The 288,358-nt window shown below is 44.3% G+C and overlaps 2 protein-coding genes across 3 annotated transcripts; one reads left to right on the plus strand and one right to left on the minus strand.

Annotated features, from left to right (window-relative positions):
• Positions 73,841 to 196,795, plus strand: EEPD1 (endonuclease/exonuclease/phosphatase family domain containing 1). 2 transcript variants are annotated; one of them, XM_018047149.1, is made up of 8 exons: positions 73,841 to 74,336; positions 74,768 to 75,812; positions 154,767 to 154,818; positions 181,578 to 181,688; positions 184,498 to 184,632; positions 186,815 to 186,953; positions 192,208 to 192,402; positions 196,088 to 196,795. In XM_018047149.1, exons 2-8 carry the CDS (start codon positions 74,929 to 74,931, stop codon positions 196,285 to 196,287), a joined length of 1,716 nt encoding a protein of 571 aa, XP_017902638.1. In that variant the 5' UTR covers positions 73,841 to 74,336; positions 74,768 to 74,928; the 3' UTR covers positions 196,288 to 196,795. The 2 variants fall into 2 exon arrangements, with proteins under 2 accessions (XP_017902638.1, XP_005679247.1); XM_005679190.3 differs by having other exon boundaries at positions 73,841 to 74,307.
• KIAA0895 (KIAA0895 ortholog) lies at positions 227,871 to 284,499 on the minus strand. Its single transcript, XM_005679189.3, has 7 exons — positions 283,955 to 284,499; positions 269,732 to 270,438; positions 248,078 to 248,221; positions 247,296 to 247,428; positions 246,419 to 246,724; positions 231,899 to 231,996; positions 227,871 to 229,917 (listed from the first exon to the last, which is right to left on the minus strand). Exons 1-7 carry the CDS (start codon positions 283,977 to 283,979, stop codon positions 229,756 to 229,758), a joined length of 1,575 nt encoding a protein of 524 aa, XP_005679246.2. The 5' UTR covers positions 283,980 to 284,499; the 3' UTR covers positions 227,871 to 229,755.

Here is a 288,358-nt window from a genome sequence, read left to right on the forward strand (position 1 = left end):
TTGAGGCTGTTTTCCAGAGCTTTCCACTTGGGCAAAATGAACCTCTTCTTTTCTGAACATCAGCAGCCCATCCTCCCACCCTCTCTGCTGCAGGGTTGGGGGAGGCGGGCTTTAGAAAACGGAAACTGAAGGCTCCACTTTGCAAATCCTCACAAACTCCAATTTCACATAAACATTACACCCCCAGGGAGACTGAACCAAGAGACTGACGTCGGACATTTGTTTGAAATCACCAAGCAAAATCTAACATAAAGAGGAGTGTGAGATGAACCTGTGCAGAACATCAAAGACCAAATGTTTATTCCTCAGGACGTCAGCAGCCTTGAGAGTGCCATGGATCTGTCGGTTGGGGAAGCCTACTACACGTTAGCTCCCCGAGTGATCCTCAGGGACGGGGGCTAACCTAACAGCTACTATTCCAGCTATTCCATGTCTTGTATGTTTGATGCTTGTGGCTTAGACTCATTTGTATGTGCGTGTTAAGCTGCTTCAGTTGTGTCTGACTTTCTGTGACACTATGGGCTGTAGCCCACCTGGCTTTTCTGTCCATGGAATTCTCCAGGCAAGAATATCACACCTTCCTCCAGGGGATCTTCTCCACCCAGGGATCAAACCCGCATCTCTTTTGTCTCCTGCACTGGCAGATGGGTTCTTTACCACTAGCACCACCTGGGAAGCCCTTAAACACATCTGAAGTGCCTAATTAATGCGAGAGAATCCGAAGTGTTGTCACCACAGACACCAGTGCACAGACCAGGCTATCCCAGTGTCGTCTTTCATGATCTCTGATGTTGGGCTGCTCTTGTGCCTGAAGCTCTGTAATTATAGACTCAACCTTTGTTTCCTGATAAAAAGCTGTCCTTAGTGAGAGAGAAAGTGCTATGTCGGATCCTTCCTATATTCCAGAGCTTCCCTGCTGAGCTGAGGCATTGTATTAATGATCTCAAATACCTCATTGTCTTGCTGTCTATCAGTCTGTCCTCAGACTATTTTATTTCCACATTTCCTGATTCTTTTGAGTAATTCTGGTCCCAAGATTTGGAAGACTGTTCAGCTAGGTGAAAAACTCCCAACCATAAAACAAATTTTTTAAAAAGGAAACCTTTAAAGCAATTAAAGCTTTAATTTTTTATGGCCCATATTTCTATAAATGTAAATGACTAATAAACATCATGAAATATTAACCATGTTGGTAATCCAGGGTTATGTACAATGTCAAGTCACTCCCCATTGTCAATGAAAAGCTCTCAGGCAGCAGTTTCTAAAAACAAACAGAAGCTTCCAGATGTCCCATCAGGGGAGTAAGAGCTCACTGGAGGCCACATTTTTCATAAGTGCCGGTCTTGAATGGAGGGAAAAACTTCACTGGACTCCAGGCAGGGCAGAAAAGAGAACTACATGGGAGGATGTGGGACAGACCTATAGGGAATCCACCAGGGGTTGTGACCTGATGCAGCAGGTGCTTTGGCGGAAGGGACACCTCCTACCATGATTGAATTCAGGGTTCATATGTCTTCATGTATAAGGAGGTTATATCAGAGAGGAGGCCCTGCTAGAGACTGAACTTGTTTTATTTCCTTTTCTTCAGCACAGTAGATATGGGCCGTGTCCTGGAGTGATGAATGCTGGCAATGGTCTTAGGGGCATAACAGTGTCCTCCAGAAAGGGCATTAGGGGGCCCCTAGAAGTCAGGGCCCATGGCCTGCTGTAGCAGGCAGGTTATCCAGGGAGAAAGGAAAGCTCACCTAGAGGAAGGGGACCAGTGGCTCTGGGTCCCAACCACTTGGAACCAGCTTGAGCCCTGGGAAGAGATGAAGCACTTTGAGAGACACTGTGGGAGCAGGAGTCAAGCATCCTTAGTTGGTTCAGTGCTTGGGGGTGGGCTTGTCTTCCCTAGAAGAAGCACTGCCCCCTGCTTGGTCTTCCCAGCCAGCAAAAGGTCTTCTCAGTAGCGGATGGGCAGCATTGTTGTCAGGGAAACCATCTTCTGCACAACGCCATGTGTCAGGAGAACCACCCAAACTGAACAGACTAGCTCTAGCTAGCTCTTCTGTGGGCGTGAGAAGCTGGACCGATCCACTCTGGTGGCATAAGGACAATTAGAGGTGCAGGGGGAAAGAGGCCTCAGTAGGGAGGGCCTTATTTTTTGATAATAGAGTATATGGGATGGACAAGTATTTTGTGGCAAATAACTGTTGTCTGCTAACGCAACAATCCTCTGGAAAAGCTTTTTGTGGAAGAACTCACCTCCCATGACAGAGACTTAAAATGCCAAGCACTCACTCTCTCAAACTTTCTTGGTATGTGGTCCGGTTTCTTTTATTTATTGTAGTTGAGTTACATTGTTGTGCTCACTGCTGCTGCTGCTGCTGCTGCTGCTGCTAAGTCGCTTCAGTCGTGTCCGACTCTGTGCGACCCCATAGACGGCAGCCCATCAGGCTCCCCTGTCCATGGGATTCTCCAGGCAAGAACGCTGGAGTGGGTTGCCATTACTGTACAGCAAAAAGACGCAGTTATAACTGCACATTTTTCATATGCTTTTCTGTTATGGTTTATCACTGGATATTGAATGAGGTTCCCTGTGCTATACAGTAGGACCTTATTGTTTATCCATTCTATACATGCCAATAATTATAGCATCTGCTAATCCAAAACTTCCAATCCAACCTTCTCCCATCCCCCTGCCCCTTGGCAATCACCAGCCTATTCTCTATGTCCCTGATTCTGTTTCATAGATATGTCTGCTTGTGTAATATTTTAGATTCCACATGTAAGTGATATATGGTATTTGTCTTTCTCCTTACGACTTACTTCACTTAGTATGAAGTCTCAAGTTCCATCCATGTTGCTGCAAATGGCATTATTTCATTTTTTTAACGATTGAACAATATTCCGTTGTATATACGTACTATGTCTTCTTTATCCATTCATCTGTCATGACTATTTAGATTGTTTCCATGGCTTGACTATTGTGAATAGTGCTTTTATGGGTATATGTATCTTCTTGAATTATTGTTTTGTCTGGATATATGCCCAAGACTGGGAATGCTGAATCATATGCTAATTCTAATTTTATGGTATGTGGTCCAATTTTGATCAATGAGATGATGGGATAGTTTCTTATGAGCTTGAGGGGAAATTATTTTTCTCCTGGTAAAAAGACAGGGATAGGCAAGAAAAGTTTGCCTCTTTCTTTCTTGTCTTAAACATAGCTTGAGTATGGGCATGACATTTGGAGCTGTGGCAGCAATACTGTGAACATGAGGAAAAGTCCAAGAGTATCATAAGTCAACTCAGAACTCTGATACTAAACAGCCACCACCAACCTTAGAATCACCCTCCCTTTATAAGTTTATTTTAGTTGGGTATTCCATTAGTTGCCACTGAAAACGTTTCCATAACTAGCAATGTAAATGACAGAAAACCCAACTAATCCTGGCTTAAATCGTAGGGACATATATTATTTACTTAACAGAAAGACTAAAAGTAGATGATCCTGAGATTGGTTCATTGGCTCAGCCACGTCATCAAAAATGCAGACTTTCATCATGAGTCAGCAATAGATTCTGACCTTTAGTTTTTGCCTCATGGTTGCAAAGTGGTTGCCAGCAGCTCCAAACATTCCATCCTGGCATAGGCTAGGGCAGGAAGAGGAGGGCAGAAAGGGAGCCTCCTCCCCAGCTGCCTCTCTGTTATCAGGGAAGAACATCTTTTTTGGCATAGTCCACTCACTGGCAAGAGGGAATGGGACAGCCATTGGTGACTTAAAGGAGGTTCTGCTTGGCATCTGCTCTTTTCTTCCTCATCTGCTCTTCTCCTTTCTCAGCATGTCCACTGCCCTTGCTAGCAACCCTCAAAGTCTGGTGATGCTACATTCTTGGGGTTTCTTTTAAACAAAGCATGAGAGTAAAGCATGTTTGAGCTTTGGTCTGTCACTGGGGCCCCAAAGAGACTGCATGTTCCCAACTGCTATTGTCTGCAGGCCTTGCTTCCACTGCTTCCCCTCATAGAGGCAGACCTCAGGGGAGTAGTTCTTAATGAGGCATGATTCTGAACACATACACACCCCTACTGTCAATGGACATTTGGTAATGACTGGAGACCTTTTCAGTCTCACAACTGGGGAGGCGGTGGTGCTACTGGCATCTAGTGGGTAAGGGCTAGGGAACTGGTACTAATCCTTCAATGCATGGAACAATCCCCCACGCAAAAATTAACCATACCCACATGTCAGCAGTGCCAGGGTTGACAAATTTGGCCCTAGAGGATGGAACCAGGGCAGAAAGCCACCTTTCCTCCTTTTCTTAATGCCTCCTTGCTTTTGTCCCAGGCCCTGATAAATATGGAGAATGTCCATATTCCATGTTCCCTTCCAAAGACATGAACGCGCCCCTGGACGGTAGCAACGACCAAGTAAACACGAAGGAGACACCAAGAACTAACTTATGTTGGTTCATTGATTAAATCAACTAATGTCTTGAGTCTATTGTCTTTGGAAAAATTGCAGCAATCACTGCATGACTTTTGTCTTCAATGGCAGTGTTGCAGCATTAGTAAGAGTGTCTCCAGCGGCCATTGCAAAAGAGACAGGCGCTATGGGAGGAATGTGGTCAATTCAATCCATTTCTGTTGATGAGCTTCGGAAGTGAGCAAAAGGTCAGCAGAGGAGCATTCTAAAATTAAGACTCATCAACAGTTTGGATCTGGGCCTTGTCTTCCTACTCACCCCTGTCTGCCTTCACATTATTTCCACCAGGCTCAAGTGATAGTACCTTCTTCTTAGACTTGTCATTTCTTGGTTTTCTTTTTTTTACAATATTCCTCCTTATTCTTACTCCATTTTCACACGCAAAGAGAGACAGGTCAACAAATGAGAGAAAGCAAAGAAATCCCCTACACACCTAAGCAGGATTCTCTTCTTGTCAGTGCTGGAGTTGGCTGTTTCCAAGGACATTCAGAGTTCTCTCCTAAAATAATCATGCCACGTGGAGACTGCAGAATTGAAGGTGCAGATATATCTACATTATAAAGAGATCCTCACCCCTATCCACTGTCTCACACAAGTTAGAAGTTTTTCACTTACATACCTTTGCTTTCTGAGTCACATCAGATCTGTTTGGGTGGTCTCAGGCCCACAGGGTGATTCAGCAGTGTCTGTGAAGAAAGCTCAGCGCCGAAGAATTGATGCTTTTGAACTGTGGTTTTGGAGAAGACTATTAAGAGTACCTTGGACTGCAAGGAGATCCAACCAGTCCATCCTAAAGGAGATCAGCCCTGGATGTTCATTGGAGGGACTGATGCTAAAGCTAAAACTCCAGTACTTTGGCCACCTCATGCGAAGAGTTGACTCATTGGAAAAGACTCTGATGCTGGGAGGGATTGGGGGCAGGAGGAGAAGGGAACGACAGAGGATGAGATGGCTGGATAGCATCACTGACTTGATGGACATGAGTTTGGGTGAACTCCGAGAGTTGGTGATGGACAGGGAGGCCTGGCGTGCTGTGATTCATGGAGTCGCAAAGAGTTGGACATGACTGAGTGACTGAACTGAACTGAACTGAGACCCCAGGCTACTTTGCTCCTCTAATCTCGGCATGCAGCTTCCACCTTGTGGTCAAGGTTGGCTGCACCATCTTCCATTATCACAGCCCACATTCCAGCCAGCAGGAGTGGAGCACTCCCCTTACTTTTAAGGGACATTGCAATCTGCCCTTATCCCTTCTGCTCAAATCCGTTGACCAGAATCTGGTCACACAGCCACATCAAGCTACAAGGGGTGCAAACTGGAAAACTGTGTTGGGAGGCCCAGTGTGCTAGCTACAGTGTGAGAATTCTGTCACTGAAGTGCTTGCTAAGTGCCAGGCTCTGTGTTGGGTTTTATTTGGATTACTTGGTCGAATCCTCACAACAAAAGCAGATACTCTTCTAGTGTTCGTGTTACAAATGAGGAAGCTGAGGCACAGAAAGCCCACCCACTCCCAAAGCAGACCCACATTTGTTAAGGAACTGCCGGTGGGTGGATGGTAAATGGGGAAGGAAGCCAACAAGGGCTCCGTTTCAGGCAAAATCCCCACTTCCATCCTATCTCACCCAACTCCACCCTGATCCTGCAGCATGTGCAATGCCATGAAAAGTACAACAGCAACAAAAAAAAGCCAGGTCTGTGGGCCTAGAAGGTGCTGAATGAATGAGGGAATGAGGAAATTAATGAATGTATGGGCTCAAAACTTGATTATTCTCAGGAGGACAGGAGATGAGCTGAAAATCATTTTGGGAAATAGATTTTCCTCCAAACTACTTAACCGTCTCCCTCTTATCCTCCTGACCCCTCAGGAGGTTCTAACCCACCCTTCTATGCAGCAGCCTTGACTGAGGGCACCTGTTACCCTCAGGTGTGAGGTAGAGAGTCAGCACAGCCGGATGTTCTTTTTCCATCCTTGTCTGGACCTGACCAACCTGTAACTTGGCTGCAGCGTTGCCTTGTGAAGTTGGGCAAGTTTCTGGAAACTTCACCGCTCTGATCTGAAATCAGGGAGATTAGAATAGTTTGTCCTTGTCTGAAAATCACTTTGAGACTTGCAGGCAGCAGATAGCCCTCCAAATAAAATATAATCTCCCCTCTGCCAGACCAAACATCCTCAAGGTCAGGTTCACAAATCCCACAAGAAGTATGAAGTTTATAAAGGGACTGGCATCAGGGGCTTGGACTGGGAGGAGGGGCTCCTATCCCCTGCACCTCCCATCATTCCCTGAACAATGAAAGAGCTCAAAGTCTTCTTATTGATTATGTAGATGAGGCCATCAGTTTAATGACAATAATATGACTTATGGAAAAGATCCTACATTCTCAAATAGAATAAAAGGAGACCAGATGAATAAGAGAAGATTGCTTTTTCTCCCTCCAGCATAATCTCCTAAGCCCCCTGTCTGAGTCAAGAGCATGTCTCCTATGAAATTTCACCCTGCAAATCCCCAGGGTCTTTAAATTTCACAGTTCCTGCCTAATGTCCTAGGGAAATGGCTTCATCCAGAGTCCCCTGGGGACTCACAGGGGGCAAAGGACACTTAAAAGAGGATCCCTCCTTTAACAGCTACTGGAAGTGGTCAGATGTAAGCCTTGGGCTGGCCTTTGCTGCCCTTGGTCTCTGTTCCCGTTTTTGTCCCCAGTTGTGCCGGGTGAGTTTGGCAGAGTCTTTAAAGTCCTGGCATGAATCACTGGGAGGCACTTGGCAGATGCCAAGCGTGATTGTGACACCATCAGAATAATCTCCATTCCAGGTACCAAATAGCTGTTGCTAAGAATTGGAAAAAATATTATTTTCTTTCTGAGAATTTGCAATTTGGCCGGCATTGGGGGAGGAATTTCATTAAGGACTGTGGGTGGGTGGTGGGGGGTTCTATTTTGGAGTTGCCGTGTTTCTCCTCACCAAGCCTCACTGAGCACTCACACCCACACAGTCCTGCACAGTAGCTGCGGCTGCTCCTGTCTTACAGATGTTTCTAAGATATTTATGGTTTAGGTGCAGCAGAGCCTTGAACCTCTGAGACTTGGATTCGCACCTGTCTCTCTAACTTGAAAAATACCATTTACCTACCTCCATGCTATCTTGGGGGCTTCCCTGATAGCTCAGCTGGTAAAGAATCGACCTGCAATGCAGGAAACCCTGGTTCGGTTCCTGGGTCGGGAAGATCCGCTGGAGAAGGGATAGGCTACCCACACCAGTATTCTTGGGCTTCCCTTGTGGCTCAGCTGGTAAAGAATCCACCTGCAATGCGGGATACCTGGGTGCAATCCCTGGGTTGGGAAGATTCCCTGGAGAAAGGAAAGGCTACCCAATCTAGTATTCTGGCCTGGAGAATTCCATGGACTCTATAGTCCACGGGGTCACAGAGAGTCAGACACGACTGAGCGACTTTCACATACATACACTGTCTTGAATTCAAATAGCAGTGTTGTGGGGTTTTTTTGAGAATTAAACATCTTCCCACACACCTGGAAGTGAGAGACTAGCTTGTTGCCTGTGGCCCACCTGTCTGTTCCTTCCCAGGTGGTCAGTCTTAGGAAAATTAGAAAAGGATCCCAATCTCTATCCCCAAATTCTTGGATCAGATGCACTTTAAAATCAGAAAAAAAATATACAAGATTTTTCAGATTTTATAAAGGAATTATTGTAATGTGTCTTGTCTTACATAAGACCCAGTAGGTCTGGGGCCACACTCTGAAATGAATCACATCAGTATTTCTGCAGTGGAATATTCACAACAGTGGGATAACAAAGATTATAAACAGCCACATGGGAATTTAGGTCAGGTTTCTACTACCAAATTAGATATGCCAAACATCAGGTTTTCAGAGTCTTAGGGATTTGGGAGTCACTGTAAGACATGGTGGATCTGCAGTTGGTGCTTAAGGGCCCTTCTTCTCCTCTAAATCCTCTTCAGAAGAGTCTGCTGGGGAAGAATATGGGCAGCAGACACACTCCACAGGGAAGTGGCTTGGTCTGGAATTTTTTCAGCTGTGCCTAAAGAGGAAACCCCAGTCCCTGGGCATTTCCAGGACACAAAGACCAGGGAGCCAGACTTACTGAATTCTTTGACTGCCATGGAGAGCTGTGTGTCCTTAGGGAAAGTGCTGAACCTCTCTGGTCTACTAAGTGAGGAGAGAACAGAGGGGAAGCTCTGCTCTGGATTCTCTCAGGGCAGTTGGCCCTGTGCAGCTCTGAGGCTGCAGTGAGGCTCTGCAGACCTCCAGACCAGGACTAAGTCTCTGCACCCATAGGGAAGGCATTCCTCCCACCAGAGGCATCACCTTCCAGGGCTGTGGATTTGGAGGTGTGAGGTTTAACTGCTTGGTAACAGAGTCTGCTCTACCAAACACCAGCTTAGCTTGGACCTGATGACTTCCCAGTTTGTTTACCTGGATAATGAGCATAGTAACAATGGATCCCACAGCATAGAATGAGCGAGAAACTCCGTGGAACTAGTTCATGTTCAGCTCAGTGCCTGGAACACACTTGACACTCTCTAAATAAGAAACAGCTTGTATTATTCTCACTAGGGAGATTGGACCTGTATCCATGACCATAACAAATGACCACAACCTAGTGGTTTAAAACAGCAGGATTGATTCTCTCACAGTTTTGGAGGCTCTAAGCCAGAAACCAAGGTGCAGGCAGGGTGGGTTCCCTCTGGAGATTCAGAGGGAGAATCTATTCCATGCCTTTCTTTACCTTCCAGTGGCTGCTGGCAATCCTCAGCATCCCTTGGCTTGTGGTCACATCATTCTGATCTGTCTCCATCTTCATGTGGCCTCTGTGTGTCAAACCTTCTTATCTTTTCTCTTATAAGGACACTTGTTACCAGATTTAGGGCCCACCCTTAATCCAGAACGATCTCATCTTGGGATCCTTCCTTTACTTGCATCCACAAAGATCCTATGTCCAAATAAGGTCACTTTCATAGATACTAGTGGTTAGGATTCGTGCGTTTCTTCTGGAGGTAATACAAATCAACCCACTACAGGGCTAGAGATTAAGTTCACAGGGTTGAAAGTGTAGTAAAGATAGCACCAGATGTGCTATCGGGTTGTTAGTGGACCCCTACAGGGGTCCCCTTTGGGGGCCATCATTACAGGAGCCGCTTGGACAGTATAAAGGGTGTGGGTTTCAGGGTCTGGCAGATCAAGCCCTGAGACACTGGGAAGTTTTGCTTCACCAAAGTGAGGCTCAGTTTCCTTATCTCTGAAATGGAAATGATAAGCCCTACCTCCAGGTGTTCTTGTGAGGAGTAAAGTCCATTAAATGCTCCATAACATGTCCTCTCCATAAAGTGATCCATAAACAGTTTCCCTCCTTGCCCCCACGTTCTTTTGTCTGGTAATACGAATGTGGTTGGGGCCCAGAATTCTCTCAGAAATCCAAACTGAAAGTCTGCAGTAAGGCCCCTGCGTCCCCATGGTTAGAGCACTGCAGTGTCAGCCATGGTGGAAGTTTCGTCAGTCAGAGGTCTTCTTTGATCAGCTAAGTGGTCTGCAGGGTCCAGGCCTACGTTTCCAGGGACAAGTGCCTGATCCCTGGGAGCCGATCCTGTGGAACCCACCCCAACCCACACCCCCAGCCTTCCCAAGGCTTGAGAGGATTTCAAACCCTGAAGAGCATTTCAAGGTTGTCATGCGTGCGTGCATGCTCAGTAGTGGCTGACTCTCTGTGGCCCCACGGGCTATCGCCCTCTAGTCTCCTCTGTCCATGGGATTTCCCAGGCAAGAAAGAATACTCGAATGGATTGCTATTTCCTCCTCTAGGAGATTTTCCTCACCCAGGGATTGAAACTGTCTCCTGCTCTGCACTGGCAGGCAGATTCTTTACCACTCCATCTCAAGGTTGTTGTTGTTGTTCAGTAGCCAAGTCATGCTCAGCTCTTTCCAACCCCATGGACTGCAGCACACCAGGCTTCCCTGTCCATCACCACCTCCCAGAGTTTGCCAAAGTTCATGTCCACTGAAGCAGTGATGCCATCCAACCATCTCACCCTCTGCTACCTCCTTCTCCTGTTGCCCTCAATCTTTCCCAGCATCAGGGTCTTTTCCAATGAGTCAGCTCTTTGCATACTTTTGCAGGTGGCCGAAGTATTGGAACTTCAGCTTTAGTATTAGTCCTTCCAGTAAACACTCAGGGTTGATTTCCTTTAGGGATTGACTGGTTTGATCTCCTTGCAGTCCAAGGGACTCTTAAGAGTCTTTTCCAGCATGACAGTTCAAAAGCATCAATTCTTCGGAACTCTGCCTTCTTTATGGTCCTGCTCTCACATCCATACATGACTACTGGAAAAACCATAGCCTCAACTATACAGACCTTTGTCAGCAAAGTAATGTCTGGTTTTCAATACACTGTCTAGGTTTGTCATAAGATTGCTATAAAACAAAACAGTGTCCAGGATGGGTTTCAAGGAACCAGCCTCAGTTCTTCTAACCCGTGTATGGGACCTAGACACGGCTCGCAGGAAAGCTGTGGCGTCCCTGCCTGGCTTCTCCTGCCGTTCGGAGGTGGGTTGAGAAGCTGCGCTCTGTCCCTGTGGGATGGTTCCGGTGGGTCACTGATGCTGCTCCCAGGGCCTGTTTGTTCTCTTGGAACACATGTGCCTTTTTCTGATCAAGTTTTATGTCACAGAGTAGGATTTCGATTTCCGTAGGAGGTGCTGGAGTAATCTAGTCTGTGCACCGGACAGGCCCAGCATTTTAATTCTTGAGCAAATAACTTAATTCTTCAGTAAAAATACTTCCAGCCATAAGTTTTTGGATGTCATAGTTTGTTTTAGCTTTTGTCACAGAAACTCAGAAAACCCAGAGGGGCATGAACTTTTGCCATCTGTGGTAGGACAGGAAGGGGCTGGCGGGCTGATTGCCTCCTCCAAACCTTGGGAATCCATTTCCACTCCTCCGTGGAAGGGAGTTTAGCCAGCAGGCTTTTGCTCCTGCGCACCTCCTCTGCCCAAACCCTACCCTGACTTTTGTTTCGGAGGCTGGTTTTTGGAGGATCCTCCCCAAACCAGTTGTTTCCAAAGGCAAAGGGCCTAACCCAGGAAGGTCCAAGGGCTGGTTCCCTCCACCCATCCTCCGGGCCACCCAGGCTGTGTTCCTGAACCAGGCTCTTCATAGCTCAGGAAGGTCCCACTGCCCTTCTTGTCCTTCCACACAGCTGTGCTGAGTGACTGGGGTGTGAATGATGGCAACAGGGTTGTTTGATGTCTGTGAGGTTCTAAGCAACATGTCTTCAAAGTATCACCCCTGGTAACACTTACCCCACTTTACAGATGAGGAAAATGAGCCCCAGAGAGGTCAAGAGTGGCTTCTCTGGGCTCCAAGGTGGTAGAATTACAATGGGGCCGATTAGAGGGAAACAGGCACTGGAGACCGAGGATCCATTTTGCTTGTGGACGTGGATAACTGAGCAGGGACTCAACAGGGGCACGGGAAAGGGAGGGACACAGAAGCACAGCCCTGAAGGGCCCACACATCCGTGGTGGGCAGAGGGCTGACGGGTAGCACTAGCAGATGAGGCTGGATGGAGGCTCAAGGGTTTGTCTGTCTGGCCCCAGCTGGTACATATCAATCAGGCCAGGGCATGGCTAGACATACTTGCACTGTCTGCTCTCCAAGCATGCACCCTTCTACCCTAGACTCATCAACTTCTCTCTTGTCCCAGCAACAAGGACCTAACCTAGGATGGCACTAGGAGAGTCTAGATGCCACCTTCAGTGGCCACCCAGCTTCCATAATCCTTCCATCCTCTGTCACCATAATGCCCCTTGACTCTCCTGATTGGCAGTGCTCATCTCTTTAGTGGTTTGGTGGGACTGGACCTTACCAGGAAGCCAAATCATCCATGATTACTGCATCTATCCATCAGCTCCCAGAGAGGTTTGTAACGTTTTCACTTTGACTATTTCCCTGCCTTCCACTGGCTCTGTATTCATATAATAACAGGAGTGTGTGGATGGACCTGAGCTTTCCACCGGCTCCACACTTTCAGCTTTCCTAGATGCAGGATTTCTGGGGTCAAAACTGGCCAGAATGTCCATTCATTGCTCTGACCTCCTCTGGTCTGTACTGGCCAAAGGGCTGAAAAACACGTTCTCTGTTCTCAGAGAGAGAGAAGACACTCAAAAGAGGGCTGAGGGAAAACATTCAGGTCTCTCCCTTTCCCCAGGGAATTCTGGAGCAACTTAATGGCAGTGGAAATTCTTAAGGAGAGAACATCACCACATATAAGTAATCATTATTGCTACTAATTATGAAAGAGTCATGGGAATATCAGAATGACTTGGGAACAGTTACCCCATGGCAATAGAAATGCCTTTAATGGAAACACATTTCTAGTTTGCCCTCAGAAAGAAATGTACCAGGCGCCCATGTGGGCAAGGGGAGGGCAAAACGCCAGCAGCACCATGACAAACAATGGAAGCCTAGGTCATTTGTGGACTGAGATTGAGTCCTTAACATGGGACTCTTGAGAGTTCCTTGGACTGCAAGGAGATCAAACCAGTGAATCCTAAAGGAAATCAACCCTGAGCACTCATTGGAAGGACTGATGCTGAAGCTCCAATACTTTGGCCACCTGATGTGAAAAGCTGACTCATTGAAAAAGACCCTGATGCTGGGAAAGATTGAGGGCAGGAGGAGAAGGGGATGACAGAGGATGAGATGGCTGGATGGTACCACTGACTCAGCGGACATGAGTTTGAGTAAACTCCAGGAGTTGGTGATGGACAGGGAAGCGCGCCATGCTACGGTCCCTACAGTTGCAGAGTTGGACACAACATAGTGACTGAACAGCAACAAATGAAAGTTAAGAGGAATTACACTTGTCACTTGACACAAAGTCATATTCTAGCCTTCTCATTTGGGCTAAACTCCCCAGGAGAGAAAAATCCCCAGTTCTGTTGTAGTTACTGCTACCTTGGGATACGTTAATTGCTGTTGTTCAAAATGAGAACAGCAACAGCGGCCATGGGGTTTTTTTTGTTCTGATGATGAGTGATGTTCCAGCCCTCAGCAGGGAATGGTGCTCTGGCCACTGAGTGGGTGTCTGCAGTTACCTCCCATCTGTCAGCCAACATCATCTTCTTGGCTCCCACCTGCCACTAGGGTGGCTGAGTCAGCAGGAAGAGTCTGGGCCCAGGCAGTAGCTGGACTGGCCTCAGGGAGGGATGAGATCCCTGAGGCTGTGAGATCCATGTTCAGATGAAGGCCAGTGGGATTGCTGGAGGCATGTGAGGCTGCGGGCAATCTCATGACTCCAGGTCTGGAGTTACAGATCTGTCCATGGGCTTGCAAAGATTTGGACACGACTGAGCAACTTCACTTTCACTTTTCACTTTCATGCATTGGAGAAGGAAATGGCAACCCACTCCAGTGTTCTTGCCTAGAGAATCTCAGGGACGGGGGAGTGTGGTGGGCTGCTGTCTATGGTGTTGCACAGAGTCGAACACGACCGAAGCAACTTAGCAGCAGCAGCCACAGAGCAGAATCAGCTCATACCTACTGACCCCTGATAGGTGAACACTGTAGCACCAGGTCTGCCGGGGCCCTCGGGGAGAGCACCGTGGAATGTTCCATGGAAGCTTACAGTCAAGGTGTAGAGAGAGAGCCCATTTGGGGTAGAAGACCACGTCAGCACAGCACCCTCCCTCATGAGACCAGCATTACGGCCCTCTACTTGGTCTGTTCGTGCCCCCTGTGGCCGACCCCTCAATCCTTCTTTCCTGCACCATCAGAGACCTGCCTGGACTGGCACTTGTCAAACTCCAAAGTGCCCTCCACAAGTCCTGGGGATCGAGTTATATTAATAAAATGCAGATCTCTCAGATCCTGTGTGTCTACTAAGCACAGAGAGGCCAAGGCTGCTGGGCAGCTGAAAGGCACCTAAAGGCCAGCAGAAGAGTTAAATGTGTGCTCTCAGGCAATGTGACCCTTGGAATGTCCCTCTGTCTGGCTCTGCTATCTCCTTTCTGTAGAATGTGGCTGCAATGAAGATCACAGGGCTCAGTGGATGAAACACGCTGAGGCCAGTGTCTGGTTTGCAGTGCAGGTGCAAGTGTGGCCCCTTATTGCTGCTTGTCCTTCCTCTGTTTTGTCCCTACAGTGCACCCTCCCCTGCAGATCAATCAGCCTCATGCCCCACTCTAATCCATACCTTTGCTTTCCCCTGTGTCTGGAATGGCCTTCTAAGGGATTCTTGCCCACAGTAGTAGATATAATGGAGTAGTAGATACAAAAGAGTCCAAAATTCAGTGCTTGGATGCAATCTCAAAAACAGCAGAATGATCTCTGTTCATTTCCAAGGCAAACCATTCAATATGACAGTAATCCAAGTCTACACCCCAACCAGTAATGCTGAAGAAACTACAGTTCAATGGTTCTATGAAGACCTATAAGACTTTCTAGAACTAACACCCAAAAAAGATGTCCTTTTCATTATAGGGGACTGGAATGCAAAGGTAGGAAGTCAAGAGACACTGGAGTAATAGGTCTCCAAGAATTTGGCCTTGGAGTACACAATGAAGCAGGGCAAAGGCTAATAGAGCTTTGCCAAGAGAACGCACTGGTCACAGCAAACACCCGCTTCCAACAACACAGGAGATTGATTATATTCTTTGCACACAAAGATGAGAAGCTCTATATAGTCTCAGCAAAAACAAGACCGGAAGCTGACTGTGGCTCAGATCATGAACTCCTTATTGCCAAATTCAGACTTAAACTGAAGAAAGCAGGGGAAACCACTAGACCATTCAGGTATGATCTAAATCAAATCCCTTACGATTATACACTGGAAGTGAAAAATAGATTCAAGGGATTAGCTCTGATAGAGTGCCTGAAGAACTATGGACAGAGATTCATGACATTGTACAGGAGACAGGGATCAAGATCATCCCCAAGAAAAAGAAATGCAAAAAAGCAAAATGGCTGTCTGAGGAGGCCTAACAAATATCTGTGAAAGAAGAGAAGCAAAAAGCAAAGGAGAATTGGAAGGATATACCCATTTGAATGCAGAGTTCCAAAGAATAGCAAGGAGAGACAAGAAAGCTTTCCTCAGTGATCAGTGCAAAGAAATAGAGAAAAACAATAGCATTGGAAAGACTAAAGATCCCTTCAAGAAAATTAAAGATACCAAGGGAACATTTCATGCAAAGATGGGCACAATAAAGGACAGAAATGGCATGGACCTAACAGAAGCAGAAGATATTAAGGTGAAGTGGCAAGAATACACAGAACTATACAAAAAAGATCTTCATGACCCAGATAATCAGGATGGTATGGTCACTCACCTAGAGCCAGACATCCTGGAATGCAAAATAAAGTGGGCCTTAGAAAGCATCACTATGAACAATGCTAGTGGAGGTGGTGGAATTCCAGTTGATCTATTTCAAATCCTAAAAGATGATGCTGTGAAAGTGCTGCACTCAATATGCCAGCAAATTTGGAAAACTCAACAGTGGCCACAGCACTGGAAAAGGTCAGTTTTCATTCCAGTACCAAAGAAGGGTAATGCCAAAGAATGCTCAAACTACCACACAATTGCACTCATCTTTCACACTAGTGAAGTAATCCTCAAAATTCTCCAATCCAGACTTCAACAATACGTGAAGCGTGAACTTCCAGATGTTCAAGTTGGATTTAGAAAAGACAGAGGAACCAGAGATCAAATTGCTGACATCCACTGGATCATCAAAAAAGCAAGAAAGTTCCAGGAAAACATCTACTTCTGCTTTATTGACTACACAAGAGCCTTTGACTATGTATCACAACAAACTGTGGGAAATTCTGAAAGAGATGAGAATACTAGATCACCTGACCTGCCTCTTGAGAAATCTGTATGCAGGTCAGAAAGCAACAGTTAGAACTGGACATGGAACAACAGACTGGTTCCAAATAGGAAAAGGAGTACATCAAGGCTGTATATTGTCACCCTGCTTATTTAACTTCTAGCTGGGCTAGATGAAGCACAGCTGGAATCAAGATTGCCGGGAGAAATATCAATAACCTCAGATATGCAGATGACACTACCCTTATGGCAGAAAGTGAAGAGGAACTAAAGAGCCTCTTGATGAAAGTGAAAGAGGAGAGTGAAAAAGTTGACTTAAAGCTCAACATTCAGAAAACTAACATCATGGCATCCGGTCCCATCACTTCATGGCAAATAGATGGGGAAACAGTGGCAGACTTTATTTTGGGGGGGGAGGCTCCAAAATCACAGCAAATGGTGATTGCAGCCATAAAACTAAAAGGCTCTTACTCCTTAGATGAAAAGTCATGACCAACCTAGATAGCATATTGAAAAGCAGAGACATTACTTTGTCAACAAAGGTCCGTCTAGTCAAAGCTATTGTTTCTCCAGTAGTCATGTATGGATGTGAGAGTTGGACTAAAAGAAAGCTGAGCGCTGAAGAACTGATGCTTGTGAAATGCGGTGTTGGAGAAAACTCTTGAGAGTCCCTTGAACTGCAAGGAGATTCTACCAGTCCATGCTAAAGGAAATCAGTCCTGAATATTCATTGGAAGGACTGGTGTTGAAGCTGAAACTCCAATACTTTGGCCACCTGATGCGAAGAGCTGACTCATTTGAAAATACCCTGATGCTGGGCAAGATTGAGGGCAGGAGGAGAAGGGGATGACAGAGGATGAGATAGATGGTTGGATGGCATCACTGACTCAATGGACATGAGTTGGTGATGGGAGGGAGAGCCTAGCGTGCTGCAGTCCATGGGGTCGCAAAGAGTTGGATGTGACTGAGTGACTGAACTGAACTGGAATGCCCTTTTCTCCCCAGTCCACTGGCAAAGTCCTCTTCATTCTTTCAGGCTCCCAGACCTGAGCCCACCCCCAAAGGAGACTGTTCTCAGGGCTGAGTAGCCCCTTGACCGTGAGCTCCAGGGGGACAGGAAGTGTTTCTACCCTCTTGTATCCCAGTCTGTACATCACCTGACACATAGTGGGTTTCAGTACATGATGGTGAGACAGCAAATGCTTCAGCTCTTTCTTCTATAACCTCCATGAGTCTGTGCTCTACTGAGAGAGGCTAAACCGGTATTTCTCAACCTTTACTGCACATCACCATTCCCTACAGTCTTTTTAAGAACAAGAAATTCCTGGGCACCACTCCAGACCTACTTGAGACAACATTTCAGAGAGAGAATAACATGAGCATTCATTTATTTACTTACTTGTCTAGTTCTATGAGTACCAACTAGTTATAGTTGAGTATTTTTTTATTCAATGTCTTATAGCCCGTTATTATTGCTCATTTTATGCCAGATTGTTTCAGGTTTAGCCTTCTGGCCCCATGTTCTCTTGACATGTCCTCATCACTCTTGGAGTAATTCCTTGCTTTCCTATGTACAAGATTTTCCAGATTCATTTTGTGGTGTATCTCTTACAAAGCACAACAGGTGATTCTGATGTGCATATGGGTTTTGGAAGCCAATCAAATCACCAACAGGGTTGGCTCTGATTGCCAGAACCCATAGCAACAGGCACAGGAATATTCTTGGGCAGAAGCTAGTGAAGGAAGCTCAGTGTTCCCTAAGACTCCCAGGCTGCATCCCTGAGGATGGCTGGCTCAGCACAGAAGACAGATGATTCAGGCAAGCTACCTGGCAGAGGTTCCCAGGTGCCCCATGCCCAGCCAGTTACCGATGGCAAATGCCTAGTGTGCCCAAGGCAACAACTGAGGGAAACAGGAAGGAAGCCGTACAGAGCAGGACTTTTTTATGCAAAGAGTCGGACACGACTGAGTGACTGAACTGAACTGAATGTGTTTCTCAACAGGTAGAAGTCATATTAACTTTAACTGTCTGCCTGGGGCAATAATTGTCATGAGGTCTGGATCCTGCCCTCTGAGGAATAAGCCCCAGGAATTTCCCAGGGTTGGAAAAGGCTGGCAGCTCCCATCAAGGAACCCTGTAGGGTATTCCTCTGGAGGAGGCCAGGTATCACAAATGCCTTGCACTAAACAGCACTTTTCTTCCCAAGAATGCAAAGCACTTTCACAGATGGCTCATTTGTTTTCAAATAATTTTTAATGTAAAATCATTTGTACAACCTGAACAGAGATTAAAAAAAAAAAGAGAGCCACAATTCTGTACTGCCTTGACAAGTTTTCTGTAGATCTAACATTATGCCAAAATGAGTTTTAAAAATAGACTCACAATTTACAACATCGTGGGAACCAGCATAATGCCCCTACCCACAAGATATTCACATCCTGAACCTGTGACTCTGTTACCTTCCATGACAGAAGGGAGTTCACAGATGCTTAGAGTAAGGTAAGCATCCTGAGGTGGAAGGTTTATCTAGAATCATCTGGGTGGGCCTGTTGTAATCACAAGAATCATTATAAGGGGCAGAGATATGATGATGGAAGCAGAGGTGAGAAGGACGGTGGGGGAGAGAGGGACTTACATGTGCTCTTCTGCTGGCTTTGAAGATGAAGAAAGAGTCCATAAGCTCATTTACAGAAACAAGAAAAGTAAGGAAGCAGATTCTATCTAGAGTTTCCAGAAACAGTGCGACCCTGCTGACACCTTGCTTTTAAGAACCGTTTCAGACTTTTGACTTACAAAATTGTAAAGGAGTAAGTTCGGTTGTTGGCTTAACACAAATCTATGTATACTTTATTATAGCAGCAATGGAAACTAATACAGACACTGATTTGAAATTTATTTTTAATGAATTAATTTTTATTGAAGTATAATTGATTTTCAATGTTGTTTTAGCTGTACAGCAAAGAGATTCAGTGATGCATATACCACATTGCTGTTACATCAGCCAGCCTGCTTTTTAGTCATAATCTCTTCACTTGGTCATATCACATTTTGTAAACTCTTCCCATGAACATACAGCTGTAATCAAAAATATTCTTTCCATTTCTTTCTCCACTATCTGAACCGCTACTACCCACCTTTCTGTGATTGCTAATGCTGCTGTTCTGCACCAAAAAGGCTTGTTTATGTGAAGTTTCCTATTCAACGTTAGCCTTATACTCTTTTAATACCTCTGGAGTTTAATTGAGCATCTATTACTATCCTTTCTTGAACGCATATGGAAATGGGAATTCAGGAGTGCAGGTGCCATAAACATTCCCATATGCAGACTGTCAGCGGTCCACAAGGTAATCCTCTATAAGTAGAGCGTGGATTCTCTCTCCCCTGCAGTAAGCCCTCTGCTGTGGGCAAAATTCCCTGAGATGAAGTTACTGGCACCCCAAAGTTAACCTGGAAAATGATTCATGGTTCAAAATCCACTTCTCCCTTTCACACATGGCTGCCTGGACACTGCAGTAATGACAGTGGTATGGCCAAAGCTCCTGGCAGGAATACCCAGCTAAAGCCAATATGTAGGCATTCAATGTCCTGCTTTTTCTGCATTCTCATGTCATCCACAAATGACCCAACTTCCCATCTACCATCACAGGCCCACAGACTTCCTGCCAATGAGAGGAATAGGCTTTAAAAGTAAGCAAATCTATATGCAGAATAGCCAGAGAGAGTCTGGGGGGAGACAAAGGTGTCCTGTTGCAACTGAGGGGACAGAGGCTCCATTGAGAACCACCCAGGCCAGGGCCCCTCCTCATGTAGTTCAGATCCCCCAGCCCCACCCTCCCCCAGTTCCCACGCTATGCTTCCTGTCCTGCTCCTTCATATTGGTGACCTGGCTAAAGTGTCTACTTGCTTGTTTCCTTCCCCTTCTGGTTTAAGATGTGACTTAGTACGTTTAAATACCTAGGCTCATGCCCAACCACCTCCCACCACAGCCCCCGGCCCAGCCCAGGCTCCCAGGCTCCTGCCCTGCTCTGGGCACCCACCTGCCCATCAGGAGACCCTGTGCAGCTTCCCTCAGAATCTCAAGGACATCTTGATGAACCTGCAAAGCCTAAAAGATAGGAGGAGATTTGCATTTCTCTAATAATGAGTGATGTTGAGCATCTTTTCATGTGTTTGTTAGCCATCTGTATGTCTTCTTTGGAGAAATGTCTGTTTAGTTCTTTGGCCCATTTTTTGATTGGGTCGTTTATTTTTCTGGAATTGAGCTGCATAAGTTGCTTGTGTATTTTTGAGATTAGTTGTTTGTCAGTTGCTTCATTTGCTATTATTTTCTCCCATTGAGAAGGCTGTCTTTTCACCTTGCTTATATTTTCCTTTGTTGTGCAGAAGCTTTTAATTTTAATTAGATCCCATTTGTTTATTTTTGCTTTTATTTCCAGAATTCTGGGAGGTGGATCATAGAGGATCCTGCTGTGATTTATGCCTGAGAGTGTTTTGCCTATATTCTCCTCTAGGAGTTTTATAGTTTCTGATCTTACATTTAGATCTTTAATCCATTTTGAGTTTATTTTTGTGTGCAGTGTTAGAAAGTGATCTAGTTTCATTCTTTTACAAGTGGTTGACCAGTTTTCCCAGCACCACTTGTTAAAGAGATTGTCTTTACTCCATTGTATATTCTTGCCTCCTTTGTCAAAGATAAGGTGTTCATATGTGTGTGGATTTATCTCTGGGCTTTCTATTTTGTTCCATTGATCTATATGTCTGTCTTTGTGCCAGTACCATACTGTCTTGATGACTGTGGCTTTGTAGTAGAGCCTGAAGTCAGGCAAGTTGATTCCTCCAGTTCCATTCTTCTTTCTCAAGATTGCTTTGGCTATTCGAGGTTTTTTGTATTTCCATACAGAGTGAAGTAAGCCAGAAAGAAAAACACCAATACAGTATACTAACACATATATATGGAATTTAGAAAGATGGCAATGACGACCCTGTATGGAAGACAGGAAAAAAGACACAGATGTGTATAACGGACTTTTGGACTCAGAGGGAGAGGGAGAGGGTGGGATGATTTGGGAGAATGGCATTCTAACATGTATACTATCATGTAAGAATTAAATCGCCAGTCTATGTCTGACGCAGGATACAGCATGCTTGGGGCTGGTGCATGGAGATGACCCACAGAGATGTTATGGGGAGGGAGGTGGGAGGGGGGTTCATGTTTGGGAACGCATGTAAGAATTAAAGATTTTAATATTAAAAAATAAATAAATAAATAAAATTTATTGACTTACCTTAAAAAAAAAAAGATAGAAGGAGAGCAAAGGAGGTCTGATGAATGAAAAAATGAATGTAAATTAAAAAGCCTCATTTAATTATTGGTTTTCTCTTGCTCTGTGGCCCCAAACTCTTTCCGAATGTGCAACTGAGTTGCTAAAATGATTGACTTGTTCTTCCCAGAGATATGTAGCCAAAAAGGAAAGAAGAAACGAAGCAGGAGCTAGCAGCACACAGCAGTGGGGGGCTAATTGGCTGAAACTTTTCTGGATTAGAAATCAAAAGTTTGAAAATATAGGTTAAGGAGGGACTGTGGCGTTTGCTGTAGGTTTCTGTCCTGGTCCTAGCTTTTGTTTTGAGTGATGGTTTTTCCAATCCTTATTACATTAAAGAATAAAACAAAAAGCCTAAGGAAGTAATGGGAGGCCAGGCATGGACCAATGACAGCAGAGTGGCATGAACGAAAGATGGTGATTAACCCCTAATCTAATTCTGTGTACCTGAGATCCAGGAAATAGAACACAGGAATAAATCACATCTCCAGGGGCCTCCGCAGGGCTTCTGTTGAGGGGAGGGGAGTCAGGCTGCAACACTTCCTCCTGGACTCCCCTGGCGTCCAGAGGGGGCCTGCCAGGAGGTCGAGCTGAGCAGAGCTGTGTCTAGAGAGAGGCTGCCACCTGCACCTGTGTGAGTCCACAGGTCCTGTTTTCAACACTCCCAGAAAATGGGGGATCAGCCTCTGCCTGTGAGAACATGGACAGAGAGGCCAACGTGACTGGCCCTTTGAAAATTAGCCCAGATTTGCAGGGCAAGGGAGTGGGGGAGGGGTGCCAGCAAAACGTGTTCAGACCTCCCGGCTGCCCGTTCCTCACAGGGATCCAGCCCTGCGGCACGCCAAGCCGCACAGCTGTGAGGCCTCATTATCTCCTCCCCACCAGGAGCCTCCTCCCCACCAGGTTTTTGGAGCCCGAAGGGTAAACAATTTGGGGAGCCTTTAAGGAAAATGAACATAAATTTACTCATGCAGAAAGCAGATACCGGAACAAAACCAGATATTTATCTAGAAGTGAGGGCTACCTAGCTATTTAGCTTTGTTCTCTGGGGATAGGGATCATCACTCCCATTTAAAGGTCATAAAAAAAAAGAGTGGGTATATGTATATGTACGGGGCTTCCCTGGTGGTTCAGCAGTAAAGACTCCGCCTGCCAATGCAGGAGGCCTGGGTTTGATGCCTGGGTCAGGAAGATCCCCTGGAGAAAGAAATGGCAACCCACTCCAGTATTCTTGCCTGGACAATCCCATGGACTGAGGAGCCTGGTAGGCTATGGAGTCACAAAGAGCCAGACAAGACTTAGTGACTAAAGCAACAACAAATATGTGTGTGTGTAGCTGATTCACTGTGCTGTACTGCAGAAACTAACACAACACTGTAAATGAACTATACTCCAATAAAATGGTTTTTTTAAAAAAAAGGCACAAGATTGAGGCCCAGATTGGTGAAGTGACTTGCCCGAGGTCAAACACCAGGCAATGAGTTAACTAGGATTATAACCCAAATCAGTTCCATGTGACCCAACTGGGTGGCTTCCAATAACCTCTGATGGTGGTGCTGATGAGGGGAGGGGGAGCTGCCCCTGTTCCAGAAAGACCGGTTATCTTATCTGCATCCTAAAATGATTCATGCCATCAGCCAATTCAGTCATGTTTATCCAGGGCATATTTTTTCTTGCTGGGGCAGTGCAGGGGCCTGGGAGTCAACAGGGAAGCAGTAATGGGGCCTCCTGCTCCCCAGGAGGCAAATAGAAAATGAATCCCACTACCACCAGCCTGTTGAGCACTGGTATGGGAAAGAAGGTCACCGAGGAAGACAGATATATTGTATTTCACTGGCTGTTCCTAAAGGCCTCAGGGAAGGAATCACGTGCGTTTAGAACAATAATTCAATAAGCCTTTGGAAGTAGAAGATGAGAGCCTGTGGGCTTGGGTTGGAAAAGAACTATGAAGAAGTGACTGCAGCACTTTAGGTTGGAACCAATATACTGTGGGGGCCAGGAAGGAGGAGGGAGAGCTAAGAGGAGGCAGAAAAGTCAGAAATTAAAAAAAAAACAACAACCAACAACAAAGTTATCTGTACTAGGTTCAGCACAACTGTGTTTTTACAATGTAAGTCTCCACATGCAAGGTTTCAGTAAAGCTGGACCACACACGTGAGCTTGAGAGGATGATGAGTGTGAGAATGAGAAAGTGTGTATGTATGAGTGTGTGTGTGTGCGTGCATGTGTGTGTCTGAAGCTGAGTTCCACATCTGGATTAGATTAAAACCTAATGGAGGAAAATATGATGGAGTAGGAACAAGAAATCTGATGCCTGGGGTTTACTGGAAATCCTACCTTGGCTCTGGGCAGTTGGGCAGATGAGATCGTCTCTGGGTCTGAAGGGCAGGCGGGTCCCATCTGGCACTGGTGTTGTGAAAGGGAAGCCACGCTGTTGGGTCCCCCTCTGCACCGAGTCCCATGGGCCTGCCGTGGACATTGCCTCACACAATCTTCCCTCAGTCAGTAAGTTTGTCCGTCCGTCCTTTGTAGATAAAGAACTCAAGGCTCAGACAGGTTAAACAACTTGCCAAGGGCAGTGACAACTATTAAGAACAGATTTATCTGATGTCACAGCCCTTCCTGATTCTGCGGCTCCCCTGGCCTGGCCGTGATATTCTTTTCACTTTGGTCCATTTCTATACTCATTGCTGCCAGGTTTCATCATAAGAACTAACAGAGCATTGGACACGGACAAGTCCACGGCAGTTGGCTGACAGTCACCAGGCCCCCACAAGGCAGGTGCCATGCTGTTTCCTCCCAGCTTCTCCTCTTCCTTCCCTTCCACCTCTCTCCCTGTTAGGTTTCTCATGGAAGCCAGTGGAGTATTACTGACCCACTCACCCACTCCCACCTTTTCTGTGGGGACATTAATCCCCCCTGCTGCCCAGGTTGTTCCTGAATGATCCACCAAGTGTGTGGAAGCAGTTGGTTTTGTTTTTTTTTTAATTTATTTTTGGCTGTGCTGGGTCTTCGTTACTGCACAGGCTCTTCTCTAGCTGCGGAGAGAAGGAGCTATTCTCTAGCTGCAGTGCATGAGGTTCTCATTCCCGCGGTTTCTCTTGTTATGGAACGTGGCTCAGTAGTTGTGGTGTAAGGGCTAAGTTGCTCCACAGCGTGTGGGATCTTCCCGGACCAGGGATGGAACCCGCATCTCCTGAATTGGCAGGCAGATTCTTTACCACTGAGATACGACGCCCTGGAAGTTGTTTTTAAGTGTGAATTCTCATTAAGTGAAAATGCTAACAGCAAATATGTATTATTTTGTGTGTTTGTATACATGCCTCTTCACAGAAATTGAGAGAAGAACATATTACTGGAGTTATTTAAATAGATGAGGTCTTTCAAAACTTGACTGTAGGTAAAATACTGAGTCATGCTAACTAATTTTAATGTGTTGACCATCTGACTGTCACCAGGACACAGCCATTTGGTTTTTTCTTGGTCAAGTGTTAAATAGCTGTCAAGTCAGCTATTGAGTGATAATAAGCATCCAATTATCACTGAAAATGGAGTCTGGTCCCAGTACCCTGCCTGTGCTTGGAGATTCAAGGAGAGCTCCATTGCTGGTAGAACTAGCCCCACACATCTAGGAGGGACAAATGAAATGGTTCTTTACTGAGTGCCTCTTATGTGCCAGTTACGAGGCAAAGCATGCTGCATCCATAATCTCGTCCCAGCTGCTTGGCAAAGTGGGCACCACTGTTATCCTCACATTAGAGAAGAGGAAACTAGTGCCTAGGGTTGCCAGCTTATCAGTGTTGGGGGTCGTGTTTAGGGCTCTCCACAAACAATCCCAATCCAGTTATTCAGTTCTTTTTCCCAAAATAAGGGTGTGTTGTACTTCCCTACCTCCTCAATGTTGGTAACACATATCCCTTCTGGGTAGAAGTGGTTTCCTCATCTGCCACTGAGCAGAAATAGTATCTATCCCATAACCTGCTGGGAGGATCAAATGTCATAATAAATGCAATAATGTATATAAAAATATATATCAATAGCATAGTGTATGGCACATTGTAAAGGTTTAAAGATGTTAGCTGTTACTATTTTCGTAATGATGATTACATGATGTTTGCTCCTTGAGAATCTTCAGCTTCTTCCTGTTATGTTATGTATTAGATCACAGCCAGCTGTCTCAGCCAGGCGTTCCAGGTGTCACTTCCTGATGTTTCTGCCATGGCTCAGGAAGCTCGGAGGCCACCTTGGCACCTAGACTGTGTGAGGGAAGTTAGAGAGGCAAAGACAGGACTGCTTTGAGTAGTCCAGCTCCATTAGCGTAGCCCCAGGTGGTGTCAGTAGTGAAGAACCCGCCTGCCAGTGCAGGAGACTTAAGAGACATGGGTTCAATTCCTGGGTCAGGAAGATCCTCTGGCGAAGGAAATGGCAACCCACTCCAGTATTCTTGCCTGGAGAATCCCATGGACGGGGTCACAAAGAGTCCGACACGACTGAGCATGTTTGTGTCCGACACGACTGAGCGTTTGTGTCCGACACGACTGAGCATGCACAGGCTAGCACAGTGGCTGCCTTAGCCAATCCCTGATATGGCTGGAAGGGCCAGTCTAAACAGGAAGAACACAGCTACTGGGGGCTAGGTGAAAACAATCTTGGGAGTTAGTGTTGGACATTGAACCTGCTGAGTTTTTTCAGTTCAATTCAGTTGCTCAGTCATGTCTGACTCCTTGCAACCCCATGAATCGCAGCACGCCAGGCCTCCCTGTCCATCACCAACTCCCGGAGTCCACCCAAACCCATGTCCATCGAGTTGGTGATGCCATCCAACCATCTCATCCACTGTTGTCCCCTTCTCCTCCTGCCCTCAATCTTTCCCAGCATTAGCGTCTTTTCCAAAGAGTTAGCTCTTTGCATCAGGTGGCCAAAGTATTGAAGTTTCAGCTTCAACATCAGTCCTTCCAAAGAATATTCAGGACTGATTTCCTTTAGGATGGACTGGTTGGATCTCCTTGCAGTCCAAGGGACTCCCAAGAGTCTTCTCCAAAACCACAGTTCAAAAGCATCAATTCTTCGGCGCTCAGCTTTCTTTATAGACCAATGCTGAGTTTTTTAACAATATTTTTTTGTTTGTGGCTGCAGTGGGTCTCCCTTGCAGCACACGGGCTTTTCTCTAGCTGGACTGCTGTCTCACTGCGATGTGCATGCTTATTGTGGGGGCTTCTCTTGTGGAGCACAGACTGTAGGACATGCAAGCTTCAGTAGTTGTGGCTCATGGGCTTAGTTGCCCTGAGGCACGTGGAATCTTAGTTCCTGGAACAAAGATTGAACCTGTGTCCCCTGCATTAGCAGAGAGATTCTTAACCACTGGGCCACCGCAGAAGTCCTGTGCCTGTTGTTGAAAGCAAGGTTTCCTTACTGTTTATAGCATTGGATACAAAATATATATTTGAGTTCTCATTTTAGGCAAGATGCAGTAAGCACAATTCAACATGCCTCTCCCGCTGAATGTGACAATAATTCTCAGAGAGAATTCATGGAGCAGCTACTGGAGGACAATGAAGAGGAAACAGGAGCTGGTGGGTTGGGGAAGGAGATCAGAATTTCAAATACCACCAATACCACTGTGAGTCCCTCTATTTCTCCCTTGGGCATCATCCGACCTCAACTCACATGCAGCCTGAAAACTGGTAGTAAGCACCAAATGCAAACAGAAAGGACTGCAAAAGGAACACTTGTTATCTGGCCTGAGGCGGGAAAAGAGGGGCTCCTAAGTGTCACAGAAAGTGAGGAGAGCCCCTGGTCGTTTTTCTCCAGTCTCCCACCTTGACCCTCAGCTGGTCCTGTGGTAGTAGCAGTGAACGCAGGACAAAATCCCACTGCTCTTTTTCCTGCCTATCCTTCCATTGCTTGGCCCACACTCAGACACACTCAGAGGAGGTGCACAGATGCTCAGAGAAACTAAACCCCCAGCTTTCAGACCAGGGGGCCACAAGGGAGCTAAACGTTTCAGATCTCAAAAGGTGAGAGCTTAAGAGAGAAGAGCTTCTGGGCTTCTTTCTAAGCCCTGTGAGATTTGAGGACTGGCCTGTGGATTACAGAATCCCCCGGCCTCCCAAGTGGCCACTGGGTAGTACACAGAGCAAATCCAAGCAGCACTTGCAAAGTCTTTGAAAACTGAACTGAAATTGAAACCACAGCCCATAGAGAAGGGTTAGGACTTGAGGCTGGAGCTTACCTGCTAGATGGATAACCTGCAAAAATAAAGCAAAACAGAATTTATCATTCTCTTTAGGATTTAAGTAGAGCATAGATTCTCAGAATGTAATATTCAAACATCTAGGATATAATTTGAAACTACTCAGCATATGCAGAGCCAGAAAAACATCAACCTATAAGGGAAAGGACAATCAAGAGATGACACAAACATTGAAATTACTGGATAAAGATGCTAAAGCAGCTGTTGTAATTATACTCCAAGTTAGAGTGAATTCTCTTCAAATGACTGGAAAGATAAAAAAAATTTAAGCAGAGAGTGAAGATATAATGAAGAACTAAATAGAAATTTGCAGGAAACTTAAAAATGCAATAACTGAAATAAAACATTCATGAAAGAATCAATAGCAAAATAGAGAGGAGTCACGTGACAATAGATCAATACGAATTATCCAATCTGAACAAAGAGAAAAAAATTAAAAGAAGAAAAACAATGAACAGAGCCCTAAGTACATGTGGAACAATACCAAAAAGTCTAACATTCTCATTATCAGATTTCAGAAGGAGAGAGAAAAGAGTATGGTGTAAAAATTTTATTGAAGAGGCAACATCCCTGGTGGTCCAATGGTTAAGACTCTGAGTAGAGGGCACATGTTTGATCCCTGGCCAGGGAACTAGGATATTGTGTGGTGCATCCAAAATAAATTTGTTTAAAATTTCATTTGAAGAAATAATGGGTAAATACTTCTCAGATTTGGTGAGAGACATAAACTTACTGATTCAAAAAGCTCAGTGAACTTTGAATAAGATAAACCCAAAGGAATCTATGCCCAGACACATCATAATCAAGCGACTAAAAACTAAGACAAAGAAAAACCTCTTAAAAGAAACTAGAGAAAAATAGTGCTTCATTTTGCACTATAGAGAAAGACTGGCTTGAGTCTTTGTGAATTTTTCATAGAAAACAGTGGAGGCCAGAGAAAATGGAGCAACATTTCTAAAATGCTGGCAGAAAAACTGTCAACCAAAATTCTTTGTCTGGTAGAAATATTTTTTTTTCCCAAATAGTCTCAGTGAAGGAAAACCGAGAGATGCTCTAAAATAAATACTAAGGGAATGATTTCCCCCTGAGACTGGGAACAGGACAAGGATGTTCTAGAAAAAAAAAATTATAGTGATGAGGAATAAACCATGGTTACCAGAGATTAGGGGTGGGGTATGTGGTTGCAAAGGAGAAACACAAGGAGTTTGAGGGATAACAGATTTTCTGTATCCTGTTGTGGTGATTGTACGAAACTATATATGGGAAAATTCAGAACTGTTACATCAAAAAGTGAAAAGAAAAGGAACCTGGAAAAAGAACTGGGGTGGGGCTAGGAGAGACAAAAGGAAAATGAACTGAAGCGTCCTCTCATCCCCATGAAACTTGTTCAAATCCATCCACCAAAGTTCTGAAGATACCTCAGCCTCCCATGAAAATCCTGCCCTTGGATTCCCATGAGTTAGGCTCTTCCTTGTCTTATTACAAGAGATGAGTCCAGATGCTAAGAGCAAGCAATGCGAGTCTTCTATTCATTTTTTCAAACATGAGTTCTGGAGCATCTACTGTGTACCCAGTAGACAGGGGTACAGATGTGAATAACAGAGGTTAGCTCCCAACGTTTATGAACTAATATCTAGGAGGATAGGCAGCAGAACATAGGAAATAAGCACATAGATCAGACACTGATGAAACTAAACAGAGACTAAAATGGAGCAATGCAATGGGATTCTGGAACACGTCCACTCTCTGCCTAGTAGGGGGCTGCTGTGGGCAAAGATCTAACCACACCATGCCTTGGTGACCTCATCTGTAAAGTCTGGGTAATGATGGTAGCTACACCTGAGGGTGTGAGAATTCTGCAAAGTAATGTCTATTCTATGGGGTCGGTATACTTTTTGAATATGGTATATGATCACTAAATGTTCAGTTCAGTTCAGTTCAGTTCAGTTACTCAGTCGAGTCCGACTCTTTGCAACCCCATGAATCACAGCATGCCAGGCCTCCCTGTCCATCACCAACTCCCAGAGTTCACCCAAACTCATGTCCATCGAGTCGGTGAAGCCATCCAGCCATCTCATCGTCTGTCGTCCCCTTCTCCTCCTGCCCCCAATCCCTCCCAGCATCAGAGTCTTTTCCAATGAGTCAACTCTTTGCATGAGGTGGCCAAAGTACTGGAGTTTCAGCTTCGGCATCAGTCCTTCTCATGAACACTCAGGACTGGTCTCCTTTAGGATGGACTGGTTGGATCTCCTTGCAGTCCAAGGGACTCTCAAGAGTCTTCTCCAACACCACAGTTCAAAAGCATCAACTCTTCGGCACTCAGCCTTCTTCACAGTCCAACCCTCACATCCATACATGACCACTGGAAAAACCATAGCCTTGACTAGATGGACCTTTGTTTGCAAAGCAATGTCTCTGCTTTTTAATATGCTATCTAGGTTGGTCATAACTTTCCTTCCAAGGAGTAAGCGTCTTTTAATTTCATGGCTGCAGTCACCATCTACAGTGATTTTGGAGCCCCCAAAAATGAAGTCTGACACTGTTTCCACTGTAAATGTTCAGTTCAGTCACTCAGTTGTGTCCGACTCTTTGCGACCCCATGAATTGCAGCATGCCAGGCCTCCCTGTCCATCACCAACTCCCGGAGTTCACTCAGACTCACATCCATCGAGTCAGTCATGCTGTCCAGCCATCTCATCCTCTGTCGTCCCCTTCTCCTCCTGCCCCCAATCCCTCCCAGCATCAGAGTCTTTTCCAATGAGTCAACTCTTCCCATGAGGTGGCCAAAGTACTGGAGTTTCAGCTTTAGCATCATTCCTTCCAAAGAAATCCCAGGGCTGATCTCCTTTAGAATGGACTGTTTGGATCTCCTTGCAGTCCAAGGGACTCTCAAGAGTCTTCTCCAACACCACAGTTCAAAAGCATCAACTCTTCGGCACTCAGCCTTCTTCACAGTCCAACCCTCACATCCATACATGACTACTGGAAAAACCATAGCCTTGACTAGATGGAGCTTAGTCGGCAAAGTAATGTCTCTGCTTTTGAGTATGCTGTCTAGGTTGGTCATAACTTTTCTTCCAAGGAGTAAGCATCTTTTAATTTCATGGCTGCAATCACCATCTGCAATGATTTTGGAGCCCCAAAAAATAAAGTCTGACACTGTTTCCACTGTTTCCCCATCTATTTCCCATGAAGTGATGGGACCGGATGCCATGATCTTCGTTTTCTGAATGTTGAGCTTTAAGTCAACTTTTTCTCTCTCCTCTTTCACTTTCATCAAGAGGCTTTTTAACTCCTCTTCCCTTTCTGCCTTAAGGGTGGTGTCATCTGCATATCTGAAGTTATTGATATTTCTCCCAGCAATCTTGATTCCAGCTTGTGCTTCTTCCAGCCCAGCATTTCTCATGATGTACTCTGCATAGAAGTTAAATAAGCAGGGTGACAATATACAGCCTTGACGTACTCCTCTTCCTATTTGGAACCAGTCTGTTGTTCCATGTCCAGTTCTAACTGTTGCTTCCTGACCTGCATACAGATTTCTCAAGAGGCAGGTCAGGTGGTCTGGTATTCCCATCTCTCTCAGAAGCCTTTGACTGTGTGGATCACAATAATCTGTAAATGTTAGGTAATTAGTAGTAGTTTCAGAACTGTATTTAGGGTTGCTTCAAGCTTCAGTGAACTCCCCTGAGCAGGGAGGAATACCTCCCCCACCACCCTACTGACTTTGTGTTCTTTTCCCATGTATCAAGGAACTGGAGATTGCCTGCTAAGGCAACTTCTCCATTAACTGAATATAACTCTTTAAAAGCATGCCCTGAGGAGTGTAGAAAGCTCCCAGGATCAGAAAAAGCTGGGTTGAAGGCTGCCTCTGCTCATATTTGCTGTGTGACCATGGGCAAGTGGCTTAAATTCTCTGAGCCTCATTTTTCCAAACCATAAAATGCTAATCCCACATGCTGTTCAGAGTTGAGATAAGGTCAGCCAAGAATGTTTCATTACAGTAGTTATTTTTGTTAGTATTAAGTCATGTAATTTGGAATCAAGGCAAAGGTTAATTCTGGGAATTGAATTAAGCAAGCCAATGGAGCAAGCAGGATGCACAGCCCTGGGGTGGAAGTAATTGATGGGAAGAAAACCCCACCCCTATCCTGTCATTGTGCAGGACAGTGGGGTCCTCCGCCATGGGATTACTGAGTGGTCAGAGCAGAAAGGATCCATAAATATCAGTGGTCTGACCACCTCACTTTCAGACAGGAAGGTGGGCACAGTGACTTGCCCAGGCCACAGGGTCCCTTGAAACCTCAGCTATGCCCCCTAAGATCAGGGATGTCACTGGACTTCTGTAAACATATGTGAATTCCCCACCAACAGTTACTGTGACTAAGGAAGGGGCAACAGCCACCCCAGTGATGAATAGACAGGGTGGGCACCAGTGAGCAGGGACGGCCTGGACATGCCTGAGAAAAATGTCAAAACAAACCACAAAGATGGTCCCTTCTAGCAATAAGTTCCTTTTGCTATTTGTCATTTTATCACCACTTTGTGGGAACTTGCTATTATTATGGACTGAGTTCTTTGGATATTGTGTTTTTTCACATCTATGTACATATGCATACACACATGTATCTGTATATCCATATATGCGTTCATGTATGCATGGGTTTCTCAGGTGGTGCAGTGGTAAAGAATCCACCTGCCAGTGAGAAGATGCAAGAGACACGGGTTTGATCCCTGGGTCGGAAGATCCCCTGAAGTAGGAAATAGCAACCCACTCCAGTATTCTTGCCTGGAAAATTCCATGGACAGAGGAGCCGGGTGGGCTACAGAGAGTCGGACAAGACTGAGCAACTGAGCATGCACAGCATACATGCGCGCGCACGCGTGTGTGTGTGTGTGTGTGTAAAAAGTATAAATATATTTTCTTCCTGTCTAAAGCTTGTTTTTATTTTCCAAAGCATACTTCTTGAAGTTTTTAATATTGATGGAATATAATTCACCGATTTTTTCTTTTATATTTAGTATTTCTTTGTTCTGCCTTAAACTCTGCCTCCCCCTAAGTAGAACATATTTTTCTGCTATGTTTTCTTCTAGAAAGCTTTCTAGTTTTAGTTTTTACATTAAGACCTATCGTGCATCTTTATTTCCTTGTACGTGTGTGGCATGAAGTGAAAGGTGGGATCAAGGTTCTTTTCTTTCACAAGATGTTCAGTTGCTCCTGCACTGTCGGTTGAAAAGATGCTCCCTTTCCTGAGCAAGTGCATTGACTGCACTGAGGCTCTGTTTCAGAACGCTCTCTATCCTTTCATTCTTGTGCTCAGCTGTGCTTACATCAATACCATACTGTTCTGGTCACTGTAACTTTACAGGAAACCTGGGAATCAGGGAGTGTTAAGGTCTGCAACTTTGACTTCTTTTCCTTTATTTATTGTGGTGATAAAAGTCTCATAATATAAAATACACCGTTTTACCATATTTTACTGTATAGTTCAGTGGCACTAAGTACATTCACAATGTTGTGCAACTCTCACCAACATTCATCTCCTGAATTTACTATACATGCTGCTGCTGCTCCTAAGTCGCTTCAGTCGTGTCCGACTCTGTGCGACCCCATAGACGGCAGCCCCACCAGGGCCCCCCATCCCTGGGACTCTCCAGGCAAGAACACTGGAGTGGGTTGCCCATTTCCTTCTCCAATGCATGAAAGTGAAAAGTCAAAGTGAAGTCGCTCAGTCATGTCCAACTTTCCAGACAAGAGTACTGGAATGGGGTGCCATTGACTTCTCCATTACTATACATGGTAGTGTATACATGTCAATTTTGATCTCCCAGCTTATCTCCCCATACCTTCCCCCCTTGGTGTGCATACGTTTGTTCTCTATGTCTGTGTCTGTATTTCTGCTTTGTAAATAGGTTTATCTGTACCATTTTTCTAGTTTTCTTATCAATGCCTTAACAAATTTAGGTTCTTTGTATTTCTGCATAAATTTTTGAAACTGCATGTCAATTTCTGCACAAAGTCTTCTGGAATTTTTCTTCAATACTAGACTTGCTTTTTTAAAACAATTTTAAAAACATAGGAACATAGAAAACTTCATAACATAGAAAATGAACAGAAAGTAGAGTCCCCATATGCCCTCCCTCATCTAGTCTCCCCTTTGAATAGGTCGCAGTAATGTGGTTCACCTGTTAAAGCTGACGACTCAATAATGGCTTCCCTGGTGGCTCAGACAGTAAAGAATCTGCCTGCAGTGCAGGAGACCTGGATTCAATTCCCGGGTCAGGAAGATCCCGCGGAGAAGGGAATGCCAGCCCACTCCCATATTCTTGTCCATGGACAGAGGAACCTGGCAGGCTACAGTCCGTGGGGTCACAGAGTATAGTCCATGGAGTCGCAAAGAGTTGGACATGACTGAGCAATAAAAACAATATTGATACACTGTAGTTAAAGTTGATAGTTTACATAGAGTTCACTTTTTGTATTCTGAAGTCCATGCATCTTGACAAAGGCCTAGTATCATGTAGCCACCATTATGAGAATCAGGCACAATAGTTTCATTACCCTAAAAATTCTGTGTACCCCTCTTATTCATCCCTCCCCATCCCCAACCACTGGCAATCACTGATCATTTTATGACCTCTATTGTTATGCCTTTTCTAGAGTGTCAGATAATTGGAATCATATACAACTTTTTCAGGTTGGTTTCTTTAACTTAGCATTGTGCGTTTGTTTTCCCCATGTTTTTTTTTTAATTGGAGTATAATTGCTTTACAATGTTATGTTAGTTTCTGCTGTATCCTCCATGATTTTTCAGTGGCTCAAAATCTCATTTTGTTTTATTGCTGAATAAAATCACAATAGAATGGAAAAGACTAGAGATCTCCTCAAAAAAATTGGACTTATCAAGGGAATACTTCATGCAAGGATGGGCATGATAAAGAACAGAAATGGTAAGGACCTAACAGAAGCAGAAGAGATTAAGAAGTGGCAAGAATACACAGAATAACTATACAAAAAAGGTCTTAATGACTTAGTGACCACAATTGTGTGGTCACTCATCTAGAGCCGACATTCTGCAGTGTGAAGTCAAGTGGGCCATAGGAAGCATTATTAAGAATAAAGCTAGTGGAGGTGATAGAATTCCAGCTGAGCTGTTTTAAATCCTAAAAGATGATGCTGTTTAAAGTGCTGAACTCAATATGTCAGAAAAGTTGGAAAACTCAGCAGTGACCATAGGACTGAAAAAAGGTCAGTTTTCATTCTAATCCCAAAGAAGAGCAATGCCAAAGAATGTTCAAACTACTGTACAACTGAGCTCATTTCACATGCTAGAAACATTATGCTCAAAATCTTTCAAGCTAGGCTTCAGTAGTACACGAACCAAGAACTTCCAGATATGCAAGTTGAATTTAGAAAAGGCAGAGGAGCTAGAAATCAAATTGCCAGTATTTGTTGGCTCACGGAGAAAGAAAGAGAGTTCCAGAAAAATGTCTACTTCTGCTTCATTGGCTATGTTAAAGCCTTTGTGTGGATCACAACAAAATGCGGAATATTCTCAAAGAGATGGGAGTACTAGACCACATTACCTGTATCCTGAGGAAGCTGTATGTAGGTCAAGAAGCAACTGGACATGAAACAACAGACTGGTTTCAAATTGGAAAAGGAATACGACAAAGCTGTATACTGTCACCCTGCTTATTTAACTTATATGCAGAGTACATCACATGAAATGCCAGGCTGGATGAATCACAAGCTGGAATCAAGATTGCCAGGAAAAATATAAACAATCTCAGATACACAAATGATACCACTCTAATGGCAGAAAGTAAAGAGGAACAAAAGTGGCTTGAAACTCAATATTCAAAAAACTAAGATTACAGCATCCGGTCACATCACTTCATGGCAAATAGATGGGGAAACAGTGGAAACAGTGACAGATTTTATTTTTCTGGTCTCCAAAATCACTGCAGACAGTGATTGCAGCCATGAAATTAAAAAACATTTACTCCTTGGAAGAAAGGCTATGATAAACCTAGACAGCATGTTAAAAAGAAGAGACATAATTTTGCCCACAAAGGTCTGTACAGTCAAAGCTATGGTTTTTCTAGTCTGACCAACCTAGATAGCATATTGAAAAGCAGAGACATTACTTTGCCAACAAAGGTCCGTTTAGTAAAGGCTATGGTTTTTCCAGTGGTCATGTATGGATGCGAGAGTTGGACTGTGAAGAAAGCTGAGTGCCGAAGAATTGATGCTTTTGAACTATGGTGTTAGAGAATACTCTTGAGAGTCCCTTGGACTGCAAGGAAATCCAACCAGTCCATTTTAAAGGAGATCAGCCCTGGGTGTTCTTTGGAAGGAATGACGCTGAAGCTGAAACTCCAGTACTTTGGCCACCTCATGCGAAAAGTTGACTCATTGGAAAAGACTCTGATGCTGGGAGGGATTGGGGGCAGGAGGAGAAAGGGACGACAGAGGATGAGATGGCTGGATGGCATCACTGACTCGATGGACGTGAGTTTGAGTGAACTCCGGGAGATGGTGATGGACAGGGAGGCCTGACATGCTGCGATTTGTAGGGTCGCAAAGAGTCGGACACGACTAAGCGACCGAAGTGAACTGAACTGAACAGATGTGAGGGTTAGACAGCAAAGAAAGCTGAGTGCTGAAGAACTGATGCTTTTGAACTAGAGAAGACTCTTGAGAGTCCCTTGGACTGCAAGGAGATCAAACCAATCAATCCTAAAGGAAGTCAACCCTGAATATTCATGGTTTTATGTCTGATGTCAAAACTGATAGAATTGTACTCTTTAAATATGTACACTTTGCTTCATAGAGACAGTAACGGCACGGCACTCCAGCACTCTTGCCTGGAAAGTCCCTTGGACGGAGGAACCTGGTGGGCTGTGGTCCACGGGGTTGCTAAGAGTTGGACACGACTGAGCGACTTCTCTTTCACTTTTCACTTTCACGCACTGGAGAAGGAAATGGCAACCCACTCCAGTGTTCTTGCCTGGAGAATCCCAGGGATGGGGGAGCCTGGTGGGCTGCCGTCTATGGGGTCGCACAGAGTCAGACACAACTGAAGTGACTTAGCAGCAGCAGTGTACTTCAATTATACCTCAATAAAGCTGGAAAACTTTCTAAAAATGAAAAGTAAAATAAAAACGAATGCTCTTAAAAAGCTTTAACAAATGATAGCTTGGAGGGGGGTGGTGTTTACATGAGAGGGCAGGTTATTGCAGTAGGTGAGCCAAGGTAGAGAATAAGATTAAGGGGGAGGACACGTGGTCAAGAAGTTGAATCTGGAGCTAACAGAAGAGAAAACCAGTGATCATTCCCCAGCTAGGGTGAGGGCCCCAAGAGAGGGAGTACCAAAAGACTTTAAGACCAATGATGTCTGACAGTCACTCTTATCTAATGTGCTATCCCCTGAATCTCTAACTAGAAATGTTATGGACTTGGAAAGGTGTTGCTTGGGGAAATAAAGAAACTGAGTCTCTCTGGTGGATTTAGGACAGTAAGAAGGGGAAAATTAACTCATGCAAGTTGGGAGAAAGATCTAGGATTCATTCAGTTCAGGTCAGTTCAGTCGCTCAGTCGTGTCTGACTCTTTGAGACCCCATGAATCACAGCATGCCAGGCCTCCCTGTCCATCACCAACTCCCAGAGTTCACCCAAACTCGTGTGCATCGAGTTGGTGATGCCATCCAACCATCTCATTCTCTGTCGTCCCCTTCTCCTCCTGCCCCCAATCCCTCCCAGCATCAGAGTCTTTTCCAATGTGTCAACTCTTCGCATGAGGTAGCCAAAGTATTGGAGTTTCAGCCTCAGCATCAGTTCTTCTGATGAACACCCAGGACTGGTCTCCTTTAGGATGGACTGGTTGGATCTCCTTGCAGTCCAAGGGACTCTCAAGAGTCTTCTCCAACACCACAGTTCAAAAGCATCAATTCTTCGGTGCTCAGCTTTCTTCACAGTCCAACTCTCACATCCATATATGACCACTGGAAAAACCATAGCCTTGACTAGACGGACCTTTGTTTGCAAAGCAATGTCTCTGCTTTTCAATATGCTATCTAGGTTGGTTATAACTTTCCTTCCAAGGAGTAAGCGTCTTTTAATTTCATGGCTGCAGTCACCATCTACAGTGATTTTGGAGCCCCAAAAAATTAAGTCTGACACTATTTCTACTGTTTCCCCATCTATTTGCCATGAAGTGATGGGGCCAGATGCCATGATCTTCATTTTCTGAATGTTGAGCTTTAAGTCAACGTTTTCTCTCTCCTCTTTCACTTTCATCAAGAGGCTTTTTAGTTCCTCTTCCCTTTCTTCCATAAGGGTGGTGTCATCTGCATATCTGAGGTTATTGAGATTTCTCCCAGCAATCTTGATTCCAGCTTGTGCTTCTTCCAGCCCAGCGTTTCTCATGATGTACTCTGCATAGAAGTTGAATAAGCAGGGTCACAATATACAGCCTTGACGTACTCCTTTTCCTGTTTGGAACCAGTCTGTTGTTCCATGTCCAGTTCTAACTGTTGCTTTCTGTCCTGCATGTAGGTTTCTCAAGAGGCAGGTCAGGTGGTCTGGTATTCCCATCTCTTTCAGAATTTTCCACAGTTTATTGTGATCCACACAGTCAAAGGCTTTGGCATAGTCAAGAAAGCAGAAATAGATGTTTTTCTGGAACTCTCTTGCTTTTTCCATGATCCAGCAGATGTTGGCAATTTGATCTCTGGTTTCTCTGCCTTTCCTAAAACGAGCTTGAACATCTGGAAGTTCATGCTTCACGTATTACTGAAGCCTGGTTTGGAGCATTTTGAGCATTACTTTACTAGCGTGTGAGATGAGTGCAATTGTGGGGTAGTTTGAGCATTCTTTGGCATTGCCTTTCTTTGGGATTGGAATGAAAACTGACCTTTACCAGTCCTGTGGCCACTGCTGAGTTTTCCAAATTTGCTGGCATATTGAGGGTAGCACTTTCACAGCATCATCTTCCAGGATTTGAAAGAGCTCCACTGGAATTCCATCACCTCCACTAGCTTTGTTCATAGTGATGCTTCCTAAGGCCCACTTGACTTCACATTCCAGGATGTCTGGCTCTAGATGAATGATCACACCATCGTGATTATCTGGGTCGTGAAGCTCTTTTTTGTACAGTTCTTCTGTGTATTCTTGCCACCTCTTCTTAATATCTTCTGCTTCTTTCAGGTCCATACCATTTCTGTCCTTTATCGAGCCCATCTTTGCATGAAATGTTCCCTTGGTATCTCTAATATTCTTGAAGAGATCTCTAGTCTTTCCCATTCCATTGTTGTCCTCTATTTCTTTGCACTGATTACTGAGGAAGCCTTTCTTATCTCTCCTTGCTATTCATTGCAAGCACAAAATCACAATCCAAAGTGACCTGGTGAAATATCTGACTTTCAAGAATCCCACTGAAATTTTGGAGCTTGGCTGGAAATTACACGGGCAATGAGCTCACAAGGGACAGGAAATTTTAAGGCCTGCTGACATCTGTGTTACACAAGTGTATCAAAGGGCAGGGGTCACATCATTCCAGCTGAATGCCGCATCCTGTAGCCACTGCTTATTACAGCAGAGTTCTCACCTGGGACCTCAGTCAGAGAGACAAAGGTCGCTGGCCTTCTGCTTCTCTGTCAGCAGCCAAAGGTAAATGGTAGTTCAGGCAAAGGGAGAGGTGGTGGAAGGTAAGAAGTGAAAGCGTGTTTCAGTTTTCAGTTTCAATATCCATGATGCTGGCAGTAGAGATACTTTGAGGGGTGTGACTGTACTTGCCAATGATCTGGAGGAATGTGTGTTTCCTTATACGGACCTCTTCTTCAGCAGAGGTGGCCAAGCAGCCCTGCAGTGTGTTGCACGTATTGCTAACAATACTAACTTACTAAATTAAACAAGAAATAAAGAAAAATGAGAAAAAAAGTAATGAAAAAATGAGAAAAAGCACAAGGTGACAAAAATAAAGTAAAAAAGAAAAATTAGGGAAAGATTAAAAGAACAAAGAAAGAAAATTAAAATGAAAAGAAAAAAGAAAAGAGAAGAAAAAATGAGAAAAGGGGGGAAAGTAGAGGAAGAGGAAAAAATAACAAGCAAAACAGACTGTGATGTGTGAAGATGTATATATATGGTCTTTATCCCCTGTTCTTGGCACAGAGTTTCTAATTTCTAAAATCTTAGTAGAATTCCTGAGTGATGGGGTGAAAGGAATATAATTTTTTGTTCATAATAAACCCTTTTCAAGCAGACCAAAATTTATGATAATTATGTGACTGGTAGCTAAGAGCCCCTAGGCAGCCCCTAGATAACATCCTAGGTAGCTGACATCCTAGGATGGGGAGGTTGTCACGGTAAGCAACCATGTGATGAGTGAGTTGGGACTTTCAGCCCCATCTCACCATCAACTTTCAGGGAGGGAAAAGGGGCTGAGGATAATCACCAGTGGTTAATGATCTAATCTATCTTGCTTGTAAAAAAACCTTCATAAAATTAAGATGCTAGATCTTCTGGGTTGGTGAATGAATCCAGTTGCCAGGAGGGTGATACACTCCCAAACTCCATGCGGGAAGAGGCTCCTGTGCTTGGGAACCTTCTCTTGCCACATGTAATTCTTCATTTGCCTGTCCTCTATAACATCCTCCACAGTAAATCAGTGATACTAAGTGTTTTCCTGAGTTCTGTGAGTCATTATAGAATATTGCTGGCCCTGAGAATATGGGAACCCCCAGTTTGTAGCTAAGTCAAACAGAGGTTGTGTAGTTGACATCTGAATGGAGGGCAGTCTTGTGGAACTGAGCCCTTAGCCTACGGGGTCAGCACTGATATGGGGCAGTTAGAATCAGAATTGAATAAAATCATAGAGGTGAGAGGGAGGTACCAGTGGTAGGGGATATGTGTACAACCATGGCTGATTCACCTTGTTTTACAGCAGAAACTAACACAATATTATAAAGCAGCTATACCCCAATTAAAAAAATATATATAGGGCACCCACTTGGTGAACTGCCTGATGTGGAAAACCTACACATTAAATGTCAGAAGTATTGGGACAGAAACAGTTTTCTTTCATAGACAAAAATTCAGGAAGAAAAAAAAGCTAAGTTTGGTGAAGCTCCCTCAGGTGACCAAAAGCCAGACTCCTGAGCTAGAAGTACCAAAACCCTAGGCCCAGCCAAAGACTTATTAGGTGCCTGGAACTCCGCAACAGTGGGTCCTTATAAAGTCAGAGTAAGAAATGGACCTGTCACTGCTATGGATAAGCCAAAGTTGCTTTCTTATTTTGGGACTCAAAATCCTTTTACTCTTACAACAAAGTGGGAGGAACCCCAAAGAGCTTCTCATTCTTCCGGATTGTAGTGACCTTGTTAGAAACTGCAACCTGTAGGATGCTTCAGTGACCTTTTTATTTCTAGTTCACAAGGCTACAATAATTTTTGACCTTAAAGAGCTCATAATGTTGACATCGCAACTATTAAATTTCCTTTTCTTTAAACTCTCAATGATTGGTCTCAAAATGATGCCACAACTTAATTGGCATTGTGGTACTATATGAAGATGCTCCATTGGATAAGATGTGATAAAATACATTATTAACACCTATAAAGTTGAGGGGGTGGCAGCTTTCACTGTAGTTCTTATTTGCAATGTGTTTTTGAGCAGATTCCTCCCTTATACAAGCCAGAGAACACCTTATGTCCATTAGGGCAGCTTTAGATGTAATGGATGCATCTGTAAGTCAAAAGAGCAAGAATTCTTTGTTTCTTAGAGTATTTAACAGACATTTAAAATTTTTTATTTGTTTATTAATTAAAGGATAATTGCTTTACATAATTTTGTTGTTTTCTGCCAAATATCAATATGAATCAGCCATAGATATACATGTATCCTTTCCCTCCAATTTCCCTCCCCACCCCACCCTTCTACGTTGTTACAGAGCCCCTGTTTGAGTTTCCCGAGCAAATTCCCACTGGCTATCTATTTTATATATGGTAACGTAAGTTTCCATGTTACTCTCTCCATACATCTACTCTCTCCTTCCTTCCCCCACCCCATGTCCATAAGTCTGTTCTGTATGTCTGTTTCTCCATTCAGTTCAGTTCAGTTGCTCAGTCATGTCCGACTCTTTGCCACCCCATGAGTCGCAGCACGCCAGGCCTCCCTGTCCATCACCAACTCCCAGAGTTCACTCAGACTCACGTCCATCGAGTCAGTCATGCCATCCAGCCATCTCATCCTCGGTCGTCCCCTTCTCCTCCTGCCCCCAATCCCTCCCAGCATCAGAGTCTTTTCCAATGAGTCAGCTCTTCCCATGAGGTGGCCAAAGTACTGGAGTTTCAGCTTTAGCATCATTCCTTCCAAAGAAATCCTAGGGCTGATCTCCTTCAGAATGGACTGGTTGGATCTCCTTGCAGTCCAAGGGACTTTCAAGAGTCTTCTCCAACACCACAGTTCAAAAGCATCAATTCTTCGGCGCTCAGCCTTCTTCACAGTCCAACTCTCACATCCATACATGACTACAGGAAAAACCATAGCCTTGACTAGTCTTGCAAATAAATTCTTCTGTACCATCTGTCTAGATTCCATATATATATACACTAATATACAATATTTATCTTTCTCTTTCTGACTTACTTCACTCTGTATAATAAGCTCTAGGTTCATCCACCTCATTAGAACTGACTCAAATAATAGGTATTTTAAAGAACAATTTAGGTCCATAGAAAAACAGGAGACGAAACAGAGATTTTCCATGTATCCCCTGCTCCCACACAGGCACAGCTTTCCCCACTGTCATCCCACCAGACTGGTACATTAGTTGCAAATGATGAACCTACATGACACATCATTATTACCCAAAGGCCATAGTTTATATTACAACCCTTCATTCTTGGTATTGTACCTTCTACAGGTTTGGATGAATGTGTAATGACACATACTCATCATTATAGTATCATACAGAGTAGTTTCACTGCCCTAAAAATCCCCTGTGCTCCAACTATTCATCCTTCTGTGCCCACAACCCCTGTCAACCACTGATCTTTTCACTGCCTGCACAGTTTTGCTTTTTCCAGAATGTCATATAGTTAGAATCACACAGTATGTCACCTTTTCAGAGTGGCCATCTTTCACTTAGTAACATGCATTTAAGGTTCCTCTCCGCCTTTTCATGACTTGATAGCTCATTTCTTTTTAACACTGAATTATATTCCTGGATGTACCAGAGTTTATTTATCTATTCATCTATTGAAGGACATCTTGGTTGCTTCCAAGTTTTGGCAATCAAAAATAAAGCTACAAAACATCTGTGTGTCGTTTTTGTGTGGATATATTTTCAGCTCCTTTGGAGAAATATCAAGGGGCATAATTACTTGATCATATGGTGAGTGTGTGTTAGTTTTGTAAGAAACTACCAAACTGTCTTCCAAAATGGCTGTGCCATGTTGCATTCCCAGCAGCATTTGGTGTTTCAGACTTTGGCCATTTAATAGATATTTAGTGTATCTGATGGTCTTTGTCATTTGTATATTATGTTTAACATCTTTTTGTATGCTTATTTGCCTTTGTATATCTTCTTTGGTGAGGTGTTTGTTCAGGCCTTTGGCACATTATTAAAATGGGCTGTTTGCTTTTCCATTGTTGAATTGTAAGTGTTCTTTGTATATTTTGGATAACAGCCTTCTATCAGATTCATCTTTGGCAAATAGTTTCTCCCAGTCTGTGGCTTGTCATTATGGTATCAGTGTCTGTCACAGAGCAGACGTTTTTAATTCTGCTGGGATTCTGATTGAGATTGCATTGAGCCCGTAGGTCAATTTGTGTTGACAATAGATTACTGAGGAGAAATTGCCAAGCATCAGGACAGCCCAGCATCAGCAGGGAGTGGTGAAGGCTGGCATCCTGCTAGCCCAGGAGGAAGGGCTGAGTTTTATATTAATAGGTGCCATCTCCTTTTCCGCCCACCCTCAGGCCTGAGTCATAGCGTCACAGTTGTACCTTTCCCAGTGTGCCCTCGGTACAGCTGTGAACACACCTCTGAATAGACACACTCACACACTGTGGCCCATAGCTGCAGACACCTGTGGAGGCTTCCCGGGACGCACCCTTTTATGGCCTAAAGAGGTGCCAGCCCAAGGAAAATGCAGGCAGTGTTCCTGCCCAGATCAAGTGGACTAATTAATCCTTTTGCTATGAAGGGAGAGACCTTGTTTTACGGCTATAAAGGCAGGCAGGACAAAAATAAGATAAACATTCCAGAGACTTGTGTCACCCTCTGCAGAGCTGGGTAAATACAGTATTTGGGTGGTGGCATGAAATGCTGTCACTCAGACACACAGCGGCCTTCTGTGGGTCTCACCCACGGGAAACCCTCCCCTGAATCTCTTCCTCCAGCCCATGTGCTCTCCAGGGGTCTGGAGCTCCTGTTTTCCGCCAGCCTCCTTCTCCCAAGCAAGGCTTCTGCACACGTCTTCTAAATCCAAATTTCTCAGGGATAAAATTAGATCAGAGATCTGGGGTTGCCAGGAAGCTGCCTGGGGAGTGGGTGACTGTAAGCCACTAACTGTAAGGATAAGTTAAAACAACACTAATAAAAACTATGTTTCTGCGGGAAGAAGAAGCCCTTGCGCCAATTATCTTGAGAATGGGTTATGTCCTTCTCTGACCCGGGCCAAATGTCTTTCTGTTTTCCTAGTGGATTCTGCCCTTAAAATCACATTTGCCTTTAAATCAGAGACTCGATTCCCCCCCACCTGGATGATCCCTGCCATTTCTGCTGCTGCTCCTGAAACGTGATCCCTTGTCCTTTCCTCCAATATGGCCTCCGAGGGGCCTTCCTTGATGCCCCCAAGCACAATTATCCCCACACCCTAGTGCTTTCTACTGCCCAGGGCAGGATGCTCAGCAGCCATTACATTGCACTTCGTCCCTGGATCTCCTGTGCACCATACAGCAATGCCCCCCTCAGCAGCCACCAGACACACTCGTCTCTACATTTCACGTAGTTGTACCCAATAAATATTGAGTCAGAGTTGGAACTTTAAATGAAATCTAAGGCTAACGCACACATGCCATCCTGCAGAAACCCTACTGCTGGCAGGGAAGCTCAGTGGACGTGCCCCTTGGGTATACTCAATACTGTATATGTATGTGTGCATGTGTGTTCATGGGGATCTGCGAGGCCTCCTGTGATGAGGCTGTAACTCACTAAGCAAGAGACAAGGTCCCCTCTGAGAATCAAGGTTTGAGGTAGCAGTTGGCCTAGGTAAGTTTTCACTGGGGTCACCAGCCTCATACCGTGGGATGTCAGATGGTTACCCACTTCCTGCCCCAGCTTTCTGGAAGATGTGACCTGAAGCCTAACTAATGCTCTGGCTTTGGGGCAGCGGCACCTTCCCTGTCATTTCTCTGGGTTTTCTCATTAGTCTCACACTCCCACACGACTCACTTCGGTTCCGTCCATCTTCCACCATTCTCTATTAAGAAATCTCCTCACACTCAAGCACTTTGTAAGCTGAAGAGATGTGTTGCGGTTTCTGGGATCTCAAGAGGGGTCACACTGAGGTCCACACGTGACTTTTTGTCAGCTCTCCGTTTCCACTCTTCTGTCCCTCAAATGACAAATTATTAGTCTCATCTCACACCAAATGGTTTACATCACATTCAGGCCCCCTTAAGATCCCATCTTCAAGCCCAAGATCCATTCCTTTCAATATGTGCTCTTACTAAGAGAAGTTCCAGAGGAAAAAGTTGTCTTTTGAATTAAAAGTAACATCAAAGGTGGGTAAAGCAAGATGTAATAAAGTTTTGCTTTCTCCTGCCGCCAAGAATAATTTGGTGAAGTTATTCTGAGCCTTGGTTTCCTCATCTGTAGAATGGGTGCAGTGATATCTATCAGTCTTCCCAGGTCACTCAGGATTCATGGCATATAATAGGTCCTCAGAAATGTTCATTTCTTTCCCTTCCCTGGTTAATACAAACCCCACGGTATTGACAGGGAAGCCTGGAATATAGTCCTAGCTCCGTCATGAACAGTTGTGTGAGCCTGTGGGACATTGCTCTGCCTGTCTCGATATAAGGTTTCTTCCTTGGAAATAAGAGGTGCAGAAAGGCTGGTTTCTAGATGGATTTTATTTTACTATTAAAATTTTGAAAAGTGTTTTCCATCTAGGAATTTTAGTTTTGTGTTGAAAGAGTCTCCAAAGAAGGGCATCAGGTTTTCAGGGATGAATTTGGGGATGGGGTGAGGTCAAAGCCCCTGTCATTGTCCTCCTGAGATTTGCCAGAAAGTCCCTTAGCATTTTAGGAGTAACCTCTCCAGTGGTGGAAGAGCAGGAAGGCAAGAGTTTTGTGAAGCAGTGGGGTCTTCTGATGCTGGATTCAAGGGAAAATGGGCCAAGGAGGAGAATGTTAAAAGAAAATTAGAAGAGAAAATTAGGCAGATATTCTCTCCTGCCAAGTTGCTTTTATAATCTCCAAATGGTGGAGCTAGAAGCAATCTTTCGAGAACTGCTGGTCAAATCTACCCCAGCCTAGATGAGTAAATGGTAACTCCAAGGGCCTGAGGAATTTGCTCAGGTCTCCCCACCCTGAACTTGGTAATTCCTGTCACACCACGTGCCTTCCATGGAAGCCACTTCTATTTCAGTTAGTCGTGACTCCAAGAAGGGAAACTTCAGTGTGTATTTTGGCCTGAAGAAATGGCAGGACCAGTGTTCTTTGAAAAGCACTCTTCAGGGACACTGTTAGTCTCATACAGTTCTAATAGAGGATGGTGTTTCTGTTTCCCAGCACCGTCAGTTGCCATGTGTGCAAACTTTCCTTTCTAATGTAGCATGATTCTCAGCCATGCTTGGGCTAAAAATAGAAGGACTTCTATTCTGGCAAGAATTATAAGACAAAAGTAAATGAGGGTAGGAAACAATCATTTCTAAAAAAATAAATAAAAATAAATATTGATTAGACTTTCATTTACTTAAAAGTGTAGCCTAGCAGACCAGTTGTTCCAATTATATTTCTCCACATTATTCTGATTTTTTTTAAAATATTCTGAATGTTTTAGATGCTTTCCCTCTTTCTGCCTTCTAAATAGCTGTGAGCACTTCCAAAGCTATGAGAAGAGAGGCCAAAAGACAGCTGTCAGTACAAGCCAGAGAATCCCTTTGGGAAGCATTTTGAGATAACAGACCTATTCCCTGCCCACCCTCCACCTCCCTGGCCCTTCCTTTGCCCTTCCCCATTCTTTCTCAGTTGATTCTTAGCTGGTTCACTCCTCAGGTGTGGGGGTCGCCCTCCCAGGGTATCTAGCACAGACACAAGCACCATGGGGACCATGGCTTTGGGCCAGGAAGGAGGCTGAGGGGAAGGGGCTCTCCAGGGACTCCCTAAGGACCACTGTGCAGACCTCTCGGTGCCCACTTGGAATTACTGTAAGACCTACATTTGCAGAGTGACAACTATGTAACAGGCATTATGATAAATATATAACTACCCCAAGAGGATGAGAGCATTGTTATTTTCCCCATTTAGCAGATGAGAAAGCTGAGAGAGAGAGAGTAGTTAGGGAAGTCCCCCAAAGTCACACAGCGAGTACAAGGGTGGAGTCGGGTTAAGAACCCAGGTTGTCTGATTCCAGAGTCCATACTTTTAATCACCACCCAGATTACCTTAAAGTGATACATCCAAAGTGCTTGGTGCAACCAGGACACCCATACATTGCAGGTAGGAGTGGAAATCAGTACATCCTGCTGGGGTCTTATAAAGTTAAATGGATAAAAGTCATATAATAGCAACTCCACTTCTAGTTATAAACCCAGGAGAAATGAGTACATATAGGTACCAAAAAACACATACAATAATGTCCACATGTTCACAGCACTATTCACCATAGCCAGACACTGGAAATCACCTAAATGTCCCCAACAATAAATCACGGTACATTCATCCAGCAGAGGACTTACTGTATAGCAACAAGAATAAACAAACTGCATACAACACTAAGGCTCAATCTCGCCACCAGTTCTGATGGAAAGAAGCCTGACCACAGAAAGTATTCTCTGTGTATGAGGTGAAGTGAAAGCGCTAGTCCATCAGTCGTGTCCTTGCCTCTTTGCAACCCCCTGGACTAGTGGCTCACCAGGATCCTTCATGCATGAAATTCTCCAGGCAATGACACTGGAGTGGGTTGCCATTCCTTTCTCTGGGGATCTTCCCACCCATGGACTGAACCCACATTGCAGGCAGATTCCTTACTGTTTGAGCCCCCAGGGAACTCTCGTGTTGTATGTCCATATTTTTAAATTTCAAAACACTCATAGCCGATGCATACTACTGAAGGTCAGAGTAGCAGTCACCTAGAAGAGGGACCAGGGAGACTTCTGGGGGTGCTGGCAAGATTCCACTTCTTGATCTCAGTGCTGGTTACATGGGTGTGTTGTCTTTATGAAAATTCGTCAAGCTATATACACTTACAATCTGTACAATTTTCATGTATGTTTTGCTTGAATCGAAAGTTTACCTTTAAAATAAACACCTAGGACAGTGTCTGCCAATACGGAGGACTCAGCAGTGAGAGTCCATTCCTTCCCTCTCTTCCCTTTGCAGCCTGCCAGTGTCTGGATGATCCTCACTGGTTTCACCTGTCCAGGCACTGGCCTTCCAATGATGTTACAGGGTCTGGGGTCAGGGATGGCTGGGTCATAATGGGATGTCCACAGTCTGAGACCTCAGCGGCAGCGGGGGTGGAAGGTGCATCTAGGAGATTTCTGTGGGCCAAGGCCAAGAGAACATCTGTTCCCTCAATGGGGCTACTCAGTGGGTTCACAGAGGGTTGCACCCTCTTTGCCCCTGTAGGGTCATTGTTGGCTGGTCTGTAGTGGACTGAATTCATAGCCAGAAGCACACGGTTTGAATTTAGCTTCTGCTGGAAACTCGCTCTGCCACTGGGCAAGTCACTTAGCACAATGGAGACTCCACTTGCCCATCACACAGCTCTTAGTGACCTAATGCAGGCAGTGTATGCTGCAAGAATGATGTAAACACAGGACCTCATGAATAATAATGAGGACTGAGAGCGCAGAGAAAGGACCCAGCACAGCAGGACCGGGGCACAGCCCTGCAAAGAATGTTCCATCATCTGCTTCCCTTATCTGAGAGTTTCGTGCTCCTTCCACTCACCTGGCTCTGCTTTAAAGAGGCTGGGGCTTAATTTCTTGTGGTTCGGGCCGTGGTATCCCTACACACAAGGCGGCCGCCTGCAGAAGCTTCATGATTTGGGCTTCCTGCAAGCCCTTTCGTGAATACTGCTTCCTAGGCTTCTCCAGGTCTAAAAGCAGTACCAGCTGGTTGGTTTCATCAACAGTGATGGTCCTCGGCGAGCAGTCAGTTTTCGTACGAGAGGGTTCCCAGAGGACAGGGATGTCTTTCTTGTTGCTGAATCCCCTCCACAACCACCACACACTCAATGAACTCTTGTCCTGCCTCTGACAATCTCCAGTGACAGTGAACTTGCTGATTTCCACATGCTGCCTTCCACAGAGAGACCTTGAAAAAGAGATTGTGGCCTCATCATTGGAGTAAAGCTCATAAATCTGAGGCTATGCCCTTGTGTTCAGAGGAACAGGCACTGGGAGGGAAGGGTTTTGTAAGAAAAGACCGTGCTGCCTATTGTTGAGCAGAGACGGGTCCCTCTCAGCGTGCTTGCCATGTGGAGCCAAGACGCTGCAGAAGGAACCTAGGATGGGGGCGAGACAAGGCTTGGCAGAGCACGGCACTTGTTTCAGCACATCCACGGCAGGAAGAAGGCTGGACTATGAGTGGGCACAGGACCGAGTCCCTCAGGCAGATGACCCTGCCTAGTGCAGCCAGTCTCAAATCTCCTGCTCCCGGGACTCTTTGATATCATTAAAAGGACTGAAGACCCTAAAGAGCTTTCCTGGGTTTTATCCATTAATATTAAAAGTCAAAACACAAAATGTTCTTAAATGTTCATTCAATAATTTGTTTAGAAGTGTCAAATTTCCTGGATTTGAATCCCATTTCTGCCACCTAGTAAGTGCTCAGTATGAGCTGTTGTTAGTATTAGCACAGCAGGTACTCAATACAGACTTGTTTGATTGTTACTTCTGAAGTGCAATATCTGGAATCTCCCACCATAGGATTCAAATCAGTGCCTCAATTTCAGCAAGGAGCTCTATATGTTACTATTGTTGCTGTGTAACTATATGCCATGTTGTTTCACTCTTGCAAACAGATTGGAATAGTACGAACCCTGGTAACAGAATGGACCCTTGCAATAGTCATAGCACCTTCTTGGCCAGAGGACAAATGTCCCCCCATGCTGAGAGACCTTGGCCAGCTTTTTAGCCTCTCTGAGCTTTATTTTGCCTGTTCTGTAAAACGAGATTAGTAACAGTGCCTGCCTCATAGGTTTGCTGTGAGAATTAACTAAAACATAAGGTTTCTGCCCTGCTCCACCCCCACCTGGCACATAGTTAGCACTCCCTAACTGTTACCTATTATTAATTTAAACCAAAGATTTTCAGTAACCAGTCTGTTACACCCCTCAGGTTCAACCTTCTAGAAATGCCACAAAAATGACACCCAAGGTGAGCAAGTTTGTGGGATTTTAGATCAGAAACTGTTGAATTATATTTCTAGAACTTTCTCTAGGTGCTGGGGTCATCAGAGACAAATCCCACAGCTGGTCAGTGTTTGGGGTGTGTCTGCTCCTTAGATACTGGTTGCACCAGCAGACACATCGGGGTCCCCACTGGCTGAGTCACATCTAGCATTTCCATCTCATCTGCCAACAGGAGCGCCATGATTGGCTCTGAAAGTGAAAGTCGCTCAGTCGTGTCCGACTCCTTGCGACCCCACAGACTATATAGTCCATGGAATTCTCCAGGCCAGAATCCTGGAGTGAGTAGCCTTTCCGTTCTCCAGGGGATCTTCCCAACCCAGGAATCGAACCAGGTTTTCCTGCATTGCAGGTGGATTCTTTACCAACTGAGCTGTCAGGGAAGCTCTGCTGCTGCTGCTGCTGCTAAGTCGCTTCAGTCGTGTCTGACTCTGCGCAACCCCAGGGACGGTAGCCCACCAGGCTTCCCTGTCCCTGGGATTCTCCAGGCAAGAACACTGGAGTGGGTTGCCATTTCCTTCTCCAATGCATGAAAGTGAAAAGTGAAAGTGAAGTCGCTCAGTCGTACCCAACCCTCAGCAACCCCATGGACTGCAGCCCACCAGGCTCCTCTGTCCATGGGATTTTCCAGACAAGAGTACTGGAGTGGGGTGCCATTGCCTTCTCCGAGGGAAGCTCTGGCTGTGCTCAAAAGTGTAGAAAGGTCCTAACCCTCACTGTGCCGAGTGCAGGGAGCCCTTCTAGCTGTGGCTGGTGATTCTTTCCAGAGCTGAGGCTGATGGAATTTGCAGCAAAGAAATAAAATTCCATTTCAGCAAAGTCCAAATCACTCCCACTTTCCCCCTTTGTGATTTTACAGTCTAAATCCTTCCTGATAGTTACTGCATGTGTTTCCCCCCTGCCCTGAGAATCACTTATAGATAATTCCCAGATTAAAAGACACGTTCCTTCTGGTTCTGGAAATTCATCTTTACATCGCAGCCCTGTGAACCTCTATCATATCTGCTTTGTAGACAAGTCGTTGTTATTCAGGGCTTCCCCAGTAGCTCAGTGGTAAGAATCTGCTTGCAATGCAGGAGCCACAGGAGACTCAGGTTCGATCCCTGGGTCAGGATCTCCTGGAGGGGCGTGGCAACCCACTCCAGTATCCTTGCCTGGAGAATTCCATGGACAGAGGAGCCTGGTGGACTATAGTCCATGGAGTCACAAAGAGTCGGACATGAATGAAGCAACTGAGCATATACACATTGTTATTCAACAATGCCACAGACATGTACTGACCTCCACCTGTTTGCCAAACATTGTGAATAGATACAAGGATAAAAAGGTGAACCACCTCTGAGCCAGCCCTGGCAGCTGTGTCTTGGGTGACATGGAGACAGCTGCACCAACCAAGGACTGCAGGGCAGAGGGAGGTGGGGGAGGGAAGGGCACCTGGCCAGGCTGCTGGAGGAAAAGGAGAGTGGCGATGGGACCTGCTTGCTCCAGGTTAGCAAGGACCATATCCCACCGTGTCCCCACTGTTTTGCTCTCTTGTGCTCCCCTCCGGTCCCTGCATGGCTGGCTCCTCAGGTTCCATTTGAAATGTTACCTCTGCAGAAAGATGCTCCTGTCCATCTGATTTGCAGTAGCCCCTCCTCCCAGCGCTCTTTCACACTGTCATGTTTTATTTTGCTCACAGCATCTATCATTAAACATTTCATTTACCTGTTCACTTGGACATCATATGTTTCCCTGACCTAGTAAATACCCAGTGAGCATTCATTTGCTGAATGACTGGCAGAGCCTCTAAATGAAGATGAATGAATGAACAACACAGTCGTAGATGCTAAATCACTAGTTGACATCCCATGAACAGTTTGGGAAAAGTTAAAAATAGTTAATGTAATAGCTGTAATTACTATCTTTAACATATTGGAATTTTTCATGAGAATATTAGACTGGGGGCTTCCATGATTACAGGATAAAATGGACCAAAATTAATATAAGAGAAATTTTGTAGTGAGGTCCTACCAACTAGAAACATACATCTGAGTAAAGACTTTAGTTCTAGAGACTTCAGGGGAAAATGACTGTTAGTTTTAACAGTTTATTCCATTACTGGCCTGAATACAAGAAGCTCAACCAGATGTGGGAGGCTAATACAGGGTAGCCAGCCAGCCAGCCATACCCCAGAGAATATTTCCAGGATCTTCCATTACACACTGATACATGCATATGTAACATTTTTATATGTAAATGCATATATTTTTTGTATGTTTATGTATATATACACAAGGGAATAATAAAATATGGGCAAACCGTTTAGCCAGTTGAGTTTGAGCTATACAGCTACCCCCAACAGGTCAGCTGTCCTATCTTTTAGGCACACTTGCAATGATGCTTTCTGGAACATTCTTGGTACTATTAAATAGTGAGTTCATTATCTGGCAAAAGTGCCATGGACATTTGAAACATTCTTACAGGTTTGGGCCATATTTTTGTATTTCTGGAGAGTTAATCAACTAGGAAAGATATAGTATGTATACCACTATTTAGGACTTCCCAGATGGTGCTAGTGGTGAAGAACGCACTTGCCAATGCAGGTTAGATGTAAAAGATGCAGGTTCGATCCCTGGCCTCAGAAGATCTGGAAGATCCCCTGGAGGAGGGCATGGCAACCCATTCCAGTATTCTTGCCTAGGAATACCATGGACAGAGGAACCTGGTGCGTTGCAGTCCATAGGATCACACAGAGTCAAACATGACTGAAGTGACTTAGTACACATGCATTCACATAGCACTGTTTAGTGACACTATTTAGTGCCAGACCCAGAGTAAGGAACCAAGCATGCAGAAAACCTGAATGGACTAATGATGGAAACAGACACACAACTAGCTGCTGTATGGAGCAGGGCTCCTGAAGTACACTCGGGAGTTAGGGGACCTGTTAAAGGGATTGTCATTGTGACCGGGGTTCCTAGAAGGCTTTCTAAAGGTGGTTTCAACAGCTAGAATATGATGGCCAAGTAGGGTCTTGCTGGATGTAGAATAGGAGGTGCTTGGGCTCAGGGAGCAAGGATGGCCTTACCAGACTAAAGGAACATATGTATGAAAGCAGGAGAATATAAATAGCCTGCAACATTGAAGATGCATAGATGTGGGCAAGAACAGATGAGGCTGCAGAAGCAAACAGGACCCTATCACCCTGGTTTGAAACCAGGGAATCTGAACCCTGTTCTGAAAGGTAAGGACTGTCGTGGAAGGATTGCCACAGACCTGCCTCTTAGAAAGAAGCCTTTGGCAGCTATGAAGATGCATCAGGGAATTCCTTGGAGGTCCAGTGGTTAGGACCACAGTGCTTTCACTGATGTGGCCCAGGTTCAGTCCCTGGTCAAGGAACTAGGATCGCACAGCCACATAGTGGGGTGGAAAAAAAAAAGTTACATCAGATGGGAGGAAGCCCCCAGTTCTTAGCAATAACTTCAGGGAGTAGAGGACCAAGGAGGGGAGATAGAGATGGAGAGAGTAGAAAGAGAGTGGCCTCAGGCTATGGGAAACAGAGGGGATGTGATGAAGAGAGGAGTGTGGAGGATGAGAACTGCTGTGCACCAGGCCTTGTTCTAGTGCCTGGGCTCCATAGTGGACAGAACAGAATGACAGCCCCACCTGATGGCTCTGGCAGCTCGTAGGAGGAGCCAAACAGAAATAAGCAAGTCTGTAGGTAATAAACCAGAGCTGGAGGACAATAAAGATAGCAAGGAATCCCCTGGTGGTCCAGCAGTTAGGAAGGACTCTGCACTTCTACTGCAGGGGGCATGCGTTCTGGCCCTGGTCGGGGATCTCGAAATATGGCTGAAAGAAAAAAAAGATAGCAGTCCTGATAAACAGAATGGGCTGCTTGAAATTTTAGACAAGTGGCTTGTGAAGGCCTGCAGGACCTGAGGAAACCAGCCCAGAGGCTCTTCGGGGAAAAGCATTCCAGGAGGAGTGAACAGCAATGCAAAGACCCTGGAGCGGAGTATGTCTGGCTTGTTCCAGGAACTTCAAAGTGCCTGTGTAGCTGGAAGGACCAGGAAGGAGAATAGCAGATGAGATAAGAGAGCTGCAGGGTGATGTGAGGGCAAGAAGGGTGTGAGGAAACTTACAGGCTGTTGCAAGAACTTTGCCTTTTACTCTGAGTGAGACGGGAACCAGTGAAGGGTTTTAAGCAGGCAGAGGGGGATGTGCTCAGACCTTGGTTGCTATAATCAGCTCTGGTTTAGGGTAGAGAACAGACAGGAAGGGGCAAGGGCAGAAGCAAGGAGACCTCCTTTAGCTGGGGCAGCAGAGGTGGTGAAAGTCATCAGATCCTGGCTTTATTTTAAAGGCCAAGCCACCAGGCATTGCTGATAGAGTAGATGTGTCTGAGGGAGAGAAGTCAAGGTGACTTTGAGAGTTTTGACCTGAGCAGCTGCAAGATTGGAATTGCCATCTTCCAAGGTCAGAAGATCAGAAGTGGAGCTGGTTTCCAAGTGGGGAGGAGGACAATCAGGGATTACTTAGGGTAGCGGGTTTGAGATGGCAAGAAATACTGTTCAGCTAGCAGGGAATTATAGAGGCCTGGGTCTCACCTGGCCTTCAGATGGAGCTTGGGACGGGGCAGCTAGGAAGGCCAGCTAGGCAGCACCCTGCACAGCGTTCTGATGGGACCATCCTCTCGTCTCTTAGGGTGTTTGGAATTCTGTCTTTAATGTCACGGTTCCTAATGGAGCTGTCTGTCATAATCACCAGGAAAGTGAAAGCAAAAGTTGCGCAGTCGTGTCCAACTCTTTGCAACCCCATGGACTATACAGTCCAAGAAATCCTTGGACTGGAGTGGGTAGCCTTTCCCTTCCCCACAGGATCTTCCCAACCACCAGGTGGGCTTTTTAAAGGTACAGATACCTGGGTCTCACTTCAAATCTATAGAACATGAATCTCAGAAGTGGGGACCAAAGCTAGGAAAATATTCAAAATCTGCATCAGGTGATTGTAATGAGCACCACTGCATAAGATTCCCCACATACAAGGGGCTTTCTGTTGGTTTTATTGCTGCTTTAAAACTAAGTGGGTCAAGACAATGAGAAGACAAGCTCCAATCTTAGCTTGGGAAAAACTGTTTGCAGAAGATATATTTGATAAAGGATTTTTTTCAGAATATATAAAGAATTCTTAAAACTCAACAATAAGAAGACAATCCAATTAAAAAATGAGCAAATACTTGAACAAGTACCTCACCAAAGAATATATGGCAAATGAACATACAGGAAACTGCAAGTTAAAGCAACAGTAAGCTACCATCACATACCTATTAGACAGGCCAAAATCCAAAACACTGGACAACACCAAATGCTGGTGAGGGTTTGGAGCACAAGGAACTCTCATTCATTGCTGGTGGGAATGCAAAACAGTACAGCCACTTGGGAAGAGTTAGGTAGTTTCTTGCAAAAGTAAACACATTTACCATACCATCCAACAGTCGCACTCCTTGGTATTTACTCAAAGGTGTTGAAAACTAATGTCCGTACAAATACCTGCATAAAAATGCTTATATTAGCTTTGTTCATAATTACAAAAAAATTGAAGAAACCAAGATGTTCTTCAGTAGGTGAATGGAATAAATCAATTGTGATATATCTAGACAATGGAATGTGATTCAGTACTAAAATGAGCTATCAAGCTATGAAAAAGCATGGAGGAATCTCAAATACATATTACATTGTTAAAGAAGTCAATCTGAAAAGGCAATGTACTGTATGATTCTAACCATATGACCTTCTGGGAAAGACAAGACTACAGTGAGAATAAAAAAGGTCAGTGGTTGCCAGGGGTTGAGGGGAGGGATAAATACTCGGAGAACAGGGGAAATCTATGGCAGCGAAACTACTCTGCATGATACTATAGTGGTGAATACGTGCCAGTGTACATTTGTCAAAACACATAGAATATACAATACCAAGAGTAAACCCTGATGTAAACTACTGACTCTGGTTGATAAAAAGCAAAACTAAGGGGGTGAAAATTTATGGAGAGGGCAGACAAAAGAACATAGGAGCCTGCCTTTTGTGCCAGGGACTCAGCAGGGGCTAGAAGTCGAGTAAGTGAATAGAGTGGGGCAATCACAGCGCTTGTGGAGCTTATATTCTGGAAAGCCTGTTTGAACAGCATAGAGACAGGAAGGGAAAGCAAGAGTGCCTGGAAATTGTGCCTCAGACTGATCTTCTGTCTCTGCCTAGAGAGAGGTTCCCTGTGGTGTAGGGCAGAAAGGTATCACACTCAAAGCTCTGTACCAGGATAAGACCCCAAAGAGACGCTCTGTCATCATCCCACCTCCTTGGACCTCAGTGGAGTGCTTACCACCTCAGCCCTAGGCAGCTCCTGTTTCTTCCTGCCCACCTCTCTCCCCTCAACAGATGTCTTGACAGTCAAAAGAATTGAAAATTGGATTGCAAAGGGATATTTGACACCTATGTTTACAGACGCATTATTCTAATAGCCAAAAATGAAAGCAGCCCAAGTGTCCACCAATGGATGGATGGATAAGCAAAATGTGATACGTCCATACAGTGGAATATTATTCAGCTTCAGGTGGGAAGTTCTGACACACAGTACAACATGATCAATCTTGAGGACATTATGCTAAATGAAATGTCAGTCATATTTTTAAAAAATTTTATTGAAGCATAGTTTATTTGTGATATTGTATTCATTTTTTCTGTACAACAAAGTGGCTCAGTTATACACATATGTATTCCTGAAAAGTCAGTCATAAAAGGACAATTATTCTCAACAAAATATTAGTTCAGTTCAGTTCAGTCGCTCAGTCGTGTCCGACTCTTTGCAACCCCATGAATCGCAGCACGCCAGGCCTCCCTGTCCCTCACCAACTCCCGGAGTTCACTCAGACTCATGTCCATCGAGTCCGTGATGCCATCCAGCCATCTCATCCTCTGTCGTCCCCTTCTCCTCCTGCCCCCAATCCCTCCCAGCATCAGAGTCTTTTCCAATGAGTCAACTCTTCACATGAGGTGGCCAAAGTACTGGAGTTTCATAAAATAACAATTCTCTTTCTTAATTAAAAAAGAACTTTTTAATTGAAGTATAGTTGATTTACAATGTTGTGCCAATCCCTGCTGTACAGCAAAGGGACTCAATATACACATGCATGCGTCCTCTTTTCTAATCTTTTCCATGATGGTTTATCACAGGATATCGAATATAGTTCCCTCTGCTATACAGTAGGATTTTGTTGTTTATCCATCCTATATGTAATAGCTTGCATCTGCTAATCTCAGACTCCCAATCCTTCCCTTCCCCACCCTTCTCCCTCTTGGCAAACTCAAATCTGGGATCCACGTCCGTGAGTCTGTTTCTGTTTCATAGATAAGCTCATTTGTGTCATATTTTAGATTCCACATATAAGTGATATCACATGGTATTTGCCTTTCTCTTTCTGGCTTAGTATGATAATCTCTAGTTGTACATGAAAGGCCAATTCTTGTATGAGGTACCTAGATGGAGAGTTAAATTCCTTGAAACAGAAGGTAGATTACCAGGAGTTAGAAGGAGGGGAGGGAATGAGGAGCTGTTGTTGAATGGGTACAGAGTTTCAGTTTGGGAAAATTTAAAAAAAAAAAAAAAGTTGCAGTGCTAAATAGTGGTGATGGTGGCATAACAGTGTGAATGTATTAACACTCAAATTCTGAACTGTACACTTGAAATGGAAAATTTTATGTTAGGTGCAATTTACCACAATTTTATAAAAGGGAGTGAGGCACTTTTTATAATTAATCAATTAGCTTTCGGCTGTGCTGGGTCTTCATCTAGGTTCGGGCTTTCTCTAGCTGTGTTGAGAGGGGCTACTCTCCAGCCGCAGCGCGTGGGGCTCTCATTGCCATGTTTCTCCTGTTGTGGAGCAAGCGCTTCAGGAGTTGCAGCGTGTGGGCTCAGTAGCTGTTTCTCCTTCTCTGCTGTGCTGTCCCCCGGCCTCAGAGATTCAGCTTCTGCTCTAGAAGCTGGCTAGCTTTCTCAATTCCCTGGCTTGCACATGAACTCACAGGGCACTGCCTACCTCACTCTCCAGAGAGATTCTTTCAGCTTCCCTACTCACTGCCTCTTCCCTGTAGCCCCCAGTTCACATTTTCGAGAAATCAGATTGGTCATCCCACCTGGGGGGCGCAGGCACATTATAAGTGTCTGGCAAGTTTATGGGCTTGTATCCCTGCCCCAGTCAGTTTTGCCAAGTTAGTAGACAGCCTCCTGGGCAGTCCAGTCAGCAGGCCTCTGGCCACCCTACCCTCAATGGGCAGCAGGGATGGGGAGTTATGGGATTCACTGGAATAGCTGTGACCTAATAGGAACCCTTCAGCCTGACTGGTTCTCTATCCATCCCAAAGTCAGCCGTCTCTCCCTCCCTTCACTGTCCCCAGAACTGCACACCATTATTTGTTATTCTGTTGCTCATACACTCTGGAAACAATAAGTTATACACAGGGCAAGGCCTGCCTTATTCACTTTTATACACCCAAATCACCATATGGTAGCAGTCAAATGTTTGCTAATTAATTAATGAGCAGATGAAAACGGAGAGTTATGGATTTTTCTTTTTTGATATTTATTTTGATTTGGCTGCACCAGGTCTTAGCTGCAGCACTTGGGATCTTTGATCTTCTTTGTGACTTGCAGGATTGCTAGCTGTGGCATGTGAACTCTTAGCTGTGGCATATGGAATCTAGTTCCCTGACCAGGGATCAAACCCAAGCCCCTGCATTGGGAGCATGAAGTATCAGCCACTGGACCACCAGGGAAGTCCCAGAACCATAGATTTGGAATCGGAAGACCCCAGTTGAGTCACCCAAGGTTAACCTCTGTGACCTTTGAAAAAGCATCTAATTTCTCTGGGCCTCAGCCTCAAATTCTGCAGCATAAATGGGCTAAAATCCACCAGTGGTCCAAAATGTGTTCCGCTCCATCTCCGCAGAGAGTTAAATGAGTGTCTTTCCAGCAGGATTGCTTAAAGTCTTTCACATGATAATAGACTTTACAGACCTTCCAGAGAGAGAACACTTCCCAAATGCATTTGTCCCTATAGTCCTTTAAGCTTGGACATCCTATGTGGCTTGGGCAGGGAAGATGAAACATCTGTTTGGGATGCACATAATTCTAAGGGCTGATTTAGCCTCCAAGAATTCTGACTACATATAAATCCATTTACCACCTCCTGTCTATTCACCCAGGAGAAATTGCTTTGGGTTTTAGATTGGCTACCTTTAGTTGTTTCCTGTATATATCTCTCACTCGAGGTTGTCTGAGGTTCATTTTCCTCTGTGTGTTTACCCATGAACTGAAGGTAACCAAGGCCACTGAGTCAGATTCTATGAAGTTGTTTCTCCTTATCTCGAGGTGACGTGGTACCTCCTATTTCCAAGAAAGATAAGCACTGACACACCAGGCTACTGCGGCAGAAAAACCACGCGAAGGCATCCGAGAGGGCAGCCATGACCTAGGAAGTCCCCTGAGTTGTCATGTCACTGCCAGATCAGTATCTCGGCCGTGTAATTAGTGGGAGGCATAATCGAACATGCGGCTTTATTGTAGGAAAGTTAAGTAGCTTTCGGGCTTTCCTTGTGGCTCAGCTGGTAAAGAATCTGCTTGCAATGCAGGAGACCTGGGTTTGATCCCTGGGTTGGGAAGATCCCCTGGAGAAGGGAAAGGCTACCCACACTATCATTCTGGCCTGGAGAATTCCATGGACAGTCCATGGGGTCGCAAAGAGGCAGACACAACTGAGCGACTTTTCACTTGCACTTACTTGCACTTAAGTACTTTCCATGACTTTGATTAATGGTCAGATAGTATAACTGACTGGGGAACAAGATGCACTGTGAAATCAAAATACAGGGTGCTGGGGCTGCCGGAGCTGGGAAGTGCTCTCCTGTAGTAGTTTCTGGGGCTGTTCTCAGAAAGGACCTGAAACCTGGGTACCTTAAAACAAGAGTTCTCTTCAGGCCAGAAGTCTGAAGTCAGCTTGTCAACAGTACCGTATTCCTACAAAGCTCCTTGGGAAGGATCCTTCCTTGGCTTTTCCAGCTTCTGATAGCCCTAGGTGTTTTCCAGCTCTTGCCAGCATAGCTCCAATCTCTGCCTCCATCTTCACATGGCCTTCTTCCTTCTAGATCTGTGTCCAAAGTTTCCTCTTCTTAAAAGGACACCAGTCATATTGGATTGGGGGCCACCCTCATGACTTCATCTTGAGTATATTAGCAATAACCCTTTCTCCAAACAAGGTCACAGTCATAGGAACCAGAGATTAAGACTCCAGCATATCTCTTGGGGAACATGATTCAAAACATAACACCCCTCATTTTAAGAAAATTTTGAAAGTTGTGTTGCCTTTTAAAAAGTATTTTAAGTTTTTATTTATTAGACTGTGTTGACACAGTCAACATGGGGACATGGGGAATCTACTTCCCTGACCAGGAATAGAATCTGGGCCCCCTGCATTGGGAGCATGGAGTCTTAGCCACTGGATCACCCGGGAAGTCCAAACAATAAGCATGTTCAGGGAATTCCCTGGTGGCCTAGTTGTTAGGATTCTAGGTTTTCACTGCAGTAGCCCGAGTTCAAACCCTGGTCAGGAAACTGAGATCCTGTAAGCTGTGTGGTGTAGCCAAAGGAAAAAAGCATGTTTGGGGGTCAGCTGCATATGGTATGTTGTACTTGTCCCTCTGAGCCCTACCTGTGAACAATGACTATCTTATCTCTTCTTTTAGGCCTTCTTTTGGTTTTGAGAGAGGCGAATCCAGAGTCTAGGCACCTTCAGTATGAAAGGTAGCATTTAGGGTCAAGTATGTCCAGAGTACTTAAGACCATTTTTGCAGATGAGGGTACATCTCAAGTTACTGTAATGCAGTGCTTAGGAGCCAGCTGGGCTCTGGTTCGAATCCTGTGTCCACCACTTGGTACCTGCATGGCTCTGAGCATAGCGCTCTACTACTGTGAGCTGTGGCTTCCTCATAGGGAGATGGGATTGTATCCCATCTCATGTGAGGAGGATTTTGCCCCTTGGGAGATATGTGGCAATATCTGCAGATGTTTTTGACTGTCACAATTGAGGAATGCTATTGGCATTTAGTGAGTAGAGAGAGGCCAGGGATGCTGCTAAACACCCTACAATGCACAGGACCGCCCCCACAACCCAGAATTATCTGGCTTCAAAGGTCAATAGTTAGAAGGTGGAGAAACCCTGTCCATCATATGGGGATGATAACAATCTTTGAAAATAAGGCAGGCAAGGTGCCCAGTACATGCCTGGCATAGTGTCAGTCCAATAAATGGTAAGTCTACATGTTGAACAGTAGAGAGTTTGTGACAATCTCATAAAAGTATGTGAACTCATTAGAATTATCAGAGTAGGAATAGGAAAAAGGCTCTCAAACTCAGTGTTGTCCCTGAATTATGAATTCCCAAGAAACATAAGGAATGGAAAAAATACAATTGGCTAATGCAGGTAACGAGTCATATAGAAAGGATGAAAATATTAGTGGCATGCTTGTTATGGCACATATGTTGGCCTCTTTTCCTGCATCACCTCATTTAATCCATTTAGCAACATTAGGAGGTAAGAATCTTTATTCCCAATTTATAGGTAAAGAAACTGAGGCTCATAAGAGTTAAGATCCTATCCCTGGGTTACGTATCTATAAGTGGTAAAGTTGGTATTTGAATCCAAGTTTGTTACCAAGCCATGACTCTCTGTTGCCCTGCCCTGACTCATATGTAATCATTGCAACTGACAAACTTATTAGTCATGAACCCAGCAATGTGGATGCTGAGGAATGCAGCCAGGGAGGTCCTCAGGAGAATAAGGAACCTGTTGAAGGTGCCTCAACGATTTTAAAAGGTTTCTACCACTCTAAGATCTCCTCTCTTCTTCCCTGCCTTTGAATCCAGGCCCTCTTGATGTTCTATCTGGTGAAGCTGACAGCTGGACCTGGCCTGCCCTTGGGGAAAGATAAAAATGCTAAAAAATGAACCCATTTGCTTCCCATTAGTTTCCCATGACAAATCCTATTCCCTCAGGGTCACAGAGCACCAGCATTCTACAAAGCAGAGAGCATCTATTCTAACCCGAGATGTACAACAACAGCGCAAAAGTTGGGGGTGAAAAAATGGAAGTGTACTTGTGTACAATTTTTGAATACATGTGACGTGGTAAGATATCACATGAAGGTAGACAGTGATAAATTAAAGATATACACTATAATATAAACCCTAAAACAACCACTAAAATAACGATACAAAGATTTACAGCTAATGAGTCACAAAGGAGATAAAGGGGAACAGTTCACCAAAGAAGATAAACAAATGGCCAGTAAGCACTTGAAAAGATGCTCATCACTAGTTGTCAGGGAAATGCAAATCAACACCATAGTGAAATACTGCTTTATACCAACTAGGATGGCTATAAATGTAAAGACAGATATGAACAAATTTTGGAGAGAATGTGGAGAATTTAGAAACCTCATATACTGCTAGTGGGAATGTAAAATGGGGCAGTCACTTTGTAACAGACTGGCAGCAATTCAAATACAGAGCTATCGTTTGTTGTTGTTGTTGTTTTTCATTCACTAAGTCATGTCCAACTCTTTGCAAATGCATGAACTGCAGCATTCCAGGCTTCCCTGTCCTTCACTATCTCCTGGAGTTTGCTCAAACTCACGTCTACCGTGTTGGTGATGCCATCCAACCATCTTATCCTCTGTCACCCCTTTCTCCTCCTGCCCTCAATCTTTCCCAGCATCAGGGTCTTTTCCAAAGAGTTGGCTCTTCGCTTTAGGTGGCCAAAGCATTGGAGCTTCAGGTTTAGCATCAGTCCTTTCAGTGAATATTCAGGGTTGATTTCTTTTAGGCCTGGGAATTTTCATATGACTGAGCAATTCTACTCCTAGGAATATACACAGGAGAAATGAAACATATGTCCCCACAAAACATGAATATTTGTGGTAGCATTATTCATGAAATGTCCATTAACAGATGAATGGATAAACAAATGTGGTATATCCATACAGTGAAATTCATTTATAAAAAGGAATGAAGTATGGATACGTACTGCAACATGGTTGAACCATGAAGACATTCTACTAAGTGAAAGAAACCAGTCACAATAGGCCCGTATTATATGATTCCATTTGTATAAAATGTCCAGATTAGGCAAATCTATAAAGGCAAAAAGTAGATTCGTATTTGCTTAGGGCTGGGGGAGGGGTAAGAATGGGAGGATTTGGGGGTGATAGCTAAAGGTATACGGTTTCTTTTTGGAGTGATGTTCTATAAATATGGTGATGGCTACACAATTCTGTGTATATACTAGAAATCACTGAATTACACATTTTTTAAATTGGTGAATTGTATCTCAAACTGTCACAAAAAAGTAATCAAAAGTGGACAGAAAAAGAGGGAAAAAAGATTAAGTGGAACAAAGAGGAAATAAACATCAAGATGGACAATTTAAACTTAATCATATCAATCATCACATTAAATTTAAACGGTCTCTATCTCATTTATACTCTAATCTAAGATCAGTTTAAAGCACTTGCTTTCAAGCTATGCATCAAAGTCATCTGGAGGTTTAACAAATACCCAGAGTTTCTAATGGAATTTGTCCAGGGGTGAGGAGTCTGGGTATTGAGATTTTCACAAGTGCCCCTGGCATTCCCATGTGGTGCCAAGGGAAGAACCACTGCCTGTAAAACATGGTGTTTATACTGCAGTCTTTCTTGAATACATTTAGGGTTTTTTGCCATATCTGAGCACCATCTGGACCTGGAGATATATGACTGTATATGGGACAGCTATATCAAATCCCCAAAGGAAAACAATATAATTAAAATTTGTCTTAATATTGTTGCCTGTCAAGATTCTGAACCTGAGATCACTGAGTCCCCTATGGAAAGAGATTACCAGGACTGAGAACATCATAGTCACAGCAGCCCTGACCTGAGACTTTCCCCTTAGTGATGGCCAGAAAAATGAAAAGGGAGAGATTCCCCACTGAGGGGTTCAATTGTATTTAGCTCTGTGTCTTCCCAACTGTCTCTTCCTCACCACCACTGGATCACACTTCGGGGGATGCTGTTTAAATCCTTCAAGGTTAATTTCTTAAGGAAGTCATTCCTGGAAGTAGGACTATGAGGTTAGGACTGTAACTACCAGATTATCTGGCCTTACTTTCCCAATATTTAGGAGAAATGTAGCTTAAAAAGAATGGCAATGGCAATGGTGAAAAGGGAGAGAAGGTGAGAACCAGAAAAGAGCGTCATAAGTTGAACTTGGCACGGTGTTGACATTGGGGCTGGTGTTGCCAAGTAAGCCTAAAATGGGAGGCAGAGCAGAGGAGGCCCGCCTGCTGCCTGTGCGTGTATGAGCTCTGTCTCCCCTGCCTCCAGCCAGAGGAACTTCCTCCTCCCGCCCATGGGCTGCTCAAAAGAGGCTCCTCACCCCACTCACAGAAGTGCGGGGCCCAAGGGCATTGCCTGATTCCCTCCTCTGCCTCTGGAGCATTCTGAGCTAAGCAAAGTCTCCTAATTAGGCACCCAGAAATCAAAGTGCTAAGCTTTACCAAGAAGTATGTTTCAGAAACCTTCCAATTTAATCAACAATAAAGAATCAGCTATACTGTGAGAAAGCAGAAGTCTGACACTAACTGCACATGTTGCTTTTAAGAGGAAATGAATAAAGCAAACGGGAGCTAGAGTTCCTAAGTGTGATGGTGATAATCACATCGCCTTTAAAAATTAATGAATATTATTTCCTATAATAATAATAACTCTGGGCACTACCACCAGAGGCAATGTAGAGCCTCTGATGGTAATGTTCTCCATTCTGGTACTGTAAATGAAGCCATCTTGTTCTGTTGGGACTTTGCTCTAATAATCTCCAGCCAAATGCACCATAAGAAATAAAATACCACTCAGAGAGGCATTTAAGATGTCAGGGGAAATGACAAAAGCCTTCAACTGTCAGACATGAAATGAAACTATTTATGAGTCAATAGAAGATGAATTTTGTAGGGAGGAATTTGATACAAAGAAACCCAAACTGGTACTGTCAAAATTTCTTTCCTGCCTTTCAATCCACTTTCCTGGAAGAAGGCCAAGTCCACTGAAGGAAAGAAAAATAACACTTCTGGGTTCCCAGGAAGTTGTAAATTGAGGTGCCTGTTTTTAACTGCTCTTGAGTTCAGTTGTGGGGGCTCAGGCTAAGCCATTTAGTAAAACCAAAACAGATGCAGCCTTGCTTACAAGAATGAGAGCTGTTTCTTCCATATATCTCAACAGAGAAATAGGTTCTTCTAACAGCAGTGACCCCTTGGCAGATAAACTGGCACATTTACAAACAGACAAAAGGATTGCCAATGGGAGATTTTTTTTTACAATCCTTTCTATTTACTTTATTGTCATAGAAATGTTTTGATTAATTTTCTTTAAAAAACAGGACTTTGAGGCGGGGGGAAGGCTTCCTCAATAGACAATCTGAATAGGTCTATATCTATTAAGGAAATTGAATCTATAACCTTCCAAAACAGAAAGCGCCAGGCTCAGGAGGGTTCACCAGTGAATTCTGTCAAATAAATGTGGAAGAAATGATACCAGTTCTCTATGATTCCTTCCCAAAGATAGAAGCAGAAGAAATACTTTCTTAAATTGTTCTATGAGACCAGCACTACCCTAATACCAAAGCCAGACAAAAACACTACATTATTTCATGCAAAGGAACATTTCTGTATAGTATCATGATGTTAGTGGAGTTGTGGCACCATTTTGAGACCAGTCATTCAGAGTTTAAAGAAAAAAAAGAATTAAATTTTTAAGTGTAGACATCATGAACTTTTTAAAAGCCAAAAATTATTATAGCTTTTCAAACTAGAAAGGAAAAGGGCACTGAATCACCCTACAGGTTTTAATTTCAAGGAAGGTAAATATCAATTGCTATAATCCACATAAACAAAAAGCACCTTAAAAAAAAAAACAGTAAATGATTCTTGAATCAGAAAAGAGAATATCACTCTGCTATCTCTAGCTGTGATGGGTCCATTTCTTGCTCTGACCTCATTGTTATAGAATTCCAGACACCTATGTAGGTCCCTGGCTAGGCCAAGGTTTTTGGTCAGTCTAGCCCTGGAAGCTTGGAGAAGGCAATGGCACCCCACTCCAATACTCTTGCCTGGAAAATCCCATGGATGGAGGAGCCTGGTAGGCTGCAGTCCATGGAGTCTCTAGGAGTCGGACCTGACTGAGCGACTTCACTTTCACTTTTCACTTCCATGCATTGGAGAAGGAAATGGCAACCCACTCCAGTGTTCTTGCCTGGAGAATCCCAGGGACGGGGGAGCCTGGTGGGCTGCCATCTCTGGGTTCGCATAGAGTCGGACACGACTGAAGCGACTTAGCAGCAGCAGCAGCAGTAGCCCTGGAAGCTAGCTTTTGGTCATCTGAGGGATTTTCAGCAAAGTTAAATTTTTTCTTCTTTAGCTTTTTGTCTATTTTGCTTACTATTCCCCTTACCCACTTCTTTTTCTCATTTTTCTCTAACCTTTTAATTTTTCTAATTTAAAAATTTTCATCCCACTTTTATTGTGTTTTAGTTTTTATTTTTCATTTTATTTTTCCTCACATTTTTCTTCTTTTCAATTTCCCTCATTTTTATTTTTTCTCACATTTTTCTTTATTATGGGGGTGGGCACTGAGCAGAATACATAATATTCCCTTCAACATGTCCATGGAGTATGAAAAACTGCTCAAGAAATCCATCATCCTCAATCTCATTAAAGGAGGCTCTTGAGAAGAAATCATAAAGGATTCATGGATCAACATGGGCCATGGGAGGGACTAATACCCTACATGGAGCCATTACCTGACCACAAGGATCCCAGGTAGACTGAGCTGATGGTGTCCATGGGCTACACATGGGGAGGGATCCATGACTTGTAGATGAGCCAGAAGTATGATGAACTGAAGTGATGGTCACCCATGTGCTCCTAGCCAACAAGGTATCTGAGCTGGAGGGCTGTATCATTACCCTGAAACTGGCTCCTTTGACTAATCTAACCAACAGCTTCCCTCATTATCTATCCTGCAAAGTATAGCTCACCCAAAGCAGCAGAGCTTCACTCCTACTCTGAGAACAGTCAGAGCAGCAGCACATGGACATCAGTGGCCTGACAGCAGGCATCAGCAGTTACGATGGAGAGCCAGCAGCAGCCAAAGTGCTGCCAAGCCCCCACCTGGCTGGAGAAAACCACCCCAGCACCGCCCTTGGTGTGGCCCTGTGGTCTCCCCCTGCACCCACACATCACCAGCAGCACTGGCGGAACCCCTAGATGGACCCAAACTCCCCAGAGGGTATCCTCCAAAGAGAACTCCGTCCACACCAGGCAGCTTAGACAGGGTCACCACCAGAATTTGCCTGACAATGCGGCCCCAGCCTCTCTCCCAGCAGCAGCCAGGGGCCAATAGGAAGGTAAAAGCCCTTTACCTTCACCTGCACCTGTGTTTCAGGTCAATCAGAAAGAACCAGCCTGAAGCTGAAAGCCGAGCAAAGATGAAACCTCAATTAGTCCAGGCAGTGATATAAACCAGAAAGCGCATCGGGAGGTCAAGTGGGCTCCCTGCTCTTTACACATGATGATCACAAGATCCATGGAGCTCAGAGAGGTGGTTCAGGAGATCAGATACTAGAAGAAAACATTTGCGGGTAGGAGCTGAGCTGCTGTGGGTACAGGGCCCCTCCTGGAGAGGACTTTGCGTGGTGGAGGACGCAGGTGTGCAATCTGTCTGGGCTTCACTCAGGAGTTCAGATAAGGAGATAGCCACCATCTCTATGACCTTCAAAAGCATAGTATCCAAGATAACTGGCAGTTCAAAGGACTGCCACGGGGCACGAAGGAGACAAGAGGAGAGGACCCTGGCTGGAGCCCCAGGCCAGCCCGTGCCCTGCACCTGAATGAACTTCTGAGGCTGGACTGTTAACCCTGGGCATTTCTCCTCTTCCCTGCTCTTCTCCATCCTGTCTTCTGTGTTTGTTGGGGAGGGGAAATGGCTCAGTAGAAATAAATGCAATAAAAAAACATATTTGGGGGGCTTCCCTGGGTAAACGCAGGAGACATGGGTTAGATCCCTGATCTAGGAAGATCCCACATGCCACAGAGCAACTAAGCCTGTGCGCCACAACTACTGAGCCTGTGCTCTTGAGCCTGGGAGCTGCAGCTACTGAAGTCCATGTACTCTAGAGCCCATGCTCCGCAAAAGAAGCCGCCACAATGAGAAGCCCGAGCACCACAACTAGAGAGCATCCCCTGCGGTCCACAGCTAGAGAAAATCCCATGCAGCAACCAAGACCCAGTACAGCCTATACAGATACATGAAACATTCTGTTTAAACATAATCAGTTTAAAAACTACCCTGCTTTACTGCTACAGCTGTCACAAGACACTCATCAACCACTGGGCAAGAAATAGGCCCTTGTCAAAATTTTCTCATGACCCAATTGAATAAAAACAAAAACCTCTTTTCTGGGGGGAAATCAAAGCCTGGTGAAACTTTCCTGAGAATGAGGCAAAGGTCAATGAGTTATAAAGGGGTCAACATGTGGAGCCGTGACACCGTCTTTTCTTGCTGGAGAAACAAGACCTGAGGATCACATCCGTATGATACACTTCACTGTGAGGCAACCACTTCAGTATTTATAAGCTTAAAACAATGCGTTTGTATTCTGTCTCATGACACCCGGCCTTCTGGGTCCCCAGTCCTAACTTGGGAATGTTCACGGGTCTCTTCGATTAGCTCCAGACTCACCTTCCTGGATCCTTGTTCCCCTTCAACTTCCTCCTCTCCACCCTGGGTCACATATCCCTCCTCCCTAAAATTATCCTGTCTTCTCTTTTTTCCCTTTGAGTTCAAAGAGCACTCCTTTTTATTTTTTAAAGATTTCCTCCCAGTCTTTGTTGAAGTCTGACTGAAGCACACTAAACTGCTTATATTTAAAGAGTACAATTCTATCAGTTTTGACATACTAACACATACAACCATGAAACCCCAAACATTTCTAGCATCCCCCAAAGTTTCCTTGCGTCCTTTTTTAACCCATTAATCCTATCCCAAGAAGCTGCTGATCTGCTTTCTCTGTATATAGATTAGTTTGTATTTTTCCATGGAATCATAAAATATTTAGTTTTTTGGGGGGTGGGGACGTGGCTTTCAGTTATGGTTTTGAGAGTCTTCCATATTGTGGGTTCAGTTCAGTTCAGTCGCTCAATCGTGTCCGACTCTTTGTGACCCCATGAACCACAGCACGCCAGGCCTCCCTGTCCATCACCAACTCCCGGAGTTCACCCAAACTCATGTCCATCGAATTGGTGATGCCATCTAACCATCTCATCCTCTGTCATCCCCTTCTCCTCCTGCCCCCAATCCCTCTCAGCATCAGAGTCTTTTCCAGTGAGTCAATTCTTCGCATGAGGTGGCCAAAGTATTGGAGTTTCACCTTTAGCATCAGTCCTTCCAAAGAACACCCAGGACTGGTCTCCTTTAGGATGGACTGGTTGGATCTCCTTGCAGTCCAAGGGACTCTCAAGAGTCTTTTCCAACACCACACTTCAAAAGCATCAATTCTTCAGCGCTCAGCTTTCTTCGCAGTCCAACTCTCACATCCATACATGACCACTGGAAAAACCATAGCCTTGACTAGATGGACTTTGGTGGCAAAGTAATGTCTCTGCTTTTGAATATGCTGTCTAGGTTGGTCATAACTTTCCTTCCAAGGAGTAAGCATCTTCTAATTTCATGGCTGCAGTCACCATCTGCAGTGATTTTGGAGCCCAAAAAAATAAAGTCTGACACTGTTTCTACTGTTTCCCCATCTATTTACCATGAAGTGATGGGACCAGACGCCATGATCTTAGTTTTCTGAATGTTGAGCTTTAAGCCAACCTTTTTACTCTCCTCTTTCACTTTCATCAAGATGCTTTTTAGTTCCTCTTCCCTTTCTGCCATAAGGGTGGTGTCATCTGCATATCTGAGGTTATTGATATTTCTCCCGGCAATCTTGATTCCAGCTTGTGCTTCTTCCAGCCCAGGGTTTCTCATGATGTACTCTGCATAGAAGTTGAATAAGCAGGGTCACAATATACAGCCTTGACATACTCCTTTTCCTATTCTGAACCAGTCTGTTGTTCCATGTCCAGTTCTAACTGTTGCTTCCTGATCTGCATATAGGTTTCTCAAGAGGCAGGTCAGGTGGTCTGGTATTCCCATCTCTTTCAGAATTTTCCAGAGCTTATTGTCATCCACACAGTCAAAGGCTTTGGCATAGTCAATAAAGCAGAAATAGATGTTTTTCTGAAACTCTTTTCCTTTTTCCACGATCCAGCAGATGTTGGCAATTTGATCTCTGGTTCCTCTCCCTTTCCTAAAACCAGCTTGAACATCTGGAAGCTCACGGTTCACTTATTGCTGAAGCCTGGCTTGGAGAATTTTGAGCATTACTTTACTAGTGTGTGAGATGAGTGCAATTGTGTGGTATTAACAGTTTTTTATTACTGAGTAGTATTCTACTATATGGATGATATACCACAATTTGTTTATCCATTCTCTACTGGTGGATTTAGGTTGTTTCTGGGTTTTTGCTTTATAGTAAAGTTCCTATTAAAATTCATGTAAAAGACTGGGTTTATGCTTTCATTTCTCCTTGGTAAATACTTAGGAATGGAATTGTTGGGGTTTTCCCTGGCGGCTCAGATGGTAAAGAATCTGCCTGCAATGCAGGAGACCTAGGCTTGATCCCTGGGTTGGGATGGTCCTCTGGAGAAGGAAATGGCTGTCCACTCTAGTATTCTTGCCTGTAGAATCCTATGGGCAGGGGAGCCCACCAGGCTATAGTCCATGGGGTCTCAAAGAGTCAGACATGAGCGACTGACATTTAACTTTTCATGCTAGATGTATGTTGAGCTTTTTAAGAAATTGCCAAACTGATTTCCAAAGTGGTTGTATCTTCTCACACTGCCACCAGAAATGTATGCGAGTGTCAATTGCTCCACATTCTCACCAACATTTGGTGTAGTCAATCATTTAAAATTTAGCCATCCTGTTGTGACTTTTGCTTGTTTCAGTGCACAGTAGTTTAGCTACATTTTGGCTTTATTTATTTTCATTCTTTCTTTTTTAGGACTTTTATTTATGTGGCTGTGTCAGGTCTTACTTGTGGCATGCAGAATCTTTAGTTGTGGCTTGCAAACTCTTAGCTGTGGCAAGTGAACTCTTAGTTTCAGCATGTGGGATCTAGTCCTGGGATCAAACCCAGGACCCCAGCATTGGGAGCATAGAGTCTTAGCTACTGGACCACCAGGAAAGTCCCTGGCTTCATTTCTAAAAGGTGGAACATACACTTCTGTTTATAGGAAACAAAACCAGATTATGTTTGCTGTGCCACTGAAGTTAATAGTTTCCCTCTTACCCTCCAAAGTGTTCTAGATTAAACAATAAAAATGTTCCAGCCCAACTAGCAATGCCCCTAGGCTGTCCATCCATAGCCACAAAAGCCCATTAAGGCATTCTGATCAACAAAGATTTCTCCCTCCTCTTAAGATATTTTCAGGTTAAATTTTTTTTTTTCTTTATCACAACAGAATTACAGGAGGAAAGGAGTAGAATAATGTAGCCTAGTGCTAGGGTGAGGAAGCAAGTAGAGGAGATAAAGAGGGTCAGACAAGATCCTGTTGGCTTTTGGGCTGCACACAGTCATGAGGAACATAAGTAAGATCTATCCCCTAACTTTCCCCCACAAATGCCCTTTTTTTGGTCTAGCTAGTTTGACTTGGATTTCTGTCATCTGCAATTAAGAGTCCCAACCAGTATACAAAGAAAGTCAACAGCGTTTTTTCAAGTCTTGGTTGGCTCACATTTCACCTCTGAAGTATCTCTGCCTTCCCTGAGAGTTGTTTTTTGCTGACCTAACCTGAGGAATTTAAAGCAGAAACATCGGTCACATTGATTGGGGATGAAACTTCAGGGGTCAATGAACACCCAGGATCAAAGTATTCAGTGGTACCACCTCATGGTTTGTTTAACTGAATCTCCATGGGGTGGCTAAGAGTCGGCACGACTGAGCGCCTACACTTTCACTTTTATGCATTGGAGAAGGAAATGGCAACCCACTCCAGTATTCTTGCCTGGAGAATCCCAGGGACAGAGGAGCCTGGTGGGCTGCCGTCTATGGGGTCGCACAGAGTCGGACACGACTGAAGCGACTTAGCAGCAGCAGCAGCTCCATGTATTCGCTGTAATACAGCCGACTCTTTAATTTTTAAACTGTCGTTTAGTGGCATGATGCAAAAACCCTTCTGAATTTTGAGAAGCCAGCTTCCATTTCCAACTAGCATGTTCTTCCTCCTTAATAACTAGATTTAATTCTTACAGAAAATATCCGTATTTACTCAGAGCGCTAAACGTGCAAACGAGCAACGCAGTAAGTGACCTACGCGAACACAACTAACCGGCGGTGTCCGCCCTCTCCTAGTAGCATAGAGTTGCTAGGGTTGTATGTAAGCAGGGTAAAGGTAATACACAAGAGGAAGAAAAGAGGAGGACGAAAGAGGGCGGCGGAAGATAAAAAGTTCCCATTCAGTCCTCGAATGTTCTCAGCACACAGGCTAGGCTCCGGACCCGTAGGTGTGCCTCCCACACAGGGAGTGTCTTCGCCCTGTCCCCACGCCCCAAAGACGGACTAAATTTGGGCTGATGGCCGGGTAGCGTTTGCCGCACCCCTAGCTGCAGCCCACCGAAAAGCTGTCGGGAGTCCCGCCTCGGGCGAGACTAAAAACCCTCTATGCAGTGCACCCAGCCTTTGGTCCCCGATAGCAACCTGAGCTCGGGGGCAGCGGACCGGAGAACAGCCTTCGGTTGACCAGCCGCTGCACGGGTGGCGTCGGCCCCACCTCTTCAGCCTCTAAGCCCCGCCTCCACGCTCCTGGGGCCCGCCCCCTTCCGCCCAGGCCCTGCTTCTGCTTTCGGGGTTCCATCACCACCTCTTCGCGCTGGGGCCAGCCCTCTCGCAGCATAGCCCCGGGTCTCACACTCTTGGGCCTTGCATTCCACCATCTCGCGTCCTGGCACCGCCCCCGCGCCCCGCGGCCCCGCCTCCTGAACATCAGGGCCCGCCCCACGCTCTCGGGTTTGACGCCCTGGTGTCCGGGGTAGAGCTCCGGCCCCGCCCCCACGTGCCCTCGGAGTCCGGGGGAGGGTTGGCGCTCACGAGGAGGCGTGGCCGTAGTGCGGGAGGAGGCGCGGGCCTGGCGGCCGGGACTTTGGCTTTGACACAGACGGCGATAGGCGGCTGTGGCTTTGGTGCTGGGCTCTGGACCCGATTCTTGCGATCCCGCGTCCAAGTCGGGGGAAGGACTTTTCGTTTGGATGAACGCAACTGCGGCAGCGCCGCCAGTCCTGGTGCAGCCGCAAGACCTGGTGCAGCCGCAGCGGCCGCATTTCACCGCCGCTGCCGCCTCCGCGAAGCCCTGCAGCTCCTGCCGGTTCTGGGAGAGCCACTCAAGAGTTTTCTCCAGCAGAAACAGCTGGGACGCGCGGCCCGGGGTGGCGTGGGAGGGATCCCGCGACCAGCCGCTGATCAGCACTTGCGCCGGCGCTGTCCCGGGCTGGGCTCAGGCTTCGGAGCCGCAGGTGGAAGGAGGACGCCCCGAAGGAGCAGCTGAGAGGTGGGGCGCTAGGAACGGCGCCGAATCTGGTAGAGGAAGATAAACCCTTTCTCCGTGCCCGCACTAGTGAGGATGGAATTCCAAAGTTGCTGGTGGTGCTGAGTGTCAGGAGCAGGGCCCGTGGGGATGCCCACTCCCTTTTGCCTGAGAGTTTAAATAGGAGCGACTGGAGGCGGGGAGATGGCCCCAGTGCTGTAAGAGTTGAGAGGCAAGGAGGAGAGGTGTAGGCTGGTGGGGATAGGTCTCTTTCCAGAAGAAGCTGCTTATAGCGTTTTTGACCCTAACGTGATAAAAATTGAGCTTCACTAGAGGAAAATCCTCATGGGACAGCCCCCTTATGTGTGTTTTCTGAGGTTCACAGACATCAGTCCTGGACTCCTGGCTAGGAATCCCAGCTGTAGGTAGGGAGTGCTAATGCAAACTGATTAACTGATTCAATCGATTTGTGTTTGTTTTCCAGGTGGCCAAGTGAAAGGTAGTTTTGGACACTCGGGCAGGGTTATTTAATGTTTGTCTAGGTAACCATTTCATGCCCTGAATCCTGCACCTTCCCTTCTGTGCCTGTGAGGTCTACTGGGCTTCCTGCCTAGCCAAAAGGCTTCCTGGACTCCTGATCCTGCCATGGGGAGCACGCTGGGCTGCCACCGCTCCATCCCCCGGGACCCCTCGGACCTGTCCCATAGTCGCAAGTTCAGCGCAGCCTGCAACTTCAGCAACATCCTGGTCAACCAGGAGAGACTTAACATCAACACCGCCACGGAGGAGGAGCTGATGACCCTGCCTGGGGTGACGCGCGCGGTGGCACGGAGCATTGTGGAGTACCGCGAGTACATCGGTGGCTTCAAGAAAGTGGAGGACCTGGCACTGGTCAGTGGCGTGGGCGCCACCAAGCTGGAGCAGGTCAAGTTTGAGATCTGCGTGAGCAGCAAGGGCAGCTCGGCGCAGCACTCCCCCAGCTCCCTGCGGAGGGACTTGATGGCCGAGCAGCAGCCTCACCACCTGGCCGCCGCCGCTGCCGTGCCCCTCACCCCGCGTGTCAACATCAACACAGCCACCCCGGCTCAGCTCATGAGCGTGCGGGGCCTCACGGAGAAGATGGCCGTCAGCATCGTGGACTACCGCCGTGAGCACGGGCCCTTCCGCAGCGTCGAGGACCTGGTGAGGATGGGTGGGATCAATGCCGCCTTCCTGGACAGGATACGGCACCAGGTGTTTGCTGAGAGGTCCAGGCCTCCGTCCACCCACACCAACGGCGGTCTGACCTTCACCGCCAAGCCTCACCCCAGCCCCACCTCGCTAAGCTTGCAGAGTGAAGACCTAGACCTGCCTCCTGGGGGGCCCACGCAGATCATCTCCACGAGGCCCTCGGTGGAGGCCTTTGGAGGCACGAGGGACGGGCGGCCTGTGCTGAGGCTGGCCACCTGGAACTTGCAGGGCTGTTCAGTGGAGAAGGCCAACAACCCCGGGGTGCGAGAGGTGGTGTGCATGACCCTCCTGGAAAACAGGTGAGGATAAGAACCAGCAAGGGCATTGGGTATGAAGGCAGCTCTTGCATGGCCTCATCTGTGCATGCAAATGAGTGGATTTGGGGGCGGGTATGGAGAGGGCAAGATTTTTTAAATCAGTGGGCTTGAGGCCATAGCCAATATGGTGCAGTATTCTGAGTGGCTGAACTCTCCTACTCCAGAATTTTCTAAATAGAGCCATCTGGACTTGAGGTCTGTATCTTGAAGATGGTATATCTGAGGTTAATTCCTAAATTTGGGGTCAGTGGAGACTGTATTAGTGTTACTGCTTTGGAAAATGTTTGACTCCCAAGACATCATGGGGTTTACACCAGATGAGGCACTCAGAGCCTGGGAACTCAGAGCCATGGGTGAAAGAGCTAGTCAGAGTTTTTTTTTTTTTTTTTTTCCTTAGGAGGCAAAGTCACATTTCTTCTACCAAATATGCTTATTTTGTGTCCAGAAAAAAATCTTTGCAAAGACCAGGTGTTTGCAAACATACACGCTATGTAAATATATTTACCAAAACGCTACAAATGAATCACCCTTCATTCTTTTTCCTTATTTAGCCTGAAGGTGGTTTTTAGGCCCACAGTTACAGCCCCAAATATATGTAAACCTCCCCTATCCGAGGGCCAGCAAAGGCCAAACACTATGCTAAACACTGCCCGGATTTCCACATTTGAACCATAGAAGAAGAGAGTTGTATGATGCCCTCTTATCACTGAGTGTTTACCTTATTCACAACGCTACTCTCTGTGGGAACTTCCGTTGACACTCCCTAAAAACAAAACAATATTATTGTAGCAGTAACTCCTGCTGTTAGTGAAATAGTGCATTATATAACACAATCAACTTTGGGAAGGAAAGAAATATTTCTAATAGTCCCTTCCAGGGCAAAACCCAAACTCATGTCCATACGGATCCTGCTCTGAAGGGAATTGGCCCTGCCACCATTCCACACCACCCCCCACTCCACGCCCACTTCTGCCTTGAGATGCAGTATGCTTGGGACCACGCGCTGTTTTTTTGCATTGGGTTGTTGGTGACATGAAGTGAGTTCTCAGCGGGAAATCACAGTGCATTGTAGCAGAACATCAGGAAAAATAAGTGAGGAGAAAACCGGGTCAAAGCATTTCCCTGGCACTGTCCCACTGGCGTGCTCCATCACTGAGTGTTAGGAACTTGCTCCACTCAGGGAACGGGACCTGGGGAACCTGAATGCACTTCCTGCAACTCCACATCCTCTATTTCGCATCACAACTCACTCCTTTCGCAAAATCATGTAGTACACAGGGGAGAACAGGAGTCAACCCAGGAGATGCCTGTGCGGAATGCCTGGACAATTGTTCCTTTCATCCATGGCCACATGGCTGTACGTCTGGGCAAACAGAAGGGAGGCAGAGGGCTGACTGTTTAATTCCTATTATGAGTTTTCTTAAGGCTTAGTTTGGGGATGGAGGAGGATGAATCAGGAGCTGAAGTTGCCCCCATGGGGATGACCGATTAGGTAGCCCTTGCCCACTTACCATGACAGATTCGAGTGTGGTCTCTGGAAACCAGCATCAGCCACTGCCACAGGAACCTTGGGTTTTCCGCAACCTCTGGGTGGTTCTGATACGCGATAAGGTTTGCACCCTGTTGTACTGTGTGTCGGCAGTCAGATGTCCTGTGGGCTGCTCTGTGAACATTTTCCCTGAAGTGTCTTTTCTGACAAGTCCGGTGAGTCCAGGCAGCGCTTTCTAGGTATATTTTCTTTGATGGTTCCAATCATCCTTGTAGTTATTCAACCATGTGATGGTCTTTTTGGACAGAGCTTGAAGGGCTCATTTAGGTTCTAGAACAGATGAATGTGAAGGGTGGAAAATGGGAGAGTGAGCAGGAAACAGCCGACTTCAGAGCGGGCTCCAGTCTGCGGTGCGGACTGGAGCAACCAGGAGCACCGAGAAAGAGCGGTAACTTGCCCGGTGAGGGATTTGTCCTGGTGTCTCTTCTTTAGATTTCCTAGGGGGTGATGCTTTGTTGAAGATAGTTGACTATTGTCCTCAAGTGAGAGTTTAGGAAGAGCTTACCCAGAAGAGTGAGCTTACCCAGAATGGTGTAGAAGGGAGCATCTGGCAGCCACTTTAAATGTGACCCGTGTCGCCATCATATTTCTCACTCTTGGCCACATCTGTTGTCCTGTGGGTTGGTGTTTCTTTTTGCCTGTTCATGATGTGTTCAGTGTTCTGGGCACTCTAAGCAACTTGTTAGTGTTTGGTAAACCTGAAGTAATTGGCTTAGGGCCTGACTCCCTGCAGAACTGGAATGGATCCATTGGTCTAGGGCACTGAAAGATGCCTGGTTGTGACAAGATCACATGTCCTCAAAACAGCAGTGTACATTCTCCAAGAGCTGTGTTCATCCTAATTCACAAAATTATCTCACATTCAAATTGATCCTTTTATTAGCAAGAGGAAAGAAATTTAATTTGAGCAAGAATGGATGTAGGTAATTTTGGGGGTGCTCTTTATATATATGTATATACACACACACGCACATATACATATATATAATATATATATTATAGTAGTTATGTGACTTTTGAATGTGCCTTTGTATTTTCACAGCTTTCTCAGTAACTCTGGGAAGTAGGTAATGCATGCTTTTATTATTGAGTCTCCATCTTTGAGTAAGGAAACTAAAACCAAAGAAGTTAAGTGACTTGCCTCTATCCCACAGCTCATTATTATGTCAGCTGGGACTAGGACCCAGAACCTTCTGACTTTAGACCTGTGCTCTTTGCAAGTGTGCTGTTTTATAAGCACCTCACTTTTATCCTGCCTCTTGTTCAGACATTCCGCACTCTGCCTAACCAGGGGCGTTTGCCAACTTGTGTACTAGTCCTATTTTCATACATTAAATTCATTGTAAAGAAAAAAAGAAAACCCCCAGCTCCACCTCTTTATGTGTTAAATTGGTGAAATTCCTTAACTTCTCGAAGTTCAGGTTTTCCATATGATAAATGTAGCTAATGTAAAACACACACATACACACAGAGGAACACAAACCCTTAGGCACTTTTTTTGCAAAGGGAATAGCTGGCCCTTGTTTTCCTCTCTGTGGGGTTGTGTGTATTTTCTTAGACTAAAGCATGCCTGGCTGAGACTCTTAACAGGATGGAGTCTTTTCTGGCCCTGGGATGCTGCTGCCTTAGTGGACAAGTTTGTATGAGCTACGAGAAATCATGTTTTGCACATGCAGCCTGAGATAGGGCAGAAAGCTCAATAATCACGATTACCAGGAACCTTCAAGGATGTCACGCTGTGGCACACAACTGACAGGTTTCATCAGATCCCTTTGTCGAGTGTCAATCTTAGGCAATGTTTTTCCTTGTTTTCAGGATTTATGGAGCAAGTCTAAAAGAGGATTGCTTCTGCTAAATACTCTTGCAAAATTTAATGGTAGCCCACATATGGAATGAAGATTGTTTATGTTTTTCTCTTCCAGTTTTATTGTGATATATTTGACATATAGCACTGTAGAAGTTTAAAGTATACAGCATAATGATTTGACTTACAGATGTTATGCAATGATGACCACAGTAAGTTAGTGAAAATCCATCATCTCGTATAGGTACAAAATCAAAGAAATAGAAAAAAAACCATTTTTTCCTTGTGATGAGAGCTCTTAGGATTTACTCTAACAACTTTCATGGATTACGTGCAGAAGTGCTAATTATGTTCATCATGTTATACATTGTCTCACTAGTACTTTTTCACCTTTTAACTGGAAATTTGTACTTTTTGACTACCTTCTTCCAACTCCCCCTCCCTCTATGCCTCACCTCTTATAACCACAGATCTGATCTCTTTTCCTAGGAGTTTGTTTTTTGAAGTGAGCTTGACCTATAGCACTAAGTTAGTTCCTGATGTACCACATAATGATTCAATATCTCTATATGTTTCAAAATGATCACCATGATAAGTCTAGTTATGAACTGTCACTGTACAAAGATACTATATAAAATCATTGATTGTATTCTCCACACTGAACACTGTACTTGTGACTCACTTCTTTTGTAATTTGAAGTTTCTACCTGTTAATCTCCCTCACTTGCTTCTCTTCTCCCCCGCTTCCCCTCTGGCAACTGTTGGTTCTCTGTATCTATGACTCTGTGTTTAGCTATGTTTGTTAATTTGCTCTGTTTTCTAAATTCCACGTATAGTAGTAATACTTTAGTCGCTAAGTCGAGTCCTACTCTTGCGACCCCGTGACGAGTAGCCTGCCAGGCTCCTCTGTCCTTGGGCTTCTCCAGGCAAGAATACTGGAGTGGATTGCCATCCCTTCTCCAGGGAAATTGCACATATGGTATTTGTCTTTTTCTGTCTGACTTATTTCACTTAGCATAATATCCTCCAAGTCCATCCATGTTGTTACAGATGGCAAAATTTCATTCTTTTCATGGTTGAGTAATGTTCCATTATGTGTGTGTGTGTCTATGTATATAGAACATCTTTATCCTTTCATTTATCAGTGGGAACTTAGGTTGCTTCCATATCTTGGTTATTGTAAACATTGCTTCAATGAACATACAGGTACATGTATCTCTTTCTTTGGATCTGGACCCTGCAGTGGAATTGCTGGATCACACAGTAGTTCTAGTTTTAGTTTTTTTGAGGAACTTCCATGCTGTTTTCCGTAGTGGCTATGCCAATTTACATTCCCACCAACAGTGCGCAAGTGTTCCTTTTTCTTCACGTCCTTGTCAACATTTGTTATTTGTAGTCTTTTTGATGATAGCCATTCTGACAGGTGTAAGGAAATATCTCGTTGTGATTTTAACTTGCATCTCCCGATAATTAGTGACTTTGAGAAGGTTGTTTGAATTTTACTTTTTGTTTTTTGCTGAGGAATTGTTCAATTTTGAACAGTCCATTTGGTTTCTGAAAGCATAAGCACTGTAGGAGCTGACAGATAATCTCCAGAAGAAATGAGAAGTTTAGCATCCCACTTGCACATTTTCCCATGGTCTCCATCAGAAGGGAATATGAGTGTCAAAGTCTTGAGCCTTTTAATGGTCTGAATCTGTTTTCTTGCCTCATACTTGTTTGTGGTATCAAAGCACAAGGTGACTTAGTGCATGAGAGCACACACTCCTCGTGAAAAAAGGGATTTTAGTTTGTCAGACTCAATAGGCTCAGTATAAACACTGCCCATCTTGTTGTTTGATTCATTCATGGAAAAACACATATTAAATGGCTGCTGTGTATATATATATATGCTAAATTTGGGAGTCAGACTGGCCCTGTTTTTAAACCAGGTTTAGCAAATGTGAACCAGCTTTTATGGCTCAGCCTCAAAACATTCGGAAAATCCACACATTTTATCAGAAGTCACTGAGTAGGACTGGTACTGGGTTGAATTTTTAATAAGAGTAATGGGCTCATCCTGAGGGACTGAAAGTTGGTGGATGCAGCCAGACATACCATCTGGGGGCAAAGTGCCCAGCAGTTGCCTTAAAGTAGGAATTGTGAAATCTATTTTGACAGCTGTGGAAATGGAGGCTCAGAGAGATTAAATAGCATCCATGTGGCCTTCAGAAACGAAGATGTTGGAATCAGGTTTTGAAGGCAGGCATGTTTGATTTCAGAGCAGGGAACGAAGGTATCTCTTCCCAAATTCCGTGGCCTTGACTGACCCTCACCCACCTGCTCTTTCCTCCCTCTCTTGGGCCTCAGGCTGGCCAGGCATCCGAGCTTTACCTAGACTCTCAGGCTGCTGGAGACTTCTGCTCCCTTCCTGTTTTTGTTCCTCTGAAGGACAGGGCTTTGGGCCAGAGGTAGAGCACTCCAGAGGGTGCCAGGTCCCCCCCGCCCCCCGCCCGGCCTTGCTCTGGGACCCTCAAATGTGAGTCTGTGACCTTGGCTCCACTCCAAGGCCGAGTTCCGGTTTTCTGAGCCAGGGAGCTCTGGGTTTCCAGAAAGAAAGGTGGTCAGTAGTAAGACTGCTGAGGATTAATGAGAGAAGAGGGTGTGAATGAAGGGAAGGCCTGGGGTGGGCAGACACAGGGCTTATTTCACCAAAGGGACAGCTCTTTCTTTTGTCATTCCAGAAAGCTGGGCCCATTGCGATCTGATTTGTAGTGGGGGAGGGGGTGTGTGTTGAAACTATTGATTCTTCTAGAAGATAATCATTCCTTTATTATTTATTCATTCAACAGAAATTTTTTGAGCTCTCACTAAGTACCAGGCTCTGGTAATAAAGTGTAGGATAAGACAAAGCCAGTGCTCTTATAGAGTTTCCATTTTAGGCAGGAAGACAGACAAGTCAGTACACAGATAAATGCCTACAGATAGTGGTGAAAGCTGAGGGTGATGGAGGCTTGCTGAGTAGATGGGGGTCAAGGAAGCCTCATCTGAGGAGCTAAGGAGCCAGGCATGGAAGAAGTTGGAGGAAAGAGTGCTTCACTAGAGGAACCAGCAGGTGCAAAGGCCCTGAGAGAGCTTGCTTCAGACAGAAAGCCGGAGTTCCGGGAGTGAGGGTAGCTATGGTTGCAGAGGGAGGCAGGGCCAGGTGGGTGGGGCCGCAGAGGATTAGAAGCAGAAGTTGATGAATTAGCTGTTATCAGATTGTTCTGTCTGCTGGGGGATCTCTTGGAGTGTGTCCTAGGAGCTGACTAAGTGAGGCTATTAGAATACAGGCTGAAAAGGATGGTGACAGGGGAGCAGAAGTGGGTGCCGATAAGATCTTTTAGAGACAAAAACTGAAAAGACTTGCCTATGTTTGGGATATCATGGAGATTAACTGGGTAGATTGCTAGAAGACAGGCTCAGAGGCATTTAAGAAATCTGGAGGCTGACTCACATGCCTCTGCGTTATGTTGGCATGATGCAGCTTGGTGACCTTACCCCTCCGTCTGCTGTTGCCTCAGTCTGGACAAGTGTGGGATCTTGGTCCACAATGGATGGAGAAAGAGGCCACGAGGTCCTCTGTGTAGACCAGGTGCTGGACTGCACCCCATGGGCTGAGAAAGAGCCTGGGGACAGTGACAGAGACATCAGTGAATTATTGGACAAGGATCTTACACAAAGGGTCCTGGAGCGACACCCCACCTTGTGTGGCAGACTGCAGGGCAAGCCATGAGCGCAGTCTTTGGTACTTAGGGGAGAAGCAGGCTACCATTATAGGGAAGAATTGAGGTCAGGTGGGCTCATCGGTTACCAGGGACTAGTTAAGTCCCATAATGAAGAGGATTGGGTAGACATGTGGGTGGAACAGATTGGTCGAGCTGGGATATACAGAGCAGGAGAACAGCTGTATTAAATGCTGCTGCTGCTGCTGCTGCCAAGTCGCTTCAGTCGTGTCCGACTCAGTGCGACCCCATAGACAGCAGCCCACCAGGCTCCCCCGTCCCTGGGATTCTCCAGGCAAGAACACTGAGTGGGTTGCCATTTCCTTCTCCAATGCATGAAAGTGAAAAGTGAAAGTAAAGTCGCTCAGTCGTGCCCAACTCTTAGCGCCATGGCCTAACCATATATTTGTGCTGTGCTGTGCTTAGTCATGTCCAACTCTTTGCAACTCCATGGACTATAGCCCACGAGGCTCCTCTGTTCATGGAATTTTCCAGGCAAGAATACTGGAGTGGGTTGCTATTTTCTTCTCCCAGAGGATCTTCTTGAACGAGGGATTGAACCCATATCTCTCATGTCTCCTGCATTGGCGGGCAGATTCTTTACCATTGTACAACCCGGGAAACCCCAAAAGACATTCACAGAAGTTAAATTCAACGTGGATTGAATTTAAGTGTATTTACCTAGTGAGGTCAGAGGCATAGGGTGACATCAGGGAGCTCACAGTCTCACAAGGAGACACATACCCAGGTGCTTACCGGGCCCATGTCTGTTTTGAAGAAAGAGGTCAAGCTTAAGCCCAGGGGTCTGGTACCTGTCTGCCTGGCTCTGGAGGTGGATGGAGAACTCAGCATAGGCAAAGGATGTGGGGGCAGGATCAAGGTGGCTGGAAAGGAATTAGTCTGGAGGGGAGGCCAGGGTCTGAGTAGCAGGAGTGGTGGCCATCAGGGTGAAGGTGAATATCAGCAGCTCCCCACGCAGCCATCAGGTGAGGAGTAGAAGTCGGTCAGTTCCCGACTTGCATGGGCTCAAGGTGTGAACCATTCAGACGAGGAGCTCCATGGTAGAGAATAGCATTGCGGTATGTGTTATTTTTATTTCAAAATTACCCAATCTTACAAAAGATTTTATCCCAGAGTTCGAAACAATCTCTGCCAGTAACAAAATCATGCATTTCACTGATATTTGGTGTGTTCCTCATGGACACCCTGGTCTTTGTGTTGTCATGTACTGCTGAGTGGAAATTCCACACCTGTGACTCTTTTCAAAACATCCAGGATATTATGCAGAAATGCCCTGCTCTGCTTGCAGGCTTATAGTTCTCAACAGAGATTTAGGAACCTAGATACTTGCCTATCCTATTCCTGATGACAGTACACAGGCCCCATCTGGACAGCAGTTCTTATTGTAATGTTTTGATTGACAACTGCCAAACAACTGGACTCCAGCGGATAGGAACCCTGGGGAGATGTGCTCAGAGTAAGCAGTTCTCTTTATCGAAAGTGCTGACTCCTTCTACTAAACTATTGGGGAAAGAAACCCTGAGTTTTCTTTACTGAGTACAGCTCTCTACCTCTGTTGCTTTGTTGTTTGTTTCCAACAAACCATTGTTTCTAGAGAGTTCTATTTTGATTCAGCCATTACCTGATTAAGCTGTTAAGCTGGGCCTTCAATTACTTTATCTTGAGGCTGCTGTAAACTCCTGAAATGCGATGCTGAAGCCATGAGAATGTTGTTACGTGGCCATGTTGAAGGTTGTGTGTGTTTGGGGTGTGGTTTTATTGTGTTGCAGGGATCTGAATCCTATTTGCTCACCTAAAAGCTGGAGAATGAAATCAGTACTTGGTCTTTCTCAACTAATGCTGAATTCGTGGTGTCTTTTAAAGTGGGAGATGTTAGATAAAATTGCTGTTTTAAAAAATACTGATCCAATTATCTATTACAAAAATTCTCTAGAATGTGTTTTTATTAAGCAAATTGAGTCTGACTTAAATATTTTTGCATTCTCTCTTTTCTTAAATGAGGAAAAAGTAAAAGTTTTAGTGGCCTCTCAATATCAGTGATTGGGCTTCCCAGGTGGCTCAGTGGTTAAAAAAAAAAAAAAAAAAAAAAAATTCACCTGCAGGAGATCTAGGAGAGTCAGGTTCAGTCCCTGAGCTGGGAGGATCCCCTGGAGGAGGAAATGGCAACCCGCTCCGGTACTCTCGCCTGGAAAAAGCCCACGGATGGAGGAGCTTGGTGGGCTGCAGTCCACAGGGTCGTGGAGAGTCAGACACGACCGCCAGTAGATGTGGGGCTTCGTCTCTCTATGTTTGGTGGGCGACCTCTGCAGCTGCAGTTCATTGTCTCATTTTACTGGTGAGTTCTTTGCAGAGTTGCAAAGTCATTTTTAACTTGACTCATTTTAAATGTCAAAATACTGCATGTCCCTCCCGCCTCATAATGGTACTTGTGTTCAGTGTCCACAGCTGTGGTAGCAGTAGTTGCACTAAGAACAGGAACAGTGATAGTTAACACTGGTAGTTGCTGTGGCTGATGTCCAGGGCTAAGTAGCTTTCCTTTGGGTATCATCATCAGTCCTCCTACACATGCAGAAGTGATGGCTCAGGGAGGTTGAGTACTTTTCCCCAGGGTCACACAACTTTTAGGTGATGGAGCTTGGATTATAACCTAAGCAATTAGATTCCAAGGTGTGATGATAAAGTACTTAGTTCACTAATGCTTTTCCACAACTTTGTGTTTTATTCATCACCCCAGCCTTTTTATTTGACTAAGTGCTCTCTCACCAACTTGATTCGAGTTTCATAGTCGTGATCTTTCATAAGTATGCTAACGACATTATCATCGTGTGTGTATATCTAGTATTTCTTTGTTCAAAGTGGAGCAAGGATATTTGCAAAGCAATCTGAGTGTGGAATACCAAATTTTTACTGCTTTTCAGTCTTTTACAATCATCTTGCCCACACCTGTTTTTACAGCAGTTTCTTCAGACAATTTGCCTTCATAGAAGCTTTCCAAACATTCATCTTCCTTTTCTTAGAAGCAACTTCTCTTTCTGCTCAGACTCCTGTTTCGACAGCCGATGTCACGGTTAGGAGACCACAGCAATATGCATAATGGGCATGAACAAGTCTGGGGACAGACCCAGCTGAACCTGGGTGAGCATGTGAGAAAGGGGAATTCATCAACTGGGAGAACTCAGTGTGGCATGAGTGCCCAGCTCTCAGTGTGTTTGATGAAGGGAATGAGGACAGTCTGCTGAGCGGGTCCCTTGGGTAGAGGCTGGTTAGGAGAATCTCTTTTGTGTTTTTAAGGACACAAGTACCTGGCCCAAGTTACATTACTTCTGTAGTCTAGAGACTGTATTTGCTGTGGATATATTGGCCAACCCAACATATTATAGACCCCTGGCAGTAACTGAGGGTTGTTACTGATAGACTATTATTTTTTCTAGATTGACTCAAAAATATAAGGCCAACAGTTCATTGGTCCAGTTTCTTTCCTCAAATCTTTTGCAACTTTCAGAAATATGAGGTGAAGGAGTAATTAGCTTAAAAATTTTTTTTTGCTTAAGACCTGGACTAGTCAGCATTTTCTTCAGTGTGGTGGAGAGCCTGCTTATGAAGCTCACTGATGTGAGCTGGGAGGGATTTAATAAGCAGGTAGACTGGAGTCAGTGGTATATATAAAACATCTTCCCGAGTTTGTAACTCTGCACCATCTTCTTAAACTATTCTAGATTTTATGTTCAAGTTTGGTTTTTAAATTCACGTTCATACATGTGAAACTGTGTCAGACACCATGGTGTCACAGTACTCACACGCTGGGCTCTGTTAAATGCCAGGCAGGGCTGTTTGGAGTGGATTTGTAATCTTAAATTGTGTTAGATTTGTTGCTTCCAATATTAACAGTAAAAGTGCACGTAATATTTGGATATTGTCAGTTTCAACTTAAATATTGTTGGAGTTTCACCTTGGAAATACAAGTTGCTTCTGTCTGTTCAACTTTTCAATAATTGAAGAGCATCTGAAACTCTTAAGACGGTTGTTCAAAATGTTACTATTTTACATATGTTAGTGTGTGTGCTTCCATTCTACTTTCCATTCCTCTCACCCTCTCTTTCTTGTCCCTTGCCCTTCTCCATAAGTCTGTTCTCTATGTCTGACTCTCCATTGCTGCCGTGAGAAGAGGTTCATCAGACCCTGGAGACTCAAACTGGGGTTCTCTAACAACCTAGAGGAGTGGGAAAAGGGTGGGAAGTGGGAGGGAGATTCAAGAGGGAGGAGACATATACACACCTCTGGCTAATTCATGTTGATGTATGACAGAAATCAAACCAATATTGTAAAGCAATCATCAATCAAAAAATATAATTAAAATGTTACTATTTGCAACCATTTATCTAATCTATGAAAATCAGGAATTTCTTGATCTACCAAAGCAAGATATAAAAATAAACCGGGTAATGAGTGAAAGATAAGAGTGTGTGATCACCGTAACCCCTGATTCCACATACAGTATCTGTGTATCAAAGCAACTGTGGCATTTTTCTTGACTGATGATATTGGTAAAGGCTATATACTTAAATGTACTCAGTTCTTCTGAATCACGAAAGTCCCTTCCAACCCTGAGGGTTTTTGTACAGAGAGGGAAAATGGTCACTATTTCTACCAAATGTCCTCCAATTCAGAGAAGGAAAGGCCGTTGTTTTTGTAGGTAAGATTGTATTAGTTTGCTAGGGCTGTCATATCAAAGGAGCACAGATTGGGCAGCTTAAACAAAAGAGATTTATTTTCTCACACTTCTGGAGCCTGGAAGTCCAAGATGCAGGTGTCAGTAGGGTCGGTTTCTCCTTGGCTGGTAGATAGCTGCCATCCCCCTGAGTCTTCGTGTGGTCTTCCCTGGGCACCTGCCTGTGCTCACATTTCCTCTTTTTTCCCCCTAATACTTATTTATTAGGCTGCATCAGGCCTTAGTTGTGGCACGCAGGATCTTTGATCCTCATTGTGGCATGCGGGGGCTTGAGTTGTGACATGTGGGATCTAGTTCCCTGACCAGGGATCGAACTCGGGGCCCCTGCATTAGGAGCACAGAGTCTTAGCCACTGGACCACCAAGTAAGTCCCCAAATTTCCTCTTCTTAAAAGGACATCAGTCTTACTGGATTGGGGCTACTCTAATGGCATCCAAATGCAGTCACATGCTAGAGAACTGGGGATTAGGACTCCAACTTATGACTTTTGGAGGACCTGATTCAGCCTGTAACAAGAGCAGGGTAAGAAAAATTGCTCAGGAACTTCCTCTTTGGCTACTTGTGAGGAACCTATTCCTCCTGGTTTTTCCTGGGGCAATGATGATTTCAAGTACTTGTTTAACAAAGAGTTTAAAGCTGGAGAAAGCTGCCTTGGAGTTACTGGAGTGACAGTCAACCGGACAAGAGAAATGGCTTTCTGGCTGGGCAATAGCAGGTATGCAGCAGCAGTTAGGGACTAGGATTTGTTTCCTTTGAACTTCTCTCCTTCCAACTTGCCAGTCCTCGGTTTTTTCCTGAAATGCAAGCAGTGACTGAACCTTCTACCTACCCCCACCAAGGCAGCAGCTCCAGTTTGCCAGATTCTCTGCTTGCTCTTGGCTACAAGTAATGGTGACACATGAGTTGGTCTGCCCTTCAGAATTTTAGTGCCCTTTAGCATTGCTGTGGAGAGGCGTGATTCAGAGGGACCTCTGAAGCCTACTCACCTTCGGCTGTCCCTGATTCACGGGCTCCCCTATTGGCCTGTGTTTCCCCTCCCGTTACAGTCATTCTGTTGCCATTGCCTGCATGATGCCTCTGCACTCCCAGACTGTGCGTACAGCCTAATTTCAGCACAATAACACTTGGGAATTTGTGGAAAGGAGAAATGACCCCTGGCATCTACTATTTACTTTACCCCGTGTGCTGTTGCTCAGCCTTTTATATTCATTAACTAATCTTTGCACCATCCCAATGAGGTTGGCAAAGTATTCCCACCTTACACGTTAAGAAACTCAAATAATTTAAGTAAACTTGCCTGAGCCACATAGTTGGTGGGTGTAGAGCAAAAGTTCAAAGCTGGGCAGAATTACTCAGAGCCCAAACTCATTTACATTCAGATGCAGAGAATACATAAACCTAGAGATGGCACCAGGGGGTTAAGGAAGGGGGCATTTCTTTCCTAAACATTTTATGTCTAGAAAGTGCAAGAGGCAAGTTTCAAAGGGGGTACTTTCTGGAATGGGGCCCAGCTGGCGCTTGAGGAAGTCATTCAATTCCATCATCCAGTGAGGTTAGGCTTTGGGGACACAAGATTTTTTTTTAATTGAGATATAATTTTCATACAATGCAATTCATCCTTTTAAAATGTACAGTTTGGTTTTTAGTATATTCACAAAGTTGTGTAGCCCTCAGCACTGTTTCTGAACATTTGTTTCACCCACAAGGAAACTCCGTACCAGTAGTCACACCCCTCCTCCCAGCCCGAGGCAACCACTGATCTACTTTCTGTCTTTGTGGATTTTCCTGTCCAGTTCATTTTATATAAATGGAATTATATAATATACGGTCTTCTGTATCTGGATTTTTTTTTAACTTAGATTCATACATGTTGTAGCATGTGTATTTCTTTTTTATGGCTGAATAATATTCCATTATAGGGATATAACTCATTTATGCCTGCAATGTAGGAAACCTGGGTTCAGTCCCTGGATTGGGAAGATCCCCTGGAGAAGGAATGGCAACCCACTCCAGTATTCTTGCCTGGAAAATTGCATGGACAGAGGAGCCTGGCAGGCTGCAGTCCATGGGGTCGAAAAGAGTCAGACATGACTGAGTGACTAATACTTTCGTTTTCTTTATTCAGTCATCAGCTGATGGACATTTAGATTGTTTCTACTTTTTAGCTATTATAAATAACGCTGCTTTGAATCCTTGTGGACAAGTTTATGTATGACATATGTTTTTATTTCTTTTCGGCATATACCTAAGAGTGGAGTTTCTGAGTCACATGGTAATTCAATGTTTAACACTTTGAAGAACTGCTGGACCATTTTCCAGAATGGCTGAACCATTTTACATTCCCACCAGCAATACCTGAGGGCTCCTCTTTTCTGCACATCCTCCCCAACACTTGTTATTCCTTCTGTTTTATTATAACCACATTAATTGACATGAAGTGGTATCTCATTAAGGGTTTTAGCTGCATTTCTCTAATGACTTGTGATTTTTGGCATCTTCTCATGTGTTCATCGGCCATTTATATATCTTCTTTGGAGAACTGTCTGTTTAGAGCTGGGTCACCTGTTCTCAACACCTGTTTCCAAGCTGATAAAATATAGACTACCTTGGTGCTGACTCCCTTTTCACTCCATTATTTCCCCTCTTCCTTGCTTCTGAGACACAGGATCATTATACCAGAGCCTAACCTGGCATAATTATTTTGTAACAGAAAACCTGCCTGTCGTCCTACAGAAACGATCCCCCTATTGAAGAAGGAACCTGGAGGATTCCATTCGGTGTGCTTCGTTACATATTCTACCTGGAGCAGTCTGGCTCCACTGCAGTTGTAACACTGTCCTTGAGAAGTACTTGGTGTCCTTTGATTTTCACATTCAAGTTATGTGTTTTGGATGGAACTTTAGTGCTTTTTTTACTTTTTCCCAAAGTCAAAAGTAATGTATGCCGAGAATTGCTGTGAAGGGTGATTTGGATATGCATGCGTGCGTACCTGAGTACTCAGCTGTGTCTGACTCTTTTCAGCCCCATAGGCTGTAGCCCGCCAGGCTCCTCTGTTGCTGGAATTTTCCAGACAAGAATACTGGAATGGGTTGTTTCCTACTCCAGGGGATCTTCCCAACCCAGGAATCAAACCTGCATCTCCTGCATCGGCAGGCAAATTCTTTACCACTGAGTCACCTGGGGAGCCAATTTGGAGATTGTTGCTGTTGTTCAGTCTGTCCAACTTTGTGCGACCCGTGGACTACAGCATGCCAGGCTTCCCCGTCCTTTACTATCTCCTGGAGTTTTCTTAGATTCATGTAAGTTTTTCTTCTAAGAAGCAAGTGTCTTTTAATTTCATGGCTGCAGTCACAATGTGCAGTGATTTTGGAGCCCAAGAAAATAAAATCTGTCTCTGTTCCCATTGTTTCCCCATCTGTTTGCCATGAGGGCTTCCCAGGTGGTGCTAGTGGTAAAGAATCCACCTGCCAAAACAGAAGACACGGGTTTGATCCTTGGGTTGGGAAGATCCCTGGAGAAGGAAAAGGCAACCCACCCGTTTTCTTGCCTGGAGAATCTCATGGACAGAGGTGCCTGGTGGGCACCAGGGGGTCACAAAGAGTCAGATACAACTGAAGCGACTTAGCACACACATTTGCCATGAAGTGATAGGAGCAGATGCCATGATCTTAGCTCTTTGAATGTTGAGTTTGAAGCCAGCTTTTCCACTCTTCTCTTTCACCTTCATCAAGAGGCTCTTTAGTTCCTCTTCACTTTCTGCCATAGGATGGTGTCATCTGCATATCTGAGGTTATTGATATTTCTCCCAGCAATCTTGATTCCAGCTTGAGCTTCATCCAGCCTGGCATTTTTCATGATGTACTCTGCATATAAGTTAGATAAGCAGAGTGACAGTATACAGTCTTGGCGTTCTCCTTTCCCAATTTGGAACCAGTCTGTTGTTCTGTCCGGTTCTGACTGTTGCTTCTTGACCTGCATACAGATTTCTCAAGATGCAGGTCAGGTGATCTGATATTCCCATCTCTTGAAGAATTTTCCACAGTGTGTTGTGATTTACACAGTCAAAGGCTTTAGCATAGTCAATGAAGCTGAAGTAGATGGTTTTCTGGAATTCCCTTGCTTTTTCTGCTATCCCACAGATGTTAGCAATTTGATCTCTGGTTCCTCTGCCTTTTCTAAGTCCACCTTGTTCATCTGGAAGTTCTTGGGTCGTATACTATTGAAGCCTAGTTCATGACAATATCTGCAAATTCCAGAATGCTGGGCCAGGAAAGAACCTTGGAGGAGCACCTCCCACAGGACTGAGTCCCCCCAGACAAATGAAATGATATGTATAATGTTTATTTCCTATTCTTTTGAACTAAGTTATATAGTGTTGAATCATTAGACTCTTCAGTTTATGGCACCCTATCCTCCATCCGCAGAGAAGGCAATGGCACCCCACTCCAGTACTCTTGCCTGGAAAATCCCATGGACGGAGGAGCCTGGTAGGCTACAGTCCATGGGTCACGAAGAGTCGGACGCGACTAAGCGTTCACTTTCACTTTTCACTTTCATGCATTGGAGAAGGAAATGGCAACCCACTCAATGTTCTTGCCTGGAGAATCCCAGGGACGAGGGAGCCTGGTGGGCTGCCGTCTATGGGGTCGCACATGACTGAAGCGACTTAGCAGCAGCAGCAGCATTCTCCATCTGTGCTAGGTTCCACTTCTATTTGGTTTTATTTAAAATTTGTCTTTCCTTCTTCATCTCTATCCTCATTCATTCTCCTTCCATAGATTCCCAGTGCAAAGTGTTAAATATATCTTTGAAAAAGGGAAGTTTCATCTACAAAAAAGCATGTGTTTTTATGGTTTCAAGCTAGTTCTTTGCTCCTGACTGCTGCTTAATCATTGGCCACATGGACGGGTAGGTGCTCCAGGTACCTATCATCAGTTGACGGAAACCAGGCTGCCTTGCACTTCCTGCTACCAGTGAGGCCACTATGGCCTTCACATACTTTTCCAGCCGTTTGGATTCTCTCTTTGGGGGACAACTTTTGCCCATATTATAAAATTTGAAGTTGCCTCCCCACCCCCAGTTGTTTTGAAATGTTCGTGCACTTTCTAGATGCCAGTCCCTGTTTTGGTCTCAGAGATTGCAAAGCTCTTCTCGCTCTTTATCACCTTCTGTTAACTTTGAGGTACCCTACAAACAACAGAAATTCTTAATTTTGCTGTAGTTAAATCTGTCAAGGGCTTCCCTGATAGCTCAGCTGGTTAAGAATCCCCCTGCAATGCAGGAGACCCAGTTTGATTCCTGGGTTGGGAAGATCTGCTGGAGAAACGTTAGGCTAGCCACTCCAGTATTCTTGGGATTCCCTGGTAGCTCACACAGTAAAGAATCTGCCTGCAACGCGGGAGGCCTGGGTCCAATCCCTGGGTTAGGAAGATGCCCTGAGGAGGAGGAGGGCATGGCAACCCACTCTAGTATTCTTGCCTGGAGAATCCCCAGGGACAGAGGAGTCTGGTGGGCTATAGTCCATGGAGTCCCAAAGAGTTGGACACTACTGAGCGACTAAGCACAGCACAAATCTATCAGTTCCCTTTTGGATGCTATTTAACAAATCCATCTTACCCCAAGTTCACTCTTACATTTTCCTCTTAGCTTCTCAGTTGTGTAGCTTTATCCTTCACATTTACATTTTCACTCTGTCTGGAGTCTATCTTTGAGCAAGGAGATCCAACCAGTCCATTCTGAAGAGATCAGCCCTGGGATTTCTTTGGAAGGAATGATGCTAAAGCTGAAACTCCAGTACTTTGGCCACCTCATGGGAAGAGTTGACTCATTGGAAAAGACTCTGATGCTGGGAGGGATTGGGGGCAGGAGGAGAAGGGGATGACAGAGGATGAGATGGCTGGATGGCGTCACTGACTCGATGGATGTGAATCTGAGTGAACTCCAGGAGTTGGTGATGGACAGGGAGGCCTGGTGTGCTGTGATTCATGGGGTCGCAAAGAGTCGGACACGACTGAGTGACTGAACTGAACTGAACTGAGGTACAGATACAGTTTTTTTTTTTTTTTCTCTAGTCCCAGCCACCAACAACTTGTTCTTTACCCACTGATTTGTCCGGGACCTTTATTATCCTTTGTCATACGTGCATATCACATTCGATGTGTGTCAACTCCTATGCTTGGGTGTTGTTGCCACATTGTTGTTAATAGTGTGGCATCTGGTCAGGTAACTCTCCTTCAGTGTTTTTTGGCTTAAAAAATTCCCTAACCTTAGAGAACAGGAGTGGCTGCCTCAGCTCTGGATTCCTGGGGCAGTGGGTGTCTGACCCCGACTGCAGGCGGCTGTGAGATGAGAGCCTGGCCACTGTGCCTGGCAGGGGATATGGGCTCCCAGGGTGGTGCCAGTAGGAAGCAGGCATGGGGCAGATGGGTGGGGCCATGGGGACCACGGTCTCACTGGGACCGCTTTCCCTGGGTCAGGCCCTGGCTCTGAGAAGCAGCCCGGGCTCCTTGGAAGGGGTTGTGCCGGGTGCCTGATTCCTGTTTGGGGGTGAGGTCGTATGGATATGGTGTGTGGATGGGTCCTGTGGGAGGGACGGGCACGTGCACAGGGCTACTCCCCATGTCAGGCTCTGATCAGAGGGGCAGTGGAGAGAGTCCACTTTTTGTGCGGGCCCCTGTCGGCTCCTCCACCAGCTGGAGGCTTCGACCCTCTTGCCGCACTGGACAGGCACGGAGCCAGGGTTGTGTCTATTGCTTCATCCTGCACACCTGCACGCAACAGGCTCTCACCAACAGTAAGAAGAAAGGGGGAAGCAGGCTGAGTTTGGAAAGGGCTTTGGAGCCAACTCTACCGGGACTTACGCCCATTATTAGCCTTGTGGCCTGGGGCAGGCTGCTTAAGCAACTGAACTTTGACCGCCTCATTTGATAGGGCCTGTAACACTGCAAACTGGCTGGTCAGTGAAGAGGGTAAGAGGTGTATATATAGCACCTGGGCTGCACAAGGTAGGTGCTCAGTAAGTGGGAGTTGTCATCTGGGGGTTATCTCACAGGAAAGCTCTCCAGTTCATTAAGCATGTCCTCTGCCAGGCTGTACCAGGCATGCAGACAGAGATGAATGACCTAGCCCCGCCCTTTGATGAGCTCACAGTTCAGCAGTGAGATAATTACAAGCAGACAATAGCTGACTGAGCTCAGGGTGTAAACTCCAGCTGTGGAGGATGCATCTTTTAGCCCAACTGGAGGTCCTCAGGGGGCTTTCTAGAGGAGAAGCTTGAACTGAGTCTTGAAGAGTGACTGAAGTTATTAATAGCTGAGGAAATAAAGGCAGAAGGGCATTCTACACAGAGGGACTGGGAGGAGCAAAGCCTAGAAACAGTACATGCTGGGAAAAGAAAACAAAACCCTAAACATTTAAGTTTTCCAATCAGTTTGAGTTTCCCAAATATCCTTTTGGAATTTTGACTGGAATTGCATTGGCTTTACAGATGAAATTTCAGAAAATCTGATATCGTTGCAATCATAAGTCAACCTTTCCTAGAACATCTATATTTTCTTCATTTAGTTACATTTTCTTTTGGAACTGTTAATAAAGCTTAACATTTCTCCATGAAGGTCCTGTGCATTCTTTGTGAGGTTAGCTCTTAGATACTTTGATTTCCTGTTTTTAAAATTTCCGGAGAATAAAATTCTAGAGTTTTCTTTGTTAGTCATTCCAGTTTTTAACTGTTCTTATGATCACAATACTCTTCCTTCACCTACATCCCTTATTTGTAATTTATGCCAATTTTTCTAAGTCTTTACTAGTAGAAGTTAAAAAACAGCCTGTCAGAACCTCTCTGAGGCTCTCTCTCTATGCTTGGAGACCTCAGTTCAGTCTCCTTCCACTTTATATTCTCACCCTGAATAATTTTAGTTCATTTTCTCCATGATTTATATTTTTCAAGCATAAATCAATTCTCTGGCTTTAAATCACAGGTTGTCCTTATATGAGTAGATATAAGTTGTCCTTATATGAGTAGATATACAAATATGAACATGCCTGGTGTAAGAACCAAAACACAGGTGCTGGTTTATACAAAAAAACAAATAAAAGTCCCCAAAAGTAGTGGCCATAAATTATAAAATGTTTAAGTTTAATTTTCCTTGTGCAGAGCAACCCTCACAGTGAGCCAGACTTTATGTCAAATTTGAGATCAAAGAACTCAGAATTATCTTTTATAGTTCAAATATCATTTATGGAGTCTCATTTTTGCAAATCTTTTTTGCTTCTCACGTGCCCATAGATTCCTGCTTGTCTGACCACAGACAAATGTCTGTACATGCCTCTACCCACAGTGTGTCTGGGTATGCAAGAGTTATAAATATACCCATCTTTTAAATAGATCTTTATCTTTAGTGTTAATTGTATCTTTGCTTCTTGCACTTTCTCACTGAGTAAGTATGGTTGGGAAGACCTGTATACAGTTGGCTACACACTGCCTTCTAATTATTTGCAAGCTCTCCTCTATGGTTAGTATCAGCCAAGCTGAGTGGTAGTGGCATCCTTATTTCACCTAAAAACAACCCAGGTAGAAATTAGAAATTTTCTTTTTTCCCAGGTTTCCAAATAGCCTGGTGGCTGCCCCATGACCTTGGTCTTTTGCATGTTCTAGGCCTAACTGTGAAGTTTCTTTTTTGATATCCAAGCAGGGACCTATAGTTTTGATATGAAACATACAAAAAATATAAATAATACTTGGGCCCTTTACCCCCTTTTGTCAATGCATTTTACTTTCTTGAGGACTCAGAGCGCTTATATCTTGCTGTCATTCTTTTAGATCCCTCCCACCTCACACCTTCTGTGCTTGGAAAATTTACTTCCTTACAGACTTGGTGGGCAGCAGAGTCCACCACCCATGGGGAAAGCTGGAAATACGAAGGCTTGCTTTCCCAGCCTGCTTTGCAGCTAGGGCCTGGACTCAGCAGGTCAGCGTGTCTAATCTCTGAGTTGGGAGCCAGTGGCACCAAGAGTTCAGGAACTATGAAGAGGTCACTCTGTAGTCTATAAAAATGTCGAGTCTCTATGTTGTATATCTGAAACGAATGTGATGTTGTAAATCAACTATGCTGTGCTGTGCTTAGTCGCTCAGTCGTGTCCGACTCTTTGAGAGAATCCCCATGGACTTGAGCCCTCCAGGCTCCTCTGTCTGTGGGGATTCTCCAGGCAAGAATACTGGAGTGGGTATTCATGCCCTTCTCCAGGGGATCTTCCCAACCCAGGGACTGAGCCCAGGTCTCCCGCATTGCAGGTGGATTCTTTACCATCTGAGCCACCAGGAAGTCCAAGAATACTGAAGTAGGTAGCCTATCCCTTCTCCAGGGAAACTTCCTGACCAGGAATTGAACCGGGGTTTCCTGCATTGCAGGCAGATTCTTTACCAGCTGAGCTGATTCTTTACCAATAGTCTCATATGGAAGTACAACCTATAAAGTCAGTTGAAAGGGGTCTGCTCACGGTTAGGGGCCCAGAAGGGGTTTCCACTACACAAAGTCCTGGACATGTTGTGATCCAGGATCAGTCACTGCCTCCCTGCCCATGTTACCCAGGCCCTCTTCTCTGCCAGGAGGCCCCTGGACAAACAGAGGATGGCATTTGCTCCTGGTTCCTCATGGTCTGTATTTTCAGGCTCTTTGTGTGCTGGGCTTCTCTGCCTTCTGGTTGTTCTCTGAATGGTGACACACTTGACCCATGCCTGGACCCAAACCTCGCACACGTGTGGACATCTGGATCAAAGGACATTTATTATATGTCCCTCTTGAGAGCGGTCTTCAAAACACAAATTCATTTATAAGATTTTTAAAAACTTAACAACTGACAAATCAGGAAGGGCTGAAATTCACCCTCACTTTTAGAGAAGGATGTGTTTTATAGGAGGGTCTCTCAACCTTGGAAGTTCTGAATTTATAATTTTTTTTCATTTTGAGGTTATCATAAATTCATGTTCTAATGACATTTTTGAGCCAGGTGATTCTTGGTTGTGAAGGCTGGCCTACAGGGTGTTTATTGACATCCCTGGCCTCTACTCACTAGATACCAGGAGCACCGCCAGCCCCACGTATGACAGCGAAAACTGTCTCCAGATGAATATCCCCTGGGAGACAAACTTGTCCCTGGTTAAGACTCATTGCTCTAGAGGCATCCATAAAGGAGACACCAACAGCAAATATGACCACTCTGGGGACTAGGGTCCAGCCTGGTGGCTTTTCCATGACTTCATAGAAATGCTGGACCCTGGGGCCCAGGCTAAACAGGAAAAAGGGGAAGTCAGAGGGGCTGGGAAGCAGACTATCCTGTCCCAGCAAGGTTGAAGAAGTGTGGCTGACTTCTTTTAGCTGTAGGGCTGGGGGGATGGAGGCTGGGGCATGTACAGTTTTAGCTGTAGGGCATGTAGAGTTTTAGCTGTGGAGCAGGTAGTGTGGATGAAGTTGAAACAGAAGAAGAAGATATAGACTGAGGAGTAGAAGGCAAAGCTGAGGAGGTGAGGCCCAGGGACTGCTCTGTATGCATGCCCCGTGTTGGGCTTCTGAGTAAAGGGGGAACTTAGGAACCACAAATGGACCCACCTCCCCGGTGATGAGGGTGAGCCCAGCACGGGGTGAGGTTGGGGCTGTGAGAAGGGCAGGGAAGCTGAGCAAAGACCCCACGGACGGAAGTTTCCCAAAGAGGATCAAGCCAAGCCTTCTCAGCGTAGGTCAGGGCACTTGCTTGATGGCAAATTATTTCGAGAATGGCCTGGAGAAGCCTCCCTCCCTCACACAGCCCAGAACAGAGCAGAAATTTGGAAGAAGGAGAGAAGAGGCAGGGCCCCTTATCCCCTGGGCCTTGTTTCACGTTCGAAAAATCGGGTCTCATGGGAGCCCAGTAAGTGCAGCAAGTTTTCTTATGCAGTAGCTATTTGAATAAAATTTATTCAAATTACAGAATAGAAAAAAAATATTAATATTTCCGTTCAGATGCTGGGAGGTACCGCTGTTACAGTTGTGAACATATAGGAAAAACATTAGCAGAGATTGAGATACTCAAGTATTAATATTTGTATTTCTGTGGGAGACATTATAATATTGCCTTAGTAATGGCTCCTCAAGTGGCTCAGTGGTAAAGAATCCACCTGCAGTACAGGAGATGTGGGTTCAGTCCCTGGGTTGGGAGAAGAAAATGGTAACCCACTCCAGTATCCTTGCCTGGGAAATCCTATGGACAGAGGAGCCTGGCAGTCTACAGTCCATGGGGTTGCAAAGAGTTGGACACAACTTGGTGACTAAACAACAACACCACCCTTAAAATAAAAATGAAAGCCTAGTTGAAATAAAACATTGTTTTTTGTGTGTGTAGAGAAACATCTCAAGTTAATAAATGGCTGTGTTTAACTCTAGATCATGCTAGCTTGATATGTGCTTGACTCTATTATAAATATAGTCCTAAATAAACTGCTAATGCCAGAAAGCAGAATAAATCATTTTCAGTGAGGAACAAAGAGGCGGGAGGGACATAGCATATGGTGTAAAATTGTACAGCCTAAAAATAAAGCTGCCTGATTCTCCTCAAGCAGCTCTTAGGAGCTTTGAATGTCTTTTGTGGAAGGAAAAATAATAAATCCCCAAATGATTCAATGTATTTTGACTTAAAAAGTCACTGCACACATTTTTAGAGACGGACAGTGGGTTGGTGGTCTGGGCTGGGGGTGGAACGGGGAGTGACTGCAAATGGGCTGAAGGAAACTTGGGGAGGATCGAAGTGTTCTAAATCTGTACTGTGGTGATGAGGGCACAGCTATAGATTTTCTGAAAATCATCCGATTGTACACTGAGTGGATCTTATGGTATATAAATTTCACCTCACTAAAGCCTTCAGAGAGTTTTTGCCCTAGGCTTTAGGATGACATCCGATTAGACTTCTCAACCGTTCCCGTGTCTCCTTGTTTCACTGGTCTTTTCAGGAAATGCCTGACTGAGAGTGTCACATGAGCTCCCCGTACCTCATTTTGTCCTGGAAAAGGAGGGTGATGGTGGCTCTTCCCAGAGATAGCTGGGACAAGTACTTGAGTGAATAAATGTAAAGCGCTGACAGCAGCTGCTGGTTCCTAGCATCCTCGTCTCCGTGACCGTCATCTGCATCGTCATTTGTGGCTGTGGTTGTTCTCTCTCTCTCTCTGGCCGAGGCCTTGCTCTGGTCCAGGCCTCCTGCAGGCCCTCCAGTCAGAGGATGACTTCTAAAAGAAAGATCTAACCTTTCTGAAATTGCTACCATGGTGGCTCCCCACGGGCTTTAGGTATATTCCACACCCTCCGTGCTATGGGGCCGCCACCATACGCACAGTCACCGCCTCTTTTGTCTGCTGTCTCATCTCAAGCTCTTTAGCCGTCTCTCGGTCCTTGAGACTCCTGCCAGTAAGGAATTCTTCCAATCCCCACCTGGGCTCTGCCTGGAATCATCTTTCCTCCCTTTCTCTTCCTGTCAGTGACAGGCCAGAGCCCCCGTGAGGCCCTCTTAATCTTGGGCCCCAACTTTTGGCTCATGGTGGATACATGAGTAATTATCAAAATTACAGTTCCGGAGGATTTGAAATTACTGTAATTAGTCGTGTATCCACCGTGAGCCCCAAGAAGTAGGGCGTGCCCTGCTCCTTGCTGGTCTCTCGGATTAATAGCTTCCTGCACAGTGCCTGGCACTTGGTCAGCAGCCCTTGAAAATCAACTGTCTCTCTGGAGTGCTGACTTGCCTTCCTGCTCAATCGCCCCAGGGAAGTAACGCGATCCCAGGTGTTCTGTTCCTCTCAGGAAGGCTTAGGTCTAGAACCCTTTCTCTCTTTGTGTCTTTGCTCAAGAGAAAACTCCTTTCTCCTGTCTTCCAGAGGTTTAACTTAAACTGGAAAAGAGATTATAGGCTTGGCATTTTGCCTGATGGTACTTTTCTAAGGGGAAGATCCTTTTTCCATCTGATCTCCTGGGATCTTAAAGCCCTAAATTAGAAATGCCTTCTTTGCATGAAATAAAAGAGCTTACCCATTAACCATCTGTTCACCTGCAAATCAACTTTTTCCTGTGGAGATCCTATTTATTTTTCCCACTCGTGTATCTTTAAAATATATCTAACTGAAGCAATGTTCCAGGGTTTTAATCTGAGAGAGTCCATGGTTTACCTCCCACCCTGGTAATCAGCTTTTCCTTCCCCCACCACTGCTGGGCCAGTAGGGGCTGGCTATTCCCTGAACTTCTATTATCTCATCTATTTAATATTTGCATTTTAGCTGTATTTTATGATGTACATACTGTTACATTAGTACTTCTATATGGTTTATAGATATAAAAGTAATATTTAAGTAATATATGAATAGGCCACATGCTCAAAATTATTCAGAGTGCTGCTAGGATGGTTGAGATAGTGATGCTTTATTTTAAAATTAAGAACAGAATTATGATTACATAGAAAATTATCTGTATGCCATATTTTGCAAGGTTTAAAAATCAGCAGAAGCTTTCCTCCAAGGAAATAGTGGGTAAACTCCGGAATCTAGCTGTAGACTCACAGAAATGCCGTAAGCTGGGACTGGGGGTGTCACCCACTTCACTTCCCCAGGCAGTGATGCTGAGCCCTCCACTTATTTCCCGTGCCTGCTGCCACCAAGATGCCCCCCTGCTGGCTTCCAGAGGCCAGGCATATCTGTGCTCCTCAGAGCTCCCTGCAGATTCTGAGCACAGGGGGTCTCCCCAGTGTGGGGAGCACAAGAAGCTTCTCCCCAGCCTGGCGAGCAGTGGCTCCTCTTGAGACTCTAGGCCCAGCCACCTGAATACTAGCACTATAGTGCCACGGGGGGACTCCACGGAGACTCTTTCCCACCAAAAAATACATTTATAGATGCAGGAAGCAGGTAGTTGACAGGGCACAGGAGGCTTAGGACAATTCTGCAACGCTTGGAGGAAGTGATTCTGGGTTGTGCGCCAGCTGTGCCTAGATGTTCCCCCTTTGTTTGGTCACCACCAGGTGTCACATTTCATTGTACCTTTTTCTGTTTGGGGCTGACAAGAGAGGTTATAGGGCAGCAGCTCTTCTCTTCCTTTTCTCCTTCCTGTCCCAGCCACTTGCTCACTCCCTTTTCTGAAAATGTGCGAGGTTGGGGGAAAAGTGTCCAGAAAGGTTGCAGGGTCTCCCCTTCTATTCCATTCCAAAAATGAGGGCTGTAGTGCCCTTCTCTGGCACAGCTGTTGGGATATTAGGGGTTCTCTGTCTGTATCCATAGCTGTAGCTTTTCCCAGACCAGGGCAGTAGGCAGGAGAAAGTTTAATAGATATGCTCGGGGCGCACACAGTGTGGCTTTGTGGCAGCCCCAGGAAGTTTGGGCATATAGCTGTAGAACACTGGCTCGGAATTTCAGGAGCCTGCATGCATCTGCCTGGGTATCTCACTAATGCCAGCTCAACCTCAGATCCCAACTTAAAATCCCTTCCTCTGGGAAGCTGGCCCCACCCAGATCAGGCTCCTTCCCAGCTCTGCACCTGTTGGGACAGTGGGCATCAGTCATAAGTCAGTTCTCCTCTGACTGTCTTTTGCTCTATAAGTCCCATATGCTCAGCCCCGTTACTGTGTACTGGCCTCATAGAGCACCATCCCCCTTACTGGTCTCCCTGCCTTCCATCTCCTCATAACTTTCCAGCTCCAGAGTGACCTGGATCGTTAAGGCCTGCCTGTTATTCCTGTCATTGCACACCTCCATTGCCTTCAGCAATGGAGTTTCCTAAAGTCAGGTTGGATAATCTTCAGAATTTACTCAGAGCAATTTTTTGGTGTGGATTCCAGAGCCCACTTAATACCTGTGAGATCTGACCTCCTTGGGTGGTTCCCCGGGAAATGGGGATTTGACAAGCTCTCCGGTGATGCTGGTGCAGGCAGCTGAGGACCACTGAGTAGGATCCACCAGGTGGTCAGCAGTTACCTGTCCACATGCCTTTTTCGTTTTGTGACCCTGCTTCACCCCCTACATTCCACAGCCACATTCTACTGTCCCAATTTCCTTCCTCACCTGGAAACTCTTCAGTCAGTGCCACACAAGTAGGTCAGGTAGCCTCTCCTCACTGAAGCTCTCTACTTGTGTGAAATTGAACTGCCCATCCTAGGGTTAACTTTTTGTATGTTTCTCAAGATAAGCGATCATGGAGCTTCCCTGGCAGTCCAGTGGTTAAGATGCTGCACTTCCACTGCAGAAACCATGGGTTCGATCCCTCGTTGGGGAGCTAAGATCCCACATGCCACATGGCACAGCCAAAAAAAAGGAAAAAAGATGAGCGATCATATCTTTGCCCTTCTAACATCTCACAGAACCTGACATGGAAGGAATAAAAGAAGTTTTGAGTCGAATTTGCTATTTGAGGGTAGCCAGGATAAGAAGTACTTTGAGTCTGGCTTGAAGGACCTCGTGCATCCTTCATGCTCCTAGCCCACAGCCACCCTTCCTCATTTCAGAGGGAAATGTGGGTATATGTGGAAATACATTGGTGTAGGAGATAAATTAATGTGACAGCAGAGTTAGGAAACACCTGAAGTTTCTTTTGGTGCCCACCTGACCTCAGTATCACAGATCAGCAGGGCAGTGAGGGACAAAGCCTTCCCTTTGCATAGATTTGTTAGGAGTATTTATTGCTATATCCCCTATGATATGATCCCAGTTTTTTCTTTCTTCAGCTCCTCATTTGTCAGTGTTAATGAGGAGAGGGAGGAGAAGGCACAAGACAGTCTTGCCACACAGTATTATTTTTTCTCTATCATTGCCAGCAAAAAAAAAAAAAAAAAAAGGATTCCAAGACTTTTGCTACCCCAGTTTCCATCTCTTGTGCTTCTCATCATTGACTAAAGCCATTGTGAAAAGCAAAGGAGAAAAGGAAAGATATAAGCATCTGAATGCAGAGTTCCAAAGACTAGCAAGAAGAGATAAGAAAGCCTTCCTCACAATCAATGCAAAGAAATAGAGAAAAACAATAGAATGGGAAAGACTAGAGATCTCTTCAAGAAAATTAGAGATACCAAGGGAACATTTCATGCAAAGATGGGCTCAATGAAGGACAGAAATGGTATGGACCTAACAGAAGCAGAAGATATTAAGAAGAGGTGGCAAGAATACACAGAAGAACTGTACAAAAAAGATCTTCACGACCCAGATAATCATGATGGTGTGATCACTCACCTAGAGCCAGACATCCTAGAATGTGAAGTCAAATAGGCCTTAGGAAGCATCACTACAAACAAAGCTAGTGGAGGTGATAGAATTCCAGTTGAGCTATTTCAAATCCAGAAAGATGATGCTGTGAAAATGCTGCACTCAATTTGCCAGCAAATTTGGAAAACTCAGCAGTGGCCACAGGGCTGGTAAAGCTCAGTTTTCATTCCAATCCCAAAGAAAGGCAATGCCAAAGAATGCTCAAACTACCGCACAATTGCACTCATCTCACACACCAGTAAAGTAATGCTCAAAATTCTCCAAGCCAGGCTTCAGCAATACGTGAAACATGAACTTCCAGATGTTCAAGCTGGATTTAGAAAAGGCAGAGGAAGCAGAGATCAAATTGCCAACATCCACTGGATCATCAAAAAAGCAAGAGAGTTCCAGAAAGACATCTATTTCTGCTTTATTGACTATGCCAAAGCCTTTGACTGTGTGGATCACAATAAACTGTGGAAAACTCTGAAAGAGATGGGAATACCAGACCACCTGACCTGCCTCTTGAGAAACCTATATGCAGGTCAGGAAGCAACCGTTAGAACTGGACATGAAACAACAGTCTGGTTCCAAATAAGAAAAGGAGTACGTCAAGGCTGTATATTGTCACCCTGCTTATTTAACTTCTATGCAGAGTACATCATGAGAAACGCTGTGCTGGAAGAAACACAAGCTGGAATCAAGATTGCTGGGAGAAATATCAATAACCTCAGATATGCAGATGATACCACCCTTATGGCAGAAAGGGAAGAGGAACTAAAAAGCCTCTTGATGAAAGTGAAAGAGAGTGAAAAAGTTGGCTTAAAGCTCAACATTCAGAAAACTAAGATCATAGCATCTGGTCCCATCACTACATGGGAAATAGACGGGGAAACAGTAGAAACAGTGTCAGACTTTATTTTGGGGGGCTCCAATATCACTGCAGATGGTGACTGCAGCCATGAAATTAAAAGACGCTTACTCCTTGGAAGGAAAGTTATAACCAACCTAGACAACATATTAAAAAGCAGAGACATCACTTAGTCAACGAAGGTCCGTCTAGTCAAGTCTATGGTTTTTCCAGTAGTCATGTATGGATGTGAGAATTGGACTCTAAAGAAAGCTGAGCACTGAAGAATTGATGCTTTTGAACTGTGATGTTGGAGAAGACTCTTGAGAGTCCCTTGGACTGCAAGGAGATCCAACCAGTCCATCCTAAAGGAGGTCAGTCCTGGGTGTTTGTTGGAAGGACTGATGTTGAAGCTGAAACTCCACTACTTTGGCCACCTGATGTGAAGAGCTGACTCATTTAAAAAGACCCTGGTGCTGGGAAAGATTGAGGGCAGGAGGAGAAGGGAACAACAGAGAATGAGATGGTTGGATGGCATCACTGACTCAATGGACCTAAGTTTGGGTGAACTCCAGGAGTTGGTAATGGACAGGGAGGCCTGGCATGCTGTGGTTCATGGTTTCACAAAGAGTTGGACACGACTGAGCGACTGAACTGAACTGATTGACAAAAATAAACAAGAAACATAATCTGTAAAATAGTAGCCTGGAGGGAATGGAAATTAAAATCTCTGATATGCTTCTAGAATTTATCTTACAAACAAACCTGTGCCCAGAGAGTAAAGTCTGGATAAGGTTGTATGTTGTCTGTGGCAACAGGGCCTGGAAACAGCCTGTGTGTCTACTGCAGCACATGGGGGGCCAGCCACGTAAGGGGACACTCTGCAACTGTAACAGAGGAGAGAGAGGGCCCAGGTGGAAAGATCTCCCTTCAGGGGAAGGAGTAAGGTAGAGAATAGCATATATATTTGTGTGTAAGAAAGGGAGAAAAAAATAAGGCTGAGTATTCATATTTACTTGTAAATGCATTAAGAGAAGTTGAAAGTGAAAGTCTCTCAGTTATTTCCTATTCTTTGCGACCCCATGAAATTCTCTAGGCCAGAATACTGGAGTGGGTAGCCTTTCCCTTCTCCAGGGGATCTTTCCAACCCAGGGATCGAACCCAGGTCACCTGCGTTGCAGGCGGATTCTTTACCAGCTGAGCCGCAAGGGAAGCCTAAGAATACTGGTGTGGGTAGCCTATTCTTTCTCCAGTGGATCTTCCTGACCCAGGAATCGAATTGGGGTCTCCTGCATTGCAGGCGGATTCCTTACCAACTGAACTGTCAGGGAAGCCCCAAGAGAAGTTGGGTGAACACCAGAAATCCAATAAAATGTCATCTATGGTGGAGGGATACCTGGGGGACAGGGGGTGGGAGCCAGATTTCTCAGTGTGTCTCTCCATAGCATTTTGATTTTTTGAACTGTGTGCATCACCTTCCAAAATGATATAGAAATAAAATAGCTGTAATATCATTTAGAATATGTTATATAAAGGAACTGATAGGTCTTTTGTAATTACATTTGTCTCCTTGTATCCATGGGTTCCACATCCATGGATTGAACCAACTTTGGATCAAAAATCTTTGGGAGGAAAATTCCAAAAATATGAAATTTGAATATATTGTGTGCCAGCAGCTATTTACACAGCATTTGCATTCTATTAGGGGTTATAAATTATTATAATCTAGAGACGACTTTATAAAGGAAAATGTGCTTAGGTAATATGCACAGTATTCTATGCTAGTTTATATAAGGAACTTAAGCATCCTTGAATTTTGGTATCTAAGGGCGTCCTGGAACCAGTTGCCGGCCCCCACCTCTGCCCCCTCCATGGATATCTAAAGATGATTGTAAAACCAAACTGGTCTCAGCAGATTTTACCCCAAGTTCCCACCAAGTTTCAGGGCAGGATTAGAACTCTTGAACCCGCAGCCTGGGGCTCCCTCTGTGCCATTGTGCAACAGACACAAAGAGGCTCCTGTCCTTCTGCAGTTGGTTGCAGGACCAACACGCAGGGGCAGGCACTAAAACAGGCCCTTGAAGTTAAATCCAGCGTCTTGTACCTTCTTACCCTTTTAAAGGTTTGCTTCATGCCTCTAGGTGCTCTTTTGGGTGTCCACATCCAGTTACTCTCCAGTCTTTATATCATGTTGATCTCTCACCTCTTGCCTCTTCCTTCCTCAGTGGACAGTTTAGGTTACCATAGCAACCCTAAAGCTCCTGTGGGGGCGAGTCAGGGCTCCTAGGTGGATGGAGTCAGGCAGTCCTCAGAGACGAGGCCCAGAAGGGTAGTAGTCCCTGTTTCTAAGCCCCGCTCCAGAGCCAGCTCACATGCCAGCTGACCGTGGGCTGTTCTGAGTATCTTAGGATGTGCAGATGGTATGCACATTTTGTCTTGTTCTCCACAGGCGCCAAAACCTGGCTTGCTTGGCGCAAGTTTTGTACTTGGCAAACACACAGTCTAGCTGTGGTCCTGGGAGAGAAAGAAGGTAACAGACCCAGTAAGCCTGGTCTCTTTTTGATAAAATCCAGTCACATCTACTTAGCAGGCCCACCTGACCGAGCGCCACAGAATCGCCGCTTCCCTATCGCGCTGTCCAGTTGTACAGTTGGCTCAGGTCCCAGGAAGCTGTCGCTGTGGGGATGTTGGCGGGACATCACCAATCACTGCTATGACTTCAGCCTGATGAAAGAACAGCTTTGCTCAGAATAACTTATGTTTTTGTTTGTTTTCCTCAAACTATGTGACTTCTTCTGCAATGGCATACCTTTCCGCTTTGGCTTCTCTTAACACAGATGGATATTCCAGTGTTGATAGTTGTGTAGATCTCGTGTCCTGGATGGTCTTTCCCTCTGGGCTCCTGTCCCCATTCCAGCCAGATTTTTCCTTGTTTTTTAAATTTATGCTATAATTTCTTACATATTCTCATAAGCCACGATATATTCCATAAGAAATAAGGTCAGATATAAGCACAGAAGCAAATTTTGTGTCTTAGGTTGTGTACCTGACCTGATTTAGTCTTTAAATTTTTCTTTAGGACAAGGGTGGCAAGCTTTTTCTGCAAAGGGTCAGGTAGTAAATACTTGAGCCAGTCAGTCCCATTTTCTGCTGTAGCATGAGAGCAACCACAGGTAAATGAATGTGGTGATGGTCCAGTAAAGATTTAGGGAGAGTAACATTTGAATTCCGTTTAACTTTCTGATGTTATAAAGTATTACTCATTTTAATATTTTTTAACAATTAAAGTCAAAACTATTCTGAGTTTATTGGCAGTACAGAAATGTTTTTCAGGCTGGATATGGCACCTGGGTTTACAGTTTGCTGATGCTTGTCCCAAACCCCTGCTGTGTTTTGGTCACTTCTAAGAAAGGGGAGGGATTAAGTTCACTCAGCAGCCCCCAGACCATGTTTAACCCAGAATTCATCTTAGCTGAGTGACAGTGGCAGAGTCAAGAGTCAAGTCTACCCTGGAAATATCAAACCTGGGACTACGTGAGGACAGGAAAAAGCCCTGGAACCATAGCCCTTTGGTTCTTCCTTCCATTGAAAATTTTCAATCCCTTCGGTTTGAGGCATGAATGATTCTATATGAAGTTCTCTCTCATAATCAGGCAGCTTTTAAAAATAGTAGTTTTATAAAATGAGTTACTAAAAAACTTTCACAACATATGTATACGATATAGAGAATAAGTGATTCCAGGAAAACTCATATGCCTACCATTCAACTTAAGAAAGAGAACGCTGTTATTTTGAAGTTCCCTTTGTGCCCTACCCACACAGAAATCACACTACTTGCTAGAAATTTCATCATTGTTCATCATTTCTTGGATTTTCTGGAGAGTTTTAACACATATGTTTGTATCCCTAAACAGACACGTTGCTGAGCTCCATGTAAACGGAGTGACAGGCTGTGTATTTCTCTGCCCCTCTCTCTCTGTTTACTCAGTCTCGTGCCCCTATCGTCTGTGCAGAAATGCGTACCTGTGGTCTCTCCATTCCCCCACTGCGCACCCACTGTGTGGGAGGTGGGCACACCACAAATGACTTATCCGTTCTGCCACTGATGGACACTCGGGCTGTTTCCAGCTTGGGGTTATCGCAGCAGTACTGCCGCTCTGTCTCTTGGGGCAGGTGAGCGAGAATTTCTCTCAGGAATAGGCTAGAGGAAGAGTGGCCAGCTTTGGCTGTTTGACTGAAGAATTATTTCATTGATCACACCGTTACCAAGCAGCCCTGTGCCAGACATGATGTAACGACGGCAAGAGTGTGGATCCTCAGAGCCCTTGCCCTAACTCCCATGGGCTGTGGTCCATCACACTGCTGCCCTAGAGAGGTGCTGCTCTCTCCAGCTGATGAAGGTCACAGGTAGGATACCAGCATCACGAGTCGGGGATGGCTTCTGTCAGGGAAATAAAATCGTGCCTTTGTGACTGCTCATAGTTCATAAGCAGCCTTGATGGTTCACTTTGTGCCCTTTGTATTGATGGCAGTGTGTTTGTTTGGTGTGTCATTAAGCTTTGCAGGGATCATGTGTTCTATATCAAGTTTCTTTTAAGCTCCACAGACAACATTTACCTTGGCACAGACGTGTATAACATAAATTAGAATATTCCTTTACCAGCTGGAACAAGTATAACTGACTGTTATAGATACTTGAAGCACATTTAGCTTCACTTTTCCCTTTGAGGGATGTATTTATGTTGCTTGGTAGGTTGGTCCCTTCCTGGTGGATGTAGAAAACCAGCAGCATGGAATCCTAGCTCTGCATACCCCAGGGACCCAGAGGCCAAGTGGCTGAGACTTTTTAGCACCTGGACCTCACTCCAGCACTTCTCAGGGCCCTCCCCTTCTCCACCACTTCCCTTCTTTCTGTCTTTTGCCCTCCTCTTCCTCAAGTCTCGTCTCTTATTTCCTTTGGGTTCGCAGTGAAGGTTGATAACAGCCACTGGGGACAGCGCTCTGTGGCGTATTGGCTCTCTGACCCCCAGAAAGTGTATCCCAGGTGGGAGCAGTCTGAGATTCCAATTGTGATTCCTAGGAGGAGAAGCAGCGCCTTCTCGCCTCTGCCACTGACTCTAGACCTTCAACCGGAATCCGCTGGCTTCCAGAGAGGGTTCTATAGCCTTATTTAGAGGTAACTAGGACATCCCTGGTGGCCCAGAGGTTAAGACTCCATGCTTCCAACGCAGGGGATATGGATTTCATTCCTGGTCGGGAAAGTTCCACATAACCATGCTGAGGGGAAAAAAAGACAACAAGGATGCATTACCACATCCTCCTATTGAATTTTGAAATAGCAACAGCCTACTGGAAGGACTCAATAATTATCTGTTTTCCCCTTTATGACTAAATTAAGATGTCTGCATTGATCTGAGGGAAGTAAAATGATTCAAGGTGAGCAATTAAAAGTAACTAAAGATAAAATTATAAAGTAAAATTGAAGATGTTCAATTTAAAAAAATAACTCAAGATAAATGTACAGATAAGGATGAATGGGTACGTACTGGTGTGGGTGGAAGCATAAGCAAGGTCATTGTCGTGGCTGGAGTAAATGCCAAATTTGGACTGATCAAAATTTAGTACACTAACCATTCTTTCAGTAGTCTTAGGAACTATTATTGGCAGTGTTAAATACTGAACGTTTTAGCTGCAATGTGTATTTCTATAACAGTTAGCTCACATGCTATTGTGATTATAAATATGGGAATGATGTCAGTATAACGTGGAAGTCAGTTGTTCCCAGAGTATTAATATTTTGCAGCAGTGCACGAATCCAGAAGAGCTCGGCAAGGTGATGAAGAACACAGAACCCATTCCCCTTGTTCTTGGTTCCTTTTGGCTGCGTGTTCTGATTTTGCATGGCTCCATCTGAGCTGTCTGCATTTTGCCCTTGTCATTACAACTCAGCAGCCTCAGTTCCTCTGTGCCTCCTCTATAGTCAAGCCACCTCTACCTTTAAGAATTTTAAGTAGATTTTCCTTTTTAAAACATTTTTTTAAATTGTGGTAAAATATACATAACAAAATTTCCCGCTTTGATCATTTTTAAGTATATTGGCGTTAAGAACATTCACGTTGCTGTGCAGCTGTCCCCGCCGTGCCTCTCTAGAAGCTTTTTATCCGCCCAGATTGAAACTACAAGCTCGTCAAACACTAACTCCTCATTCCCTTTTCTCCCCACCTCCTGGCAACCATTGTGATCCTTTCTGTCTCTGTGAATCTGACTAGTCTTACATACCTCATACAAGTGGAATTATACAGTACCTGTCCTTTTGTGACTGGCTCGTTTGACTTAACATCATGTCCTTAAGGTTCGTTTGTATTGTAGCATCTGTCCAAATTTCGTTTCTTTTTATGACTGAGTAATATTCCTCTCTATGTATATACCACATTTTGTTTATCCATTAATCTGTCTGTAGACGCTTGGGTCATTTCCACCTTTTGGCTATTATATGAATAATGCCTCTAGGAACATGGATGTACAAATACCTATCTGCTGCTCCCAATTCTCTACTTATTCATAATTTTACTTGTTTCTAACTGTGCTGCTAATTTTTAGCTTGTTACTTGCTTTGTTAATTTTCTGGGTACAAATTTGCATCAGTCTTGAACGGTCTGTCTCTTTTTATTTTTGTCAGCCCTGTTATTTTTGCTGCAGGTTTTTTAGAACATGTATTTTTTTTGATAGTCAATATAGAAAAAAAAAAAAATTGGGCTTCCCAGGTGACTCTGGTAAAGAATCCGCCTGCCAGTGCAGGAGACACAGGAGACATGGGTTCAATCCTTGGGTCAGAAAGATCCCCTTGAGAAGGAAATTGCAACCCACTCCAGTATTCTTGCTTGGGAAATCCCTTGGACTGAGGAGTCTGGTAAGCTATAGTCCATGGGGTCACAAAAAGTCAGGCATGAGTTAGCAACTAAGTATACGCGCACATAGGGAAAATGATTGTATTTGAGAATGAGGCTAGAAATGAGTAAGAAGAGGCACTTCCTATTCTCCCCGCCATCTGTTAGTTATAATGATGTCATTTTATCAGTCTTCTCATGCCTCTGGCACCTGCCGGCACTGTGCTGGTGTCAGTCTGGACGGTGTGGTGATGGCTTTCGATTCCCACCACTCTGGGAGGTAGGATGCCACAACCAGCGGCTTTTTGACTGCAGCTGAGACAGACAGGCTGGGTGACTGTCATCCAGGTCGTGCGAGAATGGAGGGCCCTGAGATCCCATGGGCTGTGTATCCGTTTGTTGTTCGGTCACTCAGTTGTATCCAATTCTTTGAGACTGCATGACCTGCAGCATGCCAGGCTTCCCTATCCTTCACCATCTCCCAGAGCTTGTCAGATTCATGTCTATCCAGTCGGTGATGCCATCCAACCATCTCATCCTCTGTCATCCCCTTCTCCTCCTGCCTTCAATCTTTGCAGCATCAGGGTCTTTTCCAGTGAGTTGGCTCTTTGCATCAGGTAGCCAAAGTATTGAAGCTTCAACATCAGTCCTTCCTGTGAATATTAAGAATTGATTTCCTTTAGGATTTACTGGCTTGACCTCCTTGCAGATCAATAATCAGCTTCAATTTAAAAAAAATCAAAATTTCAGTCAGGACCTTGCTTTTGCTCAGATGAGTTCTCCAGTCAATAGTTGAAAGTTAATTCTGCATCCCTTTCTTCGTGTCCTGGTTCCTAGTCATCTGCTGAAATAAGTGGTTTGCATTTAAAAAACTGAGCTCTGAAATGTGTAGATGGATGACTATTTATAGACATTTATTTTTAAATGTGTTTGGAAAACGAGTAGATGAATGCTTATGAGGCCCATTAGTTACTTCTGATGTTTTACTATGAAAATGCCAAAGGTTATCAAGGATTTAAGTAATTTCATATTTAGAAATGCTTGACAGCAACTCATTATCCAGTATTGACTTCCACATTATAAAAGTGTCTGTTTAAAGCATGACAAATTGAGCATCATGTAGTGGGTTTGATTTGACAGATGTCGGGCATCTTGAATAGTCTGATGTAGTGACCAGTGCCGTTGAGACGTTCCTGCCCTCCACTGTGGCCTCTGCAGCAGGTAGTGGGTTTCTGTCCATTTCCCTCACCCTGCCCCAGCATGTGAGGTTTCAGTGAACAGCACACTGCAGGGTCGTGGGGGGGGACCTAGCCCAGTGCCTGGCACAGTGTGCTTCTCCAACCTATATCTGCCGATTCCTTAACCCAGTTTATAGATATTTCAAGATGAGTGGTAGTCTAAATTGTGAAGCCTGGAACGTTTATCTGGTTGAAAACTATGTTGTTGTTGTTTTAAATATTAAATCCTAGCAAAAATAAAATCCATGAATAGTTTTATTTAATCTTGAAATATTAAGACTGATGTTATTATTAAATGTGCAGATAAATTGAACTTCTTTATGTTATCAGCAGATGTTAATTTCCCTAAATCTATTTGGAGTTATTTGGTTGTATTAACTTTTGGAGGTTAATGTGAAAATGTGGGAATCTTGAATCTTGCAGTCCAGCCAGTCAGTCTTTACTGAGTACTTGCCCTGAGCTAAGAGCTCCAGTCAACATAGGTGCTTTAGGGATTAAAAAAAATGTGCGCTCCCCAAAATGACCGAGAAAGAAGGCTTCCACAAAATGACCTACCCACGTTTCCTTCCCGAGGTTATTTAACCCTGGAGAGGAGTAGAGGTCTGCGATTAGACTTGGTTCATGTCCTGTGCCCCAGGCTATCTGTGTCTGACAGTTTGGGGAAATTCTATAACCTTTCTGTGCCTCAGTTTCCCCATCCATAGAATGAAAGCAGCAGGCACCCCTTTGGTTTGGATGACATGTAGGTGAGAGGTGCACACAGGAACCCCGCAGTCCATGCTGACCACTATTTTTAGCTCGGGTGACTCTTGGTATAGCTTCGGTGTCCATCTTCCACTCTCCATGCCTGTGACATACTCAGACAAAAATCAATCAGTGAAGAAGAAATATTGCATGACATCCCTTATATGTGGAATCTAAGAAATGATACAAATGAACTTACAAAACAGGAAGAGACTCTCAGAGGATGAATTTATGGTTCCTGGGGAGAAGGATGGTGGGGGGATGGGATAGTTAGGGAGTTTGGAATAGACATGTACACACTGCTGTATTATTATTTTAAATGGACAAACAACGAGGACCTACTATATAGCACATGGAACTCTGCTCAACGTTGTGTGGCAGACTGGATAGAAGGGGAATTTAGGGGAGAATGGATATATGTGGCTGAGTCCCTTTGCTCTCTACCTGAAACTATCACAGCATTGTTAATCGGCTATACCCCAATATAAAATAAAAAGTTAAAAAAAAATATCAATCTGACCCTGACCAAGAAATGGTCCTTGCTTGGTGTTTCAAAGGCTGTACACGATTTCATCCTTAAGCCCAGGATTACTTTTGAAGGTGACATGATGGGAACAGCGACCAGCACACAGGGTGGCCTTCACAGTCTGGCAGGCGGGAAAGCACCTGGCCCCTTCCACCAGCCTCCTTTGTTCTTTGAGGTTTATTTTAGTCCTCTGAGTCTGATACCTAATGGAAGCCTGGCACGTAAAAATAACTCTCATCTGAGTAGAGTTGTAAAACAGCTAGCTCTTTGAAAGTGAGAGTCAGGGATGAAGCCTGTGGCTTGATCATCCCCATTATTTTTAGAGAGAAGCCCACCTTCAGGTGCCCACCCATCCTTCCTGGTCCCTGCCCCCTGGGGTTGATCAAGGCCAGCAGGAGCGTGGCCTGAACCCACCTCCCTGCCCCCCATCCCCCGCCAGTGCTCCAGCTTCCTCATTTTGGTCTTTTGCCAGCCGTCTTCCCTGAAGTCATTACTGGTCATTGCCCTCTTCCCCAGAAGAATGCTCAAGAGGTCTCTGAACTTGAAACAACTTCCACATTTGCTTTTACACAGGAGCCCGTTCCCTTGTTTGGGCTGGGTGGTCTAAAACCAGGCCACGCAGGGAAATAACCCTGTGCCTGTGGCTTGTCAAGGAAACAGTCTCCGAGAAGAGTTGGTGTGTGCCAGAGCTCATTACCTGGGGCAGCTGAGTTGTTGGTTCTCAAATTAAGTGCGTGGTTGGACCGACAAGAGTGAGTTAATAGGATAAGGAGTCGGGACCCCAAAATCAGCCAGGCTGAGATGGGTCTGATTAAGAACCTAAAACTCACTGTTTCAGCCTAGAGCTCCTGCTGTGGGTGGAACCTTCCTGGCACAGCTGTAGGTAAGCGTGGGCGAGGGTGTGTACTGCGCACTGGAGAGATGGGGGTGGAGGAGCCCTGAGGCAGCTGTCACCTGGCCTGCTGAGTCCCCCTCCTCTGTTATGCCGAGACAAAGGTGGCCCTAGCAGGAGCTGGCTGTCATTCACTTTCCACGTTGAGACTTGAGCCCACACTGAAGGAGAGCAACAAGCACTCAGACTGGGAATGACTAGTGACATGTTCAGCTGCCTGGTCTAGTGTGCACCATCCCAGGAGGTGTAGATCCGGGCACTTAAAACCATCCCAGATGCCAGTGCTGGGGCTCTAACCAGACGTGCTTCATTTTGTGACTCGAGGTTGCACTTTTTTGTTAGTCCGAGGGAGCTTATCCTAGGGACGGACTGTGGCCAGAGACCACAGCCTTTTCTGGCTTGGGAATCCAGGATCCTGAGGCTGTTTGTGACCCCTGCCCCGTGCCCTTGAGGATGCATGGGCGGGTTGGGGAGGTCAAGGTTCCGGGCACTGAGATTCTTCCAGGTTATCAGAAGCCTGCAGGTTAAAGTGCCTCATCTCCACCAGCTCTGCACAGGCACGTGGAGCTGAGTTGCATGGACAAGAAGGTGCTGGGCACCCAAGTCTCTCAGTTCAGTTCAATCACTCAGTTGTGTCTGACTCTTTGCGACCCCATGGACTGCAGCACGCCAGGTCTCCCTGTCCATCACCAACTCCCTGAGTTTACTCAGACTCATGTTCATTGAGTTGGTGATGCCATCCAAGCATCTCATCCTCTGTCATCCCCTTCTCCTCCTGCCTTCAATCTTCAACCCTTTTCTAAAAGCAGAGTGCGTGAGTTTTGCATTGCAGATGTGATACTTATTTTTAAACACTGTGTGCGAGCAGTGACGCATCCCCTGCCAGCTAATCTGTGTTGTGTAAAAGCACACAAACCGCAAATTATTGTTAAAAGGGAAGAAAGCCAAAGAACAGATGCAGTGAACCCCTCGTGTCATGTGACTCGAGGGAGAAACTCTGCAAGAGGCATTTCTGAGCAGCAGCAGAGGAAAGACCCATGTGACTGGAACGAACAGGCAGCAGATTCTGCCCACTTGTCCTGTCTGGGGTAGCTGATACCTTCCTTTGTCTCTGATTTTCAGGGTACTGATGATGCCCATTTCTGTGTGTGTGTGTGTGTGTGTGTATTCCTTATTGCTCTTTCATTAAAATGAAGCACAATAATTGGCTTGTACATGCTGAGAGAAAAAAGTCAGGAGTATAGAGCTTGCAGTATCATCACAAAGGGAACAAACATGGGACTTGAGCGGGAGAATCAAACCAGGCCTGCATCTCAGCACTAGGTGATACTAGGCAGGCCTGGTTTACTAAAGTCAGAGACTGTCGTATAACCCAACTCCCCTTATATTTAAAAAAAAATTGGTATTAAAATCTAAGAATAGAAATGATACTCCTTGGGCCAGTAGTAGGACTATGTTGTGTTTCCATGAATGAAATTTGAGACCTTCTGGATCAAGAAACAAAAAACGTGTTGGTCTGCACATTCTCCCTGAGGATGAGTGATGCCCTGATGCCCTGGGTGGGAACGGAAGGCTGTGGCCCAGGATCCCTTCTGTCCCTCAGTTTCCCTCATGGGGCTCAGGCTGCTGGAGGGAGGGCACCTGGGGAGGGACTGCGGGGCCCGGGCCCTTCGCTCTCCCTCTCCAGATAGTTGCAGCCTGGCTCTGCCCGGTCCTGACCCCATCCCTTCTCTGAAGAAACTCCTGGTCCAGTGCAGGAAGCAAGCAGAACACAGAGTTTGAAGTTAGCAGCAGGGATGCTAGTGAGTCTTGGGGTGAATTGGGTGTCAAGAAAGGGTCCCGGAAGAGCTGATGATAAACACCAAGATCCAAAGTGCCCACCAGGAGAAGTTAGACGAAGAGGAGGCCCAGAGCTCCCAAGAAGAGGAAAGTGCAGGGGTGTAGAGTAAGAAGGCAAAGTATGGTTGGAGCACAGAGAGAAAGGCTCAGGGGAAATAGGGAGCGATAAGGCTGGGCAGGAAGAAAGGGACCCCTTCAAGCAGGCCTTGAGAGGCCACCCAGAGGTGCGGAGTTACGCCAAGGGCAGGGGGACGAATGGAGGAAGGGTAAGAAGACCGAATGAAACTCTGGATTCTTCATGTGTTGATGGAGCCCTATCCTGAGGTGGCAGATTCCCTCTCCTAGTAGAGAGTGCCTGGAAAAGTTTCAGGGGCTGCAGCTGCTAGAAAGCCTTGCCTTTGGACATTGTGGGATATTGTTTCATGTTCCATAAGGAGCAGTCTTGTTAACGTGAGCCCAGGGCCGTGTTTTCTAAGAGGAACTTAGGAATCCAGGCCAACACTGAGTGGATGACCCAGCAGCAGAGCAGCTTCGCTCATCTTGGTACACTGTTCTTAAGGTTTTTCCCCAAATAATCGTCATCTTCCTCCAAGGTGCCCTTTAGGGCCATATCACAGCACTCGCGGAGCTGACAGCAAAATTAAGCCTTGGACACAGCATGAGCGGTGTGGAGAGTTTTGCCTAGAACCTCTGGCTCCACCTGAGTCCTTTGGGCCAAGCAGCCCCCACCAATCCTGAGACTCCCCGGTCCTGGATTTATTTTGGGTGGCCTTTGAACTTCATGTTTTGAGTCCTTTTCATTCCAGAAGAACTGCGGCTATTTCTGTTTTGAGGTCAAGAAACCATCTGAGTTCATATATGAGGGACCTTCAGGTTTCTGGTTCCATGTAGGAAGAAGAGGAGGTCTAGAGTGGACATCATTGATTGGGCATGATTTCCAGGCCCTGAGGTTCTCCTTGGCAACAACTTGGGTGTATGTGGAGCCAGATTCACTCTTTAGGATCCAATCCAGGTCCAGGCATGTTAACCACATGTTGGAGGAAGAAATCCTGGAATGATGAATGAAAGAGAGAATGCATCAGTGACTGAGTGCCCGTTCCAACCTGAGGTACAATTTTCAAGTTGACAGTTTTCACCCCAGTGGTTCTTTCGACCTGTCTCTCTGTCCATTCCTTGGGGCCCCCTCCAAGGTGAGTCTCCCCTGGGGCGGGGGCACCTGACAGGCCTTCTCCAGGCCTGGCCCCTCCTGCTGCCACCTTCTTTATGCAGCTTGTTACCTCTGCATTTCCCTTGCATCAAAACATAAGTCTGAATCACATCCCCCAGAGCTTGTGAAGACTCAGTTAAGATCTTATTCTCATGGGAAGAGCCCCTATGTGGCTTTCCAAGGATACTATCCTAGCCCAGGGGGAAATGGGACAGCCTCTAAGTGACTGTTAGTTCTTGCCAGAGCAGCCATCCTCAGCGACCCTCTGCTGAAGGGCCACCTGCGCATCTTTTTAGATGCGGATTCCCTAGCCCCAGTCTGAGTAAGTCTGACTGAGCATGGGATGCCAGCCAGTGGTCAGAATCCCTAACAGACTCCTAGGTGTTTCTGGGTAAGTGAACAGCAGGGTGGACAATGCACATAGCGCTGGGTGGTGGGGTCCCCGGCTCTGCAGGAATCTGACCAGTCCTGGTGATACAGTGAAGCTCAAGGGGCAGGGCCCCCTTCCCAAGTACTCTAAGCAGTCACCCTATTTGTGTACAGTGTGAGATGGGAGGGCTAACAGGGCTGGCCTGTTGGAGGGACACTGAGGGCGGACAGACTTTGAGGCAAGAGGAGGACGGGGGAAACATGTGATTTGCTCACGAGAGATAAGAGGTGACCCAGAGCTGCCCTGACCCATGGCACCCAGGTCAGAGCTAGGCCTGGTACCCAGCTTCCCTGATGGTATACTGTTACCTGCTCCTCACTGTGAGATTAGGGGTGGATCTGAAAAATGCTTCCCCTCTTAATGACTCACAAGAGAAGCTGAGAAAGCCAACCTCTAAGTCCTGATGCCTTTATGAACTGAGTTTGTGATGTCTTTTCCAATTTTAAAGACCTCTGACAAGATGTACAATGGTGAGCAGGAAACTCTCTGGGTCTGCCCGCAAAGTGTAGAGCACTTGAATGCTGAGATGTCAAGGACCTTCTTCCCTGAAGATAGAAAGGAGGCTTTACAAGATTAGACATCCTGCATTCCTTCTGTGTGGGAGCACGCTGGATGCTGTGTTTCATTAAGGCATGGCTATAAAATTGATGAGTGCTCTGGTCATGATGGTCTCTTTCCTGGAGGCCCCAGTCAGACACATTTTCTTAAGTGCATGCTCATGGTCACTTGGGTGGAGCCCACCACGCCCCTTCCACTGACTTCCTATTGCCTTGTGGTCTGAGAGGGAGGCTGGTAGAATGAGAGTGCCCTGCTGGCTGTGCTGGGAGCTCTCTCTATGGACCACTCGAAGGACCACAGGACTGGGGAGGAGGGGCGGCGGGCAGGCAGGGGGAGCCTCCTTGCTGTTGCTCCAAAGCAGAAGAGCACCTTGTACATCAATGAGAGTCTCAGGACACACAGCTTTGTATGGTATCTTTGACTGACATTCCTGCCCAGAAATGCAGGCTTGTTCTCGGAGGATGGGAGCTCTCTTTTCTCTGAGAAATCTTTAAGGAACTTCTCCAAAAGGTATAGTGTGTTGCCCACACACAACACATTCTGCCTCAGACCCATTTATCTACGTACTGTGCCTCACTCAGTCGTGTCCGACTCTTTGCGACCCATGGACTGTAGCTCATCAGGCTCCTCCATCCACGGGATTCTCCAGGCAAGAATACTGGAGTGGGTTGCCATTTTCTTCTCCAGGGGATCTTCCCAACCCAGGGATCGAACCTGGGTCTCCCACATTGTAGGCAGACGCTTTAACCTCTGAGCCACCAGGGAAGCCCAAGGTACTGTGCCTCACCAGCCGTTTTTCACTGGGTATCAGGAAACTGAGTTGCCTTGGCTTTCCAGTGCAAAGACTATCTGAATGATAAGGATTTTTTAGGAAGGAGGGTTATTATTATTATTATTGTTATTCAAAGCTCATCATCTCCTCCCTTTAGAACTTTGAAAGAAAGTGTTACTCAGTCTGACTCTTTGAGACCTCATGGACGGTAGCCCACCAGGCTCCTCTCTCCATGGGATTCTCCAGGCAAGAATACTGGAGTGGGTTGCCATGCCCTCCTCCAGGGGATCATCCCGATCCAGGGATAGAACCTGGGGCTCCTGCATTGCAGGCAGATTCTTTATCATCTGAGCTACGAGGGAAGCCCCTAAGCTTTTCTGATTACTGACATGGCCCTTGGAAGGAAGGAGGAGGACGGGGACTTGCTGAGAGATGGGGGGACATTTTGGTTATAGGAAGGGAGGCCTCATGGTTGGGATTAATAGTAAGCAATAATTAATAGTAATGTTTGGGGTTAATAACTCCATGACTTCCGAAACTTCCAGGACTCTGGACCAGTTTTACAGAGACTTTGGGGGAAAAAAAGAGGTAGAGAGACAGCCTGTCATTGGATAGGCCTGGTTCAGATCCCCATTTTCCCTCTCCTGGTTGGGTGATGGCATCCTCTCTGAGTCTCAGCTGCTGCTTCCCTAAACTGGGACTTATACCCTCTGTCTCGAAGCCATGGTGCCCCCAGAACCCAGAAAGGAGAAGGGAAGCTTCCCCTGGGGAAGGGAGCTATGCGCATCAGAAGGACCAGAGCCCAGGGGACTGTGATGAACTCCCCCTCACCTGTACAGGGCTGTCACAGGACCTGCCCCAACACAGGACATATGGAGCACCTGGCCCTTCGCAGGTGTTTATAAATGACAGCCATTATTTATCACCTTGTAAATATTGAGTTCTTAGTGCTGTTTTATAAGATTTGTGTTTTTTTTTGTTTTTTTTTTTTTTTCCAGCATCATATTTCTTTAAGCGAGCCCAGTTTTGCTCCAGAGTAAGAGCTCAGAGAAAGAAATGCTCAGTTTGGGGAAGCATTGCCTTCACATTGCCTTTTCTAGGTCAGATGCCATGAGTGTTGGATCTGCCGTTCAGAACAGTCCTGCTGGGAGGTTGACACTGAGGGTGTTTTTGGTTTCTGTCTTTGGACTGCTGTTTTGTTACTGAGATTACCAGGTTTCCCCAGCTGGATTCACGCCTGAGGCTGTTGCTGGAGGTTTGCTGGAGTCTCTGGTCGCTTGTCTGTCATGCCAGCTGGTGGTCAAACGTGTACTCAGGTTCTTGAGTTCTGTCTGGCTCTCCTCACGGCTCCTCCAGCCCTGCAGCCCTTGAACATGAGCCTGCCCCAGAATCACCTGTTCAGACATTTGGGCTGTCTCCAGGTAACTCTTCTTGAGGTGGTTATTTGTAGCAAAGAGGAAAGCGGTAACTTTGCAGTGGAAACACGTACAGACAGCACCATGAGGGACATAGCAGCTTCAAGTATCTTCTGATACGACATCCCCCTAGAAGGGTACAACCTCAGTTCTGTGGCATTTTTGCCAAAATGCATGATCCAAATTTAATCACAAGTAGACAATGAACAAACTCAAATTGAGAGGCTTTCTACAGATAACCGGCCATTACTCTTAAATTTGTCAGAGTCATGAAAGACAAAGTCCGTCTCGAGTTGGAGTGAACCCAAGGGGCATGATGCATTGTGGGCTCCTGAACTGGAGCGGGAAGGAACCTTAGTGGACACTTGGCAAAATGTGAATATGGTCTGTAAAGTACTATAGTTACAAGTTAATAGTATTGGGTCACTTAAGGCCCTGATTTAGATAATTACATGTGTTTCATAAGGTATTAACTTTGGGAGAAGTTGCATGAATGGTCCCAGCATCTTTTTCACAACAGGGTGTGGAGTAAAGTGCTTGCAGTTTGGAGCTGGAAAGGCCTGCTGCTGCTGCTGCTGCTAAGTCGCTTCAGTCGTGTCCGACTCAGTGTGACCCCATAGACGGCAGCCCACCAGGCTCCGCCGTCCCTGGGATTCTCCAGGCAAGAACATTGGAGTGGGTTGCCATTTCCTTCTCCAATGCATGAAACTGAAAAGTGAAAGTGAAGTCGCTCAGTTGTGTCCGACTCTTTGCGACCCCATGGACTGCAGCCCACCAGGCTCCTCCGTCCATGGGATTTTCCAGGCAAGAGTACTGGAGTGGGTTGCCATTGCCTGGTCTGGGTTCAGATCTTGCCTCTGATAACTATTAGCTGAGCAACACAAGGCAGGTTGCATTTCCTGTGTGAGCCTCTGTTTCCTCACCCCCACCACTGGAGTTTCTCTGAGGATAAATGCATGTGCAATCCACAGTGTGTAACATTCCCTTCCCCAGTGATAAAGAAGGGATTTGTCTTCTTTCCCGCCTTCCAGCCTTTCCCTGACCTGCCCTTTATCTCTTGTCAACCTCCACTGTGCACCTTCTCATGTGGTATTTTCAGAAACCTACACATGCATTTACACCCAGAGTCTAGAAAGCAGTTCCTTCTTGTTGTTGTTCAGTCGCTATGTTGTGCCCAACTCTTTTCGACCCCGTGGACTGCAGCATACCAGTCTCCAGGGTTTGCTCAAACTCATGTCCATTGAAGTCAATGCTACCATCCATCCATCTCATCCTCTTTACCTCCTTCTCCTCCTGCTTCAGTCTTTCCCAGCATCAGGGTCTTTTCCAACGAGTCGGCTCTTCGCATCAGGTGGCCAAAGTATTGGAGCTTCAGCATCAGTCCCTCCAATGAATATTCAGGGTTGATTTCCTTTAGGATTGACTAGTTTGATCTTCTTGCTGTCCAAGGGACTCTCAAGAGATTTCTCCAGCACCACAGCTCAAAAGCACCAATTTCCAGGTTGTAGAGATGAGAAACTCTCTGACTGGCTCTTGCTGTGTGAAGCCTGAGACAGGATTGAGTCCTGGTCCATCCTGCTTCAGTAGCCCTTTTGCCATCTCAGGCATCCCTTAGGATTCTCAGTCAAAGCCTTCTAGACCCTAGGCCAACAGCATTGGCATCACCTGAGAGTTTGTCATGAATGCAGAGTCTGAGGCCCCACCCCAGACCCCAGAGACTCAGAATCTGCATTTTACCAGGTGATTTGAGATTCAAAAAATCCTCTGCTCGAGGACTTGACTTGCAGAAGAGCAATGTCTCTTTGTCTGTATCTACAGAGGGGGCTAGATGAGAGTCGATGTGAGAGCTGAGAAATGTGAGCTCAGGATAGAAAAGTCTTCAGAATACATCATTCCAGGTCCATCCTTGTGTGGAATTCTCTCCCCTAAAGACTTTAGAGGCCTGAGGTCCTGCCAACAGCCTGGGATTCCAGCTGGGGCCTCTACATGGGATAGCCTGGCCAGGGTCTTGCCTGGAAGGGATTGTTTGTTTTCTGTGGGACTTGGGTTTCTTGTTCTGTTTACTCGCCTGTGCCAAGCATGCCTGGGGCCTCCACACAGAGGCTGGTGGCATCCAGCTGCAGAGGGTGCCCAGCAGCACAGGCTGCTTCTAAGCGACAGAGGCTTTGTGGCAGCTGGAGTCCTCTCAGCTGGACTCAGGTGCTGTGCAGGCTGTCTTTTAAATGAAGTTAGCCTTTGTTGGATGATGCAGCTTTGAGTGCCTTTAAGTTTAACCACCAGTAGGCTCTACGAGGTGAGACCACCACTAGCCCCATTTTGTAGCCTTGGACTCTGGGACTTAGAAAGGCTAGTAGGAGCCTAAGGTCATGTGGCTTGTAAGTGGAGCTGAGGTTTGAACCCAGAGCTTCCTTCAAGCCCAGGTCTTGAACCTTACGTTGTACTGGCCCAGGTTCCCTTCAGTGTCTAAAGCAGGACGGCCATCCCAGTGCCCTCTCATACACAGCGCGGCGGTGGTGATCCCGCGGTGTCCTTCCTGTCTTTTTGTGGTTGCCCTGGGTGGACCACTTGCCAGGCTCCCTGACTCCACTCTCCAGTGGGGCTGGAGATGCTGATGGTCACTCTTGGCACACAGGACAGATATTGGGTTTTGCAATTCCCAGAGAAGGAAGAGTGGCAGGCTGGGAGACCAGGCAGAATGTAGGCAGCCGACGCTCGGCATGGTGCAGCTCCTGGTGGCGGGGCTGGGCCAGCGTCCAGGCTCTGCACAGTGCCTTTGAAGTGTGGCCACTTCCACACGGCCTGGGGCAGTCAGAGGGTGGGCTGCACCTGGGCAGGAAGCCGCTCAGGGCGGCACCACAGGTGGAGGCTGTGCTGTGCAGTCGCTGTTACCGTTCTATAGCCGGTTTCCTTCCATGTCTTCCCCCTTTCTAACAGAAGAGCAGAGGAAAGCAGAAAACCACCAGAAATTCTAAATTAATACCCAGCCAATTTGGCTCATCCTTTCTCCAAGACTCCAGTGAGGGAGAGGCTGGTGTTTTTAAAAATCTCGTTCTCTATCAGATGCAACTGAAAGGCTCAGAGGTAATTAGCTGTTCTAGAAAGACTGTACCATCACCTTAAAAAGCTGCCTCGTGAGAGTAACCATTATCTGTAGTGGGATGGGAACATGGCAATAAAAATAGACTGTGGACCCTCCTCTGTGGGAGCTGAAGAAAACCAGCCTATTAGTTTAAGGAAAATTAGGCAGTGGGCCAAAAGTTACCACTCTCTCTTTTTAATTTGAAAAAAATCTCACAAAATGAGTACATTTTACTATGAAAATTTGGAGGAGTCAGAAAAGCACAAATAATAAAGAAAAATACCACCTTCATACCACCATTTAGATGAATTGTTCTGAGCATCTTGGCAAATACACCCCCGATCTCCATTTCTTTTGTTCATGAATGAATGTTTATTTGTATGAAATTGGGATCATGCTGATGTTCAGTATTATAAAGCACTTTTTTTCCCCTCAGCATTGTTTCAGTCTTTCCTTCATGTTATTAAATGCCCTTTTTAGTAGTGAAATGGCTGTATTAGGTAAAGGCGTCATAATTCATCTAAGGATGGCAGCAGCCAGGATAAGGATGACCATGAGTAGGATTTGTAGAGAACTTGCTTTGTGCTGGGCACTATTCTGAGCTCTGTTCTGTTAACTCAGTTTGTCATCACACAGTGCTGTGAGATAGGTACTCTTGTTATTCCCATTTAGCCTTTGTTTTTTGGCGTTTAAGCTTTTCCTTTTAAAATATAAATATTTTAGACAACTCAGTACTAAGCATACATATTTAAGCACACTCTTGGTTACCTGTAGGTTGCTGCTGGGTCAAAGAGTCTGCGTATTTTAAAGCTCTGATGCCTGTTGCCCATCATCCTAGAATGAGTCTCCACTCTCTGTCCCCTTACCTCTTCCCACTCGTTCGGTCTAGAGCCAGTGAGTTGGCTCTTCACATCAGGTGGCCAGAATAATGGAGCTGCAGCATCAGCAAATGTCTATTGATACCTTCCTGGGCACCAGAACCCGTGCTGGACACTGTAGGTGTACCGATGAATGAACCGTGGCTCTTTAATCTCAGGAACTGGTGGGAAGACCATCTTGGAATGGTTATTGACTGGGTGGAAGGTTCGCCGTACTTAAAGCCAGGAACAGTGGTTCAAGCTCATTTCTGTTCCCACCAGTGGCCTGTATACACAAGTTACCTCTCTGGCTCTCAACTATGCTGATTCTCAGCAGGGAAAGGGTTAGCTGTGCCTGGTGTCCTGGCCCTCAAGGCAGTGCAAGGTGGGTAGGGGAGAGGGATGGCAGCTGAACATGACACACAGACATCGTGTTTCATCAGGAACGAAAGCCGAGAACAGGGTGGTGGTGGTGTGAGCTCCTGTCGCTCACTCCTCTGCTCCTGGGAGATAAACAATTGGAAAAAAGTAACAGCCTTGGACTCCAAAGACTCCTCTCCTTTGAAAACTGTATCGTATGTAAGTCACTGCCCCATGATGATCTTGCAATGAGGAAGACATGTTCCATATTTCACATGGGAGGCGGGGAGTGGCCTGCAGAATATTTCTGGCCTCTCTTGAGCTTTGCAAGGGGGTTCGAGTTTCATGGGCAATGTGGCTTTTGGATTCTGGGTTCCAGCGCTGTGTGGGGAAGTGTGAAGGCGTGTGTCTCAAGTTTGATTTAGAAAACTGAGCTGCAGGTGGAAAGCATGTAACGTGACTCTTTTCCCCCAAATGATGTGGCTTTCTCATGTTTCACTTTTGAAAATGGTTAACAAGTTCCCGAAGTGAGCAGGCGATTTTATCAGGATGGCAGAGCATATAGCACTGGGAAACGAGTTTTCCAGCTATTTTTTATAGGTTTAACACCTGCAAAGTGGCATTTTCTGCAAAGAAGTGACAAGGATAGCAAAGAGTGTGAAAACAAAATTCCATAGAAACTCTTTCTCAGACTCTGGAGTAATGGGGCCACTGACCTAAATAAGAGCAGAAATCCTCCAGTACAATGAGCTCACACTGCCAAGATGGGCTGAATTGAGGCCGTGGCATCCTCCACTCACACGCTGGTCCCATGTGCATTCAAGCCCCAGACGACACGCAGGCTGCTGTCTAGAGACAGCCAGGCTGCCCCAGACCCTCCTAGAGAGGGTTTCTGGCTCCAGGACCCTGGCTGAAGCCTGGGTGATAACAAGGCTGTATCCCTGGATGGAGACACTAACTAAAGAATAGAATTTTAACGTAAGAATCCCAGGAACTGAGCAGACTTCGTCAGGCTCCAGGGCTGGGTCGGATAGAACTGTTCTTGGTGGACTATCCAAGAAACAGCGCAGACTCAAAATACAGTGCCATACGTGGGAGCGTGGCATTTAGTTTTCTGCGAGCACAGTTTTTAAAGTAAGAACAGGTGGCATTAATTTTAATTTAACCCAGTAGATCCAAAATAGTAACATTCAACATTTATGTACATAATTAGCATAAAAAATACCAATGAAATAGTTTTCCTTCTTTTCGTGTGCTCTTTGAAATCCAGTGTGTTTTACCCTTAGCGGCACATCTCGCTTCATAACCATCGCATTTCAAATGCCCAGGAGCAGTATGTGGCTCATGACTGCTGTCTTGGACAGTGCAGGTGTAGAAGCTGTATCACTCAGCATCTTATGAGTGAGGCCAAATGGCTGCTGGGCCTGTAATGATCACTGTAGCATTTGGTGTCGAGTCATAGCATTCTTCTGCCACTGGGGTGGGGGCGGGGGAAGCTTTCAACCTCAGTAGCTTAAACTGTAGACAGTAATACTTTCCATTTTCATAGGGCCTTTCCATTACAGGATACTTTAGTACGCTCTCCTAAAACTGTGAGAGAGGCCAGGCAGGAACCATTCCTTTGGCACATGTTTATTAAGGGTATGCTGGGTATTAGGTCCTGATTGGCAGACAACTTCTGCCTTCTTGGAGCTCAGATTCCAGCGGAGGGGAAAAACATCATGCATCACTGTAGTTAGAACTGTAGTGGGTATGAGCAGGGGCTATGGAAGCACAAGAGAAACACTCCTAATTCTGCCCAAGATGTCAGGGGAGCACTTGAGAGGCGAGAGGTTTGAGCATAAAGATGGAATGACATCTTTGCTAGGAAGATGAACTGGAGTGAAAGGTAGATGCATTCTGAATATCATCCATTTGGGTTAGAACTTCTATACCTGGAATGTCCATTTTACAGCCCAGACAGGTGGCAGGTTAGGTCACCTGCTTGAAATCCTACTAGATGTCCAGAGGCGATAGATTCTGGAAGGGTTCCGATTAGCTAGTTCGGGAGCAGCTTTGCATCTAAAATGTGTCCCTGGCTGTGGTCTTTAGGAAGGAAGTGGTGGGAAGAGCCCAGCCCTGAAACTTAATGATCGGCTGGCCTCCATTCCACTGTCCTTTTCTGCCTTCAGCTACCATTTTGTTTTGTTTTGTTTTGAGATCTGACACTAGAACATTTGTATACAATTCTGTAAGATCGCTCTGTTAAAAAGTGAAGTTGCTCGTGTCCAACTCTTTGCGACCCCCTGGACTGCAGCCTGTCAGGCTCCTCCCTCCATGGGATTTTCCAGGCAAGAGTGCTAGAGTGGGTTGCTGTTTCCTTCTCCAGGGGATCTTCCTGACCCAGGGGTGGAACCCCGGTGTCCCACGTTGCAGGAGCTCTTTACCATCTGAGCCACCAGGGAATCCCTTCCTTCTGTTAAAGTTCATGCTTTAAGTGCTGCTTGTAGTATTTCTGTTGTAGTTACTGGGGAGTCCTGGGGGAGACAGCACCATTTCTGGATGTTTCCATTCCCAAGCGAACCAACCACCCATCTGGAATTTCAGTGCAAGGATTTTAACCAACACAAGGAGCTGGGCTCTTGCCTTTTGTCCATACCAGGCCGTTGGCCACGACTCAAGACAGAGCACCCACACGCCTGCCTGGGGCCTGCTTCCCTCCAGGAATGGTGAGCCTCCTCTGCACTCAGCAGTTTTTATTTTTATCTCATCAGCGTGTTCCTCCTTTTAAAGTGTGAATCCTAGTGACCCGAATGAGCTGTCTGTCTGGGCCTGGGCCAGCAGGCCTAGGTTACTCCAGTTCAGAGGCGGCCCTGGTCTGGGGTGGCAGGGATGGGGGTTCCCAGTGTGACTGGATGGGGTGGGGCAGGGAGCCAAAGTGGCCTGCCAGACGGACAAGTTCTCAAACCAGGAGAAGGTTATTCTTGAAGTAAACCAGACCCTGTATTCCTCTCTCCCTCACCCCCTTCGTAACAGCCCTTTTAAAAGAACAAGCAAAGTTTGCAAAATTCCGATGTTAATATTTAGAAACACAAAATCAAGTGGGCATACCTCTTCCAGTTTGGTTGTGGGTGGAATTCAGGCCTGTTGGCTTTGGCATCCACACATGAGACTCTGCTGAGATTTCATCCATGCTGATGCATCAGAACAGCATGGTTTCATACTTAGAGGTTGGGCACAGAAGTTGAGGGGTTGCTCTTTCCCTGGAATTGAGTGACGGCTGCCCCAGGCTCACAAGGGAGGATGTGGTAGAGTTTTAGAAACAGGAAGACAGAAGGCCTGCCCCACCCACTGCTGGCTCATGGAGCTGGCATGAGTCAGAGGGAAGAACTGCAGGATTTGTGGGCCTCCTATGCTGGACCATGGAGAAGGAAATGGCAGCCAACTCAAGTATTCTTGCCTGGGAAATCCCATGGACAGAGGAGCCTGGCAGGTTACAGTTCATGAGGTCTCAAAGAGTCGGACGCAACTGAGCAACTAAACACACAGACACACACCCATACACCCCTACCTACCTACCTACCTGTGTTAAATGCTTTTCCTCTGGAGAGAGAGAGACACACACACACACCCCACACACCTGTGTTAAGTGCTTTTCCTCTGTAGGCTCATGAATCTCGCGCAGCTGTTCTGTGGGCTTATCGTTATAGAGGTAGTTTTGCTTCCATAGGGCAGTGGTTGTCCAAGTGTGGTTACTGGACCAGCAGCATCACCTGGGAACTTGTAAGAAACGCAGGTTCTCAGGCCCCACTCACGGTTTTCAGAATGAGGACTCTGGAGAGGGGCCAAGCTATCTGTGTTTTAACAAGCCCTCCAGGCAAGCCTGATGGACTCTAAAGCTTGGAAGCCTCTACCCCAGAGGTTAAAAACACAGGCCCAGAGCTAATCTGGGCTCAGACCTCAGGCATATGGCTTTCGGCAAGTCAGGCAACCACTCTGCTTTGGTGTACTCATCTGTAGATTGGAGGTGTGAATAGTACCCACTTCACAGGGCTGTGTGGATTACATTAAGGAGTATATGGTGAAACTGGGGCAGTGCTGGCACGTGGTGAGCACACCCTGAGTTATTTGGTCTCCTTCACTCGGAGTCTGCCGGCTTTGATCCCAGGTCTGCTGAACCTCAAAACCATCTACTCATTTTATTGGACCAGCCGTCCCTTAGAAATCAAATTCAATTAAGCATCACCATGTCTCATTCTGCAAACACTGGAGGCTGCTGTGTAGGCTTGCTGGCCAGGGGGGGTCTCCTCTCTCCCTGCCAGCTCTAGTTCCTTAATAGGAGCTGCTTGAACAGGGAGAGAAAGATTTTAAGACCAAGGCCAAGTTTACCATGTGGCTGCCTTTATTGATTAGTGTGTCTGTCTTGGATACACGAGGGGTTCTTTCCTCTTGCTGTTGCCAGATATCAGGCAACTTAGTGTGAATTTCTGAGCCATTCCTGCTACTGGGCTTTAATGGAAGGCTATTAAGAGTGACTGCTTAATGTGGCAAGCCGGAGGAGTTGTGTGGGCTGTACATGTTCAGGGTGGGGTCAGCAGGAGGCTGTGTGTGGTTTGTGGGCCTTGCCTGGCCTAGGAATTGGTCTGGTGCTGTTGATTTTGGGAAATGTGGGTGGCTGTAGCCGCAGGAAAGGGCTGGTTGAGAATCAGTATTTTCTGAATCCTGGGCACATATCTTTCCATTTTATCATGATTAATAGAAGCTTTCAGCCCCATTTTGCAGCTGTGGGAAGGACTGCCATAATGAAGTACCATAGAATGGGCTAATTGAACAAAAGAATTTGTTTCTTCCTGGTTCTGGAAAGTAAAAATCTGAGATCAAAGTGTCAGCAGAGTTGACTTCTGAGGCTTATGGATGACTATTGTGTCTTCACATGGTCTCTATACTCAGCTCTGTCTAATTTCCTCTTTTTTTTTTAAGGATGCCCGTCATATTTTATTAGGCTTCCCAAGTGGCACAGTGGTAAAGAATCCACCTGCTAATGCAGGAGATGTGAGAGATGCAGGCTCGTTTTCCTGGGTCAGGACGATCTCATGGAGAAGGAGATGACCACTCATTCCAGTATTCTTGCCTGGAAAATCCTGTGGACAGAGGAGCCTGGCAGGCTGCACTTGTGTTTTATTAGGGCCACTCGACTGGCTTCATTTTAACTTTACCTTTTTAAAGACCGTTCTTGATTACAGTCACATTCTGAGGTCCTAGGGATTAGGACTTCAGCATCTGGATTTGGGTGGGGTGGAGCACTATTCAACCCATGACACCTGGCCTCAGATGATCCATGTGGGTCTTTCAGAGTGTGGTGAGGTGACTGAGCTCACTGAGGACAAACAGGAGGGAGGAAGGGAGGGGCTGAGGCATTGTGTGGACAGAGCGCGTTCACCGAGCAGAGCGGAAGCTGTGGGGCAGGCCGGGCGGCGGGGGCATGGAGGGAAGCGAGGGTCCCAGTTTTAGGAGGTGATTGGTTGTAATAGTGCAGGCAAGTGACAGTGAGGGTTCAGAAACAGGTTGGATCTGCAGGAAAATTTCAACATTTTTACTGATAGATTTTTGAATGACTTGAATATGAGGAAAGATAAACGAGTTTCCTAGTTTCCTGAGAATATAGCATTTTGCAAAGATGGTATTTCTGCCAAAGTCAGTGCCTAGAGTGTTTAATGATTCCAATTAAATCTCAGTGGGCTTTGGGGAAGATGACAGAATGAGTCTAAGATTCTTTTGAAAGGATAAACAGCTGAGAATAGTCAAGACATTTTTTTCATGAAGGGGGGTAATGATATCCCTTCTAGTTTGTTGCCCACGCACTGTCCAGAGTGATCTTTTTAAAGCATGAGTCAGGTGCCATCTGATGGTGTCACGCTGTCACACAGAATGGAATCCCTCTCTGTGCCGGGACCTGCGGGCCCTTGGTGGCTGGCTTCCCGAACCTTGCCTCCCGCCCCGCTCTCGCTCACTAAGCTCCAGTCACACCGGCTTCCTCCTTGTCCTGGAGAACACCCACCTTCAGCTTCGCTGTTGCCTGCACACAGAAATGTTTCTTTCTGGACTGGACTGTCTCCTGCTTCACTCTATCTTTTGACTCAGGTTTATGCTGAAAAAGCACCTCCTCTTCAGGGGAGCCTTCCCTGATCACCCTGTCTGAAACACTCTCTGTCCTGTCATTCGCTCTCCTCCGCTTTTACCTGAATTGTGCACTTTATTTACAGGAGGTGGGCTCTAATCCACACTGCCTGCCTTATTGTCCAGCTTTGCCCCTTATTGCCGTGTAGCTCTCTGGGTGTCAGTTGTCCTCGTCTGTAAAATGGAAATGACACTGCCTATGTCAGGTACTGTTGGGAGGATTAGATCTGGCACATAAAGTGGCCAACAGCCAAGTACTCTTTGGCTGGCGCACAGAGTAAGTATTCATTAAATGCTGTTATTACTTGTTCAATGTAGATTCCCCCAGTAGAAAGGGAAAGCAGACAGATGAACGCTTTGCCTGGTTCACTGGTATGTATTCGGTGCCCAGAACTGTGCTTGGCACACAGTAGGGGCTTGATAAATGTTTGTTGAGTGAATACATGAAAGCATGATGGTAAAACTATTATAAATGCACAGTAATTAAAATAGTGTTTGTGTATGAGTAGAGACAAACATTAAAGGAATACAAAGATAAAAGAATACAATAATAGCTCAAAGCCAATCCTAGTGTTTATGAGAATTTAAAATGGGATGATGAAGCATCACAAATCAGAGGGGAGAAAGGATGGATTATTAGTAAGTGATTACTTACTAATGCAAATGATTACATCCTCTCCCACAGCGTACACCAAAATAAATTCCGATTTGATGTTTTGAGTTAAACCACAGAAAAATACGGTAATACATGAGATTATCTAATTTTCTAGGTAAGACTTGGTTTTCTAAGACAAAGCACTGGGGAAAATAGACAGGTGGCTTGGATTGTTTCTACAAGTCAATTTCTGTGTATCATAAGTATTACAAAAAAGTTTATAGTCAATGCAGAAAAATTGCCACATATAACAGATAACAGTCCTTTACTATATAAATTGTTGCTTATGTAAATCTGTAGCGGATAAACATTAACGTCTCAGTAGAAAAATTATCCAAAGGGAAAATACAGATCATGCACAGAAGAAATGCACGCAGGCAGGCATATGGGGTGGGGGTTGGGGTGGGGATATTTAACTTCAGTTCAGTTCAGTTCAGTCGCTCAGTCGTGTCCGACTCTTTGTGACCCCATGAATCGCAGCACACCAGGCCTCCCTGTCCATCACCAACTCCCGGAGTTTGCTCAAACTCTCGTCCATCAAGTCGGTGATGCCATCCAGCCATCTCATCCTCTGTTGTCCCCTTCTCCCCCTGCCCCCAATCCCTCCCAGCATCAGAGTCTTTTCCAATGAGTCAACTCTTCCCATGAGGTGGCCAAAGCACTGGAGTTTCAGCTTTAGCATCATTCCTTCCAAAGAAATCCCAGGGCTGATCTTTAGAATGGACTGGTTGGATCTCCTTGCAGTCCAAGGGACTCTCAAGAGTCTTCTCCAACACCACAGTTCAAAAGCATCAATTCTTCGGCACTCAGCCTTCTTCACAGTCCAACTCTCACATCTCTACATGACCCCTGGAAAAACCACAGCCTTGACTGGACAGACCTTTGTTGGCAAAGTAATGTCTCTGCTTTTGAATATGCTATCTAGGTTGGTCATAACTTTTTTTCCAAGGAGTAAGCGTCTTTTAATTTCATGGCTGCAGTCACCATCTGCAGTGATTTTGGAGCCCCCCAAAAAATAGTCTGCCACTGTTTCCCCATCTATTTCCCATGAAGTGATGGGACCAGTTGCCATGATCTTAGTTTTCTGAATGTTGAGCTTTAAGCCAACTTTTTCACTCTCCTCTTTCCCTTTTATCAAGAGGCTTTTTAGTTCCTCTTCCCTTTCTGCCATAAGGGTGGTGTCATCTGCATATCTGAGGTTATTGAGATTTCTCCCGGCAGTCTTGATTCCAGCTTGTGCTTCTTCCAGACCAGCATTTCTCATGATGTACTCTGCATATAAGTTAAATAAGCACGGTGACAATATATAGCTTTGACGTACTCCTTTTCCTATTTGGAACCAGTCTGTTGTTCCATGTCCAGTTCTAACAGTTGCTTCCTGACCTGCATATAGATTTCTCAAGGGGCAGGTCAGGTGGTCTGGTATTCCCATCTCTCAGAATTTTCCAGAGTTTATTGTGATCCACACAGTCAAAGGCTTTGGCATAGTCAATAAAGCAGAAATAGATGTTTTTCTGGAACTCTCTTGCATTTTTGATGATCCAGAGGATGTTGGCAATTTGATCTCTGCTTCCTCTGCCTTTTCTAAAACCGGCTGGAGTATTTAACTTATTGGTAATCAAAGAAATGGAAAGTAAAGTGAGATAGCATTTTTTTTCCACTCAGGTTACCCAGCAGGGGTTGTGTTGAGAAAGGTACTTTTCTAAATTGCTGGTAATGGTATACCTGGGTAAAACTTCTCTGGCACAAAGTTTGTAGAGGCTTAACTATATACACGGAGAAGGCAATGGCACCCTACTCCAGTACTCTTGCCTGGAAAATCCCATGGACAGAGGAGCCTGGTAGGCTGCAGTCCATGGGGTCGCTGAGGGTTAGACGCGACTGAGCGACTTCACTTTAACTTTTCACTTTCATGCATTGGAGAAGGAAATGGCAACCCACTCCAGTGTTCTTGCCTGCAGAATCCCAGGGACAGGGGAGCCTGGTGGGCTGCCGTCTGTGGGGTTGCACTGAGTCAGACACGACTGAAGCGACTTAGCAGCAGCAGCAGCAACTATATACATACTTTTTGACTTGGTAAAGTCAATTCTAGAAATCTAACCTAAGGAAATAAGTAGAAATTCATCCGATATATGTAATAATAAAGATAGTCATTATTCATAAATAATAAATATATGGAAAAGATCCACATATCCAACAATAGTGAGTTATGTACATATACACAGGAAATAGACTGAAATAGTCATCCAGACTTTAAAATATTTTTTCTGAGGTTATTTATATATCCATTCTTAACCAGGACCTTTTTTTCATTATGCTCACTAATGTCCCATTGGCCAAAGCAAGTCATATGACCAAGCCATTGACTCAGGGAGAGCAGACCACACGAGAGGTGACTACTGATAACTGCCTGTATAACCGTCTACCACACGTGTTCATAATATGATTGCAGTTCCTAAACATGAGACACGTAAAGACACGTGCACATGTGGAAACATGACAGAATGTCATCTGCGGTTATTCTCTAGTATCTTCTTCTGTACATTCTCAAAATTTCCTGTAGTGAGTATATATTTTATTGTCATTAAAAAAATGTGTTAATTTTAAAAGAATGGCTGTGGGTTTGGAGATCTTAATATATGATAAAGGGCAGATTCAGGAGAATTATTGGATGAATAGAATTAACTGGTGTTGGTGACTTTTTAGATGATGGATGAGGCTGAGAGTAGGTGGGTTCAAGAATAAAATAGCTCAGGCCTTATATTGGATGGTGTCCAAGTTGGAGGAAGGGATGTAGGATATCTTTGTGGCGGGAAATCTCCTCTAACAAGTTGAATTTGAAGTCCCTCTGTGGCATTGTAGTTAAGAGTCTGGCAGCTAATGGAAATATAGACTTGGAGTTCAGAAGAGAAGTGGGGGCTGGAGAAAGGAGTATCTTTTTGAATCACTGGTGGTCACTGTGAGAGAGAAAATATGATTGAATTCTTGAGCTCACTAATATTTAAGGCCTTGGCAAAAGCAGTGCCAGACCAGTTCCAACCTATGACACTTCTTCCTTATCCTTTCCTGCCCCAGGCTGAATAACCCCATCCCACCCCCATCGTCTGTGGTCTTGGCACTCTGTTCTTCTCTTTTGGAGCACTCGACTTGTTTGTAATTAAGTGACCACTTGTGCAACTAATTGATCAGTGGAGGTGCCCCCCACTGGATTGTCAGCTGCATGAGCGCAAGGCAGGGTCTGTTTTGTCCACTGTTGTTAATCAGGGTTGCCTGACATAGGTTTTCCAGGAGGATGAGTAAATGAAAACAGCAAGCAACCCAAAGAGGTAGTGGATAAGAAAGATTCAGAGAAGGTGCAGGGGGCCCAAGAGAGTTTCAGGAGAAAAGTTTCAAGGAGAAAGCAGGCACCAAGTGTCAGTGGCGGTAAGAGACGGAAAAAGAAATCAACAGAGAAAGCAGTGTTAGAGTGGGGCTGCAGTCAGGTCCTGGGGGAAAGGAGTGTGGTCAGTCATTCGAGCAAAGGTGAACTGTTTGGTCTTGGAGAAGAGGACTGGAAGATCTTCTGAGTGGAAGGATAGTAAGGAGGGAGGGACAAATACAGTTTGTCCCTTAGCATCCATGGGACATTGGTTCTAGGAACCCCCGTGGATTCCAAAATTCAAGGTTGCTCAAATCTCTTATATTAAATGGCCTAGCACAATGGCTACAGTTGGTCTTTGTATCCACAGATACTGGGATTTTCTCAGAGTGCTCCTCAAGTCTGGTCTGGAGATCTTAGATGTGTTAGATGTGAACCACATGAAATTGGCTGTGTTGAAATCTTCGTGAAATTGGCATTCTTTGCTATTATACGCTAACTCAGGAGTTCTCAAAGTATGGGTCCCAGTCTGGCAACTGCCTCTCCTGGGAACTTGTTAGAAATGCAAATTCATATTTAAATAGAAGACCCTGGGGTAGGGCTCAGCAATGCATTTTAATAGCCCTCCAGATGATGTTCACTAAAGCTCAAGAACCACTGCCCTAACCCCCAAACTACAAGCAAGTGGTTGTTGGAGGTTACCTTGCTCCCCTGACATTTATGCAGGAGCCAGCAACAAAACAACTCCAAGAGCAGGGATGTCTGTTTTCTTACTGCCTGCTTTCTGGGAGAATTTTTGAAGTTGTCAACTCAAAACCTGCTTTGGAATTCCCTGAGGTTGGAGAATTGGGCTGATAAGATTGAGGTCCCTGTCTTGCAGAGGCTTCTTCCCTGTTGTGTGGTCAGCAGTTTTTGCTGGGATTCCGGGCAGCTTTCCTGGCCTGACTCTGAGCACGAGTTTCTGAGCCAGCCAGTTAGGGGAGTGGGGGTGGGGAAGGGGAGCCTCCTGGGCCTCCCTGTATTCACTATTTTAAAATTGAAGACAGGAAGGACCCCAGGGATTACAGACTAGAGGATAAGGTTTCACATCAAGCAGCTGGAATTCATAGCCGCGATGTCCGGGACCTATAGCTTTGAATACTTGGTGAGATGCTGTTGCTTAACAAAACCCAGCCTCGGCCCACTGGCCTCCATCCTCGCCAAGACTTGGCACCATTCTGGGTCACCAAGCTCCTGCTGCACCTTGGGATTCCCCAGAGATAAAAGCTAGGCAGCCCTGATTACTGCTGTTACTTTCAAGAGGCTTGACTTAGCTGCAGCTTGCAGTATGGACACTCAGCAGCAAATGTTAATTGCTGGAGGCACAGAGTGGATTTTTCCCTCTTTGTAACTCAGAGGAACAGATATCCAGACACCAGGCAGATCCCCACACATTTGAAGGTGACCCCACAAACCAGGGGTTGAGATTTTCCAGATAACCGAGGCTCTCAGCAAAGAGTAAGTGCCCATTTGCCCCTGCAGTGGGGTGCCTACTGGCATTCTAAAAGCCTGTGCACATGATGCTTTGGAGGCTTTGCTGCCTGGGATTTGTGTTCCAGTCTGTTCTGTGTTGTTGAGCACAGTGTCATGGGTAGATTCTGAGGAGCTGGAACCTACCCTGTCCCGTGTTGGGAATATTCATGGGAGGTAGGCAAGAGCAGGTAAGTACCTCCACTGTCCCTGGGAGCTCCCTTTCCTCTCCTGGAAGAACTTTGGGCTTCCCTGCAGAGCACAGACTTGTGTCCAGTCTAAGTTCTTTCTTATTTTGCACACTTATAAAGGTAAATCTTCCTATGCTGCCAAAATCACAGGAAAGATAGGAGCACTTGGTTCTGGTTCTAGTTTATTCGTATAATTTTGAGAAAATGACTACATCCAAATACTTTTTTTTCTCTCCGTGAGTGGGCTTTAGTCATACTTTTTTCCCACTAGTGGGCCTCTGTGTAAAATATTGGGGGCAAAATATTGAAAATAATTATTTTTTATCAAGAGTATTTGGAAATCTAAAGTTCCTGTACCCACTGCTCTAGTGTCTCCAGAGAAAAATATCCAGTTAACAAAGGACAGGAAGGAGATAGTTCCAGAACTTCAGTTAAGTGACAGAGGTCTGAGTGTTCACTGCACAGGGCTGCTAAAGCTCTCGTGGGCCTTCCAGTGTCACTCATGGGTGCTGGAAGACATTTCCCAGGACTGACACCCCATCCCCCTGTCATTCACTAGTTCTGATGAAAGAAGAGTTGAAAATGGCCAGTGAAATGGTGGTCAAATAAATGTAAATTTGAGTAGCCTTATAGCACCTTTCCCACCTATTGGATTAGGGAGGATGTGCAGAAATTACCCAGGACGGGAGTGGGTTGTAGAACTACCGGTGGAAGTCTAAATCTGCCAAGCAATTTTGCAAAACTTATTTAAAATCTTAAAAATGCGCATAGCCCTTGACCTCCTGGAAAATTTCTGTTTGAAACAAAGTTATGCAGAAAGTAGTATGTTCCAAGTTTTTCACCAAAATGATAATTAAAACAGTAAAAAACTAGAAACAGCCTTGATGTCCAATAAGGATTATTAAATTATAGCATATATGTTTATTTATATCCGTAGCTATATGTATATCTTCATTACAGTTACATCAGACAGTACTTAATAATGTAATCATATCAGTTAATAAAAATGACAATAACTTATAATGTGTTTTAAAATAATAGAAACAACATTATGATTCCAATTTTATAAACTATATGTTTTCATATAGTTTTTGAGTCTAAAAGGATTCATATCAAAATGTTAATGGTAATTCCTAGGTTAGAGAATTACATTTCTTTTCTCTTTCTTTCCTTTTTATTTTCTAAATTTTCTGCAATAAATATGGGCTTAGTAAATTATTTCTTTTAAAAAATAAGGAAAAGATTCCTATGAAATATGCCCTAATAATTGCTGCTTTAAACAACTTCATGCCCAGAGCATCTAGCTGGCTGGTTTGCATTACAAGAAGGAATAAACGTTTGCTTTTTACTGATTAATGGGGAAGGAGGATGTTGTCTCTGACAAAACACAGAGGTGAATTTCATCTCGCCTAAAAGGAAGAGAAGCCTTTGGTAAGAGGTGAAATTTCAGCACTGAAAGCTAGATGAGGAATTTCGGCTGGAGCATTAAGCTGGAATCACAGACCCTATGTTGTGCTAGATAACTTTCTGATTTCCAGTGTGTTCTGAAGGTGGAAATTTTCTTCTCCTGCACGTTCAGTGAATGGCTCTTACCCTCTCCCAGAAAAATGAAACAAGAAACTAACCTCTTGAGACGGTGGCAGTGACAGTTGAAAGCAGCAGTAGTTAAGTCTCACTGGGCACAAGTGATGCTGCTTGTTCCTAAGGGTTGGATGATGGGCGGGAGGGGCCAAGAGCAGAGCCAGGCTCATTTCCTTGTGAAGAACAGCTGGGGGGATCATTTACACTGAGAATTGTGTGAAAATACCATTCTTCTTGGCTGAAAATATGTGATCAAATGTAAAGTTGGGCTTTAGCAATATTCATTTCATGGTAGCTTGACAGGCTTAGGATGGAAACATTAGATGGTTGAAGAGGAGAGGGTGAGGGTGAATGGTGATTTCATCCAGGTTAGAAAGGGCTAACAAAAGCGTCAGAGAAAGCCCCAGACAAAGGCCCTGAAGGAGAAGCATTAACCAGGTCTGCAGTGGAGTTGGAGGCTGGGGTTTCACACTGGCACCTGGGGTCTGCAGGGAGTGGGTCAGTTGAAAGTGAGAGGAAGAATTATTTTGAGGCCAGCCTTTGTGTGAAATATCAGAAATCAAATCGTTGGACTGCAGCATTACTTTGAAATGATTCAATAATATTGATATATATATGCATATATGAATTGGTAGATGGTTAGAAGGACAAATATGTGAGAAAAGAAATATGGCAAAATGCCAACAGTTGTGGACTGTGGATGGTAGGTGTGTGGGTCTTCACTGTACAGTTCTATAAACTTCACTGAAGGTTTTGGGGGAAAAATCATTAAAATATTGGGATCAAAAAGAGCAACTAGATGGCAAAACCTAAACTCATGACATTTACAGAAAAGATAGGTAACGTGGAATCCCACAGGAATCCCCAAATACAAAAACTTGGGATCTAAAAGAGCCCCAAACCCTTAGTTATTGGCCCAGGAGCTGGCCAGCACACATTTAAAATGTGTGTGTATATGTGTGTTACTTCCATATTCACAGGATTTGGCACACAGAGAGGTCCTACAGTGCGAAAGATGAAAATGTCAGAAGGAAGCCTAATGAATGGAAAGGGAAGATAGGAAAACATGACAAGATCGCCCCGGAGACCCCTCTCATGGTTCTGAACCAGTTGCTAAGAGAAGACCACAGGAAAGTGGAAGTGCAGAGGGAACAGGCTCAGCTACAGCCCACCTTTTGCCAGGTGAGGCCGTGCAGGATGGGGACACAGTCCCCACTGTAGATATTTGATCTGGTGCACTTGATCTGGTTGGTTCATATACCACACCCCCGAGCCCACTGCCACCATGAAAGCCAAGGAATAAACAAAAAGGGTTCGGGAAAAGCAGCTGGGGAAGGTGGTGAAAAGGGTTTCTCCATCCAGGAAAAACTCTCTTCAAATGATATTTGCAGCATTTTCTGATTGTATTAGCCAGATGTCTCCTTCTTGTGTAAACGTGTGTTGAAAAAAAATTGAAGGGGAAGCCTCAGGTTCCAAGAAGTCCTCAATTCACTTGGATCAGAGAGATGAATGGTAACAACTTGCAAGCCTCCTTGACTTAGGGATGTCTGGACCTGCGTTATCATAACCACTTGGATTAAGAATGATCAATAAGAACCTCATCCAAGGTCTAAGGCTTCATCTCTTAACAGTTAAATATGACACTGGGAGGAAGTTGGATGAAATCAGGAGGTACCAGTTAGGGCCCTGAGCTGAGTTTGAATGACCACTTTGCTTTTGAGTAGTGAGAGTAAAGATTTTGTTTTGTTCATTGCTCTGTCTCTGGTGCCCAGAGTCATGCCTGGCATGTAGTGAGTGCTCAGTAAATATCTGTCAAATGAATTAAAAAAAAAAAGTGAGTCCTTTTAAGTCATACAGACCTGGGCTCAATTCTCTGTTTCTAGCTCTTGTGTGGACCTTACACAAGCCAACTAATCACTCTGAAGCTGCAAAATAAGAGTAGAAATTCCTGCCTCTTCAGTTGAGAATAAAATATCCCAAAGCCAGGAGTAAGAAAAACTAATTTTGTAGTATCCAAATCAAAGAAATTTTGGGATCTGCAGTTTGTTCGGAGAAGGTGATGGCACCCTACTCCAGTACTCTTGCCTGGAAAATCCCATGGACAGAGGAGCCTGGAAGGCTGCAGTCCATGGGGTCGCGAAGAGTCGGACACAACTGAGCGACTTCCCTTTCACTTTTCACTATCATGCATTGGAGAAGGAAATGGCAACCCACTCCAGTGTTCTTGCCTGGAGAATCCCAGGGACGGGGGAGCCTGGTGGGCTGCCATCTATGGGGTCGCACAGAGTCGGACACGATTGAAGTGACTTAGCAGCAGTAGAAGCAGCAGCAGCAGTTTGTTACCACTGTGTCTCGTTGAGCAGAAATTTTGAGGTATGAGTGAAACAGAGGAATAAAGCCTTAGCAGAGAACCTGATATCTGGAAAACACTCAATTAAAAGCATCCTCTTTCTCGCCTTCATTGGTTCTGTCTGCATTTCAGTCTGTTCCTGTGTCTTGTCTTCCAAACTTCCCAGGGATAAAACCGCCCAGTCTACTGTAGTTTTCTCTCCTGCCGTTAAACCATGCCATTAACTTCTAATGGGCTTTCTTGTGGGGCCTCAGACCTTAGATTAGGCCAGATGTTTTAACCTTTTTAGAAAGTGGCATGAAGTAGGCAATTTGCTGCTGCAGAGGAGAAGTGTAGGTTGGAAAAGCCTTTCTCGGTCTCCACCAGGAGGCCCCCTCCCCTCCACTATCCACCGTTAGGCCTGCTCATCTTCAGCTATTTTCAGTTAAAGTCATTCGCCTTTGGCAATTCCTGTGGTTTGTGCTTGAGGTGATTTCCAGGGGGCACGGGCCTGATTCCACATAGAGGGGCTTCCTGAGAGCCAGGATCTGGGATGCCTGCCAAGTACTCAAAAGCCTGGAGGCCTGAAGCACCCGAAGCTTGACTGAACCTGCCTCAGGAAAACGGGTTCTCTTTGGGGAACTTCTCCACATGTGGAGGATCCAGAGCCCTGCAGTTTGAGGGGGAGCCTGTCTTCCCATCTGCTGGACAATCCAGTTGCCAAAAATAGGAGACCAGACATTGTCTTGCCCTTCAGAGATGCTATCTCTGGAAGCATTTGGCTGTTGCCGAAACCATCTTCCTGTTCATCAGAAAGACACAGGCTCCACTCTGGTTCCAGGTGCCCTGTGGCTTGCAGCTCCTCCTAATTTCTCCCTGAAATACCCATGATGACACAGAAAAATAACAAAACTCCCAAGTCAGCAAAAAACCAGGGACTGACAAATGCCAGGATCTTGAAAGCGTCAACTGATGATGTCGAGAAGACAGAGTGAGCCATGGGGCTCTGTCTAGGATGCAGTTGATGACATGAAGATTCGTGAAAAGGAACCCTCAACCCCTGTACCCTGAGAAAAGTCAGAAAGTACTTTATACCTTCTCTTTTGTTTAGTTCCCTACTCATGTACTTGAAGTAAATTCTAACTGGTTGCGCCCCACCCCTGACACACACACACACACTTAATTTTTCCTCCTCTCAGCTGCAGACCTCAGATGTGGTCTTCTGTAAATTCATCTCTCTTTATCTTTATTAACCCTGTATCCAAGTAGAGAAAGAAACCATGGGAAGAAAACCAGATGGGGAATAGGGGAAACTGGCAGAATTTCGGTGCATTCTAGTAAGTATGTTTCCCCAGAGCAAAGTGCTGTAAGGAGGGTGCCCCGGGAGCTGTGCATGCGGGAAAATAGAAAGCTTTCTGTCTTGAGTTAAGTCTCAGGGAAGGAAATGAACTTTGTTAGAGCAAGCGTTCTGAATCACTGGAAGCCATGTCTTTGCCCTGTCCTCTCCCACAGCAGGTACAGAAACACCCATTCTTTATGCAGGTGGCGAGAAAATGGAACCATTGCCAGTCTACTCATAACATCTGTTGAAATTTCATCACTGGTCTGGACAAACTTTTCCTTATTCAAGGATGAATGAAGACAAAAGGCTTCTCTGGTGGCTCAGGGCTGAAGAATCCACCTGCCAATGCAAGCAATGCAGGAGACACAGGTTCGATTTCTGGTTCAGAAATATCCCTCGGAGGAGGAAATGGCAACCTCCACTCTAGTATTCTTGCCTGGAAGGTCCCATGGACAGAGGAGCCTGGTGGCCTACAGTCCATGGGATCACAAAAAGTCAGACACAACTGAACAACTGAGCATGCACGCAAAGACAAAAAACACTGTGGGGAAGAGTCCACCAGGGTAAGGTAAAGGCAATTGCTTCTAAAGACCCAGAAGCAGGTCTGTTTTTGGAAAAATTACCTACAGCAGGCTCCAGAAGAGCATTTGGGAGAAATGTGTAGCATTCTCAGTATCTACAAAAAGACATGGCCTCCCTGCAGTAGGAGCCGAAAAATGTAAGGCAAAGATGGGTTGATATGAAAAGGCAACAAAAAGGGAAAAAAAGATATAGATTAAATGAAGAAAAGTTTTGAGGAAACAAAAATCCAGCTCCCGAACTAAGATCCAAATTTGCAGGAGTATTAATAGAAGAGTATTAATATGTGAGAGGCTGAATAATGGCCCCCCAAAGATGTCCATATCTTAATCTGGAAATCTGTGAACACTAAGTGCAAAAACTGACTTTGCCGATGTGTTGAAGGTGAGGATCTTGAGAGATGGAGAGGTTATTCCACATTATCCACATAGGTCCTAATTGCAGTCGTAAGTGTTCTTGTGAAAGATAGGCAGAGAGAAATTTGATGATAAAAGAGAAGGCACTGTGACCGTGGAGGCAGAGATTGGGACCATGTGACTGCAAGCCGAGGAATGTCAGCTGCCACCAGAAGCTGGAAGAGGCAGAGGACAAATTCTCCCCTGGAGCCTCCTGAGGAAGTACGGCTGTTCTGACAACTTCATTTGGCCTGGTGACACTGATCTTAGCCTTCAGGCCTCCAGAACTATAAGAAAATAAATGTCTGTGTGGCAAGTCACCGAGCTTGTGATAATTTGCTAGGGCAGTCAGGGAAAGCTAATACAAATGCTATGGAACATCAAATCAGTGATGTGGGTGAAGGAAAAAGAAACTTGAGAAACTATTCTGGAAAACAGAAGATAGAGAACAAGAGTCAAGGTTTAGATACAGGAGATGGAACTGATAGCCCACATTAGGCCTTTTGGTATTGGTGATTATTGAGGTTAGTTCCCTGGACAAACCTAGACAGCATATTAAAAAGACACATTACTTTGCCGTCAAAGGTCCATCTAGTCAAAGCTATGGTTTTTCCAGTAGTCATATATGGATGTGAGAGTTGGACCATAAAGAAAGCTGAGCACTGAAGAATCGATGCTTTTGAACTGTGGTGTTGGAGAAGACTCTTGAGAGTTCCTTGGACTACAAGAAGATCCAACCAGTCCATCTAAAGGAAATCAGTCCTTAATATTCATTGGAAAGCTGAAACTCCAGTACTTTGAGTACCTGATACAAAGAACTAACTCATTTGAAAAGACCCTAATGCAGGGAAAGATTGAAGTTGGGAGGAGAAGAGGAGGACAGTGGATAAGATGGTTGGATGGCATCACTGACTCAATGGACATGAGTCTGAGTAAGCTCCAGGAGTTGGTAATGGACAGGGAAGCCTGGTATGCTGCAGTCCATAGGGTCAGAAAGAGTCAGACGTGACTAAGCAACTGAACTGAACTGATCAGATACTTCCCTGAGCTAATGAGAGACTGTGTATAAATCTAAAGAGCTCACTAACCACATTCTAAAGAAACTCAGGTGAAAGAGGCCCATATCTGGGCATACCCTGGGGCACATACAGAATACAAGAATAAAGGGGAGGAAAAAACACATTTCATAAGTGCCCAAACAGAAGAATTATAAAAATCAAGATGACTTTAGGTCTGTTCTCTATATTGAACCTGTCAGATTAGAATACCAGGGAGTTGTTTTTTTTTGTTTTTGTTTTTTTTTTAAGTTTAGATATATTCACACCTATCTGGCTTGGGAATCTGAAACAGTAAAAGCTCTTCTGCTTATCAAGTAAGTTTGCGAACCATCTATAAAGGGGGAGGGGGGGTTATGTTGTAGCCCAGCTACTTTATACTTACTGAAGTGTCCTCTGTGTATGAAGCCCATCAGAAGGGCTTCTGAGAAGCCCATTCTCAGACATGCAAGGGCTTAGGAAAATAAACATGTTCCTTTCTTTTAAATTTTAAAGATACGTTGTAGAAACTGAAGTGGTAAGGAAGCATAGAGCTCAAGAATAGGTCGCATAGGCACTGTAATCAGTAAACCTACAGAGCAGTTTAAATTATTATTTTAAGTCTGGTTATCCAGCAGATACGAATGTCAGAAATTGTTCCTAAGATAAACTGTAGAATGGAAGGTCAACAGGACCTGTGTTCTGGGTCTAAACCCTAGAGTGCTGTTAACAGAGATAAATGAGGGAAGAGGAGGTAGTTTGTTGTGTGATTTATCTGAAATAGGTTGGTACCCAAAAAAGTTATTTCCTGTATTATTTTAATCTTTGGAGAATTGTTAATGGCTAAAGAAAGATTCTGAATAGTATTGGTACCAGTAATTGCCATTTACTCTGGTAAAAGGAGATTTTTACCCAGTTTTTACCTTTTACTAGTAAAAGGGTGTTTACTCTGAGGTACGCAGCATGCTAAAAGCTCTACCTTCATCATCTCTGCTCAAGACCACGCTGTGGTTGCCAGGTCCTTTCCCTCCCACCCACTGTTCTTAAGGTTCCTAAGATCCTGCACCAGTAGGTGGTGCTACTTGAACCCCAGGCTGGCTGCTCCCAGAGCTCTTCTCTGTCCCTGTGCTAATATGAAAAACTTACAGGTAAATCCTGGAAGATTCAAAAACAACTGGAACTTCTCAAACACTGGAAACAGGAAAACAAAACTCATCATAAAGCAGAGCAAGAAAAGCATCAATATATTTTTAAAAGCAGAAAAGGCACAGGGTACTTTCTTTAACCACAGTGTACTAGAATTATAGAAGACACAACATTATAAAATTTAAAACCCAAATACTTAGAGATTTAAAAACGAGCATAATCCAAACACTATGGAGTCTGTAAGAGACCAGAGCAGACTAGACATAAAGAAACAAGAAGGCTCCATCACTGGATTTGAAACAAGGACACATATTTCCCTGTAGAAAAATTCATGGCTTTATATATACAAGAAATCATCTAGATCACTGAATATTTAACCAAGAAGGCAAATAGAGAAACTAAGGAAAACGGTGGAAGTCGGAGAAAGAAATCAAAAAAGATAAATGTTGACCTTAATTAATTAGAAAAAGATGTTAAGCTTGATAAATCCTGTTGCTGATTTTCTCAGAAGACCAACAATATAGACTGATTTCTCAGAAATCTAATTTTTTAATTGAGAAGAAATATCTGTACACATTAAGGAGGAAGGGGGCCTGACCGCAGAATCAGAAGTTGTTTTTAAGTTAAAAATGATTACTAGTGCAATTCCGGGCTCCAAATTTGAAAATCTGAATGGATTAGACAGTCTTCGAAGAAATGGAACTTACTGTAATTGATGCAAGCAGTTGAAAACCTGAATAGAAGAAAAACCACAGGAAGATCATCAGAGAAGTTTCCTGCCCACTGTTTTGCAGACTAGTTCTTGCAAACTTGCCAAGAAGTTACCCAAGCTAAATTCCACATAGACTCTTCTAGTCCTAATGTGCTGATTCAGCACTTGGCTTTGGCGGGAAAGAGTGGGATGCAAGCATGTTTGACTGTGATGGGGTTGAAAGGTCCCATGTGAGAAGAACCCCTCCTCCCCTGGGAGCTGGTCCTCTCTTCCCAAGTCTGTGCCCACTTGCATCCAGAGGCTGATGACCATTGTGTTCTTAACCCTCAGCCAGTGGTGGAACATAATAAAGCATTAGGGAAAATGAGTCTGAACCTAACACCCACGGCAACTTCTAAAATTTGGTGATCGAAAGAGGGAACTCTTCCTTACTTTGCTCAGGGGAAGATAACGGGGAGCTTTCCTCAAAAGGGAAGTGTTCAGACAGCTGGATTGATATGCTTTCTGAATTTGGCTTTTGTGAAGTTTCATAAGTGCCCCCACCCCATCCTACCTGGGACACATGAGTAGAGAGCAGCCAGTTCCTGGGACCAGTGGCCCTGCTTACAGTTCTGCCCTTCTCTCCATCCTCTCCTCCTGCCACTCCTGTTCCTTGCTGGAAGGCTGCCTGTCTCCACCCCACTAGTTTATTCCGCTGTGGCCAAGACTCTGGCTTCCTGCTGAAGGTGTGCGTGGAAACCCTGCTGTCCTCAGTGGCCTGGCTGCCAGGCCCGGGGACAGTTTGGGCTGCTGCACTGGCACAGAACTTGCATTCCCAGGAATTGCCCACGCCGTCCCTTTTTCCTGCAGAAGAGGTGGTGGAAATATTGTATTACCAGAAAGCAAAACAAAACCACCCTGGCATTGTTTAGGACTCTTTTGACATTTAGTGTGTTAGTCATTCAGTCGTGTCTGACTCTTTGCGAGCCCAGAAGTTTCCTCTATCCATGGAACTCTCCAGGCAAGAATACTGGAGTGGGTAGCCATTCTCTTCTCCAGGGGATCTCCTGACCCAGGGATCAAGACAGGGTCTCCGTATTGCAGGCAGATTCTTTACCATCTGAGCCACCAGGGAAGCCCCTTTCTGACCTTTACGATTCCCCCAAATTGTACAAATGGTGATTATGCTCTGAAAGAAAAGCTGAGCCCTGTAGATGATACCGTTGGTGGAGAGGGATGATGATACCGCAGGGGAGGGGTGGTGAAAGCAAGGAAGGAGGGAAAGAAAGGAAGAAGCCCTGAGAGGGGTCGTGTCTGCACTTCATTACATATTTATATATATTTAGATGGCTCAGATGGTAAAGAATCTGCCTGCAATGCAGGAGACCTGAGTTTGATTCCTGGGTCTGTAACATCCCCTGTAGAATGACATGGAAACCGAGTTCAGTATTCTTGCCTGGAGAATTCCATGGACAGAGGAGCCTAGTGGGCTACAGTCCATGGGTTGCAAAGAGTCGGACATAACAGAGCAACTATCAATTTTCCCCCATATTTATATCTGTATATAATTATAAAACTAAGATCATGGCATCGGGTCCCATCACTTTATGGCAAATAGATGGGGAAACAGTGGAAACAGTGACAGACTTTATTTTTTTGGGCTCCAAAATCACTGCAGATGGTGACTGCAGCCATGAAATTAAAAGATGCTTGCTCCTTGGAAGAAAAGTCATGACCAACCTAGACAGCATATTATAAAGCAGAGGCTTTACTTTGCCAACAAAGGTCTGTATAGTCAAAGCAATGGTTTTTCCAGTAGTCATGTATGGATGTGAGAGTTGGACTATAAAGAAAGCTGAGCACTGAAGAATTGATGCTTTTGAACTGTGGTGTTGGAGAAGACTCTCGAGAGTCCCTTGGACAGAAAGGAGATCCAACCAGTCCATCTAAAGGAAATCAGTCCTTAATATTCATTGGAAGGATTGATGCTGAAGCTGAAACTCCGATACTTTGAGCATCTGATGCGAAGAACTGACTCATTTGAAAAGACCCTGATGCAGGAAATTATTGAAGGTTGGAGAAGGGGATGACAGTGGATGAGATGGTTGGATGGCATCACTGACTCGATGGACATGAGTTTGAGTAAGCTCCAGGAGTTGGTGATGGACAGGGAGGCCTGGTGTGCTGCAGTCCATGGGGTCGCAAAGAGTTGGACACAACTGAGCAACTGAACTGATGTTTATTTATTATAATTATAATTATATGAACTTAATATGGTGATGAATTCTTGGCTTACCTTCTGCACCTGAGGCAAATTGTGCTGGGGACCTACCATCCTACCCCTTCTACCTGGAATTGAATCTCACTGTTTCCTCTTCTTTACCTCCCATCCATCCATTCCTCACCCTGTGAAACCTGGTGTCTCTACCACTTCCTGAAAGTTCTCTGTTCCAGGACACCAGCCCCAGCTTCCCTGGCTTCCTCAGAATCAGAGCCAGCACCACCACCCCCCCACACCCCACAACTTTGTGTGTCGCGCTCTCCCCTTGGCTCTTGGGCCTCGTGCTCTGGGTTTTCCTTCACCTTCCTGGAAGTTCCTTCTCTGTTCCCCCAACAGGCCCTGCTCCTCTGCCTGCCTATTATGTGGTGATGGTCCTCGGGCTCTGTCCCTCTGCACAGCCCCCTGGGTGACCTGCCTCTTCAGTCACCGTCCTCGTGTGCCTGGTGTCCACTGCAGAGCCCGGAACTTGCGGAGGGACAGTCAGCTGCTGTTCATATCCCACTGAGAGTTCCCACAGGCCCCAGCGTCAGTGTGTCCAGGACCTGACTCACTGTCTTCAGGCCACATAGCTGGTCCTTCCAGCCCCCACTTTCACAGGCTGGGAGCCGAGGGGATGTTTCTCTCCCACACCCCCGACAGCTGCTTCTTCATCAGGTCCTGCCAGCTGCTGATCAATTTGAAAATAGCCCAGTGCCTTTTCCCCACACCAGCCTCCGTCATCTCTTCCTAGGACCTATCTCAGGTCTCCCTGCCTCCAGTCTTGTCCTCCATCCCACTCCACCCCCATGGGTTCTCCACATCAGAGCCATTTTACACACTTATCGGGCATCTCCTGTGTCCTGGGTCCTCTGCCACACCACAGCTCTAAATCATCTGGCCGCTCCTTGCCCCCCAAGTACAGGCTTACAGGCCAAGCTCAGGCTTAACAAACCCTCTCGGAGGCCTGGCCCTGCCTATTTCTGCAGAAGACTCTTTCAGCACTTGTGCCACACCTCAGACACCCCATGTTCCCTGGTCATTCTGCAGTCCCTGTGGGGGCTGTGCCTGACCTCCCACCTTGTGCTGCTCCTGGCACCCCACCTCTGCCTTGCAAGCCCGCAAGTGTCAGCCTAGGAGTCACTTCCCAGGAAGCCTCCCAGCTGTGTGTTACCAAGTCCTTCAAAGAGCTTCACAGCAGCCGAGTTTGCCTCTAGAGAGCGCTCTTCACCTGGTTGATGCACTTACCTTGTTCCTCCCTTAAGCTTAGAAGTTTGAAGGCAAAGACTACGTTGTATCATTGTACATCATTGTTTCCTCCGCATACATCATTGTTTCCTCTGCATCCAGCAGTGCCTGGTGCATAATACTTAGCCCTTAAATACTTTATCTGGGTAGTGAATGCTGGCTCCATTGTATTACACCCTTTCTGCGTTTATTGAAACCTGCTATATCTCATGCACTAAGCTATGGCACTTAATAAATGCAATGGAAACTCAAAGTGTCAGAATCCTCAGAGAAAGCAGGCTAGAGTGAATTCTTGACTCTGGTGCCATGTGGGTCATAATCTGTTCTGGAAGCGAGAGTTTCTGTATAGTTGGGAGTTTATTCTTTTAAGTGCCTTTGTGCAACCACATAGTTACCTTTTATTTGCCTTTAAGGGGTCATTGAGGTTCGTTCAGCCTGCCACCCTAAGCAACAGGGTGCCCTCCATCTTCTCTTTAACTTTGCCTCCTCTTTTCCTTGCTGTCAGTGTCTACCTGACTCGTTCCCCTTCACCACTTCAAATTCCATTACAGACCTCACTGTGCCAGCCACTAATGAGCTCTATAAGATATCTGCCCTCAAGTGCTTCATTTCCTTGCCGCTTACTTAGCAAACATTAATTGCATGCATTCTAGGTCCTTCTAAGTGTTGCCCATCTTGACTTCAGAACTTGGCCTTAAAATGGCCATTTTTCAAATAAATTATGGCTGTCAGCTGCTTTTGTGTGACTTGCCTCTGTTCTCAAAGTCAAGTGTGGAAAAGAAATAGAAACTTCCATCTGATGGGAGCTCTGCTGTTTTCAGAGGATGCTGACCCAGCACCGGGTCACCCCACAGACATGCCCTGTTTAGTCTGGCTCTGCTGGTCCATGTTGGAACCTGGAGAGCCTCAGAGAGACATGCCTCCCATAGCTTATGCCCCAGCAGCATCCTAGCCCCTTTGAGGTCAGAAACAATAGTGCATTCATCTTTGTTTTCCTGGTGCCAGTGTATGTTTGTGGAATTAGCAAAAGAATGGAAAAAGGGAAGGAAAGAGTGAGACATGGTGAAAGGGAGGGAGAAAAGAGGGGCAAAACTGAAATTGAGAGATGAGATTCCTTCCAAGGTAAGGAGTTAGAGGTGTCAGATGGAGGATTTGGTAAACGAGTTCATTGCTTCTTCGTGTGTGTGAAATTTCCTCCCAGGGAGTATCTGATGTGCTGGAAGAATCTGATACCATAAACACTGAAACAAATACTCCGAACCTGGAGAGTTTCCAATAAGGTAAGAACTAACAGTAGGACAGTTATGTAATGGGAAAAATCTCGAAACTCCTGAAGATTACAACTCTAAGGAGGAAGAAACCCGAGCTTTCTGAAGAAATCCACTGTTATGAGGAGCTGGAGCAGTAACTTCTGATTAACATGTATTGTTTCCATTATGAACCTCAAACCATCTAGATTTGAGTGTCTTGTTATCTTTTCTCCATCTGCCCTTAAAGCAAGCTCATCTGTCTTGCTGGGTTTTAGTAGTGTGAAAAGGTCTTTATTTTTTTTCTGCTCCCATTCAATACACAAAACCTATTTGGTATTGATTTTAGAGCAGAAGTTAAATTGGTTTCATCTCACATGCCAACTTCACTGGATTGGCTGTGGCTTACTGGAGTGTTCAGAAGGATTCTGAAGCTGTATATAAGCTAATGGGGGGAAGTTCCATGCAAAGAGGTGAAGAGGGTTGGAGAGTGTGCATGCCAAGTATTTGCTATCCCTGTTCAAGAGAAAAGTAACCTGGTGAAAGCAGGGAATAGCATCCTTCAGATTTTGACTCTGAAAAGAGTCAACAGATATTGTTTTAATTTCATCTTCATTCAAAGCCTGAGACTGTTGGTTTTCAGATCATGTTCTACAGTGGTTTGAATATAGTATCTCTGTGAATAGAGAGAAAAAGAGAGTTGAGTTTATTAACAGTGTTTAAATCTCTTTCTCCAACCTGTTGATATCTGATCCTAAATCGGACTTCATGACTATAGAAAAGGGCAGGAACAAGAGACTGTTTTGGAAGTCCCTCCAATATAAGTATTTTCCAGTGGTTATTTCAGAAGCAGTTTAAGCTTCTGAAACTTGAGTTACAGCTGGACCCTCCTTAGCCTGTAACTTGCTGTCCATGTTGATAACCTGGAATCTAGAAGTGTGCATTGGGAATTAGAGTGTGCCGAGGAGTGGCTGGTAGCTTTGACCTACCACCAGACAGAGCAGGCATTTCTACAAATGTGTGTAGCACTGGCCACCCTGAGGAAGACATGAAACACACAGAGTCATCTCATTGGAGGGCTTCCTTTTCAGACAGAGAAACTGAAGCTTGACCAGGGATTTTAGCTATCCATACCAGTAGCAATTTGGTCTGCAAGACCCTGGGCCCTCATGGGTGGCCAGTAAATAAATATCCCTGGGTGTCCTTCATGTCAGTTATAGACACCACAGATGTAGTGAGAAGACCCCTGGGCCCCCGGCCTCAAAGAGGTTCCCTGCTAGTGAGAGGAAACAGACAAAAGCAACCTGACAAATAAATGCTTTAGGCTTCCCAGATGGCTCAGTGGTAAAAACCCGCCTGCCAATGCAGGAGACTCGGGTTGGATCGCTGAGTTGGGAAGATCCCCTTGAGGAGGAAGTGGCAACCTGCTCCAGTATTCTTGCCTGGGAAATCCCTTGTACAGAGGAACCTGGTGGCTACAACCCATGGGGTTGCAAAAGGGTCAGACATGACTTAGTGACTAAACAACAACAACCAGTGGAAAAAAAAAAAAAATCCAAGGTGACCAGGAATGCTGCTTGGAGAAGTTAACATTTGAACTTAGCCTAGGATGATGTAATTAGATGTAATTGGTGTTGTCAAGGTCTTGGGGAAGACTTTTTCATGCCAGAGAAACAGCAAAAGCAAACATGTCCAAGAGATGAAGGAAACTCAGTGACTGGAGCAGAGCGAATGCACAGGGTCTTGTCCATTAGCCCTGATGTCTGCTGAATTGGTGGTGGTGGTGGTTTCTTGTAGGCCTTTAACACTTTTATTGCATTTGCTGAATTTGCTTTTAAGTAAACCTTTGCATTTGGTTGGGCAGTGCCTGCCTGTCTGTATAGGGAGATTATTAAGAATTCTGTAGGTTGAGGTGAAACTTGTTACAGGCATAACTTCCTTTGAGGGAGGTGTGTGGTACAGATGGGGCCCATTTCTGCTCTGGAGAGCTGGTGCAGGTTGGTAGGGGTGCAATGCCCAGTGGCCACAAGCAGATTAGCTGGGTGGGGAGGGAGCAGAACGACACCATGGAGAGCTGACCTGCCCCCTAAACAATCTCACCAAGCTCTCACTTCCTCCTGTGTGCTGGGCAGTATTGCCCTGGCTGCCTGCTCATTGTGTCCCCAGACACTTCAAAAGCAACTTGTCACAGAAGGGACCTGCTCCCACACGTCTGAACTCCCTCCTCTCAGCTGCTGGCTGAAGTCTGGGCTCTGGCCCCTAACTTGGAAACTGGCGAGTTGTATACGCTCTAAGCCCTTTCTCTCCTCCACAGTGCCTCTGTCCCTGGTTGCCTTTCTCCCCAGTCCCCTCCCTTGGCAAGGCTAAGCTGGTCCCTCCTAGAGGAACCCGCCTCTGCCCTTGGCCAGGCTGGGCTCCTCTTGGCTCCCCAGCCAGTCCACTTGGCACCCTACTGGTCCTTTCCCTCAGCGTGGCCTCTGGGAGGCTGTGAACTCCTTGTGGGTAGGGAGCAGGTTAAAGTCATCAGGTGCTCTTAGCTTCCTGCACCCAGTAGGGCTCCATCCATATGCAGTAACAAATGAGAGGGTGAGCAGGCCGTCTTCATAAGGAGTGATTTTAGCTATTTGTTCTCACCAGAGGGACATCAAGGGAAGATTAGTGCTGAACATGGGTAACTGTTTTCTTCTTTATATTCCTCTGAATTTATTGAAGTTGCTCACATAAGCAACTATCGATTGCTTTTAGAAATTTTTGTGGGGAAATGTATGCAACATGAAATTTACTATTTCAGCCATTAATAAGTGTACATTTCACTGACATTAAGCACATTCATTTTGTGTGCAACCATCGCCTGCAACTGCAGAACATTTTCCCAAACAGAAGCTCCATACCCAATAAGTAAGAACTCCCCATTCCTCACCCCCCAGCCCCTGGCAACCAGCACTCTACTTCCAGTCTCTCTGGGTTTGACAAGTCTAGGGACTTCGTGTAAGAAGAATCATACAGTATTTGTCCTTTTGCGTCTGGCTTATTTCACTGAGCATGATGTCTTCACATTTCCTCTATGTTGTAGCAAGTGCCAGAATTTCCTTCTCTTAAGGCTGAATAATATTTTATCATATGTGTGTCCTGTATTTTGTTTATCCACTTATCCACTGAGGCACATTGAAGTTGTTCTCACCTTTTGGCTGCTGTGAATCATGCTACTGTGAACGTGGGTGTGCAAATATCTGTCCTTGTTTTCAACTCTTGTGGGTATATGCCAAGAAGTGGAATTGCTGGATTATATGGTAAAATCATTTTTACAATTCAGAAACATTTTAGATAGTTCTGAAATGGTCATTTCAGCTCAAACCAAAGGTCACCTTCAGACTGGGGCTGGTGTAGAAATGCAGGCTGAAATTTCAGACCTTTGTTTTCATGATTTGTCTCATGCTTGGCGACGTGAAATGTTTTGTTTTCAAGTGTGGTTTTAATTTTTTTCTTACAGCATCAAGCTGCTAGCTGTGCAAGAACTACTTGACAGAGAGGCCCTGGAAAAGGTAAATATTTTATTCTCCCTACCCCAGATTCATAAACTTAGAGAAGAGTGCCACACACAGGAAAAACTCCATTCTCTATTGCCAGAGAGAGCACTTGCAACAAAGTTGGTCTGTTATTTTGTATTCATAACAGTCAGTGAACCCTGCAGATTTTTAGTCAGAATGCCCCCATATTGCTCATAGGCCATTAACGCTTGCAAACTCTCCCTTGCTTGGCTTTTTCAGAGTTGAGTGAAAGCAGAGGCTCGTCTTGCTGTGGGCCAGGCTCTGGAGCAGGCTTTCTGTGCCCGGAAACACCACACACCCGATGCTGCCAGCGTGCCAGATTCTGTACCTCCCTCCATCTCTGCTTGTGTGTGTTCTTGTCCGAGCTTGTGGATGCTAAAGTTGAGGCAGCAAGGTTAGGGAACTTGCTCTAATTAGGAAAATTAGCCAAGTGGCAGAGTAAGGATTTGAGCCCCATGGTTTTATTTCTAAAACCAGTGTTTTTTCTGTTGAATAGTCAAGCTCATGAGTTTGAACTCCTTTGGGAGCTGCTTCTGTGGTTTGGGAAACTCTGTCCCACATGTGCCCTGGAAGGAGCTAGTCAGTGTGTCTTAGTTCTCCATGTTCAAGTCAAGCACTCAGCTGGGGACCTTTTGCTGGTTGTGGGTTCAGTCTGAGTGCTGGGTGGCCCAGGTGCCACCCCGTGGGCCTCCCAAGCAGTTCCCCTGGGTGGCTCAGGACTCTTGCCGAGTATGTGGCCATGGTTATTAATCAGACTCTCTAAGGGTAATGTAAAAGAAATTGGTTAGCGAGATAAGCACCCAAGTGATATTATTCATATAATTTAAAATATTTTGATTAGTAGTCAGTCTGCTGGTTGTCACTAAAGCAAATAAAGTCTTTAAGCACCAGGCAGTGATGTGTAGGGAGGGAGGTATCTATCTGAACTCTGGCTCCAAATTTCACGTCCCTCCAGCCTTATTTGTATCACAGTTGGAACAAGGGTGGTGCTGCCCGCCTGACCTCAGAGAGATGACATGAGAACCAAATGAGTTAGCGCGGCGGAAGGGCTTCCTAAGTGCCAAAGGTCTCGACTCATTAATTGTTAACTACTCCTATCAATTCTTAATCCAGCTATTAAAACACACTAGGTGTACATGAAGATTCTTTGTATGTTTTTGAAACTTTTAAAAAGTTACCCCTCCAGAAACAATTTTCTTCTCAGTATTCACTACAGGTATTTGTTTAGTCTTCACTTAAAAAAAAAATTAGACAAAACTGGTAAACATATGGCGACCATGTGCTAAGGTGCATCAGCACAATAGAAACACAGGCACCAAAAATATCTGTAGCTCTTTAGAGTTGTGTTAATACCCTTTGTGGAGAGGCCACACAGCCAAGCCAGTGTGGGATACTAACAGCTTGTGGAGTCCAACAGAAAGGGAGCTTATAGTGTGGGGTTTGCCCAGCTGGGCCCAGAGCCACCTCGTCCTTCTTAAGCGGGTTATCTTGAGTTATCAGCCTTCTCTGTGGTTTACTTTGCCAGTCTGTAAAGTGGGACTCTTTATAACCCAAAATTCACAGAAGATTTGAGAAGATCAAGTAGACAGCTTATGTGAAGGACTTAACTCCATACCTGGCGCTCAGTGCTCCCGCAGAGTCAGCTACAGCCCGTGTTGTTTCCCCTTCCTCTTCCTCCTCCCTCCCTCCCTCCCTCTTTCTCACCATGTTTGATGATGGTTTTGTACTGTTCCCCTATCTCCATAAATGACCAGTAGAAAGACCGATAAGATAGTTTAAATGTGCACAGGGGCCAGCTAGGAGCCAAGGTGACTCAGTTTCCTTCTTCCCTCTTTCATTCGTGTGTTCATTCATTCACTCACACTACAGGCTTTTGTTGAGCTTTCAATATGCAGGCAAGTAGCAAGCATTTCTAGAAAAGTCCAGAAGCGATCAGTAGACTTGAGCTTGGCAGCCAGTTGTATTTTGAGTGACACATGGCTTATACCTGTCTTAGTGCTATTTTTTGCAATAAGATTGGTTCAGTTCATGTTAGAATAAGATACATTCCCTAAAGAGCCTTATGAATTATAGCTTCTCACCTACCCAGACAAATTAAAGAATCACCAAGGAAAGTTCTCGGTAAGCTATAGCAATAGCTTTGCTACTCAGAGTGTGGTCTGCAGACCGACAGTATTATAAGCGTGTTAGAAATGCAGAATCTCAGACCCCATTGCCTGATTCAGTTTGCATTCTGACAAGACCCCAGGTGGTTCTTGTGTACCAAAGTCCAAGAAGTTCTCCTGAGGAGTATCAGTTACTATCACGATCACTGCTGTTGACTAGGCCAGTTTCATAGAGAACCTCTGAGGTGTCAGCTTTTTGCCTTAGTGGGCAATCAGGCTTGCTTTCTTGTGTCAAGAGAAGTAAAACACCAGAAGTCTATTTGTAAACAGTTTTTATCTGGTTTGCCTGCTTTTTGCTTTCATTGAGAAAATAGGCTTAGTTAATTTAATACGTGGAGCCAGCAAGAATGACCTCAGACACAGATCCTACAAACCTCGCACCTCTTTAACTGTCTTTACAGTTGGGCTTCATGTGGCAACCTGCTTTAGGGTTTTGCAATTACTGAACTCCTTAGATCCCACCACAATGGGGCTAGTCCCTTCCAGACAGTCCCAACAGTGGGGACTTACACATGCCTTTCACTTATAAGATGGAGGCTTTTCTGAAGGAGTCATTTCCCTCATAGGTATTTGTAGGTTAAATTTCACCAGCAAAATATTTAAATTATATAAAACATAAAAGGCAAAAAAAAAAAAAAAAACATAAAAGGCTACAAACCAGCAGCAGCAGTGTTTGGGAGTCTTCTCCAAAACAGAGTAAGACTTTTAGTGCTTTTTCTTGCTGATGTTAGACAGTGCTGTGATCTTAGCATTTTAGTTCAAAACTAGCAGCCATTTGTCTGACTTGTACTTTCTCTGGCTTTAGGTGGAGAGCTTGTTAATTTTAGGAAGTGCCAAGGCTTTGTGGGTTTCTACAGAGCACAGAGGAGCTGTGGGGAGACTGCTGTAGGAGAGCGGGGGTCCCCTCCCAGCCCTGGCTCGGTTTAGCCATTAGACCTGGCAGGCTGCCTTCCTCAGAGGCCCTGGCCTCTTTCCTTATCCACGTAACCGCTTTCTGTTCCTTTTGTGGATCTTTCCTCTAAAAGTCGTTAAAAGTCTTGGGTTTCACAGATGATCCTTGATCACATTGTGAAGAGAGGAAAATTCTCCTTTTCATGCTCTGTTAATTCTTTCTCTGCTCCTTGATCCAGTGATTCTTACTGGTTTTAGGGGCTTCCATGTTTCATCTGAATGGAGAGGAGGGTGGTGAACACCTGCCCAGTGACTGCCGTATGTAGATCAGCAGGTTCCCAGTTTTTAACCTCTTCAAACACTTTGTCTTAATTCAGGTGTCATCGTTTGGGATGGAGACTGGGAACAAAGGGGTCAAATCTCTGAATTTCTCTTCTCCATCAACATTACACAAAGGCATTTCCCAGACAAGTGACAGTTATTTGTCATTTTATTTAAAAAATAAGTTATAGACCATACAATTAATAATTGCTTCTTGTTCCAGAAATCTGTTAGAACTTTGGGAAGTGTTAGTTGCTCAGCTGTGTCTGACTCTTTGCAACCCCATGGACTGCAGCATGCCAAGCTCCTCTGTCTGTGGGACTTCCCAGGCAAGAATATTGGAGTGGGTTGCCATTTCTTTCTCCAGGGGATCTTTCTGACCCAGGGATCAAACTCGTGTCTCCTATGTTGGCAGGCAGATTCTTTATCATTTGAGCATAAGTGTCAGGATATGTGACCTTTCTTTGAAAAAGTGTTTTTTGTTTTTTTTTTTCCAAATATCCATTAGGTGCCAAGAGCAAGAACTTGCTCTGAGACAGATGTAGGTCTTCCCACCTTCTCTGTTTTCTGTGCTTTAAGAGCAGGATGCTTTTGTTTTTCTGAGTCACACAGACTTGTTTCCCAGGCTTTATAGACAGGCCCCATCTAACGCCTTTAAACGTGGCATTGCATGAAGGGAAACAAAAATATTGGTACAGCTTGATTTAGTAAGATCACTTTCCAATGACCCTTTCAAACAGTTTCCTGCAAAGCTGCAAACAATACTTTGGCCGTTCCCTCCAGCTGGAGGTCACCTTCTCCCTGGAGGGGCCAGAGGGCAGGGCACCAGCTGACCCTAACCGAGACCCAAGTCTGCCTGAAGAGCTGTCTGTGAGAGCCAGGTCTCCTGGGGGTTCAGGATGCCCAACTCATAGTCATCGGCTGTCCTACCCCACCTCGGCCCCCACCCTGTTTGCGAAATTGTCTAGGACAAAATGCCTGCCAGTCTCCATGCTGCTCCTGCGGCTAGACATCTTTCCTAGAATTTCCATTGTGAAGTCTCGCTCTTAGTCCAGTTTTCCTGCAGGTAGAGCAAGTGATCTCTGTGGCCTCTTGTGCTTTCCATGTGAGAGGAAGCACATGCATTTCACCAACAAGCCTCAGAACAGAAAAATTGAACTTGGTGTTTGCACACGGTGGCGAAGCAGGGACTTTTCCAACTGAACCCTAGCAGTCAGTAATGTTGGAATTAGAAGTTAGTAGCTTCCTGCATGGAATGCTGCTCAATGCTATGTGGCAGCCTGAATGGGAGGGGATTTGGGGGGAGAATGCATACATGTATATATATGGCTAAGTCCCCTTCACTGTTTACCTGAAACTATCACAACATTGTTAATTGGCTATACCCCAAATCAAAATTTAAAAAAAAATTTTTTTTAAGTAGTTAGTAGCTTCCTAGAGATTTTCAGAAGGAAATAAGAGGTAAATGATTATCACATAGATTTGTGTGAATAAACTAAGGATGCCAAGTGCTTCTATCTCTAATTGATGGTGGTATGTTATAAACATACACACATGCAAACGCGTGTGTGCTTAGTGGCTCAGTCATGTGCGACTCTTTGTGACTGCATGGACTATAGCTTGCCAGGCTCCTCTATCCATGGGGATTCTCCAGGCAAGAATACTGGAGTGTGTTTCCATGCCCTTCTCCAGGGGATCTTTCCAACCCAGGGATCAAACCCAGGTCTCCCACGTTGCAGGCACATGTATGAGCTCTAACTCTGTTATTATGCTCTTTTGGAGTGTTTTTCTCTGTGATTTAGAGTTCCTGTTAATTTAGTTTGTGCAGCAGTTGAGTGCTTATGCTGTGCCTAAATCGCACTACATGCCAAGGAAGATAAAATTATAAAAAGACACTTGAATGGCATACATGGAACCCCAGAATGTCAGAGCTGAGGGAGACTGTTTCATCCAGAGTCCAGCCCTGTCATCCGTCACTTTGCAGACAGGACACAGAGGTGCTGAAGTGTCCTTCTTGCCTGGGCCCATAGCAGTTGCGTTGGTAGAATCAGGACCTGCCCCAGCGGACTCAGTTCTCGTCCAGTGCTATCTTCAGTGTGAGCACCGCCTGGGCTCTCTGGTCTCATTTATCTTCGTCTTCAGCTTCAGTGGACTTTATGGGGGCTTCTGTCTCTGCGTATTCCAGGCCTGGGAGCAGATCCAGACAGTTGGTCCCTGGTCCAGGTGATGAAGAATTTAAACCGAGGTCTTCTCATCCTTGTAGCAAAACAGACATGGATTTGTGCTGTTTATCTCCATGCGTGCCCCTTGGTCCAACAGGAAAGACAGAGAACATGGGCTGGAAGTCGGAGGTTCAGGGTTCAGGGTGCAGACACTCTCGGGGGAGCATCTGAGAACAGGGGAACTCTCAGTGGTGTGAGGGCTGCAGAGAGTGGGGGCCACTGCAGAGGAAGGCCATGAGGAGCGTGGACGAGGACAGAGAACGTGCTGCAAACACACCCTCCGTAGGGTCAGCGTCACAATGAATTGCTTCAAGAATCTTAACATAAAATGTGCCGTTTACAAAATAGTACCCTGTGTGGATTTAAAAGTATCAGAGTAAGATTCTTCGGCAACCTGGACTTGTTTTTCTCCCATGCCTAGTCCTTCACATTGCTGTTGTTTAGTCACTAAGTCATCTCCAACTCTTTGGCCACCCCGTGGACTGTAGCCTGCCAGGATCCTCTGTCCATGTGATTTCCCAGACAAGAATACTGGAGTGGGTTGCCATTTCCTTCTCCAGGGGATCATCCCGACCAGGATCAAATCTCCTATACTGCAAGAGGATTCTTTATGGCTAAACCACCAAGGAAGCCCATGCATGCATGCATACTGGGTCGCTTCAGTTGTGTCCGACTCTTTGCAACCCCAGGGACTGTAGTTTACCAGGATACTTTGACCATGGGATTTTTCAGGCAAGAATACTGGTGGGTTACCATGCCTGCTAGTGGATCTTCCCAACCCAGGGACTGAACCTCTGTCTCTTGCATTGCAGGTGGATTCTTTATCACTGAGCCACCAGGGAAGCCTAGAGAAGCCCATAGTCAGAGCTTAGTTTGAATGCCATCTTGAATAATCAGTATTCATGTATTTGTTAGATTTTTTAAGTGAGTTGAGCCAATCAGTGCCTAATTATGGTTAAACTCTTTGTACTCATGTTCCTGGCTAAATCCCTTCCAGCAGACAGCTTGCTACTTCCTTGAAGGGCTAATGAGCAGAAACGAGGGCCCCTGTGGAGCTCAGCCTCCCCCTGTTCACTGCTTGGAGTTTAGCTCAGGCCCACAGGGGCCACCGCAACCAGCTGCTCACCAGCTCCACTTTGCAGACTGCACACTTGGGTCCTGACCCCATTCAGGAAAGGGCTCTTGGCTGGAATCCCCTGCAGGCCCCTCAGCTGCCAGAAAATGGAGCATCTTGGTGAATTACGGGCCAGGCTTCACAGTTCAATGAACTTATTTTCTTTATTCTTATTCTTTTAAATTTTCTCCTATTCTTTTAAAACCATCACAATATACCATGTATATTTAGGGGCTCCCACTACCTTTCTCTTATTATGAAAAGCATTTCTTTGAAATGAGCAAAAAGTAAAGTTCACAAATAGGACTTTTAAATTGCTTTTAGCTTTATTAGCTTTCAAAGATAATTAAAGTAAACAATGAGGGATCATTTTAACTGTACTATTACATTGGTAAAGGTTTTTAAACAATAATACGTAATACTGAAGTTGTGATAGCACCAGCCTCCCCATTCATTGAGGAGGGTGGTGATAAGGCATTGTCCTTTTGTAAGCTCTGGGGCAGTGTATTTCATTGCCTTTGAGATATCCCTACGCTATGACCAAGGTAGATTCCTAGGAGTGTATCTAGAGGAAATGATCTGTAAAAATGTGGAAAAGCATTTGACCGCATGCATTATAATTATGAATCATTGCAGGCAGCTCACTGCTCAGTGGGAAGGATGAGTTTAAACAGTCTATGGTAGGTCTGCCCATGGACTGGTGTGTGGTGGCTATTAAAACTGATAATCATTAAGCTTTGTATAAATTTGATATAATGTTTACAAAAAGGAGGATAAGCAGTTGTGCCTGCTCTAATTACAGCTATGTGAAAGTACATGTATGTGTTCTTTCCGCCAATTTTTATTAAGTACTTGTGTCAGGCTTTGTGCCGAGCTAGGCTAAGAGTCGGACAAGACTGAGTGACTTCACTTTCACTTTTCACTTTCATGCACTGGAGAAGGAAATGGCAACCCACTCCAGTGTTCTTGCCTGGAGAGTCCCAGGGACGGGGGAGCCTGGTGGGCTGCCATCTATGGGGTCGCATAGAGTCGGACACGACTGAAGTAACTTAGCAACAGCTGCAGGAGACCCATACAGCTGCTACCAAGACTATTATCTTTCCTGTCTACCTGTGACTCATGTCAGTGTTGAGGAAAACAGTAGCAGTTACACTCATTTCTCTACCTCAGAAATTCTGAAATATCTTGTCTCATTGTGAAATGGTAGCCTAGTGAGGAAATGTGTCTCGGAGTGGATGGCACACCCTGCCCAGGAAGGCATAGTGGTCAAGGTCTGCAGGGAGGGTCCTTCACGTGGTAAGAGGCCAGTCAGATGTTAGATGAGACTGCATCCCATTGGCACAGAAACAGCATCCCTTGGGTTATCTTTCTGTGATTTATGGCTTGATCCCATATTGGTTATTCTAAGGAGATTATCTGGTTCATGGAATACCCGTGACCCCATTCTTCACTCCTTTCTTTCTAGCATCTTTTTCTTCCCTGGTAATGCGAGACATCTTTAGGTCTCCTGAAATCTGAAATGTGTTGCTACTTGTCCTACTTTTCTCTTTGCTGCTGTTCTATTTCTCTTCTTTGATGTACTCATAGTCATCTGTGTGTGTGTATGTGCGCGTGCGTGTGTGTGTGCGCGCGCGCGCGTGTGTGTGTGTGTGTGTGTGTGTGTGTGTTGCACCCTGCAGAATGTGGGATCTTAATTCCATGACCGGGGATTGAACCTATGCTCCTTGCATTGGAAGTGCAGAGTCTTAACCACTGGGCCTCCAGGGAAGTTCTGTACTCATAGTTATCCTGAATGTAAATTCCCACCGTGCACAACCAGCCTCTGTCCGCTTTGAGCTGTCCTTAACCCTTAAGAGCCTAGCCCCTATCCCAGTTAATCTAATAAATCATGGTTTACTCTTACCAACTTCTAACCCAAAGTATTTTTACTAAAAATGTTTTTTGCTTTCTATTAAAAATTATTGTGAGATAATTTTATATTTACTTAAAAATTATATATGCAATTACCCATTTTTTGGCATATGTACCTATTTAGGTTTCTATCAGTTCAATTGCTCAGTTGTGTCCGACTCTTTGTGACCCCATGGATTGCAGCATGCCAGGCTTCCCTGTTCATCACCAACTCCCAGAGCTTGCTCGGACTCATGTCCATCGAGTCAGTGATGCCATCCAACCATCTTATCCTCTGTCGTCCCCTTCTCCTCCTGCCTTCAATCTTTCCCAGCATCAGGGTCTTTTCTAACGAGTCAGTTCTGTTTCTATAATGCATAAATAATGATTTTGTGTTAAAAATATTTTAAAAAGTTTTGCAGCCATTTCGATACAGTGCTGTGGATTTAGGAGTGGGTAAAGGAAGGAAATCATTCCTAGAGCTTGTCTTATCCAGGTGAGCTGCATGAACTGGGGAGCCTGAATCAACTGCTGTCTTTTACCTGCGATGGTTGTTCTTGGGGACACTCTCCTTGATGGTTCCATTTCTTTGTCTTCATACTAACATCTTCATTACTTCTTAGCCTCCTGATAGATTCTGGATTTACAGAGCAAAAGAAGAAAAATCATATAATAGCTATATGGAATGCAAACTTAGGCGAGGGCCAAAACAAGGCCTATAACAAGAGCAGAAGGATCATTTCATTCATGCTTGAAAGTCAAGGGGGCCTTGAAAAATCAACCCTCTCCATGCTTTGCTAAGGATCAGTTTATCATCAACTAAAGAGAATTTTGCTGGCCTCATCTGTGGTGTCACTTGCTTTCAGCCTGACAAAGTGTTTTTGGTATTTCTTCTCAGGAAGTTCTGCCAGGAACAAATTCTCATAGTTTTTTGGTTTGTTTTTAGTGTGGGAGTGTATTTCATCTTCATTTTGCAAAGTTTTTTTTCTTGATATAAGATTCTTCATTATCAGCACTTCGAATATGTCATTCTGCTGCCTTCTGACCTTCATTGTTTCTGATGAAAAATTAGCTGCTAATCTTGTTAGAAACAGGTAGATTTTGAAAGCTGGCTATATTCCTGAGCACCATGTTTTAATGAAGGGGCTTCCCAGGTGGCACAAGTGATAAAGAATCCACCTACCAATTCAGGAGAGATAGGAGTTGTGGGTTCAATCTCTGGTCAGAAAGATCCCCTAGAGAAGAAAATGGCAACCTTCTTATTCTTGCCTGGAAAATCCCATGGACAGAGGAGCCCGGCAGGTTACAGTACATGGGGTTGCAGAGAATCAGACACGACCGAGCCCATACGTGCCACATTTTATTTGGGATGGGGTTACAAGTGGCTCATACTTCCTCAGTGTTCCAAAGCTCGTTCAACTTTAGTGACACACTTTCATTTGTTTGAGGAGACTTCTAAGGCATTATCTACATAAAGTCCAGCAAAACTTTTCATTTGGTTTTGGCAAAGACAGAAATGAAAGTACAGTGCATTATGATATTCTAATAAGACCAGAGACTTCGTAGTAAGAAATATTTGAGCTTGATTCTCAAATTATAGGTTATGAAATCAATTGAGTAAGTTATAGCCATCATTTGTTTCACTATATGTATATGGATGGATGGATGGATGAGTGGGTAGATAGATGAATAAATAGATAGAAGGATGTATGGATAGGTAGATACAGGTATATACATACATAGTTGGCAGGAAGACAGATAGCATTATATTGGATTGCCATGTAAAATTTTATTTATTGCTATGAGTCATGGTCAGAAATACTTGAAAACTGCTGTTCTAAACCATTTTTTTGGCTTGAAAGAGGGGAAGATAGCCTGCTCTAGGATTTTTTTTCCAGCACTGGAAAGGCTCTGCTTACGCTCGGGTATATCCTATGCACTTTTCCCTCCTGCCTCATGAGTCTCTTAACTCTTTTTTGCTTTTCAACAGTAAGAAAATATGCCAACTCATTGCATCCCCCTCAAAATTGTTGCATGTAGCCATCATCTTATACAAACACTCACATAGCCATGATGACAGGATTTATATGCAATTTCCTATTTTATTTGGCCCACCCTCAAATGCTTCTGTTATCAGAAGCATGCTGAGAAATGCTAACAATGAGTTGGTACTGAGAGAACTTTCAATTCACTGTTTTAGAGAATTCTGAGATGTTTTGTGAATGATTCATTCATTCACTTCTTGAGAGCATGACTTTGATTCAGCAAAGTGTAGGCCAGTTGGGAATTTTAAATGAAACAGAAGGGCAGGCAAGTGAAACTCTTTGGTTCAGTTGCTAAAAAGATTTATGCTGGATGTTCTCAGTAGGTAAAATCATCCTGATTGAGTTGGTCATTAAGGCCAGCTTTGCCAGAATTAATTCAGTGGAGAGATCTATCAAATTGTTAACTACCCACTTAGAATGAGTACTTCCTACAGTTGATAAAATATTTTTTGTGAACCTTTGGAAGACATTGAAATGGTGAGTTTGGACCTTAACCAGACTCCACAAACTTCTGGGAAAGCATCCAGCCCACCTTTAGAGATGTTGATCTATCTTTGTAGAAATTCAGAACATACAGATATCCCTTATGAGAATAATCCAAGACCCTTTTCTAGATTCTAGACTCGTTTCCTCACCACACTCAGTGGTGAGTTTCTTCTCTTGCCCTAGGTCTGTCCCCACTAACCTTTGTCCATGAAATGCAGGCTTATTTTCATATGCAGAATTTATTAGGCTGGAAGAAGACAGCCAGAGGAAACAAAGCAGCTCCCCATGTATGAGTTACTCTAAAAGTACCTGCCCTCCTGGGCACTGGTTAGTGGCTTCCTACACAAGTGATCAGTCACCAGAGTTCAGTGGTCTGTAGAAACACTACTGGGTCACAGAGCATCTTCCTGATACGTCCCGCTGGACCCAGAGGGACCAGAGTACTCAGGACTGAAACAAAGTCCCCACCATTTATAAGCTGAAGGGCTGAACCTGGAAGGGAAGGTAACAATTTCTGGGGTTTTGCCTGAATTCCCACATTTGCACCAGCTCTGAGGCTGAGTGGGGGTGGGGGTGCTAGAGCCTTCCCTCCTGCTTTTTTTTAATTATGAAATCATGAGACAGTAATTTTACATTACTGCTGATCTTCTCTATCAGACGTGCTTTGTCTCACTCCCTCTTTCCATCTGGCTGAAACCTCTAGTTAGAAAATAAATTGCTGTGTATTGATTGTTCATTTTCTTCCTCATCACCCAGACATCCTTGTTATACACTTAGCTTGCTTGGCTGTATTTGTGAACAAGAGAAGAAGTAACACTTATTTTTAGCCTTCATGTTAAGATGTGGCAGGGACATTTTTATATGTCGTTTTGGTGCTTAATTTATTTAGTAACAGCACTTAATCACCTTTTATTTATGAAGAGAAAAGTGTATGTGTGTGCACTTACACATGTACTGTATTGATAAAGTTCAAGCCAATTTTAATTGATATTTATAGTATGACTTTCTGGAAAAGTGAAATTTCTAAAAACTGTGAATGTGGAGAGAAAAGTTAAAACATATGCAATTACTACCTGGTCTCTGTAATTTTTGTCTCAGTCCTTCATTTGTATGGTTACCAGAGTAACCCTCCTGAAATGCAAGTTTGACCCTTTTACTGCCCTCCTTGTAGTTGCTTCATCTGGAAGCCGAGTAGCTTCCAAATCCATTCATGGACGTGGACTTGGATCCTGGCTCAGCCATTTGCCCTATGGGTGATCTTAACCCCTCTAGCGCTATATCCCTCCTCCCTTGAGCAAGGATACGCCTCCCTTGCAGAGCCATGGTATGGTCGCATCCCATGATGTGTGTGAAGAGCCAGCAGTGGTGCTTGGCATGTGGCAAGCTTGCCAGTAAAGGCATCCACCGTCCTGCCTGCAGGGCACAGTCCTGGCATCCACGTGGCCCCCGTCTGGGTGCAGCTTGATCTCTGTGACACTCCTCTCTGTCTTGATAGCTGTCACTCCACCCACTTCCAGTAATTTGAAGGGAGCCTGAAAAGCCTGTGAAAGTTACATCAGGCAGTTTGGCTAATTTTAATTTCCTTTGGCCAAAAACATGATGAGAAAGGAAGTTAACTGAAAGATAGTTTGGGGGTCTGTCTCTCCATTCCTCCCGTTAGCACAGAAAATTGAGAATCAAGGAGTCTCAGAACATTCTCCAAGATGGGACGCTGTTTCATGAACTTCCGCCTATAGTTCTTGCTGCCGTAAAGTGTCTGGGAGTGAAAAATTGCAGGTCTTTCTATCCCTGGCTGCCCACACAGAAAAGAACAATCAAATCTATGTGGTTTGCCCTGAAATAAAATAGGAAATATGCAGGCTTTAGTGTCTAGGATTTGGCATAATGCAAATCAAAATAAAATAAGTCGTGAATCTGTAATACTTTCACCCACAGCTTGCAAGTCTTTATGACTATTGCTCTTGAGGATGGGAGGCTGCATAAACACCATTTAGAATGTAGCTGGAGGCTGGCATTTTATAAGAGAAATGGCCACCGGAGCAGTCTCCCTGAGGGTCCATAAGTCCTAATTCTGTTTAATGTGACAGTTCCTAAATAACTCTGCGTTCTTCACAGAAACACATATAAGAAGTGCTGGAGCCTTGCCGTAGAATGAGTCTGAGAGAGATCTAGTCTTTAGTGTTTGTGGATTGAGAAAATGTATCCTTGGGGTTTTAAAAAATATGTAGGTGTTCGTGTGGGAGATTAGGGATGGGGTACTAATGTAAAGTGCCAGCTTTGTTCTGCTCCTCCATGATTTTCTTCGGATTTAAATACCGAGGTAGTTGTTTCCCACCCTTTTATGTTGTCTTTCTCCCCCTCTGCCCCTACCCTTTCTCTTGCTAATGAATACAAATGCTGTTAGTAATCAGTTGTGCTGTGGGATGGTTTGTTGGTGCTTAGAAACCGTCCTTCCCCCATCTATACCCATCTTATTCTTTGAGCCTATTCACTTGAAAATGTCAAAGAGGAAAGAAGACTCGAGAAAAGAAAGAACTGTGGTTGGCTAAGTCACCATGGTTTGTCTTAGGAAATGTTAACATCTGCTTGATGAAGATGCCTTTTTGCTTTACAAGTAAAATGTTGTAATATATATGGTTGATGTTTCCTGTTGAATTTTTGGTTCAGTGTGTCAGTAGGAAGTACCAGCTGCAACTCTGTGCCAGCCACCTTCATGGTTGGCGTGTTTCTCTAGCCACGTAAAAACATTAGGGTCTGTGGAATGGCATATTGGGTGCAAGCCACGGCATGACCATCCCAGGGCTTCTGCTCTGACATGGGGTACATAACTCTGCCTGCAGTTCTCTTGCACGCTTCTAAAATAGCCACAAAAATTCTCTAAAACTCTGCTATTTTCAGAACTGCTTCCACTTAGAATAATTAGTTTCAATCATTACTCACAAGTGTGGTGTCCAATTTGGGACAGAGGACTTATTTTATTTGCCCTAAAACTGTCTTTTTATTTTACCTTTTTTTAAGCTTCAGCGAGGCTTCTATAGTCCAAGAATTACCAGGCTGTGCAGGTCTCTCCCACGTGCGTTATAACCACGTGGAGAGAAGGCTGGGGTAAGCCTGTCTAGAGGCAACCTCCCCAGTGCAGTATTCCTGCTCCCCTACTCCCCACCTGATCCAGGGACAGCCCAACATCACAGCTGTACCTAGGACAGCACATGGCATTTGTTGAATGAGAGAATGGTTCCTCTGCTTTATCTTAGACATCTAGTCCATTGCTGAAGTTACTTTTTAAATTATTGACATAAACCATAAAATTAATCAAGAGTCCACTTGAAAGTGAACAATTCATTGACATTTAGTAGCTTCACAACTCTGTGCAGCTGCCGCCTCGGTGTAGTTCCAAGACATTTTCATCATCTAGAAAAAAATGACTGGTCCCTAGGAGAGGTCAGTCCACCTCCCTCCCTCCCCTGGGCACCTGGGGATCACCAGTCTGCTTTTGTCTCTATGAGTTTGCCTGTTCTGGACATTTCATACAGTATTTGGCCTTTGGATCTGTTTACTTTCCCTCGTATGTTTTCGAGGCTCATTCACGAGGTAGCAGGTATCATTTAGGGGGTAGTTCAGTACTGTTTCAACATATGGAAATAGCACACTTGTTTATCTGTCCATCAAGTGGTGGGCACTTGAGTCGCTTCTGTCTTTAGCTCTGTGAGTAGCGCTGCAATGAACATTCACATACCTGTGTTTGTTTTCAATCCTTTGATCCTAGTTGTGCTATCTTCTAGTTATCTCTCTGATTTGTCCACTGCTTTCCCATTTGCTGGGCTTTTCTGGTAGCTCAGCTGGTAAAGAATCCGCCTATAATTCAGGAGACCCTGGTTCGATTCCTGGGCTGGGAAGATCCTCTGGAGAAGAGATAGTCTACCCACTCCAGTATTCTTGGGCTTCCCTGGTGGCTCAGCTGGTAAAGAATCCGCCTGCAATGCAGAAGACCTGGGTTGGGAAGATCCCCGGGAGAAGGGAACCCACTCCAGTATTCTGGCCTGGAGAATTCCATGGACAGAGGAACCTGGCAGCAACAATCCTATGGGGTCGCAAATAGTCAGATACGACTGAGCCCCCTTTCACTTTCACTTTTCTCCTGCTGTCAGGCCACCTTCGTCTCTTGCTGCACTACTTACCTGGTCTGGCCCTTCTCCAGCCTGACTCTAGACTGCAGCCCTATGTCCTTTTCAAATGCAGATCTGTCCTTCATGCCCTTCATTGATTTTAGGAGTGCTCATAGGGTAGGGAGGAAACTCCTTTCATTCCACAGGGTCCCTGCCGTGGCCAGGTGTCTAACGATTCCTTTCAGCTCATCTCAGCCATTCTGCCCCTCCCCACCTGGGCTGCAGACACACTGATCTTTCTGTGCTGTAAACTCTCCCTGCTCTGCCCCACCACAGGCCCTTGGCACATGCTACCCCTGTTGCCTAGAATGCTCGCCTCTCCTTTTTGCCTAATTAATGCCTTCTCATCCTGGAATTCCCAGCACAAGCCTCACCTCTTCAGAGAAACCTTCCCTGACTCAGTCAAACTCACCTCCACCCACACTGCTAGCATCATGGAGGCCCACAGGCTCTTAACCATTTCTCTGCAGCACAAGATCTAGCTGCATTTTTACATTTGGATGATTATTTGATTCATAACTGCCTACAGAGACAGAAGGCAACTGTACATGCAGAACTTGGGTTCTGGAGCCAGACGACCTGGATTCAGATGCTGGCTCTGTCCCTATTGGCTGTGTGACCTTGGGCAAGCTGGTTAACCTCTCTGTGCCTGTGTTTTCTCATCCATCAAACAGGGTCATAATAATGCCTACCTTAGAAGGCTGTTGCAAGAATGAAATAAATTCATATGGATTACATATCTGGCCCTGAAATAATCTAAATAAAACTATAATATAACTTTTAAAAATAATTTAAAAATTTTTTAATTAAAAAAATAAATAGCTGTACCTACACTGCTATCCCCACACCCTCATCGCCAGACTGTAAGCTCTGAGGGGCAGGGAACCACAACGCTTTTGCTCCTATTATAGCTCCAGAGCCTACCTCAAGATACCCATGTACTTAGTGCTAGTTACATTTTTATTGAATGATTGGATGAATCCATTCTCTTCTTTCCCAGAGATGAACATTAACACTACGGTGTCCCATCTCTCCTTCTGTTTCTGAGTTTGGGTGGCTCTAGCTTCTGGCGTGCAGTGTGGCGGCGCTTGGCCACAACCCCTCCTCCTGCCCACATCCCCAGCTAGTGTGTTTGGGGAATGGTGCTGCCGCGTGCGGAGAGTCAAGGCTGAGGATCCCGTCTGTGTTGTACTGAGGGAGGGCCCAGTCTGTATGACCACCGCAGAAACAGACGGGACTTGCTGTATGCCAAGCCCTGTGCACCCCGTTTTAGAAATATCTGACTCATGAGGCCGGAGTGATTTCTGTCCCCTTGTAATAGACGAGGAAACTGAGGCCTGATCAAGGGGGCCATTTGCCAAGTCAAAACTCTTGGTAAGTGGCAGAGCCAAAGTTTAGGTCCTGCCAGCCTTTCTCCAGAGTCTGTGTTCTTCAGACTTTCACCCTTAACTAATGAACGTGACCCACTTAAACACTGAGAATGTGGGAAGGACTCCTCCACTGAAGGAGTTGGGGGTGCTGTCCTGAGTCTGGACAGTTTTGTTAAAGGCCCCACAATGAACAGTGGACATTCGTGGAATTCTGGCTTGTGATCTGCTGGCCCTGTGTACCTGAGGGTCCTAACAGGTTGATGTCAGGACAGATCTTTAAAGAGACATTAAAACAAGGCTAGAGGGGAAAAAATAAAGGTGAGAATGGTTTATCTGCAGATGAAAGAAACTACCTAGGAAAACTCCCACCTCTTCTGTCAATCAGAGATGTAAGAAACAGTCTATTGCTTCCTTTCTGACCGCACATTTCGGAGGCTTAATGTCTGTGGTCCTTCACTCCCTAGGCCCCTGAGCTGCCATCTGTTTATCACAAGTATGTACATGAAAAAAATAAAGCCTCCTGGTTTACTTTCAAAAACAAAGACATTATGATTTTAAACTAACTTACTTGGAATCTTTTTTAGACATGTGGATATAAGCATTGTGAGCACGTAGGGTAGAATGAGGAGCTTCCTGGGTAGCTCAGCTGGTAAAGAATCCACCTGCAATGGAGGAGACCTTGGTTCCATTCCTCGGTTGGGAAGTTCCCCTGGAGAAGCAATAGGCTACCCACTCCAGTATTCTTAGGCTTTCCTAGTGGCTCAGATGGTAAAGAATCTGCCTGCAATGTGGAGACCTGGGTTCAATCCCTGGAGGAGGGCATGGTTACCCACTCTAGTATTCTTGCCTGTAAAATCCCCATGGACAGAAGAGCCTGGCAGGCTACAGTCTGGGGTTGCAGAGTCAGATACTACTGAGCGACTAAGTACAGCACAGGGTAGAATGGTAAGGTTTTATTGCTACCATAGTAGGTGATTTTAGGTTGTTTATAATGAAATGAAATGAAACGAGCCCCTAAATAGCAGAAATTCCTCCCAGCCCATGAAACATCCACCACTAGGGGCTTAGCACACTGTGTCCACATGACAGTGTGTTAGATGGTGCATGAAGAGAGTTTGAAAGAGTTTGTAGTACTGTGGCACCATTAGAACAAAACCGTGTGTGTCTGTATGAATAATCAGCTATGCACATATTAATTAAACGCATAGGAAATATCCTAGAAGGGAATCCACCAAAAGTATTAGCAGTCGTTGTCTCTGCACAGTGATATTCTGCTTAAATTTTTCTTTGTATCTCTAATTTACAAATTGTCCTATAACGAGCTTGTGTTTGCTGATACCAGAGCATAAACCTCAATTTAAAGAGAAGGAGGGGAAAAAGCCACTGAATTACTGATACAGTCTTAACTCCCATCTCAGATTAAGAGTCTTAGCATCCAAAGAGCTTTAGAGAAGAAAAGAAGCTTTGGAAGCTTCCCTGAAGGGTGGAAACAAGGGGTGATGAGGTGATGACAAGCCCCGTGCCTCTCACTCCCCATCCTAACCTGCCTTCATCTCCAAGAATCTTCAGCTTTCTCTTAGTCTTCATTTTATAATTGCCCTTGCAAAAAAAAAAAAAAAAATCTAACTGCCTTGCAAAGTACCCTTCCTCCCCCTGTGCTTATTTGTAACCGCCTTATTCAGGAAACATATGCTGAGGAGCTCCTGGGATCATGGAGGAGAGGCTACCAGAACCAGCAGCCACTCTGTGACAGGAGGGCGTGTGGATATCCCTCCCTTTGACTCTGAAGAAGCAGCTGGTGATGAACTGGTTATGGAGGCGGAGGGAATGCGTCCTTGTTTGCGTTGTGTCTTCCTCAGCATGATAGGAGTGTTTAAACAAGGATGAACAGTCCTCCAGAATCCTTTCGGGTCCCTAGGAAGAGCATGTTTATGGCGCTGACTGAGCAGGGGCTCGCGGGCCAAGTGATGCGAGGGCGGTAAGCCCACTGCTTCTCTGGGTGGATGGAGAAGAGCGGGCCTGAGCCTTTAGGGCAGGGGCTGCCCCACAAAGCTCTGAACGCTTGGCTGTGTGTCCTGCTGGTCCCTGGCCCCTACCAGGAGGAAGGCTGTAGTTCTGATGTGTTGACCTCCTCGGGAGGGCGGTGTCCCCAGGTAACCTGGGGCATCGGTGAGGAAGCGGACAGTAGTGGTGTGGTGGTGGTGGTGTGGCTTTTAGTTCCAGAGAATCCCAAATTTGGAACACACGTGGTGCATAAACACTCACATCATCTCACAGGGCAGTTGGTCTAATTTGTGTTTTCTGAGACTTCGCTCCTAGGTGAAGTGCACTTGAGCCTTCGAGTTGGCTATGCTGGACTTTATCCCACTCGCCGGCAGTGGGTGACCTTGCTGTGGTCCCTCTCTAAGCCCTGCTTTCCTCACGTGTCAGATGAGAGCATTATTAACTGCCTCGCAGGATTGTCATTGGGATCAGATGTGATAATGTGTGAACAGTGCCTAATCGCTGCGCTTAATAAATGCTGGTCTTCATCCCTCCCCCGCCCTTTCTCGGCCTCTGGCTCTCCTTTTCACAGGACTCAAAGCCAACTGGTCGGGAATTACTGGCCACCTATGTTTTCTTACAACTAATGGATGTGTCCAGACTTAAACCTATTAGAATGACTGCCTAGGAAACGTAAGCTCTTAGTTAGGCAGTTTAGCAAGGAGCCTCCACGTAGGACTCAGGGCACATTAAGGAGGGCAGATGCTCTTTTTCAAAAGAATGAGATCCGTTCTCTATGTTTGGGAGAGAGCCTTTGGAAAGCTAACGTAATGCGCCGTCAGAGCAGTCAGCTCCTCTATGGAGTTCGTGGGGCGATTACCACAGAGAAAGAGGGAGAAAGGGTTTTAATGTTTCTGAGAACACTGTATTTCCTATCAGTCTTACAGTTCTCTTCCCGCACCTTCCGCTTTGCCTCTCCTCCTAGCGTTCTAGAACCATGCAGTGTTAGAACTTGAAGTGCCCTTCCAAAGCGACAAGGAAACGAGCCCAGTTCTTTCTTTCAATATTTGAACGTGGTTGTTGTTCAGTGAGCCCCCAGGGGCAGAGGGATGGCCACGCTCCCTCCACAGACACCTGGGCCCTTGGGAAAGGCTCCCGGACGCACCCGGTGCGGCAGCAGTGTTGGGTGAGGGGCTCCGAGCAATCCTGGGGGGCCCAAACTCATGGCTGTCTGGTATACCTTACACCTGTCTCCCCTCTGGCGTACATGCCTGAGTCTGCGTTTGAGCAGAGGTGACTACACCTCGTCACGGCTCTGTGGGAATGATCTCTTTTCTTCCATACAGATTGGGAAAGAGGAGGAGAGACAGACTCTTTGCCCTGGCTCTGTGTCCATGTTACATTTTGTGTGTGTGCCCTGCTCTGGGGAGAGGAGGCCAGGGCCTTTAAGATGGTTAAGAACGCTTAAGGCACTTAGCACTTATTAGGACAGAGCAATAAGTGAGCGCATCGCTGCCCCATAGGCCATATGGCCTTGCAAAGTGTCAACATCTGAAAGTCTAAATATGCCCAGAAAACTTGGTAATTGGCTTATCATTAGAAGGCCAAGCATGATTAATACTTCCCAGGTGGTGCTAGTGGTAAAGAACATGCCTGACAATGCAGGAGACAGACACAGGTTTGATCCCTGGGTCCGGAAGATCCCCCGGAGGAGGAAATGGCAACCCACTCCAGTATTCTTGCCTGGCGGGCTACAGTCCGTGGGGTCACAAAGAGTCGGACATGACTGAAGCAACTTACCATGCATGCAGACGTTGCTTGGCTTTTGCATGGCTTGGTGTTCTTTGAGAGAATACTGATGTTTCCGTGGTTTCACTCTCCACGTGATCACTGACAGATTACCCAGAGATCTTCAGGCTTCTAATGTTGCCCATAACATACATACGCTTGACGATCCTGGCAGAGCTAAGCCCTTGCTTACTATTAACATTTCAACAAGAAATTGTTGTCTGTGTCCTTTGTTCTGTTTCCGATAGTACTTAAATGAGAGAAAGTTGAGTCTCTTGACCTCACCTGGCTTAAGACAGGGCTGTTGGGATTTCCCTGGTGGTCCAGTGGCTAAGACCCCATGCTTCCAATGTAAGGGGGCACAGTTCAGTCCCTCTTTGGGGAACTAGGATCCCACATGCCAAGTGGTGCAACCAAAAACATTTTTTTGTAATTAAAAAACAAATAAGACAGGGCTGCTTTCATCTGTGATGGCCATTCATCCTCTCAAGGCACCTGTGCCTCTTGACCCACACACTATGTTGTGTCCCACGAGCTGCTGCTGAGTGCACAGAGGGAATGGGTGGGGACAAGTGGAAAGCTGGTGGTCAAAGAGACGTCACCTCGAGAATCAGAAGAGCACCCGAAATGGCCAGCTCAGTGAAGCAGCTCCATCTGGAACTTTGGCCCTGCGGATTCCAAATGAAAACATACCCCTACTGCCCATCCAGGAAGCAGGAGAAGGGCGACCATCTGGAGTTTGCTTTGAGAACCTGTCTGTCCTCCTGACATTCTGTCTCCAGCTGACTGTATGGTCAGCACTAGCAGTGCCTCTTTGTAACTAGCTCCCAGAGCCCCGGGTTTCATTTCACCTTAACTGGATGGGGAAGATAAAGGGACCACGGAGCTTGGTGGTGGCTGCACAGGCACTTAGTGAGGTTGGACCCCTTTCCCATTGTTATTTACTGGTCAGGACAAGATGAACCAAGGAGTCTTCATTTCAGGAAGGGAGAGGGGTAGAAGGGATAAACGAAGTCCGAAAGTCCACCAACCAAGAAAGAGTTTGGTGTCAAGCCTTGGAATCTCTTGTCTCTGCAGAGATGAACAGTCAGCTGGTCCAGACAGACCTGATGTGTGCAGCATGTCCTAAGCACAGCCAAAGGAGTCCTGTCTTTTAGGATTTGACATTTCTGAATGCCAGCAACTTGGACGTCTTGTAGATTGGAGTTTAAAGGTCTGACTTAGGCTCCCTGTTGATAAGCTGAAGCAGAGAGTGGGGTGAATTTGGCCTTGACAGTCAAGTTCTGCATCTGAGTAGCCAACTGTGGGGCACATACTAAAGACTGATATTACCCCCTAATTGGTCTGAAGCTCAAGAAACAAGTCCAGCCCATTTGAGGGATTCTTGTAATTTATCCTGGGACAGAAAAGCCTAAGGTGGGATCCCCAGGAGACATGCCTTTACTCATTCATTCAACAAACATCCATTGCACGCCTGTGTATATACGGTGGCTGGGCTCTCTCTGTGCCTTTATCTCACAGGGTGATCTGCAAAGGACTTCGGTCAGATGCTTACACAGGGCAGAGTGGGAGAGCTGAAATGGTATTTATTTGATTTGAACAGTACAAATTGTCTTTCCTGACCACAGGTATTAAAAATGCAAAGACCAAGTTCAAAAACAATAATTATCTATCTTCCTCTGAACTTCTCAAGCTTTAGTTTAAAATTGGAGAACTTGAGAGTGCACAGCTTGGCCAAACCAGATTCCGACTTAGTCAGGGTGGGGTGGGCAAACCTGTGGTCTAAAATGAGAGCTGGTGTAATTCTGCTGAATACAGGTGATGGGTTAGCCCCTGGGACTTTAGAAACACAGGTGGTGGGCAAGGGCCCTGTGTTGAGATTGTGCAGATCTGTGCAGTTACCTGGGAGGCTTTTTTCCAGTCATACCCACCTTGCCCCTTCCATTTCCACCCATTCTGCCCTTGGGAGCCACTTTTGCTTAAAGTATAGTTTCTTTCTTCTGGTGTGTGGGCGAAGCAGAAAATTTGAGAACCAGTTGTTCTTAAAAAAAAAAAAAATTCAACTTCAGGCAGAGTTCAGGTTGAAGGCTCTCAGAGGATGCTTTTGTTTCCCTTTGAAATGTTTGGGAGAAAGAATCTAAGGACTGGTAAAGGCTGGCTGGCCCCACCCCTTGCAGTGTGTCCAGCCCCACATGGTCCACCTGTTCTGACCAGGAGGTGGTGCTTTAGCAGACAGACCTCAGTTCATACCTCCCTCTAAACCCTGTCAGCTGTGGAATCTTGCATTCAACTCACTAATGTTTGGGCCTAACATTTCTGGGCTGCACTTACCTCCTGAATGACTGGCAGTGTGATCTGTTGGTGGGATAATAGGAATGGTGTGGACCAAACGGGGGGTCCCTGGAGCGGGCTCCTCAAAGCTTGCTGAACTTGCACCCTCGGATCCTGTGACAGTGCAGATTCCAGGGCACTGGTGTGGGTGGGCCTGAGAGCTTGCATTTCTAACAGACTCCAAGGTGAGCTTGATGCTACTGGTCCATGGTCCACACACTGAGTAGCAAGGATTTAAAGGTGCTCTCCTCCTCAGATTTGCTGTGAACTGTCAAGCTGGTAATTTTTTCTTGCTCTTTTTTTAAAATTTCATTTTCAATTGTGGCAATTTTTTTTCAGTTCTAGAAATTGAGGAAAATACCTACCTGTTACCTAATGCTGATCATGAAAAATGAGATAGAATGCTTTCAGCCATAAATACTGTTCTTATTGGTCCCTTATTTTATTGTGTATGTGTGTTCAGTTGATCAGTCATGTCTGACTCTTTGCAGCCCCGTGGACTGTAGCCTGCCAGGCTTCTCTGTCCATGGAATTTTTCAGTCAAGAATACTGAAGTGGGTTGCCATTTCTTCCTGCAGGCGATCTTCCCAACCCATGGATTGAACCTAGGTCTCCTGTGTCTCTTGCCTTGCAGGCAGATTTCTTTACCTCTGGGCCACCAGGGAAGCCCCCCTTATATTATTAATTGTCCCCAGTAACATAAGAAATACTGAGAAAGAAGGCAGAGAGAAGGATCATAGTCTACTCTGAGGGCTGAGAGAAACATCAAGGGCAAGGCTTCAGATCTACAAAATACAGGTGACCCTTAAGGTTCAGGAATCATGGTTCCTTGTCTTCCAGAGTTTACCTGTGAGGGAAAGACTTTTAAATATAAAACAAAGAAAAGGAAAATGTATTTCCTTCATTCCATAACACCAGCTTTAAACTTGAATCAGTGTCTCTTGGAAGGGATGTGAAAATGCAGCTTGCCAGGTCTGACTCAGACACTAATTTTGGTAGCATCTTAAGTTCCCAGGTGATACTGATGCTCATGCTTGAACCAGCACAAAGCTTTGTCCCCAGACCCCATCTTTGAGAGAGGCGTGCATGAAAGACAGTGTCTCTCCTGACCTGCGAGGGTCAGGATGAGCTGTCTGACTGCCTGCAGACTGCTCTTCCCAGCACAGCACGGCCTCACAGGCTGGAGCTCTCTAGTAGAGCTGGTTGGCTCATCACCTCAGGGGCTTTTTAAGAGCTAGAGGTTCCTGGGGTGCATCCTCAGATATGCAGGCAAGTAGCCAGGTTCAGGCCTGCCTCTGTGGAGAGCAGTGAGTTACCAGATGGACACTGGAGAGCTGTTCTCCTTTTTAATGCCTCTTGGATTCAGCTCTAATGATCACTCAGCAAGTGAATGATTCCCCAGCAGGAAATTGGACCCTCTGGAAATACATTTCGTTGCTGGATTCCTAGAGTCGATAAATTCTGCATGCATTTTCCAGAGTGCTTCATTTCCTACCCAAGGGTGGCCACCAGCCAGGACCATCTGGCTATGGGGATTCATCCAGGGTGAAGTCCCCCTATTGGGAATAACACCATCCGTGGCAGTGTTGAAAGGGGAATGGATAAAAGTCACTGAGGACCAGATCCCAGAGAGCACCCTTCCCAGGCAAACTCAAAGTCAGATTAAGATCGAAGCAGTTACTTAAACAGCCTCAAGAAGAAATTCCTCCTTTTGTCTCTCGTACCTGGATTTGAGGATGGTGATCGTCTCTGAAATTTCCTGGCTCACCAGCTCATGGTTATAGAGCATCACTGGGCACCGTGCTCTGCCAAGCGGGCTTTCTAAAGGCAACTCGGGGACAGTCCCTGCTCTTGTGGTGTCCACTACCGGGAAGAGGCAGACGCGTAAGCATGTAACTGTAAAAGCAGCATGATTCCTAGAACCGTGTACATCTAGAGTAGCCCTCCCAGGAGGCTCCATCCTCGCCCAGTTTTGTTTCCTCCATAGTGCTTGTCACTAGAGAAATGATTCATCTTCTCTCTTAGAGCTCGAGCAACAGGAGAGCAAAGACCAGACCGTCAGACCCTGGCCTGTCTCAGCTGCTGGATGTGAACTGCCCAGGAAGGGTATGAGAGCAGCTCTCTGCAGCCAAGGCATTCCTGAAGGAGGCTCCCAGCAGACCACTTGCTCTCTGCCCACAACACCTGTATCTGAGGCAGATGCTTAGGGAGGAGTGGCAAATGCAGTGGTTCTCAGATCTTAGCTGGCATCCAAGTCACCAAAGGGCTTGTTAAAACACATTTGCTGGGCCTCACCCTAGAGTTTCTGATCCGGTAGGCCTAGGGTGGGGCCAGAGAGTTTCCTTCAAGTTCCCAGGTGATGCTGATGTTCCTGGGTCCTGGACCACACTTTGAGAACCACAGGGATGGTGTGTCAGCATAGCCACACAGCTTACCCAGTGGACAGATGGGAGGGGACTGAATGACAGAGAGGCAGAGAGACCTCTAACAAGCTATGCCAGTGAGCCAGGTGGGAGAATATGGAGCTCGAAATGGACCATAACAGTGGGACTGGAGAGCAGAAAGAGGGTGCTTCTGACAGACGTGATGCTGCATGTGGCCTGGGGAGCACTAGCCTGTGGGAGGAGAGGGCAGAGTCAGAGTGGCTGGAAAGATGCTCGTGCCAGGAATTGAGATGCGCGTTGGGGAGGGGAACGGCATGTTCTTTGGGACCTGCTGGGTTTGTACTTCTGTGGAAATCTTCTGATGGAAATGTTAAAAAGGAAGTCAAAAAATAATTCAAAACTCAAGAGAGAAATCTGAGCTGCTGGTACAGATTTGGGGGGCATCTGGGGTAGAAGTGTAAGCTGAAGCTGTGGGGCTGAGGTTATCTAAGGGTGGCTCTTTGAGGAGATGGCAGTGATACCTCTGAAAGGAAGCCCAGAGACTGGCTGGTAGGACCAGGCAGAGAAAGGGCTGAGTAGGGTACCCAAGGTGCATGAAGTAAAGGGACAGGAAGTGTCACCCAGAAGGGGCAGTACCAGGTATCAGAGCATCTCAAACACAGCCCGAATCTGACAAATTCTGGAGACCTTTAAAAGAACCAGCCCCAAAAGATGGGGTTGTGTTTGAGGCACGACTTAGAGGAACTGGCCCATGGATTCTGAAACCTGTAGTTTTTCAACTCCTCATTTTATTAATATGTTGTCTGTACGATTTCATTTTGCCTTGATGATAAAGTCACCTTACAGTTCTATATTGGTGAAACACACGTACACAAAAAGAAGCCCACCCTGAAAACACACATGAGGCATAGTAACCACCCATGAGAGGTCTTTCTTCTCAGAGGAAAACCAAGGTGAACAATATGGTGGTGCCTGGTGAAGGGAGGGTCAGTGGGTACTTTTTTTTTTTAAATGAAGTATAATTGATTCACAATATTGTATTAGTCTCAGATGTACAACGTAGTGATCCGGTAATTTTATACGTTATGAAATGACTGCGACATTAAGTCTAGTGACCACCTGTCTCTATTCAAAATTATTTCACAATTATTGACTACCTTCTGGGGGTCTGTTTTTGTGCCTCTAACGGTGGTGGGAAAGTACCATGTATCCATGTTCTTCCCTCTGCATTTGATACTGATCTAGACTCTCCTGGGACCTTAACCACTGATGTTTCAAGGATTAAAAAGATTCTGACAACTGCTTTTGAACTATTTGTGGTGGATTGCTACAAAGAGAATGGTTTGCTCTAAGCTAAAATTCTCCAGGTGATAATTGTATATTTCACTGGTGGACAGTTTGCTTTTTAATTTTCGAGGCTTGTTTTGTCATCCTGGTCTTCCTAAACCCTGGCTTCGGAGGACACAAGGATGAGGTCTGACAAGTGTCTGAATCAAGCTGAGGAGTCAGGATCCTGCACTTTCTGTCTCCGCAGACTGCCTGCAGTAGGAACTGCTTTAGGCGGGAACTCACACCGATGTGTTCTTTGTCTTTACAGTTCTGTGTGGAGCTAAACCAGCCAATCCTGCCCAACATCCGCAAGTGGAAAGGGCCCCGGGGATGCTGGAAGGCCGTTGTTTCAGAGACGCCCTCGACTCAGCTCCAAAAGGTACCCTCATCTGCAGAACGGGGATTTTCTTTCCATTTTCTTTTTTCCAATCACAGACGTTTAAAATCTTTCCTTTGCCAACATCCTTGATGTAATGTTGTATTTCTGCCCATTTTTTAGCTCTTTGCCATTTGTTTCAAAATGCCCTGGTTCTTATTTCCTGTTTGGATCAGGAATGGCCTGCTGCCCAGACGGAAATGGGAGCTGGGGTGTTGGGAGGAGAGGAGAAATCCTGTCTGGAGCCAAGGCAGCAAATGGGGTATTTCTGTCCTTTGTCCTTCTAATCCCTTCTCCACGGTTCCAGCCTCTGCCAAGTTTGTAGACAGCCCATTGTCCATTGACTGAGAACTTCAGATTCACTTAATTCATACATGAAATATTTGCTTTAGTGGTAAGAATTGTACACATGGAAATGATCTGTGGAAACTTTCAGCAGATTTTAATTTTGAATTTTCTCTCATTAGTATTGCCCATGTGGGTTTAGGTAAGTCTCTCTATGTATTTATTTTCACTCCCACACATCATATTCAAGACCAGTTTTTACTCACTTAAAATATTCAACATCAGTAGAGTTTTAGATTTTTTTAAATAGGCTCCTGATAGTTAATTATGAGTGGATTACAAAATTTTCCTATAAATGCAGATGTTACATTTTTATCACTAGGTGTTGGTGCTGTGTTCATGTCAATTGTGTCTGACTCTTCGTGACCCTTGGACTATAGCCCACCAGGCTCCTCTGTCCATGGGATCTTCCTGGCAAGAATACTGGAGTGGGTTGCCATTCCCTTCTCCAAGGGATCTTCCCAACCCAGGGATCAAACCCACGTCTCCTGTGGCTTTGCATTGGGAGGCGGATTCTTTACCACTGAGCCATGTGGGAAGCCCGTTTGTATCTCCAGTATACCATTATAAACACACATGATATAAATACTTATCTGAGTGATATGGAGATCTGGGACTTTTAAATTGTAACATTTACTGGATTAAAAGTATCCAGTCACTTATTGACAATAAGCTTTCTTTTTAGCTCCTACTTTAAAGTGTGCTGTAAATCTTATTTCTCTGGGTTTGGGGTGTAAGTGATTACTGCAGGTGGTAGCCAGGAGGCTGGAAATACAGGATAATGGGAAGGTATCTGGTCTTTACCACTCCAGCCCATGACTGTTCCTTCTCAGTCCACATAGAAATAATACTAATAGGGGACTTCCCTAGTGGTCCAGTGGTTAGAACTCTACACTCTCCCTGCCAGGAGCCCGGATTCAATCCTGGTCGGAGAACTATTTTCCCACAGGCTGCATGGTGCAGCCAAAAGTAAAATAAAAATAAAAAACAGAGTTGGGGTTTCCCTGATGGCTCACTGATAACGAATCTGCCTGCCAATGCAGGAGACGGGGTGCCATCCCTGGTCTGATAAGATCCCGCATGTCGCGGAGCAACTAAGCCCACACCATGACTACTGAGTCTGTGCTCTAGAGCCCAGAAACCACAGCTACTGAACCCACATGCAGCAACTGTTGAAGGCCTCTGGAGCCCTTGCTCTGCAACAAGAGAGGCCACCGCAATGGGAAATCCACGCACTGTAGCTAGAGAGTAGCCCCCACTTGCCACAACTAGAGAAAAGCTGGTGTAGCAATGAAGACCCAGCATAGCCATAAATAAACCTATAAAATAATTTTAAAATATTTTGAATGGGTCAGATGGTAAAGAATCTGCCTACAATGTGGGAGACCCAGGTTCAGTCCCTGGGTTGGGAAGATCCCCTGGAGAAGGACGTGGCTACCCACTCCAGTATTCTTGCCAGGAGAATTCCATGGACAGAGGAGCCTGGTGAGCTATAGTCCTTGGGGTCAAAAAGAGTCAAACACAACTGAGCGACTAACACTTTCACACCTTTTTTTAAAAGGCACTTTACACACATATATATAGGTTCACAGGACTCTTACAGTCCATTTAGCACTATTTATCTGTTCAGCAAATCATTAGAAAAGTTACTGTTTGTCAGGCACCATGCTATATACTAGATGTTCATGGTGAGAAAACTAGACCCAGAAGCCTGGCTTCTTTTCACTCTTTGCAAGCCCAGGACCTTGACTGAGCCTGACAGAGCCTGATGGAGATTTTCAAGTCAGGTAGCCCTGCTCCAGGTTGGGTGTCAAGGCCACTGGGTAACAATGTGTGGCTGCCTCTCAGATCTCTCAGCCTCAACCCCTTCATCTGTAAAATGGGATCAACAGCTCCTCCCTCAACTCAGAGTGGCTATAGAATTTTGAAGGATACTGTGCGTTGAATGCTTGTTTAGCAGACATGGGCCAGTGCCCGGCAGGGTACCCATGAGGTGGCAGGCAGTACTGAGCTGGAAGCTGCTCAGTAACCAAAGCCACCTCTTGGAGTTTTGTATTTGATCCTCAGCATTGCCATTTACCAACTGTGGGGTTTCAGGGAAGTTACTTAACCTCTCTGAGCAGCTGAGTCTTTACATGACAGGTGGGCACGTGAGTGGCCATCCTATGGGATGTGATAATTAAAAAGATAATTCTTTGCCTAGTCTGGGATCTCCCCCACAATGTGCCCCTGCCAAAGAAGAGCCCAGGCACCCCAGCTGTGTGAACCTCTCTGAAATTACTGGTCTGGGAAATTTGTTGTGGGGACTAGGAGGAACATGCTGTGGTTTGGGGATATGCTTTTGTCTCAGGAACAGCCCCTGGGCAGGTCACCCCCAGACCCAGTGTAGAGTTCGCTCCCCAGCTTGAGGCTGAGCACCCCACCAGACAGACCTCTCCGCACACTAACACCTCGTCTTCTCCCACAGGGTGCCGGGTTTGCGGGGTTCCTGTGGGACTCGGCGGCCGGGGTGGAGCTGAGAGATGCCGCCTGGCAGGAGAGCTCGCCCGGCAACGGGCATGGGAAGCCGGTGGGCCCCAGCCCGTACCTCGCAAGGTTCAAGGTATCGCCCCTATTGCCCTGCGGGGCCACTCCTTCTGAAAAGGAGAAAAGCCCACTTTGAACTGTGAGCCAGAGGAGCTCACCTTTTTGCCTTGGTTTTATTCTCTCTCGGGGCTGGGTCAGCACACACACTCCGGGTTCCCTCAGCTGGGGAACTTGTCCAGAGCAGGAAGGAGAGGAATTTGGGGGAGATCGTAGCTCTGGTAACTTTGACTTCTGGGCAAGAAGGAGGTCAAATGGCTGTTTCCCAAACCTGATAAGCAGCAGAATCACCTGGAGAGATTTTCTTAAAATCAGGGTTTCCTGGACCCTGCCCCCCCCACACACACAATGTCTGATTTCCAGAAGCACCTCCTGCGCTTCATCAGTGTTCTCAGCGCTGGGTAAGGAAGCCGGTCGTTTGAGAATCTCTGGATTAGAGGGCAGCTGAACTGCTCTGAGGACACCCTTCTCTTACTAGGGAGAGGGAGAGCCCTCCAGGGGTCACTGGGACTTGGAAGGGCCTCAGAAGGACCTTCTGGGTGATGGGGCCACTGACACTTCCAGACAATCCCTCTCTCTCCAGAGTTGGGAGCAGCAGGCAGACCGACCTGGGTCTCTCCGATTCCCCTGGATGCCCTGGGAAGTATTTATGCACAGCAAACAGTCAGAAACTGGGCGTCAGGAAGGAGGAAAAGGCAGCAGCCAAAACAGGTCACCAAGTCAGCAGTTGGCCTTACTCGTCAGAAGACACAGGGTCGGGCGAGAGTGGTCCCTTATCACAGAGCCCAGCAAACTAGCTGCTGGGCATCTGGGACACCCCCTTCTATATGCTCCAGAGCAGTTCTGGAGCCAGAGAGTTGCCGCAGACCTCAGCACGGTTTCTCTCTGGCAGCTCCGGGCTGGGGCTGCCCGTGAGCTGGCGGCTGTGCTGACTGTGGTCAGGGATCTAGCCCACACTTCCCGCCTCCTCACTTGCAAAGCTGCAGAGATGCTGGGATTCCATGCGTATGCACACAACCCGGGGTGTCTGTGGGTTGTGCTTCTGATACTGGTGTATCAGTCAGCCAGCGATCACCCCTGAACCCTCCTCCCCAGGTCCCTTTTCTATGGAAAGTGGCTGCACTGGCTTTGGCCAAGAAAGGCAATAGGCAGAACCAGCTTGTGTCTCAAAGAGGTGGGCTGGCTTTAAAGATCATTAAGAATTGCTCTCAGATTGTGAATTATTGGCTCAAATCCTCTGAATGAAGTGACCCCCTGCACAGGTGTGAGGCTCCTGTGCTTCGTGTCACATCCTAGGCCAGGCAAACTGTGGGGACAGAGATGTGGCTTCTCTCCCCAGGCAGGGTTTCCTTGCCCACGGCCTGAAGGTGTCTCCCTTGAGGTCAGAGCCACGGCTGCAGAGAGCTCTCCTGGCTGGGTGGTGGTGATGGCAAACTGGGCGTCTCTGTAAGACGAAACTGGCAGCGCCCACTTGGGGATGCCCTCTGCACACCCCTGCTTCCTGGCAGTGGTTAGTGTTTGTTGCCATAACAGAAGGGTGGGGTTGCCAGACTCAGAGCAGCTGAGCACTGCTTTGGGGCCCAGGAGACTGACTCTGACGTCACGATTCTGCCGCTGCACTGGGGATGCAGGAGGGGGCATAGCCTGTGTTATCAGGGCTCAGCCAGCTTTCATTCTTAATGTTTGAAATCACTGAGCATCAGGCACCGTGATTTCTAGGGGGAAAGGGAGCACATAGCGGTGGGTGGGATGTGGGGAGGTGGGGAAGGAGGCAGGGCCCAGCTGCAAATCCTGGCGGGGGGTTGGAGGTGACAGGCTGGCCCTGTGGGGAGAGCCCCAGGTCTTCATTAACAACCAGCTGGTAGCTGGTTGTCACCTCTTCCTCCTCCATAGATGCTCAGAAGGGGAAAAAAAGCAACAAAAAATTGGCATTTCTAGATGTGCCTGATTTTCCAGACCCTAAGGAGGAGTAAAGGGGTGCAGTGTAGGGGTCCCCGTGACAGGACAAGAGAGGTCTTGGTCCTGCAAGGGCCTCAGGAAGCTCTTGCTACAGCTGCCTCCGCTTCCTCCAGTGTGAGCTGCCGTGTGTACATTTACCGCCGTCAGTGTCGCTTGCGAAGCTGCTTGGGGGCTGGAGGTGACGGGCGCAGGCAATAGGAGCATCTCAGCCTGTCTCTGGTGCTTTGCTTCATCTTGCCCAGGTAGGAAGTCATGACTTGACGTTGGTGAACCTTCACCTGGCGACCCTGACCCTCCCGGGGGGTGAGAACCTGAGCAAGAATCACAGTGACAGCCATCGCTGGGCTAGCTTCACACAGACCTTGCAGGAAACCCTGAAAGGTAGGAACCATCTTCCTGTGCAGCTGGGCTAGCGGCTCCCACTTCTGCAGGGGAGGTGCGGGGTGCCCCTTCCCAGTGTCTCTCCCCTCCCTTAGGCTGGCTGTCCTGTGGGCGGCGATGCGTACTGAGTGATGGACAGGAAACCGCCATACCGCCTGCATCCTGGGCAGCGCAGTGCCCCGTGCGTGCTCACAGCTTTGTCTCTGTGGGTCTGGCATGTGGGTTCCGTGGTGGGGTTTTGTGGCTCTTCAGCCTCCGTTTGATGGACAGGATTGGGAGAAGGAGAAACTAAGTGATGGCGCCCCGTGCCTCCCGTCACGGGCTCCGCTGCCCCCCGTCATAGGCCCCATGCCCCCTGTAATGGGCTCTGCTGCCCCCCGTGTGCTCCCGTGGTGGTGTCCCCTGAAGATGTGCACCTGCTCTTCTTGGGAAAGAGAGTTGGTGACGAGGGGAGTGGGGAAGTCCTGATGAGTCCTCTCCTTCCTGGTGGATTGCAGATCTTGCTGACAGAGCCCTGAAATGACAGAAACACTGGACTTGAATCTTGGCTCCTTCAATGGTGGTAGGATGTCTGGGAGGTCACCACTCTTCAGGGGCTGACAGTGCTAACCTCACAGGGTGCCCAGGGCTGGGTGACCTTCTGATGAAGGACCCAGGATATGGTAGGGGCTCAGCAGACATGAGTTGAGGGGGATTAAGAGAACACTGAAAAGGGCAGAACTTCAGAAGACAGGTGGACTCTGCTTTCCAGCTCTGCCCCCAATAATACCAAACATTTGCTGTGCGTGGCTTACAAGGAGGAAGAGTTGAAAGTTGACACGGCTGTAAAGACTGCTGCTGCTGCTGCTAAGTCACTTCAGTCGTGTCCGACTGTATGCGATCCCATAGACGGCAGCCCACCAGGCTCCCCCGTCCCTGGGATTCTCCAGGCAAGAACACTGGAGTGGGTTGCCATTTCCTCCTCCAATGCATGAAAGTGAAAAGTGAAAGTGAAGTCGCTCAGTCGTGTCCGACTCTTCGTGACCCCATGGACTGCAGCCCACCAGGCTCCTCCGTCCATGGGATTTTCCAGGCAAGAGTACTGGAGTGGGGTGCCATTGCCTTACTGGGGTGTGGTCAGTTTGGCTTGTTTTTTTCAGAGCACTGAGCTGCTCCAGGTGAGGTTTCACAGCTGGAGGCCTGCAGTTCTCTTCTGTATTCTAGAGTCTTAATCCGTATTCCTAGCTTGCTAAGCCTTTTTTCCTTTGTTAAATTGGCCCCCCACAAGGTAATTTATGAAGATTTGGCTACAGAGATAGTTCAAAGATTGTTCGTTTGAAAAGAGTTTTATCATGGTAAAATATATATGACATGAGACTTACCATCTTAACCATTTTTAAGTTACTTATAACTTAAAGTATATTTAAGTATATTTACATTATTTTATAATAATGGTTTTAAGTATATTTACATTATTTTATAGCCATTACCACCATCCATCACTAGAGCTTTTTCATCTTCCCAGACTGAAACTCTGTGCCCATTAAACACACATTCCCTTCCCTCCCAGACCCTGATAGCCACCTTTCTACTTTGTTTCTGTGAACTTGACCTCTCTAGGTATCTCATCTAAGTGGAACCTTACAATACTTGTCCCTTTGTGGCCAGTTTATTTCACTTACGTTATGTCTTTATGGCTTGTAGTATACATCAGAATTTCCTTTCATTTTTATGGCCAAATACTATTCCATGTGTCTGTCAATGGACACTTGGGTTATTGCCATCTTTTGGCTGTTATGGATAATGCTCTTATGAACAATGAGGTACAGCTTACATTTCAAACCAGGATGTGCTGCGAACAGCGTTCTCCTTAAATTATGAGTCTTTGGGCTAAAAAAAAAAAGTCAGAAAGCTGTTTAAGTCAAGGTACTTCATCCAAGGAGCAACCATGTGGGAGACTGTTCACCCACGGCTAGACTCTAACCCATTATGAAGGATGACTTGACAGCTTTTAAAACTCTGGACATTTCTGTTGTTCTTGATTTCAAACTTTTGCTTTATATGGAAGGAGGAAGGGAATGTGCCAGTCCCTTACTTCTCTGATAACCATAGGCCCTGCTATCTTTTTGGATAATTCTGGTAGGGATCAGGTGTTTGTCAGAAGACCTGGGCAGCATATTGTTTCAAGCTGCCAGGGACGATTGAGCCACAGTCTGACTCAGCCTTGACGTGCCCAGGTAAGGACAGTGACTCATGTCCCCGTGTCCCCCTGCATTTAACTAACATCCAGCCTATTGTTAACTGGTGACACAGCAGAGCCGTGGAATCAGGAAGTGCTGCAACCTGCCCAAGCGGCAGCTCGGGTAAATCGATGAGCAGAGGCAGCTTGGCTCAAACAAAGACTGAACTTTATTCCACAGGCTTCTTTCTATCAGCGCAAACAGAGTCGGCTTGATTAGCAAACGCTGGACCTTTCCACCTTTGTCTGGAACGTGCACCCAGGTTGACTGACGTCAGTGAGGGCTCAGGGTGGGGTGCCCATCCACTGATGGAATTTCAGCAAGAGTCAAACAAGGCAGGGTCATGCTTGGCATCTGAGTAAGACTTACCCCTAGTGGGGCCGGGCTCCTGCTATTGTCGCTGGCATTTTATAAATCTAGGACTCTGAGGAAGTCAGCCCCAAATATTATCCCTTCACTCCTGGAAAATGTGTGCACTCAGTAGTGTCTGATTCTTTGTGGCCCCAGAGACTGTAGCCTGCCAGGCGGCTCCTCTGGCCGTGGGATTCTCCAGGCACGAATACTGGAGTGGATTGCCATGCCCTCCTCCAGGGGAATCTTCCTGACCCAGGGGTCGAACCTGCATCTTCTGGGTCTCCTGCATTGGCAAGCAGGTTATTTACCACTAGGGAGACCTGGGAAGCCCTAACTCCTAGAAACTCAGTGGGTACCTGTGGAGCCCACCCTGGCGGACAGCTTCCTAGGAGAATTTAGGGCCCTGCACATCTGTGGGTTGTCAGAGGCAGGGAGTGTCTCCATGTCATCACCAAACTGCTTTAACCAAAGTAGATGAGTTGTGAGAAACCTGGACAGTCCAATTCAAAATAAGCCATTATTTTCATTCCCGAAGTTACACAGAGCTTGGTTTATTGATGCCTGACACCAGCATCTCTCCTGGGTTCAGAATTTTCTTTTCTTAAAAGAAAAAAAAAAATATATATATATATATGTAAATATCTTTTCTTAAAAGAAAAAAATATATATATATTTTTTGTCAGTGCCGAGTCTTCACTGTGGCACACGGGCTTTCTCTAGTTGCAGCACAAAGGCTTCTCGTTGCAGTGGCTTTTCTTGTTGTGGAGCACAGGCTGTAGGGTGTGCAGTCTTCATCAGCTGTGGCTTTGGGGCTCTAGAGCATAGCCTTAACAGTTGTGGTACGCGGGCTTAGTTGCCCCGTGGCATGTGGGATCGTCCCAGACCAGGGACTGAACCCATGTCTCTTGCACTGGCCAGTGGATTCTTTACCACTGAGCCACCAGGAAAAACCCCAGAACTGTCTTCTTTTGGCTCAAATATTTCATGTTTGTATCCTAATGAAAACCTCTCATTATATTGAAATCTTTTGTCTCAGTCTTGCCTAAGTTTTCCTTGAAATTTAATAAAGGTACATCTTTCTATTCATTCCTTTTAAAAGCTATGTTGCACCTTAATTGTGCAGTTTTCCTCGGGCTTCGTTCACCATTTCTTCCGTGCATGTTTCTCTTACGTCTGCCAGGCAGCAGGCTCTGTTCCAAGCGTGTGGGCTTTTCCATCCTAGCTCTTTGTCCTGGATTTGAGGGCTTGGTGGCTTTGGTTAGAGCCTCAGTTTCTTACCTGCAAGAGGTCCCCAGCACACGGTGACGACTCAGTGGAGGGTCATTGACACTGGCCTCGTAGGAGTTGTTATTAGTATTATTCATAAGTTGACTTTCCTGTTGAAAGTTCGCAGTGATTTCTCAAGACCAGCTTAGTTGGGCTCGCCCTGCTTTGGGTGCCAGGGTTGTTAGGCTCTAGCATGAGGGTCAGATGCCTCTCTGTCGGTCATACAATGGCTGCAGGAAGGGCTTCCTTCCATCCCCTTCCCTCCCCTCAGGCCCCCCTGGCAGAGGGTGTCATGTGCAGAACGTGAGTGCCCTCTGCTGGTGGCTTATGTCATTTCACTTTGGATTTCTTAATCTCACGACTGAGCGACTTCCCTTTCGCTTTTCACTTTCATGCATTGGAGAAGGAAATGGCAACCCACTCCAGTGTTCTTGCCTGGAGAATCCCAGGGACAGGGGAGCCTGGTGGGCTGCCGTCTATGGGGTCACACAGAGTTGGACACAACTGAAGTGACTTAGCAGCAGCAGCAGCAGCAGCAGCAGCAGCAGCCCTTGTTATTGATGTGTATTCAAGTCCACGAAGATTTGTTGAGTGTCTCAGATGCATTTGGCCCTTGGTTATGAACTGCTTTCTTTAAAGCTTTCCTTGCAATGTTTCTCCCCATGAAAACGTGGCTCCCCTGAGGGGAACTTCGAGACAGGAAGTGATGGTCAGGCAGTGGATGGGAATCCCAGGGAGCCAAGTTGGGTCTCACTGTCCTTTTCTGAATGTCTCCTCACTTGGGAAAATACTTCATAACTATCCCACTTACTCTTGTAAATCAAACTAGAGTTTGAGAGAGCTGTTGAAAATACTTTAAAGTATTTTGCCCTATATTAGTGTGCTGGGGTTCCATAACAAAACACCACAGACTGGATGGCTTAAACAACAGGCATTTATTTTCTTACAGTCCTGAAGGCTAGGAAGTCCATGATCAAGGTGTTGGCAGGGTCGGTTCCTTCTGAGGCCTCTCCTCGGCTTACAGATGACTGTCTTCTTCCTGTGTCTCCACTCGGGCTTCCTTCTGTGCTCAATAAATGTTTGTTGAGCTTTTGTTAACGATCTGGGCAAGACCCTTAGGGCCTTTCTGTGCTACGAGATTCGGAACCCATGATCCAGAACAGAGGTGATGTTGACATTACACCAACCTAATGTGTCACTAACCTACTCTGGGAGCTTGGGTGTGGGGTCGGGGGGCGGTGAGGGGGTGTTGCACAAGGAACTTGGAAGAATTGGGAGAATAAGAACCATGCCACAGTCCTAATCCTGGAGAGTCAGATCAGACACTCACGATCCTACTTAAATGAGTGGTGGTCAGTGCTGGGTTAACTTCCCACCACCTCTTACATTTCTGAATTTCTCTCTTCCACTTCTAGGAGAAAAAGACGTGATAGTTTTAGGGGATTTTGGCCAGGGGCCAGACAGCAGTGACTATGATATCTTGAGGAAAGAAAAATTCCACCACCTGATCCCCGCACACACCTTTACCAACATCAGCACCAAGAATCCTCAAGGCTCGAAGACTCTGGACAACATCTGGATCAGTAAAAGCTTAAAGAAGGTTTTCACAGGTAAAGCACACGTGCTGTTCAGAAACAGGGAGAGTCACCTGTCTGAGCTGGCAGTTCACGATTGTCTGGTTTGAGCGAGAGTCAGGAGTGACCTTCCCTCCTCTGCAGGCATTTATGAGGTTACTGTTGAGGTGGCTGTATAATTATCATTCACACAGAGCCACTTTTAAGAGTGGAGGGGTTCTGAAAACTAAGTAAAAGGCATTCACTGACCTACATCAGGGACAAAGCAGATGCGTGCCGGGCAGACCTGGCTATCGACTGGCAGCACTGGGTCGCTGCTGCGAACTTGCTGTGCTGCCCTGAGTAGGGGCCACCCTCTAGTTGTGGTGCGTGGGCTTCTCCCTGCAGTGCTTCCTCTTGTAGGGCACGGGTTCCAGGGCACGTGGGCTTCAGGAGTGCGGCTCACGGGCTCTAGAGCGTGGGCTCAGCAGTTGTAGTACACGGGCTCAGTTGCCCTACGACTTGTGGAATCTCCCTAGACCAGAATTCAAACCCATGTCCCTTACATTGGCAGGTGGATTCTTATCCCCTGGCCAGCAGGAAAGCCCCAGCTTAGCCTAATTTTAAGGATACTTAGCCCTTCAGCAAACACTTCTCAAGCCCTGTCATGTTCAGGCAGTGTGCTGTGGCCTGAGATTTACCCACATGCCATCAGCACCCTGCAGAGCAGCAGTTGGCAGTGAGCTGACATGTTACCTGGCATCACTATAGGATGCTGAAGTGCTTTAGGCAGGACTCTGCCAGACCAGGGTGTGGTGGGTGGCCTCAGCACTGAAAAGTACTCCCCCAAAACCAGTCACTTGCTGAGCAGACCTTGGGTCATGAAACAGTCATAAAAATACAGAAGCGGCAGTAGGGTCTTTGGATGTAAGATAAAAAGAGTAAGATAAGCACCAACAGTTTGAAAAGTGTCAGTTGATCAGTTGTAGTCGTGTCCGACTCTTTGTAGCCCCCCAGGCTCCTCTGTCCATGTGATTTTCCAGGCAAGAATACTGGAGTGGATAGCCATTCTCTTCCCCAAGGGATCTTCCTGACCCAGGGATCAAACCCGTCTCCTGCATTGCAGGCAGATTCTTTACTGTCTGAGTCACCAGAGAAGCCATTACTAAACACAAATAGTTGCAGATTATACTTCAGAGAAATGTTAAAAAAAATTAAGTACCAATGCTGGAGTCTCACTGTGAGACCAGGACTTGCAACCAAGACTTGGATCCTCAGGACTAGAATTTCCAGTCCTGGGCACCAGTGTCCTGTTGGACTGTGTCATAGGAAAATCAAAAGGATGAAGAAAGTGGGTCTCAGAGGGAGTGTCAGTCATCAGACTGGGCGAGACGCAGTTTGCAGAAATGCATCGCTGGCTAGACAGAGGTTGGTGGCGACAGGAGGCGGTGCTGGAGTGCTTGAGCAGACAGGGCTGGGGGAAAGCTAGAAGCTGTTGCCTCCGTCCCTTGCTCTACAGCTGTAGAAAGCGAGGTGCAGGGAGGAGCGGCCCCCATCCCAGAACTCACACCAGAACCCAGGCCTGAAAGTGAAGGTGTTAGTTGCTTTGTTCAGGTCAGTTCAGTCGCTCAGTCGTGTCCGACTCTGTGACCCCGTGGACTGCAGCACACCAGGCCTCCCTGCCCATCACCAACTCCCAGAGTTTACTCAAACTCATGTCCATTGAGTCAGTGATGCCATCCAGCCATCTCATCCTCCGTTGTCCCCTTCTCCTCCCACCTTCAATATTTCCCAGCATCAAGGTCTTTTCAGATGAGTCAGTTCTTCAAATCACATGGCCAATATCTTGGAGTTTCAGCTTCAGCATCAGTCCTTCCAGTGAATATTCAGGACTGATCTCCTTTAGGATGGACTGGTTGGATCTCCTTGCAGTCCAAGGGACTCTCAAGAGTCTTCTCCAACACCACACTTCAAAAGCATCAATTCTTCAGCACTCAGCTTTCTTTATGGTCCAACTCTCACATCCACACATGACTACTGGAAAAACCATAGTTAGACTATATGGACCTTTGACGGCAAAGTAATTTCTCTGCTTTTTAATATGCTGTCTAGGTTGGTCATAACTTTCCTTCCAAGGAGCAAGCATGTTTTAATTTCATGGCTGCAGTCACCATCTGCAGTGATTTTGGAGCCCCCAAAATAAAGTCTGCCACTGTTTCCATTGCTTCCCCATCTTTTTGCCATGAAGTGATGGGACCAGATGCCATGATGTTAGTTTTCTGAATGTTGAGTTTTAAGCCAACTTTTTCACTCTCCTCTTTCACTTTCATCAAGAGGCTTAGTTGTTCTTAGCTTTCTGCCATAAGGGTGGTGTCATCTGCATATCTGAGGTTATTGATATTTCTCCCCGTAATCTTGATTCCAGCTTCTGCTTCCTCCAGCCCAGCGTTTCTCATGATGTACTCTGCATATAAGTTATATAAGCAGGGTGACAATATACAGCCTTAACGTACTCCTTTCCTATTTGGAACCAGTCTGTTGTTCCATGTCTGGTTCTAACTGCTGCTTCCTGACCTGCATACAGATTTCTCAGGAGGCAGGTCAGGTGGTCTGGTATTCCCAACTCTTTCAGAATTTTCCACAGTTGCTTAGTCGTGTCTGACTCTTTGTGACCCCATGGACTATAGCCTGCCAGGCTCCTCCGTCCATGGAATTCTCTAGGCAAGAATACTGGAGTGGGTTGCCATTCCCTTCTCCAGGGTTTCTTCACAACCCCAGGGATTGAACCCAGGTCTCCTGATCACAGGCAGATAGGTTCTATACTGTCTCAGCCTCTAGGGAAGCCACCAGAGCCCAGGCCTGAGTCAGTTTGATTCTCTGGGACGGTTCTCACTGAGGGTCATGGCCGCACTTCTAACTGCTCTGTCCTTTCTTCTGTGACTCTTCCCCTGTTTCTTAAACATACCTTAAGCTTCACATGTTTCTAAACTTTGACTTTAAAAATGCCTTTGCTGCTGCTGCTGCTAAGTCGCTTCAGTCGTGTCCGACTCTGTGCGACCCCAGAGACGGCAGCCCACCAGGCTCCCCCATCCCTGGGATTCTCCAGGCAAGAACACTGGAGTGGGTTGCCATTTCTTTCTCCAATGCATGACAGTGAAAAGTGAAAGTGAAGTTGCTCAGTCATGTCTGACTCTTTGCAACCCCATGGACTGCAGCCTACCAGGCTCCTCCATCCATGGGATCTTCCAGGCAAGAGTACTGGAGTGGGGTGCCATTGCCTTCTCCAAGCCTTTACTAGCTCATAAACTTCTGTAACTCTCTCTTCTTTACCCTTTTTGTAGAACTTTCTCCTTTCCCACCCGCCTTTGCAGCTTTACTTTGTGAAATAGGACCTTCTCTTTGGACACCTTTGTGGGAACTGTGTACCTGTGTCGAACACTTACCCTCGCTGGTCAGATTGCAAGTGTTTGCGAAGCAAGGATGGGGTGGGGGCCAGGAGGTATGCGAATAGGCAGGAGGCCTGGACCCAGGGTAGTTTCAGCACCTCCTTGGCAAACCCTCACTTGTCTGGGAAATCCAATGGGCCGAGACAGTTCATTTGCACAGGCAAGCCAGGTGACTGAGGGGTCTCGTCAGGGAGCCCAGGCTTGCAGACTATACAGCGTTGGCCTCCACCCACCAGCTTGCGGCCCTCCCCCACCTCCCATCCTGACCTCTGGGTCTGTCTTCCCTCTGCCTCCAGGCCACTGGGCTGTAGTGAGAGAAGGCCTCACGAACCCTTGGATTCCAGATAACTGGTCTTGGGGTGGAGTGGCTTCTGAACACTGCCCTGTGCTTGCGGAGTTTTACACGGAGAAGGACTGGACCAGGAAGGAAGGCCCTCGGAGCGGCAATGGGCTCACCCTGGAGCGGAGTGAAGCCAACATTAAACACGAGCGATGATGGCCCCGAATGGGCGTTCCACCCCCTGACCCTGGGGAGCTTGCCCTCCCCCGTGAAGATGCAGAGCCAGAACCGCCTGCCCTTTTGTCCTCGTTCTGACAGTGGACAGTGCTTGGCTGTGACCCGGCTGCCTTCCTCACAGAGTTTGTGGACTCTCGTCGGGGAGGGAGCCCAGCGGGCCCTCAAGGTGCTGGATGGTCTGATCAGAAGCCGGGTAGAGAACTGGAATGTCTGATCTGTGGATGCCGCCAGCCTCAGCCACTGGGGATGATCACCCCACTGCCTGGATTGCAGCTCGAGGGGAACAGCAGTGGAGGCTGGAGGCAGAGCTCTCGTTCCTGACCACCAGTCTGCAAATGTTCTGACTGCAAATTCTGTGAAAAGCTTTTAACTTGAGCACTCTCCTCAAATATTTTGAGTGATGATTTTTAGTTTTGTTTTGAAAAAATAAACAGAGATGAGCCTGCCTGGCCGCAGTGAGAGCCTGGGGGCAGTCCCCTGTCCTGTGTTTCATGCCCACTTCTGATGTCTTGGGCTGGGTGGGGAAGGGGAGAGGCTGTGGTCTGCAGCGTCCTGAACACAAGGCACCCCTAACCCTGGGGGCTCCTTTTGCATCCTCACCTTGAGACCCTGCACAGGTTCCCATCACACCCTCACTGACCCCTGGGGATCTCTGTCCAATCTTTAGATTGTCTCCTCCCTCCCATCCAGTGCTTCATCCTCTGACCCCTCTACTGGACCATCTATCACTTTGAAGAACCATTTGAATGATTTCCTTTCCTCCTTCTCCGTTCAATTCAGTTCACCTTCAGTTCCCCAGCATTCTCTACCCAGAGCCTCCATCTGCTGATCCTGAGGAATAGCTGTTGATTCTGGATCCCCAGGAAGCTAAGCCTGGGAGCATCAAGAGAGGGAGGGTCCTCCCTTGAGGGTGGGTGTTGGGGGTAGGGGGCGGGAAGTGTGGGTTAACTGCCACCAAATACTCTTTCCTTCCCAGGTTGGGGTCTCCTGTAGGTCCCTAAGAGACTGGGATTATAATGCCCATTTCACAGCCGAAGAAACAGGCTTACGGAGTTTCACCTCCTGAAGGTCACACAGCCAGTTAGTACATAGACGGATCCACACTCAGTCTAAAGCCCACACACACATGTCAGCCCTATGCTGCTGATACTGACGTGTGAGAGAGTTAACAATGGCAGTGAATGTGTGGACCACCATCACCACCAGTGGGAATCTAGTGACTTGAAACCCAGGGCTGGATGGGCAGCGAAAGGGGCCCTGTCCATCAAAGGATGGACACCTGGGGCATCAGGCTCCCCAGGAACATCATTGGTCATGAGCACAGGAAGGAAACCCCTTTCTGGGAGCTTTTTGAGTACCTGGTCATCACCCATTACTACTCCCAGGAGCTGTCTCTCCAGTGGGTGGGTGAGCAGGCACCTGGAGACCTGGAACCTGTAATAGCTGAGTCTTGACTGAAAGCAGTTGAATTAGAATGAAAAGTCGTGGTGGGTAGGAAGGGGTGCTTCTCAGCTGAGCTGACCTTTTTTGGTACTTTATCTGCAGTTAAAACTTCCACCTGCATTCACCATTCAGATGCTCCAAGTTCTTTTAGCCAGATTTTTGCACAAAACTGTGGAAAGAAAAGGCCGCCTTAGGTGAGAAGAGGGGAGAAAAATCCAGCTAAACAACCTTTGTGACAGTCCCTTGATTTGAGCTGGAGGCTGGGGAGCTGAATGGTAGGCCATACACTGGCGTTTGCTCAGTGCCGCTGCTTAGCTGTGGCTGGATGCATACTCACGCCCCAGACACAGAGTGGGGAGTGCGTGTTACCTGAGGATCCCAGAAGTGAAGGCATTGCTCGGTAGCCACAGGCCCAGGGTTTGAAGGCCACAGGCCCAGGGTTTGAAGGCCGCAGACCTGGCTGCAGAGTCCCAGCTCTGCTGTGTCCAAGCTGTGGCCCCTGCAGGTTCTGCTTGTCTGGGTGAGTCCTGGGTTTCTTATCTATTAAGTGAGGATAGGACCCCTCAGGGCTGCAGAGAATAAATAGTTCAGTTCAGTTCAGTTCAGTTCAGTCGCTCAGTCATGTCCGACTCTTCGCGACCGCATGAATCGCAGCACGCCAGGCCTCCCTGTCCATCACCATCTCCCGGAGTTCACTCAGACTCACGTCCATCGAGTCAGTGATGCCGTCCAGCCATCTCATCCTGGGTCGTCCCCTTCTCCTCCTGCCCCCAGTCTCTCCCAGCATCAGAGTCTTTTCCAATGAGTCAACTCTTCGCATGAGGTGTCCAAAGTACTGGAGTTTCAGCTTTAGCATCAGTCCTTCCAAAGAAATCCCAGGGTTGATCTCCTTCAGAATGGACTGGTTGGATCTCCTTGCAGTCCAAGGGACCCTCAAGAGTCTTCTCCAACACCATAGTTCAAAAGCATCAATTCTTCGGCGCTCAGCCTTCTTCACAGTCCAACTCTCACATCCATACATGACCACAGGAAAAACCATAGCCTTGACTAGACGGACCTTAGTCGGCAAAGCAATGTCTCTGCTTTTGAATATACTCTCTAGGTTGGTCATAACTTTTCTTCCAAGGAGTAAGCGTCTTTTAATTTCATGGCTGCAGTCACCATCTGCAGTGATTTTGGAGCCCCCCAAAATAAAGTCTGACACTGTTTCCACTGTTTCCCCATCTATTTCCCAGAGAATAAATAACATCCATAAAATTCTCAGCATGCTCTCTGACCACAGAGCTCAACTCCAGGAGGGATGCCCATTCCCCCTGACACATGGTGAGAACTCAACAAGCATCAGTATTTAAAAATAAATCTTCTATTTTTTTTGCTGTCTTCGTTTTATCTCCGGAGTTTCTTTTACCCTCAACTGGAACAGATGCTTCATGGTTTCCCAACAGTATCTTATCCTGGACTGTCCACTGGTCCAGCTGAGCTCTCAAAAGAAAGGATCCGCAGCCGGTGGAGCCTGTCACTGATATCCTGCCCCACATTCCACTAAGACCCAAAGGCTCTGGAAGCGTCCAAGACTGCCCTTCACCGCTCCCCCTGGCGGAGAAACTTGGTAGGACACCCAGTAAATCATCCAGAAACAGAACCTGTGCTTTTTTTCTGCTTGAGTTGACAGGATATGGCCGACTGTCTCCCAGAACGAGTAACAGCTGGATTCCGACGTGTAATCTTAAGTGGTATCGTCGCTGGTCTAACGGTGGGCCCATTTAGCCTTTGAAAGTCTCAGTTCCCAGCCAGGCTGTGGGATGATGGAGGTTTCTCCCAGCGGAGAGTGCCTCCCTGGGCTCCTCCCTGCCTGGGCCTGCGAGCCTTTAGCCCAGAGGCAGGATTTTCATAAAACTTACAGAATTCAAAGCTCAAGTTTTCTAGAAGTGTGAAGATTAATTAATAATCAGATGGCTCATCTCTTCTCTCTCCCCCCCCGCACAGTAAGTATGAGAGAATTGAGCAGAGCTTAAAAGCCAAAGGATACTTAAATTTACAAATGATGGATAGTTGTTGAAGCTGGGTGATAGGAACACAGGGCTTCACAATGCTCTTCTACTTTTGTCTGCTTTAGACATTTTCTAGTCACAATGAAGTAAATACATACATAATAAAAGGCCCAAGCTTGGCCCAGAATGACAATGTGCAAAGTTTTACATTTTTTAAACAGGAAACTACTGCATTTCCCTGTAGGCCAGGCATGCTGAAATCCTCACAGCAGATGTGGAAACATGTGAAGGGAATTATAACTCTTTCTTCTTATGGCACTCCCTGAAGGGGCATTTTGCTAGGAAGGAGTCACTGAAAGTGATCAAGTGTTAATTCTGGAATGGTGAAGTTAAAATATATGTATTTGGAAGTAAAATAGGTATTTGGAACGAAGAGAAGAAAGGGATATTTAAAAGCCTTGGGTTGCTTTTCATTCATCACACGTGGTGCACCCACCAGGTTTGGCTCTGGGGGTGATCAGGGGAGAGGGAGGAAGACCCCTGACTTCCAGGGTCACTCGGCCATGGTTCTGGTCTGTGCCTGTCTCCAGCAGGGTTCTGCAAGGGCCTGGTTGCAGAATCCCCTGTATTTTCCATTCTCCTCTTGGTGAGCCTGGAAGAGGTGGAGGGGTTTCCCCTGAAGGAGCAGCCGGCAGGAATCTGAGTGCCAGGCCTTAGGAATCTGGGGATCCTCATGCAGCAGCCAGACAAAGTGATTCATTACTGCATCTTCTGTTGTGTAAGAAAACCATAGGCCCTTCCATAAAACAGAACCCTGAGCCCCCAGACAGTGGGTGCTCCATGGGGAGGGCCAGTTCCTGCCAGCCACCTCTCTACCCAGTCTCCATGCTGTGACCTCTGACCTCAAGGCACTCACTGCTGGCATGCCCCCACCCACTGCACAGATGAGCTTTGGTACAGGCCTAAGTGGGCAAAGGGGCTTCCCTGGTGGCTCAGACGGTAAAGAATCTTCCTGCAATGCAGGAGACCTGGGTTTGGTCCCTGGATTGGGAAGATCCCCTGGAGAAGGGAACCCACGGCGACCCACTCCAGTTTTCTGGCCTGGAGAATTCCATGGACAGAAGAGCCTCGTGGGCTACAGTCCATGGGGTCACAAAGAGTCAGACACAATTGACCGACTTTCCCTATAGGGGCAAAGAAACAAGCCAGGGAATCATGAACAAGCTTCCTCATCTTCACCTTGTGTGGGCAGATGGGAGTCTCCCTGCCTAACCCCACCTGGAGGTCAGCAGCTCCTGGCCCTTGGAAGGACCTTTGAGTAGGTCTGGACTCCCTCCAGGAGTCCAGAGTGAGGACAGAGTGGCAGCATGAGGTCTGCCCAGCTGGAGCACCCTTTTCCTGGTTGATGGGCCCCCTGGGATGCCTGCCTCCACGGAGAGAGCCCCGCCCACCATGGGGAGAGCCCCGCCCACCACAGGGAGAGCCCCGCCCACCACGGGGAGAGCCCGCCCTCCTCAGGAGTGCCTCCTTAGCCTGATTGCTGCTGAAGCCAGGCAGGCTCAGAGGAGTGGAGGTGGGTAGCTTTGCTGAAACCAGGAAGAGGAGGTCTGGAGCAGAGCGGGCACTGTCTGCCTCCTGAGTGTCCCACAGCTGGCCAGGTGACTTACACAGCTAACCTGAGGACATTCTCCGAGGACTTGAGGCTGACTCCATCGCCCCCATTCGTTGGTAAGTCACAAAGTTGGGATTCCTGACTCAGCTCTGAATGCAAAGGCCTTGTTTTTAAAGTTCTTTAGGTGGGTAGGCTCATACTTAGGAAAAAACAAAATAACTTGTCAAGCAGAGATATAAAGTGCTGTGCGAATCAGAGGAAAAGTGTGTGTTTTCACTTGGCGGCAAATCTGAGCAGTCTTCCTGGGAAAGTTTTCTGAGCTGGGGCTTTAATGCGCAAGACTGGGCGGGCAGTGGAGGCAGGCAGAAGATGGTATTCTGGGCAGGCGGTACTGAGGACAAGGGTGTGGAGGAGGGAAGGGCTCCGTCTAGGTAACTCTGGCAAGTTTATGAAGGGTTGTGAGGAGAAGACTAAACAGAACCCAAGGCCAGAATTAAAAGGCAGCAGGCCTGGGAGTTGGTAGGCTGCTCTGCAGACCTTGTGCAAAGTAGAGGAAGAGGCTGCAGCGTTGGAGGACCACAGAGCCTGGCAAGAAACGCACCGGGCATCACACTGGTCCCTGAGCAAGGGATGAGGCTGGAGTGGAGCCGCGGTGGACATGGAGGGGCCAGGATAGTGGTCCCCCTCACCCCTGAGGAGCAGGTCCCTGGAACATTTACAGGACAAGCTAGAGGCCCAGCAAGGTGGAGGGGGACAGCTCTGGGAGGTCCTGAGAACTCAGCTGTAGTGAATATTACAGGCCCAGACTCCTGTTAAACCCACCTGGAACTTGTGACTCTGGCCAAGTTACTTGCCCTTCTGTAAGCCTGTTTCCATAGCTGAAAAATGGAAATGTTCCTCCTTCCTTGTAATAAGAAATGAACTATTGGGTGTTGTGGCAATCCCCTTCCTCATCACCAGCAGTTTCTGTGGTGGCCAAGCCCTTCTGGGAGGTGCAAGTGTTTGGGGAGTTCTCAGGCTGCTGCTCTGTGCCCAAACACAGCCCCCAGCCAAGCATGATGAGGCTCCTTTGTGTGAACACCACCATAAAGAGGGACACGAGATCAGATGCCAGGGTCTGACTGAGACAGGGGTGCGGGGAGGCCTGACCACCAGTGAGAAGCAGGCCACTGCCTAAAAGTGGAGGCAGGGGGACCCTGCATTGGCAAGGAGTCTGCTGAGCATAAAACAGATCACTCGTGGGGATGGGAGGATGACCCTCGCTTTCAGGGTCAGACCACACGACGCGTGTTTCTCTTGGCACATTGGATTCTGAGGCACTTAATGGTGTCTGCTTAGAAGCCGAGCTCCCGTCAATAGTCAGTGGTGGGAGATGGGCCATCCTAAGCTCCCTGCTGTCTCTATCGTGATGAATTATTTAATTAAATGATTCTTGTTGTGGGTGGGGAGCACTGGGGACTCAGGTTTTGCTGTGATAAGGAATGCAGTTGGCCTGGAACGTGTCAAGCAGATAAGGAGGCCTGTGGAAAACAAGTGGCCGTGACAAAGGCCGGGGGCATGGAGGAGGGGAGGAGGGAACAAGGCCACGGGCCCGGGCCCAGTAGCACTGTGGTCTCCTGGCCTCCGGAAATGCTCGGGAGACCGCGTAGCCACGGTTGACCTGGAGTTGCCGCAGCAGCACACAGACCAAGGAAAGCAGGGGCAGAGGACCAGGTGGCCAGGCCCCCAGACACTTGCAGCCTGCAGCAGGGAAGACAAGCTCCGAGCTTCAAAGGCAGAGGTAAGGTGTGGTCTGGGGCACCCTGGTGTCACCATTCCTCTCTTCACCTCGGGTGGGGGCTGGAGGGGCGACATTCTCTTCTTTTCTCAGGTCTGGGTACCCAGGGGGCCAGATTGGGCCTGCTAACATGGGAAATGCAGGCCAGTGAGATCAGTGACATCCACAGGCTGAAGAGCAGCTGGAAAAGAGGGCGCTGCCTCATCCCCCAAGGGCCTGGTCCTTGTGCACAAGTGGTTCCAGGGGTCCTGGGCGGGAGGGAGACAGGAGAGAGACAGGCCCCAGAAGAGGTCTCCCACGTGCTGGCGTTTTCCTGCATCTGGGGGGTCAAACCGCACAGGGCAGCCTGTAGGAGGTGCCTTTGGTTCTGGGGCGCCTCCTAGCGTATGCTGAGCAACTGAGGTCCCATCAGTAGTCTATGGTGGAAGATGGGCGCTCCCAAGTGCCCTGCTGCCTCCATCATGATGAATTATTCAATTCAGTGATTAAATAATAATTCAGTGATTTGTTGCTGGTGGGTAGCATTAAGGACTCAGGTTTTACTGTGGTGGTGAATGAGGATGATTGGCTGGCACTGTGTGATTGCATCAGAACTGGCTGCTTCGGGCTGAACCCAAGTCTGCAAGCTGGAGGAGGGTGTCAGGCCTCCAGACCCAGGCCCACTCTGTTTCCTGGGATCATGTCTTCACGCTGAGTTCAGAGATGTCCTGAGGGGCATTTTTATTTATTAATTTGGTTTTCTATTCAAAACTTTTATATTTATAATTGATTTCCAATGTTGTGTCAATTTCAGGTGTACAACAAAGTGATTCAATACATACATCTGTTCTTTTCAAATTCTCTTTCCATTTAGGTTATTACAGAATATGAGTAGCCTTCCCTGTGCTGCACTAGGTCCGTGTTGACTTGCTTATTTCATGTATGTAGTGTGTATGTCAACCCCAAACTCCTAATTTAGCCCTTCACCCCCCAATACTTTTCCCCTTGGTAACCATAAGTTTGTTTTCAAAGTCTGTGAGTCTGTTTCTGTTTTGTAAACAAGGTCACTTGCGTGATATTTTTAGATTCCACATACAAGTGCTGTCCTGCGGCGTTTGTCTCTCTCTGACACTTCATTTAGTATGATGGTCTCTAGGCTCATCCACGTTGCTGCAGATGCCGTTCTTCCTTTCTGATGGTTGAGTAATGCTCCATTGCATATACGTACCACATCTTTTTATCCATTCTTCTGTCGATGGACATTTTAATTGCTTCCATGTCCTAGCTGTTTTATATAGCGCTGCAATGAACATCAGGGTGCATGTATCATTTTGAACCATGTTTTTCTCCAGAAGCATCTCCAGGAGTGGGACTGCTGGAGCATGTGGTAGCTAAGCTATTGTTTAGCTTTTCAAGGAACCTCCATACTGTTCTCCACAGTGGCTGGATCAATTAACATTTCCACCAACAGTGTATGTGGGTCCCATATCCTCTCCAGCATTTATTGTTTATAGACTTTTTTTAAACTTACTTGCTCTTCCCTGGTGGCTAAGAGGTTAAAGTGTCTGCCTCTAATGCAGGAGACCTGGGTTTGGTCCCTGGGTCGGGAAGATCCCCTGGAGAAGGAAATGGCAACCCACTCCAGTACTCTTGCCTGGAGAATCCCATGGACAGAGGAGCCTGGTGGGCTACAGTCCATGGGGTTGCAAAGAGTCGGACACGACTGAGCGACTTCACTGTAGCAGGTTAACTATATTGTGATAGTTTCAGTAAAGGACTCAGCCATACGTGTGTCCATTCTCTCCCAAGCTCCTCTCCCATCCAGGCTGCCACATAACCTTGAGCAGAGTTCCATGTGCTATATAGTGGGTCCTTGCTTGTTTATAGATTTTTTGGTGATGGTCATTCTGACTGGTGTAGGGTGATATCTCATTGTAGTTTTGTACTAATAATTAGCAATGTTGAGTATCTTTTCATGTCCCTTTGGCCATCTATGTTCTTTGAAGGATTGGGTTGTTTTTGATATTGAGCTTCATGAACTATTTGTAAATTTTGGAGATTAACCCCCTGTCAGTTGCATTGTTTACAAATATTTTCTCCCATTCTGTGGGTTGTCTTTTTGTTTTATCATTTTTCTTTGCGTTTGCCCTAAACATACATCAGAAAACAAGTTTATACAAGAAACCTACGGAAATGTTGTAACAAATATGTAGAAAAGTATTTAATAAAAAAATTGAAATAAATATCAGATACTGCATACTAGAAAGTATTTCATCAATCCTCTTTTCTAAATTTTCTCTGAAGGAGAATTACTGTAGAGAACAATCCATAGTTAAAAAATATAGAAAATGGATATATTAGCCAGGATCGTGAGATGAAGGTTAATGGTTAGAAAAGCTACACTTATTAGCAATGTATCTTTGTCTACAATAACTTGATTTGAGATTAGTTGAAAAGCAAAATGAATGTAATTCAATGCTCAAATAATCCATACTATGCTTTGTTTCTAGTGTGAATGAAAAAATTTTTGACGGTTTATGCTTCAAAGATTAACCTTTTTATGTTGTGTTGCAACCATTTCTATTTATTTTCCATTAGAAGATGAAGAATACTGTAATGTAAAATGTACAATGAACATCTAAACGGAGATGTTTGTCATTGATATGAAATATCCTGGGAGGTTGCCATGATGTGGAAGACAGAGGTTGGTTCTATTTTTTTCAATATTTATTTATTTGGCTGCATCAGATCTTAGTTGCAGCATGTGGCATCTATTTCCCTGACCAGGGATTAATCCCAAACCCCCTGCATTGGGAATGTGGAGTCTTGACCACTGGACCACCAGGGAACTTCTCCAAAAGTTGGTTCTAAATTTTCACTTGAATTGTAAGAACACAATCACAGTTCACTACAGTATTGATTTATCTTTATAATATCAACATAAGGGAAGTATATTACTTGACAATGTTGAAATAAAGACAGCTTTTGTAATAACCTAGAAATGGAAAAGGAAATGGCAACCCACTCCAGTGTTCTTGCCTGGAGAGTCCCAGGGACGGGGGAGCCTGGTGGGCTGCCGTCTATGGGGTCGCACAGAGTCGGACACGACTGAAGTGACTTAGCTTAGCTTTTGCTGGGCAAAAGCTTTTAAGTAGGTCCCATTTGTTTATTTTTGTTTTTACTTTCATTACTCTAGGAGATGGATTAAAAATTATATTCCTGTGATTTATGCCTAAGAATGTGCTGCCTATGGTCTCCTCTAGGAATTTTATAGTATCAGGTCATACATTTAGGTCTTTAATCACAATGAAACCATAAAGTGACATTTCTAAAGAAGCTACTGAGATGGCTTTACCTCTCAGCCAAGGGGGCATCCTCACTGCTCTATGCTTCAAGGAATCCTGTGAATTTTCTAGGCTGTAGAAATCCCCCCATTCACTGACTTTAAAAAGCCCAAGGACAGGGAGTCAGGAAGTGCCAGGATGAGGCCCCGCTGGCGGGCTACCTGTGGCCAGCGTTTCCTGGCCCTCAGGCTCCATCCTGCTCAAGTGTCACCTCTGACTGAGATTTCAAACAAGGAGCATTGCTTTCCTGGGCAGTGGGGCTCCCGCATCAGTGCATTGAAGGGCCTCCCTAGGAGGGTGCTGGCCTGCAGCGCTAACCCCAAGCGTCCATGCTAGAATGCTGATTGGGTCTGCCTGTGGTCTGGGTGGGTCAGTGAAGGTGCCCTGAGACACACATTGAGAGACTTGTGGGGAATCCGTTTAAACAGAGTACGGAGAGGTGTGGCTGAACCCACTTAAAAACTACCCAAGACAGAGATGAGGTGACTGGAACGGGAAGACATGCACGAGTGTCTAAGAATTTTGGTGTGGCTTTCACTGCCTAGGTAAGGGGCTCCTTCGGCAGGGGCAGCAACTGCCTGTGAAGGAGATCAGCAAGGTGCTCAGCACATGAAGGGTCAAGGGCGACAAACGGCGGGAGAGCCAGTGTGACAGCGGCTGTTTTATTAAGAGTCTGAGTTCTTGGCTTGCTATCCCAGTGCAACTGGCAGAGAGGATCTTTCACTACTTCAGTTACCAAACACAGGACCAGTCTTCAAAGATTTGTGTTGGGTAAATCCTTACTATGAATGTTCCGAAAACTGGTAAGCAACTGGCGCTCTAGGAATTTTTTTTGAACTTTTCTTCTGAATTTTTCTGAACATATTCATCGTTTATCCAAGTCTTAAATTACCAGAGAAATTTTTAGAAGTCCAATATTTTCATATTTAGCTCACAGAGGGGTGTATGGGCCTGCTTGCTGGCAAGAAGCAGTCAGACTGAGTGGTTTTGGTGCTGAGATCAACAGGGTGCAATGAATACCTGGGAGGATCAGACGCATCCACCTTCACAGGCAACTGCTGGCCTCAGTTCTCTCTGCAGCATACAGTTCTCAAAGCCTGAAATTATCCCTGACAAATCTAGTCACACATCCGACCCCGAGATACTTCCAGTGTTTCCCAAAGGCCCTCATGAATCCCAATTTATAGACCTATTTACTTGGGGAGTGTGGTGAGAAATGGTTAGCACTTGCTGTGGTTCCCAGTGTTTTAAAATAACCCAGCTTACAAGGTCTGACAGCTGCATTGTCCCTGGGTATCTTGGGTTTGTGACATAAGACCTAAAGACCCACAGAGCTATTATATTAATATATCAAAACAAGGTGAGAAATCATCTGTTCCTAGGCTCGCCTGTGTGAAATCCAGAAACAAGGGGGACCCCAGGTTGTGGGTCACTGTTAACTGCTGAGCTGAGAAATCTCTTTGGCCAGAGCATCTGGTATCTTTTCTCTTATTTCTCTAAAAGCAAAATACTGGTTTTCCCAAGAACTGTCTTAGGTAATTATGTTAGGAAGCTGTGGTAAGATAAAATACCATCTGAATCTCAAATTGCTCACATTCCATGTCTTGTTTATTTCAAACAGACATTAAAATGTTATTTAAGATATCTGTCAAGACTGTAAATAGTATATACTTTAGCATAGAATAGACTCTGTATTTATATACAAAGTATATATATGTTGCTTTTCAATGGATCATCTCAGGGAATTTTATGACAAACTGGCCAGTGAGAGATTTAAATTGAGGGGAGGAAACAGATTTTGGAAGACCTGCAGGACACCTAACTCCTTCTCCAGAGCTCTTTAAGGTGATATGTACATCTTTCCTGGAAAAGCTGTGTTGTGCTGAGCTAAGTCGCTTCAGTTGTGTCAGACTCTGTGCAGCCCTATGAGTTGTAGCCTGTCAGGCTCCTCTATCCATGGGATTCTCCTTTCAAGAACAATGGAGTGGGTTGCCATTCGCTTCTCCAGGGATCTTCCAGACTGCAGACCCGGGGATCAAACCCATGTATCTTATGTCTCCTGCATTGGTGGTGGGAGGTAGGGGGTGGTTCTTCACCACTAGTGCCCCCTGGGCAGCGCAGAGGGCCTCTGTATGTGTGTGTTAGTAGCTCAGTCGTGTCTGACTCTTTGCAACGCCGTGGACTGTAGCTCACCAGGTTCTTCTGTCCGTGGAATTTCTCAGGCAAGAATACTGGAGTGAGTTGCCATTCCCTTCTCCAGGGGATCTTCCCAACCCAGGGGTCAAACCCTGGTCTCCCACATTGCAGGCAGACTCTTTACCATCTGAGCCACCAGGGAAGCCCCAGAGGGCCTGACATAAAATTCTGTGAAGGAAAAGAGCTAAAAGAGAGTGGGAACAAAGAGTTTGTGGTCCCTCTAGTGGACAGTTGTGGAGTGGCACCCAGAAATTCACTCAAGACCTCTTTGCTGCTGTTCAGTCACTACGTGCTGTCCAACTCTTTGCCACCCCGTGGACTGCAGCATGCCAGGCGCGTCTCTCCTTCACCATCTCCTGGAGTTTACTCAGATTCATGTCCATTGAGTCAGCGATTCTAACTATCTTGTCCTCTGCTGACCCCTTCTATTGCCTTCAGTCTTTCCTAGTATTAGGGTCATTTTCAAAGAATCGGCTATTTGCGTCAGGTGGCCAAAGTATTGGAGCTTCAGCGTCAGTCTTTTCAGTGAATATTCCCGGTTGATTTCCTTTAGGATTGAGTGGTTTGGTCTCCTTGCTGTTCAAGAGACTCTTGAGAATCTTCTTCAGCACCACAGTTCAAAAGCATCGATTCTTTGGTGCTCAGCCTTCTTTATGGTCCAACTCTCACATCTGAACATGACTGGGAAACCATAGCTTTGACTATACGGACTTTATTGGTAAACTGATATCTCTGCTTTTGAATACACTGTCCAGGTTTGTCATAGCTTTCCTTCCAAGGAGCAAGCATCTTTTAATTTTGTGGCTGCTGTCACTGTCTGAAGTGACTTTCCAGAACCCAGAAAAGTAAAATCTGTCATCACTTCCACTTTTCCCCCTTCTATTTGCCACGAAGTGATGGGAACGGATATCATGTTCTTTGTTTTTTGAATGTTGAGTTTTAAGCCACCTTTTTCAGTCTCCTCTTTCATTTTCATCAAGAGACTCTTTAGTTTCTCTGTGCTTTCTGCCGTTAGCATGGTATCATCTGCATATCTGAGGTTGTTGATATTTCTCCCGGCAATCTTGATTCCAGCTTGTAATTCATCCAGCCCAGCATTTTCCATGATGTACTCTGCATATAAGTTAAATAAGCAGGGTGACAATATAAAACCTTGTCATATTCCTTTCCCAGTTTGGAACCAATCAGTTGTTCCATGTCCAGTTTTAACTGTTGCTTCTTGACCTGTATACAGCTTTCTCAGGAGACAGGTAAGGTGGTCCAGTACTCCCATCTATTTAAGAATTTTCCACAGTTTGTTGTGATCCACATAGTCACAGGCTTTAATGTGGTCAAAGAAGCAGAAGTAGATGTTTTCTGGAATTCCCTTTCTTTCTCCATGATCCAACGAATGTTGGCAATTTGATCTCTGGTTCTTCTGCCATTTCTAAAGCCAACTTGTACATCTGGAAGTTCTTGGTTCACATACTGCTGAAGCCTAGCTTGAAGGATTTTGAGCATAACCATGCTAGCTTGTGAAATGAGTGCAATTATGTTGTAATTTGAACACTCTTTGGCATCTCCCTTCTTTGGGATTGAAATGAAAACTGACCTTTTCGAGTCCTGTGGCCACTGCTGAATTTTCCAAATTTGCTGACATGTTGAATGCAACACTTTAACAGCATCATCTTTTAGTATTTAACACCAAAAACATTTTGTACTGGGCTACAGCCAATTAACAATGTTGCGGTAGTTTCAGGTGAACAGGAAAGGGACTCAGCCATACCCATACATATACACATATCCATTCTTCCCCAAACCCCCCTCTAATACAGGCTGGCACATAACATTGAGCAGAATTCCATGTGTTATACAATAGGTCTTTGTTGGTTATCCAAATTAAATATAGCAGTGTATACATGACCTTCCCAAAGTCCCTAACTGCCTAAGTTCATTTGTATCATTCCTTTTTAGATTCCACATATAAGGGATGTCATATGATATTTCTCCTATGTCTGACTTACTTCATTAACTCTCGGTCCATCCATGTTGCTGCAAATGGCATTATTTCATTCTTTTTAATGGCTGAGTAATATTCCATTGTGTATAGGTACCACATCTTCTTTATTTGTTTCTCTGTTGATGGACATCTAGATTGCTTCTAGGTCTTGGCTATTGTAGACAGTGCTGCAATGGACACTGGGGTGCATGTATCTTTTCAGGCCATGTTTTTCTCTGGATATATGCCCAGGAGTGGGACTGCAGGGTCACATGGTAGCTCTATTTTTAGTTTTTTAAGGAACCTCCATACTGTTCTCCATAGTGACTGAACCAATTTACATTCCCCCCAAGAGTGCAGGAGGGTTCCCTTCTCTCCACACCCACTCCAACATTTGTTGTCTGTGGATTTTTTGATGACAGCTATTCTGAACTGTGTGAGATGATAGTCTCATTGTAATTTTGATTTGCATTTCTCTAATAACTAATGATATTGAACATCTTTTCCTGTGTCTATTGGCCATCTGTATGTACTTTTTAGAGAAAAGTCTATTCAGGTCTTCTGCCTACTTTTTGAGTTTGTTTTTGTTGCTACTAAGCATCAAACTGTTTGTAAATTTGAGAGAGTAATCCCTTATTGGTCAGATAACTTGCAAATATTTTCTCCCAATCTGTGGGCTGTCTTTCCATTTTGTTTATTGTTTCCTTTGCTCTGCAAAAGCTTTTGAGTTTAAGTAGGTCCCATTTGTTTATGTTTGCTTTTATTTCCATTATTCTTGGAGATGGATCAAAAAAGATGTTGCTGTGATTTATGTCAGACAGTATTCTGCCTATGTTTTCCTCTAGGAGTTTTATAGTGTCCAATCTCACATTTAGATCTTTAATCCATTTTGAGGTTATTTTTGTTTATGGAGTTAAGGAATTATGATTTTTTTTTTTTTACATGTGGCTGTCCGGTTTTCCCAGCACCGTTTTTTGAAGAAAGTGTCTTTCCTGCATTGTGAAATCTTGCCTCCTCTGTCATAGATTAATTGACCATAGGTGCATGGGCTTATTTCTGGGTTTTCTATCCTGTTCCACGAATCTGTATTTCTAATGTATTATACAATACAATATTGTATTTCTATGGTATTGTACCAATACCATACTGTTTTGATGACTGTAGCTTTGTAGTATAGTCTGAAGTCAAGGAGCCAGATTCCTCCAGCTCTGTTTTTCTTTTTCAGGACTGCTTTGGCTATTCAGGGTCTTTTGTGCCTCCATACAAATTTTGAGATACTTTGTTCTCATTCTGTGAAAAATGCCATTGGTAACTTGATAGGGATTGTATAGAATCTGTAGATTGCCTTGGGCAGTATACTCATTTTGACAATATTGATTCTTCCAGTCCACAAACATGGAATATTTTTCCATCTGTTTATGTCTTTGATTTCTTTCATCAGCATCTTATAGATTTTGGTGTACAAGTCTTTTGTCTCCTTAGGTAGGTTTATTCCTAGGTATTTTATTCTTTTTGATGCAATGGAACTGCTTCTAGAACTTCTCTTTCTGATCTTTCATTGTTATTGTATAGATATGCAACAGACTTCTGTGTATTAATTTTGTAACTTGCAACTTTACCAAATTCATTGATGAGTTCTAGTAGTATTCTGGCATCATCTTTAGGATATTCTATGTATAGTACCATATCATCTGCAAACAGTGACAGTTTAGCTTCTTCTTTTCCAATTTGAATTCCTTTTACTTCTTTTCTTCTCTGATTGCTGTAGGTAGGACTTCCAAAACTATGTTGAATAAAAGTGGTAAGAGTGGACATCCTTTTCCTGTTCCTGATATTAGAGGGAATGCTTTCAGCTTTTCACCATTGAGTATGATGCCAGCTGTAGGTTTGTCTTATATGGCCTCTAATATGTTGAGATATGTACCCTCTATGCTTTCTGGGGAGTTTTTTTTTTGATCATAAATGGGTTCTGAATTTTGATAAAGGTTTTTTCTGCATCCATTCAAGTGATCATATGGTTTTTGTTCTTCAACTTGTTGACATGGTATATCACATTGATTTTCAGATGACAAAAAATCCTTGCATCCCTGGGATGAATCCCACTTGATCACTGAGTATGATCTTTTAAATGTATTGTTGGATATGGGTTACTAGTATATTGTTGAGGAATTTTGCCTCTGTGTTTATCAGTGATATTGGACTGTAGTTTTCTTTTTTTGTGGTATCTTTGTCTGATTTTGGTGTCATGATGATAGTGGCCTCATAAAATGAGTTGGGAAATTTTCTTTGTGATTTTTTTAGAACAGTTTCATAAGGATAGGTGTTAATGCTTTTCTAAATTTTGATTAAGTTCACCTGTGAAGCTGTCAGGTCCTGGACTTTTGTTGGGTTTTTAATCACAGTTTCAATTTCAGTGCTTGTGATTGGTCTGTTCATGTTTTATATTTTTTTCCGGTTCTAGGGAGACTTGTACCTTTCTAAGAATTTGTCTGTTTCTTCCAGGTTGTCCACTTTATTGGCATACAGTTGTTCATAGTAGTCTCTTATGATCCTTGGTATTTCTGTGGAGTCAGTTGTAACTCTTTACATTTCTAATTTTCCTGGGTTGAGTCCTCTCCTTTTTTTCTTGGAGTCTGGCTAAAGGCTTATCAACTCTATCTTTTCAAAGAACTAGCTTTTAGTTTCATTGATTTTTGTTATTGTTTTGTCTCTATCTCATTTATTTCTTCTCTGATCTTTATGATTTCCTTCCTTCTACTAACTTTAAAAGGTTTTGTTTGTTTTTTATCTAGCTGTTTTAGGTGTAAGGTTAGATTATTTGAGATTTTTCTTATTTCTTGAGGTAAGATTGTATTGCTATAAACATCCCTCTTTGAACAGCTTTTGCTGTACGCCATAAGTTTTGGACCATTATGTTTTCATCCTCATTTGTCTTTAGGTATTTTTTATTTCCTTTTTGATTTTTTCAGTGATCCAATGGTTGTTTAGTAGCATATTGCTTAGCTGCCATGTGTTTCTGTTTCTTAGAGTTTTTTCTTCTAGTTTATTTCCAATCTCATAGCATTGTTATCAGAAAAGATGCTTGATAACACAGCATCTTTTAGGATTTTAAATAGCTGGAATTCCATCATGTCTACTAGCTTTGTTCATAGTAATGCTTCCTAAGGTCCAGTTGACTTCACACTCCAGGATGTCTGGTTCTAGGTGAATGACCACACCATTTTGGGTATCTGGGTCAAGACCTTTCTTGTACAGTTCTTTTGTGTATTCTTGCCACCTCTTCTTAATCTCTTCTGCCTATGTTAGGTCTTTACCATTTCTGTCCTTTATCATGCCCATCCTTGCATGAAATGTTCCTTTGATATCTCCAGTTTTCTTGAAGGCATCTCTAGTTTTTCCCATTCTACTGTTTTCCTCTATTTTTTTGCACTTTATTAAAGAAGCCTTCTTGTGTCTCTCTTTTATTCTCTGGAACTCTGCATTCAGTTCAGTGTATCTTTCCCTTTCTCCCTTGCTTTTTACTTCTCTTCTCTCTTCAGCTATTTGTAAAGCCTTCTCAGACAACCAGTTTGCCTTCTTGCATTTATTTTCCTTTGGAATGGTTTTGGTCACTGCCTCCTGTAGTGTTACAAACCTCCAGCCATAGTTCATAATCATAGTTTACTAGATCTAATCCCTCAAATCTATTCATCACCTCCACTGCATAATCATAAGGGGTTTTTATTTAGGTCATACCTGAATGGCCTAGTGGTTTTCCCTACTTTCTTCAATTTAAGCCTGAATTTTTCAATAAGGAGTTCTTGATCCAAGCCACACCCAGTGGCTCCCAGTCTTATTTTTGCTGAATGTATAGAACTTCTCTATTTTTGGCTGCAAAGAATATAATCAGTCTGATTTTGGTATTGACCATTTGGTGAAGTCCATGTGAAAAGTTATCTCTTGTGCTGTTGGAAGAGGGTATTTGCTATGACCAGTGTGTTCTCTGGACAAAACTCTGTTAGCCTTTGCCTTGCTACATTTTGTGTTTAAGGTCAAACTTGCCTATTACTGCAAGTATCTCTTGACTTCCTACTTTTGCATTCCAATCCCCTGTGAAGAAAAGGACAACTTTTTTTGGTGTTAGTTCTAGAAGGTCTTGTAGGTCTTCACAGAACCATTCAACTTCAGCTTCTTCAGCATTAGTGGTTGGGGTATAGATGTGGATTACTGTGATATTGAATGATTTGCCTTGGAAATGAACCTAGATCATTCTGCCATTTTTGAGATTGCAGCCAAGTGCTGCATTTCAGACTCTCTTGTTGACTCTGAGGGCTACTCTATTTCTTCTAAGGGATTCTTGCCCACAGTAGTAGATATAATGGTCATCTGAATTGAATTTGCCCAAATCCTGTCCATTTTAGTTCACTGATTCCTAATGTTGATGTTCAATCTTGCCATCTCCTGCTTGACCATGTCCAATGTACCTTGATTCATGGACCTAACATTCCAGGTTATTGTGCAATATTGTTCTTTACAGCATTGGACATTACTTGCACCACCAGGCACATCCACAAGTGGGTGTCGTTTCCACTTTGGCCCAGCCACTCCATTCTTTCCAGAGCTATTACTAATTGCCTTCCACTGTTCCCCAGTATTGGACACTTTCTGACTTGAGGGGCTCATAGAACCTCCAGTACTCAAATAGCTTACCATGAAAGAACTCTATCTTCCAACACAAAAAAAGAGGTACTGTTCCTCTAAACCCCAAGATCAGTTTACTCATAAAATCTAAACTATAAAGTACAGTAATAAACTAGGAAAATATGATAAATATGATAAAGGTTATTTGTAAAAGGCAAGAAAACCAAATATCTAAATTTTATCTAAATTTTAGATCTTTACTCCTTAGGCCATCACATGTTTGTTGCTCTTAAGGACTTTGATATATATAGTGTCGTGATTTTTTTTCACACTTAGCCCATCCCAGTTTCTTAATGGTTGTCACGCACTGAAATTCCACTTTAAAAAAAAAAAAACTGAAGTATAGTTGGCATAAAATATTGTGTTTATTTCAGCTGCTGCTGTTGTTCAGTCAATCAGTCATATCCAACTCTTTGCGACCCCATAGACTGCAGCACGCCAGGCTCTCCTGTCTGAGAGCTTATAGTGACTGGTGACGCTGAATTCGTGGCCTCCGAAGAAGATGATTTAACTCCAGGACCAAAGACAGTCTCAGTCACTTAGAGCTTTGTGTAGATCTTATTCAAGCAACAGGGAAAGAGAAAGTTTTCAGCAACAGGCACTAGAAGCGGGCAGGAGAGTATCCCCCATGCCAGTTTTTGCAAGGCGTCTTATACTTCTTAGTAAGCTGTTGCTCATAGATAAAAGAAACACCTCAAGGCTGAGACAGTTGCAGCAGGTGCGACTCTCTCCCATAACATACATATTTGCACAAGGGGAGTCCCTCTGGGAGAGATATTGTATAAGTCTTGAAGGAAAACAGACTTCCAAATAAGATACGTATTTTCATTAACATGGCTTAAGAAAAACATATCTATGAGTAAGATGTATTGTTTTGTTGGGGAATTAGCAGGTCAAGGTTGGAAAAAATTACTTTCAGGCAGAACCATTGTCGTCATAGCAACACAGAATTAAAGGAGCCTCCTTCATGGTTACAGCAGGAGCAAAGGAATGCAGGAGGGGAAAAAAATGCTTGCCATTTGTCTCCTCCTGTGGCTTGGGGACCTCTGGCCTCCCTAGTGAGACCTGCCTAGCTGTTAACCCTTTCACGTCCTTCACCATCTCCTGGAGTTTGCTCAAACTCATGTCCATTGAGTCAATGATGCCATCCCACCATCTCATCCAGTGTTGCCCCTTTCTCCTCATACCCTCAATCTTTCCTGGAATCAGGGTCTTTTTCAGTGAGTCAGCTTTTCGTATCAGGTAACCAAAGTATTGGAGCCTCAGAATCAGTCCTTCCAATGAGTATTCAGGGTTGATATCCTTTAGGATTGACTGGTTTGATCTCCTAGGTGTCCAAGGGACTCTCGAATCTTCTCCAGCATGACAGTTTGAAAGCATCAGTTCCTCAGCACTCATCCTTCTTTATGGTCCAACTCTCACATCTGTACATGACTCCTGGAAAAGCCATAGATTTGACTGTATGGACCCTTGTCGGCAAAGTGATGTCTCTGCTTTTGAATATGCTGACTAGGTTTGTCGTAGCTTTCTTCCAAGGAGGAATCATCTTTTAAGTTCATGGCTGCAATCACTGTCCGCAGTGATTTTGGAACCCAAGAAAATAAAGTCTGTCACTGTTTCCATTATTTCCCCATCTATTTGCCATGAAGTGATGGGACTACATGCCATGATCTTAGTTTTTTAAATGTTGAGTTTTAAGCCAGCTTTTTCACTCTCCTCTTTCACCTTCATCAAGAAGCTCTTTAGTTCCTCTTTGCTTTCTGCCATAACTGAGGTGGGTGTTATCTGTATATCTAAGGTTATTGATATTTCTCCTAGCAATCTTGATTACAGCTTGTGCTTCATCCAGCCCAGCATTTTGCATGATGTACTCTGCATAAAACTTAAATAAGCAGAGTGACAGTATATAGCCTTGATGCATTCCTTTCCCAATTTGGAACCAGTCTGTTGTTCCATGTCTGGTTCTAACTGTTGCTTCTTGACCTGCATACAGGTCAAGACCTCCTCCTCAGGAGGCAGGTAAGGTGGTCTGGTACTCCCATCTTTTTAAGAATTTTCCAGTTTGTTGTGATCTACACAGTCAAAGGCTTTAGTGCAGTCAGTGAAGCAGAAGTTTTCCTAGAATTCCTTTGCTTTTTCTGTGATCCAGTGGATATTGGCAATTTGATCTCTGGTTCCTTTGCCTTTTCTAAATCCAACTTGTACATTTGGAAGTTCTTCATTCATATACTTTTGAATGGATTTTGAGCTTGATTTTGGATTTTACAACTTGAAGGATTTTGGGCATTACCTTGCTAGCCTGTGAAATAAGTGCAATTGTGTGGTAGTTTGAACATTTTTTGGCATTGCCCTTTGAGACTGGAATGAAAACTGACCTCTTCCAGTCTCTGGCCACTGCTGAGTTTTCCAAATTTGCTGACATATTGAGTATATCACTTTAACAGCATCATCTTTAAGGATTTGAAATAGCTCAGCTGGAATTCCATCACCTTCACTAGCTTTGTTTGTATTAATGTTTCCTAAGACTTACTTGATTTCACACTCCAGCGTGTCTGGCTCTAGGTGAGTGATCACACCAGCATGGTTGTCCAGGTCATTAAGACCTTTACTTTGTACAGTTCTTCTGTGTATTCTTGCCACCTCTTCTTAATATCTTCTGCTTCTGTTAGGTCCATACCATTTCTGTCCTTTATTGCGCACCTCTTTACATGAAATGTTCCCTTGGTATCTCTAATTTTCTTGAAGAGATTTCTAGTCTTTCCCATTCTATTATTTTCCTCTATTTCTTTGCATTATTCACTTAAGATGGCTTTCTTATCTCTTGCCTTTCACTTCTCTTCTTTTCTCAGCTATTTGTAAGGCCTCCTTGACAACCATTTTGCCTCTTTGCCTGTCTTTTTTTGGGGGATGGTTTTGGTCACTGTCTCCTGTACAATGTTATGAACCTCCGTCCATAGTTTTTTGGGTGCTTTGTCTATCAAATCTAATCCCTTGAATCTATTTCTCACTTCCACTGCATAATCATAAGGGATTTGATTTAGGTCATACCTGAATGGTCTACTGGTGTTCCCTACTTTCTTCACTTTAAGTCTGAATTTTGCAAGGAGTTCATGATCTGAGCCTCACTCAGCTCCCAGTCTTGGTTTTACTGGTTGTATACAGCTTCTCCATCATCAGCTGCAAAGAATATAGTCAATATTTTGGTATTGACTTTCTGGTGATGTCCATGAGTAGACTTGTTTCTTGTGTTATTGAAAGAGGGTGTTTGCTACAACCAGTGTGTTCTCTGGACAAAACTCTGTTAGCCTTTGCCCTGCTTCATTTTGCACTCCAACGCCACACTTGCCTGTTACTCCAAGTATCTCTTGACTTCCTATTTTTGCATTCCAATCCATGATGAAAAGGACAACTATTTTTGGTGTTAGTTCTAGAAAGTCTTGTAGGTCTTCAGAACCATTCAACTTCAGCTTCTTCAGCATCAGTGGTTGGGGTATAGATGTGGGTTACTGCAATACTGAATGGTTTGCCTTGGAAAGGAAGAGAGATCTGTCATTTTTGAGATTGCACCCAAGTACTGCATTTCAGACTCTCTTGTTGATTATGAGGGCTGTTCCATTTTTTCTAAGGGATTAGTACCTGTAGCAGTAGATATAATGGTTACTTGAATTAAATTTTCACCTGTTCCTACCCCATTTGCATTGATTTCTAAAATGTCAGTATTCACTCTTGCCATCTATTTGACCACTTCCAATTTACATGGACCTAATATTCCAGGTTCCTATGCAATGTTTTTCTTTGCAGCATTGGACATTACTTTCACCACCAGTCCCTTCCCCTGTGGTCCTCAGGAAAAACCAAACTTTCCAACACCTCCCCTTGATATGTGTGTCTTTCTTTGTCTCTTTTAAGTCTTTAAAGTCTATTTTGTCTGATATGAATATTGCTACCCCAGATCTTCTGATTTTCATTTGAATAACTTTACCCATCCCTTTACTTTTATCTCAGTGTTTTCCTAGATCTGAAGTGGATTTATTATAGACAGCATATATACAAGTCTTGTTTATGTATCCATTCAGCCAGTCTATGTCTTTTGGTTGGAGCATTTAATCTGTTTACATTTAAGGTAATTATTAATATGTACCTGACCTGCCGCTTGAAAAACTTATATGCAGGTCAGGAAACAACAGTTAGAACTGGACATGGAACAACAGACTGGTTCCAGATAGGAAAAGGAGTACATCAAGGCTGTATATTGTCACCTTGCTTATTTAACTTATATGCAGAGTACATCATGAGAAATGCTGGACTGGAAGAAGCACAAACTGGAATCAAGATTGCCAGGAGAAATATCAATAACCTCAGATATGCAGATGACACCACCCTTATGGCAGAAAGTGAAGAGGAGCTAAAAAGCCTCTTGATGAAAGTGAGAGTGAAAAAGTTGGCTTAAAGCTCAGCATTCAGAAAACTAAGATCTTGGCAACTGGTCCCATCACTTCATGGGAAATAGATGGGGAAACAGTGTCACTTTATTTTTTGGGCTCCAAAATCACTGCAGATGGTGACTGCAGCCATGAAATTGAAAGATGCTTATTCCTTGGAAGAAAAGTTATGACCAACCTAGATAGCATATTCAAAAGCAGAGACATTGCTTTGCCAACAAAGGTCCATCTAGTCAAGGCTATGGTTTTTCCAGTAGTCATGTATGGATGTGAGAGTTGGACTAAGAAAGCTGAGCGCTGAAGAATTGATGGTTTTGAACTGTGGTGTTGGAGAAGACTCTTGAGAGTCCCTTGGACTGCAAGGAGATCCAACCAGTCCATCCTAAAGATCAGTCCTGGGTGTACATTGGAAGGAATGATGCTAAAGCTGAAGCTCCAGTACTTTGGCCACCTCATGCGAAGAGTTGACTCAATGGAAAAGACCCTGATGCTGGGAGGGATTGGGGGCAGGAGGAGAAGGGGACAACAGAGGATGAGATGGCTGGATGGTATCACTGACTCGATGGACATGAGTTTGAGTGAACTCTGGGAGCTGGTGATGGACAGGGAGGCCTGGTGTGCTGCGATTCATGGGGTCGCAAAGAGTCGGACATGACTGAGCAACTGAACTGAACTGATGCTTTAATTGCAATTTTTAAAATTGTCTTGGATTTGTTCTTGAAGGTCATTTTTTCTTCCCTTCCTCTCTTGTTCTCGTGTGGTTTGATGACTATGTTTAGTGTTCTGTTTGGACTGCTTTTTCTTTTGTGAGTGTGTATCGTTGATTTTGTGCTTGTGGTTACCATAGGGTTTTGCTCTCTCTATGTGTGTGTGTGTGTGTGTGTGTGTATGCATCTCTCTGTCTCTCTCTCGATACACACACACACATGCACAAGATTTTTTTTAAGTTGCTAGTTTTTAAATTTCAAATGCATTTCCAATATCCTACATTTTTATTCTCATGATTGCTGGTTTTGATACCATATTTGTGTGTGGAAAAATATGTATGTTTGCCTTTATCAGTGAGCTTTCCCATCCATAATTTCCCTCTTTCTGGTTGTGGCCTTTTCTGCCTAGAAAAATTCTTTTAGCATGTGCTGTAAAGCTGGTTTGGTGGTGCTGAATTCTCCTAATGTTTGTTTGTAACGCTTTTTGATTTCTCTGTCAAATCTGAACTAGAGCCTTGCTGAGTATTTTTGTAGGTTTTTCCCTTTCATCACTTTAAATATATCCTGCCATTCCCTTCTCATGTGCAGAGTTTCTGCTGAAAAATCAGATGATACCCATATGAGGATTCCCTTGTATATTTTTGTTGCTTTCCCTCCTTGTTGCTTTTAATATTTTCTCTTTGCCATTTTCAATCAATTTTTGTCCGTCTGATTAATATGTTCCTGCTTGGATTTATCCTGTATGGGACTCTCTGCACTTCCTGGACTTGAGCATTTTCTTTCCAATTTTAGGGATGTTTTCAGCTATTCTCTCTTCAAATATTCTCAGGCCCTTTCTGTTTTCTCTTTCTGGGCCCCTTATAATGCAAATATTGGTGTTTAATGTTGTCCCAGTAGTCTCTTAGGATATCTTTTCATTCTTTTTCTTTATTCTGTTCCATAGCTTTGATTTCCATCAATGTTTTAAAGCTCGCTTATTCACTCTTTTGCCTCATTTATTCTGCTGTTGACTCCTTCTAGTTAGTGTATTTTTCATTTCAGTTATTGTTCATCTCTATTCTTTAACTCTCTGGCTCTTTGCTAACCATTTCCTGTATCTTCTCAGCCTGTGCTATAATAATTCTTTTTCTGAGATCTTGAATCATCTTTACTATCATCACTCCAGATTCTTATTCAGGCAGATTTCCTGTCTCTACTTCACTTAGTTTTGGGGGTTTATCTTGTTTTTTCATCCGGATCCTATTTCATTGCTGCCTCATTTTGTCTAATTCCACTTCTCAGGCTGCAGTTTCGTAGTTCCTCTTGCTTTCGCTGTCTGCCCCCTCGTGGATGAGGCTGTTCCATGGTCTCACGCAGGCTTTGATGGGAGGGACTGGTGCCTGTTCCTGGTGGGTGAAGCCAAGCCATGTGCCTCTGGTGGGCAGGGATGTGTTTGGAGGTGGCTGTGGGCTCAGGACTTCAGGTGGCCTGTCTGCGGTAGGTGGTGCTGAGTCCCCACTGTTGGTGGTTTGGCCTGGGGCATTCCAGCACTGGAGCCTAAACGCCGTTGGGTGGGGCCTGGGGCCAGGTCTCGGTGCCGAAACAGCAACCCCTAGGAGAGCGGGCACTATATGCCCTGGGCCTCTACCACCAGTGTCCTTCCCCCTAAGTGAGCTGCAGCTGACTCCTGCCTCCCCAGGAAGACACCCCCGAGGCCTTCAGGTAACTGTTCCAGGTGCCCATGGGTTCCCAGTGCTCATGAAACCGTGTGTGCCCCCTCCAAGAGTGGAGTCCCTATTTCCCCTGTGGCATTCCTGCTCTCAAGCCCCACTTGGCTTCAAAAGCCAAATGCTCCTCTTCCCAGTGCCAGACCCCCAGGCTGGGGAGCCTGACATGGGACTCAGAACTCAATCATGTGGGAGAGCCCCTGGCAGGTGTGGGATTTGATAATATCACGAAACTGCCCCTCCTACCATCTCACTGTGGCTTCTTCTTCGTCTTCCGAAGTAGAATATCTTTTTTGGTGGGTTCCAGTCTCTCTCTCTGATGGTTATTCACCAGTTAGTTGTGACTTTGGTGTTTTTGTGAGAGAAGGTGAGCTCTTTTTATCTGCCATCTTGTTTCTTTCTCTAAGAATATTTTAAAATGTCCAGTCTATTTTTATTTTTTGACTTTGACTTTGGTTCTAAGGTATGTAATTAAGTGGAAAGAGCAACACATGCAGAATTATTTATATGGTAGTAATCTCTCTGTTGGGCTCCAAAATCACTGCAGATGGTGATTGCAGCCATGAAATTAAAAGACGCTTACTCCTTGGAAGAAAAGTTACGACCAACCTAGACAGCATATTCAAAAGCAGAGGACTTTGCTGACTAACGTCCATCTAGTCAAGGCTATGGTTTTTCCAGTGGTCATGTATGAATGTGAGAGTTGGACTGTGAAGAAAGCTGAGCACCGAAGAATTGATGCTTTTGAACTGTGGTGTTGGAGAAGACTCTTGAGAGTCCCTTGGACTGCAAGGAGATCCAACCAGTCCATTCTGAAGGAGATCAACCCTGGGATTTCTTTGGAAGGAATGATGCTAAAGCTGAAGCTCCAGTACTTTGGCCACCTCATGTGAAGAGTTGACTCATTGGAAAAGACTTTGATGCCGGGATGGATTGGGGGCAGGAGAAGAAAGGGGACGACCGAGGAGGAGATGGCTGGATGGCATCACTGACTCGATGGACGCGAATCTGAGTGAACTCCGGGAGTTGGCCATGGACAGGGAGGCCCGGCATGCTGCGATTCATGGGGTCGCAAAGAGTCGGACATGACTGAGCAACTGAACTGAACTGAACTGAATCTCTCTGTAAAAAACGATGAGGGATGAAAGTATTACATATGTGTGTATGTGTGCACACGTGTTAGTTGTTCAGTCATGTCTGACTCTTTGCAACCCATGGACTATAACCTGCCAGGCTGTCCGTGGGACTCTCCAGGCAAAAATTCTAAAGTGAGTTTCCATTTCCTTCTCCTATATATATATATATTTTATGTTTATATTTTATGTTTGTGTATCTAAGAAGTGGTAAGTTTTATAAGAAACTGAATATAGTTATCTTTGGTGGGAGAGAACTGCAGCAATGGGAGCCACAGGAGGAAAGGACACTTTGTATCATTTCATTTTCTAATATGAAATTTAAGTTTCAAAATGCAGCTATTAAACCTAGAATTTGGCTCACATCCATACCAAGTAAAGCAATAAACATGGACTCAAAAATGCAAGAAAATTTTAAAGACAGTATGTGCATATAGTGAAGTCAAACAGAAATAGTATGGAGTGAAAATGAGTCTCTTACTTCTGACTTCCAGTCCTTCAATGCCACCAGTGTCTTGCATAGCTTACCAGAGATGGGCTGTGGCTATACAAGTGTGTGTACATGTACGTACACATACCGTCCCTTTTCAAAAATCAAATATGAACTGACTTAAACACTGTTCTGAAATATGTTTTACTTAATAAATTTTGGAGATTGTTCTACAGTGATGTACAATCTACATCAATACATACAGGTATACTTTATTTTTAAATAGGCTGTGTAGTTTTTAAATAGGCTGTATAGTTTTAACATATAAGTATTCTATATCTTTGCACAAGGATACATTACATATATTATTTTTGCACATGTATATACAGTGTATTTGTGATGAATAAGTGTGGAATTGTTGCATTAAGGATATACATGTTAAAATTTTTATGTATTGTCTAATAGAGCTCTAGAATCAACTTGTCAAAAAATATCCTTTTGAGATTGTGCTTGGAAGTACTTCTTGGAAGGCAGATCTAGTGGTAATGACCTTCCTCAACTTTAGTTTGTCTGAGAAAGTCTTTCTCTCTCCTTCATTTCTGATGAACAACTTTTTACCATAGACAATGTTCTTGGTTGGCAGTTTTCTCTCAGCACTTTGAATATATCACTCCACTCTTTCTTGGCCTGTAAAGTGCTCACTGAGAAATCTGCTTAATTATAGTATGGAGGTTCCCTTGTAAGTTTCAAGCTTCTTTTCTCTTGCCCTTTTAAAGACTGTCTTCTACAGTTTTATTGTGGCATGTCTTGAAGACGATCTCTGAGTTTGACCAATGAATTTCCAAATTTTTCCTCAGATTTAGGAAATTCTCCTGTTCTCAAATTCTCAGCTATTATTTCCTTAATAAGCTTTCTACTCCTTTCTCCCTCTGGAATGCCAATAATTTGCAATTTTTTTTCTTCTGATTGTATCCATACATCATGTAGGCTTTCACTATTCTTTTTCACTTTGTTTTCTTCTGACTGAATAATCTCAAAGTTCCCATCATTTATCTCACAGATTCTTTCTTCTGCTTGATACATCCTGATATGCTATTTTTCATTTCATTCATTGTAGTTTTCTACTTCAGAATTTGGTTCTTTATGATTTCTCTGCTAAACTGTTCATTTTATTCATGTTTTCTTGATTTCATCAAAATTGTTTTTAGCTGAGCTTCCTTACAACAGTTATTTTTAACTCTTTCTCATGTAAATCACAGATCTCCATGTTTTGGGGATCAATTGAAGTTATCATAATCCTTTAGTAGTGTCAAATTCTCTTAAAGTTTTGCTTTGTTGCCTTTGTGGTTGAAGAAGCAGTCACTTCCTTTAGTCTTCAGTAACTGCTTCAGGAGAGAAGTAACTTTAGCCATCCCTGCTAGAGATTCTGAGGCTTTCTCTCATTAGCCATGGTTAAGTCTGCTCCACAGTCCTTGCTCTCTTATGGCAGAATTCTTAAGCTTGTATGTCTTCTCTTGATTCTGCAATGCAGAAAGCTAGATGCTGGCAACTCCCTTCTGCTTTCCCAAGAGTGGGGCTAAAGCTCATGTTTGTGGTCTCTCTCTGGCCTGCAGATTCAGGCTGGCATTTTTTTTTTTTTTTCATGCTCACTAGCAGTCTGCTTGCTCTCAGGAGTGCAGGCACGGAGCTGGCCATAGGATGGTGCGTGTGTGTGAGGCACTAGAGCACTGCTGGTTCCCATGGGCCAGTTGGGGAGATCCACAGTTAAGGTGTCCCCTGTGGGCTAGCTTCTCGACGGGACCCTGAGTTAGGACCCATGCATGTGCTTGCATGCGTGCTGTTGTGTCTGACTCTTTGCTACCCTATGGACTGCAGCCCACCAGGCTCCTCTGTCCATGGAATTTTCCAGGCAAGAACACTGGGGTGGGTTGCCATTTCCTACCCCAGGGGATCTTCCTGGCCGAGGGACTGAACCCAGAACTCCTGCATTGGCAGGTGGGTTCTTTACCACTGTGCCACCTGGGAGGCCCCAGGACCCTTGGAGGGCTTTATAGGGTCACAGAGCCTCTCTGCTGTTCTCAAACCAACTTTTCACTTCCCTGCCATGCAGCTCATGAGTCTGCCATCTGGAGGAGGCAGGAGAGAAATGGATCCTTTTGGCAGCTTCCCACGCAGTTGGAAAAGCTGGGAACAAACTCACTCACATTTTCCCATCCAGGAGAAACCACAGGCTGAGGAGGTCTCTCTTGGCCCTGAACTGTGCCATCTTGGGGGAAGGGTAACGAGGGTAAAATCAAACTCTTCCTCTTCAAAACCTAAGCTCAGTTACTGCTCCACAAGTGTGCTGAAAATGCTCCACTGGAAACGCAGATTTCCACAAAGGCGCTCTTGTCTGTGGGTGACTGTCTAAGACAGTACTGTCCAGGGGTTTCCACATTGCAGCAGCTTCACAGCCACTGCAGGGTCCAAGCCAGGACCTGCATGCCTATTAGCCAGTGCATGGGCAGGAGAGACTCCTACCAGGCTGCCTGGCGTGTGGTGCTGGATCCCAAAGCTCTCACCAAGTCAGCTGTGTCTGTAGATGGGTGGCAAGTTGTTTGGGGTGGGTGACACAAACAAGGGAAAACTGACTCAGCCAGGTTGCTGCCACTTCTGAAGTCACTTGTCTTTTGTGAAGGCAGCTAGAAGAGATGTATTTTCAGTAGTTGCTTCTCAGTGGCCAGATTTTCGCTTTCTCTCAGCTTTGTCCTTTTTCTCCAGGCACAGCTGAAGGCTAGAAGTTCAAGATCGAGGTGTTGTAAAGTTTGGTTTTTCCTGAGGACCACAGGGGAAGGATCTGTTCTGGGCCTCTCTCTTTGGCTTAGAGATGGCTGCCCTCTCACTTCCTCTCCATATGCTTTCTGAGTACTTGAAATTCCACATATTCTTAAAGCTAGCTAACAAACACTGGATTAATTTCTTTAGCTGCTGGAATCAGAATGAACAAAAATGAAATTATAGCCAACTGACAAGGCCAATGTGTTGACTCCCTTGGGCACCTGCTTAAGGGATCGCCTCGGGGCCTCTGATGACCCAAACAGCTGTATTCTTTAGTCCCTAGGCTAAAGTTGCTCAGGCTCCAAACAAGCCATGCAAATAGTGGTAATAAAATGTGAATGCTTATTACTTTGCAAGTGATCTTTCTCTCTATGCTTCAAACACATGAGCAGACCTGTTTACTCTGGTTTTCATTCTTTTGGGAATGCTTTTGGGCATGGTACTGGTACTGCTGTAACCTGGGTCTGTGCCTCTTAGTCACTGGAGTGTGAACGTTTCTTGTCTTTCTCATCAGAGGACCTCTAATACACAGCACAGAGCCTACTCCTCAGGAGGTTATGCATAACTAAACAAACAGGGTAGTAAATTAAGACGGACTTTTTCCCTCTCTTTTTCCTGTGCCCCATGGGGAGATACACTGAGCTAATTAGAGGAAAGGTAGAGTGTGGCAAATGCAGTATTTCTCTATAAATAAGAATACTAGAAGACAGATGTTACTGATGGTACTGAAATACTTACCACAATAAATACCCAGAAATACCACAATAAAAATATAAGTTTCAAAAGAACAGAAGTTTGCATGCATATATAGCAACATAGTTAATTTGAGAACCTCAGTGCTATTTATTTCTATTGCAGCTGGACACAAAATGCTCAGATATAAAACAAATGATACATACTTTAAACACTTTTACAAAGGTGAAAATATAAAGATGACTATGGATTTGTTTGCAAACAATTTCACTTCAAATCTGTGAAAAAACCTAACAGTTTATCAGACTTTGACACAGCTATGTTAGAATTACAGTGGACAAAATTGATGAAATCCTAATCAGTAACCTATAGCAACTGATTATTCTAATTAAAACTAGTATGACCTTCAACTATTCTAAGTACCGCTGCTACAATTTTCTATTTCTAAAAACTTTTATTTTGCGAGAACAAGACTGACCTTAATGTTATTTTGAGAAAGAGAATAAACATTAAATCTTCAATCTCAACTTTTAAAGCTTAGAGCTCTTTAAGTATTTCTGCTAATCTTAAACTACTTTTGGTTCAGTGCTAACTTTTGAACTATCTTTATCAATGTGATTTAAGGTTTTTTTTCTTTTTGTCCAGATAGTGCTCATGTTTTTTGTCTCTATACCAAAGCAGTAAGGCAAGAAAGGTTTTCCTTTTTCAGATCATATAATATCTATCCATTTTAAAATGCAGGGACTGAAACCACACAAACAATCCTACCAATAGGAAATTAAGGCTGCTATGGTTTTCCTTTATATTTAAACCACAACATAAGATTAGCAGTGTTATTGCCTACAAATGTTGAATGTATACGCATTTAGTCTTAAGTCACAGGACATCAATATTGCCATTTCTGTGTGTGTTTCAATTTCAGTTAATAAAACATTGTTTTCACAATTACCTTTGATAAGCTTGAAAGTGAAGTCAGAAAACACTACACAAAAGCTGAAACTGGGTGACTCTGCTACAGGTAAATGATGCCTGGAGGGACAAGAGTGGTATTCTGGTGTCTGGTTAATACCGGTGCACTGTGCCCCCAGCCCTGCAGAGTGCAGGGCACACTCCAGCCAGCACGACACAGGTGCGGGCACCGTCAGTGCCCCAAAGGGCCTGGCCTGCTCGATTAGGCGAAATGTGTGGCTTTGCAAGAACTGCCAGGTGCCAGTTTGAAGTATATCATTCTTTGAGGCAAGCCCTTCTAGATATGTAAAGAGAAAAATCACATAACCTAGTCTGCAAAAGAGTTTCTAAAATCCTTTCCTAGTATGGATGTGAACCAGGCTTTGCGGAGTACATCTACCAGTGTTAGCACCATAGTTAAGCCTGAATTGAGGTAAAGATACACTCGCACACTTTGGGTAGAAATTACAACAGCAATTTTGAATGGGGTATTTACAGCAGTATCCTTTCTGATTACTGAAAAAGCTGTTTGAAAAACCACTTGATCCCAAGTATGTGTGTGTGTGTGTGTGTGTATATATATATAACACACACAAGTATATATTGAAATTGATAAATTACAAAGCTAGGTATAAGTGTAATGAAACAGAAAATTTTTGAAATTTAAACTATGTCATTTTTGGCTTGATGAAGTCAAAGATTTTGATTAAATACTCTGAGCCAATATCACAGAGCCAGTGTATCAAATAGCAATGCCCAGAAATTCTGCTTCTCAGAGTATAGTTAAGCTTACTGTAGATGCTACCCAGTCAACATCCAGCCCCTTGCTCCATTTAATTTTAAAAAAGGTAAGTGGCTTCTCTCTTGCCCAACTATTTAGGTAGAAAAACCTCTCTGAGACTTGTATTTTCATTAACAAAAAGGAATAGAGAGGAATGGGGAGAAAAGACCCTAAAACTTGGTTAACATTTTGAAGAGGTATGATATATTTCAGCAAATGAAAACCAAGTTTAGCTAAGGGATAACTGGACAAAAATGAATCACTTTAAAAATTGCTTTTCCCTTCCACATTACTTAACATATAGGAAAATAAGTCTTAAATTTATTTTCTAGCTTTTGGGGATACAATACAGACTGATTTTTCAGAGTAATTACCATTATTTATTAAATAAGACAGACTCCCTGGAGTTTGAACAACACTAGAATTCAATCTCCAGGCAGAGCTGGGCTTGGTGCTCAGGCAGGGGCACTAAGACCAACACTTATGGCTCAGGAAGAAGCTGATCATGCCATTTGACCAGGATTCCTCAAAGACACTCATCAGCAGTATTTTCAGCTGACTCTGAGATTCAGATAAGAACAGGAGTAACTTTCCCCTGGAGCCTTCAGAAACATTTTAGGGAAACAGTTTAACATTTGTTCTCAACTTAAATATTTAGCTGAATACTGCAGATCATTCTTCAGAAAACTCATGTAAACCCAGTCTTCTTTTATAAGTCTGCTGGTGCCAGCTGCACCTAACTGGCAATATCCATGGAGGTATGACTCAGCTACGTCCGCAAGAAAACTGTTTAGCATATAAGGGCTTTCAGTTCCCTGTCAGTCAGGTCGTTCACCTCCATGATCTTCTCTAAGTGCTCCATGTATCGGCCATGGTCCTGCAGAAAGTGAGGAACCCTCATGTTTTCAGTAACTGCCAATCCTTTTAAGCGATCCACGTCTTCATAAGAGACCTGAAAAAAGGGATGGGTTAATTTTTAAATATAACTACCAGTTACATTCTGAAGGGCAATTTCTTCCCTTGGTCTTAGTGAAGTTTGAAGTAGGTAAACTTTTTAAATTAATACCTGGAAAATAAAACTTCACTGTGTAGATGCATACCATCACCATATTTTGAAAAGTCAGTATGTGATTTAACAATCTATCTTGGACTTATAGTTTGTCTAGAAATTAAACTAAACAAATCTCCTGCCTAAATCTAAAAGAATTGAGAAAATAGAATGTAAATGCTGTATTAATAGGAAAATCAGCACAATTATATATTAAATTTTTCTATTTAGTTCGAGAAATACAATTTGTGTTTTGTTAAATTCTCTTGCTTTGAAATTTTTAAATATTTTAGAAAATTTCACATCTCTTTCATCATTTGAGGAAGAAGCCAGTCTTTCACAGGTACTATATTAAGCTTAGGGATAAAAATTTTAAGTTCTATAAATTATCTGTGCAATGTGAAATTCCAAAACATGGTTCATTTTAAGTATTATCTTCTGATCAACACTCAATTATTTTATTGAATATTTATGTCACTAACGGTAGTAGGTGATAGGAAATAGGTTTGGTGTTGATACTGATGTAGTTTTATCTTAAACCATTCTGAGTTTAATGAGACTAATGCTGGGAAATAAGGTTCTCATTTTAAGAAAAAGAAGATACACACATGGAATGGAAAGGGCTGTAAAAGCACCTTGTGGTGTCTGATTTGAATTAGAATGTCCTTGTGATTTAAAACAAATATACAATTTGCTCATTGAAAAAGTCTAGAAGTATCAGCACCCCAGAGGTGATGTACACGCCTTGTGCTGAGATCTTGTTTTCTAAATATCATTTCCCACTAAGAGGAATCAAGACTTCCTTGAAGAAATATCTAAGGTGAGCCCAGAATATTTTACTTTGCTGGGAAACATGTAGACATGTTTTTAAAAGCATGAGAGCAGTCACTGGAAGAGCTGAAGAAAAGGGAGGAGTGAAATGCAACAGCATTCAAAGATCTCTAATTGGCTACTACCAGTGTAATAACTGACTTGGGCAAAAATCATCAAGAGATGTTAAAACCATTTCTAGAAAGGTTAGAGAATAGTACATTTAAAGGTATCATTCCACAACTTACTTACTAATGCAATGGTGATAAAGGTACCTTTACAAAGGAAAGATCTGGCAGTAACTAACTTACCCGGGTAATTGAACACAGTGTCACTAATAATGGGACAAAATAACACATGCTGTCTAATGTGGCACACGGGGAGACACATGGCTCATTTAAGCAGCATTTCTTGGCAAACATGTTTAACTCAAAGCTAATTATAAGAAATGGCGATGGCACCCCACTCCAGGACTCTTGCCTGGAAAATCAAACAATCCGATAGTCCAGATTCTAGGAATTCTCAAGGAAATTGTCCTGGATTCTTAAAAATGTCACAAAAAAGAAAAAGCCTAGGGTGAGAGGGACTCTCTAAATCAAGAGTTTAAAGAGAACAACTAAATGCAAGGCATAAATCCTGACTGGCTTTAGGGTCATGAGAAAGCTACAAGGGGCATTTTAGAGATGATCTGGAGAATAGGAAGTGGGCTGTTTTTCAGGCATTATGTGGAATCAATGACAGATTTCTTTAGAAAATCATATGGTCATGTCAGAATATCCTTGTTCTTGGGAGATCATGCTAACGCATGAAGATGAGTAGAGTTACACCTGCAGCTCACCTTAAAATATTTTAGAAAAATATGCATATAAAAATTAATGATTGCAAATTTCCTTTACTGTCCACAAAGACATATTATAACTTGGTTCTGTGACAGAACCCCATTTCTTCCCTCTTATCATCACATAAGGAATATGATTTTATTGTTAGAGTTTCAGCTTGAGACCTGTTTAATCACGAAATGAGCTGGAGGAAATGCTGACCTGGTGTGTCTGGGTGTGCTGTTGGCCTCACTCACCTTCCCCAGGGTGGTCAGAAGATGGAAGTCAATGGTCTCTCTATAGCGGAGGATTTGCAGGATACCATCCAAGTATACCTGGTCTTTACTGAAACACCCTGGAGGAACCAAAACAGTGTTTACTTTCTGATTAAAGAAGCTAAGTAACTAGATACCAGCTCATTCACTTTACTAGAGGAATCAGTCCTGTGTATAACAAAAAAAAGGGTGGAGCAAAATTAGAAATTTAACTATCACCGTAACATAGAATGTAAGGTGCAAGGTCTTAAGAACTACCACAAATGAGTGCAGCCGAGTAGCTTCCCTTTAAGAATTCCTTTTCCCTGGCTCCCCATCATCAAAACAGCATTTTCCCCTAAAGAAACACTAGTAATTTAAAATACAGGATTCATAATTATCCCACCCACCCTCTGATCATAAACTTAACTCCCATGATACACTGAAGCCATCTGGGTGGGGAAGGCTGGGGAAGGTAAGCTGTAGAACAGATTTCAGAAATCCCTTTGTTGTTTTTAAATAGTACCCTTTACTCTATTAAAATTAACTGTAGATGATTTTGATACTACTCCTTCCCCCAATGAAACCAAAAACTAGAACTGAATTTATAAAGAATATGTAATATGAAAACCAGGAATGAGAGCTGAGCCTAGATATAAAATGGTGTTCTACTTACGAAGAAAACCTTTCTCCCATCATGACATAACTTGTATAAATTTTTAAAATTTTTGCTCTAGGTTTTGGACTAGAGGGAACTAGAATTCTACCAAATGGAGGATCATATATTAAGAAATTATTGTTCAAGAGTTCCCAAGATGATGAACTAGGAAGACCCTAAGCACAGCTCCTCTCAGAGGCATACCCAGATTACACAATTCACAGACCAAGTATCAGTGAGGAAGACCAAAGCCTACCAGAAAATATCTCTACACAAAAGACACAGAGGAGGAGCCACGGCTAGGTGGGCAGGAGGGGGAAATCGCAGTATCGGTGGGAGACTACAAACGGAGACTAATGGCAGGGAGAGGGGCCTTCACAAGGGGCAGGAGAATAAGCCGGACATCCCCCTCCCCAGCCCAGGCGTCCTGTGTGGGGAGGACAAGACCCCAGAGTGTTTGGCTTTGAAGTTCAGAGGGACTTACTCTGGAGAGATCCAGACACTGTGGAAGAGAAAGACTCCACTTTCAAAGGAAAAGGTGCTCACAAAATTTCACATGCCCTGAGAACCAGAGAAGGAGCAGTAATTTGAAAGAAGCCTGGTCAGAACTACTGTCGATCCTAACAAATCTTCCAGTAAGGCAGAGGTCGCCCTGGGGATCCAGGCACTGGTGATGGCCACTTTGGGGAGTTGGTTCTACCATCTCAGAACTGGTGCTGTGAATTGTGCACAACTGGTGCAAAACTGTTTTGGAATCCTCCCGGCAGCTTATACCCTTTTGACCAGGTTCCAGGCCCACCCTACTCACCAGCCTGAAGGCACCAATATTGGGTCATCTCAGACCAAGCAATAAGCCAGGTAGAAATAAATCCCAGCCACAGGCAGACATACACAAGCCCTGGGACAATGGCAGTTTCCTATACGAGGACTCAGCCCAGCCCGCAGCAGGTGAGAGCAGTCGTAACACCTGGTGGGCCTCAGCCACCAGCAGGACAACAGCTCGAGACACTCTGGGCATCTTAGCCAGCACTGCAGATCAGGTCCCACTTACCAGCAAGCCAACAAAAACATCAGGACACAAAGACCAACTCCCAACTGTGTCAAAGGCTGGTGAACCCACTGGGAGTTTCACCTCCAACATCATACCCAACCACCTGTGTCAGGAACCCACCCACATTGCTGGCTCAGCAATCTGACAAAGCTCAAAAATTCCAGGAACTAAATAAACAATTCTGCATGTTACTAGTCACACATTAAACTAGAAAAAAGCAAAAAGGAGTAAACTTACATCTGAATATAAATAAGCAAGCAGATGCAGAGTGAAATGTAAGTCGACTATATTCACAAGCGCTTAGGAGGTAAAGGATACCTGGCGTCCACAAGTGTCCCAGAGTAGGTATGAGAAATGGAATACATAACGGGAGATTTCCCAGAAGCCAGTATCAGGAGGTCAGTTTTCATCACACCTTCTTAGACACAACGTGTTCCAGGAAATGCAGACGATATGCTCCTTACTGGAGAACTGCAAATCGAAACGACAAGGTGTGTCCCCCTAGCAGCAGCAGAATGGACATCACCAAATACCTGCACAGGATGGATGCTAGAGAGGGGCATCCTTGGGGCAGCAGGCAACGGAGACTGGTAACAGACACTGCAGAGCAGGATGGAGGCTTCTCAGGGAAAGAGAGTCACCTGATGATCGAGCAGTAGCACTCCTGGCCAGTAAGGGACAGAACCACAGTGCTTCCCAATGCTTCAGGACGCATGCACCCCACCCGTGACTGCCGACAACTTACAGCAGCCAGGACAGAAAAGCAACAGAATGTCCATCAAGAGAGGCAGGGATATAGAAGCTTAGGTACAAACACACAGATGGATACGACTCCTCATGAACAAGAAATGGAATAATGTCATTTGGGACCACACGACTGGACCTGCAGGACATTATACTGCATGACCAAAATCAGAGAAAGACACATATTCTATGATAAGACTTAAGAGGTGGAAACTAATTTAGCAAAAACAAAAAACACCTCAACAGTTTGAGAGATTCACAGAGAAAAAACAAAACCATATAGTGCCCCCAAGAGAAGGTACACGGGCAGGGAATTTCATTAGGTCATTAGGATTTAATAGGTACCCATTTATACATTTGAATAGATCATCAAAAAGGACCTAGTGTATAGCACAGGCTTCCCTGGTGGCTCAGATGGTAAAGAATCCGCCTGAAATGCGGGAGACCTGGGTTTGGTGGCTGGTTCAGGAAGATCCCCTGGAGGAGGACATGGCAACCGACTCCAGTATTCTTGCCTGGAGAATCCCATGGATAGAGGGGCCTGGCAGGACACAATCCATGGGGTCACAAAGAGTCGGACAAGGCTGAGCAGTGTACAGCACAGGAAACTAAACCCCAAATCTTAACAACTATGGGGAAAGAAGCCTAAAAACAGTAGATCTCTATCTATCTGAAACGGAACCATGTGGGTGCACAGGAAAAATAAAAACAACACTGTAAATAAGCTATTTCAGTATCAACCAAAACTTAAAAAAAAAAAAAGCCTGCCCTCGTCCAGGGGTTCCTTGCAGTCTGGTGATTACACATCCACATGGTCAGAGCAGGCTTGTGTGCCAGGGCTGGCGGAGGGCTGAAGGAGATGCGAAGGCTGTGCCAGAAAATGACCTTGCTTGGAGCTGTAGGGCCTGATCCTCCTGAGATGAGAGCACAATCTCCAGATCCAGTGGGCACATCCCACAGCCAACTGTTGGTATGCCCGCCAACACAGGTGGACTCTGTGGGCCAGATGAGCTTTGAGAGGCACCTGGCCGCCTCATCTGCCGATGGCTTCCCTATCTCTAGCCTCCCTCATGAGAGATGCCCAGAGTATGGACACAGCACCCTGCACAGAGATCTTCAAGGGCTTGGCATTCCCCTGGGCCAAAAGGAGAAGGGAGAGGAAAGAAACACACACAAGCGCCGGGCTGTGTGTTTTGCCACATTCCACTCTCATTCACAACCCGGGGGGCGGGGTGGCGGGGGGAGACTTGCAGAATAGCTCTGGATGCCTGAGTCAGGCATGAAGAAAGCCTGCCGCCTGGTGGCTCTTTCTCATAACTACACCGTTAATACGGTGAGGCACTGAGGAGTACAGCATGTATGCAATGACTGTGAGATGGGAACGCATACCTGCCATCCAGAAATGTCCTGGTGAAGGTATGAGAAACAGAATCCACAGGAAGGCAGACTTCCCAGAAGCCAATTTCAAGAGGGTCAATTTTCATTACACCCTCTTATACATAAAAACTGTCCCACCAAAATACCAGGATCACTCCTTAGTGGAGAACTGCAAACCTGAAGTACAAAGACCTGGATCCCATGGCAGTCAGCAGAATGGCCATCACCAAATGATTACACACGATCGATGCCAGAGAGGGACCTCGACAAACAGGCCCCTCCTACGATGTGGTGGGGAGTGGACACTGCTAACAGACGTCAGAAGAACCGAGGCTTCTTAGGGAAAGAAATAGAGTCACCGGATAATCGAGCAACTGCACTCATAGTCAGTAAAGGGACAAAGCCGCAATGCATAAAGACTCGTGCACCCCACCCTTGACTGCGGCACGGTTTACAGCAGCCAGGACAGAAAAACAACAAAAATGTCCATCACGAGCAGCTGGGATATAGAAGCTCAGGTACAAACACACAAAGGAATAGTACTCCTCCCAAGAAAGAAATGGAATAATGGGGACACATGGCTGGACCAGCAGAACTGGAGTAAAAAAAATGTAGTATGATAACTTAGAGGTGAAAATTCAGATTTATCAAGATAAGAGCAGCTTTACAAAACAAAAGAGACTTACACAGAAAAAGAAAAAATATGGAGCCCCAAAAGAGAAGGTGCAGGAGCAGGGAATTCATTAGGTCACTGAGATTAAAAGGTACCCAGTTACAGATCTGAAATATATCCTCAAAGAGAACCTAGTGCATAGCACAGGGAATCAGACTCCAAACCCTAACAAATCTGTGGAAAAGAAGCCTAAAAGGAGTAGATCTCTAAATATCCGAATCTGAACCACGTGGGTGCACAGGGAAAACAGACATGACACTGTAAATCAGCTATACTTCAATATAAACTAAAAAATAAGAAATAAAATGCCTATCCTCTTACACGGGATCCTCGGGGTCCCGGTGGATACACATCCACAGGCTTGTGTCCGAAGGCAGGGCTGGCAGAGGGCTGAAGGAGACGCGAAGGCGGTGCCAGCAGATGACCTTGCTTGGAGCTGTCGTGCCTGGTCCTCTTTGATTGGGACCAAATCTCCAGATCCAGCGGGCATATCCCACAGCCTATTTCTCCCTAGTGCCCACCAAGGCAGGTGGATTCTGTGGACTGGAAGAGCTTCGAAAAGTCACCCGGTCTCCTCTTCTGCTGATGGGTTCCCTACCTCTACCCTCCTTCCTTACAGTTGCCCCATGGAGGGCTCACAGCACCCTGCACAGAGATCTTCTAGGAGCTGACATTAACCTGGGCCAGTAGGAGAAGGGAGAGGAAAGTGAAACACGCAAGCCCTGAGTTGGGTGTTTTGCCACAGCCCACTCTCATTCACAACCCACGGGTGGGGGGAGGGGGGGAGGGAAACTTTCGTAATGACTGTGGATGCCTGAGTCTCTGACCCAGGCATGAAGAAAGCCTGCCGCCTGGTGGCCGGTTTCTTGTAACTACACCCATAGAAGAGGCACTGAGGAGTACAGCATGTATGCAAGGACTGTGAGATGGGAACGCATACCTGCCATCCAGAGATGTCCTGGCGAAGGCACGAGAAACGGAATTCATAGAAAGGCAGACTTCCCAGAAGCCAATTTCAAGAGGTCAATTTTCATCACACCCTCTTATACATAAAAACTGTCCCACCAAAATACACACGTATCACTACTTACTGGAGAATTGCAAATCAAAAGGACAAAGACCTGGATCCCCTGGCAGTCAGCAGAATGGCCATCACCGAATGATTACACACGATTGATGCTGGAGAGGGACCTTGACAAACAGGCCCCTCCTACGATGTGGCGGGGAATGGACACTGCTAACAGGCATCAGCAGAACGGGACAGAGGTTTCTCAGGAAAAGAAAGATAGAGTCACCTGATAATCGAGCAACTGCAACCCTGGCTAGTAAAAGGACAAAAACCCAATGCATAAAGATGCACACACCACACTCTTGACAGTGGCACAGTTTACAGAAGCCAGGACAGAAAACCACCAAAAATATCCATCATGAGAGGCAGGGATATAGAAGCTTACATACAAGCCATACAAAGGACTATTACTCCTCCCCCAAAAGAAATGGAATAATGCCATTTGGGGACACATGGCTGGACCAGCAGAACATTATACTGCGTGAACACAACCAGAGGAGGAAAAAATACCGTATGATAACACTTAGAGGTGAAAATTCAGATTTATCAAGACAAGAGCAGCTTTGAAAACAAAAGAGACTACGGAGAAAAAAACACCATAGGGTGCCCCAAACGAGAAGGTGCAGGAGCAGGGAATTCCATTAAGTCACTGGGATTAACAGGTACCCAGTTATAGATTTGAAATATATTCTCAAAGACGACCTAGTGCACAGCACAGGGAACTAGACTCTACAGCCTAACAAATCTGTGGAAAAGAAGCCTAGAAAGGGTAGATCTCTATCTATCTGAATCGGAATCATGTGGGTGCACAGCGAAAATAAACATGACACTGTAAACCAGCTATACTTCAATATAAACTAAAAATTAAATATTAAAAAAAATGCCTACCCTCTTCCCCAGGATGTTCATGGTCCCGGTGGACACACTTGGTCAGAACAGGCTTGTGTCTGAAGGCAGGGCTGGCAGAGGGCTGAAGGAGACGGGAAGGCTGTGCCAGCAAATGACCTGGCTTGGAGCCATAGTTCCTGGTCCTCTCTGAATGGGACCACAATCTCCAGATCCAGTGGGCACATCCCACAGCCTATTTAAGGCAGGTGGATTCCGTGGACTGGAGAGCTCTGAAAATTCGCCCGGTCTCCCCTTCTTCTGCTGATGGGTTCCCTATCTCTAGCTGCCTTCCTTAGAGTTGCCCCAAGTGTGGCTTACACCAAAATGCACAGGTATCTTCGAGGGTTTGGATTCACGCAGGGCAGCAGAAGGGAGAGGAAAGAAACACAGACAAGCCCTGGGCTCTGTGTTTTGCCACATTCCACTCTCATTCACAACCCAAGGAGGGGGAAAAAACTTGCAGGATGCCTCTCGATGTCTGAGTCTGAAGAAAGCCTGCCCCCTGGTGGCCATTCTCGTAACGACATCCATAAAACAGGCGCTGAGGAGTACACCATATATGCAAGGACCGTGAGGTAGGAAGCATACCTGCCATCCAGAAACGTCCCGGTGTAGGTATGAGAAATGGAACTCATAGGAGGCCAGACTTCCAAGAAGCCAATTTCAGGAGGTGAATTTTCATCAAGCCCTCTTATACACAAAACGTTTCCCAGAAAAACACACATCATATTGCTCCTTACCAGAGAATTGTAAATCAAAAGAAGTGTATTCCCCGACTGTCAACAAAATTCCCATCACTGAACGATTACACACAATAGATGATGGAGAGGGGCCTGCACAAAAAAGAATGCTTGTACAATGTGGCAGGAAATGGAAACTGCTAACAGACATCAACAGAACAGGATGGAGGTTTCTCAGGGAAAGAAATACAGTCATCTGACAATTGAGCAATTGTACTCCTGGCTGGTAGAGGGACAAAACCACAACGCATAAAGATACACGCACCTCACCCTTGACTGCCACACAGTTTAAAACAGCCCAGACAGAAAAGCAACAAAGATGTTCATCACTAGAGGCAGGGATATAGAAGCTTAGGTACAAACACACAGAGGAATACTCCTTCTCCTGAAAACCAATGGAATAATTCCATTTGGGGACATACGGCTGGAGCTGCAGAACATGTACTGTGTGAACAAATCAGAGAAAGACATATATTCTATGATAACACTTAGGGGTGAAAAGTAAGATTTAGCAAAAAAAAAAAAAAAAAAGAGCCTGAGAATACATAAGAGGCTCACAAAGGAAAAAAAAAAAAAAATCCATATGATGCCCCAAAAGAGAAGGTGCAGGAGCAAGGAATTCCATTAGGTCACTGGAATTAACAGGTACCTGTTTATACATTTGAAATAGATCAATAAGAAGGACCTGGTGTATAGCACAGGGAACAGGATGAAAGAAACACTGACAACTCTACGGGAAAAAAAGCCTAAAAAGAGCTGATCTCTGTCTTTCTGATACTGAACCATGTGTGTGCACAGTTAAAATCAATGTGACACTGTAAATCATTTATACTACAGTATCAACAAAAACTTAGATTAAAAAGACAGTGCCTGCCCTCTTCCACGGGACCCTCGGCATCCCGGTAGACACATATCCACAGGGTGAGAGCAGGCCACTGTCCCACACCAGGGCTGGCAGAGGGCTGAAGGATCTGGGAAGACTGTGCCAGCAAATGACCTTGGACGTGGAGCGCCCTGTTCCCTTTGGATGGGAGCACAATCTCCAGATTCAGCAGGCGCTCCCACAGCCAAAGGCGCCTAGTGCCGCAAAGGCAGGCAGACTCTGTGGACCGGACACGCTTTGAAACGTCACCTTGTTCCACGTCTCCTGGTGCTGGCTTCTCTCTCTAGCCTCCTTCCTTAGAGTCACCACAGGCATGCGTCACAGCAGCCCGCACAGGGCTCCTGGAGCACTGGGATGCGCTACGGCTGAAGGAAAAGTAGGGCACAGAAAGCCTGGGCTGTGTGTTGTGAAACACTGCATTCTCATCTGGTTGGGTTCTATGTGACCTCAGTAGCGTCCGAGTCCTTGCGACCTTATGGACTCTAGCCCACGAGGCTCCTCTGTCCTTGCAATTCTCCAGGCAAGCATACTGGAGCGGGTTACAATGCCCTTCTCCAGGGTACCTCTATTCTCATTTATGACCCAGGAAAAATAAGTTTCAGAAGGCTCTAGTTTCTTGAGTCATAGACTGGGGCATCAATAAAGCCTGCCACCATGTGGCTGTTTCTTATAACTACACCTTTAAAACAGGCACAAAAGGGCACATCATATTCAGAAAGACTGGGAGGTGGTGAAAGATACCTGCCCTAAACAAATGTGCTGGGGTAGCTGAGAAATATAATTTATAAGAAAGCAGACTTACGTAGCCAGTTTCAAGAGGTATATGTTCATCTCACAATTTTAAACACAAAATTGGCATACGATAATCTGCTCTATTTGGGTTGCTATTGGAGAATTGTAGATCAAAAGGACAACTAGATATATCCCCTGGCGGCACTCAGAATGGCCACCACCACAAAGTCTTCAAAGAATAAAAGCTGGAGAGGGACACTGAGAAAAAGTAACCCTCCTACCCTGCTAAAAGCAATGGAGTCTTGAAGCAGCCACTCTGCAGAAACAAATGGAGGTTACCTGAATACTAAAAATAGAGATACCTAAAGGAGATCAGTCCTGGGTGTTCACTGGAAGGACTGATGCTGAAGCTGAAACTCCAATACTCTGGCCACGTCATGCGAAGAGTTGACTCATTGGAAAAGACACTGATGCTGGGAGGGATTGGGAGCAGGAGGAGAAGGGGACAATGGAGGATGAGATGGCTAGATGGCATCACCAACTCGATGGACATGTGTTTGGGTAGGCTCTGGGAGTTGGTGATGGACAGGGAGGCCTGGCGTGCTGCGGTTCATGGAGTCTCAAGGAGTCGGACACAACTGAGCGACTGAACTGAACTGAACTGAGTGATCCATCAATCTCACTCCTTGGCATATATCTGGCAGAAACCCTGGTCTAAAATGATAATGGTAGCCAAGTGTGGATTGTAGTGCTCTTTACAATGACAAACGTTAAGTTGCCATTGTCTAGTCCCTAAGTCGTGTCCAACCCTTATGATCCCATGCACTACATGGAAGTAACCTAAATATCCACTGACAGAAGAAGGGATAAGGAAGATGTTGTACATATTTCCACAGGAATCTTATTCAGGCATCGAAAAGGATGAAATAATACCATTGGCACCAACTTGAATGGACGTGAAGATTGTCATACTAAGTGAAGTAAGTCAAACAGAGAAAGAACTATCATCTGAAGTTGCTCACATGCAGAATCCAAGTAAGACTGATAGAGATGATATAATTCATGAAGCAGAAAGAGATTCACAGACTTAGAAAACCCACATATGGTTACTGAATTGTAAAGGTGGAGGGCAAGGATAAATTAGGAGTTTGGGACTGACATATATAACCTACATTATTGAAAACAGATAACCAAGATGGACCTCCTGTATAGCACAGAGATTGTGCCAATATTCTCTAATAATCTGGGAAGAAACAAACTTGAGAAACTATGGATACATGCATATGTATAAAGGAAACATTCTGCTTCATATCTGGAACTAACAACACTGTTTATCAACTATACTTCAAATGAAAAATTAAAAGAAACAAATAGGACCTAAATAAAACAAAAATTTCTGCACTCCTGAAGAAACCAAAACAAAAGGAAAGGTCACCCTCACAATGGGAGAAAAGATTTGTAAAGGATCAACCAAAAAGAGCTCAATCATTAAAATATACAAAGAGTTCATGCAGCTCAGTATCAATAAAAGCAAAGAATGCAACCAAATAACAGGTGGAAGACCTAAACAGACACTTCTCCGGAGAACACACGCAGAACTAAGAGGCAGGCGGAGATGCTCAACAGCTCTGATTACCAGAGGAAGGCAAATCAAAACTACAGTGAGATACCATCTCTCACCAGTCACAACGGCTCTCACCAAAACATCTATGAACAACAAAAGCTGGAGTGGGCACGGGGAAACTGAGTCCTAACTGTTGCTGGGCATATGAACTGGTACAGCCAGTATAGGGAACACTGCGCAGGTTCCGTAAGAGCTACAAGTAGAGATAGCACATGCTGCAGCAATCCCACTCCTAGGCACCTCTGCCCAAACCCTCGGTGCAGAAGATACAGGCACCCCAGTGTGTTTTCAGCACTGTTTACAGTAACTGACATGGAAGCAACCTATTTTTCCATCGATAGAATAAGGGGTAAGGAAGGTGTGATACACATGCCAAATGGAACAGTACTCAGCCACAGAAAGGAGTGAAATAATGCCACTGGCAGCAACAGGAATGGCCCTGGAGACTCTCATTCTAAGTGAAGTCAGTCACATAGGCAGAGACGAGTATCACCTGAAATTGCTAACGTGCAGACTCTAAAAAAATGATACAAATGAAATTATTTACAAAACAAAAACAGGCTCACAAACTTAGAAAACAAACTTAGAGTTATTACCAAAGGGGAAAGATGGAGGGCAGGGACAAATTGGGAGTTAGAGACTTACAATGCATTATGAGACTGAAACAGATAGCCAAGAAGGACCTGCTCTATAGCACTGTGAACTCTGCTCAATATTCTCTAAAAACTTAAGCGGGAGAAGAATTTGAGAAAGAAGAGATACATGTACATGTATGACTGAATCACTTTACTGTGCACCTGAACTAACAGAACACTGTTAAATCTACTTCAAATTAAAATGAAAATTGAAAGAAACAAATAAGATCTAATTATTCTCAAAGGCTTTTGCACATCTGAGGAAACCATGAACAAAAGACAACCCGCACAACAGGAGAAAATATTTGCAAAGATTAATCTTGAAAATATACAAAGAGTTCATGCAGTTCAATATCAAACAAAACAAACAACACAATCTAATAATGGGCAGAAGACCTTAACAGACATTTCCCCAAAGAACACACACAGATGGCCACAAGGCACATGGAGAGATTCTCAACATTGCCAATTATCAGAGAAATGCAAATCAAAACTACAATCAGATATCACCTCACACCAATGCAAATGGTCATGATCAAAAATCTACTAGATTTTTGGGATCTAGAACGGTCTCCTGTATATAAAAAATAAAAGAGTTGAACTGAACTAAAAAAAAAATACTGAAGAGGATGTTGAGAAGAGTAAATTGGTACAGCAAAAAGTAAATTATGGAGGACATTATGGAAATGCCTCAAAAAAATTAAAACTAGAGCTACCAGATTTCATCTATCTGGGGAAACTATGGCTAAAGGATACGTGTGCCCCAGTGCTCACTGCAGAGCTATTTATAATAATGGAGGAAACCAGTATGGCTCCTGACAGAGGAATGAGTAAAGCAGAGGCACACGCATATGATGGTATACATCGCCCAGGCATTAAAAAGAAGGCATTTGCAGCAACAGGGATAGATCAGGAGATTATCCTTAGTGAAGACCGAGAAAGACAAAGATCTGATATCGCTTATATAGCGCATCAAAAAAGTGATACAAATCAAGTTTGCATCTGTTTGCAAAACAGAAACCGAATCACAGACTTAGAATACAAACTTACAGCTACCAAAGGAGATCGGTAGGGGCGAGAATAAACTGGTTGGTTGGGATTAACATGTCCATACTGCTATATTTGAAACAGATAACCAGAAAGGACCTGCTGTATAGAAAAGGGAACTGTGGTAAAATTCTGTAGTAACCTAAATGGGTGATGTACTTGGAAAAGAATAGATATATCTGTGTGACTGAGCAACTTCACTGTACACGTTCGGCTAACACAGCACTGTTCAACTGTGTGTGTGTGTGCTCAGCTGTTCAGTCGTCTCCAACTCCTTGTGACCCCAGTGGACTGTAGCCCACCAGGCTCCTCTGTACACTCCAATATAAAATAAATCTTAAAAAATAAATTAGAAAAAAACAAAAACATTAGTATGACAAGAAACGAAAAACAAATGTCCAAGATGTCTCCCTATTAAAAGTGGTTAAAGAGACGTTGCTGCCGGAAGTAATGCATGAACAGTGACTTTTTCCAACCCCTGTAAAAGACATTTTTGGAGGAGCTGGGGATACTTAAATATGGTATATGGAAGAGTTGATACTGCTGAATTAAAACTCACTTCCTTAAGTGTGATAATGATACTGTTTTAAGTAGAAGAGAATGTTTTTAGTCTTAGGAAATGCATGCTTAATTAAGTTCTTAAGGAATGAAATGTCAAGTGTACAATTTGCTTTTAAAAATTTACAGAGAGGACATCTCTGGCGGTCCAGTGGTTAAGAATTTGCCTGCCAATGCAGAGAACATGGATTCGCTCCTTGGCCCAGGGAAGATCCCACACGCCATGAGCAACTATGCCCATGAGCCACAACGCCTGAAGCCCATGTGCTGCCACGAGAGGCCCCCGCCACGAGAGGCCCCCGCACCACACCTAGAGAGTAGCCCTCCCTCGCTGCAACTAGAGAAAGCCTGCAAGAATGACCTGGTGTAGCCAAAACAAACCAAGGAATACATAACTTTTTAAAAAGTCACAAAGAGGGGACTTCCCTTTTTGTCCAGTGGTTAAGACTTCATCTTTCAATGAAAGGAGTGTGGGCCCAATCCCTGGGCAGGTAGCTAAGACCCCTCATGTGTCTCTTGCCAAAACTCCAAAAACATAAAAAAACAGATGCAATATTGTAACAAATTCAATAAAGACTTAAAAAATGGCCCACATTTAAAAAAAAAAAACTTTAAAAACAAAGTCAGAATAGCATCAAGAAAGTGAAAAGACATACTACAGGAGAAAATATTTCATTATTTGGTAAGAGATTTGTATCTATACTATATAAAAAAAAAACCTCTTACCTCAATAATAAAGACAAACCAATTAAAAATGGGCACATTATCTCAACAGTTCTCCAAAGAAAATACACAAATAGCCGATAATCACATGAAAAGATACTGAATATCATTAGCCAGCAGACAAACCACGAGTTAACCACTTTATACCCACTAGCATGGCTATGATAGTAATTGAAACATGAAGATACTAGGTGTTTTGGAGGCTATGGTATACTAGAAATCCTCCTACACTGTGGTGGGATTGTAAAATGGTGCAGCACTTTGGAAACACTGGCAGTTCCTCAAAAGGTTGGGCACAGAGTTACCTATAAGCCCAAAATTCCACCCCTAAGTATATACTCAGGAGAATTAGCAATATAAGCTTGTACACAAATACTCATAATAGCATTAATCATAATAGCCAAAAAGTTCAAACAACCAAAATGCCCATTAACTGGTGAAAGAATAAATAAAAGGCATCCTATGCATGCACTGGGACATTATTCAGCAATGAAAAGGACTGGTATACTGACGCATGCTACAATATGAACGAACTTTAAAAATGCACTAAGTGAGAGAAACCAGCCACAAAGGATCACATGTGATTCCACGTACATCAAACATCCAAAACAGGCAAAACTAATGAAAGTAGATTAATGGTTATTTACTGCTGGGAACAATGGGGAAAGAGAACAGGGAATGCCTGCTAATGGGGTAAGTTTCTTTTGAGGGTGATGAAATGTTCTGGAATTAGACAGTGGCATTGTCTGCACAACTCTATGAACATTATAAACACCACTGAACTGTATATTTAAAACTGATGAACTACGTATCTCAAAAATACTATTTTTAAAGTCAGAGAGAAAGCAAAAATGGAAAAATGTTAACTAGTGAATCCAGAGTATTTTAAGTGTTCATTCCATCATTATTTCCCAATTTCTGTAGGTTTGAAATTTTTCTTAAGAAATGAGCAAAATACTGCTAACAAAATGTGGTTTGGTAAAATCAGCACTGACCTCAAGTAACAAAAATTTAATTTTTCAAAGGTGAGTGGATTCAATGATGGGAAGAGCAGGATGTGACCAAAATCAATAGACAAGTTACCCAATAAATCACAAAATCTACAGTTAAGGCACTCTCACCTGGTTGAGAGGTATCAGTCCATCCCCTCTTGGCTCGTACACAATAATCCCATCTCGTATTGGGGTCCTTGACAAACTGTCCAAGATCTCTGAACAGTTCACAGAAAGACATCTGGCTGGCGCGATAAACAGTGTAGTAGAGGAGGGCAGCCCTCCATAAAAAGGGGTCTTTTCTAAACAGGACACTGTGGATACTTGCCAGTCCTTCCTCTGTGGGGTTGTTTGGCTTTAGTTCAAGTTTTTTACGGCCAGTCCAACTGTTCCATGGCTGCTGAAGGTTGTTAATACCTCGAAAATAATGTGTGCCTACAGAAAAAATAAGGCACATGAAAAGCAAGAAATGCATTCTCATTTCAATTCTTCTCCAAGAAAAGATTCTACCAACAGTTCTAAAACCAAATTGATGTATACCTAACAAATCAAAACAAAGCAGAAAATGGCCTGACCCTAATGCCTTTGGGTTTGACCGAGGACACTGCCTTCAGAAGGATTGTATTTCTCATTGGAAGAGGTATAACTTTTAAGGCAATTTATTTTCTTTTTAAGAGAAGAATTATAGACTTGATATTTGAAAAGAATCTCAGAGGTCACTTAATTCCATTCCCTCAGTTGAAGATGGGTGAACTGGCAGATGCTTTGCTGTCTGAGCCACCAGGGAAGCCCGAACTGAAATCCAGAGGAGTTAAATGACTCTCCATTTACACGGTACCCTAAAAAATTTAATTTGAAGACACTAATATCTTCACTTTAAGTTCAAGTGACACCTAACAGTTTCATCACTTTTTGCCAAATACTACCAAGAAAAAAGTATTAAAAAAAAGGTGCTTGAGGTAATTTGTTATTACAACTGAGTAAGTGGAGAAGGGTGGTCACCTACCTATTTCATGCCTCAGCATTCCTTCCAGCCAGTGCTCTCGTGCAGTGGAAACATTGATGGTCAACGTTGGACATCCATTTACTACTGTCATGGAAGCTCTGGAAAGCAGGTCCTCAGTGAGATGAACTACAATCTAAGAAGCAAAAGTTAAAATACACACATATACAAGACGAAACATAGAAGGCAGGGGGAGAAAGTTTTCACAGACAATAGACCCATAAATTAACACCTTTTTCTTTTGTTTATACCAAGAAACCAAGAAGCTGAAATGCAGAATCAATCACTTTCCTTGGAATTTTGAGCTTTGGGAACTCAAGAACCTTTACTAGATTGAAAGAAAAGTAGATAGCTATGTAGAGGACACAGAGACTGTCCCTCTGCTCTGCTCTCAAATACAGTCCCTGGGATGAAATGATGCAAGGAAGGTGCAGGAGCCTAGTCACTGCTAGGTCAACGCTTACTTTGAGACTGAACACTAGGAACTGGCCATTAATAAGAAAGGCCACTGTGGCAAGTCTCTTCCTTAATAATTTTCCTAAAGCAATTCATATACTCCCACAAGCTACACAAAAATGCTAATAAGAGGAAAAATAAACTGAACACAACAATTCAATGCAACAAAAACTTAAACTTATATTTAATTAGAAATCTGGATGACTTATTCAATGAGTAAAACAATGTTGGGAAAACAAAACCTGCAGGAAAGAAAGAGAAAAACATGTAGCACTCACTGAGAGTTACAGTGTTCAGTCAACTCATCATGTTCACTCATGATTTCATACCTCACCCATGCAGCCTTCTTTCATCATGTACTTCCTAACATGACTCCAGATTCGAGTTTTAGACAGCAGGCTACCACCGGTGGCCTGTTCAAATTTTTCATAACTTCCATACTTTTGTAAAGTCAGTTCCATAATATTGATGGACTGTAAAAGAAACAGAGATAAAGTAAATTGTCTCCGATTACTCTGATGAGAGTAATGAGCTATATGCTTATCATGACCTGTTCTGTGTTTACTGATTTACAAATTAAATTGTAGCTAAGCACATTTTTCTAATCCTAAAGAGTTTTCACTCATTTTCACAAGTTTTTACAAAACACTTATGTACATACTTCTTAGCATGGGATAAAGGGGCTCAAGCACTGCACACCTGTCAATATCTAACAGGCTGAGTTCTTAGTTTCTCTTGGCTTCTCTAAGACCATCTCTTGGTTTTGCAGAACTCAGAAGGTATGTCTCCTGTCTAATTGCTAGTATATAATTAGCACCTGGATAAAGAAAAAAATATTTCCAATTTTTAAGAACACACAAAAGAATCAACCATTCGTCTGTGATGATCCTATAGAACTTGAAGTTCTCCTTTGGCAGAAAACACAGTCTCAACATTACTAAAAATACTTTTTATCTATCATTCAGGGCATGATATCTACTTCTCATGGGCATGACTATCTACTTCTCATTCTTCATAAATTTTCACATGAAAAGAATATGAATGTTGAGATCTTTTTCTCTAAACAGAAATATACAGAAAGACAGACTAAGAAAAGTAAGAAAACTGGTAAAAATCACAGATGATCAGCATCTATGGGAAAGCCACCAAAAAGGTAAACATAAGAATGGAAAATGCTATTGAAAGATCTTCTGGGAAAAACATCTAGAAAATTCACGTATATATCTTATATGAATGGTGACGGAAGCTAGAAAATTCAGACACCCGTTATATTAAGTCTAAAACTTCTAGCTGTCATCAGACTAGTAAAGAGATGAAAAGTGCAACCTCTAGAGTCACGCTACCTGAGCTGCCATCCTGGCTCTGCCACCTTCTGGCTGTGTGACTCTGAGCAAGTTACTTATTACTAAGCCTCCTTATTAGTAAATGAGGATAACTACAGTAATGTCTACTTCATGGTTCTGTTGAGAAGAACTACCAACCTCTGTAAAGCACAGTGGCAGATACAGGTAGTCAATACATCTCAATTATTACATCAGCAGTGTAATCACCACCAGTCTGTCATCATTCTTTATAAATATCACCACTGTAGATGACAGGCTCAACACAAAGACTACAGTAAAGCTCAGGCACTACAAGTTATAAGTAAACATATATATCCCCACTGGAAAATACATATTACTAATAAACTAGGCATGAATCATCAAGTTATCGTAACAAGAAATGGCTTCAACAGGTCTGCCTGGCTTCTGTTCCCAGAGTTATTGTGAAAAGCCTTGCATTTCAATTATAGCATGTGTTCTCAGTAGTGTCAGACTCTTTGCAACCCATGGACTGAAGCCTGCCAAACTCATCTGTCCCTGGAATTGTCTAGGCAAGAATACTAGAGTGGCTTGCCATTTCCTACTCCAGGGGATCTTCCAGACCCAGGGATTGAACCCACTTCTCCTGCACTAGCAGGAAGAATTCTTTACCACTGTGCCACCTGGGAAAACCTTGGTCCAAAAGCCAGAAGCACTGGAATTGTCCTGGAAACTGGTTTCAACTTCAGAATTTTGCCTGCCTCCAAGATGCGTGCACACTAAATCAGAATTTGCATTTTAACAACATTCCCCAGGTGATTCAGGAACACAGTAGAAAGCTAGGAGGGTCTCAGAGAATGGGAACACAGCAAATAACCCAGAGGCTAATTTACTTATCTGACAACCAGGATAATTAAAAGAACAAATTAGCATATAATTAAAAGGCCATTTTAGCAGATTAGCTAAGGTATTTGCATACACTGGTCTAAAGGTCACTGCTACTGCTGCTAAGTCGCAGCAGTCCGACTCTGTGCGACCCCATAGATGGAAGCCCACCAGGCTCCTCTGTCCCTGGGATTCTCCAGGCAAGAACACTGGAGTGGGTTGCCATTTCCTTCTCCAATGCATGAAAGTGAAAAGTGAAAGTGAAGTCGCTCAGTCGTGTCCGACTTTTAGCGACCCCACGGACTGTAGCCTACGAGGCTCCTCTGTCCATGGGATTTCCCAGGCAAGAGTACTGGAGCGGGGTGCCATTGCCTAGTCATCATTATATCAGAGTTAGAAGAAAGTGAGAAATTTTGCCTTAATTCCATAAGAGACAGAAGTGGTACTTCTATACTGGACTTACATTTAGACCTAAAAAAAGCTAAAGAATTTTTTTTATTGTAACTTGTGCTTATAAGTTTTTAAAAGTATCTACTTAATTTAGGAAAAATTAGCTTTTCTAGCATATGCTTACTCAGTAGGAAAATGTTATTATCTGGTTACTATTACAGCAGATACAAAACAGTCTAAAGAATTTAGAAAAACTTAAATACAGGTGATCCTGGTTATCACCAACAAATGGTACTTAATAGACGGCTAATAAGAATTCACAAAGTATTCATTTCTATTCATAATAGGGAACACAGATTTAATTGAAAATTTATCAAAAACAGAAGCAGAAGATATTAAGAAGAGGTGGCAAGAATACACAGAAGAACTGTACAAAAGAGATCTTCACAACCCAGATAATCACGATGGTGTGGTGTGATCACTCACCTAGAGCCAGACATCCTGGAAAGCAAAGTCAAGTGGGCCTTAGGAAACATCACTACGAACAAAGCTAGTGGAGGTGATGGAATTCCAGTTGAGCCATTTCAAATCCTGAAAGTTGATGCTGTGAAAGTGCTACACTCAATATGCCAGCAAATTTGGAAAACTCAGCAGTGGCCACAGGACTGGAAAAAGTCAGTTTTCATTCTAATCCCAAAGAAAGGCAATGCCAAAGAATGCTCAAACTACCGCACAATTGCACTCATCTCACATGCTAGTAAAGTAATGCTCAAAATTCTCCAAGCCAGGCTTCAGCAATACGCGAACCGTGAACTTCCAGATGTTCAAGCTGGTTTTAGAAAAGGCAGAGGAAGCAGAGATCAAATTGCCAACATCCACTGGATCATTGAAAAAGCAAGAGAGTTCCAGAAAAACATCTATTTCTGCTTTATTGACTATGCCAAAGCTTTTGACTGTGTGGATCACAAGAAACTGTGGGAAGTTCTTCAAGAGATCGGAATACCAGACCACCTGACCCGCCTCTTGAGAAATCTGTATGCAGGTCAGGAAGCAACAGTTAGAACTGGACGTGGAACAAAAGACTGGTTCCAAATAGGAAAAGGAGTCCGTCAAGGCTGTATATTGTCACCCTGCTTATTTAACTTCTATGCAGAGTACATCATAAGAAACGCTGGGCTGGAGGGAGCACAAGCTGGAATCAAGATTGCCGGGAGAAATATCAGTAACCTTAGATATGCAGATGATACCACCCTTATGGCAGAAAGTGAAGAACTGAAGAGCCTCTTGATGAAAGTGAAAGGAGAGTGAAAAGGTTGGCTTAAAGGTCAACATTCAGAAAACTAAGATCATGGCATCTGGCCGCATCACTTCATGGCAAATATGTGAGGAAAGAGTGGAAACAGTGGCAGACTTTATTTTTCTGGGCTCCAAAATCACTGTAGATGGTGATTGCAGCCATGAAATTAAAAGACGCTTACTTCTTGGAAGGAAAGTTATGACCAACTTAGCATATTCAAAAGCAGAGACATTACTTTGCCAACAAAGGTCCATCTAGACAAGGCTATGGTTTTCCCAGTGGTCACGTATGGTTGTGAGAGTTGGACTATAAAGAAAGCTGAGCGCCGAAGAATTGATGCTTTTAAACTGTGGTGTTGGAGCAGACTCTTGAGAGTCCCTTGGACTGCAAGGAGATCCAACCAGTCCATCCTAAAGGAGATCAGTCCTGGGTGTTTATTGGAAGGACTGATGTTGAAGCTGAAACTCCAATACTTTGGCCACCTGATGTGAAGAGCAGACTCATTTGAAAAGACCCTGATGCTGGGAAAGATTGAGGGCAGGAGGAGAAGGGGACGTCAGAGGATGAGATGGTTGGATGGCATCACCGACTCGATGGACATGGGTTTGGGTGGACTCTGGGAGCTGGTGATGGATAAAGAGGCCTGGCATGCTGCAGTTCATGGGATCGTAGAGTCAGACACGACTGAGCGACTGAACTGAACTGATCCTGAAAAAGTACCCTAACAAATATAAGATTAAAAAATTACATTGGCAGTTTAACAACACTAGGGAAACCTTGTTCCTATCAACTATTACATACATCAAAGAAAGAATAAAAATAGTGGGAGCTTTTTTGGAGAAGGGAAGTAATTTTTCTCTCCAAGTGCCATACAATAGCGCATCATTTCTTTCACTGCATGACTACATGCACCAACATGGTAGCAACCCTACATGGGAGCTACACAGATGGTCCCGAAAGCTTAGCTGAATATGTCATATTCAATCATTCTTCACTGAAGTGTCCATCCTGTTGTCATCTCTAGAATTTTTTTTTATTAGTTTTCCACTGGTTCAACCTAGACACATTTGTCAGTGATCACACAGATTTCTAATATCCTTCACTGACTTTCCAATCCATTTGCATTAGACTCCAAAATAGAGACAGTGGTTGGATAGGTGAATAAATTCAAGTTTTAAGAGACAAGTCAGCAGTGTTCAGTGGTTACTTCATCAGTGAGTACTTTTGTGTGACAAGAATTTCTGCTTCGTTATGCAACCTCCTACAGGCCACACAGATTTTACAAGTATGATTTCAACTTTGGAAAAAAGAAAAGGCAATAAGCAATTTAAAAAGGCACAAAGAAGCCTGGAAGGTACACCCAAATGCTACATGATATGATGTTCATCTTTGGGAAAGGGTAATGTGCTACACTGATGTTTGTTTGCACTTTACAGGACTTGCTTAAATTGTTTACAATATGCAAAGGAAAAAAATCATTTTTTCTAGTTTCCCTGAGGTATGGTTGACAAAAATTGCATAATGATGTGTTTAAGGTATATAATGTGATGATTATATATATATATACACACACACACACACACAGTGGAATGAATACTACAATCAAATTGATTTACAAATCCATCACCTCACATATGCAGTGGGAACATCTAAGATCTTAGCAAATTTCAAGTATAAAATATATTATTATTACCTATAATCATTATGCTGTATTTCAGATACTCAGGACTTATTACAAGTTTATAACTGAATTTTGGTACCCTTAGATCCACACCTTGCCACAAGCTTTTATTTTTTAAAACAGGAAAAAAAAAAGTTCATCCTTTCCCCCTAGAGCTCAGAGAATCAATATCTATACCACTTTGAGAATCAAACTCTCACATACCTTCACATGGTTGATACTTTTAAGAGGCAATAAATTTCATGTCAAATCTCTTTTCTCCATTAATATCATTTAAGTTAATCAGAAAACTACATCTCCCAATATTATTTGATGGGAGATTCAAACAAGCATCAGGGAATTCCCCAAACACCACTTTCAATTTGTCACTCAGAATATCCCTTTCCTATCTTCAAATGTATCGCCACCACTTCTTTAACTTCCAATGACATTCAAGTATTAAAAGGAAAAAAGTTCAAGTTAATTTAACCAATTTATAACATAAATCACATATCTAATTAAAGATTTTTCACCTCCCCTAGGCAAGGCCTGGTCTGGGGCCTAAAGAACTTTCACTAGGAAAGGAAGGCATAATCAGTGATTTGAGTCCTCCTAATAAGAAGCACAAGCTGGAATCAAGATTGCCAGGAGAAATATCAATAACCTCAGATATGCAGATGACACCACCCTTATAGCAGAAAGTGAAGAGGAACTAAAAGCCTCTTGATGAAAGTCAAAGAGGAGAGTGAAAAAGTTGGCTTAAAGCTCAACATTCAGAAAACTAAGATCATGGCATCTAGTCCCATTACTTCATGGCAAATAGATGGGGAAACAGTGGAAAAGTGTCAGACTTTATTTTTGGGGGCTCCAAAATCACTGCAGATGGTGACTGCAGCCATGAAATTGAAAGATGCTTACTCCTTGGAAGGAAAGTTATGACCAACCTAGATAGCATATTGAAAAGCAGAGATATTACTTTGCCAACAAAGGTCTGTCTAGTCAAGGCTATGGTTTTTCCAGTGGTCAGGTATGGATGTGAGAGTTGGATTGTGAAGAAAGCTGAGCGCTGAAGAATTGATGCTTTTGAACTGTGGTGTTGGAGAAGACTCTTGAGAGTCCCTTGGACTGCAAGGAGGTCCAACCAGTCCATTCTAAAGGAGATCAGCCCTGGGTGTTCTTTGGAAGGAATGATGCTGAAGTTCCAGTACTTTGGCCACCTCATGCGAAGAGTTGACTCATTGGAAAAGACTCTGATGCTGGGAGGGATTGGGGGCAGGAGGAGAAGGGGACGACAGAGGATGAGATGTCTAGATGGCATCACTGACTCGATGGACATGAGTTTTAGTGAACTCTGGGAGTTGGTGACGGACAGGGAGGCCTGGCGTGCTGTGATTCATGGGGTCACAAAGAGTCGGACACGACTGAGCGACTGAACTGAACTGAATCTCTCCCCCATTTCCCTTCAGCATATTGAATATTCAGTACTTTTAATATATTCTGTGGCTCAGCGGGTAAAGAATCTGTCTGCAAATGTAGGTGACACTGGAGACGTGGGTTTGATCCCTGGGTCAGGAAGATCCCCGTGAAGTAGGAAATGGCAGCCCACTCCAGTATTCTTGCCTGGAAAATGCCCTGGACAGAGGAGCCTGGTGGGCTACAGTCCATGGGGTCACAGAGAGTCGGACATGACTGAGTGAGTGGGCTTTTTGTTTGTGTACTGAATATAGTCAGTATATGGAAGAGGGAGTGAACAATTCCTGTATAACTGGTTCAGCTGTGGTCCTTCTCCTTTGACTATAATGCTACGGCAGGCCTTTTATAGAAGGTGCCTCCACTGCACAGCTACTGACCAACTTCCTCCAACAGAATCTATCCAAGAAGCCCCCCTCAAGTAGACTACTACCAAAACAACTTTTACGAAATTTAAAAGCACAACAGACCTTAATCAAAAAACAAGAAAAAATTTCAAGGAAACAATCTAACCTGGCATGTAAAAGAAAATGACCAACATACAAAACCTAAAGTCAGCAGAAGTAAGGAAAGAATAAAGATTAGGGAGGGCTTCCCTGGTGGCTCAGACAGTAAACAATCTGCCTCCGATGTGGGATACCCAGGTTCGTCCCCTGGGTCAGGAAGATCCCCTGGAGAAAGGAATGGCAACCCACTCCAGTATCCTTGCCTGGAGAATCTCATGGACAGAGGAGCCTGGTGGGCTACAGTCCATGAGGTCACAAAGAGTAGGACACAACTGAGTAACTAACACTTTCTTTCAAAATTCTAAAGGGAGGGGATAATGAGCTTTTAATAACAATGATAATAATGATAACCCCTCCTTCCTAGAAAATCATTATCATTCAGATAGCCCTTGCACTGGAAAACCAAGGCAACTTGACATGACTGAGCAACTGACACTTTCTCTTTCTTCACACTCCCTAGTGGCTCAGTGGCGAAGAGTCTTCCTGCCAATGCAGGAGATCTGAGTTCAATTCCTAGTCTGAGAAGATCCCACATGCCTTGGAGCTAAGCCCGTGCATCACAACTATTGAACCTGTGCTCCAGAGCCTGGGAACTGCAACTCCTGAGCCCACATGCTCAACTCCTGAGCCCACACTCTGCAGAGCCTGTGCTCCACAACAAAAGCAGCCACCACAATGAGAAGCCCACGCACAGTGCAGGCCCCACCTGCCACAGCCAGAGAAAAGCCTGAGTGGCAATGAAGACCCAGCACAGACGAAATACATAGAATTAAAAAATAAAGATTAGGGAGGAAATAAAATAGATACTAAAAACAATTGAAAAAAAATCAACAAAAACAAGAGCTGGTTCTTTAAAAGGGTAAACAAAATTAACCTCTAGCCAGAAGAAATGAGAGAGTACCCAAACAAAATAAGAAATGAAAAAGGAGAAATCTTGAGTGATACACAGAAATACAAAAAACCATAAAAGAATACTATGAACAATTAAATGGCAGCAAATTTGACAACCTAGAAGAAATGGACAACTTTCTAGAAACATACAGCCTGCCAAAACTGAATCAAGAAAAACAATTTGAAGAGACGGATCACTAGAAGTGAAATGGAATCTGTAATCATAAAAAGAAGCTTCCTACAAATCAAAGTCCAGGACCTGATGACTTCACAGGTGAAGTCCACCAATCATACAAAGAACTAATACCAGTTCTTCTCAAACTCTTCCAAAAGACTGAAGTGGAGGAACATTCCCAAAGACATTCTATAAGGCCACCATCACCCTGAACCAAGACCAGACAAAGACACCACCAAAAAAGAAAATTACAAGCCAGTATCTTCAATGAATATAGATGCAAAACTTCTCAACAAAATATTAGCAAACCAAATCCCAACAACACATAAAAAAAGATCACACACCATGACCAAGTGGGATTCATCCCCAATTCACAAGGATGGTTCAGTATACACAAAATCAACCACATTACACCACATTAACGAAAGTAAAAAGCCACGTGTATCTCAACAGATGCAGAAAAAGCACTTAACAAAATTCAACATCCATTCATGATAAAAACTCTTACCAAAGCAGGAATAGCGGGAACATATCTCAACATAATAAAAGTCATTTATGACAAACCCACAGATAATATAATACTCAACAGTGAAAAGCTAGAGGCCTTCCCACTAAAATCTGGAACAAGTTAAGGATTCCCACTCTCACCACTTCTCTTCAACACAGTATTGGAGGTCCTAGCAGCAATCGGACAAGAAAACGAAGGAAAAGGTATCCAAATTGGAAAGGGAAAGATAAAATTGTCACTATATGCAGATGATATGATACCAGAAATAGAAAACCCTAAGGACTCCACACAAAAACTAGGCAAAACATTCTCTGACATAAATCATACCAATATTTTCTTAGGTTAGTCTTCCAAGGAAATTGAAACAAAAGCAAAAATAAACAAATGGGACATAATCAAACTTACAAGCTTTTGCACAGTAAAGAAAACCGTTTTTAAAAAAATGAAAAGATAACTTATGGAAGAAAAATTTGCAAATGATGCAACGGACGAGGTTGTAATCTTAAGATGTATAAATAATATCCCATACAACTCAACAATAAAAAACCCAGTTGAAAAATGGGCAGATGACCTTAATAGACATTTCCCCAAAGAAGACATACAGATGGCCAGCAGGCACATAAAAAGATGCTCAACACCACTAATTATTAGAGAAAAGCAAATCAGAACTACAATGAGGTACCACCTCACACTGGTCAGAATGGTCATCATTTAAAAGTCTACAAATAACAAATGTTGGAGAGGGTGTGAAGAAAAGGGAACCCTCCTATGCTGTTGGTGGGAATGTAAGTTGGTTCAGTCCAAGGAAAGAAGTATGGAGGTTCCTCAGAAAACTAAAAAGAGAATTACCACATGATCCAGCAATCCCACTCCTGGGAATATAACTGGACAAAACTATAATACAAAAAGATACACGCACCCCTATGTTCATAGCAGCATGGTTCACAATAGCCAAAATATGGAAACAACTTAAATGTCCATCAACAGATGAATGGATAAAGATGGTGTGTTACATATATACAATGGAATACTGCTGGGGCATAAAAATGAACACTAATGTCATTTGTAGCAACATGGAAACAACTAGATTATCATACTAAGTGAAGTCAGAAAGAGAAAGACAAATAGCATATGGTGGTAGTGGTTTAGTCACTAAGTCGTGTTCGACTCTCTGTGGCCCCATGGACTATAGCCTGCCAGGCTCCTCTGTCCATGGGGTTTCTCAGGCAAGAATACTGGAGTGGGTTGCTATTTCCTTCTCCAGGGGATCTTCCTGACCCAGAGACTGAACCCACGTCTCCTGCATCGCAGGCATTCACAGGTTCTTTAGCACTGAGCCATGTGGAAAGCCCCATATTACATATGATATCACTTACATGTGGAATATAAAATGTAGAACAAATGAACCTATCTATAAAAGAGAAACAGACTCAGAGAAAACAGACTTGGGCTTGCCAAGGGGGAAGAAGGGCGAGAGAGGAGGACCAGGAGTTTCAAGAAATGGTGCTGGGATAACTGGATATAAATAAAAGAATAAAATCGGACCCCTACCACATATCACATACAAAAATTAACTCAAAATGTATCAAAGACATAAATGTTAGAGCTACACACAAAACTCTTAGAAGAAAGCATAGGCACACATCTCATGACCTTGTATTAGGCAGTGGCTTCTTAGATACGACACCAAAACATCAACTAACGAAACAGGTAAGCTGGACTTCATCCAAATTAAAAGCTTTTATGCTTCAAAGGTCACCACCAAGAAAGTAGGAAGCCAACTCACAGAATGGGAGAAAAGTTTACAAATTTCGTATCTGAAAATGACATATCTAAAATATATTAAGAATTCCTATAACTCAATAATAAAAATACAAATAATCCAATTTAAAAAGTGGGCAAAAGATCCAAACACAGTTCTCCAAAGAAGATATACAAATGACCAATAAGCTCATGAAAAGATGCTCAACACCATTAGTCATCAGAGAAATACAAATTAAAACTACAATGATATAGTACTTCACACCCACTAGAATAGCTATAAAAACAAAAACGAGTTGACCAAAAAAGAAGAAAAGAGTTGACAACGATGTGGAGAAACTGAAACTCATACACTGTTGGTGGGAATGTAAAATGATGCAGTATTTTGGAAAAGTTTTCCTTAAAAGGTTAGACACAGTTCCCATATGACCCATTATATATGATCTCTGATCTCCTACCATATGACCAACTACCATATAATCTACTATTAATACTAGGTATATACCCAGGATGACCAAGATCATGTTCACACAAAAATCTGGACACAAATGTTCATCGCAGCGTTGTTCATAACAGCCAAAAGGTGGAAACAATCTAATTATCAACTGATGAATGGACTAATACAATGTGGTATCTATTATCCAATAATAAAAAGTACTGAAACATGCTATGATATGGACTAATCTTGAAAACAGGCTAGACATGCTAAGCAAATGAAGCCAGTCACAATGAACCATGTACTGTGTGACTCCATTTATCTGAAATGTCTGCAACAGTTAAATCCACAAAAAGAAAAATAGACTGATGGTTGTCTAAGGCTGGATGGGGGTGGGAGTGTTGGTGAGAAATGGTGAGTCACTTCTAATGAGTACAGGGTTTCCTTTTTCAGGTGATAAAATGTTCTCAAATTTGATAGTGATAATGACTACATAATCCTAAGCATATTGACAATCACTTAACTGTACACTTTAGATGGATTAACTACATGGCATGTGAATTACAGTCATAAAGCCATCATTTAAAAAACAAATAGTAATCAAACAGCACAGTATAATATTTAAACCACTAATTCAGAAAATGAAAAATCTCTGTAGAAAACTTACAGCACTATCTTGTATGATATAGCCAACTTTCTGAAAAAACTCAAGACTGTTGAATGATCTACTTTTGGTTTACTTGCTGATTCTGTTGCTGTTCAGCAATTTGGAAATCTCATCATCAGTCAAAAGCCACTTCAACAGTCATGTGCTAAAAACCTATTTCCCTTTTCAAATGCAGCTATCACTCAGTGAAAAGCTATACACAACAGGGACACTAATACAAGCCTTGCTGACACTGTGGAAAGCCTAGAAGTCAAAAGACCTGGTTTTATGTTGGTGCCCTACCTTTTACTGACTGTGTGATCTTAGCTCTGTCATTTCACCTTTCAGGTTTAGTTTCTTCAACAGCAAAATGGAGATGAAAATCTTTGCCCTACTTACCTAATAGGGTTGGTGTGAGGATGAAATTAGAGATAGACACAGAGACTAAAAGAGGGGAGGGAGAGAAAGAGAAAGAGAACTTGTTTGTCGTCTGTTTCCCAAATGACTGTGGGCTTCTCCGGTGGCTAAGTGGTCAAGAACCTGTCTGCTGACGTGGTTTGATCCCCGGGTCTAGAAGATTTCCTGGAGGAGGAAATGGCAACCCACTCCAGTATTCTTGCCTGGGAAATTCCACGGACAGAGGGGCCTGGCAGGCTATAATCAATGAGGTCCCAAAAGAATAGGACATGGCTTAGAGACTAAACCACAGAGGAAACAGAAGAGCATCCTTATATAACAGTGTTTTTAGAAACACTGCGCTGTCCCCCCAAAGAAACATACACGCCCAATGAACTTGACCCTGAGTCACAAATTTGGATCTACTGTTTGTAGAGTATTTCATTGAATTTCTAGCATACCATTAATAACATCTTTCATTCATTCATCTTTATGGTTACTTTCTTTCTGCCAATCCCTGCTTTTATGTTTCTATTTTAGAATCTTTTAGAATCTAATTCCAAGCCTGACCATTAGACTGACAGAGATTACACTGAAATTTACATAGTTTAATAATATTCTGTTGGATATATGAATAAAATTTTGTGAAAACACAAAAAGGTAAACTATAGCGGGGCCCTAGGAAACAGATGATATTCCAGGTAGAGGGGGATGATATTGTCAAAAGCATACACAAAGCAAAGAAAGTGAAATACAGAGCTTTCAGGCTAGACAGGCACCAGGAAACTCATTTATTTAGTGCCAGGAACTAAATGAGATTGGAAATCTAAATGAGCTTTTCAATCTAAATGAGATTTTGATTTTGAGATTTTCAATCTCTGTGAGATTCTGGGAACAGTTGAAATAAATAAAATACACTTTTGTAAAAGAGGTTAGTCTCGTGGTAAAGGCAAAAAAAGAAACTTAAGGATGATAACAGAGTGATACATTTCGTGACAGACAATCTGCACAAGATGCTGTGGGAGTCCAGAGCTGACTTTGGAAACCTAAGCCTGAGCGAGATCAGGAACCATGAAAGACCTGCAGGCCATGGTAAAAATTCTGGACTTTATCCTGAATTACGAGCAGCTCTGAAGTTTTGCAGGAAGGAAAGTGACACAATCAGATTTGTACCTTAGACACTGACAGTAGTGTGGAGAGCAGGAGAACCTGCATTTGCCAATAATTCAGTTTTCTGTAAGATAGATTGTTAAACTGTGACCAGATTATAATAAAAAGAAAAATATTTGGATAAATTATATTCTACATATGCAGAACCCAGGAAATTAGATCCGAGACACTGAGTCTGCCTTAAATGAAGGAACAAGTGAAAGAACACAGAGGACAAAGAAAACCGTCACCTACAGCCTTCCCCTCAATCCCCTTCTGCCCCTTCTGTCTTCAGGGTTAGGGGAAGTTTGGATGTATACAATGTTAAGTGGGAGAGTGAGAGGGTAAATGCTACCAAGAGAAGATATTTGTAAACAGTACAAATTAGTACTGCAAACTCTTCTTTCACTACCTACAAGGAAGAAGTAGATATTCAAGCTGTTTTGGAGAAAAGAATTTAAGATAAGAACCTGAGATTGCAGGTTAGGCAAGTTTTCAAAGGCACATCAATGAAGTGTTGTTTCAATGTCATCAAGGTCATACCTTCTTCCAAGGACACACAATCTGATTGGGGTGTTTCCATCTCTGTAAGAAAATCTTCCTTGATACTAGGTTAAGAAATGACCTTACGTCTCCAATCTAATACACAAAACTACTATGAGAGGTACTAAACTCAAAACAATCTTTTAACTTTAATGAATCTGGAAGAAGGCTTGTGATTTGCTCAACAAAAAACTGTGTCACCTAAGGAGAAGTATAGTTTAAAGAAGGCTTGCTTTTCCCTCCCCCTTTATAGTCTGGACAACTTGAGGTCTACCAACACAAAATACCTTAATACTAATACAATTAAAACATGGCCTCAAAGAAATTTTATATCAAGACATATTATCAGTGAAGGTATTTGATTTCCAATGGTGTTATTTCTACCAAAAAAGGAAAATGAACACTTGCTTGTTTTAGAACACAATGTCATTTTATGTATTATGCATGCACTTTATCTAATAATAAATTACCTATTCCATTTTCACTATAAACTCCAAAAGCAAGACATTTTCTGAGGACCACATTTAAAAATCTTTATGCTATGCTATCACTGGCCTCAAAACAGAGCTTATGTGTAATAGATCTGGTCAATGAGAGGTGGCAAACAGGCAACCCAAGGGATGACTGTGGCCCACAAACAGGTTTTATTGGTCTGAACAACTTTTTTTTTCTTTAAATTAGTTGTCAACATTTACAAATTGGAAGACTTTGTATAAAATTCAAGTTATCTATCTTCTCTTACAATTTCTGAGGATATGATACACTAGACCCCAGCTGCTCTCTGGTTTCCAGTTGCCTACAGTGCCCAGACAACTCCCTGCAATCATTTATGATCCTTGCTCAGATCCTACACATGTGACTCTAGATGTATAAAGTCTGCTAACCAGGAAGAAAAAAAGTCAGAATTTATTTCCTAGCATAATGAAGCTGGGCTTCCCTGATAGCTCAGTTGGTAAAGGATCTGCCTGCAATGCAGGAGACCCCAGTTCGATTCCTGGGTTGGGAAGTCCACTGGAGAATGGATAGGCTACCCACCCCAGTATTCCTGGGCTTCCCTTGTGGCTCAGCTGGTAAAGAATCTGCCTGCTATGCAGGAGACCTGAGTTTGATCTCTGAGTTGGGAAAATCCCCTGGAGAAGGGAAAGGCTATCCACTCCAGTATTCTGGCCTAGAGAATTCCAAGGACTGTATAGTCCATGGGGTGGGTCGCAGAGAGTCGGACACAACTGAGCAACTTTCACTTCACTTCATAATGAAGTTGGTCCATCTAGATACTTACTTTGAATATCTGAACTCTATAAATGAAAATGCAATGGTATTCCACAGAATGGTAAGCATTACGTTATTTCAATGGAGGAAAAAAGTTGGAATTCTTTTCTCTAAATACCTCTGAGATTTTATGATAACTCTATCAAGCTACCTTTGATAGCATGGACCATTAACTTTCATTTACTTCAAGAACTATATTTAGGATACTCTAATTACATAAGCAGAACAGCTTTTTTTCAGTTAGGCAGATGTAGAATATATTAATACCAAGTAATATCCTAACTCTTAAATAATATGGTTATGATGGAAGTGGTCTTTTTGAGAGACATCAAATACCTTTAAAAAATCAATTGTTTTTTGCAGCTTGCTTTCTCAACTGGTACTGTTTCACTCGTGTACATAGCTTTTTATAAGAATTACAAGTTTGTGTCACTCAATGTTTTGTTACTACCAATATGCCTGCACTTGGTAACACTATGACTTTGTACTCAGTCTCCAAGCTGTTGGAACCCCTGTCTGCTCTGAGGTATACAGTTCCTTTCCTGATGACTACTCTCCTTTCCAGAAGGTGCCTTGTCTGTGCTTTCCCCTCAAGATGCTGCTGGACTTCTGGTGACAAGAGCCAATTTTACAATCCAATAATGTTAAGTGTAATACCTTCCTACTAAGTTTCAGGTTCTCACATTAAAAATTTTTGCCCCCATACTACATACTCATGTAAACATGGTTGCCAGAGAGTCAGTAAGGAATTTACATTTTCCTAAAGATACGTTGTGAGGTTTAATGAGAAAGTCACATGAATTTAATATAAAATATAGATTTGCTCACACCCTGATTTCCTTGGTTATTCTCTTCCCATTTCTGCTGTTAGGCTACATTCTCAGTAACCTTAGTTTAAAAAGCATTCTTTAGAATTGTCAAGTTGAACACACATTGTAGAAAGAAGAACTGCATTGAAGTGGTTTTTTTCCACTAGGTTTTGCACTTAGAAAAACAAATCTCACTTACTTATAAAGTTAATTTTAGCAAACCAAAATATTTGCCAATTATGGGTTGAGTTAATAAAGCACTGATATCGGAAGTAAAAGAATCTTCAGTTAACACAGCAGGCAGAAACTGAGCTTTTCTGTGATTAACACATGATGTGGAAAGATAGTTAGACATTTTAACAAAATACATGACACAACTGAATACATAAGGACCTGAAATGGAATCTTTAAGTGATCAGCCATAGAATTTTGTGGGCTGGAACTTAGGTGTGTGGTCCTAGAAAGGGCTCTCAAGGATCACTGAGTCCATTCCCCTCTATATATGAGGAAAATGAAGCAGAGACTGCAATGTTTACATGAGTATATAGTATGGGTGCAAAAATTAAAAACAGAAACATTCTGCACCACAGTGTACAAGAAAAACTTCAGAGATCGGGTCTACCTCTCCTCTAGGAAGAGCAAGAGTCCTAAAAATCAATCATAAGTCAAAGAATACTTTTTTAAAGAAGGCAATTCTTCAATTTCTTAATTTATATGTCTAATAAACCTCTTAAGACAGTGATTCTTATAAATAGCTATAAGATCCATTTCACTATTGGCTAAGAGGGTTATGTTTCAAAATACTGAAAAGATTAACATTTATGGAGTGCTCTGATATGCTAAGATGGAAGGATGAAAAAGACATTTTACTGTATGTTTTTTACGTTTTTTTTTTTACAAATATATCTACACACTTCTTCTAGTAATTACAAGCCCTTACCACCTGTTCTTCATTCATACTGCTGCTGCTGCTAAGTCGCTTCAGTCGTGTCTGACTCTGTGAGACCCCATAGACGGCAGCCCACCAGGCTCCCCGGTCCCTGGGATTCTCCAGGCAAGAACACTGGAGTGGGTTGCCATTTCCTTCTCCAATGCATGAAAGTGAAAAGTGAAAGGGAAGTCACTCAGTCGTGTCCAACTCTTCATGACCCCATGGACCGCAGCCCACCAGGCTCCTCCGTTCATGGGATTTTCCAGGCAAGAGTACTGGAGTGGGGTGCCACTGCCTTCTCCATCATTCATACTAACATTCTTCAATACTTAACCCCACACCCCATCTTTCCTAACTGCATCTTCTCCAGTGGTTACAAGATAAGATGCCTGGAACCAAATCGAAGGTTTCAAAGAGTTTTCTTCTTTATAAATCACTTCAGTGGATTATTTTCGCTTAGATGGTGGATGTTAAACATCACTTCCTTCTACAACCTCCACTTCCATTAATATGGATAATCAAAAACTGATTGTATTGGCAAATAACAACTGTTTGTGGCTTTTTCTGTTGCTGTGTTTTCCACTTACTATGGCTAGTGAAGCAGCATCACAGCAGGAAAGCTAAGATGACTGCCTTGATGAGAACTATTCGAGAAGGAGGGAGCAGGGAATAATCTTGCCATTTTATCCAATCCATACCAATGTTTCCCTCCATTAATATGGATAATCAAAAACTGATTGTATTTGCAAATAACAATTATTTTGAAAAATGTAATGCCTTAGAAAAACAATGGATATACTACTTCACTGAAGACATTTTGAAAGTTCAATTATTTTGTTTCAGTTGAAAATAAATTTTATTTTAACCCTCTTGTCAATTCTCAGTTGTGTATACTTCACATGAAATAGAAAGGAAACAGAAGAAATGCGATGAGGACAGTGGTCAACAGAGAAAAGGTATATATTGTGGGAGCCGCAGAATCCCATGGACAGAGGAGCATGGCGGACTACAGTCCTTAGGGCCACGAAGACTCAGACACAACTGAAGCAACTTAGCACACATGCATGTGGGAGCTGTAAATGTTTCTGCTTTTTCCCTGGCAGAGTCAAAGGGGCATGGGGAGAGAAGTCAGTCATCTACAATGCTATGACAGCCTTTGGGGGCACTCTGTACTTGCTTCTTTCAATTTACTCAGTTTACAGTCTAGGCACCCAGGTTTAACCTTGCTACTCTTTCCAAGGCACTAAATGACGATTTATTATGGAGTTGAGACTGCAGCTGTAGCTGGAAGATGGGGATGGGTGCCGAAACAGCAGAAGGTAAACACTCATCTTAAAGCTTCACAAAAAATCAGCAACTAATAATCACTCTTTCACAGGTGGGCCCAAGCTCAGTTTGTAAATAGCAACCCCTGAAACTGTGCCATACAATGGTCCTTTACAAAGCTGTAAGAAGCCAGACCTTATAACTCACCAGGAGTCTTAAACTGACAACGACTATAGCCCACAGAGATGTTTTACTTGAGCAATACTGAGCTTTATTATTATTTTTTTTTAGTATTGAGTTTTGTATTCTTTTTTCTAAAATCTGAATGTAAATGCCCTAAAAAAAAAAAAATTAACCTAAGCCCATTTCTTACATCCTGTAAAGTCTGCAGGAAACCAGAAGTAGCCTTAAAAGAATCCTTTCACAATGAAGTCACAGGATGCAATTAACTTCTCCAGCAATTGAGTTGTAAAGAACATGTAAAGACTGGTCTACTAATGAAACTGATTACACATTCAATTCCCAAGATTTTTTTTATCATAGGCTAGTCACATGAGCACCCCTATGCCTAGAAAATCTAAAATTCCAGGCTCCCAAAAGGAAAAGAGGTATTCAATAACATACTGTTTGTACAATGAGGCATGGCAAGCTCCTCTTACCACTTAGGGAAAGTTTATTTCAGTATAGGAAAAACTGTTCAATAGACAAGTTCCCAGACACTAGGCTCCAATTAATCTTGCAACAAAGGCTTTCTAACGATGGTAGTCTCAGGCCTATTCTCTTAACTCCTCTTACATATCTTTACCATTTCTTCCTTGACAGCCAGCGGGGTAGCCTCAATCCAGGGTCTTTACCCAACACCTCAAAGCCTTCCTTCTCCCCCCATTTTCTAATCACTTATGATCCCCACTGCTCCAGCTTTACTAACAAGAACATAATTCAAACTTTAATTTATAAGCCAAACAAAAGTTAACTTATTTTGCCTATGTTATTAAACTATCACTCGACCAATCAGGGCTTCCAGCTAACAGGATACTAGCCATGATCTACAATGAGATATGATTCCAGTTAGAGTGGGAAATCAGTGACTTAAGCTACCCACTGGCTTTATCATATAAACATGTAATTTTCATTTGACTGCTGGACATACTGCCGAGGATTCCTATCATTGCCCTGAAGACCCTTCCCATCTTGTTCAATAATGTGCTGGGTGTGAAGCCATTATGGGTTTGATACCTACATTTTCCAGGATGGTCAGGCACAAAGAAGGGAGGCAGAATGTACTGGCTGCCAGGTCACTGCTCAAATGTGCTACACTATGGCTTTACTTCTGACTCATTGGTGAGGAGACACCTGACCCTGCACATCTTTCAGCATTTTCTCATCCCAGATCCCTTGCTCTTTCCTGCAAAGGTCCACAACCTCAGAAAACAGACATTCTCAGCTTCTGACTCTCAAGTGTTGAGGAGCTGAGAGGAGCTGAGACTCACAACGGCTGCCAGCAAGAGGCTAAGCAGTGTTCAGCAGGCTCCACGTGGAGTTATTTTCAAGTCCTGCAGCCCATGCTAGATGCTCTGAACCACCTAAAGGGCCCGAGTACCTCCTGAGGAACCTACTGCCTAGACTAGAAAAAAAACTGAGTCCTGGAACTCCTTGACATTTTTGGCGCAACCAATTAGGAGTGAACAGAACCTGGGCACTACCTTGGTTCCACTACCGTAGACTTATCTGGCCTGGATTTACCATTGCTCTGCCAATCTGTGCACTAAAGAGAACCACAGTCACTGTCCAACAACAATACAGATTGCCTGCCTTGGAACGATCCAGATCATGAAACTTACAAGACTACCAGCGAGGGGTTGGTAAGGCCTCAAGGGTGGAGGCCAGAGACCAGTTTGGCCACCCTGACCCCTCTGAGGAGCACAATTCTAAGCCCTGAAACTAGGCCTGAAGCTGCTGCTTTAACTTCATAGCTGGGAAGGGGAAGGATGTATAATGTCAGAATTCATTCAGATGCTAAGTAGGAACTTAAGCATATTTTATGGGGGCCCTGTTCTGATGAATCTCCTTTATTAGATTAAAGTGGTTTGAAGTACATTTGGCTTTTGTTGTGATCATTCTTCCAAATGGTGGCATTTGAAGTATTTAATACCAGCCAGCTAGGATTGCTGGTCCTATTTAGAAGTCTCAAATGACCCATAAGATGTTGGAATTGGGCTAAAATAAAGATTGTAGGGCCTGAAACCAAGCACCATCAATTCTCAATCTTTGGAGCTGCTGATGCTTCCTAACTCCCGTCCAAGGACATGCAAGAGCATTCATTTTAACCGAATAGTGGGAAATCCCTTTACCAACTGGTAGGGCTTGCAGGAAGACTCCAAATTAAATACTGATAAAGAAATCTCAGCCATCTCTTTTAGCATTAAGGGGGAAAAACACAATAGCATTTTTATATTACTGTCAATTTTAAGGGAATGTAATACACACTACTGTATATAAAACAGATAACTAATAAAGACCTATTGTATAGCACAGGGATCTCTGCGCAATATTCTATAATAACCTATATGGGAAAAGAGTCTAAAAGAAAGTATATTCATATGTATAACAGATATACTTTTCTATACACCTGAAAAAATACTATAAATCAACTATACTCCAATTAAAAAGCGGGGGGGCGGGGGGATGCACTTTCCTGAGCAACTAAAACAAAGAAAAAAAAAGCTTTAAAAGACTGGCCAGATTTCATATAATCTATAACAAACAATAAAAAAATTTGCTGGCCACAAGTCCAAAGAACTTGCACTGCAGCAAAATGCTAAAACAGGGCATCTGCTAAAGACAAATGGAATCATGTGGCTTCATGGAGCCTACAGATTTTCAACCAGTGATGAAGCCAAGTTGAACCTAATGCATTATAAAAACCCTATACAAAGTTAATTTAACCAAATGTAGTCTGCTTTTAAGATCTTAGCTCTATGCCCTGAAGGTAAATATCAGCCAATTTCTCCTCAAAAACTTAAGCAGATTTTGAAGTTCATAAGACCTTAACACAAAAAACTATGTGCTAAATATCTAAATTGAGCAATTGGAAAGAGATGCTTTTGTCATCTGCATCATGATTTGCAAACCCTGAAGGTAATTTAAAAAATTCCATTATTTTCTTCTTTAAGTGAATACTGAAATAGTTATTTGATAATTGTTAAAATTTTCAGTAAAGCATTAAAAAGTTCTTTGGCAAGTTTCAAGCCTCAGTCCCTGAAATGCCGTTTGGGGCCTAAGCAAGCTGTGCATGTAATACAACAGGGAGAGCTAGAGATACGCATGCTCCATCTAATGCATTCAAAATCAAAAAGAAAACACAGACACCTGTATGTGGATTTACGAAAGGGCCACAAGTCTGTAAATCCCAAATGAAACGTTAAGAGTCAGAATCTGAAGCTTTTTCCTAACATAGTTGCTTCCTGACACAATGTTTACACAGTAGATTCTTTATAAATTCTGATTAGAGTGAAGTAATTTAAATATGGGTTGACACTCACCTAGAGATTTCCTGTCACATATTTATGTATCCTAGATGGGAGATAACTATAAATAATTGGAGTATTTTTGAACTTTTTTGGCTTTCTATAAGATGGCAAATAATTGTTTTCACTACATAAAGGGAAATCACACGACCGAAGTAGCATTTTACCTGCTTAAGAAATCGATCAGATGCATTGCTGTGCTTGGCCAATACGCTTGGCAGAGAGGGATTAGCATACTCAAACTGAGGATTGTAGGTGTAGTCAGACTTGAAGAACCTCAGTTTTTCTTTCTCCAAGTTGGTGGGCTTTATAGCAGTCAGTATACAAAATTTCTTTCCAGAAAAATCATCTCCTTTTTCAAAACTTCTCGACAGCAGAGGCTGTGGCTTTGGCTTTGGCTTTGGAAGTGTGGAGAAAAGGTGTCGCTTCACCTTTCTTTCATTTTTGGGTTTCGGTGGCAGTACTATGGTGTTTCCTGTAACAGAGATAGCATCTGTAAACTTTACAGGACTTGACACTGAAGTGGTGACAAACACAGCAGGCTGCCTTTCTAGGCAGTACCAAGTACTACTGCTCATCACAGGCACTGCGGCTTTCATCTTGCGAAGGTCTTTACTACGTGAAGAGCTAGGAGATTTGCTGGGTTTTCTATATCTTTTGGAGCTGGTAGAGGAAGGCTGTTTTTGTGAATGATGCTTTTTCTCCTCTTTGCTCTGTAGTAGGACATTGTAACTACTGGTTCCAGTTGTGAAAATGTCCTTCAGTATTCCAGGAGATAAATGTGAAATGCTTCTTTTGCTGTCAATGATCAAGGACGCTTCTGCATTTAGAATGGACTTCTTAGCAAGCTCTTGCTCAGGCCAGTGAAGCTTTTCTGTGTTAATAAAATCAAAACAAAAGAAATAACAAAGATGCCAGATGAAGCAAATTGCTTATTATATAAAAAGCATCCTGAAGGGTCTTTAAACTTTCATAATTTTGCAACAATCTTTGGAAAACACATTTTAAATATTAAAATGACATATTATTAAATTTGGTCAGGCCAGACATGGTCACTTCTATAAGAATGTATATACACCAAATTAGCTGTAAAAATCCTTAGCATCAAACCATTTAGATGATCAAAGTTTATTACAGATATGAGATAATATATACAAATAATCTTAATACTCAATTCTACCAAAGCATGTAGATTTTCATAGAAAGGATATACTTTAATGGTATTATCAATATCAAAGCAAAATCCAAGACAGTTTCAAAGCCAACAGAATCTTGAAATCTGACACTGTAAAGATAGCCACAGTAAAAGGACAACACTCTCTTATCTATATCAAAAACATTTTAAATTAAATAAATGATAAGTATACATTCATGCATGTTTTAGTAATATCACTGAATATTAATTAGTTTATTTTCTTAATTTTTGGCTATAGGTTAAGGTAGGACTTCCCTGGTGGCTTAGCACTAAAGAATCCATCTGCAATGCAGGAGGCGTGAGTTCGATCCCTGCCTCTGGAAGATCCCCTGAAGAAGGAAATGGCAATCCACTCCAGTATTCTTGCCTGGGAAATCCCATAGACAGAGGAGCCTGGCAGGCTGTAGTCCATGGGATCGCAAAGAGATGGACATGACTTAGCAACTATACAACACAGGTTAACATTAAAGAAAATAAAAATTTTTCTTGCCAAGTCTTTTAAAAACATAATTACTACATAGGATGTGCATGCAAGGTAAGTTGCTTCAGTCATATCCAACTCTGTGCAACCACATGGACTGCAGCCTGCCAGGCTCCTCCGTCCATGGGATTTTCCAGGCAAGAATACTGGAGTCGGTTGTCATGCCCTCCTTCAGGGGACCTTCCTGACCCAGGAATTGAACCCGTGTCTCTTACGTCTAACCTGTATTGGCAGAGGATTCTTTATCAATAGCACCACCAGGGAAGCCCACTATGTCCGATATATCGTATAAGGAGAGGTCGGTTTTGCCTTTCTCCTCCATGGATCACAGCCTTGCTGTGGCAAAAGGGCTTGCACAGCTCATTGAAGCTATGAGCCATGCTAAGCAGGGCCACCCAAGACAGACAAGTCATAGTGAAGAGTTCTGACAAAATGTGGTCCACTGGAGGAGAAAATGGCAACCCACTCCAGTATTTTTGCCTGGAGAACTTCATGGACAGTATGACGGCAAAAAGATACAAAACTGGAAGATGAGCGCCTCAGGTTGGAAGGTGTTCAGTATGCTACTAGGGAAGAGCTGAGGGCGATTACTAATAGCTCCAGTAAGAATGTAGCGGCTGGGCCAAAGCAGGAACAGTACTCAGCTGTGGTTGTGTCTGGTGGTGAAAATAATGTCCAATACTATAAATAATACTGCATAGGAACATGAAATGTTAGGTCCATGAATTAAGGTAAATTGGACGTGATCAAGCAGGAGATGGCAAGACTGAACACTGGCATCTTAGGAATCAGTGAACTAAAATGGATGATGGGAGAATTTAATTCAGGTGACTATTTACTACTGTGGGCAAGAATCCCTTAGAAGAAATGGAGTAGCCCTCAAAGTCAATAAGAGTCCAAAATGCAGTACTTGGGTGCAATCTCAAAAATGACACCATGATCTCAGTTCATTTCCTAGGCAAACCATTCAACATCACAGTAATCCAAGTCTATGCCCCAACCACTAATGCCGAAGAAGCTTAAGTTGACTACTTCTATAAAGACCTACAACACCTTATAGAGTTAACACCAAAAATGGTATCAGTTTCACCACAGGGGACTGGAATGCAAAAGTAGGAAGTCAAAAGATACCTGGAATAACAGGCAAGTTATTGGACTTGGGAATACAAAATGAAGCAGGGCAAAGACTAACAGAGTTTTGTCAAGAGAACACACTGGTCATAGCAAATACTCTTTTCCAACAACCCAAGAGATGACTCTACACATGGAAATCACCAAATGGGAAATACTGCAATCAGACTGATTATATTCTTTGCAGCCAAAGATGGAGATGCTCTACACAGTCAGCAAAAACAAGACGAGGAGCTGACTGTGGCTCAGATCATGAGCTCCTTATTGCAAAATTCAGACTTATATTGAAGAAAGTAGGGAAACCCACTAGGCCATTCAGGTATGACCTAATCAAATCCCTTATGACTATACAGTGGATGTGACAAATAGATTCAAGGGATTAGATGTGGTGGACAGAGTGCCTGAAGAACTATGGATGGAGGTTCATAACACTGTACAGGAGGTGGTGATCAAAACCATCCTGAAGACAAAGTAATGAAAGAAGGCAAGGTGATTGTCTGAGGAGGCTGAAGACAGAAGAGACATGAAAGGCAAGGGAGAAAGGAAAAGATATATCCAACTCAATGCAGAGTCCCGGAGAATAGCAAGGAGTGATAAGAAGGACTTCTTAAATGAAAAATGCAAAGAAATAGAGGAAAACAATAGAATGGGAAAGACTAGAAATCTCAAGAAAATTGGAGATATCAAGGGAACATTTCAATCAAGGATAGGCATGATAAAGAACATAAACAGTAAGCCCCTATCAGAAGAGATTAAGAAGAGGCGGCAAGAATACACAGAAGAACTATAGGGTTTTAATGACCCAGATAATCACAATGTTATGGTCACTCGCCTAGAGCCAGACATCCTGGAGTATGAAGTCAAGTGGGCCTTAGGAAGCATTACTACTAACAAAGATGATGGAATTTCAGCTGAGTTATTTAAAACCCTAAAAGACAATGCTGTTAAAGTGTTGTACTCAATATGTCAGCAAATTAAAAAAACTCAGCAGTGGCCACAGGACTGGAAAAGGTCAGTTTTTATTTCAATCCCAAAGAAGGGAAATGCCAAAGAATGTTCAAATTATCATACAATTGCACTCATTTCACATGCTAGTAAGGTTATGCTCAAAATCCTTCAAGCTAGGCTTGTGTTGTGTGCTTAGTCACTCAATCGTATCTGACTCTTTGTGACCCCCATAGACTGCAGTCCACCAGGCACCTCTGTCCATGAGGATTCTCCAGGCAAGAATACTGGAGTGGGTTGCCATGCCCTTCTCCAGGGATCCTCCCAACCCAGGGATCGAACTCAGGTCTCCCACATTGCAGGAGGATTCTTTACCGACTGAGCCACTAGGGAAGCCTTAAGCAGCACTTATACCAAAAGCTTCCAGATGTACATGCTGGGTTTCAAAGAGGCAGAGGAACGAGAGATCAAATTGCCAACATTTGTTGGATCATGGAGAAAGCAAGGGAATTCCAGAAAAACATCTCCTTCATAGACTACACTAAAATCTTTGCGTAGATCACAACAAACTGGAAAATTCTTAGAGATTGGAATACCTGACCACCTTACCTGTTTCCTGAGAAAACTATACGCGGATCAAGAAGCAACAGTTAGAATCTTACATGGAACAACTGATTGGTTCCAATATGGGAAAGGAGTACAAAAGGCTATGTACTGTCTCCCTACTTATTTGACTTGTATGCGGAGTATATCATGCAAAATGGTGGGCTGGATGAATCACAAGCTGGAATACAGACCGCAGGGAGAAATATCAACAACCTCAGGTATGCAGATGACACCACCCTAATGGCAGAAAGCAAAGAGGAATTAAAAAGCTTCTTGATGAAGGTGAAAGAGGAGAGCAGAGTGCACTCTTTCATCCCACAAATACAGGAGTATTGCTAATAGGTACATGAATCTGAAAAACATTTGTATAATTACATCGTTCTTGTCTTCACCTAGCCTCTAATATGGCTCTGAAGGTAAGGCAGTTCTATGAAGATTTGAGTACTAATACGAGGTAGTATAAGCTTAAATATGAAAAACAAAAGGTACAGACAATAATCTAGAATTCAGAGAAGGAAAAGAGCAATGTGAAGAGAAACACTTGAGGAGAATTTAGCTGAACACTTTAAGAGCTTTCACATTCAATTAACTGACCAAGCGTTCCAGTTTGTCTTAAATTCTTTTATTTGAATTCCTATCAGACCACGTCTGCCTATAAAACCTTTTCTAAATCCTTTCTGCAAATGTGATACATGATTCTCTCAAACAGCTCTTTTGCAAGTCTCATGGATCCTTACACCTCTGGTCCTCAACCTCTGGCTCCTACTATGGGGGCAATTTCAATGCTAGCTGACTTGAATAGCTGCCTTTCTTGCCAAGAAAGACAATCCATTAATTCCATTTTAAAAAAACTTTATCTACATAGATCTGTCACTCATCCATTCAAGATTAGACATTCAGAGATCCTTTCTATGATAAGTAGTAATAAATAACTTAGAAAAGGGAGAGGAACCAGAGATCAAACTGCCAACATCCTCCCGATCACAGAAAAAGCAAGAGAGTTTCAGAAAAACATCTACTTCTACTTTATTGACTACGCCAAAGCCTTTGACTGTGTGGATCACAACAAACTGTGGAAAATTCTGAAAGAGATGGGAATACCAAACCACCTTACCTTCCCCCTGAGAAATCTGTATGCAGGTCAGGAAGCAACAGTTAGAACCGGACATGGAACAACAGACTGGTTGCAAATTGGGAAAGGAGTATGTCAAGGCTGTACATTGTCACCTGCTTATTTAACTTCCATGCAGAGTACATCATGCGAAATGCTGGGCTGGCTGAAGCACAAGTTGGAATCAAGACTGCTGGCAGAAATATCAATAACCTCAGATATGCAGATGACACCACCCTTATGGCAGAAAGCAAAATGGAACTGAAGAGCTCTTGATGAAAGTGAACGAGGAGAGTGAAAAAGCTGGCTTAAAACTCAACATTCAAAAAACTAAGATCATGGGATTTGGTCCCATTACTTCATGGCAAATAGATGGGGAAACAATGGAAATAGTGACTGACTTTATTTTCTTGGGCTCCAAAATCACTGCAAGCGGTGACTGTAGCCATGAAATTAAAAGATGCTTACTCCTTGGGAGAAAAGCTATAAGCAACCTAGACAGCATATTAAAAAGCAAACATTACTTTTCTGACAAAGGTCCATCTAGTCAAAGCTATGGTTTTTCCAGTGGTCATGTTTGGATGTGAGAGCTTTTCTCTCATAAAGAAAGCTTAGCACTGAAGAACTGATGCTTTTGAACTGTGGGGTTGGAGAAGACTCTTGAGAGTCCCTTGGACTGCAAGGAGATCAAACCATTCAAATCTAAAGGAAATCAGAACTGAATATTCATTGGAAGGACTGATGTTGAAGCTGAAGTTCCAATACTCTGGCCACCTGATGTGAAGAAGTGACTCATTGGAAAAGACCCTGATGCTGGGAAAGATTGAAGGCGGGAGGAGAAGGGGATGACAGAGGATGAGATGGTTGGATGGCATCACTGACTTGATGGATGTGAGTTTGAGCAAACTTTGGGAATTGGTGATGGACAGGGAAGCCTGGCATGCTGCAGTCCACAGGGTTGCAAAGAGTCAGACATAACTAAGCAACTGAACTGAATAAATAATAACAGCAGCCACTATTTGTTGACACATTTATGTGAGTTTGGGATTTCACCAAAGACTGTAAAGTTTTATCATTTAACTTCAGAAATGTTAAATGATTTGCTCAAGGTTATATGACAAAGTAGGGAAGAACAAACTATGATCCGAATGTGTCTGATTACAGAGTCCATGTTCATTCTATTATATAAGGACAGTAACTCAATTATCAACAAACATTCGGTATTAAATCTGCTACACACACAGCACTATACCTTTCTTCCTCTGTACAAGACATGGCACCCTATTAAGACATAGTAATCTGAATCACTAATGTACCAAGATAGGTGCCATGACCATGTTTTATTCATCTTTCTCTTTCCAACATCTAGCAAGGTATTTGGTAGACATTCAGTAAATGTACACTGAATAAATTAATGAATGGCATGATCCTTAATCTGCCACTCTCTAACCACGATGGATAAACATGTATTTGTAGTTCTAGAACCATTCCATGTATCTATGAGGAGATCATTGCAGAAGTGGAAAAATAACCTGGAAGACCTTGAACCAGTGGCTCTCAACTGAGAGCAACTGTGCCATCTAGGGAACATTTGGCTATCACAACCCGGGAGTGATGCTACTAGTATCTTGTAGTTAGAGGCCAGGGATGAGGCTAAACATCCTTCAGTGCATATGACAGCCTCCTTCAACACAAGCATTCATCCTAAAATAGTGCTAAGGTGGAGAAACTGTGCACTAAACATTAAGTTTTAAAACCCAGAAATCATAGGATTTAAGGTAAAGAAACAGTATGAGGTTAAAAGTAGATAATATACATAAGGTACTCAGAAGTCCTTCTAGTTAACATTTTCTAGGCGATGGCACCCAGCTCCAGTACTCTTGCCTAGAAAATCCCATGGACAGAGGAGCCTGGTAGGCTGTGGTCATGGGGTCGCGAAGAGTCGGACACAACTAAGCGACTTCCCTTCCACTTTTCACTTTCATGCATTGGAGAAGGAAATGGCAACCCACTCCAGTGTTCTTGCCTGCAGAACCCCAGGGACGGGGGAGCCTGGTGGGCTGCCATCTATGGGGTCATACAGAGTCGGACACGACTAAAGTGACTTAGCAGCAGCAGGCCAACATATGAAATCTGAATTCTACTGTCTAAAGATAACATGAAAGTATAAATTGTGTGTCTGAAGTCACTTCAATGGTGTCCAGCTCTTTGTGACCCCACAGACTGTAGCCCTGCAGGTTCCTCTGTCCATGGGATTCTCTAGGCAAGAATACTGGAGTGGATTGCCATGACCTCCTCCAGGGGATCTTCCCAACCCAGGGATCGAACCCATGTCTCTAAACTAGTAGGAGCTAAATAAACTGTCTACTGCATGGATAAGCTTAGAGGTAGGAACTAGATTGCACAGGGACATGCTGAAGACTGACTAAACAAAGGGGCTGTTCAGTACCATAAAAAACCAGCTCCAAGTAAATAGAACAAATAAAACTTTCATCAATGGCTGGTAGGTCCCAGATCCTCACAGGTTTAATACTTAAGTGTTGCCAACTGATAGTCAACACTGGGTAGGCTGGGCAAACACGGGCCAAGGAACACGAGCTGCAGTCCAAATGCCCACGAACAATGTCGGTTTCCCTAATAAGACACCGCAAATTTAGAAGACAAGAGGTGATAATCAAAGAAAGGCTGAAATGGACACTGCAAGGGAAAAAAAGACAACTGCGATAAGAACATGGGTGTCATAAACCTAGAAAAGTCAGCTAAGCGCTGGGCACAGCAAGGAAGGTAAAGTGAGGCAATCAGGTTTTTTCCATTTGCTCTTCATAATAAAAAGGAGGGGAGTTACCTCAAATTAAAATCAGTGAATAAATTGCTCTGAAGAATTCCTAATTTAGGTGGTTTATTACAGGTTTTTAAAAAAATGAATATTCAATATAAAAGTGTTTTATTTGGTTCCTAAAACTTAAGAGTTTTGTTTTGTCATAAAGCATCAGTGACCAAAATTCATAATTTTGTCCCACTGCAAACAAGTTATAAACTTCAGGATAGTTAAATTCTAAACTATCTGCTAAAACACTCCCTCCCAGGAGTTTCAGTTCACTTGCGAATTATCTACCTGAGAAATTTAGCATTAGTCCTTTTAAGCTCCACCTGCTATTAAGTAGGCTGGGAGTACCAATGGTGTATCTGTTTCAATAAATGTGAATCCTGCCAAATGCTGATATCTCATGATGTTCATAAAAGCAGGGCAGGTGGGCTTCAAACAATTCTTACAAGATAGATATAAATTAATTTCTCAAGAGTCATACTAATATTATTTTGTTGTTACTGTTCAGTCGCTCAGTTGTGTCCAAACCTTTGTGACCTCACGGACTGCAGCACACCAGGCTTCTTCGTCCTTCACTATCTCAGAGTTTGCTCAAACTCATGTCCATTGAGTCGATGATGCCATCCAACCATCTCATCCTGTATTGCCCCCTTTTCCTCCTGCCCTCTGTTTTTCCTAGCATTAGAGGTTTTTCCAGTGAGTCAGTTCTTCGCATCAGGTGGCCAAAGTACTGGAGCTTCAGCATCAATCATTCCAATAAATATTTAGGGTTGATTTCCTTTACGATAGACTGGTTTGATCTTACTGTCCAAGGAATGCTCAAACAAATCTTATTTTGTTGTATTAAGCAGTAGAGAACCTAAAAGACTGTTTTTGTAATTTTAAATACTATTGCTTACTTTAAGAAAAAATGACTTTTAAAACAGGCTTAAGAACAAAAAGATTTCAATGAAGACATTGTATTCGCCTAACTCAATTTTTACCGAAAAATTGAGATTTCTTAAAGCATAAGCAGGCTTCTTTGAGGGAAAGTGTAAGTCACTTCCTCTCCTAAAAGTAGAAAAACTCATACTCTCATATTAAGTCACTACTTAAAGTAACATTTTAGCCACCAGCAATCTGCTTCACTATAGCCTTGGAGGAAATGAAAATCTGTTGATCAAAGAAGCCATTCACCCCAAACTGATTACCCATATTGAGGGAAAATTGCAAAATAATATTACATTAAAGTTGGTGGTCAGTATAGTCACATATATACTGAAATTACCAACACAATGAAAGCTGAATTGGTATCTAGAACAGGGGGAAAGAATACCAGGATTCCTGGCTTCCATTCCCAACGCTTTCAATAACCTCTCTGTAATAGTAGCCTAATCACTAAACCCATCAGTACCTCCTGTTCCTCATCTAAAGAAACAGGAGAGGGCGGGAACACTGTTTACTAAACTCTTAAAAGTGTTTCACAACTGAATAGGTGAGTTTTCATAGTAATTATAAGGTCTCTGGCTAAAGGAAAGATCATATCATCAGCAACACAGCCTGGTAGAAAATACCATTCAACCAATTTTGACCCATAAAATGGCAATCTCATATATTTCACTAATATTTATGAAACCTGAGAAGCTGGGATAATTTTATACCACACAACAATAGGCTGTTTAATTACAAACAGAAGGCAAAACAAAATAATCCCCAAACAAGATAAACATTTTAATTTCACCAGGTTGTTCATCATTACTTAAATGGTATTTGTCAATAGTAGAAAGGATGAATAAACTGTGATATATTTGTATAAGAACACATACTGCAATAAAAAAAAAAACAGTTAGGTTACAACAGTACAGATGACTCTCAGACAATACTGAGCAAACAGCCAGATCATGAGACTTTATACTGTATAATTTCATTTATATGTGGTTCAAAACCAGAAAAAACTAATTTATGGTATTAGAAGACAGAACAGTGATTACCTTTGAGGGAGGGGTTATAATTTGGGAGGTGGTACTGAAGTTTTAGGGGCTAAAAATGCCTTGTATTTTGTTCTGGACAGTGGTTACATATGTACAGATTCATCAGGCTGCCCCTTTAAGACTTGTGAACTTTACTGAATATAAGTTAGACCATAATTTTTTACATGGTATGTTAAAAATTGGTACCTTTGAAAACATTTATTGCCCAATTTGTCTGCATAATAGATGATCTTTTAATTACAAACTGAATTCAACATTATCCAATATAGTTTCTCAACTATAAGAGAGAGATGAAAAGGTAGTATCATTTAAGAACTGAGAAACTCAACTGTATTTCAGGATTCTTAAAAATGTCTTAGATTCCCAGTTAAGAGGATTTCAGTGTCACTCTATTAATAGCAAGGATTCTTATAACATGATACTATTGATTTTTGGCCAGACTGCTGAGTTCTATATGCATTTAGAAGCATGAAGAGTATTCTATAATGCCAGGAAATGATGGTTGTGGTAAAAGAGGACACGACACATTAAACTGTCTAAAACAACAGTGAACATGCAAGAAAACTAACTTCCCCAGGTATTCCACGTAGGGTGAAGACAAAATTCCCAATCACGGCACATGAAATCTCTGATGATCACTGCTGCGCCTCTCTGGCCTCGGGGTGCACAATGTCCACACACCCGCCGCCCCTTAATCAGTCCATTCTAGCCTCTCTTCATTTTGTCAATCTCTCACACTCACCTCTCTCTGGACACAACACTTCATATTCCGTTCCCTATATATGAAGAGCTCTCCTCTCTGTTAGATTAATCCCTATTCATCCTTCAGTTCACACTTGTTCAGGAAAACGTCCCTGGAATGTTCTTTTGACTCACTTGTCATCATTGCAGTCTTACATTTGCTTATATGATGGCCTTCCCCATCACTGAAATTTTAAGTTCCATTACGGTATAAACCTATGTTTGTTTTTGCTCACTCACTGCTGAGAGATAACCAAGGAAGCAGAATATTTGAGAAGAGAGAAAGGACACAGGGTTTAAATGCCTGAAAGTTGGGGGAAAAATCATACCTGGATGCATAAAAAAATGAAACAATGAGTGATGTTGAAGATAAGTTTTAATGGCAGGTGCCTACTGCTGTAGAACAAACAGGAGCTATATGCCTAAGTGTATTCATTCCAAATGGCCAACGCTGCTCTTAGGACTTCTGTCTAGTATTTTTAAACATTCACTTTTGTTACAAAGGAGCTTCATTTCCAAATGATTAATGAATCACTTCTCATCACATACAAAATACAGGCAGTAGGAATTCACAAATGAACATAATCTTATATGGCTTCTGACAGCATTTTGTTACTCACTGAATGAGCTAGATGTCGTCTTTTCTATTTCAAAAACAATTTTATAGTCAGGTAAAATGTCATCTTTCCAGGCAAAAATTATTACAGACTTGCCTGTGATAAAACTTAAAAACACCTGGAGTAAATTATCAGCTAGCATAGCACTGATGTTAAATGAGATTTTCATGTTGAATTTTGTGTCTTAACTCAGCATATCTTTTAACAAGTGTTTGACTTCCCTAGTGATTGAGAAAATGGGCTTTGGAAGGGAGTTTCTCTGATTTGAATCTTGGCTATTTATTAGCAGCTGTGTGTGACCTTGATCAAACTACTTGACATCTGTATGCTGCAGCTTCCTTATCTGGAAAATGGAATAAAAATACTACATACCTCACAGTTTTAGTGGGAGGATCAAAAAACTTAATATATGAGTAGTGCTGAGAATAATGCTGGCCTGTACTAAGAAGTGGGTGTTAATTATTAAGTATCAATATTATATTCAGCTCCTATAGAAATACTACATGGAACACTGTAAATACTCCAGTATTTGGAATCAAATCTTACTTTACTCCTCCAATTGGCAGTTCACTGGGATGTCATATTGAGATATTAAATCATGACTAATACGTCAAAAGTGAGATATTATATAGGAAATAATTTCAGAAACAAGTAACTGTGCTTCAGTGCTCTACATTTATAGCTATCTTAAAGCTGAAAAGAAATGAACAGAGTACTTTCCATCAGTACTCTCACCACAAACAAGAGCAATCTTAATGCTAATCAGAAGAACATGGGCTTCTAAGGTATCAATGAATAGTGAGGGGATAGAGAGGGATAGTGAGGGGAAAGGAGGGTATATTTTTGGCTAAACTCTCTTGATAAAGTTTCTGGCCATTGAAAGGGGGTTTTCTGATAAGCGGGGTTCTAGAACATGGGGGTTCCTTTTAACTAGTCAAGAAACTTACAAAAGAAATGGAAAAACTAATTTGAAAAATGACCAGTTGTTTTAATCTGGGGCTTGAATTGTCTCAAATGACTTTTAATTTTTATTGAACTACAGTAATCCACTGTCAAATTATCTTGGGATAGCAACAAGCAGAGTTGGACTGATAAGTGTATTGCCACTAAATGATGGAATGGAGGTTCAGACAAGAGAAGTAGGTTTACTATTTTATAAAGTATTTCTCCTCAATCTTCCAACTGTGTATATTGAAAAACAGGAGATCCACGTTGTATAGCTGACTGGTCAGAATACTCACTTTCTAAAACTAATATTATCATAATTATATTCTCTCTACCATTATTTTTGTGCTTTGGGAAAATAATTTTGTTTGGTATTATTTCTAAATTGTTATCTAATAACCCTCCTTTTACAAAATCTAACTAGATTTTTCTCCAAGGCAGTGGTTCTCAAATGGAATGGGGGCAGTGGTAATTTTGCCCTCCGGGAGACATTTGATAAGGTCTGGAGATAATTTTGGTTGTCACAACTGTGTGTGTGTTGGTGGGGGGCGGGTGTTGGGAGTGAGGAGATCACTAGCATCTAGTGGGAGAGGCTGGGGATCTGCTAAAGATTGTACAATGCCCAGGACAGCCCCACACAACAAAGAATTACCCACTAATTCAATGTTAACAGTGCCAAGGTTGAGAGACCCCTGCTCCAAGGTAAAAAGAAGATACAATATTTTAAAGTAACTTCCAACATTTTCACTGTATTTTAGATGAAAGAACAGCACCTACATCAAATCATTTAAAACAAAAAAAACTAATGCCTCTGAAATCTTAAATCTTGTAATTGTTGATGCTTCCTATCAACATAAACAAGGATGAGATCAACATAAACAAGATCACAGCAATGTCACGACTGCACAAAATCAGTTCCCTATTTCACAACACAGAACATGAAATATAGTATAATTAAGACCATAAATATTTTCATTAAAACTTGATTTGGTTACACAATTGAAGATTTTGCAGGAAAATGGTCTACTAGGTATCACAATGCCTTAAAGTTAAAAAAAAAAAAAAACCTGGCCTTATTCTGATGTTAGTTTTAAGTTTAGAGAATTTCCTTTACTCTGCTGTTCTTAGGTGTTTCTGGTCATGATATTAGACTATTAAGAACTCTGCCTTGCAGTAATGTTAAACAGAATCAAATGACAGGAAAATGGCCTAAGAAATTATTCTAATGTTATGCAAGATCATTTTTAAATAGTATCCACAATTTTTTTTAATAACAGAAAGCAAATAACTTTCTGACCTGGGGTCTAAACATCCATTTTGTGTGCTTGGTATAATCATTTATTCAGTGACCTATTGATATCAACTCAAAACGTTCTGACTTAAGAATAAAAGCATACATACAAACCAGTACAAATACTGACATATACAGAGACATGCTCATTTGCTTAGCTCTTATTTTTCTGAACATTCTAGAAAACTAGATTCCAGGGCACTATAATGCCCGATTACATATTTAATAAGCTTTGAAATAGAATTTAACAATATTTAGACTGTAGGGCCGGTAAGCCAGTAAAATTTACCCCATTACAATCCACAGCACGTGGTTATTGATAACTGACAAAACCTAACGGTACCGTTTTCTCTTCCCTGCGCACCTTCTGGGGGCTCCGCACTGTTCTGGACGTCGCGTTGGGCACCGGAGTCCAAATCCTACCGTTACCTCGGCCTCCGGGCGGACCCACCCGATACTCGCCGCAAGCGGCCGGGAGGACGCGGGCGGCTGCCGCCAGCCCAGGGACCACCATGCTTCCCAGCACTCACCTGTCACTCGAATAGACTCCAGCATCGTCCCGCTGAGGCCGCGGGCGGTGGGCTCCGCGGGCGCTGGGGGCGAGGGCCAGATAGGAACCTGGCGAGCCGCCTCTAGCCTCCGGCCGTGCTCGGACCCGGGGTGGCGGCAGGAGGTTGCTCTCGGCGACCAGGGGTAAAATAAGGTGGGAACTGACGGGCAAAGACGTGCGGACAGAGAGCTGCGCACGGCGTTCCTTCCAGCCCGCAGGTAGCTGGAAGGTACTCAAGGCCGCCCAACCGTAGGCAGCAGCTCTGAGTACCCGCCGCCGTGACGTTGCCGCTCCCCCGTTGCTAGGAAACGCTTCTCGCTGCCCGCGTGCGCCAAGCTTTCAGAGCCTGCGCGCGATAGGAGGCGCTCGAGCTACGGTGGCCTGACTCGAATTAGAGGAACTACAACTTCCCGCGTGCACAGCGCTCGCCCACGCCGCGGGGGGCTTGTGGGCTGGGCCTTGGGAGAGGCTTGTGTCCCCGCCCGCTGGGATACACGCATTTTGACTCCTCGTCTCCGTAGACGTTTGTGAGCTGTTAACTCCGCAGTAAATTTACAAGAGACAGCTGGTGTGTCACTTAGTCCCAGCTGCGATTACAAAGCCGGTCTCCTCCGGCTTTTAGTTACCTTTCCAGGTGCAGAAAAGCTAAAATAACTTTAGATTGCAGCTGGTAATCATGAAGGTGCTGGAAGCTCAACCATACTTATCAGTTGAGTGCTCTGGCATAATATCCTTAATACTAAGATACAAACTTTATAATTGTGCAGTTGATAGGGGCTGAATGTTGCTTTTTGTCTATTATTGCCTAGGAAATGTAGAGACTATGTTGTTTTTTTCAGTTGCTCAGTCGTTTCTGACTCTTTGCAACCCCATGGACTGTAGCATCCAGGCCTCCGACCCTATCTCCCGAAGTTTGCCAAGTTCACGTCCACTGCATGAGTGATGCTATCCAGCCATCTCATCCTGTGCTGGGCTCTTCTGTTCTCCATCTTTCCCAGCATCAGGGACCTTTCCAATGAATTGGCTGTTTGCATCAGATGACCAAAATACTGGAGCTTCACCTTCAGCATCAGTCCTTCCAAAGAGTATTCAGGGTTGATTTCCCTTAAGATCTATTGGTTTGATCTCCTTCCTGTCCATGGGACTTTCAGTAGAGACTATACCATTTAACAAACATTTTCTGAGAGCCTAATATGTGCAAGCATCACTATGAACAAAGCTAGTGGAGGGGATGAAATTCCAATTGAGCTATTTCAAATCCTAAAAGATGATGCCAATCTGATCACACAGACCACAGCCTTGTCTAACTCAATGAAACTAAGCCATGTTGTGTGGGGCCACCCAAGACAGACAGGTCATGGTGGGGAGGTCTGACAGAATGTGGTCCACTGGAGAAGGGAATGGCAAACCACTTCAGTATTCTTGCCTTTAGAACCCCATGAACAGTATGAAAAGGCAAAAAGATAGGACACTGAAAGATGAACTCCCCAGGTCAGTAGGTGCCCAACATGCTACTGGAGATCAGTGGAGAAATAACTCCAGAAAGAATGAAGGGATGGAGCCAAAGCAAAGGCAACCCAGGTGTGGATGTGACTGGTGACAGAAGCAAGGTTTGATGCTGTAAAGAGCAATATTGCATAGGAACCTGGAATGTTAGGTCCATGAATCAAGGCAAATTGGAAGTGGTCAAACAGGAGATGGCAAGAGTGAACGTCGACATTCTAGGAATCAGCGAACTAAGATGGACTGGAATGGGTGAATTTAACTCAGATGACCATTATATCTACTACTGCAGGCAGGAATCCCTTAGAAAAAATGGAGTAGCCATCATAGTCAACAAGAGAGTCCGAAATGCAGTACTTGGATGCAATCTCAAAAACGACAGAATGATCTCTGTTCGTTTCCAAGGCAAACCATTCAATATCACAGTAATCCAAGTCTATGCCCTGACCAGTAACACTAAAGAAGCTGAAGTTAAACAGTTCTATGAAAATCTACAAGACCTTCTAGAACTAACACCCAAAAAAGATGTCCTTTTCATTATAGGGAACTGGAATGCAAAAGTAGGGAGTCAAGAAACACCTGGAGTAACAGGCAAATTTGGCCTTGGAGTACAGAATGAAGCAGGGCAAAGGCTAATAGAGTTTTGCCAAGAGAACACACTGGTCATAGCAAACACCCTCTTCCAACAACATAAGAGAAGACTCTACACATGGTTATCACCAGATGGTCAACACCAAAATCAGACTGATTATATTCTTTGCAGCCAAAGATGGAAAAGCACTATACAGTCAGCATAAACAAGACCAGGAGCTGACTGTGGCTCAGATCATGACCTCCTTAATGCCAAAATCACACTTAAATTGAAGAAAGTGAGGAAAACCACTAGACCATTCAGGTATGACCTAAATCAAATCCCTTATGACTATACAGTGGAAGTGAGAAATAGATTAAAGGGACTAGATCTGATAGAGAGCCTGATGAACCATGGACAGAGGTCTGTGACATTGTACAGGAGATAGGAATCAAGACCATCCCCAAGAAAAATAAATGCAAAAAAGCAAAATGGCTGTCTGAGGAGGCCTTACAAATAGCTATGAAAAGGAGAGAAGTGAAAAGCAAAGGAGAAAAGGAAAGATATAAGCATCTGAATGGAAAGTTCCAAAGAATAGCAAGGAGAGATAAGAAAGCCTTCCTCAGCGATCAATGCAAAGAAATAGAGGAAAAGAACAGAATGGGAAAGACTAGAGATCTCTTCAAGAAAATTAGAGATACCAAGGGAACATTTCATGCAAAGATGGGCTCAATAAAGAACAGAAATGGTACGGATCTAAAAGAAGCAGAAGATATTAAGCAGAGGTGGCAAGAATACACAGAAGAACTGAACAAAAAAAGATCTTCACGACCCTGATAATTACGACGGTGTGATCACTCACCTAGAGCCAGACATCCTGGAAGGTGAAGTAAAGTGGGCCTTAGGAAGCATCATTATGAACAAAGCTACTGGAGGGGATGGAATTCCAGTTGAGCCATTTCAAATCCTAAAAGATGATGCATGCCAGCAACTTTGGAAAACTCAGCAGTGGCCACAGGACTGGAAAAGGTCAGTTTTCATTCCAATCCCAAAGAAAGGGAATGCCAAAGAATGCTCAAACTACCGCACAATTGCCCTCATCTCACACACTAGTAAAGTAATTAATGCTCAAAATTCTCCAAGTCAGGCTTCAGCAATACATGAACCGTGAACTTCCAGATGTTCAACCTGGTTTTAGAAAAGGCAGAGGAACCAGAGATCAAATTGCCAACATCCGCTGGATCATGGAAAAAGCAAGAGAGTTCCAGAAAAACATCTATTTCTGCTTTCTTGACTATGCCAAAGCCTTTGCGGAGAAGGCGATGGCACCCCACTCCAGTACTCTTGCCTGGAAAATCACATGGATGGAGGAGCCTGGTGGGATGCAGTCCATGGGGTGGCGAAGAGTCGGACACGACTGAGCGACTTCACTTTCACTTTTCACTTTCATGCATTAGAGAAGGAAATGGCAACCCACTCCAGTGTTCTTGCCTGGAAAATCACAGGGACCGGGGAGCCTGGTGGGCTGCCATCTCTGAGGTCACACAGAGTCGGACACGACTGAAGCGACTTAGCAGCAGCACCAGCAGCAAAGCCTTTGACTGCGTGGATCACAATAAACTGTGGAAAATTCTAAAAGAGATGGGCATACCAGACCACCTGACCTGCCTCTTGAGAAACCTGTATGCAGGTCAGGAAGCAACTGTTAGAACTTGACATGGAACAACAGACTGGTTCCAAATAGGAAAAGGAGTACGTCAAGACTGTATATTGTCACCCTGCTTATTTAACTTCTATGCAGAGTACATTATGAGAAATGCTGGGCTGGAAGAAGCACAAGCTGGAATCAAGATTGCCGGGAGAAATATCAATAACCTCAGATATGCAGATGACACCACCCTTATGACAGAAAGTGAAGAAGAACTAAAGAGCCTCATGATGAAAGTGAAAATGGAGAGTGAAAAAGTTGGCTTCAAGCTCAACATTCAGAAAACTAAGATCTTGGCATCTGGTCCCATCACTTCATGGCAAATAGATGGGGAAACAGTGGAAACAGTGACAGACTTTATTTTTGGGGAGTCCAAAATCACTTCAGATGATGACTGTAGCCAAGAAATTAAAAGATGCTTACTCCTTGGGAGAAAAGTCATGACCAATATAGATAGCATATTAAAAATCAGAGATATTACTTTGCCGGCAAAGGTCTAATCTAGTCAGGGCTGAGGTTTTTCCAGCAGTCATGTATGTGAGAGTTTGTTGAAGAATTGATGCTTTTGAACTGTGGTGTTGGAGAAGACTCTTGAGAGTCCC

The sequence above is a fragment of the Capra hircus genome, chromosome 4 (genome assembly GCF_001704415.2).
Source record: "Capra hircus breed San Clemente chromosome 4, ASM170441v1, whole genome shotgun sequence".
Classification (NCBI taxonomy): Eukaryota; Metazoa; Chordata; class Mammalia; order Artiodactyla; family Bovidae; genus Capra; species Capra hircus.

Coding starts and splice junctions, on each gene's coding strand:
- EEPD1 (XM_018047149.1), top strand. CDS start 74,929: ATGGGGAGCACGCTGGGCTGCCACCGCTCCATCCCCCGGGACCCCTCG. Junction 75,813..154,766: donor ATGACCCTCCTGGAAAACAG/GTGAGGATAAGA, acceptor TTTTTCTTACAG/CATCAAGCTGCTAGCTGTGC. Junction 184,633..186,814: donor CGTACCTCGCAAGGTTCAAG/GTATCGCCCCTA, acceptor CATCTTGCCCAG/GTAGGAAGTCATGACTTGAC.
- KIAA0895 (XM_005679189.3), bottom strand. CDS start 283,979: ATGCTGGAGTCTATTCGAGTGACAG. Junction 247,429..248,077: donor AAGAAGGCTGCATGGGTGAG/GTATGAAATCAT, acceptor TTTGCTTCTTAG/ATTGTAGTTCATCTCACTGA. Junction 246,725..247,295: donor AATGCTGAGGCATGAAATAG/GTAGGTGACCAC, acceptor TTTTTTCTGTAG/GCACACATTATTTTCGAGGT.